General features: G+C 41.7%; 2 protein-coding genes and 1 long non-coding RNA gene across 15 annotated transcripts; 1 reads left to right on the top strand and 2 right to left on the bottom strand.

The window, feature by feature from the left end:
• Positions 1-74293: 74293 nt before the first annotated feature.
• Positions 74294-140584, bottom strand: HMG20A (high mobility group 20A). 6 transcript variants are annotated; one of them, XR_011740997.1, is made up of 12 exons: positions 136521-136538; positions 121140-121235; positions 118893-119040; positions 117317-117532; positions 114290-114422; positions 113893-113924; positions 110201-110276; positions 109114-109329; positions 108311-108454; positions 106005-106100; positions 92796-92974; positions 74294-74451 (listed from the first exon to the last, which is right to left on the bottom strand). XR_011740997.1 is itself a non-coding variant. In XM_065847373.2 (11 exons), exons 3-10 carry the CDS (start codon positions 121226-121228, stop codon positions 108318-108320), a joined length of 1047 nt encoding a protein of 348 aa, XP_065703445.1. In that variant the 5' UTR covers positions 121229-121235; positions 138530-138644; positions 140489-140584; the 3' UTR covers positions 103330-106100; positions 108311-108317. The 6 variants fall into 6 exon arrangements, 5 of the variants coding, with proteins under 5 accessions (XP_065703445.1, XP_065703442.1, XP_065703446.1 ...); XM_065847373.2 differs by lacking the exons at positions 74294-74451; positions 92796-92974; positions 136521-136538 and adding exons at positions 138530-138644; positions 140489-140584 and having other exon boundaries at positions 103330-106100; XM_065847370.2 differs by lacking the exons at positions 74294-74451; positions 92796-92974; positions 136521-136538 and adding exons at positions 138530-138644; positions 140176-140306 and having other exon boundaries at positions 103330-106100.
• A 113-nt stretch (positions 140585-140697) lies between these two features.
• Positions 140698-251193, top strand: PEAK1 (pseudopodium enriched atypical kinase 1). 8 transcript variants are annotated; one of them, XM_071813794.1, is made up of 11 exons: positions 140698-140837; positions 192025-192188; positions 197417-197490; positions 199829-199917; positions 200113-200254; positions 201340-201428; positions 216755-220033; positions 227895-228011; positions 229903-230099; positions 235052-235800; positions 243809-251193. In XM_071813794.1, the coding sequence occupies exons 7-11, from the start codon at positions 216867-216869 to the stop codon at positions 244964-244966; spliced, it is 5388 nt and encodes a 1795-aa protein (XP_071669895.1). In that variant the 5' UTR covers positions 140698-140837; positions 192025-192188; positions 197417-197490; positions 199829-199917; positions 200113-200254; positions 201340-201428; positions 216755-216866; the 3' UTR covers positions 244967-251193. The 8 variants fall into 8 exon arrangements, with proteins under 8 accessions (XP_071669895.1, XP_071669893.1, XP_065703573.1 ...); XM_071813792.1 differs by having other exon boundaries at positions 201337-201428; XM_065847501.2 differs by lacking the exon at positions 201340-201428.
• Positions 231156-242864, bottom strand: LOC139828920 (uncharacterized). Its single transcript, XR_011740998.1, has 3 exons — positions 242768-242864; positions 232639-232721; positions 231156-231508 (listed from the first exon to the last, which is right to left on the bottom strand). It is a non-coding gene; the product is annotated as an uncharacterized lncRNA (long non-coding RNA).
• Positions 251194-253922: the final 2729 nt, after the last annotated feature.

Raw genomic sequence — 253922 nt, 5'->3', positions numbered from 1 at the left:
GCTCTCACAGCCAGCTCAAGTGAAAATAAAAAGCAACTGATAAAGGAAAACCCACAAAGTGAAACAGGTGGTGAGGAGGTCACAGGCAGAAAATGCGACTGGAAAGAGCAATGCCACCACAGATCTAGCAGTGCAAACATTAATTGCTCTTTAATTATTCCAGTGCTTTCCTTCCCTGTGGTCGGTAATGGTGGGATTCCTGCCTGCCCTCCGGTGGCTGAGAAGAAGAGGGAAAGAATCAGAGTGTCAGCAGAGCAAGCCCAGGAACAGAGCGTCCACAGAGGCTGTTTTACCCCATAGTGGACAGCAGGAAGCTTCAATGACCCTGAAGCTGCTGACATTTCTTTTGAGCACCACTGCAGAGCAAGTCTACTGTAATCTCTGAGGAAATCTGAAAAACCAGTGCTACCTACGTGGAGACAGTGGAGAGACCCAGTACCTTGAGTTTCCACCTGACTCAAGAGCATGATTTGCTTCTTATCAGAGATATGGGTAGGAAAAAACATCAACTTAGCAAGGCCAGCTCAGTTTTTTTGTCCCAGATTCGGCTGCATTTCTGAGGCTCTAAAGAACAGATGGAGTAACCTCCTCCTCTGTCCTGCTGCCTCCATGTCCCTGGATCCAGTCACTTCCAGCTCTCAAAGAAGGGCCCCATTGCCACTCAGCACACCTCCTACTATCAAAACCCTGATGACAAAGCTGGCTTTGTGCATCTCTATGCTGCTCTGTGACCTGGAGAAGCCCAGCTTGGTAAAGCACATGATGAGTATGGCACAGTTACCACCAGGTACTACTCATCTGCTGTCATGAGTGTCCCTCATGTGCTGTCACTGCAAGTGTCCCTGTCCCCTCCAGCTTCTCCCCAGAATAGTCCTGAGCCAGGACCAGGTTCAGACCCTCAAGCCTTCAGCAGACCCCCTCCATGGCAATCTCACCCAGCACCATTCAAGTGTTTTGACAGACACTTGTTGTGAACAAGCAGAGAGACTGCTGAGAAAAACCTGCATTTAACTTTTGGGTTCAAATATATTTTTCTCCATCCACTCCAGATGCTACTAAAACACTTTGTAAATGGATATTTAGAGCTATCATGATCAAAGCAAGAGGAGGAGGAAGGCAAGGGCAAGGGCACAAGAGCCCCCCATTAATAGGAAATCAGAATTCAGCTACATCCCTTACACAAGACAAAGGTGAGATAAAAGCTCTGCAATGAAGACAACATGAGATTGTAGCAACATTGACTTCCTGAACATCTGCAGGCAGAAAACATGCTCGTTGTTTCCATACGGGAAAGAGCACAAACTCAGCAGTTTTCTTCTGGTAGGTTGATGGGAATTTGAAGCAGACTTTTCACAGCACCAGTTATTTCTGGATTTTAAAGGCCCAAGAATAGCTTTCTGCCTCGTGCGGGCCCAAATACAAGCAACCAGACATCTGCCTACGGAGAAGGTGACTCTCAGTATCGCAGATATCCTCTAGCAGGATGGGAACAGGACCAGTAGCCAGGAGACCTGGGCACAGTTTGCTGTGCTTCACCTCACAAGAAGGACAAAGGTTTCCACCTGTGCAGCATTCCCATGGGGCAGCTCAGTGCTAGCACTAACGCATTAACAGCCCTACAAATTCAGACTTTATTACTGAGGGTGCAAAAGTGGTTTCACAACTGAGCCATGAGTGCTTCCTTAGGCACTCATAGCCCCAAAACTGCAAAGAACAATCTTGTATCATCCCCGCCACACACACGCCTCAGGGAGCTCTAAAAGAGAAACAGCCACCAAGGAGCTTGTGACAAAATATCTGTGTCTATTGGTGAGTCAGAGCAGTTCATCTTGCACCCACAACATGATAGTCATCTTCAGGATGGTGGTAACCTCCCTCCACCCATTTCCTCCAAGGCACGAGGGAATGGGCTCAAGCCACAGACCAGTCTGGCCTCAAACCCACAGCACACGTGTGGGAAGTGTGTGACAAGCTTTCTCTGCCCCAGTTTTGGGGTCTGCATGTTGTACCCTTAGTCAGGTGCTGACCCCAACACCCATCAGTGAAGATGCTGAACACTAACAATCCCACATCAGCCATAGAAGAGTAATTAAATGACGTATCTTAGCCAAACCTTCCTCCTAGTAGGCAGGAACTGGTGCTGACTCCAAAAGGCCATTTTTGCTGGCATTGCCATTACAGTGCCAGAAAGTGACTCAAGTCTTTGATGGGAGCATCTCATCCTGTCTTTCCCTAGCCAAGCCTCTTAATGAGGAAAAGCATCATCCTTTTTAACACAGGAGAAAAGAATTGGTGCTACAGAAGCACAAACAAGCTCACCGTCCACTCGGTGCAGCTGGTCAACACCCCAAGGGCTGCTGGATGGCGGGAAGATTTGGGCTCGAATGCTGCCAGTGCCTGCAAGGAGAAAACAAGGCATCTTGTGAGCAAAGGGGCAGTGAACTCCAGACCACTGGATCACAGGACAAAATCTTCCAAAGGAAGAATGAAAAGCTGTAGCAGCACCATATCCATGGCATTGGGCCACTAGGGTGTGATAAAACACCACAGGCACACAGTCAGCTGCCCCATTGCCACCTCCGTGCCAAGGAACCAACTTTGGAATCAGGAGAGAGACACTTCAGTGGCAACAGCCAACACCACAATGTACACACTGCAGAGAGGAAACTCTTGTACCTTCCTACCCTGTTCCCCAAGGACCCAATTCCAAGCCCTCCAAAAATCAATGAGGTAACAAGGAGATGAGTTGCAGCCAATATGGATTTGTCAAGAGCAAATCACATCAAGCCAATCTATCTTCCTCATGTAACAGCGTAACAGGCTTTCGGCAGAGAGCAATGCCTGTCAGACATCTCTGCTTCAGTGATGCTTCTCACACTGTCTTGCCTGCCATTCCCATAAGCAAGGGGAATATAGTATTAAGAGAAACTATGAAGGGGCAGGTATAAAACTGGTCAAGTAGGCATATGCAGAAGGCAGATACCAGTGGTCTCCTCTACTACAAAGGAAAAACATGTTGACAAACAGGGTTTTGCAGGAGTCTGTCACATGCCAGCTCTCTTCAGGGCTTTCGCTACTGACCTGCATGATGGAAAAAAAAGGAAACTTATTAAATTTGCAGGTAGCATGAGGGTGGAAAGAACTGCAGGTTCTTTCAGAAGACAGGATTAGAAGATTTTGATATCTTCAGAAATCACTAGGTTTTTCTCTAAGACAGGAATAATCAACTGTCCAAGAACAAATGTCAGAATATAAAGAACAAATTTTCAAGGACTATTGCTTCACTACTCTTGCATGTCAAGGACTACTGATGCTGCAAGGGATCTGGGGTCTCTTGTTCTTGACCTGACCACAGTAGTGTCTAGGGTCCAAGGCAGACTAGCAGTACATTGTGTTGGGCAGGTGTGTACTCAGGGCATTGCTTCCCAAGCAGCTTGCAAACAGAATCAATATCAAGCTCAAAAGGGTCCTGAACAGGATCAGAAGACATGAATTCCCACTGCCAGGCTACTCTTTATGTACTGCATCACTGTCATCTCGTTGCAACTGGCACATTCGCTGTCTCTTCTGAGAAGCGCTTTCAGCAGGGAAGGTGTTCCTGTGCCAGCAGCACATCATGCTAATGATGACAGCCAAGCACATACTAGATGTGACCGCTGTGCACACCATACATGTTTCATAAAGTTGTCCCAACTGCCTTTTCAAGCCCTTCCCATAACCAGCTGCACCCGATTCTACTGTCAAGCGATCTTCCTCTTCCCCTGCTACACCTCATATCATTTCAACCTGTAGTCTCTGCAAGACCAGGACTTCCCATCTCCAGTTGAGTTTGCCACTGAAAGCAAACAAAGCACAGATGCCCTGAAAAAAAAAAAAAAAAAAAAAAAACACACAAAAAAAACCCCAACGAGCCAGCATATCCAGACGTGGCACTTTTTATGGAAAGCCATGGCCAAGGCCCTGCCACAAGCTACATTTCTAGCCTGGAGGGAAGAGATGCAGCCATTATTCACATGATTTTGGGCTTTCCCCTCTAACCATGCATGGAGTTTATCTCAGTGTGAACTGGTAGGGAACCGACCTTGCAACCCTGGGGACTCTGATGTTCCAGGTAAGTTCATTCCCTGCCAGAATTAGAAAGCAAATTTTCCAAATAAGTGACATTTACTTAAAAGAGTTGCTTTTGGCAGCCAATCACAGGGAAGACTGCAAAGTAGCAATGGATTGATTTGGCTCCTGTGGAGGTGACTAATGGGAACATGATCCAACAGCTAAGGCAGAGGACTAAACAGCCATGCCCCCCACTGCTGCCTTTGTAGGAAGAGGCTTCCCTTGCATGTAATGAAGGAATCCTTGCACCGTGCTCCCCACGTGCACATCTCCTGGGGATTAATACAGTATGTTTTTGCCACATGCTTCAAGAACCCAGAAGCAAATGTTTGAGATGAAAGTAGGAGAGCCAGGCTAGGGAAGGAAAGTCAGCATCACGTTTCAGGTTCAGCAGCACCCAGTCAGCTGGCAAAACCTTCTTCACTGCTGCGGATGTGAGCGATGGGTATTGACAAGGCAGATTACACAGAGCATCACCCAGACCACGGGCTTTTAGCACCCTGTGGAGCATGATTGAATGCAGTCTTATCCCTCCAGAATGAAGTCTGAAATAAAGCATTGCAGCAGAAATTATAGTGAGACTTGAAGTCATCCCAGGGCAGGTATGTTCATGGTGAGGGGCAAGACAATCTATGCATCAGGAACCTGCACAAATTTAAAGAAAGGTCACAGGAAGAGCCAAAGCAGAAGATGAACTGGCCTTGTATTTATTAGCCACCACAAAAGGCAGGAGCAAGATCAAGCCATAAAAGCAAGGCATTAGCACCTCTACAATCAGCATAAATCTAGGAGGATCTGCCATCTCTCTCACCAGTATTTATTGCCGTTTCTCTCCTGAAGGATGGACTACACATGTACATCTGTACACACTCCTCCAGCCTAAGAGCTTTCACAGCACCTGACAACCTTGGAGCAGTCAGGTGAGGCTCTGCGTCCTGCCATTGCATTTCTTCCTTCCGGAGAGCTCAGGCATCATTACTGCACACTTAATACCGCTGAAAAGCCTGTGAAATTTAAAATGGGATTGTCATCACTTCTGTCATTCACATGGGCGCCAGTGCCACAAAGGTGTCCTAGAACTTAGGCAAGATCAGCTCACAGCTAAGGGACCACACTGGGAGATGAATGGAAGTTACAGGCTATATAAATTCACCACAAAAATCGCACTCTGAGTACTGGAAGCCAGGGGTGAATGGTGCGACTGGCACAGTCAGTTCAGTTCTTAGCTTACGCTTCCTTGCATCCCTTGCTGCCTTTAAGCTACCATATCAGAGCACCTGTGATCCACACTATTAATGCCAGGATGTCAGCTCATCCCAGTCTGAGAACAGTACCACAGCCACAGTTATTCATGCTTTTCATCACCTCTCAGCTAGACCGCAGCAATATGACAGTCCTGCAGCACGCAAGGAGCTCTAGCTGAAACATTCTCTGCATCCCCGAGTGCTCTGTGATCCCCTTACCACAACCACACCAGGCTGGTCCCCTGCCTTACGGCTCCTGATACAGAAATCCAGGCGCAATCCAACCCAAGGCCTTGGCCCTCACGTCCCTGTAGCCTGAGCAGCAGAGCTAAGGCTGCCTTCCAGGAGGGAGAGCTGGCCTTGGGACTTTTGATCATTGCAGAGCACCACTGTGCCTCACAAGGGCTGATCTCACCCACACACAGCAGACAGTTGTTCGGTTCATTTGGAACAGAATTGGGTATTATTTGGAACAGGAAAGGTATTACAGACATAAAAGGGAGACCTGGGCTCTCCAAAGCAAGCAATGACTATCATGGCATGAAGTGACAGAAAAGAGAGAGCATTTGTGCCTCTGCTGAGCTCATACAATTCACTGACGGCTTGGCTCCCCCATCTATAAAGACAAGGGCAACTTTGCTCACCTATCAATCTCCTATTTGCATCAGGTAAAAAGAAAAAAAGGTCTGGTCCCATGAGGTTCTGATTCACTCTACTGAAGGTGCCTTATTCTTGTAAGACAGTTTAATGAGGAGTTGTGGTAAAAAGCAGTCCACCCTGTTTGGATGTACAGGAAGAGATGACTTCCCAAGAAAGGCAGCCTCAATGCTTCATCTTGCAGATTCCCAAACATTGTCATAGGCCTTTTCTTCATCTGCCTCTGCCAATTTTCACCATGAGCTGAACTGCTTTATTATCATCTCTCTAAGGTTTCTCCACATGCTCCAAGCTCACCCCAGACTACCAGAACGCCAGCCACTGGAAGCAGAGCGCCATTAGCACTGCGGTGCTGTTATTGCTGCTGCCTGGGCTGGAATTAATGCAGCTCAGATACAGCACAGTGAAAAATATTGACTTTCCAGCTAATAAAACCAAATTCCATGAAAGCCACAACTTCAAGCTTAAAAAAAAAAAAAAAAGCATCAATGATTCATAAATATTTGAAAGTGCTAGATTGATTGCACCTGGATTACTGCAGCAGAGTGGGCTGAGGTCTGGCTGAGAAGGAGATGGACTAGACAACTGCTCAGACCTCGATGACATGTATCATCCTGCGCTGCCAGGACTGCACACACCTTCCCAGCCTCAGACGATGAACGCTACATCCCAGTGCTGTTACCTGTGCTGGTGTAGCCCTACTCACTCCAGAACACCCATCATGCAGGTAGGATGTACCATCCCAGCTGCCGGGACCACAAACACAACAGGCCTAACAACTTGTTCTTTCAATTTCTGACTCTGGAATAATTAATATATATATACACACACACATATATATACATATATATATGCCCATCTCCTTCAACCACTGCATGTCTGCCAACCAAGCTGTTGGAATTCCCAGAACATACAAGCAAGACAATTTGGTAGCCTGGCCTTCTCTTCACCCAGCCCAGCCCAGTCCTCTGATTTTCATGCCATCCAGCCAGCCAAAGAGGAGGGGTTTATTTTCCTAACAAATTTTCCAAGGGAAACAAAATCCAGGAAATTATGCAACAAGTTAAGATAATCTACTTTTACTTCACCCCACAGAGAAGCTCCAACTTATCCCACATAAAAGAAAATTAATCTGCTGTCTAACTCCAACATATAGGAGAGGAAGAAAACTTTTTTGAAATAAACACTTACAATAAATAACTTTGCGTGTGTTGCAGGCAGCTTTTGCTGCATAAAAGTTGGTTTGCAAAGCCATTTCAGGCTGCCTTTGTCCTCCACGCCTCTGGAGCTGCATTTGTACATAGGATAACCTAGCACAAAGTCCTCCCTTGTGAAACCATATATTCAACTCTTGGAATCAAGAGGAGAAACAGAGGCCTATGGATCTTACCCTGAAACTCAAAACTCTCGTTCATTAGCAACTGACGTGAGGACCGAGCCCCAGAGGAACTGGAAGAGCCATGGAAGACGAGCATCAGAAGAGATTCTATGATTCTAAGAGAACCAAGGCAGGCGCACGGCACTGAGTCTGATGTCCTACAACTGTGCCTCATCCTTCAGCAGCTGCCAGGTCAGGAAGCACAGATGACGACTGAAGTGCTCCCACGATTTCAGCATTCAGACTCCATCCTCCATAATCCCCCTCTGTAATCCTGTAAGATAACACAGTGCAGCTCCACACTGCAGCCTCTCCCTTGGTGGGAGCATTAATAACTTCACGGGTTCTGCCGAGGCAGGCTGCAGACATAGCTGGGGCAGCACATGCTCTGCACCTCCACAAGCCTGGTCTCAGTACTAAGACAAACAGTAAGGTTCAGCCCATCTCGAGAGGCTGGCAGTGTTCTGTCAAACATGCCAAGAGACCCAGCTTTCCCTGGAACAACTGTGTCCGCCTCCAGACGGAAAGGAATGGGCATGAAAAGCTCAGTGCACTGAGTCAGGTACCTCTTGTCCATGGTGTGCACGCAGAATGTCGTGCAGATGTGCTAATGGCAAGGACCATCTCACACCAGAAGGGACAAAAAGCCTTTGGGTATCTTCTCCTGATCCTTTATGGGGGTCAAGCTTGCAGAATCTGACAGCTGCTTGACCACAGACCCTGATAACAAGGAAAACATTTAGCTGCCAGCCTTCTTTAGTTTTAAATCTCCACCAAGCTCAAGGTAAAGGGTCTTTTCCTCCCTGGCATTAAAAGCAGCGGACACCTCAATACTCAGAACACTGCTTGTTCTGCAATAAGGAAATTAAAGCACCCATTTATTCTACACCACTGAAAAGAAACTGAGGCCCTGAGACAGTGATTCTAGACACAAGATTGGAAAACATTCCTTGCCCACAAGCTTCCTGGAGGAAGCCTTCTCATCTTCCACATCAGAGCAAAGATAACTTCAACACAATTCATTTTACAGTATTGCTGGTTTCTCCCCAGACATCTAAGAACAGAGTCTATGTATTTTAATATTGTCCATAATTAGAAAAGAAACAAGATAATCACTTGAAGTAAATTAGTGAACTAGTTATGATTCATAAAAACATCCCTTTCATTCAGCAGGGATGGCATATACACCAGTTTGACCCTCAGTCCTGATGTCAGGAGTTTGAGGGCAGGGCTGCACCTTGGTTCTGTGCATCTGCAGTGCCAGAGCTTGTCCTATACCACAGCTGAGCATCACAGGTACCACAACAGTCAGCAAAGCAGCAAACATGCAGATACTGCTCTGCCTGGGTTTTCTGTCACAACACTGTGCTTGAGGAGGGAGGGAATGGTCACCTCAGCAAGAGGGGGAGAGGTCCCGGGTAAGACCACATAACCAACATCACTTGTCTCAAATGCCACCTCCCCTCGTTTCCAATGCCTTTTGCCATTCTCCACCAGCATTCAGTTCTGGACATCCTTCCCACCCAGGGGAGCCGCTTCTCCAACCCCACTGCCTGCACACACATCGTTTCTCACCATCATCTGCATCTTCGCTCCCATATGTGAAATCATTTCTTGTGAAAATCAGAGGTCAAGGTTGAAACTTGGACTTCAGTTTAAGTAAAAGCCATTTGAAAAAAATCCCGTATTCTGAGTTTGCTTATGTAAATCAATGGCATGCTAGCAGATGTACCAAATATCCCCCAATGTGCATGTGTCAGTGTATTTCTTCCTTCAGAGATCATTATTGGCTCATGACCAAGGTCAGGAGTGAAGTCTAAGACTTTGCTGCTGATATAAAGGAAAGCATCTTTGCAGTGACACAGGCCACAACCTGCCCTGCTAATAGACTCGCAGGAGCTTCATTCCCAGACCTCATCCATCCACTAATTTATAAATAATAAATTGCCATTTTAAAGCTACTCTCTAGGAAGAGCATCCTGAGCCTTCCCCATCCCTTGGAGAGTGTAAACACAGAGATGAGAAGACTGAAACACACAGTAGATTAAAATCACTGTAACTAAAATCAGCTTCCAAGACAGAATAAAAGCAAAGCACAATGCCAAAAATCTTCTGGAAAAAAGAAAGGTTTTGTGCAGACAAGGCCTAAAATGGGCAGACCTGAGACCAGCCCCCCCAGCCATCACAAGGAAGGGCACTCAGTCACCATAGAGACAACGCACAGGCACGATGCTCCTGTCCCCACTTCACAATCTCCATCTCCTCCGAGGCTGTGGAGCAGATGGCAAGCTGTGAGCAAGGGGAAGGAGGGACTGGTGAAATGCTGCATGTAAATAAGAGTGCTAAACACTCCTGTTGTGACTTGGCGGCAGCCGGGAAAGGCTATTAAGGGGCTGCTGCAGGCAAACGGTTAGCCAGCAGTAATGAGCTGGCTATGAGTGACTGATTCCATGTCAAGGTTGGGTGGTATCGATCAGAGATGTACGGCTGCAGTCCTGCCACTTCAGAAAAGATGCGGACTGATGGATCGCCCGCATGGCCCACATCACCGAGGAAAGATAAGGGAGGACAGTGTCCCCAGAGAGACCAGCACAGCACCGGGACTCTGGACAGGAGCCATCCCAAGCGTCAAGCTTCTACCTGTTTCCAGAAGCAAAGGAAGATATTCCTCTGTCTGCTGTCCTGATGCCTTCAAGAGCATCTTTTCATCACTAATTTCTATCTGGGTCTGGAAGCAGAGAACAGGGATAACTTTGCTGCTTTGGAGAAATATCTTATGTGATTCACACCAGAGCAGCCACAGTCCTGTTGGAGACTCCTCCCCACTGACAGCAAAAGGAAGGTGACAGGGCCTTGACAGATTAGGGCTGGAAAGGGCAGCCTGAGTGCACATGGCAACTGTCCCTTGGAGGAAAGGAAAATCCCCCACTCCTGGTGCCAACTAGTGCACCATATCCCAGCTCAGCCTGCAGGGCCCAGGGGCTTGGGATGAAGGATCTGCCCATCATGAGACCAGCCACCAGCAGTTATGGATTTCTGAGTCTGTGCTCCTCCACCCCTCCCTAACTCACACCATTATACAGCCTAAAAAGACCAGTGATAGTCACAGCTCAAATCCTCTATTTAAAGGCTGCCTCGAGGACTAGAAGTTAATTTTAAAACTAACTGACCTAAGCTCTCTGCCATTACCACCTCAGGAGGAGTCTGGAAGGGTGGGGGTACTCCTAATACATGTCTAGAGAGCATGTGTTTTACCTCCCAGCTCTTATTTCTCATTATTAATGTCAAGGGGTTTTAACAAAATTTGTCTTGGTCAATTAACTCAGACAGGGATGCTTGTAACATTCCAAATAAAGCCAGCCACATCCTGCGCTCAGAAAGATGAGCGAGTGCGGCTCAGGAAACAAGGGAATGACAAGGGCAAGGCATGACTCACATCCACCCCGCTCCGGCATCCCGGAGAACAACCCACCCCGCCAACAGGCTCCTGCCCTTCCCATGAGTTCTCTTTGCTCTCCTGCAAACTGAGGCCAACACCTGCCTGTGGTAGAACAGTAAAAGCCCATTTAGAAGAACATTTGCTCAGTGGATCTAAAAGCATACTGCGAGTCACACAGAAGCTTGCGATAGCACCGTTGCAGACTAATAATAGAAAGAGGGGTCCCTTTTTGTAGGAAGGTGTTACTTTCATATCAAAATATCTCCGAGTTTGATTTTTATCAAATTCAATCACAGTGCTCTGCAGTGTAAGATACAGTCAGACCATGGCTATGAGGGGCCTCCCAGCACCCACACAGTTAGGTAAAAATCACATTGCGGAAGCTGAGGCCAGTGCCCTCCTTTCACAGTGGGTCACTTCATGTGGTTTTTCCTTGCTGGGATGGCCACTGCTACTGAATTGGAAGGCCGTGACCGGTTTGCACCTAAGAGAGATGCAGGCACAGCTGTATGAATTCTCAAGCGCTGAATGAGCCCAGTTCCCCTCCCAGATGTGCTTTAGGTTGGCCTCAACCGAAAAATATTTTTTCTGTATCAAAGCATTCAGCTCTGTGTCTAAAGTACGTTGTATCCAAGAGAGAGGATCAGTTTCATGGAAATCTAATAAAAAAGTAATTTCAAACTGCTTCATACATCCAAAACAAAGTGTTGTGACTATCAAAACTTCATCTCTGGGCTGAAAAAAACCTTTTACCCAACTCGGCTCAAATTCAGGGTGCTCACAGAAGCTGTACTTTCACATAAATAGAAGTCATTGTACAAATAGAGAGGAAGGATTTTTGAAAGCCACCATCTGAACTCACCACTTTTCCCAAGGAACACGTTCACAAGTATATTTTTTGCTACAGGAATTACAGCACATGTCATTTCCAACAAGAACAGGCACAGGACTCACTAACATCTCAAAATCTGAAATATGGACAGAGCAGGCACAAACCAGTGGGTGCCTGGAGCAAGAATTGCCTCCAGCCTCCCTGCAGCCCTTCCTCATCAAGTCAACTGCTAATGAAGAGTTTGTAACAACCGGTCTGAGGGGACCGGCCCCCACACGCTGCGTGGGCAGGGCAGACGTGGCTGCAGACTGTCACCTGGGCTGCCAGATGCAAGGAGACCAGGAGAGGGAAGGCTCCAGCAAGCACCAAGACCTGCAAGGGATGGGGCTTGCGTGGAGAAAAGCAGAGTGCTGGTGACCACGAGAGAGCCCAGCCCTGCGCTGAGCAGCTGTGTGGGGTGAGAGTTTATTCACACTGCCACCATTATTTCATTTTCCAAGCAATGGAAATAAGGATGCTCTACACATTTTGGTTTTAGGCCAGAGCTCACCTAAAACCTGCATCTCAGCAGATATCAGCTCTTAGCAGCCATGGAGTAGAAATCCCAGGACATATGGCTTTTGGCCATGCAAAGCCTGCTAAAATTCCCTGCATAACCACTGTTCTTTCATTCCAGCCCCTCCAGCAGCTCATTCCTGCCCTCACAATACAGCTGACGACGTGCTTGCACACCTCTGCCGTGCTGGTACAGCTATGGGAGTTGTGTTTTACAGCCAGACCATTTCAGTGATGAAACACTGAGCGAAGCCTCATAAACAGCTCTGTTAGTGTAACTAAGGGAGCCACGTAGGACCCTCTCAAGCCATCTTCAAAACAAACCACCACAGGCACACATCCCTGCTCAAAACACATCAGTGTGTGCTCTCTTTTTAAGGGTTACTGACCCAAGCAGTATTTCAGCTGATGAACCAAGGCTCCCTTCTCGCTTTGCACTGCTCACACCTGCAGACTCACGTGGAAGCACCATGGATGACTTTTGCTGCTTCTCTCTGACACAAGATACCTCACCCGTGCTTGTCCTTTGCAGTCAGGGCCACCTCCACGACACCCCACCCCAAGAAGAACCCTGCACACAAGTGAATTTTCAAGCCATACTGATAAGAGGGCATTCGTTTATCTGTGCTGGAACATGTGCAAAACCATAGCCCACAAAATAAAAAATGCCAGTCTCTGACCCAGGAGCGCAGATAGATTTACAATACAAACTAGAACTTGAAGAAAAGCAAGACCAGTTTCTACTAGTTCTTGGAACCTGACTGGACATTTGTAGTTCCTCCACAGGGGATGTGGGAATTGCACAGGGCAGAACAGCCCACGAGCTGTTGCTGCTGCACAGGCATGGAATCCAAGTTCAGAAACACCTGTTCATCCAGTAGCCCAAGAGTTTTCAGAATAACATTTTAGTAGCAAATCCTGCTTTGGGCTGTCCCTGGCTAAATGGCAGCCACGTCTCCAACTCCATCCAACCAACACAATCTGTGTAACTGAGGGCACAGCATCGCACCCTGTGACCCCCAGAGCCAAAGGGTGAGCGCAGCCCCCCGACCCAGCAGCACAGACAGGCGCTGCCCCAGACCAGCACGGGCTCCTGTCTGCCAGTGTCAGGTGCTGCAGAACAGGCGGGATCAACAGCACACTCCGGCAAAACCTGCGCTGCACTGAGGTCACCAGTTTGACACTAGAAGTAAAACTGACCTCATCGATTTTCATTTTCCACGCAAAGGCAGTGAGCTGGGAGGAGACTAGTAGCGCCAAGAGCAAAAGACTGATTTGCTGGGGGTTTTCTATTTTTAATTATTTTACGTTTAATATCCATGTTCTTGGTCCCACAGAGGTTTACGATTTCCCTGGGCCTGCACATTTGAGTAAGGTTGTGCGTGCATTCAAGCGAGTGTGGGATCTGAGCCCAAGTTGTTACTAAGTAAGCAAATTTGCTTAATAGGATTTTTAATTTGCCATTATCCTTTTAAAAATGTATTTGTTCTCTGCTAAATAGTAATAAATTAGCCTAACAGCAATCATTTATATTTCTTTAGCATCTTGGAGCCATCTCAATACATTTTACCAACCACAGCAATCCAATAAGGCTAAATCAACTGACATGTAGATATCACAAGGTCTGCTTAGAAGATAGGATCTTTACAACAGAAAGCTTGAATTTTTCACCAACTCACTGAAAAATGTATTTATAACTTCAAGTGGGAGGGGAGATGCACAGGAGCTCTGCAAGAAGAGTTTAATCTGTTGAAAGGAAGAAATATTTGAGCAGATTTTTCTGCTCTGCCCACCCTGCCATCACATGTCAGCAAACCGAGAAGCACGCAGCAAGCCCAGCCCTTTCAGAGAGGCTGACACAGCCTCCTGCACGCCTGAGCTTTGGCACAAGGGGACTCCAAGCTGGGCTGCTTGTGCCAGTGCCACCAATCGTCCCCCACCCCACAGATCATCCCAGCGCCAGAGATGTAAAAAAGCCTGACAAGGACCAATCCTGGAGAGACCTGTGTGTTTTACAGGGACTACAAATCTTTTACCTTGGGGCTTGCCTGCTTCCCAGAGTTCCCTCCCCAAACTCGGAAGGGTATTAATCTCCTGAGAAGAGGTGGCAGGTGCTAACCAGGCAGGCACCTCCAAACTGTAGTACTAAACCTTCTAGATTTTGGCACCCCATTTCTCCACCATAACCCACAGCACATAGCACGATACCTTTCTCTCCCAAAACCATCCTTGGAGCAGCACCATTGCAAAGGCAGGGAGGGAAAAGAACAGCAATTCCCAAAGAGGCAGAGAGTCTTATCCAGGGAGACACTAGGAAAGCATGCTGCCTCTCCCCAAAATGACCACATCCCGGCCACACTGTCCTCCCCTCTCTCCACCAAACCGAGCTGTTCATTTGAGCGTAACTGGATGGTAATGAAGCACTCAGTGCAAACAGATTTTTTTGTTCCGCCTGGCCGTGGACTGCTGGAGAGAGGGGTCATTAGGTATGCATCGCTAGCAGGCAGCCCTTCCCTCATTAGCAGGCCACTCGTCCACTCCAGCCACCTACATTATTGGTTCAAAAGCGCGTGCCCAGCCATTATTGCCCTCACTAGAAACTCAGCCTAATTGGCTTAGGAGAAATACAGGTTAAGAGCATGAACAGCTTGGCAGCTAACACAGTTTTGCCAAGTCATGATTTTATGAGTTCGGGGAATTGTGTAGCCTCAGGTCCTGGAGTCTTAGGCACTGTACTTAACCTCCCTTTCTGAATCAATTGAAGAAGATGAGATGCTTCTAAATCCTTATGGCTATAGGAAGGGAAGACCTGGATCTCAAAGGGCTATAAGCCAGATAGAAAAAGCTTACTTTTTTTCCTGCCTCCTCTTTATTCTTTGAGTCACACAATTTGGAGGCCATTTCCCAAAAAAACACTTGGTAATACAACCTCCAGTAATGTGGAAAAAACAGGCATGCTTTGCTCCTCGGAACCCAGGAAGCCACTGGCCCCATACGGTTTGTTTTCTCTGTCCTCCCAAGCCAGGCACAGGCAGAGCTCTCCCCAAGGCCAAGACACCCCTGCCCAGGGCACCAGCCAGCACAGCTCGTGCAGCCCCTCATCCCTCTCCACCACCACAACCCAACTGCACATTTGAATGAGAGGGAAGGAAAGAGGGCTGGGAGACCTGTCCTCTTCTCCAGCTACAACCACCAACAAAGCATATACTCAGTTGCTGAGTTTTTCCCACTCAAACAACTCACCACTCATGGTCCTTCTCACACTTCTGCAGAAGTTTCTCTCCCCTGAAGCTGAAACAACAACCCAGAATTGCCCTCAAATCACTCCTTGCTTGCACACCTGTGCCCAGACTGCCTCACCTCTTTTGGTCAAAGGGACTTCTTATTTCTCATTAGCAGTTCCAGCTGCTGCAATGTTCACCTGGCATCAGGTTTCTTTGCCATTCCTCCCTGCAGGTGCTTGCAATTATCTCAGGGCTGAGAAAGAGACATTCTTGGTGAGCTGCACCCACCCTGACCTTGTTGCCACTTGAAACTTCTGTACTAACACATCTCTAGTTTCAGCTGCACCCTCATTTCCAAGGCCCTTGGCTGGGGTAGGACTAGATTTCAGCCTTGCAACCCAAAGTCACAGAACTGGTGTGGTTTGCCCAGTTTTCTGTGATCCGTACTCTGAGCAGACACTCGACTGGGTGTTAGGGGTTTGTCTGAACCTTCAGCACAAGTCAGGGCTTAGCTGATGTGGTGAGAACTTAAGCAGACTAGAATGGATGGGAAAACCAGTGCTGTTGAGCCCACCTTGCAGCCTAATTCCATGGCAGGAGACACAGAAAACTCCAAAAGGGAAAATGGCTCCAGAAGTTGCATCTGATGTGGTACAGCCTGTGACCACGCATGCAATGACTCTTCAAATGGTGCACACACGTCCAGCTGGAGGTGGTAGGATTGCAACCAAAGCCATAAAAACACAAAAGGGAAAGCTTTAGGAATAAGTCAACTAGCATCATTCTGATAAAATTCCTTGCAAATTGCTAGAAGAAATGTAATTCTTTATATTGACGTATGAGACAGAAGAGTTATGTGTTTGATATTCTTTGATAGCATCACTCATGCAAGCTTCCCTATACATCTTACAGTAACAGATGCCTCGTTCTCTGGATAAAGACCAATATATAATACAGACCTTGCCAGTCTTACTAGAGCAGAACAGAAGTTTTTCATCAAAGCACTGTTTTCCACCAAAAAAAAAAAAAATTAATCAATTTTCATTTAAATCAACACATTTCAGAAAATATTAATGTCACATAGACTGTTCAATAGTCTTTCAATTTTTAAAAATGAAACAAAGCATTTTGATAAGTCTAAAACACCTTGCTCAAAATGATTTTTCCAAACAAAATCATTGTTTTTGTATTTTAAAAATACTGGCAAGCTGCAAAGGCTGAAAGAGAAATGAAATGTTTAATTTTGGAAGAACATATGCTTCATCAGAATTTTTAACATTCGTTTCAGTCGAATGAAAAACTGATGCCGCACACTTTCTTGTCAAAGGGAAAACTCACTTTTTTTCCCCAGTCCTAATATTTATCACTGCTGTTCAGTGTTAACAAAATGCAGAAATCCTTTTCACTTCCCATGCAAATGCTGGGAGCAGATTTCTGTTAAATAGCTGCTGTGCTCTACCCCAGAGGCAGCTGCTTTTCAGCCCTCTGCAAATCCCCCATGTCACACGCGACAGGTTTGGCTCTGGAGGTGACAGCAGCTCCTGTCACGACTGGCCAGAGCTGTGAGCAATAGATCAGCGTTCCTGTCGCACTCGCTGTCAGTGCCCGGCCGTTAGCGGGCAAAGCGATGAATCCGCTGGGACCAAATTAATTGAATCCTAATCCTACAGGCATCCTCTAGAGACAGGAGTTGGACACAGCAATCCGTGCCTTTGGCACAGGAGTGCAGCTTTTGTTTAAAAGTACCTCTTGCCTAGAATATGTTTGAAAGTGATTAGCAACTGACATGCAAAAAAAAAAATATGACAGAAAGCTTCATTATGCATTAAAATTCCAGCCTATGGTTAGCACATCTCCTCTGCTCTCCATTCACCCTGACTGGGAGAGACCAGGGAAAGGGGCAACGTGGGCCTGGGTGGGTGTGAAGCTGCTCTGCGCTGACAGGGCAAGAGCAAGCAGCAAATGTCCTTCCCATCTCCCGTCCAAAAAATGGTCCCTGGAACGAAAAGCACCGATGAGTGATTAGTGCCCGTCTACATGAGCAGGGCTGAGGCATCCATCAGGCTCACCCAGCCAGGGGATGGAGACGGGGACCCCTCTGCCAGTGGAGAGAAACAAATCCACACTGAATTCAGCACAAGCACCTCCAGCTTTCTCACTGGAGGAACAGGCAAAAGGTTTTGCTGTTCATGTCCCAGTGAGCACCAGAGTGAAAGGGTGTTTTGGAGAAAGCATGTGGAAAGGGGAACACTTAAAATGAAGCTTGCATAAGAAATCCTTCCCTGTCCATGTCATTACCTTGTCGATCGTGAAAACTCTAAATTGTTCCAGGGCAGAGGGGCTGGGTAAGCATGCGATACCCCCATTTCAAATGCTGCTGTCTCAAATAAGTGTGCTGCAGATGTACCTGCGGGGCCTGCAGAATGGGGCAGCTCCTCCCAGAAAATGGGGAGCGCCTGAACTCGGGAAGGCTGTGGGGCTGTCCCAGCCAGCCAGAGGGTTTTGCTCTCAATTTAATGCTGCTCCTAACGCCAGCCAGGCTGACTATACAGGCAGGTGTACAGCTGGCACAACCACAGAGTCTCACAAGGGTTTTGCCTGTTCCCCAGGTTAGTCTCACCCCAACAGGCTGAAGGGTCAGAAAGGACTGACAGTGTTTGCCTCATGCAACGTCTGCAACTTTCTCTATTCCTAACACCTCTGAGAAAAGAAAGAATCCTGTTCCAGTCCTTACACAACTGTCCCCAAACAGTGCACATCCCGCCAAGATCTGGGCATTTCTGTCTCTTCTGACAGTGCCTGTATCCTTCAGGGAGTCACAAAAGCAAGCAGCAGGCTCTGCGGGCAGAGGCAGCAGCTTTGCTCTCAGCAGCTGGTGGCACACACCAGCTCACGAGCCCAAATATTCCGAGCAGCCTGTCTGAAGGCACCGGGACTCACATGTCTCAGCAGCAATGGGGGTCCCCAAAACATCCTTGCATTAGGCTTGGTCTCAGGGGACGAAGAGTTTCTGAGTCGTTTCGCAGCCTTCAAACATGGGGTTTGTGCACTGCATTATAAAGAGATGGCGAAAGAAGCCTTGAAAACATCGTTTTTTTTCATCTTTTAGCGAGGTGGCATGGCAAGGGGTGAGGATCATGTGTCTCAGTGGTGGAGCAATTCATGAGGCCCACAAGCTTCCCTGAAAGGAGGCAAGGCAGTCCTAGAGAGATCAATCGCAATTTTATCTACCCTTTTCAAGTTCTCATTTCTTTTTATCCTGTACTGCCAGATAAAAATCTCTGCCTCAAACATGAGTAAGGAGATAGAGCTTTATTATACTATTCCAAAAACATAAGACGCTGTAGGCTTTGCCCTTTTATGAGTTCACTTTGCTGGCACTCCCCTCTTTGCCCCCCCAAATCTCTTCCCTTTAATATTTTTTCTCTCCAAATCAGAACAACAGGCACAAAACTAATTATGTGATATTTCAGATCCATGTTGTGTTAATGGCACCAGATCGTGTGTGACATTTCCGACTTGTTAGACTATTATTCTCGCTTATTGTTATCTCTGCCTCTCTGAATACAGGCTCAGGGCTTTATATCCCCCATGCACCAGGCTCCCACCCCCTCCTTCCCTCTCTTGTTCTCATTTATCAGCCTGGGAGGATCTGTGGAATACTAAACCGGGCCATGTTGGATTGCTCTGCTCATTGTGGGCCCTGGTGGAAGGTAGAAATGGTAGACCAGAGAAAGGCAGGGAAAAGCAAATACCAGCAGGGACTCATGGGGAGAAGCCACCACAGCAAGAGTCAGCTTGGGGCAATCACTCTGACTTTAGGTGGAGTTGTGTCAGGCTATGAGAAGATGTCTGTCCCTCAGGTGACCTTCCCGTGATGGCTGGCCATCTCACCCAGCGTGTCTTCTCCAGGGATGGACAAGAATACATGAAGAACCCTTCTGATGTAGCTTCATCTCCCAAATGCCTTGTTTGAAATGCCAAAACTCTTTCTTCTGCTGAAACCTGTAGGTCTGGCCTTAGGTTGTGAAGGCAGCACACTTAAACTGGCCTTGAGTCCCTGGGCTGCCTCACAGAGGTGATAGCTTGTGAGTCACATCACACCTACAGCCTCTCTTGCTGACCATAAACCCAAAGAGACGTCCTTTAACAAGGTCCAAAAGCATGAATAGCCCAGTGAACATCAGCTGCTTTGCAGCTGCAGCAGGAGGCAGAACAAATGGCAGGATCTAATAAAGGGGTGCTGCTGCCACCACATGCCTACCAGGCAAATATCTGCAATGCCACCTCAGGGATGGGACTTCCTAAGGGAATACCACAGAGCAACCGTTGCCCCTTTAGGGCTAGTTCATGTTTCCAGGGAAATACGCCATCATTTTGCATAGTTTTAGCTGCTTCTTTATCTGCCTGAAGAGCTCCAGTATCCCTTGGACTACTGAAGGTATTGGCCCGAACGCTGCCATCATTTTGTTTCACTTGCTGAATAATTGCGCTCCTGGGTCTCTTTAGTCACATAAATGCAGCAGCTGATTTGTCTCCACGCAGCGCTCATTGAGACAGAGGGTGCCAAGTTCTTCTCATTGATGCAGGCAGAGGCAGCGCAATCATTAGATCACTGAGAGTACAGGGAGAAAACTACAAGGGTCCTCCTGCCTCCACTCCTGCTTGCTGAGGCTTCCCAGCCTGCCACAGATCACTCCTCTCTCTCCCAAAACCCCTCACTCCCTTCCAACCTCACCCTTGCTCCTGCTCCCTGCCGCGATGATGCTGCACTGCTAGTGAGCGCTCCGGAAAAAGCCCACGTGTCTGGCTCCAACCAGTGGGTCTCTGAAACTCCTACTCTGCAAAACCATCTCAGGAGAAATCTATATTGGTCACTAAAACAGGGCCAGGGCACAGGCTTCAAACACTGTGTCATGGCCATCCAAACCGTTTAACTGTTCACACGCTCCCCAGCCTGTGCTAGCCAGCACTCTCACAGACCATCCTGGGCACGGTTTGGGGGATAGCATGAGCCAGGGACTGTCACCAGTGAACTGCACGGGAGAGGCCAAAGTTTAGTTGTATCAGCACAAACCACACCACATCACACCCCCTCAGGACTAGAGACTGGATCCTGGCTCGTTATACTTACTGGAACAGATACAGCCTTGGTACAAATGAGCTTCAGAGAGGAGCCTTCGCCAGGAATATAATCTTCAGCTTTATTCCTCTAGGGCTCAGTCCAGGAAGAGTTTGCAAATCATGTACTGCTCCCTCCATGCCAAGGAGCTGGGGGGAGGGGTGCAATATCAAAACCTGAATATTCAGGGTAAATTGCTTTGTACAACTCTGAGCCTCTGTCTTGGTTTAAGCCCCACCCAACCCTGATGCCACCAGCAGGGCTGGAAGTCACTCTGGCTCCCCACCACGGGAGCCCTTATGAGGGAAATCGCAGGGCTCTGCAAGTTCCCATACAGGACTAGGCTGTCTGTACCAGTCTGTGGGTTGTAGGCTATTTAGCAGACACACACACAGATCTGAAATAAACTTCAGCTGGGAACAGGCTGCTTCCAAAAGCACCTGCAGGGATCTGCTGCAGGAACAGCAACACCTCCTGTCCAGAGACACTCCGGCTGCCCTTTTTGGTCCATAACCCACTGAAATGCTGGCTCAGAGCAGCTCCAAGTTCAGCTCCATGACTACATTTCTGTGTGCTCTCCACCTCTGGCCTAAAAAGATGACTCACAGGAGACTGATACCAATGAGATGGAGAGTGAGCTGGCCTTGGGGCATCCCCAGCCCTTTCACAGTGGGTTCACTCTCCTGCTTTAGCCTCTTGCACCCCCCACCCAAGCACCCATCTGTGCACTCTGCTTGCTGCCAGGCCACTCTGCACTGTATCCCTGGTCCCCATGTCACCGCTTTTCGCTGGAACAGCTGCAGCAGCTGCAGCACAACATGCTCCACAACTTCTTAAGGGGGATGGGAGGAGGAATGGCAAGACATAAATAAATAAAATAAAATATGTCTAGCTTAATCCTTTTATCACTATACTTCTTTCAGTCGTTTACAGAGATAATAATCGCCCAGGCTCTGCAGGCAGCACTGATGGAAGCAAGCACAGAAATCTCGTGGCAGCACCCTGCTCTCTCATCTGCTGTCACTTGGGTGTGAGGCAAGAAAGCAAAATCTTGAAGAAGGCCAAGCCAGGAGCTGGCCCAGCACGGCTGGTCCTGAGGAGAGCACGGCTGGGGCAGCAGGACACAGAACAGGGAAAAAAGTGGGAAAAGAGGGAGAATCATAAGAAAAGCTATAGGAAAAGGAAAAATGCAGAGAGAGGGAACAAGGTAAAACAGCACAATGGTAACAAGGAACACCGTGGGAGACGGAAGAGACAATACAGTGGAAAGCAAAGCATAAGTTTAAAGTCTGTCAGTAAAATGCAGCTGTCCTTGGAGACTGACCAAAGGTCAAACTGCTGGTCCACGCCAAGGCCTGGAAGCTCTGCCCAAGGCTCCCAGCTGCTCTGCCCCAGGGTGCAGGAACAGCTGGAGCAATTCAGATTCCCCCTGTGTCCCCAGTGGGGACAATGCTCCTCTGGGAGGGACCAGGTGTCCTGATGGTCACCAGGGTCTCTGCTACATTCAACAAGGAAGCAGAAGAAAAGAATGTCCCTCTGGGCATGGGTAAGAGAATCACAGCAGGTTCTTCATGGGCGAAAGCTGGCTTTGAGCTGACAGCTGGCCAAAAGCCACCCAAACAAGGTGGCAGAAAGAGCTCAGCACGTGCAGTCCTCTCAGAGCATGTTGGCTCAAATGCTCCCACATAAAATGGCAGCTGTCTCTTCAGTAAACAGATGTCTTCATTGCTTTAAAGGGCAGTGGATCAAGGTCATATTTTCCCAAGGGTTAGCCATCTCTTTCTTTTCCCTTCAGGCTTGCTAATATGGTACATCACTTCACTGGCTCCTCAACACATCTCTTCCAGATGCATTGATTCAGTGAACCCCATTTTTTCCATGTTCTTCCCACCCAGAGAGGCTCCTACCAGCGCCCCACCCCGCTGGGCAGCAGCCAGGCCGGCCGTCTGCAGCACCCAGGGGAATGGACTCTTCATCCAGAAACATCAAGTACCCCTGGGCGTGATTTTTAATTTCCTGCAACACTAAGATCTATGATGCAGTGGCAGGAAAACAACACTGTTATTATTCAACTTGGTTTTATCCTGCCATAAGCTGTCACCACTGCAAGGCTTAGGGAGCTGTGCATGTAAGGACTGCACAAGTCTTGAAGCAAGATCCCTGCATGCAGGTCACTGGCTCCTGCTGGGGTCCCCATGCATCAGCTGGGCCATGGGGAAGCTGCCTCTGGCTTCTCTCCAAGCTGAAAAGCTTCCTGGGAAGGTCACACTGAGATTTCCCAGGCACTTCTTGCTGAAAACGAGGAGTTTTAGTCTCTTTGCTTCCTTCAGGCCCCTTTTGTGAGCCCAGGCAATGGCAAACCTGAAGCAGTGGCCTCTCCACACATCCTGAGCAGATCTATGTGCTTTCTAAGTAAAAAGTGCCCGTGCTTGATTCTGCCTGTCCCCACGGAGGGAGGCAGTGCCCTGGGCGGGACACAGGAGGAAGCAGAGCTGTTTGATTCAACGTGAACTACCTGGGACTATTGTCGGTGCTTAGAGCTTGCCATGGAACCAAAGAACGGGTGAAAAACAAGCAAAAAGCAAATACCCAGAGAGCAGCTTTCCTGCTCCTGGCAAGGACATTCAGTTGCTCCCCAAATGTCACCTCTTCCTCAGCCCTCAGGTCCCTTGGGCTGTGCTCCTGATTTTATTCCCAGCTCGGTGAGGAGGCCATACAGATGGGTTTGGGGAGAAGGCAGCAGGGGGAAGCTGCTCTGGCTGGATCTGTCCCTTGCCCAGCACGCTGCCTGCCCTGCTTTTCAGTCCAATGCCAGGAGGGTGACACACAGCCATGTCGTGTTTCCCCTGTGCATTTCCAGGGGACCCTCGTAAAATCTGACCTTCCTGCTATAAACCTGTGGCTGATTGCTGAGTAAGTCATTTCCTTCCAGGTGATTTAGCAGGATTGTCGACGGAGCTGCAGTTTGTCTGGATTAGAAGAATTCATCAGGCAGCGGCACGGCCCACCTGCCTGTCTCCTCTCATTCCCGTCTCCGCAGCCATTCCCTCCTCGCTGTCCACAGCAGTCCTGCCACTTTTCTCCCCAGACAGCCCCGAGTTTTCAGGAGAGGAAGAAGTCAGCCAGGGAACGAGGTGCTGGGCTGCCTCTGCTCTTTTCTTTCCCTGTCATAAAGCTCTCAGGGCCAGCTCTGCAGTCAGAGGAATATTATCTCTCCATGCTGCTGTTAATCTCTTTATGGCATCATTTGACCCTTTCTAACATCCATTGATTTTTGAACTACCCTTTACAGCAACTCTTTAGATCCCTTTGGTCTAAATTACTAAACATCAGTGCCCAGGGCAAAACAAGGGAACAAATAAAGCAACAGGGAAAAGTCCATTCAGTAACTGTGGCTTCACGGGCCGCTTCTGAAGCCCCTTCTCCCTCCTTCCCCACCTGTCCTGCCACCGCTGCACTCTGAAAAGAGGTAGGATGGCACCTCTGGTCACACATCTGGCAGTGGGTACCGAGCCCACCTGGCAGCACCTCAGCACCTCCAGCCCCGCGCCTCCCCCGGCACTGAGCTCCTCGGAGCTGCCTTGTGCAAAGGATGCTGCCATCTGCACGTCTGGGATGGCCAAACTCACGGCACGTGAAGTTGCATCCAGAAGAAGCTCCTGGCTGAGCCTTTCTAAAGCAGTCTAATAGGGCAACTCAACAAAAGGTGGAAGCTGCTGCTTTTAATTTACTGGAGAAATGACTTTTCATTCCAGATTAATATGTTTTAATTTATTTCTGTTTTCCTGAGCTCACCCCTTGTCCAGCAGTGGCTGTCTCCTTGCCTCATACTTGCTACTTGTCCAAATGAAATACTGAGCTGTATTGTCTACTATTATGGTAAAACACACAATATATCACACTGATGCATTCTATGAGTATGACATAAAAATGACGAATGCGCTCTGGCCAAACACTGGAATGTATTCATCCCACATTAGTGCAAAATGAATATTAATATGCTAGAAAATGGCTCGAGTGATGAGGGTTTTGTGTCATATTAGAGAGGACACTTTATTCCCTCCTCATTTTTTAGGCAGCAGCAGCCCCCAGTCCTGCCACAAGCCTCAGTCCATCTAGCACAGGCCTATTTTCACACAAGTCCAGACAGGACCACAGAGGGCAAAATGCTTGACCACAGGCAGAGCTGAGGCCTATAGAACAGATTTAGAGGTGGTACCCAAGTTAAAATTGTCCCAGCGTTCTCTGTGCTGCAAACACTTCATGATCCATCTTTTGCACACGATCGTCCCCTCCTCCAACTTCTTCAATCTCTGACTGCGTCAAAGACCACCATGAGGGTTTAATGGGTTGTGGGATCAGTTCACCAAGTTTGGATTTGGCTGGATTTAGCTGCTGAGTGCAAGCTTGTGTCAGCTTTTCACAATTACTGCCCTCCTCTATGAGGTGCGACAAAATAGCTAATGAGTGCAATGGTGAAGATAATATACTTTACAATTAGCCCATTTAATTATTCCATTGTGTGATTTCCACCACCACAACCATATCTCTGCAAATTTATAGAGCACACACAAGAGAATATACCAACTGAGGAGGAAAAGCAACAGTTTTACTGTATCAATCATAAAAAAAACCTTTATTCAACTCTGATCTGAAAGATTCAAGCACATCTAAGGTCTGCACACCATGATTGTTGCCCTGGCAGTACCAGAAGCCATACACACACTGATAGACAGTCCTTGCCCCAATATATATGCTATATAAGTAAGACAAAGTGGGGAGAGGTGAGAGGGTTCTTCACCTTATCTTAGCCATGTCTCAGGCAATGTTTGCTTATATGGTTGCTTAGTTGCTGCATCACTCCCAAGCATGGCTAACCCCGAGTCAGCAGTTAAGCCCAGCTCACAAGGGTTTCATTTGCTTCCTGGGGATGAGCAATTCCAGGCCAGGTCTACCACATCCCTTTCCCTCTGGCCAGTGCTTCACGGGAAGGCAAAACAGATATGTGCTTTATCATTGTGGGTACAAAACTGCAAAGCCAGGACCAGCCAGATGGCTCCAGAAATGCACAATTTCAATTCCATGGGCCCCACGGCACAGCCCCTTGCACCCCTGTGCCCACTGCATGTAAACCCTCTCTCACAGCCACAAGCTGCTGCACAAAAATGCCTCAAGAGCAGCCCCAAAGGAACTGTTTGTACCCAGACCGCTCACCATTGCCTTTCATCTCCTGCAAGTGGGCCTTTCCACAGCACCATCAATACAGGGTGGAGAAGGAATCGTTAGATGTGGCACTTCCATCAATATCTCTAAGAGGAACAAGTGACATGAAAAAAGGTGAACCTGAGACCTCTTCAGACTAGAAACAAAGAAATTACAAGGATCTTTTATTTTAGATGGGTTAGCATTTTGGTTTATATCTATATCTATACCTAATTTATATACCTAGCAATGTAGCATCCATTTTTTCTTTGTAAATGGAAGTGGAGGGTGAAAGCTGCAACCTTTGCCTAGAAGACTAAATGGCCTTTGGAATAGGCCGATAAGTGATAAAAACAACCTGCAAAAGCATGTATCCTTGCATCATTTAAGATGACCTTTTAGAAGGGAGACACAGGAAAAGGGGAGAAAATGAACAGAGAAAGAAAAAAAGCTAGGGGGAAACAAAATTTTAAAACCAAACATTCGCTGTTGGCATTTGAAGCAGCTGCCTCTAGAACAAGAAAATAAAAATAAAAAGGGATTCGACATTTTATATCCCCCTATCAAACCATATATCCCAGCTAATGGCAGTAGAATAAAAAAATTATCAATGCAGCCTGCAAGAGAGGAAGAGGGAAGAGAACAGGAAGAGGGAGGGGAGAAAGGTTATTATAAATGTGTCAAGCTTGTTTATGGCCCTTTATCAGCAAGCACAGCGGAAAGAGAGAAGCACCGTTAGCGCATTTTAAAAGTGTTTGGCAGCTTTGTTTGGGAATGTAAATAATCTTTATATTCAGGAGCATTTATGTTTCAAGGAAGACACAGGCACGTGTCAGCTGCGCCGACAGATTTTTGAAGGACCTTCTGACATCCCTGCTGGGCTCTGCCTCCTGGGTCTGCAACATGGGTGCTTCATCTGAAGGTCTGAAACTGCATTCGATGGAAAAGGCTGCACTGGGAATATAAAGACATTTAGGGGAGGACTTGAAACCCATGGAAAAGCCTTCAGTCAAGGTCAGAAGCTGGGCTGGCTCACCTCCTCCCTGAAGTCAGGCGAGTGAGATTCCACTCCTAACCATGTCACTACAAATCTGGAGGAAGGCAGCTCTGACACTCAGCGCAGAGACCACGGCTTTGCCCAAACTGCAGCCCCCTGGGAGCAGAGCGCAGCAGCAGGGGCTCCGTCCACCAGAGGATCAGGTCACCCTTTTTCCTGCTACTCCCAGTCTCCAGTTAGTGTAACTGATAGGTAAATCACTCCCATTTATTTACATGGCAAATATATTATAAGGAATACTCACACCCTGCAGGGAGCTGACATCTCATTTTTCACAGGCAGGATGGGGAGGGAGAGCCCCGAAAAGCAGCAGTGACAGAGATAAACCAAGAGACTGCCACGAACATGGAGACAAAGGAGGACGCCATGGCGCCTCTCCCCGCCGTGCCGAGGGAGATTCACGCTCCACAGATTAATTCTGAAGCGCTGTTTAACACATCTCCCTTTGGGGATGAAGGATTTGCCTTGCGTTTCAATGAGACATTCAAAATCACACTCATCATTCTCAGAAATCGCACTTAGTTAAATTGTCACCTCTCAAGCAGGAAGGCAGGCGCGAGGCTGCGCTCCGCACGGGAGGACAGCAGAGCTGGGGGTGATGCTGGGTGCCAAGGGCTGGGACAGGCTGGCGTCATTGTGGAGGAGCGACAGAGGAGGCTGAAACACGGCGGCACGATGCCGAGCGGCTGGAGTCAAGGGCCTGAAGGGAGGCAGCTCGTGGGGTGGCTGTGGGGCTGGTGAGGACCAGGCGGGAGCCAGGAATGAACAGGTGGGTGTGCAAGCACCGCTGCATGGAGCAGAGGAAAAGGAGAATGCCTGGAAGAAGAGTAGTAGCCAGAGGGCAAAGTTTTCTTTGTTGCATGGGAAATGTAGACTGGTCGAGATAAGCTTTCCCTTTTTCTGATTTCATCTTTTATGTCTCCATTTTTCTTGCCTCTTTTCTGCTCTTCCTGATCTGGCAAAAGACTATACAATTCAGAGGGAACATGCAGCTTTGCTGTCCTTCCACGCCCTGGATTCCCACCACCATCAGAGGAAAGGGGGAACAGCCCAAAAGGGTCAGCAGATGAGCACACACATAAACCCCAATCTCTACCATGTACCCCAGGGTCCACCACACGTAACAGGTATGATATGAAGGGCCTTGGGGACATCTCCATAAGTACCAAAAGGCAGCGTGGATGCGGTGACAGCACAAGCTGTCAGTCCCCTCTGAGCTGGAGGGTCGAACCCAAGTCACCAGCTGGGGTCTCTCCCCTCCAGTCACACACAACTGTCTGTGGGACAGTTGTTGGATCAATTCCTCTTCCATGGGTCTCCAGAACTGCCAACTGACCTGACAACACCTGAACAAAAGTCCAAGGCCTTTCTCACCCTTCTATTGCTCTTGAGATTCTTCACATCTGTTTCATGAACAGGTGTGGCTGCAGTAACTCATAGAATTTGAAGACATGAACCCAGCATAAGAGCCAAAGGTGGATTTTTTTAAGCTCAGCACACCAGCACTTTGCAGGAGGCGCTGCGATACTGTCAAACCTGTGATACCCTCCTGCTAAGGAGCCAGCAAATTCACCTTCCCCTGTGCAGCCAGGTGCCTGGAAATCATCATATGAAGGAATTTAAATATAGATGTGTGATATTTACTGCAAAGCATGACCCGCACACAGATAGGGGAAAGAATGCTTGAGCAGGAGAAGTAAATGACTATCGCAGGCAGAAAACCCACCGCAATTCATGCATCACAGAAATGGTTGTGTATATTAAAGCAATGAGGACAAAGGGTATTGATTTAGCACAAGTATCAAGAGTCCCAGGTGCTAAAACCTGAAGAAATACAAACTGTGCTGGGCAGAATAACAACAAAACGAAATGATAAAAGGATATGAGTGTTTGAAAAGACGCATAGGACGGGCTATAAATTCTAATAATCCATATTTCTCGAAAGCAGCAGCTATTGACTCAAAAACAAAAGAGCAGGCATTGTAATGTAACAAATGTCAGACGGGATAGCAGCAGGAATTCAATTTGCTCTGGCCATATATCAACTTGAAACTTAATGTAATGGCACGTAGTTAAAGCTGCACCCTCGCTTAATGGCTATTACCAGTCCTGGGTGGGTTTTCCAGCAAGCATAAAGCCATGAGTAATTGGCCCCGCTCTGCCTGCATCACTGCTAATGAAAAAAAACGTGCTGTAGCCTGGCAGCAGCGGGAGCAGGGAAGGCAGGGAACCCAGGCAGAAGCAGGTGGCACGAGAGCTGCCAAGAGCCCGCCCTGCCAGGATCCCTTGAAAGAGTTTCAGGAGAGACCTCTGGGACTTCAGCCACCGACAGCTCTTTTGTGTAAGGGCTGGGTCCCCAAGGCAGCAGCCTGACATCCCTGTTTGCCTCCTCAGTGACCTGGACTCCGGCCTGCTGGAAGAAGAGGAGGAGAAGCCCTGGGTGGTTACACCTCATCCTGCTCCTAAGCACACACTATTTATTACTACTTGGGCAGTGGCTCTGAAGTCGGCCAATTAAGGCCATTGTAATTACTTCTCTTCAGTGACTGCAAACGGCCGAGTTAAACGACAGATTTCCCGTTCAACAGTTATTGTGGCTGCTAAAGTGAAGAAGCAAAAGTGTCTGAGAATTGCTGAGAATGTGCTCTGACCATCCGTTAGAGGCAAGACACACTGAATGGAAGAGGAGGCGGCGGGGGAGGCGACGGGAATCATGGATGTGAGACGGCAACCTTCGTAGCAATGAGGCATTCAAAGCAGTCAAGGAAGGATAAAGATGCAAAGCTGTCTTAGTCACTTTATTGCAGATATTGCATTCCTAATGGGCACATTATAGTTTCTACCAGGAGCAAGGCTTTTAAAATTTTAACTTTCTAGGGATATGCCACTCCAAATTTCAGGGCACAATTTTGGAACAATCATAAGTAAGAGCAGTCCCCAAGAGAAACTCTCTCAGGTTTGTCATTGAGGCTCACACATGGCAGAAAAGGACTCCGGAAGGTCAGTCAGTGCTGTGCTAACCTCCCTGCAGCACAAACACAGCCAGTTGTGTTCCATATCATGAAATATGGAATTGCAGCCTCTGACTTGACTTTTTGGGAATGAGGTCCTTTAAGTGCTTCTCAGGAGGCTATTCAAATGTCTTCTACAACCTTTTATTAAAGCAATAAAGATACCCAGAGCTTGGATCTCAGCTTTCTTTTCTCATTTACCATGAACCATACCTAGAACCTGCAGAGATGCCTAATGGTGGCACACATTACTGCAAGTAAGGGTGTCAGCAAGCAGCTGCTTTGGGTGGCACAACTGGTTTCCATCGTGCCATAATAGCGCAATGCACTGGCTGGGTTTCTGCAGAGGAGCTGCTGAGCTGTGTAAACCCCGGCAGGGGCTCCCTGGGACCCCAGCCGCTCTCATTTTGCTGAGAATTCCCCTGCATACATCCATGGGTGAGGACACAGCCTGTAATGACACCACAGACAGAACAAGGTCAAGTAAGAGCCCAGCTCTCGTTTACCCGTACACTCGGTGCCCCGTGCATGCAGGAGGCAGGGAGGAGATTTTAGTGTTGATCAGACAGCCAATAAATGCAAATGGAGGGCAGGAGGTTGAGTGTGCCCACGGGAACCAGACCTTCGGAGCGAGAAAATGGAAGGGGGAAGGGATTTTGTACAAATCGACGTTCCCGATTAAATCTCATCTTTAAACCCTGAGTTCCAGTAACAGTATCTGCTTTAATGCCCACAGGCCTTGCTTTCCTCAGTAATCTCAGCCATCAGCCTCCTGTGACTGACAACACCAGGAATGAATCTCTTTTGAAGCTGACAAAACTCACTCTGAACTGATTTTCTCTTGAGCTGTGTTTACCCGAGACTGATACTGAAGAAAGCAGCTCCGAAGCAATCACAGCCCATATCTACCCCCCAGCTCGGCACTGATGCAGCAACAGCCACCAAGTGTGGCCAAGGCCAGGCTTGGCAAGAGTAAGAGCCGCCAGCAAGCAGGCCGGCTCGTTTTCTGTCCCCCAGGCCCCTTCCCCTGTGAAGGCCGAGGTGGTGTTGACACGGGCTTGGCGGATCCCCAAGGAGAGCTGGGGGAGGCTGCCTGGCAGAGGGGACACCCCAGCCTGACTCATGACAAAACATCTGAAAATATTCTGGGCCTCTGTTTACAGCCCCATAAAGATTTTACGCAGTGCATTTAGCCTCGTGTCTCTGCATTCATCGTGTTAAATGCCGAACGTTTCACTTTAATGCCATAGTGGCTACAAGCAGGAATACTTAACTTCAATAAATAAGAAGTAATCACATTTTCCCAGTGAATGGATTGAAAATGGCCACTGGGAGAGTTCACCTTCTGAAGTCAGAAGCCAGGGGCTGTCGCTAGGGTTTCCAGCAAACTACAGACCCTATGGAGCATCTCCAGGGAAAAAAAAAAAAAGGTATAAATAATAAAGCTTACGCATCTTTTAATTGAGGAACTGGACTGTAGCTTGGCCATAGCACACTTGTGCCCAAAAGCCAGTATTAAAGGTTCAAATCTAGGCAGCACAAGGAAAGAGGGACAGAAACAGATGGACTAATACTGTGCACTTGTGAATAAAATCTACCAGAAAAGCACATTAATGCTCCTTGGAAACTGGAGCACTTCATGGACGATCACACACACACAGAAGAGGAGCTTCTCAAGTCAGTCCAGATTATCGCGAGAGACTCCCAGGCACAGTTTCTGCAGATCTCTGGCCTTATTTAGGCTTTAGGCCACTCATTTTATCTACCTGGGAACTCCAGGCATCATGACCAGCTAAATTCCCTTGGATGCAATAACATCCTTGAGGTGGGCACATGCCCAACTCACAGAACCATGCTTCAGCCTACGATCTAGATGTCCTCTGTCAGGAACAGCTCAAAGTTCAATAATAGGTTCAATACAGCACCCAACAGGGGTTTTACCAGGAAAGGAATTCAGGATAGGTTAACAATGTGTTAATTACGTACGTTTGAGCTACCTCAACTGAAATGATGCTCAATAAGAAGTCCTGACCAAGAAGGTCAAAACCTGTCTCCTGATTTTATCTCCAAACACCCTGCCACATTGAGAGGTTCACATTAGGTAACTGTATTATTCCATCTCCTTCCAAACACACTTCCCACCTCTCTCCTCCACTCCCTGCCTCAGAGCTTCTCTCTACTCCGGTCTTCTTATCTAAAATCGGCCCTTCCATGTTTCTCTCCAACATTTCCTCCTCATGTTACTAACCAGAAGACCAGCTCAATTCATTTGCATCCTAATTTAACCACACTCCCAATCTGTCATTCAGCTGTCAGCTGTAATGTTAGGCAATAACAGTTCAACACCTTCTGCACCACATCACTCCCAAATGAACTCTCTTAATTCTGAACTACTGGCTTCTGTTGATACCTGCTTGCACCACAGTTGTCTACATCTCATCCTAGACTATAGAAAAGAAATTGGATCCATAATGGGTCTGATCTCCAGGTTGTACTTTCAAAGGCAGAGGTATTGCTGGCACCAGCAAACCTGATGCACATTACAACAGAACATTTGTCCAACAGACAAGAAGGATGGGGTCGGTAGACAGGATGCCTAGTAGAAGGTAGCACTCGTCCCTACCAAAAACACCCTACTTGCTGTTCCCAGATTGTCAGATTCTAAAACATGCTTGTGTGAAGCTTCTTGAAGCTTTGAGCTTTCAGCTCCACTAAATCGTTCCGAGAACTTTACTGTGAGAATCTGGAAGTGAAAACTGAGATGGTTGACTTGCAGCTGTGCTCTGCAGCTTGCCCACAGCTTCTATTCCCAGCCACAGAGACTCTGAGAAATAGGCTGTGGACACAGAAGGTGAGAAGCTCATTTGCTTTCTCCATCTCAGCCTATTTTTCTCTCTTACTGAGTCGTCTACAGAAAAATGGCAACCTTGAAGTTGACAACCAGACACCAGTGTTGTCCCACAACCAGTGATCCACCAATGAACGTGTGACAAGATTTTCAGTTTCCATCAGCAGTCAGAGATCTTCCAGAAGACCCTCAATCAGCTCTCCTCCACTCTACGTGATGATCCACAGGGTCTCTAACAGCAGCTTGCACATCATCACCCAGAATACCCTGCATGTCTCCCTTTGAAGCTGTGACCTGATTACCATAAGCAACGCACTGCAGATGTACCTCTGCCAGCCCAGAAGCACCAGGGGAAATGAATATATTAGTATTTATCATATTAATGCAGATCAAGCTGGGTATTTGTTCTGACATTTCAATAATAGCTTTTCTTATTTTTTAAGCAGCAGCTTGTATTCTCTTCTCCCTTAAATAATTCATTGTTACATTAAACTTATTTTAAATTGGGGTCTTTTTTTCCATCAAACTAAAACCGTATTTGGATGGCCAAAGGGAAAAGAAGGTATAAATGAATATTCTCTCTTTTCTCTTCTCCATTCTTTCATTCCCTCTTTTTTCTCTCTTGTTAAAATCTCTTAATCAAAGTGACAATCTGTCTTTCCCAGGAAGGAAGCTGGCACCTTTGAACAGTGCTGCTCCAAGAGCTCTCTGCTTTGAAGTGGGATTTAACTTATGCCTTCAGCAATCTCAAGTGCCTGTGCATGCACACACTGCGTGCCTGCATGTACCCATGTGTGCCACTCTGTGTTTGTCCTCACTGCACATACACAACCTGACCCACCCACACCAAAAAAAAGGAGAGGAAAGGGAGAGACAGAAAATGCCATGACCACACAAAGCAGTGATGTGAACCTTGTGGAGCTGGTACTGAGCCCAGTTCAGAGGGGATCTTGTTCTTTGCCTTTTCCCACAGTGACATCTTCAAGTGCTTCATCATCTGTTAACTTCAGTGAATACAGAGCAGTCTGTCACAGGAGGCCGATACCCTATAGAAGGTCAGGTATGTACTGGAAGCTCTGTTCCTGTAGTTCATGGTCCCTCGATCATGGCTATAGCATGTTCACATCCAGCATCCTCCTGGGTGAGGAGATATAGCATGCAACTGTGGTGTTACCACACAAGTTGTCATTCTCTTCCTTCCCTTTGTTTGGCCCCAGGCTGCCCCTGTTCTCATCACAGTCTCTCTCCTGCTTTGACAATTGCTTCCCTCTTCCTTTCTTTTAGCCCTCCTGACCTCAGTATTGGCTCTGGGGGACAGTGAGGTCTTCACCTTGTCTCCTCTGAGGATACAGCAGAGCTTTGTCTGGTATGGCACGACAGGTTTGACCTCAGGGAACATAAACCCAGGCTTGGGCCAATGGACCATCTCAGGAGGCTGGGCCCATCTTGTCCCCATGGGCGATTACTCCTCCTTCCCTTGCTAGTAGGGCTGCCTCTCATCACTGTCCTAGTGCCTTGGTGGCATGTTTTGTTTCACATGTCACCAAAAGCAAAGCCAGAGCAGAGCTATTGACATTTTCCCATTTCACAGCCAGAAAGCTCCCTCTCTATCACATAAGGAAGCACCACCACTTGTTGCTATTCTACAGCAGTTATTCATCCCATAATTCTCTAAGACCTCCACTCTACTTCTAGCAAGTGCCTTCTGGGATTTCAGAGATCACCTTCCTGGTCTGTATTGGGACCTTTCTCATCCTTAAGAGAGGTTCTTGGTCTAAGCAAATTAGATCTCTTGGTTTTGTGTACATTGGAGATTTTACAGGTGTTTCTACTTACGGAAAGTCTTCCCCAGTGGTTTTCCCTAGCAGCAGGCCAAGTGTACGAATGCTTTACAAAATGCTGAACAACACGAACCTCACAACTAGAAATCTCAAAAGCACCTTCAAGTCAGAGAAAACAAAACCTTGACAAGAATAGAATCCAGTACTGCCTCAAGTTTCTTGTACCAAAAGCCAGTATTTACAGCAAAACTGGTGTCCTCTCATAATGCCCCAGGTTTTTTTTTAAAGTTTAATGTTTCAAGTTTTCCCCACTGTTCTACTCCTTTAAAAACACACACATAAACACATACACACAATCTTATGCTTTAAAAAAGGAATCCCAGGGACGGTGGGAAAGGATACAAGGTAGGCTTGAGATGGAAACCAAGGAGAAATGGAGTTCTTGGAGAATGAAACTGAGAGAAGATGAATAGAAGAGAGAAAAAGTGTAAAGATACTGACCAGGGAAATAGGAAGAACATGAGGAGGATGTCTTGCAGTGAGTGGATACAAAGCATTTATTTTCACATGCATCAGGAAGCAGGGAGATCTCCATGGAGGTTTCCCAGGGCATCTATTGTAGCTGGAATATCCACAGGAAACTTTCCACCCCCAGCTTTTATAATAGTTAACGTAGGATGTGAAGTCTGACTCTTCCTCCTCAGCAATAAGGTCCTGAGCTAAAATTTACCACTTCACTGTCTGTCACTGCTTTTCCATGGACAGCCAAGTCCATCCAGACACACTTCTCCTCTAACCCCCTTGCTCTCCACAGGTACTGAGCGTCCACAGCTCCTGCTGCACATACTGCACAGATTCAGCATGCCTACTTAGATACTTGAGTCCAGATCTCTGTGCACAGCTTTGAGAAACGGGCCACAGGAGGAGACTGTGTCTTGCTGCCAGCTCCAGGCCTGTTCCCCCGGTGCTCTCTGGGGTATCCAGGCTCCAGCTCTGCAATACATGGTGTACACATGCCATGAAAGTCACAAATTGTGGATCCAGTGTGCTGCCCAAGACAACAGCCAGGAATAAGATCTCTCTGCAGAATCCCTTTGTCATTTCTAGCAGGCAAGTAAAGCCAAAGGACGGGATAAGCATGCCCAGGTATGGCACCTCTGGGCATAGCCCTGCCAGTCCAAGGGCACCTCATTTCCTGCTTTGTGCTGCTGGTGCTACCTACATCTGAGTCTGCTGCCTGCAGTCACTGCGCTGCACTCGTCCTCGCTTTACATTCTGCATCTCCCTCCTGAGATTTGCTGCCAGTTTAATAGAGTGCACACTGGAGAAAGTCCCCCCCCACATGCATACCCAATCAGGCCTCCTGATTATGCAAATTAAATACAGTAACATCACCCCCCCCTGCACCTCTACTCCACCCCATTCCAGCACAAAATGGGGGGGGGGAAGTAACAAATCCTCCATTCATAACCAGAAACATTAATTATATGTAATGATGGGCAGTCAACTCCCTGAAGCATTTGCATAATTACTAATGCTAATGGATTCAGAGTGCCTCTCTCCTTCTCATGGAGGAAATTTAATTGGAAAATGCATAAAAGCATGAGGAGGGTGCTCTGAGTGGTCTGAAGTGGCACACACAAAGCGGAGGAGCTCTCTGAGAAGGGTGGGAGGAACCTGGTCACTCTGCCCCAGCTCCCGCAGCTAACCTGCCTTTTCTCCCCTCACCTTCCACTGCATCACCCCCATTTCTAGGGAGCAGGCACAGGAGAGATGGAGGGGTAGGCTGAGAGAGCATTCAGGTCAGCAGTCTTTATACCAAGGGGATCATAAAAATCAGATTTAATGAAATTCAGAAATTCTCATCTAGGTTCCTCAGAGACAGCGAGTAACAATACCTGCCACTTCCTTGGCAGTAGGATTTCTTGGGCCCTCTGGTCCCACAAATCTGCAGTAGCTATGTCTCTATTCTCCTATACATGCTGGCAGCTGCTGAGCTTCCCTAAGGCTGAACTTGCCGCTCTCTCCCCGCTACCACAGTTACATCACCATGAGGCTCGGCTCCCTTTCCACAGAAAAACCAACCTCACGGCAAAGGGCTGGCTGCAGCACCAGAGAGCTCGAACCTCTCTGTGCCCTTGAGGAAACACCTTTTCCTCTTTTCTGTCAACCTAATGATGGTTAAAGGAGGTGCTGAGCCACCTCCTGTGGTCTCCTCATGCCCACAGCCCCCGCTTCCCACCCCTCTGCAGGCCAGTGTATCTCTACGGACAGTATTTTGTAAGGGGTGAACAAGAGACTCGCCATGTATTTGAACTTCACTACTTCTACCCTTTCCCTGCATTTACTCCCCATCTCTGTAGAGTCTGGCACCAGGTCTGGGTCTGTGTCCCACAGACAGTGCACGGGAGGTCAGTTATGCAACTTCAAGCCCACCACCCCTGCCCTTCCTGGGGCTCTGAGCTCCTGAATGGAGATGAGTTTTGTGCTGCACTGTGAGCAGCTGGTGAGGCAGCAGATGGCTGGGAATCTGTAAAAATAAAAAAAAAACCTGGGGCTGTGACAGCAGCACTTTTATTGTTCACTCATTCCCGCTGCCGCCAGACTCCGAATGCATATCAAACAGGGTACATGCCCTTGCAAACACCATCACAGACAGTTGTGCAAAACGGTGACAAAGCTGCTCTAACATCCCCAGTCAAGAGGTCCAAAGAGGATACCCGGTAACAATAACAAGCCACTGCATCATCACAGAGGGGGAATGAACCCCTTCACCTTGCCCCTTTGCCATACTTCTGCAGTGGTGCAACACCCCAAGGGACTGGACACCAGTTGTCTTTTTTTTATTGCACTATAAAACATTGTGCACACCTTGGGCAGTGTATAAATAACAGCAATAATATGGTCCCTTGAGCAAAGCAGCGGTTAATCAGCAAGAAAATCATCCTCTTTCCCACTTAACATTCCAGTGGGTGCCTACGGGCAGCCCTTTGGTCTGGGAAGGGTTTGCACATCTGCTTCCCATTGCAACCAGGCCACAATTCGAGGAGGTCTTGGCTGTTTATCATCTTTCTGTTGTGAGATAAGTTTGGTTAACTTCTCATACTTGTGAGGGTGAGGTGCCAGAGCCAGGCAAAAAGCAGCTTTGGCGATGAATCCCTCTATTCCCGACTCACAGCAGCTGGTTTGGGCCTGGGTCTCCATTTTAACCACTGTCAATAAGAGAGAAATGCAACTGACACCTGCACACACCACAACCAGAGCCTTAGGCAAGGCTGAGATAGAAAACATTTCAACTGTCCTTGTCCTCTTTTGTCAGCTTGCCAGGGACCTCATTCAAGACCCGCTGGATTCATTGGAAGCTGCACATTTCCAGCACCTCCGCAAAACAAACGAACAAAACCCCTCAGGAAGCCAACTGGGGACATGGAGAGCTGAAGTACTGGTATATACCTGGACAATATTACTCACTCAGGTATGTTTGAGTGACTGGTTCTTTCTCAGAATACTGTGTCTGTTCTCAGAATATGTGACTTAACGATAACACATTCTGAATATCACCAGTATGCCTTGTTCACTCTGGACCCTCCCAAACAGGTTTTAAACTATTTCCCTTGGGAAACTTCCAAAGTCTAAGTTCCCAGCCTACATTTCCCTTTTTTTTTTTTTTTTTTTAAATAATGACACATTTGGACATATAGATACTTTGCCTGGATTACAAAACACTTTGAAAACTGGTGCACATTTGATCTGTTTTGCCAATATAGTAGATATGCACAGACACCACGGGGCACATTTTCACTCCCTTCAGCTAATCCCAATGCAAAGAGTAGCACAGCATCCCTTCTTTTAGAAAACATCCTTTTTTCATTCATTTATCACTAGAGAAAGGAAAAGATTGAATCAGAGAAAACATTGCCAAAAAAGCCACTGAGCAGTGTAACTGCTGATTAAACCTTGTTTCAGTCAAGAGTTCAACCTGAACAAACCTAAACTTTTAACAAAAATTATACACACATTTCCACTGAGAAAAAGGAAAACCTTTTTAATTGTTGTACGAAGCCTGCAACAGCCTGCACACCAGAAACGGAAACCAAGAAGGTGGTTTTGCTTGACATTACCCCAGAGCTCTGATCTTGGCTTTGTAACCCAGTTAAGAGAAAGAAAGACCAGGAAGAACAATTCTGCAGGAGTTAACTAAGGCAATACGAAAAGCAAACAACTGCTATAGTGAGTATTATTTCAGTTGTTTTCGCAAAGATTTAATGCTACTGCGTGTAAAATAAAGTTCTGAAATATGGTAGGCAGATCTTTCCGGGGGGCCTTCAAACTTTTTTGAGTGGCAGCTGCCCCCCAGAGCACTGTGACGATATTTGCCCAGTCTCAGCTGCCTATGTGGGGAGGGAAACTCCGTCCCATTGTGGGCTGGCCTGTGCTGGACTGCCCCCGGTTCCCAGGCGCAGGAGAGTTGCCGGCAGCACCCCAGAAACAGTGAGCTCCCTTACCGCTCAGGACAAGAAACGGGCAAGTTTTGGGGGACAGACAAGAGGAAGATTTCCTGAAAAGCAAGCACAGGGTCTCCCTCTGATCCTGCAGCCAGGCTGGAGCTTGAGAATGGAGAAAATCAATGAGTACATATTGAAGGGCTGGAACTGACTGAAAAAGGTACTTCAAATGCTCGCTCCCTTGAGACAGTCCGGAGTGACTCAGGCTGTCTGGCAACACTGCTTCATTTCCCCAGACTATCTTGTTATTTGAGATCGAGTGTTGGGTAAGTGATCTCAAACAGCAGTAGTTCCTATTTGTATCACATCTTCAAGACCAACAGACCCTAAATGTCTTTACAATTTTCATACAGAAATGGTCCCAACCGTCACTATAATCAGAAAGGCAAGTGGGCAGACTACAGCTATTTTTAGAAGAGGAGTTCACCTGGAATATCATATTTTCTCAGTCTGTTGATCTCTAAAGATTATTTTTTCCCCTGCATTTACTATAGCCTAAACCCTGAGTCCCAGTATCTGGAGGGCTGCTGGTCCACAAACCAGAATGACACAGAACTAGGTCAGGTAACAAACTCAATGACAATTGCAGCACTACAGCAATAATTCAAGTTACATCTCCTGAAGATTTAGTATTTCCCAAGATGAGTGGAGAAATGATTTTGCATGAATCACTGAAGGTAGCTATAATTGTCAGAAGACTCACAATGGGTTTTGCAGAAGTTTCTCAGTTGCTCGCCGTGGACTGTCAGATGCAAGATAGCACGCAAACAGAACATTGTGAAGGTTGCCACAGAATAACTTTGAAGACCAACATTTCTGAAAAGGGTTTTTGGCTGGAAATAGCAGAAAGCAACAAAGTGGCTTCTGTGAAATCACAAAGGCACACAACAATGCTATTTAGTTGTTTGCACAGATCTCTTGAATGCAGCAGCAAATTAAATAAGGTTGTATCTACAAGATGAACCCATAGCTAAAATGCTGCATCTTCATAAGGCAAAACCTTTGTTTATTGACAAAAATATATTAACTTCTTTTTCAGTACAGGAAATAAAGACATCCTAGAGAAGGACAATTTTATTTGCTGTCTCTGATGCTATAATCTTTGGAAATATATTTCCAATAATCATTTGTAACTACAAAGCTGAAAAGGAAGCAACCTACTGTCTTCTTGATTACTTTGAAAGCAGCCCCGAAATTTCATTTGGAATATTTTTTAAAGTTACAGATTTACTGTAATGAAATTATTTCAATATTGGCAAAGTGTCTCCACTTGTAATTGGTAACGTTCATTTGTATATGGAGTTATATTTCCCAAGGCTAATGGAATATAATAATATATCATATAGCAAGTATACTGTGGATATATCATCCTTTGATCAAGGAGGCTGCATTGCAAAGTTTTAAATCTTTTCGACTCATCTCCCAAATTGTTCCAGTGTTCCCACAGGGCATTTCTATACACTACATTTGAAAAGATCTTTTTGAATGTTCCTAAGCTACCAAAAGCGACTCTGGTGCAAGGGGAAGATCAGATTGTTCAGCGGCAATTTTTAAGCTCTTTCAGGCTAACGAACACAGGGAGGTATTTTCAGTACTCCACACCACTTACGGTCCTTTCACAGTGTGCTAAAAGCTTTTTAATGATAGAGTTTTAAAATTAAAACAATGGCAAAACACATTAATTGAAAGGTAAGTTACAAAAGGGAGTTGAAGAGAAATTATTTGGCCATAAATGCAACTTCAATCTAAGAACACATTGTATCCAGAATAAAAATGGAAAGGAATTGCATTCAGTGACATGCATTAGCTCTCAAATGTCTGCCTTCACATTTCAATTAACTAAACAGCCTTAATCAAATTCAGCCACTGAAAAAAACTGTTGACTTCTCAGGAAACCACGAATATTACTCAAAGGTTGAAATTTCTCAAAAAGCTTTGTGGAGCTGTACCCTCACTACCGCACATACTGAGAGAGTCGATAACAGAGCACCGGCTTCAGAAATCCTATAGATGCAAGTGGCCAAAGTTCTTTAAACTCTGGGTGTTGAGCCTCCTCACTCTTGCAGCGTACATCACATCCTTTCCTTCCCTTTGCAGCAATAGAAATAACATTTTCCCTGCGAAACAAACTAAGACAGATTGCAGAAATATTGACTCTGCTAGGGCTGTTTCAAATTAAAGTCAATTTCAATTATACATGTAAAGAGTTTTGTGAAATAATTTAAACAAAAACAAAAAAACCCACTAAAGATACATTGAAATGCATTAAAACTGCTAATAAGTATTATATTTTAGATAAAAATTGACACTTAAGAAAATTGAATTTTGTATGTGCAGGCAATGGAAAAGTACACGAGAAATGTTAAGGAAAACAGATGCTCTTTAAAATGCTGTTTAAAACAATTAGCTAAGAAAGGTGGTTGTGCTAATTCTGTGCTATCCCAGAAGTGACAGCCCAAACTGTTGTACAGCACTCCCTCAGCCAAACGCAGAGCCAGGCGACCTCTGCACAGCCCGGGCTTTCAGCTCTGAGAAGCCATTTCCACATCCTCAGACACAGCAGAGAGACGGTCCAGGGAACCTGGTCCAGGGAACCTTCCTGACCTGGAAAAAGGTCACTAGAGGAAGGGTCACCACATTCTCTGTCCTGCATGGATCACCCTGGCAGAAGGAAGCTCTGGAGGACAGGTACCTTTCTAGGGGGATGCTACTTTCAGCAGTCAAGTGGTTCCTACCACAGATGAACCTGTGCACCTCACAGTCTGTTTTGAAAGCATGTATGCTGTCATAACACTTCAAAACGTCATTACAACACTTTGATACATTGTTTTTCTTGCAAAGTTTGAGGTTCTTAGCTTACCTTCTTCTGAACATCAAGGCCCACACAACTAGGCACACAAACCACAAGACTATGCTCTTTGTCAGCCCCAAATTAGACCAATAACGATCCTTCATATTTCACAAGTATTGCACATATTTTTGTACCATATTCTAAAATAGTGAAGGCTTAACTAAGAGAACTAACAGCATCTGCCACCTTGTTGAATGCTCTGTCCTCGAACTACTTAGAGATGTGCATTCCAGGTGAGCTGCTATTTGCCAGCTGTGTGTTCATCACGGCACTGATGCTCCTTGCAGACATGCTTGGACCAGGAGGCCACTTGCAAATCCGTATGACCCAGAATTGCACCCAGAGCCAGGCAGCACTCTCACAACTGCCTTCCTTAACAAGATGCTAGATGCTTAAATAAAACCAGGGAAATCTGTATTCCAGTCATGATTCCACCACAGGCTCCCTGTGTGACCTTCGGCAGGTCATTTAAGCTCCCTGTAAAAATAAGACTGATAACACTTCCACTATCTGCCTTGCCTATTTAGACCTTAAGCTCCTCAGGCAGAGATTGTCTCTCACATGCACCGAGCCTCTAACAGTTGGGGCCTCTAATAACCACTGTAATACAGATAATTATTAACAGGAACAATGCAAGCAGCACTGACAGGGGCAGGGCTGCGCTACCCCCAAAAACATTACAAAGGGAAAAAAGTCCAAAGCAGAAAGTTGTGGTTGAGCCGAACAGGGGTATTATCAAATGCAAACATATTTTTGAGCTCTCTGATCAAACTGGAAGGCAGGTTTTGGGCTGTAACGAAAGAAATCATGTTATTACCCACTTGCACAGCCTGACAGCACAGCCCCATGCAGAACGCATGAAAGCTTTCCCTTTCCATTATGCTTAGGTGCTGTGATGGAAACTCATTTTTTCTTCTTTTCATAAATAAAAACATAAATGACTAGCAGCCTGGAAAGTCAAAATCTTGCAGGGAGGGAGCTGCTCATGTTTTATCAATGAGGAAGCAGAGCACTGGGCATCATGATTTGTCTGTTTGCCTGTTTTCATTATCTTTTTAATGTTAACATTAAAGTATTCTGGAGACTATAAAAAAAACACCAAAACAAACCAACAAAAAAAAAAAGCCACCACAACCTGGTGTAGAATGACTATTTGAATAGAGATAAAATGCACCTTTGAGAATAGCAGGTAATAGCAAGGCTCTGCTTCTGCCTGTGAGCTGGGAAATATGTCGTAATGTCAATGCTGGCGTTTGCTGAAAAATTCTTTCCTGTTCCAGGTTCCCTGTCTCTTCTTGTATCTTCTGGCCTTTGCTCAACAGCAGCAGAAAGAGAGCCAGGTGCCACAGGATCACAAACAGCAGCACTTTCTCACTATAAATGCCCGTGTGATACAGCTGTTCTGACTCACTTCAGGCAGCTTCTCCAGCAAGTGCTGCCCCATTGGCTCTCCAGCTGCTCACTGGGTACCATCCCAGTCCATCTACTGGGAGCCTGAGTGGTTAGGTACGCTCTGTCTAAAAGGGAGATGCAGAGGAAAAAAGCAAAGAAAATGGCTGTACTTTCATACCCTCCTCTTATGGCACACAAAGTAGAGCCTTCGGGCTGGGTTTTGTTTTCTTGATTTTTTTAAATTTGATTTTATTGTTTTCATTCCTGTTTGGGATTTTCTTTTTTCAATTAGACATCCAAATCTTGTTGACCAGTTTCTCTGGAATATTTTATGGATGGGTTGAAAACTATTCTGTTTAGGGTATCAGAGGAACCAACACATTGGAAAAGCCCTAAAAATCACAAATAGATTTTTGTCCAAAATGAGGCAGTTGCTTAAAGGGTGCCACAAAGATGCATTTTACTAACCTAACAAATGTTTAGGACAGCTTTTGCATAGCAGGAGGTACAGACTGCTTAGGAAATTTGCTTCACAGCCCACTCAAAAATGCTGAGACAAGTGCAAACCCATATACACACATGTTCATGTGCACTCACACTGAGGGATTTCTAACAAGGAGTAAGCAACTTTCCTATAATTTCTTCTGCTCCTCTTACTGGTTTCTGACAGTCTCTCCCCAGTTCCACCATTGCATCCCTATGCAAGAGCAGCTGGTAATTATCCTCTCTTGGGCATTAAAGCCAGAAACGATAGTTGAGATCACTTATGTCACATTCACATTTTTCATACATGCATATATGTTGCTTATGCCACAATTCATTCCTTCTGTCACTGCTCTGCCACAGATATACTGGCAGTGGGGCACAATTATCTCATTGCTCCCTTCTGTCCCTGCTACTCCTGATGGAGATGGAAAAAAAGTGGAAAGGAGTAGAAAAGCTCTATCAAATTCGCTCTGAAGGCTCAAGCAAACCTGCCCGTTCAGAGTTTCCTGGAGCAGCTATTCCCACATGTGAAGCATGCAGATGAAGGAAACTATTTGATTTCGAAATCAAAAACCTGATCAACTCTAAGGAAAAGTAAAAACACCATAGTTCAGAAAGTGGCCCATTAGCTAACTGTGAGTGACAAGATGACTCCATCCTGTGTTTCTTCCTTGCCTTCTTCACAGAGATCCACCTACAGCCCCAGCTGCTGTCCAGGAGCAAGGGTGCACACTGGACTCCCACCTGAGCTCCACAGAGGGGTCAGAGCCCTTCTGGAGCCTGGGATTAAGGGATGCTGTACCCAAACTGCGCTCAGGCAGGTGCTTATCTGCACAGAAAACTCATTAAGTCAGTAGTAAAACGAAAATTTGGTATCATGGAGATCATTAGGACATAAAGTGCAGGCTTAAAGATGAGCATGGTCTCCAGTGTGCTCCCAAATCAGGGCCAGGATAAGCAAAGAGCAGAGGAAAGGGAATTATTTCAGCTTTGTTCCCTTCTGGATGCTCCATATGCTACAGCCAGCTGTTCTGGGTTTGTTCATACTCATTACAGTAGGTACGTGTGACAGACTCTGCCTCCCCTCAGAGTGACTCAATCATACAGGGTCTCACATGGTTTGCTCAAAGCTCTAATGCAGTTTGCGTTCCCCTTGTCTGCTCCACACCCCCCCCCCCCTCTACTTCCTCCTGCCTAAATCTAATGGCTTTAACAAGTCACACCCTCAGGACAAGGGGAAGGTGAGGTGACTGCTCCCTCTGTTCATTCAGAGTTCCCTCCTTCACCCGCTGCTCATCTGCCATCACATGTACATCTCAGCAACCAGACAGAACACGCTTCGCTAAAATAACAAACATGTTTAGGGGAGTCAAACTTATAGCCAAGAATTTTGTACCTTTTGGGAGGCTATGCAGCAAGAAAAACGGTGACGAGAAGCAGCAAAGCTCAGTTTCGTGTCATTCAAACTGCATGTACGGTTCTGGAGTAGCTGGAGAGCGGCTGCTCCAGCGAGCACCCTCCTGCAGCTCTTTCTGATAGATACACCAATGCAAACACTGTCCCCGACTCCATGTCCTGAAACAGTCCTTGTGGAACAGATTGACAATGTTGGAGACTTCATGACCCCAGAGCCTGACCTGCTGCAGACACCACAGCAGTGTTCCCAATCAGCTCTGCCTCCACTGCCCAGGCCATGTCACTCTCCCCTGGCTGCCAGCTCTCTGCAGGATCCCAGAGGATGCAGAGACTTAACCACAGCAATAACTCAGAATAAGCTCTTCACACTATAAAGCATAGGGATAAATCCTGAACGTTTGGCTCAGGAGGACCTTTGGCATACAACAGGCCAGCACACCCCAGGACCAGATCCCTCATTTATTCTGCATGTCCCCCTAAGCAGAGGGGCATGCTGCTAAAAAGAAGTCTTTGGGTTTTGGTATTCTGTCATTCTTTCCAAGAGCTGCTGTGCCTCTTGCCCACAGTGGGTATGAAATGTGATGACAGGAGAACTTGGCTGTTCTCCTGCTGCTGTCCCAAAACATCACATCTCCCAAAGACCCACAGCTTTCTCTGAGCCCTTCATATCTTATTACTTCATCCATTCAAACAACAGAAATCCTTCCCCATCTTTTTTTTCCAGTAGATTTCCCTTCCACTGGCTCACAGTGGTTCCTCCCACTGTTCCCCCACATGTTGTCTCTCAGATTTAATCAAAGTCACCTCCTTATTTCCCATCTGATTACCCAAGTGCTCTCTGGCCCTCAGCCACCCTCAGAGCTGGCGTAAGCAGGTGCAGCTCTGACAAACTGACATCAATCTGTGTGCACCCTGAATTGGGGTTGTCTCCCTGATGGAGACCTCTTGCTTCCTGAAAGCACAGTCTCATGGTTTGCACATGTGACTGAAGCACAGGAGAACAGGAGCGGGTTTTTGTCTCTTTAACCTACTCCTAGGATCACCCAAATGAATAAGCTGCCTCATCCTATACACCCTTCTCTTTGAAATGTAAATGCAATCTTTTCAGCTTGGGTGTTAGCATGGTGGGTCAGAGCACTGATGAGGCCGCTAGGCACTCCTGTGGTAGCAGCAGAACCTTTATTTACATTTCTCCCCACCACCAAATCGCTCTGACGCTCTGTGCTGTCCCTTGCCAGTGTCCCCCTGCAAGGTTCTCCCACTCTCAGTCCCTTCCCAGCAAACGGAGTGTCACGCTCTCCTCAGTACCCAGCAAAGTGAGCCTGTCAAACACAAAACTGGCATCTGGCCTTTCCACACCAATGTTGCTGTAGCACTATGCGAGCAGCGGAGGCCGTTGAGCACAGACTTTTCATGGCAGAAGTAGGAGGCACCTGCAATTGCACTATCGCACGTAACTGTAACCTGATGTGAAGGAGAAAAAGAAAAACTTACTCTCTTTCCTAGTCTTACTGTTTCCCAGCTGATTTGGAGAAACGCCTGTCTGCAGATCCACCTTCAGGGAACTCCCAGAGTCCTGGAGCACAGATAGATACAAACCGGAGCCTGTTTTTTAGAAGAAATATTTGTGCCAGGAGACTTGAAAATATTTCTAAGCTACAGGCAATGCTGTGCTGACTCACACTTCCACTGACACCCATTTAGTTTTCAGAAGCATCAATGATATCTGCCCAGGGATCTCCATCTCTTTGAGTTATTAAGTTTGCTTTACTCATGAAGCCAACACGAAATCTTTTGTTTTGGACACCAACAGGATTTGAGCAGTGGAACTCCTTGCTTCGGGGGGTTGCATGCTACAAATTCTCTTAAGCTGAAAAAGCAACTGCACAAATTCAAGGAAGAAAAGCCCATCTAGACCTACTGAATGTAATGAAATTACATTTGGCTTGGAAAGTCTTAAATCTCTCAAGGTGGAGAGAGTATATTAAGCAGGTGTCACTACACGCTTGCCATGTTCCTACATTCTTCCTCAAGCATCCACTATTTATCACCCAGGAGAAAGAAAACATGGCTGGATGGACATTCGACCTCACATAACGCAATTGTTCTTATGTAGGCCACGGCAAACAAAGCACACTCGAATTCACCTGTATCTCTAAACTACTTGCACAAGCCCTCACAGGTCTGTGTACCCATCACCTAACTGTACCAGGAGCCACCACAAAGAGCCACAGTGTCATGATGAATGATTTGCCTCTTGACAGAACTCAGAAAGTGCTCCTATCTAGGGTCATAGACCTACATTTACTTCTGTTACCTTAAACACCCAAAGCAGTACAGGCGAATAGATATCCCAGGTTCATTTTATAACCAGCAAGAGAGGAGGGCACAGCCTGAAGGATAGTGGCTTTAGATGAGCTGATTTCCCTGTCCTCCTGAGGGCAGCGACTGTGTGCTACCTGACTGAGATACCATCACCAACATATACAACTGAACTGGTAGATTATTTGCGTTCCTCAGCTTGGATGGGGTGAATCCAAGCTTCAATGATGCACACACGCAGACAACAGAACCTGCACCTCATTGCCCAGTACAATAAACTAACGCACTGCTGGAGTCTGAGTCTTTCCTGAAAAATGTTTTTGAGGAATTACAGGTCTCTGTGAACGCCGTGAGAAGGGCTGTTCTCCCACGCTCCAGTGCCTTGTGCCACTGTGGCAAATACCTTCAGCAGAGTAACCCCTGCATTCAGCCAAAGGAAAAGCAAACAAGACCAGAGTCCCACCATGATTCTAGAGAGAAGGATGTGCAAAGGAGTCCTCCCAAGGTCATGGGAGAGAAAACATCCACAGCTGCACCAGCAGCTGTCAGGCTGTGTCAAGATGCCTTTGCTGAGGAGGTCTCTGCAAAAATAAAGGGCATCATTGAGCACAGGGACTAAATATGGGTAGCATGTATTGGGCTCCTCTGACCTGGGCACAGAGAATAAAGCCCACTTGCTTGTTCCCTGTGCATGGAGCTGTGCACCATCCCTGCAGACACAATTCAGCCTCACACTGGAAAAACAAAGGGAGGTGCTAAAGGCCGGATCTTCTCCTTTTTTCCTTGACAGCTCTGAAACTCCAAACATACCTCAGCATCTGGCCAAGCAGCCTGGCTCATGCTGTCACTCGCTTGCCAAGGAGACTGACTGACAGATTAGATCAGACACACCGATGATGGGCTGGGACATCTTGAAGGCCCATCTCAAGCCGCTCGCCGATTTCGGTTTGCAGCATTAATCTCCAGTGACAGAGGGGTCCTCAACACGCATAAACCAGCTGTGCAGCGCTCTAAGTAGGACATCATGTCATATGCTAAGGGGAGCATGAGGGACTTCTAATGTGCCTTGGTGCGTGCTGGGCAGAACATCCCAGTAAGAAACTCTGTCACGGATGTGAAGAAAGGCTGAAGTTGCTGTTGTGAAGAGGGAAGTAGAATAGAGAAGTTCCAGGATATACAGATGAAAGTTGAAGTCTCCCTCAGGACAGCCTGTATGTAACTCATTGCAAAGCTTCCTATCAGTAGGAGATCTATAAAGCATTTTTCTGTCACTCGGAGATCTCTGAAGCCTCTGAAATGAATGCTAAAGAACAGTGATAAAATTAAGACTTGATCACAGAGGGTCATCTCCCGCAGCAGTGGAGTTGCGCACACAGCGATCCATCAGCCCTGTTGTTCGCTGGCTGGCTGCAGGGACAGCCTCTGCTTCTCCCTCTTCGTCCACGTTCCAGTGTGACCTCTGCCTGATCTCCCCTTCAAATACTCCATCTCCACCCCTCTGTCTTCCCTGGCGGCACATATACCCTATGCTTCCGCCACAAAGCTATGAATCATGATAGAATAACAAGCTCATTTATGAGCTGCACACAAGCCCAAAGGACCAAAGAGTGGAATAAATCGCTACAAAGCTTTCTAAGCCGATTTATTCATTCAACAGATTTTTTTTTTTGCTTTGACTCTAGCCTCCTCTAACTGGTGTCCAAACAATGTGGGAGTACAACAGGACAAACAGCAACCTTGTTTCAAGAGGTTCATTACTTTTGTCTTTTCAAGATCAAGAGATGAACTGACTTGTAAAGGATTTGAATCCCAGCACCACAGCTGAACGCATCACTGCCCTGGCTGATTCTCAGGCTTGCAGTAAGGCCTGCAGCAGTGTGTAATATGTAAATGGGCTGCTAACACTGGCTTACGGCACACAGCTCCACTGGGAAAAGATCCTGCCTAACCTCCAGGGTCCTCTTGTCCTCAGGATGGTGGGCAAGGATATAATCACAGGCCTCTCTCAGGGTGGGAAGGCTTCCAAAGTTGAACACAGCTGTTTGCTGACTGCTACTATGCAGTATCAATAAAGAGGACTTTGCTTTTCTTTCACACTAAGGATCACAACACTCTGCAGATACCAGTCCTCGTATGCATAACTGTACCCATACAACAGCTCAGAATCACTCACTGTATCTTACAAATAGGAAACTGAGGCAGGGCAGGCTGAAAACACCAATCCAAGTTTGCCTTTCAAGGTAGGTACAGAGCTGGGATAGAAATCTTCAGATTCCTCCTGCCTATCCCTCACCATCCCACCTCCTTTTTGCCTTCCCCCAACCCTTCATGCCAAAAGCTCAAGTTTGACGCTTTTTATTTTTCATGAGGCTTGCCTGTTCTTCAGGCTTACCCATTTCTGGGCTTTCTCACCCCAGCCTCACCTAGATGCTGGCAGGAAAGTTGTGTTCCTGTAGCTTTTTCAACTTCATCACAGCCCAGGTGCAGAGAATTAGAACATGTGGTCACACAGGATTTCCCCTTTTCCCACAGAAAACCAGGCAAGAATCCAAGCCCAGCGTTTCTTCTCCTCGACCTTACAGAGGAAGTGTGATCCAGTACAATGCACATGGCTCAGAAACTGGAGATCCCAGGTCTGCTGCTACATCTGCCCCCATATTATCTGAATGGCTCAGGTAATGAGGTTTTCTCAATCTGTAGGAAATATGTAGCAATTGCCCCTTACACTCCCATCTGTTATTTACACTACAGCACATCCCCAGGGGTCAAATCTCAGGCCCACAGGTAGAGGCAGATCTTTTAGAAGGGAAAAAAAAACCTTTACAATAACTCAATAACTCAGCTCAGTGAAACATTCATCCTGGGACAGAGCAGGTCAGGGTCCCATGGCAGACTACACTGCTGTCCCCATAACCTGTGACTGCGAGGTGCTGTACAAATGCAGACTATTGCTCTCTTATAGATGCGCTGGGTAGGAACCATGAAGGTAGAAGAAGAAAGGCACAGCTAAAAGAGAAAAAGGCACAAGACAGCATCTATTAGCAAGTATTCTATTTAGTGCCTATCTGTACGCCAGGCAGTATGAATAAGAGACGTTAAAGGATTTCTCACAGGCCCTTGCTATTATTGTTTCACAGAGGCATCTCAGCAAAAAGGAAGCCTTAAGAATGAGTAAGTTGAGTCCCTTGCTTCATTACTCCCTGTAAAGTCCTAAAAGCACCATAGCGAGACAGAAAGCACCAAATCAAACTGCAAGCAGGATTCCTCTGATCCAGGGGGAGTTTACCCTTTGGGAGGTAGTTGGCTACTTGCACTGGTGTCCACTCTGCCAAATCCACAAGATATTCTGAAATTGCTCTGCAGAACAGTTGGCTTTCTAACTGTGTTTCCCTCATGCTGAGTGTATCCCTAATTTATCTCTGTGGGGATGAAAGGAGCTGGGAGGAAGGCATTCAGTTCTTGCTCAAATTAATCCCTCTTTGCTTTCAAAACAGCCCAGGAAACTCTCAGCTGGCATTTTCGTCCATGACTAAACACTGGTGGAGGGTGTAATACGTGGCTTAAAGGAACAGCTCACTGTGAACACACAAACTAGCTGCCAGCTCACGTCGCTTTTGCTTTGCAGCAAGACTCAGAAACACTGGGCTTTGAAGTGCTCTTACAACTCCCTTTCCTTTGCATAATTAAAAAGCGATTATTTTTGCAACACAGGACAGAATCATGTTCAACAGCCTGATGACAGTAAGGAGCTAAAGCAGGGGAGGGGGAGGCACACTTTGCAACTACAGGATAAATGGCATCCAAAAATTGTGGAGAAGGAACAGAAATTGCAAGGAAAGGAGAGGCTGGAAGTGAAAGGAGGAGCTATTTGATTCCTGTAGGGGTGTAAACTTCTGCAAAGTGCTTGCGTCAAGATCAGAGTCGAGGTCCATTTAGCAGAGCAGTGGGGGAGAATCTGAGAACCAAATTAGTAAAGACAATGAATTCTTCCCTGTGCCCTCAGTGCAGGCTCAGCTCAGCACCCATTGCAGTCACTGGAAATCTTCCAAATGACTGTTCTGACCCTTAAAGAGTGCCAGCCAAGCTAGGAACCACTAGCAGGAGCCATCCAGGACTGAACAGGAACTGGGATCTCTTCAGCTCTGTGGGGAACCGGCAAAAGCCTTCTGCTGGAGTGCGGGTGAAGCTGCCGAACAAGATGGGAAACTGTCTGATTGCATGACTGGTCATTTGTCTTTAGGAAGGACAACAACATATTTCTTGCAAAGACGAAGGTGAAGAGCAACTTGCTTGGCAGTTCGGAGAGCAGTGGCGGAGGCAGTTACGATGCATCACACGCCACTTTTGCCCCACGTTGCAGCCCATCCAGGCACATACTAGCACTGTGTTAATTTAGACTTGACAATGCCTGAGCAGCTCACAAAAGAGGCAGAGCCCACCTGTGCTCCCTGTGGAGAGCTACGCCAGCAGCACCACTACTTCCATGTGAAGCAGACAATTTAAATTTGGCCCTTGCCTGTCTTCAAGAATAGCAGAGGAATCACACTGTACTCACAGAAGGTTGCAGGGGGGTTTTTTGTTTAGTTTTGGGGTTTGGTTTTGTTTTTTAAAAAGCAGCTCTGGCATTGATTTCAAAGGAAGAAAGGCAGTTTGGTGCTTTCAAGGATCCCTTGGGTTTAAGTATCAAGAACCTACATCTTGAATGCTTTGGGACACTTTTCTTAAGAGCCCACAAAGTGCTTTTGAACAAAGGACTCAGCCTCTTGAATGCTTTTTGCTACCATAGAGGTGCTACTGTGGCTTGTACAGCCAGGCAGCTTCAATCCGGTTCCAAATAACTGTAACGCAGAGAACGATCCATCACCTCACTCTATTCAGTTTGGACATTTTTTCCTCATTTTCACGGGAAAAATAACCACTTAAATTTGGCTTTGCATCAATAAATTGCTCAAGATAATAAGATAGATGAAAAGAAGAAGGGCTGACTAGCAGGAAAATATAAAAAGGTGCTTGACTGCGTGAGTCAGTACTGGCCTCTGTGTCAGCGGCACAATTAGTCCTCCCCTTGCCGGCCGCATGGTTTGGTGTTGCATTTGACAGACAAATCAATCCTCCCCTTCTTCTAAACACTGTCTAATGAATAAATCAGCAAGGTCACCGGTGCTGCTGCTTCGCCCTTTCCCTGTCAGCCAGCTGGAGCTGGACCTGCCGCCTGGCTCCATCTGCTGTGCTTCCAACAGGATCCAAGTGTCCTGAGGAGTGAAACGGAGCAGTTAAAACACACGTCTGGGCAGCAAAAGTCCCTGGGTTTACTCCTGACCAATGTGTGGTCTTGGGCAGGTCACACCAACCCCTTAGGCTGAGGGGGCAGGAGGACACACCACAGCCAGCCCTTTCCCAGCCAGAACTCAGCCTGTACCCTCCTGCTTGCCCACAGCTCCAGCACAGCAGGACCAGAGCTTTGCTTGAGAGCCTGAGATTGTTACACCACAGCTCTACAAACAAATTGCTATAATGACCTGGTCTTGGGCATGCAAAGGGGCCCTGAGCTAATTAATGCAATCATAATAATAATAACAGTAATTTACTCAGCACCAAGTATGTATTAAGTGTCTTCAAAACACCCGGGAAGATGAGGCTGTTGTCTCAAAGCACTCACTCTAAATGGAGAGGAGGAGAAAGGAAAACAAACATGAGGAGACCATGAGAATGGCAGCAAGTCTGAGACCTCTCACATGAAGCTTCTTGCAGACCTGTTGCAAAACTGCCACCCAGCCCTAAAGAAAGCTGGGCTGTGTTTGCTTTTTTTTATTTTACCTATGGCTATTCCCATGGAGGATTTACAGCAGAACTCCATACAAGGCCTCCATCCTCTCCACCACTCCCCCAAATATAGAATTTCCTACCTCTCATCTAAGTGCTCTGCTCCAACATCTGTGCTGGCACATCAGCTCTTAGCAGAGCTGTAAGAAACTTGTGCAGCCTGGGACAGCAGGAGTACCCTGATTACAAACAGCCATGAGCAAAGGAGTAAAGTAGTGCAGAAGGGAGAATAGAAGGAGATAGCGTAGACTTTTAGGAGCAGTCAGAGGAGCCAAGTGGTGCACCTCAATGCAGGGCAAGTGGTCCAGCAGGAAGGAAGCTGTAGGCTGATGAAGTCCTTGATCTGCAAATTAGTCCCTTTTCCTTGATATTACAAGGATGAGTTATCTACCACTAACTTTGCTCTTGAAACAGGCTAGGAAATGCTGGTCCTGAGAGCAAGTTACAGCCTGAAGAAGTGTATGTGTTTTCATCACAAAAGCTCTGCCCATCGAAAGCATAGGAGATACTCCTAGGAAAAACACAGGAAAAAATCCTTGGAGTACCCAGAACATGTCTCTAATGTCCTAGTTGAGGAGTTGATTGGAAGCTTCATTTAAGCATTAAGCAACAAGAGGAACACTGCAATGCCTTCCTTGCCATGCAGCACACTTAAACCACTTCTGCTCGAGCCTAAAAGCTACCAGGACAGTTGACTGTCCCCAAGCACTGTGCGGCTGTTAGTCACAGCATCAAGGGAAGGCCCCGCCATCGAAGCTGCAGAAGAGAGAATCCCCATACAGTAATGAACAGTGACTAACTGTTAGTCCATTGGTACAGATATTAACTACAAATACGGCTTTGTGTCATGCAAGCATTCTAGTAATTGTATGAGCAACAAGTTCAACTGCCTCTTTCCATCAGATTGATGGAATAAACAGCAGGCACTCCTCTGGGCCAGTATGAATCACCAAAATGCAGCCACCCTTAGGGTGGGATGCAACTGTGTGTGGTGACAGCACCTAATCCATTAAGACAGAAAGGAGCATGGCTGTACCCAGCCAAAACAGAAGACAGAGAAGTGAAAGAAGGCACAGAGCACCAAAATTCCTCCCTGCCACAACTTAAAATCAGAGGGGAGAAACCAGAAGCAGATCTCTTTTTATTAACCCTGCAGCTGGCCCTGATGCACCGTCATCCTCTCTAATGATTCCAAGGGCTAAAGACACATCAGAGGCTCACATTCCGTCTTGAAAACATCCCCACTACTGACCACTTGCACCTTCTTCTCTGGCATAAATGTGGTAGGAGTTGAGGATGTTGTAACAAAGAGCAAAGCACTAGGTAGATAAAGAGCCTGTAGGAGTTTGCACAAGGCATAGCTCCAGACACTGTAACTTGTAGCATGTCCTCAATCACATCACCCTCGCACACCACAGAGAACAAAAGCGCTGTGGGAGGAGAGATGCCTGACTGTGCTGGCTTGGCCTCCCTGGCTGCCTTCCTCCTTACCCCAGAACAGAGGAGTTAACCACACGCTGACTTCAGTTCAGCAAGATGCACAAAAGGTGCTGCCTTTCTCCTGTTGGTCCGTTAGAACACACAACACCTCCTCCCTCCCTCCCTCCCTCCCTTTTCCCCTTCACTGTCTTTTACAGTAGTCTGTGCATACAGGTACTCAGCAGACTGTTAGGTTGTAAATCTAGCTCTAAGACAGTAAATTCAGCTTTATAAAAACACATTCATTGTCAGCAAGTACAGGAACCTGGGGTTTTGCAGACAGCAAGGCTATTAAATGCTGCTGTCAGAACAGCTTTATTTGACTGCATCAGCTTTTGTAGATACAAGTGAAATGGAATTTAGTACTGCTTGGGATTGCCACCAGCACTGCGCAGGCTAGGAGTACAGACAATGGCCGCTGCCTTCCAGGACAGGTGCCTGCCCGCATGCAGACCACACGGACGCGGTCACCAAGCCAACAACACAACATCAACACAGCAAAACCAGGCACTAGGTCCATGAGCAAGACCAAGCTTTACAGTGCTTTTTGTCTATACGTAACTTGAGAGACAGGATTACTCCAAGTTTAAGCGTCAGGGAAACAGCAAGATCCAGCTCTTCTCTAAATGCAGACAACCCTGGAAGCAGAGTGGCCAAGAGCCAGGCTGGGCAACCACCTCCCCAACAGGGTACAGTCCCATAGCACCCAAACCGGGCAGACAAAAATGGGCCTGAAGATGAAGGCATCAGAGCTGGGCCCAAATGCAGAGAGCTCAAGGGACAACAGAAGGGGCGGAGGAAAGAAAAAGCGGCAAGGACAGCCCTGTGTAGTTCACACAGGTGACCACTAGAGAGCTCCCTGCCTAAACAGGGCATATTCAGCAAAATCCCTCTCTTTCTGTTTTTATGAGATTTCCAAAGCTGCTTGAGGGAATATCTAGTTCCACTCTAAATTAATGCGAATCAAGCATTGAAAGCCCTATGGTAACTTGGCAAATCTCTGCTTTAATATAGAGCCTCACTGTAATTAATATCAGATTGTAGAGCTCTGGGATATACTGCAAGGAGGTCAGTGAAGTCTCGCTGGTATTTTCCTGAAGGAAATTGCACGGGGCAGGCACAGCAGGTTTATGGCTTTGAAAGGACACTGCCTCCCTGCATAACAGCCTACAGAAGCAGGGTTCAGCCCATGCTGCTCATGTCCCTGGGAGCCTGGAGACTAATTCTGAATTGGATTGGCAGGCCCACCCTTAGAAGTCTGAAACTCATTTTGCAGCAATCTGCACCTGACTTAGGAAACCTCTCAAGGTGTACAAATCAAAAGCTTGAAGATTTTGGAGGAAGACAGCTTCAGTGAATCCTCCTGCTGCATCAGCTCCATTATTAGTCGAGGTCATTAGCCCTCTGTCCTGGGCACCCTGGATATGCAGCAAGACCTACACCCCCATGGGGCCACATAGAGCAATGTTTGGCTATTGCAAAGCTGTGCCTTCAAAAGCTGATCTACAAAACTTAACTTGATGTTTTTTCCTTGTTAGGATCCAAGTATGTCCAGCCCCTAATGATCGCCCAAGCAAATGTTGATGAAAAAGGCCTGGCACAAACCAGCAACCCTCCTGAGCTCTCCAGAGCAGCAGATGCAATATCAAGCCCTGAGTTCACAGTTCTCTCATGTTTCTCCAGCTGCCCAAAGGCATCAGGGGCAGCTCCTCCTTCGGGTACAGCAGTGGGGTGTCCCCGCAGGGCTGCCTCAAAACCCAGTGCCTGCAGCCCAGAGGCAGAAGGGGAGCTTTTGTTTGGAGGCACAGCCTGCACCAAAGTCCTCTTTACATTAAGAGCTCTTCCAGAGCACAGCTTCAATGGGAAGAGGATCTAGAGGACCTAAGAGAGTTTCACAGCCACTTCTCTCCAGCAGAATTGGCTTAATTTCTCTCTCTCCACACACAGTTATGACAGGCTTTTAAATGCCCACACTTCAGTGACTTGTCAAACCAGTACTACCAGGGTGCAGGCTCCCCAGGTCTTTGTACCCAGAGCATCTCTGCACAGCACAGGGATGATTGTCCCCAGGCACCCACTGCCCTGCCGGCCGCCTGTGCTGCCAGCCCAAGGGTCCTGGAGAGAGTGAGGTCCCCCCAAAACTGGATATTGAGCGGTGGACACGTCTTCAGCCACCCAGAACAAGCTCACCCTAGAAGTCCCACGAGACAGGGAAGGAGGGACATCCCCAAGGCATGAGTCTTTCCTATGTGAAACAGCCTGAGTGCAGAAGACTGAGCAAGTGCTTTCACATGCCTTGTGTAGCTGCAGGTTACACTCACCCTTCCCAATGGTTGTCTTAAACTGACAAAAAATAGGATAGCAAGAAGCAGGCAGCAAAACAATGAGAAGTGGATGAGGAGACACCAGGAAGTAGGTATTTCTATCTTCTAAATAAATCTGACAGAGAATATTCATCTTAAATCAGGGTTGCCACCAAGCCAGTTGGAAATCTGCCTGGCCAGTTTTCCTGTCACCTTGCCAGTTGCTGGGGAGACAACTGAATTTGCCAAGAGTATTTTTTTTACGTCTAAAACAGGCTTTTCTGCACATGCCCAACTGCACTGACTAGCTTGGACTTACTCATCTTAAACTGGGCTCACAACAGAACCACAGGGGTGCTACATCATTTCCCAAGATAAGTCCAAAGCTAAGCGGAATCAAGAAAGCTGTGCAGTTAAAGCATGCACACAGTGCACACTGGACTCCCTCTGACCCACGACATAGCATAAAATGCCCCATTGTCTACACAGACATTTCCCAGCCCAAGTCTGGACATGTTTTTGTGAGTAAAGATGAGATGCCATATACTGCTTCCTCTCAGCAGTCCAAATCGCTCCCATCTTGGTAGCCTTCCAAAGCCTTTTCATAGTTTCCCTTAAGAGACCATTGTCCTGTAATTGGCCACAAAAAGCTCCCGCAGAATCTCAGCACACAGAACTATGCAAAAAGCCCTGATTACACACAGCAAGAAAGACCAAACAGAGAATACTCAGGTGGAATTTGCAGGGTGGAGGCTGTTACCACAGCCAGCTGGACCCAGCCCAGGCCAACTGCCATGGAGACACAAGCACTAGCCTGGGCCACCTCTCAGAGAATTTTTAACCTGCATCAAGTCAATCTTGCTAATCACACGTCAAACCTCATGAAAACAAGGCAGTGGGTGCTTTAAGACAAGCAAATGGGCCTACCAGCACTTGGAGCTGACCTCAGACAGTTAACTTCGGAGGAAAATCACTTTAACTGATCAGAAACAGACCTTTTTGGGGGAGCAATGAGATTTTTCCAAGGCACTCTGCTCCAGCTCCATTCTGCCTCTGTCGGAAGCCAACATTATAAACCAGCTTCAGTGGGAGCAAAACAAGCCAACCTTAACATCTCCAAAAATCCATGCCAATTTTCCTATCTTTTGCTCTCTTTGGTGTGAACGTCCTGAACCCAATTCCACATTGCCACTGTGACATGGCACTGTCACCATGCTATACTCCCCAAACACATGCACAGCCCAGAGAAAATAAGGGTTAAGAAGAAAACAGCAATTTTTCTGCTTGGCATTCACATTGTTGGATTCTAGCCTGGAAATAAGGAATATAGAAAAACACTTGTAAAAATATAAACACAATGTGCTCAAATCATGCTTCCATTGACTTTGAACAGTGTTACGCCTGGAGTGAAATGGCTCTGTTGGGCACAAGCTTGTCCTCAGAAATGTGATATGGGTTCTCAGCAATGCCATGGGAACTACATGGGTATCTCCAAGGGAAGAATTTGGCTGTCTATATTTAACTATTTAAAATTTCAGGGTTATTTGCAGAATACGGGCCAGAGTTCCATAAAAGCAAAACAATCTGAACAAAAAGATATTCCAGAATGACTGTGAAATAGCAAACTGCACCCTCTTCTCTCATCAAAGCACATCAATTTACAAAGTGATCAGCACGGGTATTGATTTAGACAAGGAAGAGGCAATATTTACCTAAGCACCTGCACTTCTGGTGTGTTAGACCTACCAAACAGCCTGCAAGCGCAGCAATCAGATACCACGGGAGAGAATTCTCTATCATTTCAGCCCTAAAAGGGCCATGAAGCAGCAGATAGCATACGCAAAAGTGTGCACTTCGGCAGCATGGGAATAAGTCATTCTGCATTAGAGCCAGAGCCTTCTGGTTTGGGTCACGTTGACTCAAATGAGTTGTTAAAACCCATTCTCAAGTGTTCTCCTCCCTCTCGTTGCTGTACTCTTCCCTTAAAATCCCTGTGTCTGGGACTTTAGCAGGAATTTCTCTCCCAACCTTCTCATAAGGAGGAAAAAGTGAACACAGAGCTCAGCAAAGAAAGCACCATACACTCCTCTTCCCGCACTCCAGTCATTTTTCTCCCCCAATCCCACCTGCTGAAGTCAGCCTGGGTGTTGTGAACAGCAGAGGAGGAAGAGCAGCAGTTCATGTTCATCCTAGAAAGTCCCCAGCTCTTGATTCGTGTGCTCTTCAGTCCAATCCACCCTTCCAAACCAAATCCCCCTATTCCCACATCCCAACCCCAGAACTACTTATTCAGCAGCTGACTCCAGCCATAAAAGAGTAGTAGGTGTAAGCAATGCCACTGGGACTCCCAGCAGATAAATCTGCAATATCAGGAATCAGCTTAAAAGGCCTGAATCATCTCCCCAAACAGATATTGATGTGTCCAGGACATGGTTTCCTGGGCTGTATTCAATAGCGTCTTTCAGGAAAACATTGTTGCTATAACATATTCTTGTCAGCTTCAGTGTACTGCATTCACTGTAAACATAAGGAGGTATATTCTACTTAAAATATCACCAATTCAAAATACTCACCTCTGCAATAGGGGTCCTGTTTGTTTGGAAATGCTTCTGTGGTGAACAGCATCTCCTTATCCCTGAAAAAGCAAATCTCAGTCCCAAAGAGTTCTCATCCCAAGGCAAGCAAGTCCCAAACAATGCACACTGCCCAGTGAAGATTATTAGGACATTTTATGTGTCGCTAGCTAATGTTTATAGGTTGATACCAGAAAACACACACAGGTGCCTTCAGAAATGTACCTGTGTTGGCAAAGGAGTAAACCCAGAAAAGATGATACCAAAAGCAGCTTTAAAATGTTCTCCTTTTGATTCCTTTTCCTTTGGTCATCTTTTGGAGCAGAAAGGACTCCATCCTGAGAGGCAGACAGCACTGCTTCCTGCTCTGCTCACGCAAGATCAGCCGCACCTTTCAGATTCAGTCCTACCCCAATTTTGTCACCATTTCAGGAATTGCACAGACACGTTACAGGACATGGCTAAAGCCACCTAATTTACCTCTTGTATGACAGAGTTGGCTCCGTGACGCACAGCTGCACGCCAGCGGAACAGGGCAGAACCAGCCCAGCTGCAGCTTGCACTCCTTGATCCACACCCCAGGCAGAGAGCTAGCACTGCACTTGGAGTCCCCCCGAAAACCAGACTTCATCCCCTCTTCTTAGCACATGCAGAAGCCCTTTCAGGGAAAGGACTGGGTTTTTCTTTCCTGCCAGCCCTTAGCTAAAATGACAAAGCCACATCAGCAAGTGTGACAGCTGGGCCAGGTACAGTGGCACAGAACTGGTACCATAAACAGCATCAAGACCTAACAATTTAAGTCCCGTTTGGTAGCAGGTATATCTGGAACCACAGCACAGCCCTGGCAGCCGTGTAGTGCTCGTTGCTCCAGACACAATTTGTAGTAGTAATGCAATTCCCACAATGATAAGCTTACTGCGGGCAGAGCTGCCAGCAGCCCCAGCAGGTACAGCGGGGGGATGCTTCTCCATCCCTGTCCATTTCAACACACTTTCGAGAAACTACTTCACAACCTAATGTTTTCCCAGAGCTGAAGAGTGTTTTGAATCATCTCAGAAGAATCACTTCAGCTGCTTGTGAGTTACAGAATGATGAAAAGCACACTCTAGGGGAAAAAATATCCCTAAAACACAAAAGCCTTCTAGCCAGAGAGCATGGCTGGTGTTTGAAACCTGGCACATGGAGTCTCAATGAGGAGTCTGTGCTTTCCTAAACTGGAAGAAGTTTGGTTTTGATTGAACAAAGTTATGGGTTTAGAAAAATTGCATACATAGTTTGCAATGTAGTAGAAACCTTAATGCAGTCTTAACTCTGCATTAGCGTATTCTTACTCATTTAAGTAAATGTTGCAAATTGTTTTTCTGTTTATTTTAGTTATGGACATTATTATTTTCCCTTTTGGAAGACAGAATCTATTTCAGGAAGGTTAATAATCCTGCTCTCCTAAACTGTTCATTGCTGCTGATAAGGTTCCACCTACTTTCGTTAGGCTGTAGGTGTGTAGCTCATTTCTAATTGGGTGCATCCTGTACCAAATATCTCTAGAAGCACTGATATGATATCCCAGATGGTAACGTCCTCTCTTTCCTCTGTATGTAATTTCACAAAAAGGGCTCACTGACGGCCAGTGTCGAAAGGAAATTTGTGTATGCAGACATGGTAGGTGATCTGATCTGCTTTATATTAGGGATGGGTAAATCCATTCAGACGAAAAAGAAACAAAGAACAGTGTATCAGAGCCAGGGACTGGCATCTGGGAGTCCTGGGCTTTATTCCCAGCACTGCCACTGATCTGTTGCAGAACCATTAAACTGCTCCACCTCAGCCTTCCTCATCTAAAATGGGCTTATTATTGACTGTACCTACCTAGCAGGTGTCTAGTGGGGATTAGTTAATATTTGGAAACACTTTAAGGTCCTCTGAGGGAAGGTACAATATAAATGCAAAGTAGTCGCGCTGCTACTCTATTAACTGTTGACAGCCTGCTCTGCTCCTGTTTGAACTGTCTGCCCATGTATCTGAACCAACAATGAATGCAAAGAATTACGATGAGTAACAGTCCTAATCAAAAAGCCATCCAGAGGGGAGTCCCCGCAAATTTTCCAAGCAGCATATCTCCCATCTCCTCGCTATTAGTACACAAAAGTAAACCTCTTTATGCAATAAGAACTGCGTGGCAAAGCATAAAGAGCTAAGGCATTATCAGGACTAAACACGCATTAAATTCTTTTCCCATAACTTATTCAAACATTTCACATCTGCAAAACTGAGCTGGGAATCTCAGGAGGGTCTCCCCCTGAGATGGTACTCTCTTCTACATCTTCCTACAAAAATTTATTTGTGACCTTCTAGCTGGTTTCTTTTCTTCAACCTGAGACCATTCTAAACCTCTTCAGGAAAAACAAACAAACCAACCAACCAAGAAAACCACAAACAAATCAACACACCACCACCACAACAAAAAAACACACCACAATGAGGACAATATTTCTCAACCTGTAGCTCATCAACTGGTCGCCTCCCTCTGCAAAATCATCTACGTACCATATACAAAAGCAACAAGCCACTCGACAGTAAAGTAATAATTTTTCAAAAGGCCTATAGGCTGTCCCTGCATTGAGAAAGAATAACAGACACTGGACTACAAGAACTGATGTGTTTTAACCTCAAAGCATCATATAAACATGAACCTCATGAGCCTGATCTCTAGGATGTGACATTATTCTCCCCATCCTGTAAAACGCAATCTAAAGGATTGAGGAGTGCCTCCCAAAATTCATTTGGCCCCATAACCCAGGTAAGAGAGGAGACAGCAGCTGCACAGCATTGGTGGTGCAGGACTGCAAAGGCAGCTTTGCTGACAACTATGAAATCCACTCCAAGCTGCTTAAAAATGGCACTGTCTCCTTTCCTCTCTCTTCACCCAATAATGTTTATCTTTCTCTTAAACTCACACACATCCCTAAGTAAATTATAAGGCCAGGGCACTAGGCAGGGTCAAAGGCTAGAGTATGAAATTACTGTACTGTCTTTGCTCTCCCAGAAGCCCTTCCTGAGTCCTAATAAAGATCTCTGAAACAAGATGCTAATGCTGGATTATCCAGGTAATCTCCTAGAGTTATTTCCCTGGTTTGCCTGGTTATAAATAATGAATTAGGCCTTTACTTATTATTTCTTCTGCCCTTTGGGGTCGCTGCAAGTCTTGGGACGGAATACAAATTTAAGAATATTAGATCCATTTATTAATATAAATTTCTGCCAATCCTGCATGAGAGATGTTCCTCACTCAGTGCATGCTATTGATACAATGAAGCGGCTGGGATGTTAATGGCATGGATCTAATAGCTAAGAACTGGCCCAGCCTTACTCACCATTCCCATAAATTGAATTTTAAAAAGGCAGATGGGTGCTCCGTAAGTGGAAACAGAATCATGTGCCAGCTTTCATTTCTTTTCCATTCTTGAGCACTGGTGAAATTAAAGTCTCCTCACTGGCTTTGTCCACATGAGCTTGTCATTACAATTTAGCCCCAGTCGTAAGAGCCCTGTAGTGGATTTCTAAAGCAGTCTGGCCAATGCATCTTAACCATTTCACTGCTGCCTTCCACTATAGCACACGTTCAGCTGAACACATCAGCAGCAACCACACGGGCTTGCAGAGCTCTTCAAGCTGAGAGAACCACATCTGTACCCCTCCTCTTTTGCCCTCTTGCCTTATTCCATCTGCTCTCTGACATAAAAGCAATTAATTCCAGTCATAAATACGAGTATGTCTGCAGCACTGACCTGGCTGGGAGTCCCAAGCTGAGCCGTACTGAAGGGGCTGGAATTAAGTTCAGCCACAGTTTGAGTGCTGGTAGACTCCATAGTTCAAACAGCACGCTTTTACCACCAGGCTCCTCAGCTTGCACATGTTCTTCTGCCAGCAATAGCAACAGCCAAGTGCAACACTGTGCTGATGGGTGTCAATATTTGCACCAAGAACCCAGGTAAAGTTACTGCCTCTTGGTTTCTACGCACCCATTGTGATAATAGATGGTCACATGAGCCCATTCTGGTAGGCTTCACCATGCAGTTCACTCAATTACCTTAATAAGTCTCATAATAATTTCAAAGTCCCCACACTAAAGGGATCAGTTACCAACCATCAGCTGAAGGTCAGGGAGCAGAAACCAAGTAAGATGTAGTTTTTGAGACCCCATACCTGCTCAGAGCTGGGCTGGGCAGGATGAGGGGTATCACTGCTGACCAGCCTCCACCAGTTCTCCCCTACTAAACAATAACTCTGCGACTTTAGTAAGCCTTGCACGAGCAAGGCCCTAGCATAGAGCACAACCAGCCTCCATGTCCACTGCACTGATCTGTCTCCACCTCTTTAGTACCAGGCTCAAAGGCAAGGCCAGAAGCCCTCACATGCATGCATAAGGCACATTGATCACCTTTGGTGGAGGATCTCGAGCCAAGACAGAATTCTGGTGTTAATCAGAGCTTGTTCAATGTATTAATTCAGTCAGCTCTTGAACTCTATACACATCCTCAATAAAGCCCAGGCCAGGTCCAGCCATTGTCCCTACCTCTGCAGAGGCTCCTGAGGGCATCCCTGTGAATAGCAGCTTCCTCTGTAACCCCCATGCTACGTCTTCCTCCTGCAGCCTCGAAGCTTGCCCCATGAACACAGCAGCATTGTAATTGCTGTTGCTCCTACACAAACAGTCCACCATCACGATCTCCCCAAGTTCCAGCTTGCAGTCATGTTGCAAAAAATCTTCAGAAATCTCAGTGAAAATGCATGAGGAAAACACATTTCCCATTGCAAAGCACGTCCCTAGGTTTCAAAATACTGCCTATATCTTCACAGTCAATAAATATGCCGTTTTCTTCCTTTTTCACTTTGATGTCATTTCATGTACACGTTTGAAACATGGATCTCTTTTCTGTAAGCAGAAACACAGCTCTTTAAAGACCTTTTACGCTTAAAATGCATCTTTTTAATATTGACCGCATATTTGAAACAAAACAGAGTCTATGAACCACTAGCACTGCACACTTGGCATAACTAAAGGGACTAGGACTTGTCCTGACTGATACCGCACATGCAATGGGCAATCATTAGTGGAGATCTTCCCCTGGTGCACATTTCATGGCCCTCAGCATTTGCAGATGCATTCGCATTTGCTCATGGAGCCTCTGGAAGTCACGCTTGTCTCAGCAGTAGCAGATATTAGTGACTTGCTCTGTTAAAAAGCATTAGTGCTATCTCATGAGGAAAGGCCAGTCTGCCACTGTGCTTGAATTAGGACTTGGCGCTCCTTTTTCTCCCTTGAAGCACGGACCATTTGTTCCTCTTCTTCTGTCTCAGGTGGTGTAATTGAGTCCCTTGGGGAATGTTGCTAATTGAATGGGAAGTGAGACTGTCTGAGGCAGCAAAAAAAGGCAGATGGTTATGACTGAGGGATAAGTTGGATGTAGCTTTAAGTTCTGCTGCCAACTGAAAGCCCATCCCTCGGAGACCAGGGACTTCAGCCATGGTCCCAGTGTGAAGGTCACAACAGCAGATATCTCCTTCTCCATGCCTTTCCTATGACCACAGAGAAACTGTCTGATCTGCTCACCTGAGGTATAACACCCTAGGACAGTCGGGAGACATGCTCATCACCCTACCTGAAGGTTTCTTCAAAATACTGATGTATATGGGATTTATCCCCTTGAGTTTGCTATGAGATGGTTACATTACAGCCATCAAAACCGTGCAGCAAGCTTGGGAAGGAACAGAGCATATGAGCACTGTGGGAAACATGGAGGGGAGAACACTGTGCTATTCGTATCTCATACCCCAGAAGAAAGGAAAGTCTTCAGATCATTTCTGTATTTCACTGACAGCCAATGCAAACATTTTAAAGCTGGTGTTGATCTGCCAGAGTTGGGAAGGAGTAAAAACAGACACACACAATTGCCACTGCTTCTGCTGAATTTCATATGAAATGGGGTAATCTCAGAGGCCTATGAACAACGTATTAGAACAGCCTATCCCAGAGCTTAGAGATGCACGAGCAAGCAGCTGGCTGCCCATCCACCTGGGAAAACAGGAGCAGGCTGAGCCTGGTCATGTTTTTGAGGCAATTAAAAACAAAACAGGCAGAAAAGACAGACTGAGAGAGAGAAAGAGCGAAGGAATTTCCTTATTGCACATTAGAAATACTGCACAAAGGGTTCGATTTCAAGCCCACACACCACAGTGTTTGACGTCATTCTTTGCGGATCACTTGATATCATCCCACCAGGCACAGCATCTGACACCAGCTTCTGCAGATCAGTCTGTTGCAATACCAGGTTTGCCGCTTTCTCACAAGCTCCGTACCTGAAAAATCCCAGCCCAGTCCCGGTGGGATGGGCAAGGTGGCAGCTGATATGTCCCTAGTATCAGCTGTCCAGAGACAGTTCTCAAATGCAGAGTAAAATGCTGACTTCAACAATATCACGAGATATTTAACTGCATTTTGACTGGTCAAACTCCTCCTGGAGTAACTACACTCAGCTCACACCCTTCCTTGCTGCTACAAACCAGCCCCACTACCAGCTCACGCCTCCCTGTGCCAGCTGAAGCCAGCAGGACAAGGGGAAGGATTTTCTCCCTCCTCTGTTCTTCATCAACATTGTTCAAGTCCTGCCCAAAAGCGGGTATAATGCAAATTTTCAGGCATGGCTAGAGTTTGTTAACAGGTACATATCTGGAGACCCTCGCAATGTAATATCTCTGTTCATCACTATATTATAATACGGTTTAATGTACTCCTCTCACAAGCAGAGGTGAGATTTTAAACAAGGACAGAAGAAAAGCAAGTCTAGATGCAGAGGATAAGACTGAGGCAGTAGAGATTAGAGCAGTCAAAGGAAAACTCTAAGTCATATTATGGCAGCCATTGCTTTCCACCCCTAACAGACCTGGCTTTTAAACACCACTCCTGCCTTGCTTTGTGCAGTGACTGCTCCATGAAATTATTTACCAAGGCAATCAAAGAAGGAAAAAAAAAAAACAGATCCAGGAAGTTACTCAGATTACAAGTCTACACAATTAAAACCTTGATATTTATGGCACTGTAAGACATAGGCACATTAATAAATAATACTTTACTTTTCCACAGCACTTTTCCTCTAATGATCTCCAAGCAATTTACAAGTTTTTGCTAGCTGAGCTTCACCAAACCCCTGCGAGATAAGGAAGAGATAAATTGAGCCCCTTTGCTCCCAGCTAAAGAAAAGATCTCTAGGAGGGAAGCAATGTAATATAGCAAAGCAACATTGCCAAATGCATGCAAGCACAAAAATAAGATAAGTGCATCATTTTTAACTGTTCAGCAATACCTAAAGCACCAACTCAAGCTGCGGCTTTACTGTGCTGGGCACTACCTGACACACACTAATGATATTCCTTGAGCCAAGGACACAAAACGTGCGAAGCATAAAAGAATATGGGGTCAGGGCAGGTAGTAAGCTACATAAGAAATATCTCGCATACATTCTACTCATTGCAGGGCTCTAATCACCACACAGCATGTCCTATCTGTTTGAGGCTGGCACTTGACTGCAGGAAGAATATTGTCTGAAGAACACCTGAATTATGAGGGCCTGGGCTTCCCTCAGGAGGGAACTACAGCAGCATCTTTGGCATCCAGGGCCCGGACACATCAGAGGCGCAGGGCAGCAGACGGCAGCAGGGCTGGTTGACAGCCAGCTGGCCAGGTTACCCAGAGCTGTTCGGGAAGCTGATCAAGGCCTTCAGATGATGGGAATGTCGCCCAGGTGAGGACTGCAGAGCTGAGCAGACTCACATCTGAACCAGAAGCATCTGTAGCTGAAGCAGATGTGGGCTCTAGCCCCTCCAGCACTTCAGAGGTCTTCCTCCCACACCTTTATCCTTGCAGAGTGTGAGATTATCTCATACACTCTGAAAAGGATCAACAAGTCCTTCTTCCTCCTGGGAGCAGAAAAAGCTGCCAGGTTAGGACCTGGGGACCCCAAAAGCTAGAGTGCTTTCAGACCACAATCCAGTAAGTGATCCCTCTGGGCCTGACACTAACATCGTTATCTCCATTAGCTCTTGGGAGCTGAAGAAACCTTCTCAGACTGTCTTGCCCTTAAAGCTCAAGAGATTCACCTTTTCTTATTCTTTCCCAGGCTTTTCAAAGCCAGGTCCTATGTGCACTGACTAATGATGGCAAGACTCGGTGCAGACCAGACTGTGCTGCAGTCAGTACAAAGTCTGACACTTGTCCCACACAAGGAGGTGTGCAAAAGCAGAGAGATCCTTGTGCTCTTTCGCATGGGCTGGCTTCTCTGAGCGCAAACCTGCAGGGCAAGCACAGCAGAGGGGTAGCACACAACTACCAGGTGGTCTTGCTCCTCACTCTCTGGCCTGCTTCCAAATTCAGCTGATTTACCACACTGCCAACACAAGAAATTAGGTGCCTTGCTTAGAGGCTTACATTTATTCTAATAATCATAATTTTTTTTAAAAAATCCCTATCCAGCAACTGCTAGAAATATGTGTAAACTACTTAAACACATTTTATAAAACCTTACAACAATAATACACTTTTACTGAAACAATCACAGGAGCAATTTCACCTGTACTTACTGTCCAGTCATCTGAGCACAAACAGCCCTGAGATTTATGTGCGAGTGGAAACATAATTTCTATTATCTCCAACATTAAACTTGGCAATGGAAAATCCCATGCCTGGAGTGCAAAATCAATTTCAATAACCAGAAAAGCAAGAAGTCAAAGGCAGGACTTGGAAAGGACATGCGTTTCTCAAATAGCCAGCCGGCTTTCTTTATAATGGGGATGCCATTGGGATATGATGGGATGGGCAATTGGATATTCTGGCTAGCTTTTCTCTCTCAGCATGAAATATTGCTGTAGCTACATGAGGCTGGTTCTGGACCACAGTAGTGGCTTGCAAACTTTGTTTTCCCTGTCAAACTCCACACTTGGGGCATATGTGACAAAAGAGAAATGACTGAACTACAGGATTTAAGAGTGCTTTTCACTGCATCCAGACCTGAAACACAGCTAGTCCAGAATGCTGTCTCTGAGGCAGGACCCAGTGCATCAGAACAAGATGTGCTAAAACCTACAAAGGGTCATTTGCCCACCATCCCAATCCCCAGTGCACCAAAGGCACCTCTGTGAGAGGTTTCCTGGATAACAGATTAGAGATATAGGTAGGGCTGATCCTGCCTTGGAGAAGGTAGATTAATTAGGTAACCTGCCAAAATCCATTCCAGGCTGAATTGCTGCAATTACGAGACACTGCCTTAAACCTGACACAGAAGACTTTGAATCTCTTCCTACTGCTGAGATTTGGGGTTGACAGAGGGGAGTGTTGCCTTAACTACAGCAACTTTGAATATTCCCGCTTGCCAGCAAAACACCAGCTTCTTATCTAAGCTCACCCCAAGCTGCCATATTCTGCTTTGGCAGCAAAACTAAGACATCTTGCCAAGTCATGATGCTACAGGTACCCAGGGTTTGCACCCAGCTCAGACGTGATGGCATAGGTCCCTGAAGTCATAATGCCATTCCTCAAAGCATCAGCTGCAGATGGGGAAAATGCAAGCATGGGTTTAGAAGAGATGCTTTCACAGGCTCGTATTCAAGCGTTCTCTTCTAGGACGTATTTATTGAAGACTATTTTACAGGAAGCAGGTGTGGCAGGACTGCTGAACCAAGGGCTCAGATCCTCATATGCATCCCTGTGCAGACAGAGATCCAGCTGCCCTTTCCCTCACAACCTCTGCTTTCCAGGGAGTCATGTCAGGTTTAAATACATTACTCCACCCTCTGGGAATAAAAGCAGGCTGATATTAGGGCAGCCTTGCCCTGTGAAGGCAAATCTTTTGCCCTCCATTGCAAACAGGTTCCCTCTCTGCAGTGAATTCAAGATTCAAATGCAAAAACAGCTATTTCAACATTTATCAGAAAAGACAGACAAGGGATAGCACATACAGACAAAAAACACTTCTAAAAGAGGTAGTAAAAAAATTAAATGCCATCTTCCGTGCACAAGTCACAAAGAGCTGAGCCTCTGCCATGAACTACAATCAAGAAGAAATGAACCCAAGGCATGAACTGCTCTCCTAGCTCCCCTCACTCATGTCTGTATGATAACCAACAGCCAGTGCTGCGGAAAAGGAGAGAGACTCCTGAGTGATCCTTCTTAATAGATTCGTCTTTTATCATGTTTTCATGACCTTTGTAAAAGGCAATTTAAATTCTAATTGTCCTGTGAGCACCACAGGAATCAATTAGTGACAAGAGATGTTAATTGTGCAGTCTGGGAGGAGGCATTGCTGGGCTGTGCAGCTCCAACACGGGGTTAAGAGCCCAAGGGAATGCTGGGATGGTCGGGGCTTTAATCAGTCCTCCCTTTTTAATAGTTTCCATGTCGTGCTGCAGTTGTCAAGGTCCATTAGTCTTCTGGAGCACTGAATGAAGCAGTGGCATCCCCTCCATTCCTGCACTCCACAAGCACATGAACAAAGGATTAGAATGAACTGCCATTGAGAAAACAAATCCTAGAACTGCTTTCTCTTTTTGTTCTTGCTTCCCCCACCCCTACAGGCCATGCATAGAAATCAGACCTTGGGCACTGGCTGTTGAGAGGAAAATGCTTAATGCTGGTGAGCTTGTAGGGGAAGTGAGCCTGGTTCTGTCATCTTGAGATCCAGCTTGAGCTGTCTGTGAAAAGCAAACACTCCTATTTTCATACCAGGGCACAGCGCTTCTCTCATGAAGACCCTGGCACTGTTCAGACTGTCCCTTGAAACACCAGATGAAGCTCAGGCTGAATGCCCAGTATCTAAGGCTACACAGGCACCAACAGGGAAAATTTGTCTGCACCAGAATGAGACTGTGTAGCCCAACAGACTGTCCAGCCACCTTGGCACATGTAGCTCTCAGTAAAAGAGGACTCAACAGAAGTAACTGTATGCACTCTGAGACACATTATTTGTTATCTATTTCTCCTCAGGTCCTACCCTGCCTCTGTATCACCTGGCTGGGAGGCAGCTGTGCAGAGAAGTTACATAGTGATTCAGGTGTCCTCAGCATCTTCACAACATGTGGCATGACTTCAGGCTAGGAAAGCTAGGAAAAGCTTTCCTAGAAAAGATTTTGCATCCAGGATGGTTAAATCCACCAGAAATACCAACCCCCTCACCATTTTATATTAAAAACTGCCACAGACCATTATTCCCTTAGCCAACCTACCTTGGGCAGGTGCTGTGCCTGCCCCTGGAGAATCTGTGCTTTGCTATTGTATGGCATTCATACTTCAAAATTTCACTCCCCAGCTCCCCACCACTAGGGCTAAGGCCTTCACAAAAACAGGAGAAATGCATGCATCCTTCCTTGTAAATGAGTATCTGATGCAGAGAGAAACTACAGCACAAAAGCTAAATTGGCATTAGATTTGTTTTTCAAGTCTGTATTTGCTCTCTCATTTTCACAGTCACATACTAGCCCCTGAAACTGAACTGCATGATATCAAAGAGCTGCATTTGACCCCAGATCTGATGTGCAGAACTACAGGCTCGGTCCAGCTGCATCCTTCTACGTCGCTCCCTTCAGCTGTCTGCTTCTTCTGTTGAAACTCCCGGTATTTCTGGCCTCAAACCCCACAGCACTGGCCCGTCTCCGGATTTCTGCTCCAGCTCTGGCCATAGACCTCACATCTCCTTCCTCCTCCTCTCAAATATTTAGTCTCACACCCCTTCCCCCATCCCATGGCACTGACCTTGCTTTAACCAGTCAGACTGTTGTTCAAACTGGGGAGTTGTGCAAAGGCTAGGGCAGCCCTTTCCTGCCAACATCACCCTCTTTCCAGATGATGTGTAGTATTTCTCTGACTCCTTAACTCTTTGCTGGTCATCTGAATAACTCACTGCCTTGAGGATCCCACGTCCGAGCTTTCTTACCTGCAAATCCAAGAGGGGGTTAGCACAGCTTCCATCACACCCAGCACAACCAGCCCATGCTAGGCACAGGGCATTGCTGCAGCACACCACAGCACACTCTCCAGGTCCCCCCCCAGTTCCACTTCTCCCCTGCATCAAGCCAGTAAGAAGATAAAACTACCTCCAGTGCCTTCAGCTCATAGCAAAATTTCACCACCAATCACCCACCCTTGGAACCATTTATTCTCAGGTTTGAGACTCTTTTTACCTGAGAGATGAGCTTCTATCAGTGCTTCACTAGGATGTTTAATTACTTCCAGTTCTGCCTGAGGCAGACTAAATGCTGCTTCTCAGCAAATGCTTTTCTTGGGAACGCTCTCCCCATGAAGGCAGACTAATACATATTTTTTTAATTATATATATTTAAATCTGTGCCACATTCTCCAGCAGCTTCTGGAATAGGAGATAGGGGCTATTTTTATAAAAAGCACTGAACACCATGGGAATGTCCTGTATAAAATCACCATCTCATATCCTAGCCAGATTATTGTCATCTTTCAAACTGATCTTAAGGTACCCAATGCAGAAGAAACAAGGAGAGAGAGGACCTCGGACTGTGAAAATCTCAAGATACCTGCTCCCTGGTGGTGGTATTAGAACCAACAGGAGATCCTTCCCTGTAACTCATGAGCATAAAGTGTAGCTTTGGCTACCTGTAACTTGGAAGAAATAGTTAACCTACTTACATAGGAGAACACCTCGATACAGATGGAGTCTGATGACAAAACTGCTATGCAGCAATTCCTCCCCTGTTCTCAGAGCTAATGTTATTAGTGGTTCAGCTCACGGTTTCCAGAGATCTTATTATTTTTATCGTAAATCCCACATGCAGGAATTTTTCTGAGGCCAGAAAGCCTCAAGCATACTGGTGAGATGCTAGATGGAGGATGGTCTAGGCCAGAAAGGTTGCTCAGGGACTAAGTAAGCCAGAAAAAAACATGCAGTGCGGCCAGGCTTGAGACTCAAGCCAGAGGGGCAGCAAGAAGCCTGGCATTAGCATCTCAAGTTTCTGAGACATCCCCTTCCCTCCACAGAGAACCCAGAACTTCCCACCAGCACGATGGACTTTCGTGGCACAAATGGGAAGAAAAGCTGGGAGGTGTGAGGTGCAGCCCCCAAGTGAGGTTCCTCCCATCCCTTGCCAGATAGTTCTTTCCAGATGCCACATCTATTTGCCTGAGCAGTGGAACAAAGCCAGTTTCACTCCCACCATCTTTATGAATAAGAATTAGCAGTTTCTCTACTTGTCCTCTGCCCAGCGCATGTACAAAGCCTTTTTTGAATTTCCATTAAAAATAATAATGCATTTCGTTCTGCTTCACAAGGCCCATTGCTCACCTGCCCACATCTCTTAGACTCCGCTAGTCTTCCTTTCTTTCAGCAGCATAATCATTTTATGCTCTCATCTTTTCTTTCCATTATTTGGGTGATCGCGGACACATTTTTATTGCTGAGAGTTACAAAACAACTCAGTCAACCCTTACGTAGCAGACCTGATATGCTTTAGAAGCGAGAAGGAATGACTGTGTTATTTGGTCCCAATGCCATACATGTGGCTCTGCAGTTGCAGCTGCTCTGTCTGTCTCAAACCTGACAGGGAGGTTTGTTACTTGAGCCCCACATTCCACACCAGCCCTGGGCTCTGCAAAGTGCTATACAGGCTCCTAGCAGAGCTGGAAAGGAGTTTGATCTGGTGCATTGGTTCCTCTGCAAGGTTTGATGTCCTCATACAAAATTAGCATACAGCAAACCCAATCTTTTAGATCCAAACGGGAAACAAATGCCCTCTGAAGGACCATGACAGAACTGAGTAAAATGGGCTCATACGTCAAGAGATTCCCTGAGGCATCAGTTCCCCATGCCTAGAGACCAGCTGAGCAGAGAAACTCCCTCTGGAGGCTGCTAATGCCTTACTCTGCATTCTGAAAAGGATGAGAAAGGCTCGCCCTTTCTTCCTTTTCCACTTTATTCATGCACCAGCATCTGCATTGCGTGCTAACATAGTCTGCACTATCTCTGAACGTTCAAGGGAAGGCAGGAGGAGCTCCAGTCAAGCCTATGGTCTCAGCAAAGGCTGCATTCAGGGCCAGTCACTCAGAGCAACAGAAAAGCCTCACGTGTAAGCTGCTGTCATGTAGGAGCTGATGTAAAGAGCTGCTGGGGAAACCTTTCTCTTGGCACAGCAACTTCTAATATTTCCATAAATCCAAGGAATCAGTCTGCTTTTAATTGTGATACCTAATCCACTGATAATATGTATAATGCACACAATACCTGTACAGGCAATAGATATACACATAGGTGGTGTTAACAGAAAAGATGATAAAGTGTATCATACACAATATTTCTAACTACTAGAAATTACTCCAGACATTTCTGGTTTTGCCTACACCTTTATCTTTAGCATTCACTGAGTATACCTTAGGGGTCCTGATTTTCTTAATCCTAAATGTAATCTTTAACCTTCATTTCAGCCTCCCAAAATTGCTGCCCTGAATGCCTCCTGTGATGTTGTTACTTATTCACAGTTAAAGACAGCATTATTTCATCTGCCCATCTAACTCCTGCTCTCCTGATTCTCTCTATTCACAAGCAGTTCTGCTTCTTTCCTTTTTCTGTTCACCCGGAATAGCCTGTAATGGCTCCCCCACGGATCCTCACTACCCACCTGTCTTGGTCCAAGCATGACGGCTGGAATCGGGTACCTTGCTGAGAGCAGTGACTGGTGGTTTTCATCAGCTGCACTGTGCTGAAGGCAGGTGCTAAAGCTTCACCAGCTTTTGCCTTCTTTTTTTTTTCCTCCTCTGCTCCTACAAAAGAGACCCTATAAAAAAGGGAGAGAGGCCCAAGTGTGGGTACCTTCAAAAACACACCAGACCCCACACATCAGCAACCACATTTCTTCGACTAGACACATCAGGAAGAAAGGAAGAGAGTGAAATGCAAGTAGCAGTTATGAGAATTGGGCTACAGAGGGAGGTCAGTGAGACAGGAATTTCATTTGCCAAGCAGGAACTTAAACTGATTAGCTTCTAGTAGCCTGGAGTGAATGTTGACACAAATTGGACTTAAAAGCTGCTATTATTTTTCAATGCTATTTTCTCCAGCTGCCATAAAATACAGCCACATTCAAAAGCTATAAGAAAACATTTCACCTTTCAAGCAACTGAGCCAAGTTTCTGTGATGGCACCTGACATTGAACACATCAGAACTGGGTCATCAAAGCACAATCACCTGCCCCTCCCACAATGGGCCTCGCACACCCAGTCTGGCACCAGTCATGTTCACAGGCACTGCAAACTTTGCCAGCTCCAGCCCGGCACTCAGCACGGGACTTAGGAAGTGACAGCACTGAGTGCTACAAGCCACTGAGCTCAGTAGTAAAAATGCATCTTGCATCAGATCTTTGTAGCATCAGCTGTGCCTGTACCAACTCCACAGAGCCCTGAGGTTGCATATATAACTGAGGCTCCTGCTGGAAAAAAAGTGCATGTCTCAGCACCAACTCGGACCGTTCCTGTCCAGGCAGGGACTCAGGATGGAGCCTGCCACAAAGCAGGCTGTGGAACAGACAAGTACATGAGAAGACCATACAAACAGACCAAATGCTACTGGACCAAGCACTGGCCACTATTATAATCTCCCAGCTCTCGTTGATGGCAGGGAAAAGGTTACATTAACATGACCACGACAAATTGCTTAAGATTTGAGGGCTAGTACTGCATTTCTGAAAGGCTATTTCTGATAGTCACTGGCCAACCTGTCCAAAGGCCATCAGCTTGTGTGGCAAAGAGCTGAGACAAGCCCCATGATGCACAGATACCGTTTGTTGGCCACATTCTCACATTTTCCTTCCAAAACCTCAGTTCCAGGCAAAAGCAAGAGAAGGAAATGTAGTAGGCACTATTTTATCTCTCCATGAGCTATGTGACAGCTGACTCGTACCCTCTTTGGACTGAAAACAAAGGGAAAAAGTAAGACACAGAGCAGCGTGCTACAGAAAGACTCCCTGACATAGAAGGAACACCGTGGCTGTCTCCTCTGCATCAGGATGTAGTGGAGTAAACACAAAACGGCAGCAGTTTCCAGCAGAGCCTCTAGAAGAGATGTTCATGTCTCCCAGCAAGGCAGACATAGCTCCATCAAAGCATCCAGATGGCCACACACAGGAGGGAGTCTATTAGAGCTGGGCAAAGACCTGAGCTTGGCAATGCCTGAAAGAGCCTTTCCAGAAGCTGAGACACCCAACCTTTTTCTGGAAACCAATTTGCAAGGAAATGAAATCACAGGGAGTTGACATGACCTCAAATAGCAGCTCCCCTTAAAACTTCTTTTACTTGTATCCACACAAATGTAAGAGCAGACAAGCTTTCTGGGTTGCTGGCCTTTCAGTACAGTCTTGATAATGATCCTAAAATTGGCATTGTTTCGCTAGTTTGATAAGGAACTCCACATTTTGCTAAAAAACCTGTTGTTTGGGTGGGGAAGAGTGATGGGGCACACAAGCCCTAGCTGAACCAACTAGTTTGGAAGGCAATTAAGGTATCTGTCCCACGGTGGTGAACACAGCAGGCACCTCTATTAGCAAATCTGTAGCCTGCTGACATTGCATTGTCACTGTGGAGAAATCCGCTACAGCAACCAGGGATGTAATTAAAATGTAGTTTGTACATGTGTGGGGAAAAATGTACTCACAGACTGAGAACATGGAAAAATAAGATGTGACTTGAAGCGAAGGGAACAGCTCACTGAGGAAAGAGAAGATTGTTTTAACAGTAGCAGCCACTGGGTGGTAGAGTCTGCTACCAAGAGATGTGGTCAAGAAGGCACCACTGCGAGGAGCCAGCAGTGGTTTAGGTGGAGCAGTAACAGTGCTGATGTGGATCCCAGAGGTCAGGTATAGGCCAGCGGTCCCTCCCAGCCCCACTTTCACGGGTTATACAAAAGCAAAGCAGAAAGAGGGTGTGATCAGTTGGAAGGAGCAAACAGACTAACACTGAAACCCCTAATTAAACTGATGCAAGATGGGTAACACCAAAATCAGTTCCAAGATCAATATTTCTATTCATTTACAAGCACAACAAGGTTAGAGAGGTGAGCAGAGTAAATAATTAACTCATTTATAGTTTGTGTTTTTAAAAAAAAAAAAAGAAAGTCATTTTAATCTCCTGGGTAATTAGCTATGCAGTTGACATTAATCACAACTACAGCAATTATTTGAAGTATCTGATTAATCAATCCAGAGGAAAAACAGAGTTAGATCAAACTACCCCCTTCCTGCATAGCCCTGTTGGTCAATCAGTCAATACATAGGTGCTGGCTTTCAGAAATGTGGTATGTTTCCTGCTGGCTATAACATAAGTCCTCTGGCTGGCTGGCTATAGCAATAAGATGGATATAACACTTCATTATGGTCTGCATCTTCCCCATTTGCTTTCAAACTGAACTAAAGAGTATTTATTAATGCTAGACTTGCTGAATTGTGATTCTCGCCACCTGTGGTCCTCCAGCTACTACAGGACAAATACAATCACATGCTTGTACAGACCTGATACTACACATGAGAAATGCCATTACATGACTGTGTGTGTGTCAGCCAACATCAGGAGGGGGCTAAAACTCCTAATTCTTTCCTTCTCATCTATAATATGAGCAGTTATTTCAATTACGGAAGAATAATGAGCCTAGAAGATGGTCTGAACATCATTATTATTATGAAAAAATCAGTTTAGAAAAGCTCAGAAGTACATTTTTTTTTTCTTGCTGTTTTTCCTTCTAATAATCATATGTCATAGTGGAATTCCAGTCTATGATGCTTACTAATGATCGCAGCAGTTTTGTTCAATTAAATTTGCAGAGTCTTGGAAAACTATTCAAATCAAATTTCAGCAAGTTTTTGAGAATGCTCACACCTACTAGCAGACAGCTGGTAATGTGCTGTATTAAAGTATATTCTCATCTGGTTTTGCTCTGGATTAGGCTGAAGCCTTCAAAAATGCAAATGTTAACTCCCAGAACAAACTTGGCTTGATGATGTTAAGCTTATGTGTAAACCGAAATGCAGCAGGCTTTCATTACAAGAGCTCAACCATTTAAAAGGATGAAAATTACAAGACGGGGAACATTTTTTTTTTAAATATTGGAACACTCAACTTGTATTTTATTGATTACGTTTCCCCTGTCTAACGCTTCTACTGCTGCCTATAAATGAAACTAGCATTTCTTTACACAAAATCTGGAGATGATAAAAAATCTTTTGGACTGCTACAACTCTCGCAGGGAATCCGTCTGCCTCGTGCTCACGGCAATGCAAAATCCTCATGCGTGACACCTGATTGCACCCTCCTCTGAGCACAACCCAGGTGACAAGTAGACATTCCTGCGTGCACAGGGGACACCAGACCGCCACACAAGAGAGCAGCACACTCCCAAACCTTTTGTATGTAGATCCTTCACATGCAAAGCCAGGAGATTCCCACTCCGGCATAGAGGACACCCTGCAGGAAGAGAGGCAGCGCCTAGAATAAGCCAGCACATGCATGCTTTTGGTAACATCAACCACTCCAAGTTTTTAGTGTGCTCTTCAAGCAGCATATTTCTCACATCTGGCATGCAAAATACTGTAACAGTGAAGAACGTCCCATTTTGATTTAAATGAATGCATTTATTTCCAAACGGGAGACCGTAAGTTAAACAAACACATTTCTCTCTTTGCACATGAAAGCATTGTTTTGTCACAGATGTACAGTATAATACATTTATTTTCTCAATTGTTTTGTATTTGTAAGGCACTGCCAGTTATTTGGATGGGTTTGTAAGGATGAAGCAAATTGCTCTGTGGGGCTCTATTCAGGGAACATAATATTCCCACAAAAGCACCGTAATTCTGCATGCAGCAACACAAACTACCACGACATTGCAGCAGCTGGCAGGGTGGATAGAGTTAGCATTATCAAAACCAGCATGACAACTCTACTCCAAAACTCCCTTACATGCATAAATTAATGATGAATGTACATTGATTAACCCCCACCCAGACTCCAAGGAACCCTGCCTTCCCTACAATATAACTCCAAACCTCGCCACAGTAATTTTGTCAGTTCACAAGGCCTGGGGAGCACTTCGGCTTGTTCTTCAATCGCATTGGTCTTGCCCAAGCCTCTTAAGCCCCGCTTGCATAAGCGCACTGGGGAAGATTAGGGACTGTGCTACAGCCCCTAAGGCGTGGGGAACAGCCAAGAACACAGAATGCTATTAGCAATGTGCCAAGCGGTGCATTTTGGGAGGTCTGCTACACAGGAAGCTGGGAGAAAGAAGATCCTGCCAGGGATCACATCTATGTTTCAAGAGTCGGATAGAAATTCATCTGCACCTATCCTTCTGACCGTGCAGCACAGCACAACAAGCTGTCAGAGAAACACTTCACGTGAATATGTTTTTCATCAACTACAACAGGCTGAAGTATGCAAAGACTCTGTGGACATTGCTGCCCCAACATTCTCAGGCTTCTCCATCCATTTGCCAGCTTCCTACACAGCTCCCTCTAACCAGTTCCCACCCAGCACACTCCAGCTGCCTAAAACTTCACCACAAAGGCCTTTCTGCGCATCTTTAAGTCCTTCCGGTTACATGGAAATTGGTTTAAAATAAAATTAAAAGTGAAAACAAGTGTTCCTAATGCAGGCTGACTAACCCGAGTTAGTTAACTCACGTTAAATTGGGAATGGAGAGAAGACAGCTTGTCCTGGAAGCTCAAGTAGAACATAATGTAGTAATTCACATTTCAAGTCAGCTTGTCTTCTGTGATATTGAAGCTGAATGCAATGCCTTTAGCATACATAGGTAGGTTCATACTGAGTATATAAGACAATAATCATGATACACAGGCAGACTGAATATCTAGATCTGACAAGAAAACCTCCTGTTTGACTACCACCTCTCTAAAATACCCCTGCCATTTCCTATGTCAGTTATTTTGACCTTTAACTAAAGGCACATCTTCATTTCGTGACTCATGTCTGTAGGTCACCTGTGGAACTGCTTAAGTCATGCTTCACTTTGCATACTAATGATTCCTCTCAGCCTATGAATATGCTTTTGGGTGCTGCTCCTGTTATCATACACAAGCTCAGCTTGAGCACACCCTGCACAGCCTAGTTTAAATGAGCAGGTGCACAGAAATTGAGCAAGAGAGGAATATCTGTGTCAGCAAGAATATCAAGAGAGGAACAGTGGAGGGGGGCCTTAAAGAAACAACCGCTGCTTGTTCTATACACATTGTCTCCTACAGACACAAGAGCTGTATGTTCTGTGAAGATGTCTAACAACGATCAAGACACCAACTTCAAGGTCTAGTCTCTACTGGAATCCTTTGTCCATCTACAGACAAGTTGTTTGGGATTCCACAGTTCATCCACATCCATCACCTGTTTGTATGCAGCATCATTTGCACTTTTTCTTGAAGCAGTAACAGCTCATGACCTCAGAAAATTTAATACTTACAGCACTGATAGCCAATAATAAAAACCACGCGGAAGAGAATCTGGGCCAAAAAGAAATCTCAGCTTTCAGATTTTTTGCAGGATCATTTTAGTTTTGATCAGTCAGCTCTACTTGTGGAAGGCAGGAAAAAGCTGACTCAGTGAACGCACAGAGCAACCTAACAATGGCAATAATTATTTTGTGGTAACTTGTGTACAAGTGCCAAACATCACTGGAAGAGACAGAAGAACAAGGAAGAGCCCTGCACTATATTGCTGTGCTCCCTACTAGACCAGTAGAAATCCTGCTGACAGAGTTCTGAGGCAGGTCCGTGGTGCTGCCTTCGCTGGGGTTTGGGGGTGGCAGAAAAGGGCAGTGTCACTGTAACACACATAGCTCTTTCAGAACACGTCCCAGCTGAGCTCTCTAAACTCTTCACAAAGGTGAATCAGATCATGATCCTTGTTTTGCGCATCTCCATATGATTTACCAAACAATGAACCACCTCTCAAGATGTCCGGCTCATCTTTTCCAATTTCCACCCTGGAAGGCAGCAGTGTCCGGCCACCAAAATCACAGTGCGCAAAACTCATGAGCAGCATGGGAGCTGGGATGGTTTTTCTGCTGCTGGTTGGTACCTGAAGAAATTCTAGAAGGGCTGTTCACACAAACAGCTGTCAGGCCAAAAGCACCGGGCAGCTCGTGTGCCAGCATCACTGCTGCAGAGCCAGAACCCACCCATCGGGCTGACCTCACTGCCCGTCACAGCTAAGAGATTAGTTACACAGAAAAAACTCCTACAGCAGCAAGCAGATCTTATGGGCATTTGCTAGGCAGGTGGATGAGGGTGTTGCAGAATCAGGTCAGCTAAAGGTATTCACCAGATTCAGTAACACTTGCACACTGGGCTGCTGGGAAGCAAGGGAGAAGAGGTAGCCAGTGTGACTGGACATAAGCACAGGAGAAGGTAAAATAGATTTACAAGAAGATTTGAAGTAGTAACTTCTCAGAATAAGGCAGCAATTGCAATGAAATACACCAATATCATATGGCAATCAATACGGATTGAAAATGTGTCAGTTTTACAAAACACCTCCCCATTTCAAAGTGGATCATTAAGAAATGGGAAAAAAGAAAAAAAAAGTGAAACTATTCGCTGCAGTTAAACCACTTGAAAACAAAGCTTGCTTTATTTCTAGAGGTAAAGTTATTACATGACTTCATACCTGAAATGAGCAAATGGAAAACAAATCCTTCACACAGCACTGAACTCAACACCACTGTTCTCCGGGTGACCACTAAGGGTCTCTCTTGCTTAATATGGGCCACAGCAGAGATTTTTCTCCTTCTCTCATGATGTTTTGTCATCCCAATTCATCCCTTCCCACATCCATGCTACTTAACCATCCCACAGTACCCCAGAACACCAAACCACTAACACCTCACATCATCTCCTCTTACCAGTCTCGAACCAAGTGGTTAATGACGCATCTTTCTTGGTTTTTATGTGCATGCAATCCCACACGCAACCTTTCCTGGGCAGCAGAACACAGCAATGAACACTGGTCACGATCTGTCTGCACAGTCATGACATCTGCACATGCCTGAGATGTGCACACATGGGCTAAATGTGCCTCATTCTAGGGCCAAACACTTCCTTGTTTCTTGGTGGTTGTAAGCATCAGCACAATATCGCATGGTATGGCCTTGCATGTCTGGATGCATGGACAACAAACGAGAATGTCGGTGGTTACAAAACATTAATTATAAGTAACTAGTAGATAATTACAGAGGGATGTGTCTGTGTGGCTCAGCTCCAACATCAACAGAGGGAAGAGCTCTGCCTATTGAGTCATCAGCAGCATTTCCTTCCAGCCCTTGGGTTCTCCGGACAGTTCTCCCCTGGGAGTTATTGCCCAGAGCCACAAGGGCTGAGCTGATAAAAGCTGCTGAGCTCACACCCCAGGGAATGGGGTGCCAGGCCCCCACAGCCAGGAGAAGTTTCCTGGCCACGACTGTGCTTCAAGGACATGGTGCCTCATCAGCCTCTTCTTTATAACAACTAAACCAAATACTAACAACATCCCAGTCCCAGACAGATCTCAGCCTCACAGACACCATGCCATAACCAAACAAGGGCTGCTGAAGTCACACAGGAGTCTTATGGTGCCCCATCCCTTTGTTTATCCATGAGTCCCAAATTGTCCATAGCCTGAGTGCCCACATGTAGGAATTAAGTCAGCACCTCTTCTGCAGTACCAGAATTTGGCTAATGAGAGGCTGTTAAATGAGATCAGATACCATCTGAAAACTACAGCAGTATGCCAGACCTTAGCATTATCACAAGCTGAACCAACACACAGCTGGGCCTGTTCTATTGTGCCTCTTCAGTAGGCAAGGCTATCTGAATTCTTCCATACCTCTTTCATTTCTACTACAGAAAGAGACAGACTTTTCATTCACTTCCCTGTTTGTCCTACTCCTTCCTTCTATTTCTGTTCTTCTTTTCCTATTTGCTTCCCAGTCCCACACTCTGTTTCTACTACTGTCCCCATCCCTTCCAATAGAGATAAACAGCAAACACATGCTGGTGTGTCTATTCCACGTAATTCCCACCATAATTTTCTCTCAACAGATTTGTTAGCCCCATAAAATAGTCACTAAAAGGTTTCCAATGACAAGCAGGACTTGGACCTCTGAAAACATCACCTCACTCTATCAGGTGCCACGTCACATGAACAAGTTAAAGCAACTGGTTTGATGGAAAACAGAGGGGTTTAGGCAGTGCTCTGCAGTAAAGCACCTGCTCAGCTGGCCGTGGGCTTTTCTGTACTACTGTGGCAGCACCTTTACATCTCTAACAGAGCTAGAACAACAGCAGAGTAATTCTCCAGGTCTGCAGGACAGCTGAAGACATTTCTGAAGACCAGATAAGAGGAAGCTGAAAAGTTCAGCTTCAGAACTGCATGTGTCTCTGAAACAATAAATGTTTTGAGTGATCAGCATTTCTAGACAGTGAAACAAATGAGGGTTTCCATTCCCGGGGGAAGTGGGAAGCGAGCAAACTCCACTCTTCTATTCCATAGTGTACAGGAAATCTGAGTGATTGATGGCAGTAGAGAAGGGAAATGCACATTCAGCTTATATTTCCAATGTAAATGACTTGCCACCTCACCCCTCTGCTTCCTGTTCCTTCACACTCTCCCCACGCTCCGGCTGCTATCTGTAGTATGTGTGCATCAGGGAGGAAGAAAGGAAAAAGGACAATCCTTGTTAGACTGCTCTCCCCTCACCCCCCAATTTAAATGAGCAAAAATAACATGTAAAAAACAAAGGTCAAATAGCTGTTCAGCCCTGACCTCTTTTTGCCCACAGACACAGCACAGTGACATGGCGATGGACTAAGGAATCCTGCAGCACGGCTCCCAGAGCCCACTACAGCAACCATCTGTGTCAGGTGCAGAGGGCTAACCCTGCTTTCACAGAGCTGCTTCTTGTATTATAAAGGCCAAAGCAGTAAGCAAAGAGGCTTTTTAAAATGCTGCATGCTATTTGAGGGATCTGTCTGGTTCACAGGGACGCTGAGATGCAGCGACTGCCAAAGCAAGAGAACAAACCCGGAGGAACGCAGCGAACATCCGCTTGCAGGAGGCGTGCCCCTGTTCTTTCCCAGGCAGCTCAGTGAGAGGTGCTTATTTTTACAAAGCAGGCTCTGAGATCTTAAAGAACCAATGTTGTCGTGGTGCCCTAAACCAATGAGTATGTGACCTACTCGTTCCCACTCTGTCCCTTGACCTTTTCCCATAGCATTCTCCAAAAGCATCACATGAAAAATAGCCCTTCCCAGCTCTCCAGAGGCCTTGGAGACAGCATCAAAGCTCTGTGCTTATAAACAATTCCAGACAGACCAAAATGCCATTCCAGTGTCAGGGTCCCAGGATATGAAGCCTATCACAAGGAGCTGGAGGGAGAGGGGGCAGGGGAGAGGCAGCATGTGCTGTGGAGGGTAGGGAGGGCCAGGCAGCTGGGGTGCGAGCTGAGCTCCATGACACCCTGTAGGCTGAGATGGGATTTATCCATCAGAGGCTACACAGGGTCTCTTTTTGCCTCCTTCCTTATTACAGAGAGCTTGCAAGCTCCCAGAGTGTGGGAGTCCTTTACTTCATTGAACCTCCAGCCTAATCCTCCTGTTCTTTCCCTCCTTCTCTCACCTTGCACATCCACTGACGGTCCAGCATCTTTCCTGGAGGCGATACAGTTCAGGTGGAGACAAGGAACTAGACAGATTGCAGAAGGACAGTCCTTGAGCATCAAGGCTAGTTATTTGTTGACTTTTCAGCATTTGATGACAAAATAGCAGCTAGGAAATTAATACCTCCAGGAATCTCTGTCAGCTCCCTCTGGTGTTTCACACCATGCCTGGCACATTCCTGCCTTTTGCTAAAAGGCTGAGGAAGCTTCAACTGATCCCAGTTTTTGTGTTTCTGTGTATCTCTAGATATAGTTTGCCTTGGCAATAGCTTCAAATAATACTTGAATACCTTCTAAAAAGCAAACACTGCAGAAGACACTTCACCACTGAGTGAGAGTTTTCCTCAACCATCATTTTACTCCTCTGACTTCAACCCACTCTTCATTTTTCCCATATTTGTTCATTTGTCCTCCTGGCTGTGCTCTCTTACTCCTACCACAGGCTACAGACAAGGCCCTCAGTTGGACAATCCATAGCAAAGGCTGTTTGAGGACTAATTACAAGTCAGGGACCATAATCCCTTGTTTCATTGTACTACTGTTAGCATTAAAAGACATGCAGAAAAAAAGACAAACCTGTCTTCTTTCACTGTGCTCCTTCTCTCCCCTTTTCCTGTCCAGCCACCTACCACCTTTCCTCCAGCTCCACTGCTCCAATCTGGGTCACATACTCCATCACACAGCCCAGCAGCCAAGGAAGAGAATTTCTATGTCTGAATACGTGGAATGGTGCTGGTTGCAGCCAGGCAGGTTTGTGTTTGGCTTGCGTGGCAATAGAGAGGTTGTGCTCTTGCAGGGCAATAATTTCAGTCCCAATAAGGAAACTGTATAATTACAGAGAAAAGCAGCAGCCGCTTCAATCATTGCTACTCAGTGTCAGGTCTTTTAAAATGTCATTGAAAAGAAATAGTGAGATAATGAAGGCCTTGACTCACTTTCAAAGCAACTGACAGGACATCCAAGAGGAAGCAACAAGGTTAGGAGGACTACATCACCTTTCCTGGTTCCTGGAGACTGACCCCAGAGGGTGTGACATCTGGGACAGGATGGTATGATCACAGGAAGGCATAAAATAGAAATATAGTCATGTGAATTCTTTTGCTGTAGCTGTCTGCAATTTAAGAACAAACCTCCTGACTTTACCTTGGTTGATCTTGTTCACTTTGTATTTTACTTGCGGTTCTTCTTCACCATTTTCCCTTTTATATAACATCAGAAAAACATTAACTCATGACTTTGTTCCATTCCACTGACATAACTGCTTAAATATCCTTCCTGATATTTTGACATATATCACTTGGACAGCCTCTTAGAAATTTAAACCATGGAAGCTGGAGGACATTTTACAAAATTAGAAAATATGTGGACAACTCTTCTGTTATTTTAACAAAATGAAGACTCAATACTTCTGTAACTCTACCAGCAAGTGCAGGAAAATATGTGCTTACACTGCACAAATATAAAACTGAGCACACTGATTTTTAGACATAAAAGACACTTTTACTACACACTGAGCACACACATGCTATAATCCTCACCTTCACAAACACACTTTTATAGCACCTAAGGAAGGCACAGGTTATTTCAGTGCAAAGCACCTCTTGTTTCTATAGACAACAAACAAGCATGGGTACTGAGGGAATATACATACATTGAGCATGCAAACAAAACATCCATTCATTCTATGTAACAAAGATTTAGGTCTACCAAATCAGCCACTGCACCTGTATATCCATTTAGAATAAATTCGGCATTAGCAAATGTACAACTGCTGTGAAAGGAAATAATATATCTGATACACTCAAAAAACACTCTTAATTGTTTGGTCAAGAAAACAGGAAAACAATTGAATGAAACAACACACACATATGCACTGTACAGGTACAAAATGTACGCTGGTAAAAGCACAACCCCATAAACAAACACAGTATTCCCAAAAGACTTATCCATACACTAATGTTGTGCTAAAATGCGCACAGGCAGATCCTTAACCATATGTTCACCTGTACAGATATATATCAGAAGAACAAAAGCCCATTGCACATAATAAGGAGCCCAAAATGCACACTTCAGAAATGAGAAACACACTGCACAAATACCCAAATGCACAACTCATGCATAAAAGCTGTATATGTGCTCCACAGAAGATAATTCTTATGTCTTAAATGAAGGCTGCACTTCAGTCTAACGGCCTGAACTACACCCTGTAGTTCAGAGCACACCACAGCACACACAACAGCGGGTCTGAGGTCCCAGCTGGCCCCACGTAGTTTCAATACCTATAGTTATAAACCATGTGTAAGGTATCATCTTCTTCCAGAGTAAGCACCTGCATTGCTGGATCTAACTCCCCAGAGCCAGCCTGTAATTGTATCGGCTGCTGTGTCAGGGCTGCCATGCTGCTGCACCACTCAAGAGATGATTTGGAGATTCATTTGTGCTTGTCTCATTCTTTCCCCAACTGGGGGACCCACGATTCCAGCTTACGGGGGGTAAACTACTGCAACCTTCACATGGGCATCTTCACCACCACTGTGCCCTCCCACCTTACTACCTATACAACTACCTGTACAACTACAGCGGAAGGCATCAGTCTCAAGCTCCACTGTAGCTCGAGGCACAACCTGAGCAATGAAGCAGAAGGTGGAAAATAAAGGCATTTTACTCACCTATATTGTCCAGATAAGACCTCTGATAATTTTTACAGTCAGATGATTGAGTATCTAACCAGAAACAAATGCACCTAATCAAACGCATCAGTGGGCAATGCCAGACCAGCCAGCCAAGCATGACTCCAACATTAATCACAAGCATGAGGCAAAACACACTGCTGCATGCCTGGGCCCCCTAAGGCCTGGAGACAGCCTTCCACTCAGAAAGCTTTGCAGACAATTTTGCGACAAAGCACTTATTCACATGTCACCCCTATTCCACAGTTTCTGTCTACTACTCGCTAAATGTGAAATCCCAGTGATCCCCTGGGGGCCAGATCCTGGCCCACAGCTAAAGCACTAGACTCAGCTTCAGTAGTTTCAAGTTCCAGACCCACTTCAGCTATGGACACGCAAAGAAGTCCTGTGGCAGGTGATTCATTTCACCTGTTGCAGACTGTTGAAAAGTGCCTGACCTAAACTCATCATAAAGGCCTAGAAAGAGCCAGCCACATCCACAGCGTGTTTGCTTCTACTTCCAGAAATGCCCATTTCTCTCTATTGTGATGACATCTAGATTTGCTTACACACAGCTGTCCACATTAAGTGACACAAAATGCCATCAACTTATCTCCTTTGGTCCTTCGTCAGGGAAATCAGAATCAACACTGCTTCTTCAGATCTTCTCTACCAAAAAAAAAATGCAGTCTCTTTAAGACAGGCTCTACAAATGCTATAAACTTGCATGGTACCTCATACAGAGCAGGATCTCTTCCTGCTACCACAGTCCAGCCTAATGGTAGAGAGCAAAGGGGAAGACACATTCCGGTTCTGCTTCATCCCCTCCCAAGTGCTTCTGACCAAGCAAACGTGGAAATCCAGAAAAACAGGGAATATCTTTTTTTTCCCCAGGTGCCTTATGTGGTGAGTAGAACTATCCAAAAGAAAAACAAAACAAATCAAGAGAGACTAATGAATAAAAATAACAGACTCTCTGCTTTTCTCCTTGTAATTTCCCCACCCCAGACAGCTGTAATGCAGAAAGTATTGAAATTTAAATCACACCTCAGCCTAACCTCAGCTGACAGGCTGCCGATGCAATAATCTCAGCCTGGCTATCTTCTCTCAGGGAGAACGACAAACCAAGTAAAGGAAAGTGATAAATTTTCAATTTTATTTTAAAATATACCAGATGGGAGATTTTATTGGAGTCATAAATACGTCAAAAGCAATGTTGGCGTATGATTGGAGATTGCCCCCACCAAGGGAGCAGCTCTCCCTGTTTAGAAGTGCCATCAGATTCTTAATAAGAGGCTTCAGTTAGACTGCAGCAAAATAGTCTGTATATTAAACCAATTGAATTTCTATTTACCAGACATCATCATCTCTTCTCTGCCCCCGTCCCCCAGCCCCTCAGATTCCAAAATGCAGGAGAAATGAGGGTGTTGAGGTCAGGCGTAAGTGTCATCAGTTTGGGTTCTCATTTTGTTGTTGCAACATGGCTCAAATATATTTTATTTCTCAACAGTATTTGAAAACTGAATTTCACAGTCAATGAAGCTTCTCTTGATTTCCTAGAATCCAACCAGTAGATGTCAACTAAGTTCAGCCTCAGATTTAAACGAAATCAAATTCAAGCCCTCAATCCTAGCCATGGGTCAACCTCAAATTCCAGAAATAGTGCTTGGCCTCAGTCCCAAAATTTCATGTGAGCTAAAACCAGTTCTAAATCCCACCAGCCATTTCCAGAAATAAGAGTTGCCTTTTGTAGCCTCTGCATCTCTCCTGCTTCTGCCACTGGTGCTGTGACAGATCACAGTAGTCTGACAAGAAGAAGCCTGGTACTTATGCCTTTTCATCATCTCAAAGGTTTTACAGACTGGCTCTTCCAGCTATGTCTTTGAGCATGTTTCCAGCCTTCCAGTTTACACAGGAAATCCTCATATTCTTATACCATTAAATTCAAATCAGTCACCTCTACATCACCACTGATTCCCATCACCACAGAATTTGGCTCATTGAGCCTTCGACACTGAAAACTGAACGCAGGGCAAATGAAAAATAACAATAATATGTTGTTTTATAGTTTTTCATATAAATGCTTTGCAGATTTAATCATATAGCCACAAAACTGTAAAAACCGTTACAGAATTAAAGAGAGATCCGATAAACAACATATTACAGAATGATACTCGGCAGTTATAGCAAATCTAACACAGTAAGAGCACAGCAGAGGTGAAGGCAAGAAAGAGGCATAAGCAAAAAGTGACTTTGCATGTGTTACAGGTCTATGGTCTTAGACAACTTGTTTCTCAAAGTCAAAGGAGTGCAAGATGCTAACAGATTGATCATTTGCTGTAGAAGGTTTTTAAAAGTCTTCCTGAACATAAAACACCATCAGATACATTTATCGCAGAATATCATCCTTCTCCCCACAGCCCCCAGTCCTGGCCATGCCATTCCTTGGTCAGGAAGCAGCAGATGCATCGAGACAAACTGAAGCTTTTAGCAGCTTCATAATCTGAAGGAGCAGATTGAAATAGAAGAATCATATCCACCAGTCTTAAGCTTAAAATATTTTGACAATGTACTACACAGTAAGGCTGGCATTCCTCTGGCTTCTGCAGTGTTTTCAATGGGGACTTGCACAATTCATCACTGACTGGCACAAGGTCAAGGGAATCTTGTGAAGTACAAAAAAGCTGGGAAAGAATTCAGCTTGCAATAGAATGCATTTGAGAAAACAGAAATCCATGCTGCAGATATGAAAAAGGATAATCTGGCTCTAATCTTCCACCCTCATGAGGACTCATTGAGGAAGGAGAAGTCACCAGTTCCAAGTACACCTGAAATTATCGTTTCCTAAAATCCTGTCTAACAAGCCACAGCATGTATAATGCTGGAAAAATGTGGACAAAGGTGAATTCAGGAACACCGCTGCCTTCATGTGTTAAAAGGTCTGCTAGGCCCTTCCCACTATGGAACCTATGGAACTATTTTGGGCACTTTTGTTATAAGGGTGGTATAATGGGCTGTTGTCCTCTCCAGGACAGAGACTGCAGCTGACTACATCTGTACAACATCCAGCACAATGGAGCTCCATTTTTAATAGTAGTCTCTAAGCATTATTCCACTACAACAATGGGCAGTGATAGGTAACGAAAATGATGTATGCATCAGGAATATCTACGGTATAATTAAACAGTTTATTCAAAGCACCTAATCAAATTGTTCAGCAACTTAATATAAACACAGACAGAGATGAATACTCCACGATTAAGGAGCAAATTATGATTAGTGTAGGTATAATTGCCTTGGAAACTCTCCACATTTTCAGTCAGGTCAAGGACTGGCTAGTAACATGTCCAGGCAAGTACGTATTTCTCCTTATGAAAGATAAGCCCCAAACACTTGATTAAGAGCAGTCTGAAGACACAGCAATCCACACGCACTGCATCTTTGATCCCAGGAGAAACCAACCTTGGGCAGCATTATAAGCTTCACATACTAAGATGTCTTTAGGGCATTCTCCAGTTAATATGCTACACTAATAAAGTCTATTTAATTATTTGAATAAATCTTACTATTTAATAAATCACTTAACAAAAGACTGAACTCATTTAGGTATTGACTAGTTAAACTACCTGGTAAACAACTAACATCCAGGCAAGTAAGAGTGTTAATTCTCCAGGCTCCCCAGTTCCCAATCCTTCCAGTCCTGGGTAAACCTGCTGTCTCACTAGAAAGCTGTCCCATTATATCATTGCCGCACATATTAACTACAAAGGTCTCAGAAGGCTATACTATGCTCCTATTTGGCAGCCATATGCCATCAGCCCACAGCTATGGTCCTGCTATAATCTCAAGAGCACATAACACTGCCATCCAACATTACAGTATCCCATTCAGCACAGGATGACCTCCTTCCCAGCACATCGCTGAACACCCCTCTGGTGCTGTCAGATGTGCTCACTTGTGCTTTTACTGTGTGTCTGTCTGCCTTCAGCAAAAATCCAAGCATCCATTCAGATGAAGAGCTGGCAGCCTGAAAACACATGTCCACCTTTTCATGAATTAGCAGCACCAGGAACAACCCGCAGGGGTGGGGAACCATCAGAAAAATAACAATGGTCTGCAACCAGGTCAGCTCCCATAGCCCTGCTAAGACACCTCCTTTTTGCTTCCCTGATCCTCTCTTTCCTTCCCAGCACCAAGCCAGGACCTGGACACATGAGCAGACACAGACTTCCCTCTGATGCAGCATCTACCTTAATAAATTACATAACAAATTAAAATTACTTTATCACAGTGATAACACCATCATCTGCAGTGTTTATGGGTTAATAAATTGCGCCCATGAATGAATATGAGCTGACTCATTAACTAAGCTGCAAGTGAGAGCTGTTCATCTTTTCTGCAATACCTCGAAAACCTGTGTCCCTCCTCTGCCAGGGAATTCATTTTCATTTTCCCTGCTTTGGAGAGGGGAGTGGGAGGGGGGAGAAGGAGGGAATTATTTCCTCTTGCTCACTTCCCGCATTACTAAAGCCCTGGAGGTTATTTAAATGGTAACTTCAAAGGAGGCATATGATCACTCTGTTTACTGCTGTAGGAGTCTCATTTTACACCCAGATTTAAAAGCCTCTCTGACTCAGAGGCAAACAGCATCACTTACAGGCTTTGGAGCTTCACAGATACAGCCAGCCCAGGTGCAAAGCACCAGGAGGAAAGGGAGAGATGGAGAAAGGATTTTTTTTTTTTCCCTAAAAATCCAAAACAAAACACACACCCACAAAACAAACAAACAAACAAAACCAGGAAGGATTTTCAGAGATATAACTTACTGGGCTCTGTAGGGAGCAACAGGGAATTGTTCCCCATGAACAGAGAGCCTAAATGGGCCAACTTGGGAGTGAGAGGCTGTTTGGTCTTTAGGACAGTAAGAGGAAGTAATTATGAAGAGTTGTTCTGAAGCACAGGGACAGTTACAGCAACTCACTCATTGTATTGCCCTCTCCTCCTGGAGATGGCTGTGGGTCAGGCAATGAGTTCCCTTGTTAAGTGTTAGTGTAGATTCACTAATGCAGAAGGAAGGGTTGGTTTGTGAGGTTTTTTTTGTAGGAAAAAAAAAAAAAAAATCTATATATGCTCCTGGCACTTGGAGTGGAAGCTGCATTTGTGATGACTCCTTGTTCTCCTAAGCACTGATTTCTCAGCCTGACTTTACAGGCAGATCTGGAAGGACGATGGTTAGGGATAAGGTAATTCCACCCCACCACCAGATTAGACCCAGGCAATGCAACAAGCAGTCCTTGTCACATCATGGCAGCACAGATCCTTAACTACAGCCAAAACCCCTTCCCACTGTTTGGTCACTGAGAACCTACCACACATGTGAAATTTAGTTGGTTAGTTCTAACAATAACATTTATAGGTGTGGTGGGTCCTTTTTCCTGGAAGCAGAGCTCTACTAGGAACACCTCCTGTCCTCGATCTCTGCTTGACTAACTGCACACAGGGAAGAAGCAGCAAGATCAAAGTAACCATCTCCCTTGAGAACCCGAGGGTAGGATGTGTAAACGCAAGTGCTTCCGCAATTGGGCATACAGACTGGCCCCTAAAACTCCAGCTCGTCAAACCTGAGAACTACAACTTTTTAACTATATCTAGGCATTTCCTCCCACAGGCATAGCTAAAATGGAATCTTCTAATATAAAGCCATTTTGACAATTTTTCTGACACATTTTCCTTAATACAGCCTACAGCAGGAAGCAGCAAGATTACCTGCTAGAAAAATCACCTGGTGAGAGAAATAAGCTCCAGGTAGTGCCAGCACTTACATACAGTTGAATATAACTGCTCCAAGCATATTTCAACTTCTGTCTCCATCAGGCTGGCAAATTATTGCATATACATTCATCTGATACGAAGAAAGCGTGATCTTTGAGGGATTTTTTTCTCCTCTGGAAAAAAAAAAAAAGGGGGGGGGGGGTGCTGTAATCAGAATCTACCAGCTAAAAGCCTTTTGGGTTTTTTTGTTGTTTTTTTGTTTGGTTGGTTTTTTTGAGAAATTCCATCAATTCTGTTCCATTAGCCACCATATGAAGCCAGATTCAGAAATAAATTGATAGGATATAGAGCTGAAAAAGAAATCAAATGAGAACAGTACAAAAACTCCTCTGCCCAGAATAAATCAAGTATCCAAGAGTACTGGGGGTGGAGGGGGGTAGGTGAAGAATGTTTACCCTTATTTATGTATTTCATTTTTTTCTTGAATGATTATAGAGTATACAAAGGCACAGGACTGACAGCAATAGCTGATGCTCTCAGAAGAGGTCATGAACCACGGTGAGCCCATCCAGACAGAGAAGGCAGGTATTTCTGCAAGCTCCAGGGATAACCCTGGAACCTAACAGACATTCCTTCCTGTAGTTCCAAATCATCCACTCCAGATCCCCAACAAGCATGTGTCAGATGTGTGTGCTCTCTCCCAAGTTCTTCAAGAACACCTACCAAAATAGCCTTTGTCTTTCAAGGCAAAATCGCATCTGCACCTCCACCACTTCCATCAATACATTCAAGCTTACACAGGAGATCAAAATTTTGCTCAAGTTCTAGATTATTAGAGCTTGCAAGTGACAGTGGTTGGGTCTTCAGAGTGTTCTGAAAGACACTAACTAGACAACTACGGACATATTTAACAATAAGGTTTCAGTTTTGCAAAATCTTTCCATCACAGAGTTTATTCTGACAGATGGGAGGGCAGTCCTCTGTGTAGAGTTCTGTTCTAGAAGCTCAGAGATGAAAAACAAAATGTAAATTCAACAAGTGAATATTCATAAGATAACTTCATTAGACTATTTTATATTTAGAAGCCTTTGCTGAGAACATACCTCCCAAACCCAGACATTTAAACAAATGAACCATCAGACTGACACTAGCTCTGAACCTTCTCATCACAGAAGCTCAAACAATGTCTCTTGAGAGATCTGGAGCTGATGGGAACCTTTCTCGCATGGGCAGCAACTGAGCCAGCTCTACATCTACCAGTGAAACCTAAAGCTGATCTGTTTTATCCTGTTCTCTTCTCCCAATTTCACACCAAATGAACAAAAGACTGCTCACCTGTGACTTCCTCCCCCTTGTGTAGAAAAGGTGGAAAAAGGTCATCTTGACTAACTAGTTTTCTTTGTACAAAGCTCCATCCTCCCAGCATGACAACCAGCTCCTAATTGCACTAAAAGTTTCCTATCAGTGCCACTCCTTCCTTAGCTGAACCAGCACTCAGTCTCCTTCATACCTCCCCATTAGACCCTGTCGTTTGTTCTAAATCTCTAAAAAAGCAGTGGAAACACACTGCACCCTGACCTGAGTGAGGAGCAAGACTGAAATCCAGAAGAGGCTATGTAGCTCAGTGAAGAGATATAGATTGTGAAGAATTTAGGACCCTGATAAGTTTTCTGTAATAATACTATTTACTATGCAGTCTCTGTAGACAATAACCCAGACAGGGCTCATTAGTATGCTAAAAATCACTTCCTAAACTGATACAGTTAAATTACATAAAATCAGTATCTATACAGCCCTAATATCAGATCATTTCATTTTATTAATGCATATACACATCAAAATACTTTATTTTGGTGTGGATATGTCCAGGCAGACTACACCTTTACACCTAAAAGTTATTAAAAATAAAAATCCTCACACTTTCATTGCATTGATAATTTCTGGCTAGCTGAACAAGCCCAATCAAAAGGTTGTTTCTGGTTCCTGCACTCAGTCACGCCATTCATTCTCTTTTATCCACTGTACGTTCCTGATGCATTTTCTGACTACTGTGCCATGCAATCAAAAAAGGGCTGTTTTTCAGAAGACTACACAAGACCTTTGCCACCTCCTTGTATAGATATCATTACTGCTTGCATTCTTTAAGGCCAGAGCTTGAGAAAGAATAATGAAAATAAGATTCCACTGCAATATTTGTAGTATGTTAGGCAGCACATCTCAAACAGAAAAAAGTTATTGCACGACTACTCTAAATAATAATAAAAAGGCCAACAAGAAATTACTATTTCCAAGCTCTAATCCTCTTAAACATATCCCAAACTATCATTGCAGGTAGATGATGTAAGAGAATAATCCCTATGGATTCCTATTCAGATCACAGTGGTATTTCCTGCATACTGCTGACACACAGGCTAAAACATAACCCCTTTTCCAGGCAGCTCTCAGTCTAAACAGATAATGTTTACTCTTTTCATTTGCACAACGAAGAACTGAAGCAGAAAAAAACAAATGACATGCCCAACTGTCTACATCAGTTTTGCTATCATCCCCATCACTGAAGTATCCAAGAATCTTTTGCTAGCGCTTTGACCAGACCACGAGACAGAAATAGTACCTGTCACACAGAGAAAGCCTGTCTCAGAGCCTGGGAACAGAATCCAGATTATCTGGATCCAGGCTCAGCCCTCCCACCTCACCCTGAGGACACCTTCCTCTCCACAGATCTCCTGCAAGGTGAAAAAGCAATGGCCCTGGACCACAAAATACTGGATTTGGGAATTTACTACTAGAGAACTTCAGAATCAAATTCAGAGTTCCTATCATTAAGAAAAAGTAGCAGAAGTGACAGAAAGTAACAAAAGTGTTTCTTTAACTGACAGGACTGACATTTTTTCGATTTGAAACTCTCTCATTGCTAGGATTTTAAAGGGCTGATATTTCATCATCAAATTGGAACCCAGCTGGTAAGTATCAATGATATGAGAAACTCGGCAGAGAAACAGTGACCCCATTATATGTGAAAGAGCATTGCTATTTTAGCTGAAGAAATGTATGCTTTTTCAGTCTTGTATTGCATTGCAGGAGTTCCTCTTTGATTTTTCTTAGGAGAAACCCCATGCAGATTCCTCTGTGAAGCTGTATTGCAGGATTGGAGATACTGGATGAGCCTCAGAAAAGCTGCAGAGCCAGTTTCAGCTTCCCTACAGATTGAGAATCCATAACCACACATATAATTGCTGAAGACTGCAGATGAAATCCTGGCTATAGCAAATACAGTGACTATATTTTCCTTAATGTCAAGGAGGCCCAAACTTTCCTCTGAAGCTTTGGCTCTACAAAACTATTGATCTAGTTGTGAAGCAGCTACTACTAGATCAAAGATATCAAAACCCCAAGAAAGTAAACTGGACTGAGACAAACAAACCTGACACTTCATGTTAGTTCAGGGTACAGGTGTGCTCCCAAAGCATTTCTGAAGTTACTGCTGTCTGTCCTCTATAACCAGCGTAAACACCACAATGTATTCAGGCTAGTTCAGCACAGGTGACATTGTGTGTCTCACATTAAACATACACTGCCTAGTAATTGAGCAACGCCCAAATGGTTTTTAATGTTCATGAAGCTGTTGTCTGCCCTCTCATCACGAGGAGGTTGTAAGACCACCTGTGTAAGAGGACTGAACAATTCAGCTTTGTATTCTAAGGCATGGATGCTGGTCTACACCATTCTCCCCCACAGAACAGCTGCATCTGAGAAAAGCCTTTTTAAAAGTCTATCACATTGCACAGTCAGTGAACTTTAAATTGATTTTTGTTCTTTGGCTTTGATTTTCCCTCCGTCTTTGTTCTGCTGGTGCTTCAGCATTAGAGGAACCCATTTCTTCAATGTTATGATTGTCTTGGGCTGTAATTCACTGTAGATTCTGCTACAATATCACTGAAGTCAACTACCAAAGAGCCCTCTTAGTAAAAACTGCCTTCAGAATCCATCATTATTCTTACACTTGTCTGCACTGCCAAGAATATTTGACACATCTTTTCTTGTTGTACAGGACTGAATCAGGACAAAACAAGATAGCAAAAACAAAAACAGTGTGACAAGCCTTGGTAGATGGTGCTCTACAGCATACTTTAACTAAAAATTGAATGCTTAGACAACAATTGTCCATGAAATTCCATGTGACACTCAATATTGCTGGTTAGTACCAAAGTAAAATTCCAGTTGTATAACAGTCACTTCCTAAGGAGGATCTAGGAAATCCTTCTACAGTCACTTACATGAGAAAAGGAAGTTTATATAACATCAGAAGGATTCAGACAGATGGGGAAAGCACCAAATTAATGAATCCATACAAGCCAAAGAGTGAACTCCAGCAGTGAAGAGTCAGGGGAGGCCAGGATTGAAAGTGAGAAGGAACAAGGATTAAGTCAGAGTTCACATATATTGAGGAAGATGCAGAGACCAAATCCTGCCTGTGGTTATGCCCATGAAAACCTGGAGAAATCAAAGAACTGCACTGATCCAAGATGGGACAGTAGATTTGGAAAGACACCACATGCAGTACACATAGATCCGCTTCCTCAAATAAGAGAGATAACCCGCAAACTCAAAGCAGGACTACCAGAAAAAGAGATGGAAGAGACACGATGAGAAAATATAAACACCAGAACAAGGCAAGCACGTCTAGGCATCATTGCCAAGCTCAGCAGGTATGTGACAGAAAATACCTACACTTCATCTGGCTTCAAATTGCTCCTTTTGCAGGCAATAAAATTACTGCACAAATCCCAGAGAATAAACTGAGTTAACACCCCATTAAATACAACAGACTTGCAATTCAAGGTAAGGACGTGCCCAGATTAAGCTACCCCTGTACAAGCTGGCCCATGGGTAACATACATCAGTTCTACTGACTTATGGTCTAAGAAAAAAAAAAAGAAAAAAAAAAGCAAAAGCCTAAGATGCATGGGAGTGAATTCCATTAGGAAGAATTCCTACAAGGTAAGAAAGGATATGTTATTTGGAGCACGTTTGAACAGTACAACATATTTTTCCATAAACATTCTTCGTACAGCTGAACGCATACCCCAAGGGAAGAAGCTAGGAATTTGTTATTTTGTGTATTTTCTTTTATCAGTAACATGATCTTGCCCCTTGCCCCCTTCCTCCCCAGACTGAGTAGTCTTGGTTTTAAACCTTCAGTTTAGTTAGTCGGTATCTGGCCTGGAAACTGGTACCGGAAAGAATGGCACTGTTGCTGGGTTGATTTGTTGCCCCTATTTCACAGAAGACAAGATAATTTAAAACACTTATTTCCATCGTTTCACCTTTTTTAAACAGTTCAGCTGCAGTAGTAGTGGGCCCCTTCCAAATTCACTACTCCTCCAGTGACATTGAGAAAAAGACCACAGGAAAAATCTTTGTTGGTAGAAGCACTTGGTCGATTTTAGCTGGTTTTAAGTGGAAACAGTTTAGTACAAAGGAAGAGGGCAAGAGAGGGAAAGAAAGGGAGGACAGGAAAACAAACAGATAAGGTCAACAGCATGAAGTTAGGAGTTAGACTTAGATTGTCGTGTATTTACTGCCAACTGTAGATGCTGAGAAGGGGATGGTTTTCTACACTCTCTGCTCCCACATAATTTCAGCCTACAGTTTCACAAAACAGCAAAACAAAACGCATGGAAGATACCTCCAGAAAGGAGTGCCTGCTTCTCCTTCCTCTCTGGCCCTCTGCTTACTTTGTGCGAACCCCAGAGCTTACCAGAGCTCAATATGAGCTCAGCCAATTCATAAAACTCAGAAAACTTTCAGTAAGAAAAAAAGCGAAGTTATTTTCTACCATTTTGACAAATTAGCGAAGCTCACAGTTGGGCAAGGATGCTCTTGGCTGGAGTAAGACGATAGTGAGAAGCAGCTTCCACCATGCTGTACATGCTCCAGCAAGCTGGCAGTGCTGTTTGAGCATGAAGCTGTTGCAGGCTCCCAAAATGAAAACCAGCTCTGCAAAGACAGTGCTACATAAATACCAACAGTTGCAAGCTCCCTCTACTTGGATTTATGTATTCACAGCTCCTGTGAGTTAGGAAGCTAGAGAAGAAGTCAGCTGTGCTGATTTTACATATCAGTCGACACACAGAATCAGCTTCAGCCAACTAGAAACCTTTATCATGGCCATTCCTTGCTGTCAGAACAACTTCAAAGACATGCAAACTGAGTTCATGTTTTATTTGCTGTACCGGCATTTCCTTGTAAAACAAGAACGCTTGCTGTAACGCTTCCAGCCTGACCAGCCCTCAAAGATCGGTAGGAAAAGGATACTGTATCTGCCTGAAACAAAGAAAGATTTTTAAAAAACACACATGCAAAAAAAAAAAAACAAACAACCACACAACTAACCAGGAATTAAGTTTCCACATGCAGCAGCTCTCTTACTGCTGCTCCCACTTACAGGCTTTCCCACTCTCGTTTTGAGATACCAAGATTTATCATTAGAGGGCACTGCTTCCCCCAGTAGAAAACGGGTTCCTTTCCTTAGGTGGATAGATACTTCAGACATCTGGAAACATACATTTATCACATAACTGTGAAGTCCTGAAACGGGGTTGCAGCTGGAATTCCATTTTTGCATTTGTTACTTTTTCTGCTCAGAAGCACTTCAAGAGCGTATGGAATTTGCAGGTCACAGTCCAAACTTACTGAGCCTAAAAACTCCACTCTTTCTGCACTAGCAGTAAATGAGTAGGTGAACATTAATGCAAAAAATAAATGCAAATTAGATTCCTGTATCATCTTATTCCTGCTGCCCTTATCCTACAAAGTCCTTTGACAGATTTTTTTTTTTTAATGGAGTGAGGGTAGAACGTAATTCATAACTTTTTCAGAAAAAGAAGGATTGTAAGCAGAATTTGACTGTGCATTTACGTCTGTCAAGGCTACTCTCTGTTAATGCTAGTAAACAGAAGAAAAATGATACTTCCCTGCTACATATGAAGTTCATAGCATATACCTGAAAACCACACACCAGCATACAGCTCCATTTCTTCTAAAAGAGCAGATGCTCTACTTATGTGTGTTTTAAGAGAACCAAAATGTTCTGAGGACAATGTCAACGCCCTCCACAATTCATATTTACAAGGAAAAGATGACATGTAGTGCCGTTTCAGAGCATATGTAACATTCATGCTAAAAAAGCCACAGTCCTTTCCAGATTAATTTTCTAGAGCTTGTCACTCTCCTGCTGACTCACACTTCTGATACACTTACTGCATCTCTTCCCCCAGTCCAAACAGTTTCCTTCTCTTCCTCCAATATTAAAGAAACAAGAAGAACCCAGGCAAGAATTTGAAGCACCATAGAGGAAAAGAAACTTCCTCTGAGAAGAAACAAAATACTAATACAGTTGTTAACATCCATTTTGAAGGGTGAGGGGTTGAAACAGTATGTTTACAGGCCTAAAATTTCAGCTTGGGATTTCTCTGCAAGTGTCCTGGGTTTAAACAGTATTATTTCAAATAAATTAGATGAGGGAATTCTCTCTTGACTAACACTGGAAGAGATTTAATAAAACTCAAGCTGCCCATACAGATAGAAACAGAAATCCCATGGTATTATTACTCCAGATTGAAAACTAGACCTCTTTCCGTTTCTCCGACAGCTCAGTATTCGGTGGATGTATCATTCTTCACCTGAATTTAAGGAAGTCAGATGGATATCCAGCAGCCAAGGATTTGAATAAACAGAACTCTTTACACATACGTATTTAGAACCCAAGTTTATAAACAAAAAGGCCATATGGACTTCATGCACAGACATACTTCTAGGGAAAAGCAGGAACGTCCTTCATCTTCCAGAGCAAGAGTGAGCCGAGCTACAAACCTGTGAACAGTAGTGTTTAACAGCTTTAGGAGACGAACCATTTCACCAACAGGAAAAGAGAAAGCAGAAGATCTTAAACTCCTCTTCTATCTCAGAATAACTGGCATCAATTCATTAACGTATACACCATTATTACTTAATATCAACAAGATGATGTTTTCAACCATGGTGTACTAGCATAAGCGCAGGGCCAGCTATGGGTCCAGAGTAAATCAGCACCACAAAGAACCCTGTTGCTGGGTCCAAGCAGATATGCACATGAGGAACGAATTCTAACAACCTGCTTAAATACTTATGCTTAGAATATTCAAATTAGACATATGCATGTTAGTAAGTCTGGAAGATTATCCTGCTTATGTTCTTCATAATTCTTTTTACTTACTTTTCCTACAGCTTATATTCTATGAACAGTAGCATTTGTGATCAGGCAGAACCTTTTCTAGTTATCAGCAGAAGAATCAAGGTTTTCTGTTTATTAAAGCCAGAGAGCTTCCCAGATCTTTAATCAAAACTTTCCACATGCCACAAGCAACCTGGCCTAACGAATTAGCAAAACGTACTGATACTTAAACTTTCTTGAGAGTTTTATATTTCTACAATCCCTAATGCAAAACAACTTCCCTTTTAAAATATTTTGTCCCATGGTACTATAATGAACTGCGGGAGCACTCAGCAGACCCGTTCAGAATCCCACTGTACTGTTTATCATATTAAAAAGAAAATATGTTCTCTTCCCCTAAAACCTTCAAGCTAGGACAGAAGTTTTGCTACACAGAACAGTTTCCAATATCAGTGAACTATTTGCATGTAAGTGTAGAGGAGGATGTGGGCTTAATTTCTGATGACACAAACCAGGACACAAAGACACACCTCTCTAGTGTTTCTCTAAGTTGGAAAATTTTACAATAAGAAGCCATGCATTATCATGTCTAGTATGATTTGTACAGCCACCTTTTCCTCTTGCTGCCCTCCAAAATTGTGCTTAGAAATACCCTAGCTGTATGTGCTTGGCTTTACTTCGGTATAACTACTCAAACACTTGTATTGCACAGGCTTCCATATGCCAGTAATAATGCAGACTTCAGCTTCAAACCTTGAACAACTCCAATTTTTCTATCTTCAGATACACAAACCATGATAAAAACCAAAAACCCACAGCATAAGAGTTACAGGTTTATTGAAACAACCCATAAATCAGTTTATAGAAATGTTACTCCTTGTATTACATAATGGATGTGGATACCCTACCCCCTACCCAAATAGGACAATATATAAAAAAATCCAGAGATTTTGCAATTTAGATGGTAAACCATGAGTATATGAAAAGAAGTTAAAAAAACCTTCATTACTATGAGAAATGAGGAAGAAAGAAGCAGCAAAATTATTCATGGTTCACAAGCAGAAAAATTCTGTAGTAGAAGTAGACGATAGGCCTGAGTGAACTTCTGACTCTGAATGATACAACTGAACTGAAATAAAAGATTTAAAAAATACTTAATTTCAGACTCCAAATTCATTACCAGCAGGAACCTGCCCAAGGAAAGAAGTGATCTTTTCTTCTCAGAAGAACCCAAAGCCCTCAAATCCCCCTTAACCTCTCCTAAATAATTACTAATCATCAGTCCAAATGACCAGCAGCAGAGCAAATGGGGTAATAGGAAAAAAAAACCCAGTAGGGATACTACACTGCATTACATTGTCTTTGATTGAGTATGACTGACCACCACCAGCTCTGATGCCACATACAGCCCCAGAGGTTAGAAAGGGAACTGGATCTTTATCTTATCACCAATTTATTGCTGCTTTGCTGTACACTTTGCTTTTATCTTGACCTACCCAGTGTCACATAGCAGCTATTCTGCTATAGATTTCCCTAGATTCCTTCTACTTTTTTATATCTTAATCTTTTCATAATTGGTGTTTCACAAATTCCCCAAAACACTGTAAATCTAAATGTGCAGTATGTCCCAGAGAGCAGATAGTATCTGAACCAAGCCTGTTGTTACACAGAAAGACCAAGCATTAATTTGGCAATCAAAATAATGAGGTGTGACCACAAAAGTAACATAAAGACATGGTTGCTTACAGCACTGTGACCTCAGAAAGAGCACCAGTGCAGGCAGAAGTCACCCAAACTCCTCCATAGGGGATCTACACCCAAAGTATAGATTTCACAAGGCTACAGTTTGGTTCCATAGTCAGCAAGCAGAACATACAAAATAAAAAGCTAGTAGAGAAAAAGAAAACCAAGCAGGGGGAAACAGGTATGATACAGAAGGTTCTTATAGCAATAGAAAATAAATATGTCGGTGGGAAATTAGGGAGGACAAAGGAAGACAAGGATGTCAAAGAAGTGCTGAGGGAGAGAGATCAATGACATTTTTAAAGTTATTCAAGTTGTGGAACAAAGGTGACAAGAAGGGCCCTGGTAACAATTAGCTATAACCAAAGATGTCTGAAGCTTTCATCACTATAAATAATAATCACTTCGCTTAGCTTTTTCAGAGGGAGATACACTTAGGATGGAGAGGTGGAAGGGGCATATTATTTCCTTTCAAAGCTTAATGTGGAGTTGCCAAAATCTCTCAGACAAAGGAACAATGCCAGTGATGGTTCTTTCATGAAAATGCAGTTAAAATTGAATCAGAACGGATTCAATGTCAAACAATTTTAATGAAGCAAGTGTCAACCAAGCACATCAACTTCTTAAAAAAAAAAGGAATTCTGAACTTTAATTACAAAAACATGGTACAGAAAACTTGGCATCTCAACAATTCCAAACACATTAATCCAGCAAATGGGTTCTGTTTTCATATATTTCTCTTAACATTTCTCTAAGTGACAACAGCATTTAATCCCGTTCTTCTCTTTGACGTCATCTTCATTTTTTATGTCTTTATCAGTCAACACCAAAAATGTAAACTGAAGCGACACTCAGAAAAAACTGGAGAGACAAAATCCATTTTTATAGGGTTAATCAATGTAAATAAGAAGCTTCTTAATGAGACAAAACATCATCTGTCACATCATCGGTAAGCAAGAACTTATTCTTTCCCCAGATGCCTCCCCGCATTCCTTGTATAAAAAAGATTTGCCAGCCCCTAGCTAATAACATTGTCTTAGATTTCTTACCCCATCACGCTTGCATGCTACTCAACAGCATGTTGCATTAGCAGTGTGCCACGAGCTGATAGTTGCATTGAATTTACTTAGGCAGGGGTAGCCTGCAGCCACCAGACCTTATTTACGGCATGGGTAAGTCACAGCCTGGAATCGCATCCTACTATCGTATCACATTATGATTTCTGAAGTCTATGTAGGGTACAGCTCCAGGTCTTAGGCAATATGCCACTGACTGAACTTCAGAATTTTGTAAATCAACTTTTGGCTATGTACTGCATTTTGGCCACTTCAATAAATGTCAAATATCAACTCTAAAAAACAAGATACACGCAGGAGATGAAAATATTGGTGCTTCTTCTGGAGACATGATTAACCTGCAGGATTTTTTTTCCTGCACAGTATTTGTTATAGAATCCACTAAAAAAGTTCATGCCAACATCAGTTGGTCTCATCCATGCTAAGGAAAATGGAGGTCAAAGCAGTAAAATGAGGTTCCTTTTTGTGAAGTCTTGAAAATGAGACCGAAGACAACAGAAAGCAGTTTCCTCCCTAAAGGAAGACTTGAATTTACATGGAAAACCTTGCTGCTTGGCTACACCAATAAGCCCATGAGTAAGTAGAGACCTGACATACAAAGGTGTTGATCTGGAGATGGCTTCAGGCAAGCATGAAGTCCATGTGTGGGAAAAGAAGAAACTGCTTTTTATCATCAAATACTTGCATTACAGATACATTAAAGTGATGCTGACTTCAATGCACTCCAGTAACAACAACAATCTCCAATTCATAACAGAGAAATCTTAAAGATTTCTTAAGGAGGATCAAGGACACTGTCACGTGGAAAAATAGCATTTCAACCACTACCATAAAGCCCAGAGATGTCCAACAAGCGCTCAGCCAAAGTCTGAATGAACAATTTGACAGGAACCAAGGGGCAGCAAATGATTTGCGTTAGTGCAGACAGTAGGTGCCTTCATCTTTGACAGGAGGTACAGCGTAGCTCAGCAAGATTACACACTCAAGCATGCAGAGTTCTACTTGATGCAAGTGAAAGGCCATTTAGGTCACACTGGACCATAATATGCTGAATGCCATAGGCTCCACAGGCTACACACAAAAGGTGAAGGCACTTACAGGCTGTAACATAGAATTCTGTGAGCTGCCATAGGTACCAAGCCACTACTAAGCTTCTCTGCTCTAATAGTTCATGTAAAAACACATGTGCTGCTTCCAGGCATATTGCTTCCCAGCACTGCCATTTCAGGAGAGCAGGAAAAAACGCAATCGCCCTGCCCATTTCTCTTTTTATAGAATACCACTCTCACCATGAGATTATTCTCTCAAAAACCAGGCAGTAACATTAAATCAGGCTGAGCAACATAGAGAAGATGGGCAAGCTTTATGTTTTCAGTCTAAAATGGAGATTCCCATTTTCCCTGCTAAGAACTAACATTTCACTTCCTGTCTTGATTACCACTTACTACTTTGCAGTAGTAAAATGAGTAAAATATTCCACCAAATATTTTCAAGAAGTAACAGGAGATCTTCACAGAATAGCAGGATGCTATGTGCAAGAGAGGTGCTTGAAGAGAGTGGGGAGAGAGGAAATCTGTCTTGGAATCAAGTCACAAAGCACCAACCACAGCCAGTCTCTAGCAGGGAGCACACTCGCACTGTAGAAGTTACAGGCTAACACAAAAACCAGGATTCTGTTGAGGAAAAGCTTCTATAAACATCGCAGGCAGGGTAGAACAAGACAGTACACCAAGGAAGACTGCCTGTAATAGCAAAGAACACAGGCACTGCTATCCAGTACTGCAAACATCAGAAAACAAGATCAAAAGAAGAAAACCGAAGTGGAAAAAGGTAATCCCACAAGATAAACATGAAAACAAAATAAAGGACACTAAGACAGTAAGCAATATAACACATCAACACTATTACTACAGCACGTAGGCTGACTTCATTTCACAAACTGAGAGATTTCATCTCTATAGGCAGCCAGTCCACAAAACGTATGCACCCTTACACTCAGCAAAATCAGTAAGAAACTGAAGATTGCACAAAAGTTGCATGCTCTTTAGTATTTATACAGAGGACAGTTCCAAATGTTTAGTGGGCAGTGTCCGTGGCTTCTTAAGACCTTTTAATGCATTGATCTGTTTGTCTCACTGACAAACCACGACAGCAGGGACCAGGACAAACCTGCAGTTCTGCCTCCCACCCCTAGTTTTTCCCTCATGGCTTCTTATTCCACACTGGCCAAAAAAAATTTTGTAAAGCATCCCTGGGTCACGAGACCTGCAGACAGAACAGAAAAGTAAGTGTTAGAAGACTACATCTGCCAGGATTAAATAGGCACCGTGACATTATTTTTCAGACAGTTTATCTGAAAGCACAATATTAATAAGTCTAGTAAATAAGCCTACAGAGACAGAACTGTAATCAAATTCCCGTTTCCATCCAGAGTGCTTAATAATTAAAAATTTTGTCTTCTCCCCACACACTGTGTACACAAAGAAGTTCTCTTTACAATGTACTGAGCCACCAAAACCCACTTCAGGTCTGTGAAGTACAGTGGTTTTCAAAACTTACCTCTTTTCTAGGGAAGCCCTACTTTTTTCCTAGGTTTATACCCAATAAAGCCCAAGCCCTTCTCCCTTCTAAGACTTTCAAAAAATACAATCATTGCCAGCTGAATGTCAGTGTAATTAAGAGTCCTATGAATTACTTACATCTAGTCACATGTACATATCTATATAATGAAACTAGGTGATTATTAATTACATTTAACTGCCTTGTACTGCTTTACTGCTGAAAGGAGGGAAATGATAGGCCAGGGTAGAATGGAATGGAGTCCAATTTTTCAACTATAAAGTAGAAGGAGAATTTCTAAAGCAAGAATTATTTGTTTTTTCCAAACCAATTACAGTTTATCCAAGAAAAAGATACTTGCATTTTTAGGAACAGCAAAATTGTCTGTCATTTAGGAAAAAATAATCTGCCTGACATGAGGACCAAAGTCTAGATTTTAGTAGCTTTGAAATGATTTTTCTGGCAAGGTGCTTACAGGACAGATATCTGTTTCATGGCCTGGCATGCCCTTCTAATAACTGATTGACGAGAAACTGCCTTCCCTCTCACACATTCTGTAAAACCTCCCCATCCCCTGATTCTCTTTCTGAGCTTAAGAGTGCTAATTGAAAACAGTATATGAAAATGAGGAGGTTGATGAGCTACTGAAAAATCCCAGACCTGGATCGACAAGCTGTTCCCTTCATAAATAGCAGCAGTAAAGGCACTTCTTTATTCTGCTGGGAGCTCTGTCATCTCTTAGAACTATAGTCCGTTCCATCTGGCTACCCTCTGGAAGGACAATGATCTTTTAGCTTAAGCCACGCTATAATGGGGAACGTGTAATTAACTGTTCTACACAGTATCACAAAAGGTCAGGAACAGAAAGGATGAAAAGCCCTGTCTGGTTATTTGCAGATGGCACAACGCAGCTTTATTTGCATTTCTAAACATTATTCAAGACATGTACAGTAGGTCTCTACATAATAAATGCCTAAAGAATCCAGGTACGTACATAATTAAAACAGAAGTAGGCAAACTCCTAATGGCTGTCTAGTGCTGCGCATCATGGGGGAAGCAGGGAATAAGTGGTGTGGGAAATGCAAAGCAGCACAGTAATGCAGAAAGACTAGTATTTCCTTGTTGTGTGGTTTTTTTGTTTGTGGTTTTTTTTTTTTTTTTTTAACCTGGTTCCTTATTACAGTTTTCTAAGCTGTTAAACAGAAGCAAAAATACAGAACTATGAACTCAGTAATAATCGGTGCATAAGCCACATGATCATTAAAGCGTCAGCAAATGCTACATATGGCCTGAACTACACACCAGGGCTTCACTTGCATGTAAACCTTCATAACCAGAAGAGCTTGACTACAGGTGCTACAGAGCAGGTAGTTGTAGGGTATTTTCAGTTTATAACAGAGATGAGTTCATATGTAACCTCTTGAGAGAAATAAACTTCTCTGTGACCATCAGATGCCACCATTAATACAGAATTTTTCATATTTACTTCACTTTAGGAACCTTATTATTAAGTAGACACCCTGTAACTAAAAAGCAAATAATAGTTGTTTTTTGGGTTCATTTGTTTGTTTGTTTTTGGTGTTTGTTGTTTTTGTTTGTTTTGTTGTGTTTTGGTTTTTTACACCATTCTGTCAATATTCTTACCTTACACAAATACAGTTAATAACAGGACCAACAGCTATTTCTGTCTTTATACAAAAGATCTTTGAACTAAGGGGAATTTCAGAACCCTTTAATGCTGCTGGATGTTTTTAAATCCATTTGACTTTCATCAAGTCAACCTGCTCCTGTGGCTTTGAGGAAGAAAACTCTTTTGATTGTACAATACGGTGATCAGCACAAGAATCAGTGTCAGAACAAGTGCCAGAGGTACAGAGTAGATGCCAGACAGAAGCAGGCCAGGAGCAAGCACTTACCCCGTGACTAGCGTTCAAGTCTGTTTACCACATCTCTGACTGTGGCTATAAGGTTCTCATTCTCCTGTGGGTTCGCCATAATAATACTGTGCAGCCTATTCATGTAAGAATCAATAGTTTCCATCGTGGGTGTTTCCCCGCTACCTATAGTTAACACAGTAAAATAAGCCACATAATATTTAGACAACCACAGCTATTCCAAAAAGTTAAGACTATGCGAAGGGCAACTTGTGCCAACACGCAAGCTGCTATAGGAGGTGATGTTGGCATGCACTGCCTCTTGTGACACATTCTGTAAAACAATGTCCTCCTAACTCCACAAAGTGAGTAGTTCCAAGGATATCAAGACTAACGAAGCATGGTTTTCTTTGATTTGGGTCTCACAGTTGATTATAACAAAGTTTTTCAGATGGGCATTTATAGTATCTAAGCGGATTCCCTGGCATCTGACAATACAGATGCAACCTTCCTTTTAATCAAGGAACCTGCAGGTCCTGTCTTTTCTATTTAGTAACATTTTCACAAAACAAATGAAGGAGAGCAAGGACTGAATGTGTGTCTCACTTTATTAGGAAAAGAAGAGTAAGAGTAATAAGAAAAGAGACATGTTGAAATAAAGCACTGACACTGAACCTTCCCCTGCACTCATTTTAAGATTTCAGTACCTAATACAACAAAAGCCCAGAAACAGCCAAGACCATAGAACTACAACAGCAGGCCACATGCTGTACATTCATTGTACAAACATCACAAGTTAAATTTAATGTGTCAGGCAGTCACAAGGAAAAAAAAAAAAGTCTTACCTGGTAGTGGGACTCCAGCAAAGCTGGTTGTGAGAGCTTGGCGTAAGGTCTCTAGATGCTGTTGCAGCACCGTGTTGCGGCTACGCTCCTGTATCACATCTACCTCCAATTTCTCCACTGCAGTACGCATACTCTCAACGTGTTTCTGCAGAGCAGCATTCCTCTCTTCGAACTCCATGTTGGATTTACGCAGCTGCCGCAGCTCAGCTTCACGTGCTGTGAATATCAAGGCATTCCCATGTAGTAGAACATTACAGAAAACGGAACTATGATTGATAGGTAATGAAGCAGAATGTTCTAGAGTGCTCAGCTGATGATTACAAATGGTGCAGTTCTGATTTACAGATGAAAAAGCATCACATAATGGAGTGCTAATAGTGCCTACAGCAGTACTTAAACAGACTTAATTTCTAGAGAGATAGTCAAATTAGAAGACATTCAAAGTATGAGAATGGAAGTGAATAGGGGAATTGATTAGGAAGGAAGACTGCAAGACTGATTCCAAATGCATTCAGTACGACACAGCACAGCAGGGGTGGCAAGAGGCCTGGAGAAAAGATACCAGTTACAAAAATACATTTCTATTGATCATCAGGAAAAGTATCTGAATCTAAAGTCTGTTCAGTCAAGAAAGTCTCTGGGAGATCTGGCAAAAAATCCTAAACTCTTGGGACATGCAGCTACAAAAACCAAATGGAGTAACAGAAGATACATCAGTGGAATCTTCCACATATCCAGAGGAAAAAAAATAAAATATTGCTAACTAGCCTGAGTCATCATCATGCTGTATCTTAGATATTTCTTAATCCCGAAGAACAGCAGGATCCAGCTTAGAATGCCAGAAGTAATAGCATGTGGAACTTTAAAATAAAAAGCGTTCTCCAAACAGGACAGTTGTGGAAAACAAAGTCAGGAAAAACTGCTTTTCCAGCCATTGTGGTTGTACAGAAGTAATCTCAGAGCACTGACCAACTCTACCCAAGCCATTACTTGAGTTGAGATGGACAAGTGCAAGGGCTCTTCAGCTGGACAGCACCTGGAAAAACCTTTGGAAGGCAAGAGGGAGCCCTGCAAAAGTTTAACTTACCTTTACTGTGATTCAGGAACTCTTCTGTGAAGATTGGAATATCAAAAACAGATCTCTCTTTTGTATCTGCTTCCTTCTACAAAAGAAAGAGTAATATATATTACAGCTAAATACTGTTCATTTTCAGGACTTCATGAAATTGCTTTGATCAAGAAAACAGAAAGAAGGAAGATCAAAAACAAAGGCAGATAAAGAGCTGGATAGATGGAAGATACTTCCAGCTCCCACCAAGAAAGACCAAAGGGTAGGTCTTGGCTTTTTAAGGTATAGGTTTAATAAAGGTCAAATAGCATTGTCAAGAAATATCATACAACAAATTAAAATACACCCTTTCCCCCAACGACATTACACAATATAACAATTCACTTTTAAAACTATCTGAATTCATTTTTACTCTCCATTGGAAAACAATCCATCATCAACCAACTGACACATTCTGAAATAGGTTATACAGGAATATCAGCCAACAGGGGACAAAGTCAGCAAAACGCACAGTAAGTTTCATGGTTCTTTGTCTTTCACTACCAAAGCAAAAAAGAAAAGAGAAAAATAAGCAACTTTTCCCCACAGTACCAATCCACCTGTCTGTTCCAAACTGGAAGAGATGTTTTCTTTGAAACATTTAGATGGATGCTGCCACTATTGAAAAGAAAGTATATAAACATGATTTGTAAGAATCTATGAGGAAACCTGCTTACAGAATATGTAGTATCTTAGAAGGATAAAGACGAATACACATAGGCATATTTTGCCATTAGAAAGCAGCTGTTCACCCACGCTATGGCAGCTGTGCATTAATGTGAGGAGAGTTTCAAGGAATTGGATTGTTTTCTCCGGCATTCTGCAAAAGCAAAAACTGCAAAATGTTTTTTCACTTGAAGACACACAAGAAGTTGGACATCTTAAGATAAAGGCTGTAGTCAAGGGCCTCCTGTCAACTTACAGATCTCTTCACCTAATTTCTGATAAAGTTGGTGAATTCAACTATGTGAACTTGAGGTTATTAAAATCTGAGAGCATTCTGGATGCAGAAGATACAATGTCCATCTATGGTTTGTGATCATAACAGGCTTTCTTAAAAAAAAAAGCAGTAGATGCTCTATAACTTAGTCAAAAACCTAAAAAACCTAATTTGACTCAAGGAAAAAAACTACTAGAGTACATTTCAGTCACCGTTTCTGCAAGTCAAAATCAATGGGAATTAATGCTTGCTTTAAAGCCCGCGTTGCTACTGACAAAGTCAATGCAAATTTGGTTTGATCAACCGCAGCAACTACAATCAACCTGTTTCTTAATATAGAAACAACACTAAGCATGAGATAATCTCTGTGGAGAACAAAAGCTTTTCAAACCTCTCACATACCGCAGCTGATAATGTACCATAAATTCATGCTCCAAAATTACGCAGTGTCAAATGTGATTTGGTGCCCAGCAGAAAACCTAAATGTTTAACAGCTGATAAGGAAATTCTGGCACCTGAGCTCAGAGTATCAAATTGATGTCTGCCACATAAAGGAGCTAGATGGGGTGAGCTGAATGCCATTTGGCAGTCAACCAGGATAGACAAGACTAGATGGAACTTCAGATGATCTGTCTTTACCTGAGGAGACTGTCAATTGATTGTTTTTAAAGTAAAAGATAAGCTGAATTTTATTGTTTGGTAGAATTAAAGCTGGAAAGTTCTGTATTTGCTGAGCAAGAGCTCAAAGCTCACTTGGTCTGGATCAACTGGGGATGCACTAGGAACAGGCAGGACTAGAGAGAGGGGAACAAACCTTCCCCAGCTCTGTGAGACGCAAGTAGAGTGTTGCTAGGATTCCTGATCACATCATCTCACCTTCCCAAGTCTAATCCTTTTGTTATTTTTTATGATAATTAGTATTTGAACTATTAATTGCAAAACTTTTTGGAGGTCACCTCTATATACAATACTTCAAATTAGGTCTACATTGATTCACAGAAACTAAATAACAAACATCTAAGTGAAGTGAGGGGAGAAGGAAAGGTTTCCTTGACCTTCTGTTCTTTTATTCTCTCAAGAAATAATTTAATCAGATCATACCTATTAATCATAAACACAATGATAATAGTCAGGTGGCTAAGAGAAAGTAGCAAGAAAACTAAAAGCTTTAGTCTTGCTTCCAGTAACAACTCTAGTACACACTTCTAAAAGCAATCAATCTTTTCTACTTGTTCCCTGCCTTTGCAGGATTATAGCACCCGACTCCCTTGCAGAAAATATGCGAAAGCACATCAGGTGATAAGCATATGGAATTTTATAATATAAAGGTGAAAAATGCTTAGCAGTCAAAGGCACAGGCTTTCAGAAGAGAATGCCTGCCTAACACGTTGCTAGCTCAACTATGTACAAACTATCTGATGAAGATTTAAAGCCCCACAGGGTATGGAGGACTTCTTTTTAACTGCATTTATGATGTGAGATTTCAGTAATGATAGCTTGAGTTCAAAGGATGAGCGGTAAGACTCTGAATTTGTAGCTTGCCAGCTGTATAATTTAAAGGTTATGTAAACATCAGTGTCAAACTAGGACTTGAAGCCTTCAGTAATCTTAAATTCAACACCTATAGAAAGAAATCCTGGGGACCGTGTACTTCTGAAGATTGATCTTACTGCAAGTCCTTCCTTCAAGAGTTAATAAAAAGACACACCAAAAACACGCTACCAAAGCATTTTCCTGGAAGTGAAACTTATTTTCCTTAGACAAGACCAGTAGCTGCCTCTCAGCAGTTCACAGCCTTGTCACTATGTAATGAACACATTAAAAAGCAACTTGAATGCTTTCCCAAGGCAAAAAAACCTCACAAAGAAAAACAGATATTTCATGAAGGCCTACTGCTTACAAGTGAAGAGGCTGAGCATAAACAAGATTTTTCATTGCTTTGTTTGCAACTTATTGGTAACCATGACAGCTCTGTGGCCTTAGGTAATACAACAGCAGAGAGAAAGTTTCAGTACTTCAAGGGAAGAGATACTAGAGTCACCTGGATGCACGAGATTTGTGATATGTCTCTTCAACTACAGCATAGGCAATTTATGGCCAGATATTATTACCCTTTTCCAACATTTCCATATGCAAAGTGGGCTGAGGTTTAAGAAAGATCTCCCAAAGATTTGGTTGCTTTACATATTTTCTTCTCAAGGAAGCCACAAGCATTTATGTTACTGCAGAAAATCAGTACCTCAAAACAGAAACCTAAAGGTGCTAACTTGGAACGTTTATCTGTATCTCAAGATATTTAAGTTTTACCTAGATGTTTACTTATCAAATAATAAATACAATTCTCTACTTTGAAAAATTTCGAAGTAATAATTTTGCAAGTTGACCCTCTAACACACCAGATACTCAGAGGCTCAATTATACTGACTTGCACGTATTTATTTAACATTACAAAACAGATCTGTGTTTTAAATGTACCATACACTCCCACTTTATCTTAGATCGCTTGTATCTGCAAAAGACTTAGTAAAATTAGTTTTTATCATACTAATGTTAGCATGAGAATACTCAGTTGTTTCTAACTTTTGATCAAAAATCACATCGGAAGAATTCATATTCTAAACCTCTGATTAGGGTCTTCAAATGGCATAAACTCTTTTTTATTGACTTCACTAGAAACTTCCATCATCTGAAAATCTACTCACTGATGTAAGGGTAGAATGAAGAGGTTTACCTCATGATCATGGGCTGGCTGTCTTGCTCCATCTGAAAAAGAAAACACAAACAAGATATTCCCCCAAAATACAAAAGATTTGAGAAATCAAGAACCAAAGAATTAGAGCAGTTACACAACCATAGTTACACCACAGTTATAGAGAGAAAACTTGTGCAGCTTTCCTAATAAGTCACAAAGAAGCTGTGTATAACTTTGATGCTTTTAATGCACATCCTCCAATAAAATCTATATACAGTTAAATTTACATAAATCTAATCACTTTACAGTTGATGTAAATGCCATAGAAAGAACACATTCAGTTCTTAACAAGCCTTTAAATGAATATCAGGCTATGTGACTAGCAGGGAATCTTCTGTTGTTCTAGCTAGGCACATATTTTTGTCCCATTCAATACCTTGTCTGTGTGATTTGCCTTTTTGCCTGTCCTGTGCTTTCCTGCTAAAGACTTTGTAGGCTTCAGTCTTCTGATACTGCTCCAGCTCCCGCATATAACGCTCCTTATCTCTGTCTGCTTCATCAAGGTATCGCTGAAACAAAAAAGTCCAAGAGTTTCAGGGAGTTTCCCTCCCTTCAGGAGGAAGGGAAGAAAAAAAACTTGTCAGATGAAGAGCTGATCCATTTCACCTATGCAAACAGGAAAGGAGTGAAGAAACAATGAGAATGTATGTGAGATGCAGAGACATAAGATCTCTGGATAAAATAACTTCTCTGATGCCCCTTTTGCTCACTTTTTTTCTTTTTATTCCAAACACTGTTCTGTTAACTCTTTTTTATTACACCTAGAAGGAATCTGCTACTGAGCTACTCAACTGAATATTACCTACACATCGTAGAACAAATACTTAAGAACTGCCCTTCTGTGGCTGGGATTAAATGCCACCAAACAAGAACATCATGCTTTAAGGTTCGGATCTGTAACAGCGGGATTCCAATACACTCTTGCTTTCATGCCCCAGAGACAAATAAAGCACTACCATTCTACAATCACACACTTTGTCCATCTGAAAAGTGAACAAAACACAATGACTATTGGAAAAAAGTAACACAAAGATAAAAGAGTCTAGAAGGTTATATCAGTTTAATCTATCTCCATTTAGGTTAAAAATTTTTTTCTAGCCTGAAGATATTTCATACATCTGCATTACAGAATGAGTTTAACTGGAGAATTCTTAAGGAAAAGTGATAACCATTTAAGGAGCGGTCACAACACTCAATGTAATCCTTTCAATAAAAAAGTTGGCTTTTGAATTCTTTCCTTCAATGAGTTTAAAATTAAATGGAAATAAGTAATAAATCAGACCAGACCTTAGTGACCTGGTCTTTTAAGTTAGTGTGACAATACACATAATAACTTATAAATTCCATGCACCTGAAACATTGTTTTGACCCTGCTGAGAACACTTCACATTCCAGATTAGGGTGCAACTTTGGTGATGCTGGGTTTGCATTCATTTGGACATTGCGTTCCTCCCTAGGACATAAATTCTTCTTCTCCATCTCCAGCAACGTGCTGTTGAAAGGCTGCAGTAGCTCAGTTAAAAACAGCACAAGTTTTTCCTCCTTATCCTGTGTTTCAGATCAGTAAGAATGAGCTCTGCAGTGCTACTTGTAAGTAGATGCTCTAGGTTTTCTATTGCAGACCTATACATCTCGTTAGATATTTCCCCATGCAGGGGAATAGCAAAAAGAATTATTATTAGGGTGTTTGCTTTATGACTATAGTAATGGTCTTTTTCTCGGGGAGACTCACTATTGGTCAGCCCAGCCAGCTCAGCTGACCTGTCCTTAAGCTCGCTAAATATTATACAAAGGGAAGTAGCAAGACTACAGGGCTGGAACAGGTGAAGTGCGAGACTTATCCCTCAACTTTGACATCAGACAGCTAATTTGCTAATATTGCTGGATTATGGGACACCAACCTGCAGAGCAGTAGTATACTGTGACTTCACTGCTTGCTTCAGGAGAATGACTTCATAGTTGTTAGCTAACCAAAGCCAAGATGAGGCAGCTTTAACAAGAATTTTGGGCCATCATTTTAGAGAGATAGGCTCTGACACAAAAGTGGCCTTCACTGCCTTAACAAAACAAGGCAGGAGAAACTGATGGGACGGAAGTGCTCAGCAGCCTTCTTTCCCTGACACGCTATAGGTTAGAGACTCACAGCTTTACTCAAAAAAGGACAGATTCTCTGAAGATTTAAAAAGCAGCACATAGAAGAGAGATTTGAACTCCATGTCCTTTTTCCTAGGTTAAATCTGTCTCAGACATTATAAGAGGATGTTAAGGGCAAGGGGTAGAGGGGCAGAAAAAATTTATTTTCTTTCCTCCTCTCCCAGCAGACAGCAATATCATTCTCACTACAGATGTGTTACCAAAATCAACTGCTTCGCCTTGACACACATTTTCCATTACAATTAAAATACTATGCCTATGCACCTTTTCATATCTCTGTACAACCTGTATTCTACAAGCTTAGCAAAAAGCAACAAAAAGAACTCTTGTTTTTTGCATCACCCCATTTTTCATCCAGCCATCATAGACTTTTCAGTATTATTTTGTCCTTAAAGTATTTTCAAAAGCTTAGCTGTCCTGATAAACTCGCATAATAGCATCAAGCTGCGCTGTGATTTAACTACTGCTTTGCTGTAATCTCCAACTGGCAATAAGGTAAGATGGATGGTGGATGGTAAGACACTCATTAGCAATATGAAGGTCCACTCCAGAAGGAGTTAAAGAACCAGACCAAACATTGTCTTGGTCCTCATTCATCTATTAGACAGTGCAGAAGGCCACAGTAGTCCCACTGACTGAAAGGTGGAAAAAGAAAAACCCACACTTTTCCTGAGGTAATGTGTGTAGAAACTAGAATATGTAACTCTCACTGTCCTGTTTATCATACAGCTCTCAATTTTCTTTCTACGTCTAGCAATTCTTTAAAACATTGTCTAAAAGCTTATTCATGTTAAGCACCTCCTCCAGCAACCTGTCCTTTTGGTTCTGCTTGTCTTGCTCTAGGACACTAGATGTTTATATACATCAATGAGTTTGTAAAATAAACAGATGTACAAAATCCTTCCAAGGTCTTGCCAACTGATAGGTTTCAGCTGTATCTGAGTTACACACAGTTACATCCAGATGGATTGCATAAACCATGGGAAGTCTCACTAGAGCATTCCCCCATGCTCTGAATATATTCTTGTGCTATCTAGAGGACACAGTTCTCCTCCAGTCACACCTGAATAAGACGCTATGGGTCTACCAGGGTTCGTTATTTGAACTCTGGAGGACTCATGTCCCTTATTTTGAAATACATTCCTAAACACAACTTTCATCAAAAGCCTATGTTAACTTCCTCACTAAAGAACAATATTCCCATTTAACAGTAATCATAATCCAACAAGGAAAGGGAGTTTAACGATACCCGTTTCTCCTCAGGAGGCAGCTTACTCCATTCATTGCCCAGCATCCTGGTGATCTCTGGGAAAGGGACTTCAGGCCTCTTCGCTCGAAGCTGCTCCCTACGCTCGTTCATGAATCGCACATAGCCTGTGAGGGGGGACTTGGGGGCATTGGTGTCCCTAAGGGGTTTCTTCCTCTTCCTCCCTTTGGCCCAGCCTCCTCGTTTAGTTCTTTGCTGCTGCAAAATGAAAACGGAAGAAAATTCAGATTGAAGGAAAAGAGTTACCACCCCTGGAAGGAATAAATGCTCAAACATTTTCATCAGGAGTGTGTTGCTGCAGTACAACCTCTCCACATATATAAGTTTCAAACCTTAGTGTGGAGTAATCCTGACTTTCCTCTAAGCAAAGCCAAACAAGTCTCATTGTGAAAAGCTGTTTGCAGCATCTCCTAGTCCACAGGGAAAATAAAATTACATTTGCATCAACTTCCAACTGTAAAACCATGAGGACTGATAACCCATTAAATTATCATCCTAGCTAATATAATGGCAAGTTTTTTTTTAGTGCTTGGTTTTTGGTTTTCTTTTCCTGTTTTAAGCTATTCTCACCCTCACATACCCTTCCCTCCAGTCTTTTGCCTCAATATCATGTTTGAAGAGATTTTCTCTATTAGTTAACAATTTTTAACTAGTTATTTTTCCCCTTCTGAATCTTTCATCTTTGTGCATTCTGAGCTGAAAATGTGGGTGAAAGGACAGTGTATAAGCTTTTCTATTCTAATCTGTTCCATAGGTTTTCTTTCCCAGTAATCACCTCCAATAGAGAGATGAACAGACTCCAAAGGAGAGAACATTGTAAGATACACCTGTGGCACACTGTGAGTTCACAGGAATGCCATAATTACCACTCTATCCTCTCTGCTTCATACTACTACTATAGCAATCCCTGGACAACACTATTTCCTTATGCTACACAAATACAACTGTTTCAGTACTTATAATCTCTCCTCAAATCAACATGTTCCTGCCATCATGTTTTAGTTTCCTTTCTGGAATTTTACTCCTTCCTTAAACAAGGACCTCACAGCTGAAGACAAACCACAAGGAGGAATATCAAATGCCTCTATCAAAAAAACCAAAACTACTTTCACATCAAACTTCAGATCCTTCATGATTTAGTCACTGAAAAATCAGTGTGGGATTGTAAACAAGGTACAGTTTAAAGTATTAAGCATAATGCTTTCAAAAACATTAGTTACTCTCAGAAGAGTACAATAGTCCCACTGACTCATGAGAGAGAAAAAAGTATGTTGTGGCAGCTGAACATTCAGTCTTCAAAACAGACTGACTGCAGCACCAGCCTGTGGACCCTGCTGGCTAAGCTAGAGCTGTTCTCTGTGCATTGTGACCACCACCTTGGCCATCTATGTGCAGCTGTGCAACACAGGAGAAAATCCAAGAGAACCAAGAGATGAAAATGGCACATGGATGAAAATTTGTGATCCTATCCAAAAGAATCTGAATAGGCAAGGCAAAATAAAATGACAAAACTCCACAGTCTTGCTTCATTGAGAAAGTCACTATTATTTCATCTCACCTCCTCCTCAGGCTTCTGCTCAGTGTTTTCAGCAGTATTAGAGGACTCATTTTGCAGCTGCTGAACCTGTGACAAATCCTCCACCAAATCTGGGTTATTCGCAGACTGTGAAGTTCCGCCACTGAACGAACTCTCAGAATGAGCTAATCTGAAAAAGCACATAAGAGCCAAAGAAAAAATTAAATCTAAATCACTTCCCCACTCATCTTCTAAATGTGCAAAAACGTTGTAAATATATTCAGTTCTTACACTACTACGGAACAAAAAAGATTTTAAAGCGTCATTTTTGAAGAACTGGCTGTTTCATCCCAGTAACTGCTATAACTACCATAGTTACTAGGGATTTTCAAAGACAGTTTGATTTTTAAAGTGTTATTTTATTTCATTTTTACTGGAGCTTTTGATTATACAAACAACTGTCAAGCAAGTAAACGTTTGGATCAGAAATCAGAAAGCATGAATCTACGCTTCCCTAAAAATACCATAAGGAATCTGAAATGAATGGTTTCATCTTCGACCAATATACACCTTTCTGGATGCATTTAATATATTTATCCACAAATACACTTACAGGTTTGTGGTTGTATATGATTTTCGATTGAACTTCATTCAACATAATCTCCTGTTGATACATGTGGGCATTTTAAGCACAAACATGACTAGCTCCCAACAGGCTCCTGAACAGCCACTATTTAATTTTGCTGTAAGAGCTTTATCCATCAGCCTTACTCCAAGAAAGGGCAAGCTGTCTGGAGACAAGAAAAAAACCAAGCAAGCATGCAGAAATATTTCTGAAGGTAGGCAGACAGAAATGAGCACCCATTTTGGGGCAACAATCCCATTGTCATTCTCACCACTGCACTTAGTGGCCAAATTAATAAAAGATTTTGAGATTCCTCTCAGATTCTAATCCTTTCTTGAGCCAGGCTAACGATTCCTTGGCCTTGCCCAGTTACATTAGTGAAAATTACCATAACAGCAGCATATGCTTCAAGTCTACTTTGTTCTCTTACTCAGATATACAGCTGCTTACATGCATACCAAATTTTAAATATTTAAAATAATTGTTCCTGTTAATGTAGAATACAGCTATAGAAAACTGAGCTATATTAATAAAATTGTTAGCTGAATGCCTACAGGAAAATGTGACTTCAAATAGAGAGAACAGCATATTTTCATTACTCACTATAATCAGAAATTGTGGCATAATTACTGGTAAAGACACAAGGGCTGTAGAGATCCATGCCTGACTTTCAGATATCAGATTGAGTTCATATGACTAACAATTAGAGATGGAGAAAGGAAACAAAGCATACACACTCCCATAAGTTAATCGCATTTGGGCTGTGTCAAGAAGAAAATGGAACAATACAGTTTCTTAGAATCACTGTTGCAGTTTGAAGAACATTTCAGCTTTCCTATCCACTACCCCTCAGCAGAAAAGCTTTCTAAACTACACATGGAGAAAAAACTTCCATGTAATGTAGCCATTTGCAGCAAAAGCTGACAAAAGCTCATTCAATGCATTAATACCTCTTAAACACAAACCTAATTTGAACATGTACCTCATTTGGCACCAGCAGGTTTCAAGTCCCAGATATGTAAATTCAGACCTACTTGAAGCAAGTGTGTCCGTATTCCTTTTTACAGGGCTTTACCTGCAAATTCTGAATTTTATTGCTTGTGGCTTTACAAAACAGAAACTTCAAGTATCAAAACACAGGAAGAATCTTGCATATTCCTGAAAGACAACTTCTTTTATCGCTGAGATTTTAAAAGAGCCCACTGTTTCAGTCTGTAAAAGCAGAATCAGTCTGACAAAAACCAAAGACGTCATTTTCTCAGTGATTTTCCGAGATCAGTGATACATGGCATATCTTTAATAGAAATAATTTATTTAGTAGGGACCACTGTAGCCAATAGATACACCCTCCCTCTCTGCTCACATCATGCTATCTAGATTTATCTTAAAGACAGATCCTAAGGAAGTAAAATTTGAAAAGTTAAGGGATGTTAAAGGGAAGTTTCCCATCATTTCCATCAGTTCAGAAGAGTCCTGGTTTCTTCTAAATGGAGTCCTGTGATGGTCTATCAAGGCCAAGGGAGTGTTGTAGGATTCATTTTTGTTGGATTTATTTTTTTGTTTTATAAATTACTTCAAATGTCCTCCTTCCACTGAAATGATTTCCTTGGCAAGACTAGAGATAGTATCTATCAGCTGAAGGTTAAAAGTAAGTAGTTGCTTACCCAGTTACATTAATTTCACCACCTTCCTTAGATCCATCTTCATCTGCAAAAAGCGTAGGAAGGGTGGAGCCAGCCACCAAGTTCTCCATACCTCTGCTAAGAAAAAATTAAGAAGGAGAAAAAAGGTAAGTTAATTATCTAATTGTTTCCCTTTAGCAGCACTTCAGTTTAAACATCACAACATACCACAGATTTTTTTTTTACCCTGTAAACCAATTGGCTGGTCATAGGATCTGTTCTGAGGCCAGACAGCTATAGGCAGCTGTGCTTAAGGTCAGAGAAGAAAGATCATAAATGATGCTTCAGTTCAGAGTTTCCCTCTTAACTGAGCCCTGTGCCAATGTCACATCCTTAAGAAACTCATCATTTCTGACTCCTTATCTCGAAAATTATTAAAGCTAAGCACACTGCTTCTAGGTGGTATAGATGTTGAACTCCAGCAGAGAACATCCTTTGCTCATGTGTAAGACAAACTCAACCAGGAATGAAGAAATCTAATTCCTGCTCTACCATGAGCTGAGTATACCTTTGAGGCCTCTACCTCAAGAAGGAACTCTGGCTTGCAGATTTTAAATGCTCAGTTACACAAAGCTGTAACTGACCTAAACTAGCATTGGCAACAGTCCTGCTTTGAGTGGGAGGCTGGACTAAGATGACCTCCAGATGTCCCTTCCAAGCAACATCTGCAGTTCTCTGAACCAGAACTGTACATTATGCTTTCTCTCAAAAACTATAATAGTATCTCCGACATAAAAAGGAAGAAAACTCAAATAACACAATGCTTCTAGGAAAACTGGCAAAACACTGTGGTGGAATATATAGGATTTTAATTATTAAAGGAGGAAGAAAAATATTTCCTAACATGTAGAAAAGAATCTACAACAAAGCTGAGGCTTCATATAGTACAAGAAAATCTGAAAATTCAACTCATTTGAAAGAGCTCCTCTCTGAAGTCCAGAAAGCTATTTAAGCACAGCTACTAAATTTACAACATAAATTACTTCGTGCAGTTGTCAAATAAGAGACTAATGAAGATTTGCTTTATGTTATACAATCTTTAAGTTTTGTAAGTTAAGGAAAAAGTCCTAATATCTTCAAAAAAGGAAGCTTAAGCTTTAGACTGAAACAGAATCACAGAATGTTACGGACTGGAAGGGACCTCGAAAGCTCATCCAGTGCAATCCACCTGCCGGAGCAGGAACACCCAGATGAGGTTCCACAGGAAGGTGTCCAGGCGGGTTTGAATGTCTGCAGAATAGGAGACTCCACAACCCCCCTGGGCAGCCTGGGACAGTGTTCTGTCACCCTCACTGAGAAGAAGTTTCTTCTCAAATTTAAGTGGAATCTCCTGTGTTCCAGTTTGAACCCATTACCCCTTGTCCTATCATTGGTTGTCACCGAGAAGAGCCTGGTTCCATCCTCCTGACACTCACCCTTTATGTATCTGTAAACATTAATGAGGTCACCCCTCAGTCTCCTCTTCTCCAAGCTAAAGAGCCCCAGCTTCCTCAGGCTTTCCTCACACGGAAGATGCTCCGCTGCCTTCATCATCTTTGTTGCCCTGCGCTGGACTCTCTCCAGCAGTTCCCTGTCCTTCTGGAACTGAGGGGCCCAGAACTGGACACAATATTCCAGATGTGATCTCACCCAGGCAGAGTAGAGGGGAAGCAGAACCTCTCTCAACTCCACCCCATTGACCACAACTCTCTGGCTTCTTCCCTTCAGTCAGTTCGCAGTCCACCTCACTACCTGGTCATCCAGACCACACTCCCTCAGTTTAGCTATAATGATGCTGTGGGAGATGGTGTCAAATGCCTTAGTCAAGTCAAAATCTACTTATATATGTTTGTGTGCATATGGAAAGCTGTATGCACGTCTGAAAAAACAAAACAGCTTGCTTTGTTGTCCATGCACCCCCAGCAGCCTTCTGGGGGTCAAGGACTTCTTCTCAGCCTCACCATGTCAATCTATTGGCACCTACCACTCTAATACACACCTTAAAATATATACCCTCTACATGTGAACATACCATTATCAAACACTTCTGTCCCTCACGCCCACTGTGACCTTCTCACCAGGTCCCCGATTTGCCTGGACACATCTGGACCTAGTTAGTCAGCAACAGCAGGGTCTAAGGCTGCTTTCAGACTGTGGGGAGGCAGCTGGACATGAACCTTAACATAAACAGCACACAAACACAGGAAGCTGATAAAAAAAAAAAAAAATGCAGTGTGTGTTCTAAATTTAACCCATATGCTAAAGATACTAATTCTTTCAATTGATACTCAGTCACATCCTTAAGAAAATTTAACATCAGTGATTTTACAATGGCTTCTAATCTATTCCAGCAAGCAAGAAAACAAGACTGTTCCCCAAAAGCTCACTGAGAACGGACAGGAACTTAGTCTTTCAGTCACATTTTTCATGGAAAACTATCCCACGCCTTTGCTCCAAAGCCATTAGCCACTAGTTTCAACCCCAATACAGAGCTACGTGTTCATTTCAAAATGGGCAAAACAAAAACTCAATGGAAAGAACAGTAATAAGGAAGGAAGGGAATTGGTACTTCTCAAGCTTGAGCCTTTACAGAATTCATAGGACTTCAAAAGGACAGTTGGCAACTTTCATCTAGATTTGTTCTGAATATTTGTGCAGCTTTGTCAATTTAAACTCTGGCTAAAGCACCTAATGGGACACACTTGACTAAATTCAAAGCACAAGAAACAATGCACACTTCTTCAATGGCTAGTACATACACCAAAGGCAAAAACAAAACTGAAACTGATGTTAAACTCTAAACCTTTATAAGCACTACAATTCAATGCAAGTGAGCACCACCTCCAAATAGAAGTAATTCAAACTAGAGTTGCTGCTCTGAGTTCCCTGTACTGTTGTTACACTACTAGTTGTATTGGCTCAACAAAACAACCAACTAAAGAACACAGAAAGACTGATTAATTTCTTAACAGCAGCGTTTGATAAAGTGCTTGAAAAAACGTGATCTATTTTGGGATAGATCCCGCATGTACTCAATTATATTCCCTTTACAAATTTTGTAGGGTGGAGCAAAGACTACAAGCCAAACCAAACTGTAATGCTCAGTCTCTCCACCACTTGGAGTTTCCATAGAGATTCTGCTTCCATTTTAAGCACAATACTGCTCAACCAGAAACACCGTTCTCCGAATGCCAGCAGCACACAAATACCTCCCACTCTACTATGGATAAGCCTATACAGTCAGTAATACATTTTTCTGAATTTATCTTAGGTCCAAACACTCCAGTCTCTCCCATGCACTGACTTTATTCCCAAGTGCAGGCATTACAGAAACCTGAGATTTAGGTTGGTTGGTGGGTTTTGGTTTTGTTTTTTTCCTTGTATTTCCTACATCCAGCATAATAGTAGTCCACTGCAGAACAGCAGTAACAACCTGACCTACAGAGGCTGGAGGAGTTTTTGGATATCTGGTTTGGGGTGCAAAACCAACCAGTATTTAAAAAGGCTAAAAACAACAGTGAAAAAAGCAAGTACAAGGATCAAGGAGGAAGAGCGCAAGCTTGAGCTCTAGAGAACAAAGCAGCATTATGTGTGCAGAACTCCAAGACAAATACCAATGAAGAAGTCTTCTACCATACCATGCTCTCAATGTTTAAACATTGATAAGATTTCCAAAGAGCCGTTAGTCACCTATACTAACATTAGTTAAACCTTTTTATGAGCCTAGAGAAGATTCTGCATTATCCTAAGCCATCAAAAATCTGGTTTAATTTATCTTGGTTTCCCTCCTTTCCCTCATCTCTCAGAGAAAACAAAGGCTTCACAACCCAGAAAATCTACAACAGTATTCTGTAACTTTCAGTTTAAATTTTCTAGCTGGACACTTCATTGCATGCAATGAGAGATCATACTCAATACTACAGTGTACCAATGTGGTCTGACAGTATTACTTGGGTAATTAAAAATTACTGTAACATATCATAGGTTCTTAGGAAAAAAAAAAAAGAAATCAAGAATTATTAAACTATTTAGTCATCCAATTAAAAGGTAAGGAGCTCAATTACCTCATTGCCAGCTCTAGTTTTAGAAATGTTACTGCTGAGTCGAGGATTTTTCTCCCATACTTTTTATTTCTGAAGTCTCTCATGCTTCTTTGCCAGAATAAATAGCTCCAAACCTTACCATTCAGAGCATAACAGCTTCTTCTACGTCACAGGAGAATCACAGTATTCATTATCTAAGCATCAGAATCCGAGTACTTCATAACGTAAATATTTTAAACTCAGATGATTTATTGGGAGAAAAAACCCTTGGATCATCACTTCCTGTCTGTCCACATGCAGCCAGAATACCCAAAAGAAAACTGAAGCAAGTACACCTCCAATTAAAACCACAATGCTTTTGGAGCTGTTCAAGGAAGTTCAGATTCTCTCCTGACAGCAGGATTTTCTTCCATCAAACTGGAGGAGAAGCATATTATCCAACATCCTTGACTGCAAAAATCAGATTTGACTTTCCCTACAGACAACTCATCAGACAAAGGTCTTTGTGACTTCAGGAAAATTGCAAGTCAAACCTAATGGGATGCAAGTTCTTCTGTCAGACCCAAAAGTATATACCAGAGAACAGCCAACTGCTTTTATGTTTACTTCTTGCCAGCACAAACAAAGAAACACTGGAGACCAAAATAAAGACTTGAAGGAAAAAAATTCCAGAGTTCCACTGCATTTCCAAGCAGCTTCAGGAAAGAAGGGAAAGATATAAAGCTTAGTTTTATGTTTAGCTTATTCTGATATTTGTGGCAGACACTAACAAAGCTATTAATACTCAAACCTTAGCAACAGCTGCCAAACATCTGCAAAATGTATTTTTTAAAAAATACAAGTGCTCAATTCTATATTCTACTCTTACTTATATAAATTCATTAGGATGGGGCACATGCAAGACATCTCATACATATAAAATCTTCCTGTTTACTGGAATTTAAGCCCTTATTCACACCGGAAAGGTATATACTCAACTCCACAGACAAAAGCAAGTACAGCCCCACAATGAATTCCCTCTCCTTTCAAATACATGGAATAAACTTTGCATCAGCAATAAACAAGTTTTTTTAAAAAAAAAAAAAATCACTCAAGGGAAAACAAACCCCCACAATGAGATGACTGTACATTTAGTTGTGCTATCCACCCTAGACAGCTAAAAACAGTAACTGTGGTACAGGCACCCAGAGGGAAGGCTTCGTTATCCAGCCCTTCACTTGCAGGTATTAAGCATTTATGGATTAGAATAGTTCATTTTATGCTTAATTAATTTTCTTAATGATAGTATCAGTTGCCTTTGAAAATAATAACACTAACATATACAACTCTGGAGAATTAATTTAATCTTTGTGTTATAGATCTCACACGAGAAAACAAACCATTCAATCATAAAAAAGTATTAAAATAAATCCTGAGAATTTTTTATTTTAATTATCCTAAGGTAAGTCAAGTATTTGATTACCAGGGACAGCACCGTTTTTTGCAATTTGTCCGTAAAAACCTCCTCTGAATTTCCAGTTCCTATAGGCAATTTAGTCTACCTGTTCACCTGCTCCATCATTCAAAAATTCCTCCAAGATCTGGAGACCTCATATGTCACAGAATGAAGTTTTCCAACTTCTACTTTTACACTAACAAGGCAAAACGGATACTCCACAAAAACCCCACAACCACAAACTATGTAACGGACACAAATCATGCCTGGAGCACAGACACTTCCTCGAAACCACAGTGATTAGAAATCACCCAAGACTTTACCAGATCCCGTTAGCTTCCCCATCAGTAAGTAAATGGTTACTTTCCTTAAAAATTAAAGTTCAGTTCCTCTGATCATTTGTGTCAGTAAGACCAAATCACTTCACTGTTTGTGAAATGCAAATATGAAAGTGCCATGAGCAAAGCAGTTTATTAAAAAATGTAAATGAAATAAAGCTTTTCATGGTGTTCGCCCAGTTCTAACATTTACCAGCGTCACACAAGTGAAACAAGAAACTACTTTGATTTCAAATACCAAACAAGTATTATGAGCGAGAGATAACTGAATGTCAAGGAATCCTGATTGCGATTGGCCACTGAAATGAAAAGTTACATATTTGAAAATAAAATAATTGAAGAGTGGACACACCCGCTGAGATTAAAAGGTTGTTTCAAAGGTATTTTAGCACTCTTGCTCTCTTTCAAAGCTTTACTCATCACAGAATTGGCAGCGAAGTACACTATAGACTCCTAATGCACTTAAATTCTGGGCAAGGAAACTCTGGCTGCTGCCACAGGGAAATACAAATTGGAATTTCTCATGCACATACCCACCAAAACAAGTAATTACTGACCATTTTACAGAATATTGGGTTGAATACTTTTAATGCGAGAATATACTGAAAAGGGGATTGAATATATGACTCACCACAGGTTTCATGACCCAACACAAAGGCATCTACTCCAACCTCAAGAGGCACAATAACAGCATGGAGCTGGATATTTTAAATACACTGATATGGGCACAGGGACAAACTTTAGAAGAAATGAACTGTGGGGAGAGTCAGTGATTCTCACACAAAACAGGCAACTAATGCTGCCTGTTCTCAGATAATATTTATCTTTAGAAAAAAATAGGACATAGCAGCTTCCATACATTTTTGTTCTCATTTTCTTGCTCTTGCCTTGCACTATTCCAACATAAAAAATGAGTCTGAGCAAACAAAAAACCTGTCACTTAGAAGAAATCAGTTTTTAGATAGTCTTAGTTATGCATATAATAATAACAGGCATATAACATTCACTCTAATCTGCTATTTCTTTCCATTTAAAAGATAAACAGAACTGACGATAGCAAATTATTTCTAATAGCAAGAACAGCGAAGATCTGGATTGGACTGTTTGTTTTTAATCTGTTCTAAAAGCTATCTCGTAATACATAAATATGTATCAGAAATGAAAATTTGGATGTATATTGCATAAAGCAAACCAAAATCTATTTTCAGCCATGGCTCTTTTAACAGGCTTTAATTTGGGATTGTTTCGCACACACTATATCATGGGCATCACAGGACAGAAACTACATAGACTTCAGAAACAGATCGATGGAGAAACAAATACAAAAGAACAGCCACAAGGTTCACATAGTATCAAGATATCAGTGGGCATTGCTTACAAAACCTTGTCTGGATGCCTGAAAAGGAAATAGTAATGACAGTACGATCCTACCAAAGAAGCCTCTCTCCTAGAGCAGCAGATAGCTCCTTAGACCAGGACTAACAAGACTTTAAAATTGTCTGAGGCCACAGATGAAATGTGTAAAGATAAATACTATAGGGAAATACTACACCCAAAACATGAATAAAAAAATTTAGGGAAACTGGAAAGGATTGTAACTATATGTTCTTACTAGGAACACCTACCAGGATTCCCCTCCCAGCACCAAAATGGAGAAAACACAAATTTTTAAATCATTCAAGAACCCAGATACTTCCATGGCTGCATAACAGAATTAACTTGTATCAACAGTAGAATGAAGACAAGTTAGAACAAAGCTTTACTTATCCTCATCTTCATCCTCAAAAGGCAACAGGAAATTCTGCTATTGAGCATCATGAATGGAAGTCAACAGTGGCATAAGCCTACTGGAGTAGTCTGACTGCTCTCCAGTTTTAAACAACAGATCAAACATCCAGAAATGTGTATGAGCTATGGGAAGAGGCAGGCAGACAGCACATCTCTGGAACACCTGTGGCATACATAATGAAAATATTTATCTTTGCAGACAAAATACGACTGAAAAGAAAGAAGCCATGCCAGCAGCATGCTTACATACCCTAGGCTGAGTGCTCAAAACAACAGGTAAACTTTTGCAACATTTCATCTGATCCCCGAACCACTCCCAGAAGCCCAAACTAATTGCTGTGAGTACAGTGGCTAAATTCTTCCTACTGTCTTACTGATGCTGCAATATTTTCTTTGTCCCTATAATAGGCAAGAAGTCAAAAGAAACCAGGGGGAAATAGTGATCAAGAACAGGACATCACTACCTAGAGCTTGGAGACAAACAATAAACAAGAACCTGGGAAAAGTACAGCTAAGATCTATAATAATCTGTTCTTCCAACTTCCCTCTTCCACAGCTGCTCCTCAGATGGGAACCATGCACAAGCTCTGCAAAACAGAGTTGGTCTATATACACAATAAATTTAGTCCTAAAAGAGAAATATAAATCTTTTCAAATAAGCTGAAGACTAAACAGACACAAGGATGGAGGTCTCACATGTAACACACAAAATCTCAAACACTTACATTTGAAAGGATTCCTAATTCATCTTTAGTTATAAATGTTCTGAAAGATACTTGGCATTCAGGTTTAAGTATTTACTGTATTTAGCAAAGGGCAAAGATTTATACTGCTTTTACATTTCCTTTTGATTATTTCATTTCTATATATATTTGTTAAGTAAATACAGTTCCTTTGAGCTAAAGCGTAAATGTTACCCCAGCACCCCTATATATGGGTAAAAGGCATAGCTGGTTTAAGGAAGGTCATAAAGGAAATCTCTAAGAGCAAAGAATACAACTGAATGCCAGAAACAGTCTTTAAAACGCTATCAATCTTAACATTTTTATTTTGGACATCTCAACTAACTCTTAGTTATTTCTTGATTTTAGACAGCTAGAAGCAGTTGTGAGAATCTGACTTTAATACACATTATACAATACTTACTGCAAAGAGAAATAAGAACTAAAGTCTGCACAACCTTTGACAAAAGGTCAGCAACACTCTGGTTTACACAGCATTAAATAGTAAGAAAATGAAAAACTATTTGTATTTTCAGAAGGGCTACAACATCGATTTCACCTGAGCATGACCTCATAATCCGAAGCTCATTGCCTTGATCAGAAACAGACAAAGCAAACTGATGGAAAACAAGAGTTTAGGCAACACTGTCTTCTTTGATTTGTGGAGCCTAAACATTTTAAAACAGAAGGGCAAGCACAGTGCTGCAAATTCATGAAAGTTATTTTTCTTGGTCACCTTTTGCAGCCTGTTAGAAGTGAGTACACAGATTACCTGAGGATCTGTCACCATAATTAATCCTAAAAGTTGGTTCAGGGTTTTTTTTCAGTCACCTGCACTCCCTTTCCATTTAGAAAAGGCTCCTCTGAAAAAACAATCATGTGCATTTTGCTCCTCCCCACACGCCCCAGAACAAAGTCAAAAAAGCATAACATTGCTTTTTAAACATTAGGTTTTTAAAGGCAGAAAGTATTCAGCTTTTAGGAAAACTTTAACAATCCTATTTGAGCTTACGGGCTTCCTGAGATAAAACATTTATTACAGTAATGGAAGCTTGGCTTTCCTGGTCTTTAACAGTGTCCCAAAACAGCTAATTCCCACCCTAGAACTGTTTCCTGACCTCTAGAAAGGGTCATCTATGTTTAACTATAGACAAAATATGCTCATGGCATTCCAAAGCTCCGTGGCAAGCTCACTAAAAAGAATGCAGCAGGTTCAGTTCACATCTCAACTGAGCTTTGTTTTTCCATGATAAAATATCCATTCCAGAAGAAGCCCTTAAGTAAGTAAACCTTTAAGTAACCCTTACCTGGCTGCCCTGAGTAGCACACACTGATTCTTCAGTAATGAGTACACAGTTCTCAAAACAGGCTACTCACCTCTCACACTGCTTCCTAATAAGTAACAGCAATGAGTAAACAAACCTCCAAGATTAAGTTGCAATACGTAAGTAAAAGAGTCCTGAGAGACCATAGAACATTCAATATCTCCCATCCAGAGCATAATATGCCTAGGTCTCAGAGTTTAGTATGTAAGAGAAAAATAAAAGGAGAAGCCTATTATTGGAAACTATACCAAGTAATCAAGCTTATTGGGAAAGACTGTCTGAAATTTCAGCTAGTAAAAATTGGGGTTTTTTTTGACAAAGTCTGTTTCATTTACAGCTAACAGTTCAATTAACAAGATGCAGAAACATTCATCTACTTCACACTGAAATTTTCCTCTACAAGCATCCACGTCATAATCACCATTAACTTGTTTGCGTTCCTGTTTAAAATGCCTTTCTAAGTAACATTTCCTAAGTTAATCACCTGATAATCACACATTTTATACGTAAATATCTTCTAACCACGCACAAAAAAACCCTGCAGCCTCCAACTAATTGCATTAATGCGCAAGACGTATCTAGTCCCCACATACTATTGGTTGGCTGTTCATGCCTAGTTGCATAGGAAGAAAAATGAAACAATGAGAAAAGTCCACATTTTTTTGCTATATGCCACTTACACTCCGTTAAAAAAAGAAATACAAAAAGGAATTTGAATCTACCTGATGGTTACCCAGCCTTGTTTTAAAGACTGCAAGAGAAGCATCACTGCATCAGCTGTCCCACATGGGAGTTAAGCACACAGTAAACTTGGACAACTTTCTATTGTAGCAGGCACTCAAGAATTTGCTAGCTTTTGCAAGCTAGACCTTATAAGCTAAGAACCTATATCAACACATTCTGATTAAGATGTGATTTGATAAATGTGTCCTTTCAAGAAGTTAAACAAATGTAACACCTGCATTCATTTTTAGGACTGAAAATATGCCTTTAGCTCATTTTCAGACTGACCTTTTTCCAGTGTGCTAGCAACCCTTTCTGAATTCCAGAAGTAGCTGTAGCAGTGCCAGCTGCATAAGACATCATGTATTCCTACCTTGCCTGTTAGACTCATCTGTTCTTACATATGATTCAGAAGGTTTTTTCTGCCTTTTTTCCATATTCTGAGCTTAAAAAATATTATTTGTGCTTCCATATTTCAATTAAGTGTCTGGTGTTAGAGAACAGTTTACAGAATCCTAATAATATCACACAACGATTTGTACACTACTGTCAACTAGTGAAGCAGAATGGGAAACTAGAAAAATACTGGTGGTGTAAGTTGAGCATTAGATGAACACAATTTTTAGGCCTCTTTCTCAAGCTTTGCCTAGTTTGATACAACCTAGATTTAAGGCTAGGTTACAGAAAAGTAACTCGCTCCTGCAGAGCAGGGACAGTCTTGCTCCCTTCTCACCTGGTTATTGAAATCTCCATAGATTACTGGATTTTTCACAGAGCTGCTGTAACTCCGTTACTCTTCCTTTTATGAGAATGGCAGGAAGAGGGGAAGCTAGGTATCTTTTACCAGCTGAGGTACATAGTCAAAAGGACTCAAAGAAATACCACAGCTTATCAAAAAAAGAAGCCATTTGGAACCTCCCACTTCCATGCATGCTAAACCATCATGTTAAGCTACGTCAGCCACCCCCAATCACCAAAGATAACTTGTGGGACTCATTCTGCTAGTAGTCAGTTGTGGAGTTCTCATATGACATCAAGAGAGGCATTCAGAAAGGTCAACTGCCTGCATGGAGATAAGCCAAGTGCCAGAAGTTGCAGACAACAGCTCTCCACTGCCTTAGGTGACAGTTCTACAGCAGCCTAAGCTTATTTAACTACTAACAACTTATTCACATCATGTTCAGCCTGGCACCTCTGCTCACTAAGTCAGTCCTCTCTTTCAGCATGTTAAAGAACCAGAATAGCTTTCAGTCCATTTATCAAATTAGTTTATGTCAGATTAAAGGATCCAATAAGCATTGCAGCTGGCAGAAAAAAAAGGGATGCCAGTAGCACAGCCAAGAGTTAGTGACTTACATTTCTATAACCCTAAAGCCCAAGGTTAGTAGGTCGAGAGAGGTTCTCCTGCCCCTCTACTCTGCCCTGGTGACACCACATCTGGAATACTGTGTCCAGTTCTGGGCCCCTTAGTTACAGAAGGAAAAGGAACTGCTGGAGAGAGTCCAGCGCAGGGCAACAAAGATGATGAAGGGAGTGGAGCATCTCCCGTGTGAGGAAAGGCTGAGGGAGCTGGGGCTCTGGAGCTTGGAGGAGACTGAGGGGTGACCTCATTAACGTTTACAGATATATAAGGGGTGACTGTCAGGAGGATGGAGCCAGGCTTTTCTCGGTGACAACCAATGATAAGACAAGGGGTAACGGGTTCAAACTGGAACACAGGAGGTTCCACTTAAATTTGAGAAGAAACTTCTTCTCAGTGAGGGTGACAGAACACTGGAACAGGCTGCCCAGGGGGGTTGTGGAGTCTCCTACTCTGGAGACATTCAAACCCGCCTGGACACCTTCCTGTGTAACCTCATCTGGGTGTTCCTACTCCAGCAGGGGGATTGAACTGGATGAGCTTTCGAGGTCCCTTCCAATCCCTGACATTCTGTGATTCTGTGATTCAGCTCTCACTAAAATTCTTGTGGTGTCACAAATCAAAAATGTTTGAAACTATTCCAGTAACTGTGAGCCCCAAAATAGTCATAAGTGGGAGGAAATATGATCACCAGAAAAAATTAGGATTATCTCATAAGCTGACCTGACATTGTTATTTTTTCTTCTTTCCAATTAAAAGCTAAACATTTATTCTCCTGATGAAAGCTGACATTCTTTCCCAGGAGCCTGGAAACAAAACTTGAATTCCACAAATTCCAATTAATTTCTTCAAACAAAGGATACTTATTACACTGGTTCTTCATATTGTATATAAATTGGAGCAAACACACTTTCTTAACTAAACTCAGCAGAAGACTAGCTGAAGTCTATTCTGCCATGCTTCCCAGATAGTAAAACAGTGAGGATTTAGTCAGACAATGTTTATCTCAATTTCATTTCATCAGTAGCATGAGTCGTGCAAAAGCAGATAAAGCACACCATAGTAAATGCACCCCAAGACAGAAATCTGCTCCAAACGATTTTAGCATGGTTATCTACGATAGTAATGGACTAGATGTCAGGACTAAAAAAAACTTGCTATGCCATGTGTTTTACATGGCTACAATGCTAACCAGGCACACATGAAGATTATCTTTTTTCCTGTGGTTATTTATTTTTGCATTGGCAAAGTTTAAACTCGAACAAGAAACAATGTGCACATTTTATCTTTAATGCTACACTGCCTCCACTAAGTTTTCCAAATTTCTCCGTTTATCGCTGCTTGGGTACTCTGTTTGGAGTTACAAACCTCCAGCTCCTGTTTCAGAGCCCTCCTTTGTTGAGGCAATCACAAACAATCAGATGCAAGAAATAAGAACTACTCAGTAAGAAATACATCCTGGAGGAGAAATAAGAGCATGCTATTATGCCTATATAGTTTAGAACTTTTGGAAACTCTTAGGATTTGCTCATCTGCTCTAGAAATCCTATAGAAATTTGTGATTAATGATATATTCCAACAAGATTCTTGTGTATTTGAAGCTATGGTAGCTTTAAATAGTGTATCTTCGTACAGTGTCCTAAATTTTTCATCCTTTAAGTATCAGAAGATGTCTTTGTCAATGTACAGGATAAGTGAAAACACAAACAAGAAAGACTATGCTTATTCTTAAAATAAGCTTTGGAGACCTGGGGCAAGAGGAACACCATAGCAAAGGAAAAGGTTTAGAATGCCTGTAAAAAAATATACCACCCAAACCAGACACTTAAAACTAAAATGTACACCAAGCTTTCTTCTCTTACCATTTATCCTGTACAGGGAACATTCTCTCTCTGGCCCTCAGTATTCTTGGCAGAAATGTGATGTCAGCGAACTCCAGATTCAGAAGTGTGAAAGAAGATTCACAGTTTACTGATTTGAGTACTTTGCTTGGTGTTGATCTGTTTTCTCTGCTGTATGCTCTCATACTATTATCAGAATTTGTTTTGCCACAGCCCTTTACTGCTTTTCCAACTAGAGACTGACACTTTGTCTTTCCATATATTCTCAGACACAGCGTATCTTGAACACTAGTAAGGGACACTAAACTCCATTACATCAGAAATTCAAATTTTGATCAACAAATAATTATGTTTCCAGTCATAAGCCTGTGATTATTACTTAGCCTATTCTTACACAATGACAAAAACAGTCCATTCTTCCAAAAACAAGTTCATTTGCATTACTCATGTTCTGTCAATGACCTGTTTACAGCAAACAGAACTCCAAAGTTCGAAAACAACATACCATCTTATGTCCAAAGCTTTGAAACTGCAGCCAAGTGAATTCCAAGTGAAACAAATTGTTTCTTTCTTAAGTAACAAACACAAAAATACACAAAACACACTAATTCATGTCAGACCACTTACCTGAAGTAAAAGAAGTTACAGAACAGGCATAGCTAAGTCAGATCTGCTTTAACCACCATTTGGTCCAAGAACCCATCCAACTAAAACACGCAACCATACTGAAGGCTTATGTAAATATTTATGTCCCAGCATAATAATAATAATAATAAATATTCCCCAGTCATTAATTAAGCTTGTTTTTAAACATGTCTCTCATTCCCTGCACTTGCTGGGACATCTACCACATCCAAGGACACGGCAGGTAACAGTTGCACCATCAGAGTAGCTGGTTACCCCCTGCAGTTTAACTTCAAATCACAGCTAGTGGCACCTAAGGGCCTTGTCCTATTCCTCCCACAAACAGCACCTCTCTTCCTCTTGAGCCAGAGTGACACACACAGATACGGCGAGCTGGTTCAGAGGGCTAAAGTGGAAGCAAAGCAATGCCCCTTCCTGACAGTAACATCCCCTGAAGTGCTGTATGATCAGGGAGGCTTCCCCATCTTCTTACTCCCAGTCTTCTCACAACCAGCCACATTTGCCCCACCCATGCATACACTGCTGTTCATGCAAACTGTTCGTTTTCCAACTTGACCAAGTCCTTGGACTAATTTACCAGCTAGCTAAAAAAAGTTTTCATCTCATAAGGTCTTTGAAACAGTTTGCCAAAAATGTGCATCAGTGCTAGCATCAGAAGGCAACAGCAGCAAAGATTCACTGGCTCAAGCACTTCCAGAATGAGAAGCCCAAGCAGAAAGCACAAATCATGTATATCACCAGTTAAAGTCCTAGCAAGTTCTAGAGATGACATATTTTGAAGGGCAATTAAGAATACTTTGTTGAAAGTTTCTTTTGGCTGCAAACAATCCCTCAGACACCACAGCATAATTAAAGCTATGAATTTATATTTTCATATTTGGACACAACAATAAAACAAAAGTAGACTTTCCCCCGCTAATTCACTAAACTGCCAAGAAATCTGTTCTGCACTAGTTAGTGGAAGGAAAAAAAATGGTAAAAGCATTCAGAAATAAGTCTTTACAATTCAATTAATAACTGACAATTTCACTGTCTTCATTTCTTGTTTATGTGCTTCACACATCATCAGCAGTAACAAAACCTTATCCAGTCTTTTGACTAAAACAACTCTTCTCATTTCTATCTTAGTGCAATTTTTTTGTACTACAGGTGTCAGTTGCTCACCTCATTACTCAACCCAGCCATAATGCCCCAAAAACACATTCCAAAGTCTTAGATTCCATTTCACCTGAAGAAACAGTACAAACAATCCAAGTCATAAGTATTTCAGAAGCAATGAAGTACAAGATTGATTTTGTTATTCATTGTATGCCAGGTAAGATGTATGTTCCAAAAGACTGAAATCAGTCAGCCAAAGTCAGCTATTCACCTCGTGTTCTGCAAAGGAGAGCAAGATCATTTGTTTCTAGGATCAAAATCATTAATAAGCCTCTTTGAAGACAACTTAGCACACCTTCCATTTAACATATTTACTATTAAATAAATCTAGGCAGTAATGTTTTTCATGTCATTTCTGAAAGACAAGTTTCCTTCAAAGTGCATCAGTGTTTGTGAGAGTAAGGTCAAGGAACAAGGAAGATTTCCTAATAAATTTAGAGGTATTCAGTTATTCCACCATAATTGGTTTTGTTCCCCTATAACACAGAATGAAGATTTCTCCCAGATAAACAGTCATCCAAAATTACCTCTACCTGCAATTCATCAAAAGCTGTCATCAAACTGTTATTAAGTAGCCTTTCAGAAATAAAACTTCACTCTCAGGTTTGTCCCTAATAGATAGGTATGAACATTTTAAGTTATTCCTTTAATAAGAATTAAGCCTCTGAGAGATTAACTTGCATAGAAGAAACTTTAACAGATACATGCCAACAATCCCATTACAGAAGAGATTATTACAAGGCCAGTCTGTTTTATATTGCTTACCACCTACCTTATCCCACTGGAAGTAACACTGGCAGTGCACATACAAACACATATCCAGCTTTTTGCCCACAAAACTCAAAGATCAGTATCAGACTGCACATAGTAAAAACTAACAGCTGCCATCTGAGCTACTGAGGCCACTGGAGCAACTACATCACTGGTAAAAGAACAAGCCACTTCTCTAGACAGACAATACCACAACATCACAGACATTGCAGATCTTACCAGTGGGGGTTGACCTACATTACTAATAAAAATTTTAGTTACCACTTGCACTGTATATTTCAAATAGACACCAACTAGCCTTAGCTGCTTTCATGAACAAATCCACTGGGGAAAATAACAGTGGTTTCTGAAAACAAACTGTTTAGTAAATTCACATCTAGTAAACACTCAGTGTCAAAATGTTTTTTATTCACCACTCTTCATCTCTTAAAAAGAACTGAAGTTTAACAGTTCCCATGAAAGCAAGAAATAATCCCTCTCTCTTATCAAGGGAAATCATGCAAGTAAAAAAAAAAAAAAAGCCTAAAGGAATACAGAAAGCAACCAAGCTTTGAGAGCTCTTAATAGTCAATCAAACTATAGTTATAAAGGGTATTTTGTCAAGGTTCATGAACAACTAGCAAAAAGAAAAAACACAACCTTTCCTCATTTACCTACTGTCCTCAAAATAGCATTTGCATGTTCCCTCAAGTTACCCTTCTCTCTCACAGATCATTACCAGAAAAGTATCCCCATTATTATAAGTGCAGCCTCTTCACCTGTGCTCTAACAGGTTCTCACAGCACATGCCACAATACTAAAAAAAATCAGCACAGCTTTATGTGCACTTCAGTAAGCGGGAGTACTTTAGTTTTTCAACCACAGCCTGGGGAGGAGGTACAGCAAGAATTCAGAAGCCTATATCAGCTTGTTTCAGTGAAACATGCACCTAGTTTGCCTGTAATCTTTATCCCAGTCAGTGGTAAGATTGACAAAAACCTCATCCAAGAACTGGCCCTAAAACAAGTCCTATTTAATCAAAGAGAGGCACTTAGTATGGAAGGCTGAGCTTGCTTTCTCAGGTGAGAACATGTACCTTGCTAATTTGGCACACCTTTATACTAAGTGACCCTTTATTTAAACATGTGACAAACAGATGCACCAACAAAGTTAACTGGAACACATTAGTTTACAGTTTTCTTAATTCCTGTGCTCTGATACTAAAAATAACTTTGATGCAGGTACAAAGCAAAATCACTGCTCACAGTCACTGCTTTTATTCAGAAGTACAGGAGCACGGAGGAAATCAGCACATCTTCTCAGTTCTCTGTGAGGTCCCTGGCCATCAGACACAGCCTGGACTTGTCAAGGGAAGATGCCCTGCAAGACACAAAATGGAAGACAGTAAGAATCTCTCTCTCCTCTTAGTTACTTTATTGCAAAGTACTTGAATTTGTTATAGTCACCTCCTAACAGTCAGGTACACAGATGAATTGAACCCTATTCTCAGGCACTAAAGAAACATACATGTAAAAACATGATTTTTTTCTCCCTGTTCTGAGCCACAAAAGGCGTATCTGCCACACTACCCCTTTACGTGCCTCACCATGAGCAACCAAAGGAAAAAAATATTCACTGTAAAGCAATGGAAACATTTTCCCTGCAGTACCACTAGCACTGATATGACACTCAAACTTCTATTTACTCAGAAGAGGGTAGTTCTAACCAAATTTTGAAATTAAAACACTCTAGAGTAGTGGTCTATAAAGGGGGTCACACTTGCAAGACAATCTGCTAAGGTGTAGGAAAGAAAACATTTTTGTAACAGTAATTAATAATATTTTTTTAAAAGTTTAGATTCCATGTTTATCTTCTATGTATGTTTTACACTGTATACATCAGCACAGGATTAGCTGCATATAATTGATAAATAAATAAATACACATATGTTGAGGTGCACACTAAAGAGCATTTTTTCATCATAGGCAAGTGCAGCCAAAACAAACTAGAGGCCAGCTTTCTAGAAAGCAGAAGCTCCCTTTCTCTGTGAACACGATTTTCCTTTTTCTTACCAAGCAAAAAAGAGGATTTGTATTTGTTCTGCCTTCCCTAATTTTCCTTGATGCCAATAAATCAACACTAAGTTACAAAAATCTTTCTCAAAGGTTGATCTGGGGGTTCTTTCCTTTGACTATCCCCAAGATCCAGCTCTACACCTCCTCCCAGCTCTCTCCCCACGTCAATGTCGGTCAGTTTCACTTTCCCCAGCAGTGAGGGCCAGCTCGGGTTCATTCAGTGCTGCTGCTCCAGAGGATGGATGGATGAATGAAGGGGCCTCCCCAGACACGTGGCCCCAGGGGTTTCAATTCAAAGCCTAGGGCTCTTTTTGCCACCCCAACCATACGAAATGTATCGGGACCTGAATGAAAAAACCCATTAGCGGAAAAAAAGTATCAGAAAACCGTATTATGATAAATGACCTGCTTGACAAAAGAATAATAAGTGAACATAATGAAACAACAAATAACTAGCGTTAAGGATCCACCAAATATTATTATTACCTTTTACCATTTCATGGGAGCCGAGGGAAGAGACGAGGGTTACAGGGAAGAACACAAAAAGCTAAGTACCTAGACTCTTACCAGGCTCTTTCCCCTCACCCAGGGCGGTCCCCCAGCCCACACACGGGAGAGTAGCAGCAAGCGGGCACCCGCCAGCAGGCTCGGGGCAGGCGGGGGACCGGAGCGAAGCCCGCCGGGCCTGGTCTGGGGAAGGCCGGCCCCGGGCCACCGGCAGCGTGGCGACAGGGGCCGTTCCCTGCTGCCTACCACGGCGGGAGCTGAACACCCGCCAACCTACTTCCCGGGCGCGGAGCGGGGGCAAGAGGAGCCCTGCGGGGCTGCGGACTGACCTGCGGAGCGCGGCTCTCCACAGGTCCCGGGGATCGCCCGGCGGGGGTCGCCCGGCAGAGCTCGCGCCCCTCAGCCCGCGCAGCCGCCTGCTGCACGCGCACGGCCGCTTTACCACTCTCCCCAGCCCACACAGATCTATGCGCCACCCGCTTCAGCGCGGCTCTTCTGTCGGAGCGGCCCTTCAAAAGAACACCTAGCCGGACCAGGAACGTCCGCCACCCCCAACCCTCGACCAGCAGCCTGACATGGAGAAACAGTTCGAACAACACACCAGGACTAATTTATCTCTGCTAGCGGAAGCACACCATCTACCTGCGCGAGAGCATGCGCGGAGCGAGTTCTGAAGACGGAGCGCGAGGCACGCTGCGAGTTGTAGTCCTCCTGCGCGAGCTCCGCCCGCCGGGCCCCGCCTCCTCTGCTGTGCGCGTGGGGGGCGGCGCGCGGCGGGGCGGGCCCGGGCCGCGGCGGCGGCGGCGCCCGGAGTTAGTTGTTGCGCGCGGGCGCGGCGGTCTGAGCCGCGTCCCGGGAGCCGGTTCCTCTCTGGGGCTCGGTGGCTGCGGGAGCCGACCCTGACGGAGGCTCCTTGGTGTAGCCGCTACCGCCGCCTCCCCGTCGCTGCCTGCCCGTGGGAGGCACCGTAGGGCTGGGGAGCCCGTGCCAGGTGAGGGGCCGGTCCGAGCCCAGGGGCGGGAGGGGGTGCCGGCCCCTCTGGCTGTGAGGGGAGGCCGGGGAGCGGCGGCAGCCTCGCGCTGGCGGCTCGTGTTTCTTCAGCGAGGCCCCGGGCGGGGGCAGCGGGAAGGGGCCTCGGCGCGGCCCGCCGCGGGACGAGGGGAGCGCGGCCGCTGCCTGCCCGTTCCTCCCGAGGGGGTCCCGCCGTGGCCTCGGCGGGCGGCGCCGCTTGTAGTTGCGCCCGGAGGGTCTGAGTGGCGCCGGCAGCCGCCCCGGGGCCCCCGCGGGGCCGTGCGGCATTCTCGCCTCCAGCCGCGGCGCTGGGCCCCCAGGTCGCTGCCGACAGCCCCCGGGGCCTGCGGCGGCAAAGGGCGCTTTCTTCTGCCCACACCTCGGCTGGAAGTTTTGCGGCGTGATCTTGCGCTAAATATATTGTGCCGGAGCCTGCCAGGGAGCGCCGGGCGGCTGCGGAGCTGGCACCTTCTAGGAATTTCCCAATGATAAAGCCGCTGTAGGTGCCAGGTGAATGCTGTCCCTGTCGGGGCTCTGTCCTCACTCTGTTGTGTATTCCTGACATTAAAGACTTTGTTTTAGCCTGTACTCGTATAGTTACATTCCATCCTCCTTTCGGGCTTTCCGCGCTTCCTTTTTTCTTGAAGGACTTTTAGGTGGGTCGGTCTGTTCGCCTGTTTTTGTTGCAAGTGTAGTTGCGACTAGACTGGAAAAGCTGAGATTTTCGTTGGGACAGTAAGTGAAAGGATGTAAATACATTACGGTGGTTAGTTACTTATTAAGCAGCTGATATTTAGCATAGAATGGCCAGACTGCTCTTAGGTGAGCGCGAGGAGGAGGAGCGTTGCCTGGTGGATCTCTGACCTCAGACTTAACAGGGGTCCCTTCTCAAAGAACATAATTTCAATTTACTTCAGGTTCTTGCCATTTTATTTTGTAGAGCTTGGCTTTCATTCTTTAACCGGTTCATACGGGGCTCCAAAGTTCTTCCCCTTACTTGTTGTGGCTTAAAGGCTGTCAGATATCTGCTAAAACAATTTATTCTCAGATATTTGGGGGAAAAAATAATACACAAGGTACATGGGCAGGAAGGAAAGAACACATAGTTGTTCTAGGAGCCAAGACATTATGGAATTCCATTAATTAGGTTCTATAGTTAGAAAGTTTATTTAAACTTGCATAAGACTGCAAGCTGAACAACTACTTTTGTTACAAATTAGATGCATTTAATTCTATGTGACTTTTGTTTGACTTACAACCTCATCTAGACAGTTTGATTCCAGTGGTGTAGCAGAGCAGGAAATACTTGTGGATACTTTATTTGGTCGTTTTTACTAGTTAGAGCTCTTAATCTAGATTCCCACTGACTTAAAAGGTTTTGTCTGTAAAGCAGCTAAGATGATTTATCCAGACGAAGCATCTTCCTGGCAGAGCCACTGCTCGAGTGTGTTTTCAGGAAAACCTCATTTTGTTCTCTAAAATGTAGAAGTATGCAAGAAGTGAATTACCACTTTTTTCCATGAGTAACTTTCCATGATTAATCTTATGTGTTCATTCCACGATGGATTTACCTTATTGTTAGGATATTTTGCATAGATAACTCAATTTACAGACTTCCTAAATGACTTTTTCGTATTGTTCTGTTTGGCTCTCATGCCTCTTCCTCACCTGAGCAGCAGAGATGGGCTGGGTGTGATTCCTGAGCCTGGGCAGGAGGGACCAGCTGCTAAGTGAGGAGCCAGCAAGCACTTTCACTCAGCTGCACAGTGTGGAAATGAGCAATTGATAAGAAAACGAGCTTGACTCCTGGATGCAATGCTTGCATTTCCATCTCTTTCAGAGCATACATTAACCATGTAAATAAATATACAGTTATTTAGAAAAAACAGCACTCCCTGTGAATCAGCAAGTCTTGTAGTTGCTCCAGTGAAAGAGAGAGCAAAGAGGCAAAATACCATTCCAGCTTCTTAGGTAATTTGTGTTTCTGACTTTTCAGCTCTTTAGAAAATCTGTTTGGCTAAATGGCTCTTGAATGTTTTCTTGCCTAAACAGGGTAGTACAATGTTGTTTTAGCTATTTTAAGTTATTGATTAGAAACATAGACATTCGTAATCACTGTTAACCTTCTATATTGTGCTAGGAAAAATATGTATGTGAAAAGCTTACTGTAAGTTAACAAGTTGTAACATGTTTTTTCTACCTTGGTTGTGAATTTATATTCCTATGTCTCTCCTTTTCTTTTTTCCTCTTTAGTCTTTGCTCTTAGGTTTCCCTTTTTCCTAGAGCTGCCCCTCATCCCGGTTTAGAATTAGACCCTCCCATCCCTGCTGGTTGCCCGTACTTTCTTTCCCCTTTTCTCTGAAGGGATCTGCAGCTTTACTCCTTGTCACTGTGTTTCTTGTTCTGGTTGCTTTTTGATGGGATTTGATTTCAGATGGGGTTAACTCACAGACTCCTTTCTCTTTTTTGTGTGTGTATTTGGCTGTTAGACCCTCCTTTCCCCAGCCATTGAAAAAAGAGCCCCAAAGGTCTAAACTGGGGATTTTTAGGTACAGATCAGCGATGAGGTCCGTCTCCTGCCAGCTGCCACAGTGTTCCCACTTCCTGTGCTGCTGCAGCTCCCGAGGAATCCTGCTGAGCTGCTCCCTCCTGTGTAGTCAGTGTGTCATAGCTGACATTCGGGTGTGGGCAGAATATTAAAATGCAAATGACATGGGTATAATGTGGAGATAGTGTTGGACTCTTGGAAAGCGCTGGTAATGTGAGCATTGTGAGTACATGTGACATGAGAAGAGATAGTGGAGAAAACACCTGACACAGGGAAAATATAACTTTATCTTTCTGCTCTCAAAACCATCTGGAGTTATCACATATTAACTACTTACGATATAAAAATCATAATCTGTAAAACATGTTTTGGTTTAGTAGTTCAAGCAAAGCTCAAAGAAATAATGTTGAGTTGTTTGCAAGCCATATATAGCGTTTACTGCGTGTTAGTGGCAGCCAAAAATCACCAGTGAGGCAAAATGCACTCTATATGTATGTAAAATAACATGGATTTTGGAGGAGGAGATGTGTGGCCACGGTCCACAGCCAAGGGAAACAGGCTTTGGACTCTCCAGAAAGGATTGCTGGAGCACAGTGCCACTTTCTGTGTTTGCATTACCTCTGACAGACTGATGTAGAGACCTTGTCTGTAGAGTTTTTATCGGTATTACCAGTTTTCCCACCCCTCTGTGCTCCCACACATGACCGCTGTTTAAGGACTAAGCATTGCACTGGGACTTAAATTGGCCTAAGGCCGAAATACTTTCATTGTTTCATATATATCAGCACAATAATGTAGAATTTCCATTACCATACAGTTTTAAATTTAGAGTGGAAAAATACAGATTGCAAACTGGAATAAGACTTGCTAGTTGACTTTCACTATTTTAAAGTGGAGTGAAATAGAACAAGTAAACAGTATACACTGAGAAGAATGAGAGAGCTTTAGTATTTCTGAAGTGCTAGTGACAAGGATAAGTGACTTGTTTTTACTTGGTAACAATTCTAATTAGTTGTCCAATATTCAAGCTGCCATTTCAATAAATTGTGGTTTAGTATCATAGGCTATGTGTTCCCTTTGGGGTTTTTTAAATCATAAGCAGAAATTATCAACCATGTAAGAAATTTTCAGTTCTTATTTTTTCCTAAGATAGATAAGTGGCTGAGTCACTAAAGCAATTTCTTTCCCCATATCTCTTTAAGTGCACTGAGGATTTGAGATTGCCTGATTGTTGAGGAAAACTACACAGTGGGTGTAGCTCTGAGGTCACTTTAGTTAAATCCTGTGGGATGCCATTGGCTATTACAAAAGTTACCATGCCAGCTTTTCAAACACTGTGGTACAAACCAGCTTTACCAAAAATGTTTTGGGGTTTGACTGTTCAGATGACACCAAGAACAACAGAATTTCAGAACCCTGCTGAAGCCTAGTTCACCACTTCTGTCCTCCCTATAATCATGTATTGCTGTGCAAGATGTGTGCGAAATCAGTTTTAAAGCACACTACTTAGAGAAGTATTTTGTAATCCGTCTGTAACTGATTTTTTTTTTTTTAATTGTTTGATTCTGAGGAAAATTGCAACCCTGAGTTTTTGTGTAAGTACTTGGAAAAATCTCAAATAGTAGGTCTCTTCTCAGGCTCACTACTCATGCGTCTTGTGTGTGGGCCTGGCCTTAACTGAGATGCTTTTAATAAATTGTAGTAGCAGTAACAGATTACAATTTTGTTTATTGACCATCTGCACTTTGATCACCCAATAGTTATGTTTACATTTAAAAGATATGTAAATATGGGGTATAAAAACTATTTAACAGCATTCATTTGCTGTCTGTACCACAAAATGCCTTCAGAATTAATGGTTCTTCCTGTTTGGGAGTTTTTCTCTTAGTTGCCAGCTTTTAGAGCAGGGGATGTTTAATTTCCACATAATATGAAATGCTCAACATGGTGAAAAATTATTTTAACCTTTTAAAGTGCAAAAACTTATAAAATGTTATCTGTGAAATGTGTTTTTAAATCCTTCCATTTATAGTCTTTACCCCACATTTCACTTAAGAGTAAGTAAAAAAAACCTTACATGCACTTAAACACAAATGCTGAAAAATGCACAACCATTGTATTGCAGTCACTCTTGACTGCAGGAGACATTCTTAGCAAAGTTTTTGAAATCACAGTAAACAAATAGATAAAAATGATGCCAGGCTAAACATTTTACGCTTCTAGCGATACTTGTTTTAGTAACATCTTGTCTGAGACACCAGTTCAGTGTGGTGCTAAAAAGATAGATCACTTCATAAAGTTAGTGTTGTTTCAGAAAACATTGCTACTAGCACAAAATTTGCCAAACACAACCTTATTGGTGTTAAGCAGATTTGGATTATTATAGTATTTGATAAAGGTTCTATAGAACCTGTATTTTTTTTTTTTTTTTGTAAAAGCATTAAATAAGTGCGAATCTCAATCTTAAAATGTTCTTTCTTGGATAGATGGCTGTATTTATACGGGCCTCTCTATAAAACTCATCAAAGGAGGAAGACAGCATATAATACAAAAGATGTAAATTCTGCACGTCTATATTTACACCCAGTCTTCCAGTGCTGAGGCTCTTACTGTCAGAAGAACCTTCATTTAGATGTACACTATAAACACAAACAAATATAGACATCCTTCTGAATTGACTTAATGTATATTCCATCTTACTATAAGTCTCTACATATCACAGATACTCTTGCTGTTGTCTCAGCTGCCAAATAGCCTTTTAGTGAGTATCGTTGTTTTGCTTTTATACTTACTGATGTCCTTTCTGTGGGCTTTTTCAATGTGGCAAGAGGAAGGAAGAACAGTTTAAAAAACAAAAATAATGTAATCTCCCCACAAAATTTGCCAGTATGTTTAAAAACATGCATGTCTGACAGTAATGGAGTCACTTAAAAATCCTATAGCCCTTGAGTTGAAAAGGTCCTTGTGTAACTATTAGTCTTTTATCACTTTTTTTTCCTCAGACACGTTTTGCCTTTTTCTGTATCTAGTGTTAGCCCCTAGTAGCCTTCTGCAGAGTAATGCCTGAGCCTGTTTGGAACAATATTAAAATCACCGATTCTCTCTGTAAAGGCTCAGAATTACATCAGTGTTGCGTTAATAAACTTTGAAGATTAATGCAAATGTATACAAACTCAGGGAGAATAAATATTAGTATAGAAGTTTTCCATGGAGGAGTAAGTCATGTTGTGTAATTGGTTTTCCATTTGCTTTAAGCCTTACTAGTTGTCTTTCTCTGCCTCCCTCATCTAGACTGGGTATTTTTCCTTAAAAACAGGTTGCACAATATTCTCCAGTCTCAGACTTTGACTGGATCTGTATGGTTAAGGAGTGTGACTCCTGCTGTTTGGAATCATCCTTGGAGAAGGTAGTTTATTTAATGACTTTTGTACTATAAACTGTAGACATTCTTGGTTTTTAGAAGCAGGGAGATAGCTTATAGTAAAGATGTAGAGAATGTGGGGCACATGAACACTCTCAATATGATCCATTACATATGCTTTGATTGTGAAAGGGTTTGCGGTTTGTTGTAGTCAGTCGAACAACTCACTGAACTTGGTGTTGAATAGACATCCAAGGCATAAACATTGACTATACTAGAGCTTTATATCTGTAAAACTGTGTTTTGATGAGGCAAGGTTTTTTTCTCAAAGTTTGGTTGTTTAAAGAGCTGCAGTACCAGATTATTGGCAAGCAAGTTTCAAACCTGCATTCCTGCTAGTGAAGCTGTCAGTAATGTATGTTTCCATTGTAGCAACAAAATGTAAAAAAAATATTATGCCAGGGCTTCTTAAAAATATCTTTAAAGGTCACTATCTCTGACTAGAAAAGACTGTTTGGGAAGTGTAGAAAACAAAAGCATGTTAGGACAAAGCTTGCTGAAGCTTGAAGTGCTCCTGTGCAAATGAATTTTGCTTGATATTTCTTGTGCATCAAAGACGGTATCCTGTTAGAGAAAATGTCAGTACAAGCAGAGCTTCACATACATTTTATTTACCCTGCAATCTGGATTGGTTCTGGCTGCAGTATCGTAATTGTCATCTTGCTCCATGAACCTTTTGGCTGGTGGGATGCTGATTCATGGGTCATTACAAGTTAACCCGCTTATCTTCTTAGAGTGGGGGCGAATGTCTTCCAAAGGTGGCTCTTTTAGGAGAGTTGTTCAGAAACTGGTACATCAGAAAACATGTTGCACTCTGGTATATAAAGTACCTGTTTTTAGCAGTTGGCAGAGATACTGTTAGTAACAGTTGCCATGAAAAACCTCTTGCAACAGCTTTTCAGGTCTAAGGTGAGATTATAAAGCGGTTGGACAGAGATTCCTCAGCTGCACTGGAGCTTTACTCATGGTGAGTTCTCCTGTGTTCAGTGTAATTATCTCTGTTATTCTGCTTGTTAGAATGTGAGAAGTGTTTGTTTTGCTTGTTTGTGCAGTTGCTTTCAAAGAGAGAAGCTGAATCAGGTTCCTTTCTGATTGGTATTGCCACTCAGCGTCAGTATGGCATTCAGTAAATACATTCTTTAAATACGGTATTGCAAATCTTACTAGATTGCATAATATTGTAAATAGCAAGTAGTGGTACATTAAAGACAAAAAAATAAAAACAGACAGAGTTCTCAACTGCCTTATTTTTTCTTAACCAGCCTGTAATTTTTCTTTGTAGTGCATAATGGTGATAACATTGCAAGCTTTTCTCATTCTGTCCTTTGCAGATTGACTTCATTGCTTATGGTTGTACATTATCTTTGTTTATCAGTGTAAATCAACAGAGCTGTTCCTGAACAATGGAGATAGCAATGGACGGATCTTTTGAAGCCAAATTTGGAGACCGAGAAACTGCGTTGTATAGAAGCATGTTGAAAAAGATAACCAGTGTGGGTTATCAGGGAGCTCTATTCAACCCCCTGCAGAGGAGATTATGGAAAACCCTGTGTAATAGTATGTTCTAAAACATTCCTATGCAGCTGCCAGAGTACTTGATGGAAGATTCTTGCATACACTAATAATTCATATGGAAAATAACAGTAAACAAATGAAATACCAAAACAACAACATTTAAATATAAATGGGAATTAGATTTCTTAATATTTCAAATGTTACATAATTGTTGGTTTTTTTTCCTTTTTTCTTCTTTTTTTTTTTTCTTTCCCCTGGAGTTGAGCACCTGCAATTCTTTGCATATGAAGTCACAGTCTGCCTACACATGACAGTGTCATTTAAGAACAGAAAATATGCAGCAAGTAAAAGAGATATAAGAGATATGATTCTTGAAATTAATTGAGTGGTACCTGAAAAATCAGTAATCTATCCTTTAGTATAAGGAAAAAAAAATATTGAAATAGAAGTCTTTATTTTTTTCTGTGAATTAAAAGTCTTTACTTTTCACTATTAAGATAACTGTTTTTCTAAATGCTGCTTTGTCAATTGGTGCAGCCCTAACATCTCTGCACTGTTTTACGGGAGCTGTGATAAGCATTTCCTTTTGAAAAAGCTGTACACAGTGTGAAAATATAGGGAATATAATATCTTCCACATCTCTAAGATACGTTAGAATAAACCTTTTTCAAAGGTGTTTTGCATACTTTTCAGATGAGCAACTCCCTTGAGCTTTGTCCTTTTAATACTTAACATTTATGTTTTTAAAGTTCTGAGCACAACCTCAGGTTTTTATTTTGGCTTTGATAAAGTGTTTACTGCTTCTAGCCCTGTAAAACCTGAGAGGTTTTCCTGTCTCCTACCTCTGTAAGACCTGTAGTCCCCCATAGGTCATATGGGAGGCTTAAATGAGCAGTATTCGAGTAGAAAATATTTTTAGTACTTCTAGAATTCAAAATAATTGCAATTTGCTCTGTACAAACTTATAACTTCCTGAGAAAATATTGGCACAAACTGTGGAAGTTGTTACTTTTTGGAATTTTTGTTGAAATTACTCATGTTCGCTGCATTTTTTTTTTTTTTCACTTCAAAGTTGGAGGCTAGTGGACAAAGCAAATTTGGGGCCAAAGGCCTTACTTGGGAATCTGGCAGAAAGGCAATACTTAGAAAAGAGAATATGCTCTCTGGGGGAAAAAAAACAGACCTTGAACTGCAGAAACAATTTTAGGAACTGTGGCTTATTTTGTTGTTTGGCTCTGCAAACTAATCAGTTCTGATACTTCCATGCACCAGCTTCTGCTAATTCATGTCTTACATGTATTCATATATTTATAGTTATATAGAAAACAGTCATTAACAGATCCATTTTGGTATTTGTGAAAGGTAAGGTCTCTAATTGCTGTTGATAATTGAAGAGGACTGTTTGATCATAAATATCTTTGTCCGTGGTTTTGGATTGATGTGATTGGTCTATGCTACAGTGCTCTGAAATCCACAGGTTAAGAAAAGATATCGCAATATCAACTTTTTAGTATTATTGGGAAGAAGTATATTCTGCAAACTTTCATTCAAAGATGAGACATTTTTGATTTTTTTTTTTTATTCTGAGAACTATGTGTCTGAGATCAAATTTGTCTGGACATGTATATGCATATCTTACGGACATATTGGGATTGAAGTGGTTGTTAATGCTGTTTTAGGAAGAAGTGTTAAATCTCCAGTTATATTGATATTTCAGGAAGAGTTCAATTTTATCTGCAGAGTACTGTAGTAGAAGGTAATGGTGATTTAAAAACTCCACATAGCAGCACATGAACCTAGCGTTTCACCATCCAGAGAGCATGACTGAAGTTCCCATCTCTTTCTAGAAATTGAGTCTGACTTTGGTTTGCAAATTTTTTTTTCTTTCTCCTCTGAAGTACTGGTTGATGAAATATTTAACGAATGTCCTAGTTGTCTGTGTGTTGGAAGCAGATAGGCAGTAGAGTGAAATGGCTTTTTCAGTCATCTCCAATCAAAAGCCCCAAGTCCATAATTCGCTGATTTAACAAATAAGACAACTAAAAGATTGCCTGAAGTCACTTATTTCAAAGTTCAAAAGAGGACCCAGAACACTCATAGTCTTACTCACTTTGCTAACCCAACTTTTTGAAAACAGCTATGGTAAATATTTATTTAGTTGCCATAATACACCATGGATATCTCTTGACCTCAGCAATTAGACTGAGTTAGGCTACTGCTTCTAAGAGCTTTAAGTCTTTAACTCAAATGGTAAAGACTGATGGCATTATATCACAAAGTATATTTCTAGAGGCTTATCCTGGCACTGTTGTATTTTGTTCTTGTAACTCTGTGCTGTCATCTTTCTTGTATAACTTGCTGTCAAAGCACATGCCAGGTCACGTGTTATGGTCTGTTCAGAGCAAGTGTAGGTTTTGCTAGTTAAATATTTCTCTCTGTGAGCTGGAAGAGCTAAACTGCATATCGGAAGCTTGCAGTCAGACCTTCTGATGAGTATTTACTTTCTTCATGGCTGAATACTTCAAATTAGCATGTGCTTTGGGAGTAATCTTTGGACTTACTTTCCGTATTGTTCAACAGCACGAAAAACTTGGAAACTGGGATGATGGTTAGGTCATTGCTTAGTTTTCAGGTTGTTTTAATCAAAAATTTCAATTTTAAGATAGAAGAACACCTAGAGTAAAAAAGTTTTTGCCTTTAATCTCCTAGTCATAGACTGAATAAACACTTTAAAAGTAAAGAAGGCTCAGTTTTGCAAGTTTCGTCACTGACCTGAAGATCACTTTTTCCATCATTTGTGACAAGGGATCGAACAGGCAGTCTGCGGAACAGCAAAAAGCATTCAAGTCTTTTGGTATTGTGAGGTCATGACTAAAGCTTGATAAAACACGAATGACTGCAGAATGACATGCATCTATAATTTTTTTTTAAATTCTTCTGTAAAATATACTGTAATCTAAAATAGGGCATAGTGTTCTCAACAGAATACTGCCAATTTGACAGTGCAAACATTCATACTCATGGAGCCGGATCAGTTGGCAACAGCAGCCAAAAAGACAAAGTAGAAACACCATTAAGTTGTCTGAAACGTTTAGTAGCAATGGTCTGCATTAAAATAACTTGGTAGAAGGAGTTGATGTTTTTTTACTTTTTTTTTTTGCATACCAGTTTTCTTATGTGCATCACAGTTTTATCTTGTAGCAGGAAAATGTGGCTCTTACTGCACTGGGGTTCTCAAGCAGGCTGATCTGGCTAATACTTTATTGCAGAGATTTATTTCTTGATCTGCACTGGGGATTTTGAAGTACTGGCTGATTTTTAGCAGACTGATTTAGTTTTTTTTGATTTAAGAATGTACAGAATAGGACTGCTGTAATTAGAGCTTGGTGTTAGCTTTTTTGGCAAGTCCTGAATTATTTGTGCAGTTGTATTGTACTGAGAGAACACGATGCATTTTGAGGGAGGGGAAATCAGAACAATGTGCTGATTTTTCTTGCGTGGGCTGATATGACTCATTCAGAATGAACTCTTTCAAGAGTTTAAGGAAAAACTGACAGGCTAACCTTAGGTTTCAGATCAGTTTAAATTGTCTAGCAAGCTGTAGGTTTCCCTTCAGTCCACGAGGACCTAGCAATTCTCCATGGTTTTGGGTCAGCAGTTTACAAACACTGCCTGGACCAGTGATCTGTGAAATCAATCTTTGAGTCTTCCTGATGCTGCCTTTGAAGGGTTTCATTGATGGCAAGGTAAAAATGACGGTCAGGCCTCAGGACTGGATTATAAAAATTCTAAAACTTAAAACATACTGAAGGCAAAACATAGGTTAAAAACACTTGGAAAGTTTCTCAACTCTGTGAATGAGGAAATTTTGGTCCTGAAATTTTCTGGAGGTATGTTGCAAGGTACTGAACAGGAATGTTTTGGTAATGTGATGATATTGCATAAATATATTGAAGGCATTTTTCCCATCTTAAGAATTGAAGCTATTATATCAAGCAGTCTGCTGGCTGACTAGTTGCATGTTAAAACTTACATTTTGTGGATTCAGAGATACTTCACTACTTTTATTCTATGAATGTGTAACATGGATTAATTTATATACAATTCTTCCTAGTTAGTGAGAAGTCAGTGGTTTCAAAGATTTGATTTCAATGAAATAGCAGTTATACATGCCACATGGTCTGCTCCTTTTGTTGAAAATATTTCTTTAAAGCTGAACTGCAGTGTTTTCCTCGCATTTAGTTTCTTACCTGTGTTAGTAAACATGCTTTCTGTTGTTGCTTCAAACACCTGTGACAGCTGGCTTATTGTTCTCACCCTCTGCCAAGCTGTGATTCATGTCAAATAACTTTTTCCAAAAACAATTGTTTTGGGAGCAGTTTCTCGGATGCTTCAGTTTGGCAGTGTGTTGGGTATCGCTGTAAAGAGTTCATATCCTTCTGGTTTCTTTCAACACAGCATTGCGTGTGCTCTCTAAAATATCTATTAAATGTGAGTGTTCTTGGCTGTAGGATTCACCTGATTCTATGTGAAAATTTGCTATGCTGTGGAAATCTTAGTCCTGCCTATGTGTGCTGAAAAACTGATGGAACCAGTTACCAAATTTGATAATGTTGGCTTTTACTATGGGCAAATCAACTGGGAGGAATCCACTGATGCTTTCAGGTCCAGGAGGCATGTAGGGTGCCTCCCTTAAAACTCAAGCTGTACATAAGAATAAGAACAGCTGTTTGATATGTCACAGCAGTCTGGGAACTGGCCATACAAGGAGCACTCTCCTTACAAAGATAGGTCTGTCTGACTCATGTGGTGCATGTGTGTTAAAGTTCATGGGGCTCTTTGTCTAGATGTTAGCTACGCGTGCATTTAGTCTATGAGGTGTTTGAAAGCTTCTCGAGATATTATTAGAATGGTAGAAAGGAAGTGGAAAAGAGGGAAAACAGACTTTCTGAATATTTCGGTGGTTCTTTGCCAAATCACATCTTGGGATTCATTTCTATTTTAAATACCACAGTGGCTGCCAAAGCTGGCAAACTGTGATTCTGTTTGGAAGGGGGAGGAGACTTCATTACTTTTTTGCAGAAGAGGGACATCACTTCATTTTCCTGTTGCTTTGTTTGCCTTTTGTAGTGAACAAAGAAATTCCTGGGGAGAAAAGCAGAAAAAGCCATTTTTCAAAGGCTTTCCAGAAATTTTACAAAACAATGGGTTTGATTTACACTTTGAATGTGGTTTCCTGTCTTCTCTCACATCATTTGCATACCTTTAAAAGTAGTTTGGTTTAGCTTTATTTTATAGGAATGTATCCTTTCCTCAGCTAGTACTGGTCAGGATATTTGTTTCCTTGATCATTTCCAAGTGCATATAAACAAGAAGTGATCAAATGTAATCATCAAACATTTTACCAGGTTTGCAAAAAGGAAATACGATTAGAATTACCAGAAAAACCCTAGGCTGCACATAGAGTAGTATGTATGCTTAAATAACTAAAAGCCTACGGTTTAGGAAGATAAGATGGCTGAACAGGGAAGAAAAAAAACCCCACACATGACTGAGAGCCAAACAATATCTGGGTTTTCTTCCTGCCTTTGTCATGCCTTGCTTGTAGCCTTGGAAACTGAGACAAAGAGTTAAAGAAACTTGCTCATTCTTAACATGGAGATAAGATACAGTGTACAGCTTATTTGAGTCTCATTTATTCCTCTGCAAAGTGCTATAAGTGAAGTGCATTACTTTTTTTTAAATAGTATAGCCTACATGATGAATTTGCTCATTTAGGACTTGAGGCAATGAACCCACATTTAGTTGTTTCACTGTGCCTAGCTGTGAGGCTGATCCGTTGTTTTAATCTGTCAGTCTTTAAACTATTCTATCAGGAGGGTGTTGGGTGTTTTGGGCAAACTAGGCAGTTCTCAAACTTTCTGCAGGATGCAAAGTATTTCCACTACATAAGCACGCTGACAAGTCAAAGTACAGAGGAGATGGTTGGATGTATGCTTTTCAAACAAGCTGTCATTTTTCTCAAGGAGTATAAATCACAAGTTCAAGATAGTAGGATCAAAACAATTAGAAAGTATTCTTGGCAAATTGATCAACTGTGAAATAGTTATGAGCTCTTATTTTTTTAATCTGAAGGTGATACTTTTTAATTTAGCCAAGTTCTGTATGTAGGACTTCTGTTTTATGGGCTCTCTGCCTGTTGATGTGCTGTTTGTATTAATGCAGCTCATTTGCAGGCAATGCAGACACTTCAAGAAATTGTAAGATTGTGGAGGCATTTAATGGCTAAGGATAAATTGCACAGCTGTGGACACTATTTGTACTTTTGGATATAGGCAAGAGCCTGTATCGTGAAATAAGCATGGCTTAATGTTGTGAGTTATTTTTCATGTTTTTTTAATCATGATGAGGACTTGCCAGCTTTTAGTTTTAAAGATTAAAAAGTGTTAGTATGTCGATGTCCTAAGAAGGAAAAAATCATGCATTACCCACTAAGAAAATGAGAAGAGAACACGGTGTATTTAAGAAACGAGAGAAAAAGTAGGTGGGCTGAAGTAAAATGTTTTAAAATATTAGTAATTAATAATATTTTAATGATTATAATTGGTTAGTGTTCAGGGACTGTTTCTACCGGGCACAAGATCAGAGCATCCCAACACATAGGAAGGCAAGGAAGGGAGCCAGGAGACCTGCGTGGTTAAACAGGGAACTGCTGGGTAAGCTCAAGCGGAAGAGGAGAGTTTATAGATCATGGAAGGAGGGGCTGGCCACTTGGGGAGAAGATAAGGCTGTTGTCAGAGGGTGTAGGGAGGCAACTAGGAAAGCTAAGGCCTCCCTAGAATTAAACCTGGCGAGAGGGGTCAAGGACAACAGGAAGAGCTTTTTGCAATACATGGCAGATAAAACTAACACCAGAGGCAATGTAGGCCCAGTGATGAACGAGGTGGGTGCCCTGGTGACAGAAGATACAGAGAAGACAGAGTTGCTGAACGCCTTCTTTGTCTCTGTCTACTCTGCCGGGGGCTGTCCTGAGGGGCCCTGTACCACTGAGGCCCCAGAGGAAGGCAGGACAATGGAGGAGTTTGCCTGGGTTGATGAGGACTGGGTTAGGGAGCAGTTAGGCAATCTGGACATCCATCAATCCATGGGTCCAGATGGGATGCACCCTTGGGTACCAAGGGAGCTGGCTGAGGTCATTGCTGGACCGCTGTCCATCATCTTTGCCAAGTCTTGGGAAACGGGAGAGGTGCCTGAGGACTGGAGGAAAGCAAATGTCACTCCAGTCTTCAAAAAGGATGAGAAGGAGGACCCGGGTAACTCTAGACTGGTCAGCCTCACCTCCATCCCTGGGAAACTGATGACTTCTCCTTGGTGCCATCTCAAGGCATATCAGGGATAAGAGGGTCATTAGGGGCAGTCAACATGGCTTCACCAAGGGGAAGTTGTTCTTGACCAACCTCATTGACTTCTATGAGGACATAACAAGATGGATGGATGATGGCAGAGCGGTGGACGTGATCTACCTTGACTTGAGTAAGGCATTTGACACAGTCTCCCACAGCATCCTCACAGCTGAACTGAGGGAGTGCGGTCTGGATGACTGGGTAGTGAGGTGGACTGCGAACTGGCTGAAGGGAAGAAGCCAGAGAGTCATGGTCAATGGGTCAGAGTCTAGTTGGAGCCCTGGATCTAGCGGAGTGCCTCAGGGGTCAGTACTGGAGCCTATATTATTCAATATATTAATCAGTGATTTGGATGAGGAATAGAGTGTACTATCAGCAAGTTTGCTGGTGACACCAAGCTGGGAGGAGTGACTGACGCACCAGAAGGCCGTGCTGCCATCCAGAGACCTGGACAGGCTGGAGAGTTGGGCAGGGAAAAATTGAATGAAATATTAAAAGGGCAAGTGCAGAGTCTTGCATCTGGGTAGGAACCATCCCAGGTTCCAGTATAAGTTGGGGAATGACCTATTAGGGAACAGTGTAGGGGAAAGGGACCTGGGGGATCCTGGTGGACAGCAGGATGACCATGAGCCAGCACTGTGCACTTGTGGCCAGGAAGGCCAATGGCATCCTGGGGTGTATTAGAAGTGGGGTGGTTAGTAGGTTGAGAGAGGTTCTCCTTCCCCTCTACTCTGCCCTGGTGAGACCACATCTGGAATATTGAGTCCAGTTCTGGCCCCTCAGTTCCAGAAGGACAGGGAACTGCTGGAGAGAGTCCAGCACAGGGCAACAGAGATGCTGAAGGGAGTGGAGCATCTCCCTTATGAGGAAAGGCTGAGGGAGCTGGGGCTCAGGAGCTTGGAGAAGAGGAGACTGAGAGGTGACCTCACTAGTGTTTACAGATATACAAAGGGTGAGTGTCAGGAGGATGAAGCCAGGCTCTTCTCGGTGACAACCAATGATAGGACAAGGGGTAATGGGTTCAAACTGAAACACAAGAGGTTCCACTTAAATTTGAGAAGAAACTTCTTCTCAGTGAGGGTGACAGAACACTGGCCCAGGCTGCCCAGGGAGGTTGTGCAGTCTCCTTCTCTGCAGACATTCAAACCCGCCTGGACACCTTCCTGTGGAACCTCAGCTGGGTGTTCCTGCTCCAGCAGGGGGATTGGACTGGATGAGCTTTCAAGGTCCCTTCCAACCCCTAACATTCTGTGATTCTGTGAATCCTAGAAACCCTGCACAATATTTCTGGGGTGAGAGGAGCAGTTCTTAAATATGATCAGAAACAACCAAGACTTGATAGAAGATGAAGTGAACAGTAACACATGTAATGAGTTAGTTTACAGGTTAAGGATCTGAAACCTCTGCAAAGCATAGACCCCCTCCAGAAGAAAGAAATGTCCAAGCCCACAGCTTTTTGTAAAAGATAAATTTAAAGCAGTTTCCAACTTTCTAAACTATGTAAGGAAAATAATTTTCATAATTCTCTCTTCACCAAAGGAGCCAGAAAGGGAGCAAATTGTTTGGTTTTTGTAGACATGTTAATGATGGGAATCTTCTAGAAGTCAACTTTAAAGGACAAACACTATTATAGGATGTGTAAAATGGAAATCAGGCACTGAGACAGAAACGGAATTGCTTCAAAGATGAGAGGCCTGGATAGATTAAGCACTACCAGATACCATCTTAGAAATACTGGAATCTAATATCTTTGGCAATTACTTTGAAAAAAGTTCTCCAAGAGAAACCATAGGAAATTGCAGACACTATATAGCTCTGTACTCCCAGTTGATGTATCCTGCACATAGATTTTTGGATCATTTCAACTTGGCCCCCTATTTTAAAACTGAAATTCTGTAAAATTACTTTGTTACTTAAAATATCTCTGGATGCTTCTACATCCTCTAGAGATTTAGTTGCAACATTGTAGATTTTTCCCTTTTCTCCCTTGATGCTCTAAAATCCAGAGTCTCTTATGGGAACCAGGAGATAGGTTTAGTGGGTGAATTATGGAGTAATTTGATCAGGGGCTCAGAAGATATGATCTTTCCTCTCTTTCCTTCCCTTGTAATGTCAACACTTGTGGTTTTTAAAAAATAACATTTTGCACATATGCTCTGAAATTCCAACCTTGGCTCTGACTTGTCCTAGGCTGTTACCACTTTCTTGGGGTTGATCTGATATGGGTTACTATCTGACAGCTCTTGTCCCTCTAAGAAACTTATTTCCAAATCATATATTACAAAAGTTGGATCAAAGGATAAAGCTTGAATTAATAAGATGAATAACTAACTGACATCAAAGAGAAAATCGGATGGGGCAAAGCTGAGAGCCTGGAGCACTGATGTGTTCCCAAAAATCTTTTGCACGGATGACTTGCTGACCATTGTGTGTGGCTCATTACCACTACTGTTTCTAAAAATGAGGCCACTTACTACCAAAAAATATAATTTGGTTAGTAAAGATTCTAAGTTTTTTTATAATATTTCATACATTTATACTTCTATTATTGATTCAGATATTTATGGAGTTCTCACGTCTGCTGCCACTTTCCCTTGACTCACTTCTGCTCTCTTTTGGTGCAGACTGAAAATTCTTTCTTGATCGATTTGGAACCCATGAAGGGGATATTGTCTATTACATGTCAGTCGTCCCTCAACTACAGGTTACTGCCCTGCATCTGAGATGCAGAATGGAGCTGCAATACCTTATAGCTGACTTCTGTACAGACTGAAGCAGATTATTTTACATGACTGTTAAGGATTTGAACATTTTAACTTGCTTTACACTGAAATGAGCTTGAAGTCATTCACCATATTCCTACAGAGAGACAGGAGCTTGATAAATTATTCCATCTGACAAGAGCAAGTTTTTACTTCTTGACTAATACCATCAGCCCACTCTCAAATGATGTGGTTTTTTTCCATTCCTCAGATGACTGGTAATGGGAGAAAACAATACCAGGATGCAGGAGGAAAATCTATTAACTGGCTTCTATAAGACAAAACCTGTTAGGCTGAGTGAACAGCAACTGGCAGTGCCTCCTCTGTTAGCATACTTCTACTGCATTAAATCCAGAAATGCACTTTCTTCTGTGGCAGGTTTCTACAGCTGTTTGTTTTGAGAAGAATCACTTTAGAATGTTGCCATCACTTGAATGAGATTTTTTAAGAGAGATTTCTCTTAAACATTTAGATGGGTTTATACATGTATGTCTGTTTCATTGCATATTTAGTTTTTTCCACTTTGTTCATTTTAGTCCAAGAATGTATGTTCACAGAGATAATGGAAGATTGCTAGCTGGCTCGGCAGCCTGACAGGGGCCATGCTGTGGAAAACCTTCATCTTCTAGATTCTTTTTAAATTGCACAGTGTTAAGTGATTTGTGATTCCAGTCTGAAAAGCCTTACTGCTACCTTAGACTTCTTGGAAGCGAGGCAAACTAATGTTTTTCTTATTGCTGCCATGTTAGAGAATCATTGTATGAAATGTGCTGCAAATTTAGCTCATGACTTCACAGCAACAGCTATTTAAGCCTTACTGTCCTTCAGACACTTACACAAAGGCAGCTGCATCAGGTCTCAGTACATCAGCAATTTGCTTCTGCTTCCTGGGATGATGGGAGATGTAAGATTCATAAATGGCACAGTACAAGCTAATTACATGTTCTTTAAATGTCTTTTATTATACAAATGGTTAGTATTACCCTGGTGACTATGGACAAATACATCAATAGGATAACCCAGCTGTAGTTGCAAGGTTCTCTGTTTTATCACATTGCAGTCTGAGCTGCTCTGGCATGCAGAAACTTTTGATGATGAGCTCATGTTTCTTGATTTATTTGCTCTCAAGCAATGTGTGAATATTTGTTTCTGACTTCCAGGTTTTTAAAACCGCTTTATTTCTTTATCAAATGTATGGAAGGTTGCTCACTTTCTGAAAAGACTGTAATATGAAGTGTGCAACAGCTAGAAGCCTGCACTGAGTGACTGAATTTAATGAAACTTGGAACTTTGTAACAGAGGAAGGGATATCACCTTATATTCTACTGGTTTCCAACAGTAGTGAAACTGTGTGTGATGCAGCACTAGTTAAATGCCGACTGCAATGTTTCCAACGCAAGAATAGTCTGAGCAGTCAGGCTTTTACATTCTAAAAAATCTTCATCAAAGGAACAAAAGGTTTTACAGAACACTTTGTATAACCTTGGCTTGTAATGATACCTGATTAATCTCTGTGAAGACAAAATCATTTAAATAGATGTAGGGAGGGGAAGATAAGTAGTTCTTAAAAGTATTTATTTCATAATCTGTTTATTAAATTAAGGAAAGTAGAAATATCATTCCAAAGAGGTTTTTTTAAATAGGAATTTTAAAAGGAGTTTGAATTAAGAAAGGATATAATTAGTGATATAAAAGTATAATTAAACATTTATGATACTGTAAAATCATACTTCCTTTGTGCTTACACAAATATGAGCATATTTTTTGTGTTCCTTTTGTGTATTTCTGTTCTGAGTTTTGGGGTCAGGGGTAAATTAACATATCTCATGTGCGTCCAAGCTCTTAAGCCCGATTTTGTCCTCTTCCTGTTGTGCAATCGGTTTTCCCAGGAGTTTGTCAGACACAGCAGAGTAATGTGCATTTACTCTCTGAACCTGAGTTAACCAGAACTCTTAGTGTATTTTGTGATCCTTCTGCAATGTGCCTGTAGCATGATCATGTATAGTCCATCAGTATTCTTTAAAATCTCTTTTATCCAAGGTAGAAGGCATTGCAAGAATCACTTTGAAAAACACGTCATGGAGAAAACCTACTTGTCTCTAGAAGGATTGTGCAAGAGTTTAATGCCATCTCAGCTCGATAACTTTCTTAGGGAAAAAAGTCAAAGCTACAAATCTGAAGGAACAGTATCTACACTTTTATTATTATGGTAGTATTTGGCTAGATTAGGAACCAAGCCCTTCACCAGTGCTTGATAGTCCTAATGCGCTGGTGATCTGTGGTACTGCAGTGGTTTTCACCTGAGAGTGAAAACCTGCTCTGAAGTCCAATCGGCCTTTTAACCTGTGTTTAAAAGGAGTAAATTATGCTAGGAGTTATAAGCAGATTAAGAAGAGTTTGAGTGTGTTGCAGTCTGAAGAATCCTACAGTTATCGTGAAAGTCAATGTTATAAGATCTCAGTAAAATGTTCTGACTGCCCTGATGCTGAGCTCCTACAAACAGACAAGAAATCAAAGAGAATGAGGAGAGAGAGGATGTTTTTTGAGAGACACTGTTGCCAATGAGATTCTTGGTTGCCATCAGAAAGGTAATTTCACTTAATGCCTATGATAAGCTACAAATTCAGACATACAAAAATGTCGCATTAAAATAGCATACCGTCAAGTCCTGTGTACCTCTCATCTTTTATCCCAAATAGCTCTTTAGCTGTCCGAAGCGTCAGAAGCAAGAAAACACGTCCTTTCAAGGTTATAGCTCGTCATGCTTGGATAATGCAATTCAGAAGAGCCTAAACACAACAAATCAGAATCTGTGAAATGATGCATGGCTTCATGCTTCTGTAATTTTGAAAAAGTACATATAGATTTCCATTCTTCCATTCCAAAGAGCCCTTGAAGTATGTCAGGTTTTTATAGCTTTGAATGTCTCACTTGTATGTGGAGTTAATGACTCACACCTTTTCCAAACAATTGAAGAGCTTCCTGAATAGTAGAGAATACATTCCTTCCTCTGTTCAAGTACTGATTCACATTCTGATTCACATTTGTTTGTTGTCGTGGCAAATGCTATTTGGCATGTTTACTCCTAGGTCTTAATTACCCTGCAGCAGTACTTTTCTCTTTATAGATCTTATTTCCTTTCCTTCTTTCAGCTGTAACATGGAACAGCACCTAAATTAATCCAAAAATAATAGCCTAGTTCTTCCTTCTGTCTTCCTCCTCTCCCCACCTGCATGCTTCCGCTTCTTCCCATGTCACAAGCACCTGTGGTCTCTCCACTGAATTTGATTCAACTTGTTGAAGCAACAGAAAAATAATCCATTGAAGAAAAGACAGTTTTAGCAGCAGGTTTGCAATCAGAATTAGTGAGGAGGCTCATAAACATCAGAACCAGCACAAAGGAGGGAGTCAGACTGGCATCAGGAATATAGAAAGGGGGAGGGATCTATGCAATATCCCTGTATTGAATCCAGTGAAATAACAGTAAGCTGTTAATTCTGCTCAACCAGAACTTTTGTGTAATATTTATGTTGCTTTTGGTCCACGAAAGAGCTCATCTGACTCAGATTAACATAGAACTGAAGCATGTGAGGAGGTAACAGAACATGCTCCAGGGCTGGAAGAGAAGGAAATGGCACTATGGGTTCTGGCTGTCATTAGCTATGTAATCCTTTAATTGTTACTTGAATCCACACCCTCAATCTCTGGTTAGTGTTTTGGCAGACATATTGCGTAAGGCATCTTAAAAACTTGTCCTACTTCCCCTGCCTGGTCTCTTGGTTTTGTGCTATACTAGCATATGTGCTGGTCGAGCTGGGTCACGAAAGGCATCCCAGGAAACCAGGGAATGAGATGAGTGATGCTTATTTAGCTGAGTTATTGTTTACTCAAATCAGTTCAACCCATGGTTATGCAGAAGGTTGTCACATCTCCAATAATGAGTTGTTACATGTTTGGTTGGTTATTTTTTTCTGTCTGCTTAGCCATCTTGACATTCATATCTGCTTATCAGAATTTGTTGCCCCCTCATTTGTGCTGAAAACAGATTCATAGGGCTACACAGGAAAACAGGCCATGTAAATGTTGCGGGCTTAGTACATGGGATGGGTAGTCGGGGTAGAGATGGAATCAGTTCACAGGATGCAAACACCTTGTTTAACAGCTTCCCTATGCAACAACTTGTGTCTGTGGACCCGAGGGAGAAGCAGATCTACAGAACAATAGCAGCAGGATTTGAGAGAGCTGGGTGGGCAGACAGTGATGTTCCAAGTTGAGTTTGTTACAAAATATTATTTACCCATACTCTCAGATTATGTGTATATTTCTGATGCTTTTTAAAAGGAAAAGTTGGAGACATAGTCAGTAATTTGTTTAAAAATGCAATGAAACATTTATAGGCTAAACATAGCATTTGTGACAAAATCTAGGATGTGGTTAAAATAGTTATTTTCAGGACTTGGGCTTAGTGAAACAGCATGCTTTGAATTTTAAGTACTGGTTTAAATGTTATCTGTCCTTTGCTGAAGAATTCCTAGCATGCTAGATCAGATCTCTTCAAGATGGTCTACTTTGCATGGGTTTTGTTACCCAATCACTCTTCATTCTGGTCATTCTTCTGTCCTTTGTGTGCCTCTTCCTGATTTTTTCCTCCTTCTTTCATATCTACTTGAATGCAGTCTATTTCCCAAAATGTAGCTCTTCTCTCAAAATATACTAGTGGGACTTATTCATTTTTCTCCCACCCCCAAACAACACAGATTTGTTTACCCTTTTGGTAATTTTTACTGTTGACCAATTACATCGATGTCTTATTTCTGCTTCACAGAATCACAGAATGTCAGGGATTGGAAGGGACCTCGAAAGCTCATCCAGTCCAATCCCCCCTGCCGGAGCAGGAACACCCAGCTGAGGTTCCACAGGAAGGTGTCCAGGCGGGTTTGAATGTCTGCAGAGAAGGAGACTCCACAACCCCCCTGGGCAGCCTGGGCCAGTGTTCTATTACCCTCACTGAGAAGAAGTTTCTTCTCAAATTTAAGTGGAACCTCTTGTGTTCCAGTTTGAACCCATTACCCCTTGTCCTATCATTGGTTGTTACCGAGAAGAGCCTGGCTCCATCCTCCTGACACTCGCCCTTTATGTATCTGTAAACATTAATGAGGTCACCCCTCAGTCTCCTCTTCTCCAAGCTCCTGAGCCCCAGCTCCCTCAGCCTTTCCTCATAAGGGAGATGCTCCACTCCCTTCAGCATCTCTGTTGCCCTGCACTGGACTCTCTCCAGCAGTTCCCTGTCCTTCTGGAACTGAGAGGCCCAGAACTGGACTCAAGATTCCAGATGTGGTGTCACCAAGGCAGAGTAGAGGGGAAGGAGAAACTCTCTCGACCTACTAAACACCCGCCTTCTAATACACCCCAGGATGCCATTGGCCTCCCTGACCACAAGGGCCCAGTGCTGGCATTCAGCAACTCTGCCTTCTCTGTATCTTTTGTCATCAGGGCACCCACCTCGTTCATCACTGGGCCTACATTGCCTCTGGTGTTAGTTTTATCTGCCATGTATTGCAAAAAGCTCCTCCTGTTGTCCTTGACCCCTCTCGCCAGGTTTAATTCTAGGGATGCCTTAGCTTTCCTAGTTGCCTCCCTGCACTCTCTGACAACAGCCTTATCTTCTCCCCAAGTGACCAGCCCCTCCTTCCATGATCTATAAACTCTCCTCTTCCGCTTGAGCTTACCCAGCAGTTCCCTGTTTAACCACGCAGGTCTCCTGGCTCCCTTCCTTGACTTCCTACGTGTCGGGATGCTCTGATCTTGTGCCCGGTAGAAACAGTCCCTGAACACTAACCAACTGTCTTGGGCCCCTTTACCTTCAAGCAGCCTTGCCCATGGCATTTCCCCTAGCAATTGCCTGAAAAGGCCAAAGTTTGCCTTGCTGAAGTCCAGGGTTGCAATTCTGCTTGCTATCCTGCTCCTGCCACATGAGATCCTGAACTCCACCATCTCATGGTCGCTGCAACCAAGACAGCCCTTGACCTTTACCGCTTCAACCAGACCCTCCTTGTTAGTGAGGATGAGGTCCAGCAGTGCACCTCTCCTAGTCGGCCCCTCCACCCTTTGCATCAGAAAGTTATCATCAAGGCACTGGAGGAACCTCTTGGACTGTGGCCAGCCGAGTAGTCCTTCCAGCAAACATCAGGGAAGTTCAAATCCCCCACCACAACCAGGGCCTGTGATTGTGAGGCTGCTCTCAGCTGTCTGTACAAGGCCTCATCAACTTCCTCACCCTTCCGCAAATTAAATGTCAAATTTTAACAGGCAATCAATACTATAGGCTGTTTTGCAAAACAGTCTAGCAAAAACACCGCTAAGAAGCTAGCCATCTTCCTCTGCCCAAAATAAACTAATATATAAACCTAAAGTTTCCCCACCACATCCCGCACAAATGTCTGTCCTCACACACAAATAAAAATATTTGAAATAGTATGAGATTCCTGTGGGTTTTTTAAATGAAATGACCTTCTCTTGCTATCCCAGGTTTAAAAAAAAATAATAATTCAAAACCCAAAAGGCTTTCCCTGAACTGATCTAACAAGACCACACAGATTGCAGTATGTATATTATAAGGACAGGGGAGGGTTGTGCTGTAATAGAGCTTATTAGAGAAATCTGGAGCGAAGCCATCTATAGACTAGATGGATTAGGAGCATGACAACTGGAAGCTGTTTCTTTCTGTCATCCATCTCTACAGCATTTGAAAAAGAAATTGAACTCATATCCCTCATACCTCAAAATTGTGCCTTGCGGGAGCCATTATGTTCACTCCACTCTTTGCACAGAGGCTTAATTTATTTTCTAATCAAGTGTTGTTAATACCAGAAAAAAAAAACGTCTGCTTTTTAAGGCTGGAAAACATGAGTGGAATTTGTCTTCTGAGTATATTACAAGTGGTGTTGCAGTTCTGGAAAAACAATTTCTGTTTAGGTTTTTGAGGTTTAACATAATGTTTCTGCTATTCAAAATCTTACGAGTTTCATCTTTGTGGAATTAAGAATATAAAAGAAAATATTTGTTTATTTTTTATGAATTGAGAAAATGCTTGTTGGAGTACCTTTTCACTTGTGCTCTTCTATTGCATATAAACAGAAGTGAAACTTGTCAGACTGTAGTCTTTATCTTCAAAACTTGTCTTCATTGTTCTTCAGGTAATTTTGATTGTCTTTATAGTATTTGGAAAGGTTCATTTTTCACAAGTGAGGTTGTCACTTGTTGCAGTTGGTGGTTAGTCTCGCTGGTTTTGCATTGTTAATGAAAATAAGAATTAAAAGCCTTTCTGCCTACTATCAAGTTCTTGTAGGAGTTTTGTCTCAAAAACATTTTGGCAGGATTATTTAGTGATTTCTTTCTGATGTCCCAAATATATTTACTATATATTAGCAAGTAAATTTGGCTGTGACAGTAAATAACTGTTGAGATAATGTACTGCAGCATTTCTATTTTGGTAACTTTCAATTATATTTTTTTTTCTCTCTTGTGTTGTTACACGTGCATAAAATACAATGTCCTATATCCATGTATTGATAACTTTAGTTACCACCTCCATGCCAAATTAGGTGTCATTTTCCATTTTCCCAAAAGTTCAGCTTAACTAATATGGGAGGTGAATTTGTTATCCTATTGACCCAGTCCAAACTTAGGGCCGCATAAAAAAGTACCAACTTGAATTCTGTCTGTCTTGTAACAACTTCATCCTTCTTGAGAGAGTGGAAGAAAAAAGCTACAAAATTTCTCCCCAAAAGAAAATAGTTTCTTTAGGTATTAGCTGCTGATTTTTTTATTTTGCTCAGAGTACTGCTCAAATCTGACCTTCAAAACTGAAAGCCAACTATTAGTGCGTATTCAAGAGACAAGCTGTTGCCAGGATAAGAAAACAACTTCCATTTTTCTCTTCAGGATGAAAATAACTGAAGTGACCAATTTAAAACAATATGAGCTTTCTCTTTCCTGTGAATTTTACTCAGGGGGCTGGGTGGAATTAATGAGGTGATTCTGTGAGAATTTGTTGAATGTGTGATCTGTAAATAAAACAATTATTCTTCTGCAGATTGATTATATTCTAAATAAACTGGGTTGTTTCAAAACATATCCCAACTTCGTGCAAAATTGCTCAAAGTAATTCTTGCAAGAAACGTGTCCTTGGACGAAACTGCCTAATGAACTTGTTTGTGTTTGATATCCATGTGCCAAATGTAAATAAGTGTTTTATAGTTATGTATCCAACAGATTATACAGTAATGCATCTAGTATCTGTTCAGATGGAGCTTTTATGATGTTGGTTATTGTTTTGGGACTTAAAGGAAAATGGAAGTGCTTGAGGTCACTGGAAAATTTTAAGTATTAAGAGTAGAAAGGTAAGACTTGGGGTGGAAATACAAGTCTATTTGTTCATTTTTTGAAAAGGTGGATAGAAGGTTTTGCAGTGAAAAATGACAGTTTTATGACCAAAATGATTCACAACATGGATTAATTTTCCTGAGCTGCTTTACACATTTATTTTTTTCCCCGAAAGTGTTGAAATATGTTTTGTTGCACCTTTCAACTTCGAATTGTTTAGCATGGTGGTATTGTTTGTTTGGCATAAGTGCAAAACTGAATGCTGAGGAATATCTAATTTATTTGAAGAGTAGTTTTTATTCCTCTTAGTTTGTGGCAAAAATAAGTTCATATAAAACTGGGATTTTTTTTTTTTTTTTAACCATGTATGTGATCAGAGGAGAGAGTTCAATTTACAATATACTTGGCCTTTTGTTGCTTATTTCCCTGTTCTAGTCTCTTCTCACCACCACCATCCCCTTCTGCTGCACCCAGTGCATCCCAGCATGGCCCTTTTGCCACCCCTGCTGAAGACAAGGCAGCAGGGTTGTGGCTGGGCTGGGGCTGGACATGGAAGACTTGTTTGGCTGGCCAGTGGATTACTGGACTCTTCCAGGCCTTCCTTGGTTCTGCCTTTACTAGCTGGTACTTTTTGCAAAATGTGTAGATTTTTACAATGCATTTGTAGTCCTAACTCTTCTCTTATTTGGTTGGCAGTTGTTGAGGGAAGACACAGTAGTGAACTTCATTTTCTTAGAATACCCAAATGGAAATGTGATTTATAGGAAGTTAGTACAATTAAGTAGGTAAGTTGCCTCTTACGCATGGTCTTGAAGTAGAGTAATATTAAAAGCATGAGGCTGTTTACATGCAAACATCCCAGAGGTACTGAACCGTGGTTCAGCAGATGCAGCTTCTTGATTGTGTTAAGCTGATTTTAGGCAGTACTGCCAAAGGAAGGGGTGTCTCGGTGGTATTAACACTTGTGCAGATGTGACCAGTTGAATCAAGTTCCTAATCTGGCTGAAAATTTTCTGTGTGGGGCATTAGCTCCCAGCCAGATTAAGAACCACATCTGTCTAGCTGGTTGCACAACCCACAAACACTTTGATCAGCTGCAGTCAGGCACACATGGCCAAAGAAGTGGAGGGATTGTCTCTTGGACCAGAAGTGCAGGTTTTTATCTTCTCACGCAGATTGTAAATCTGCACCTTAAGAAATGTTTTTTTATTGTGCTGATGGGCTCAGAAAAAGGCCCAAGCTGCTTGTGTACCGTTTAAAGAGAAAAACAAAGTTCCATAAGCTTGTTGCTTTAAACATAATGGCGTATGCAGTAACAGATAATTTTAAAAGTAAACTAATTACTCAATAAGTTCAGATGTTTCAGAGCAGAAAATCCTGTAAACATGTTCACTACCTTTGGACTCTGCAGTTCAGAATGTTTTCTATACTGCTCTATTCATACTACATAAATTTCACCCGGTTTTTAGCTTCAGATTAAAGTTTTGATACAGATGTCAACATTCTAGGAATTAGAGATGTGAGTATAACACAGCTGAAATGTGGTGGATTAAACTGTAATTCTGTTTTCAGGTTTCCATTTTTTTTTTTTTTTTAATTTAGGTAGTTACACCTTAAGATCTAATCTGTCATTCTAGATTCTTTACAAAGACATTTTTTAAATGTTAAACCTACAGCAGGCAATTAATCTTTCCTCAGTAATACTGTTTGTATTCTCCAACCCCTTTGAGAAAAGACATCTCATGGGTCTTGGGTAGATCATAAAACTGTGATAGTGAATAGTTTGCTTTAATTAACCTAATTGTGAAATAAAATTTGCTCTCTGAAGTCCAATACACTTTTCCCCTATAGTAATTCCTCTAGCTTTTTTCCCCCTTGTTTGTGTTACCCTTTTAGTCAAAAGTCTCATCGGTGCCATGTGCGTCTACAGTCTTCATTGCCATCAACTGCTGTCCTCCTCATCATATAAGTCACACTTCAGGTAGCACATTTTAGATAATACCTGAGACTGAGAAACTCCAACCCGTGTGCAGGCAGGAGCTTGAGCACAGTGATTACACATTTGTTTTTAGCCTCTAGTAAGCATTTTCACTAGAAATACCGATAATGAAAGAAGCTACCTAGCAGGCAGATCAAAACTAAGCATCTTTTGTAGATCACGTGCTTTTGAAGTTTTTGTACTTTACTGGAATAATAACTTATGTTAAGGTTTAAGCATTGACAGTTTAAACACCTGAGAAAAGTAGGTGGTTTTCTACTGCACAGAAAGGAGGAGGATGCTAGCAGTGTGCTTTTTCTTCCTTGAAAAATACCTGTAAAGGATTTCCCTATGAGCTTGCCCAAATACATATCCACAGAGGAATAAATAGCTGCTGTGTGGAGTGATGAGAATTTAAACATAGCATTGGTAGCTTGTGAAAAATCTCTTCTGGAGAGGGTCACAGTTTTATGTTTCAGAAGATCTTTAGGTTGTTGATTGCTGCAGTGCTTCTGATTCTTTTTCTCAAAGTGCCAAGAAAATCATGCTGAGTTGTGGCAGCATACCCCAGTTTTAGAAGGATGTCCTGCTTAAGGGAATATCCATAGAGCTTAATAAAGTATTATTCAGCTTTAAGGTTTATTTGTGGAGATTTGAATTCAGGAAATGGCATTGTTATGCAAGAACTGGAGCAGCTAAAAGGAAAGGAGATTAATATACTAAGACTTGAGAGGGGAAGCTGGGGTTGGAGGATTTTGTTAGTTTATGCACTGATTTTCGTATTTAAGAAAGTTTCCTTACAACTTTCTATCTTTTCTTTTTTTTTCTCTCCTCTGGAGCAGAACAGGAGTTCAGGATCAAAAAGATGTTATTGATGTATATAAAGTGAAGATGTTTCTAATCTTTGTGCAGAAATTTTCCCATTTATTCAGGAGATCTGGGCATACTTGGCTGCAGGCATTTCTTTCCGGAGACTCATTAAAATTAATGCACAAGTAGTATTGGGTCATTTTTGTTCAGCTACATTATTAACAAAATAGAAAGTTGGAGTGATTAAGCCATGAAACTGTAACTGTCTCTCAGGAACACCTCAACAATTGTGTCTCAGAGCATTTCCTATTTGATTTTCGTGCTCGCTTCAACAGAGGAAAGAGGTAGTGGTACGAAGATAAGCTTGTGTGTGTCTACAGAGACAGACTCTGGCATTTGAAGAAGAGTTTACATTGCATTAGATTTAAAATGGGGAACCTAACGTTGAATTCTTTTCATAAAGAAGTTGTATATATAGTGGCTTCTATTGCTGTATACAGTAACTGCAAATCAAAAAGTAGAAAATGTCAAAATTTTGTAAGATTTTGTGCCAGAAATTACATCACAAAATTTCAGTGTAAAAGATTGTCTCATGTATCACTTTCTTTTACTGCTGAGACAAGTGTAGCGTTACAAGTTTGATGTTTTCCACTGGGGGAGAAAAATCTCTTTGAACAGAGGAACAACTTCTAAAGGAATAAAACTAGAGAAAACTAATCTATAGCAATGGGGTAGCTTAAGACCCTCAGGAAGTGCTTACTGTCCCTTGTTTTAAAAACCAATGAATGAAAAACATACAAAAAAACCCACACCCTCCCTCCAGTGTTACACACAAAAATAAAGATTGTCAATAATTTAATGACAGAAATACCTAATGTTAGTATTTAAAAATACTGGTTTGAAAGCCAGTTGAAGAAGTAAGTTGCACGTGTAATCTTTCGCTTAGAAGGAAGTATGGATCTCTTCCACTGGGGGATAACTTCTGTCCTGTATTCTGTATACACATTGTGAGTTAACCCTATTTTCTGATGCAGTTGAACTGGAAAAGGGGCTTTCTGGCATTCTTAGCTTGGCAGTTCGCACCGGGTGGCTGAAAGCACCGTAACCCTTGTGACTTACACAGCAGCATCTTAGTAGCCTTTGAAATACCTGAGCTGTGAAGTTGTGCACTTTGTGTGTGGTCTGGAGTCAAAATACTCTGACTTGTTATGAATGGGAAAGTTGTTCTAAAACCTTGAGTGTCTAAGCAGAGGAGCACATGTGAAAAATAAGGTTTATAACAGCACAAATCCCTTCTGAGTAATATGCAGGCTGGAAAGGTGAAGAGTCAGATACTCTGGTGCATACTTACACTCTGTTCCTTGTGAGTATATATGTGAATTTCTTGATTACGTATAGCAGAGAATAGCTGGTGAATATGGCCCATTACTGTGTGTTAGGAAGTGCCTGACGGGATTGTGTTGTTAGGATTTTATATCAAAAGTTTTATAATGGGATGTGCAAATACAAATTACTGAGGTCTGAGACTTCAAGCTAAAAACCCCCCAAAGCTTTGGGAAATATCGATCTAGAAAATTCAGCATAGCTTGCACATGACTTAATGTTCCCATGTGAAAATATGAATCTTTGAAGTTTCAGCACAGATCATCTCTAACTTGCAGATAGCAGATCTTTAAAGATAACGATCTGGAAAAAACAAATGGGTAAAGGCAGCTCCTCTTAGTAGCCATATTTAAAAAAAAATATATATATTTCTAGGCTCAATCTTCAAAAATTGGCATTCCAAGCAAAGCAAAACTGTTTTTAATTCTAACTTCATTGCCATTAAATAATCTTTCTCAGTTTTCTGCTGTTCCTCCTTTAGAAGCGTGTGTTTCTCTTGGCAGATAGGTATGCTAGAAAGCTTAGTGTAGTTTGGTTATTTTGGAGGAGCTGAAGCTGTTTGAGAAGATAGGAATTTCTGTTTAGAATGGAAAACTGATCCTAATGGTCTCTTTGGAGACAGAATGGTCTTTCAAAAATTCTATTACTTACGGATATTGGAGGAGCACTTTTCTGTGGAAAAAAAGGTTTGTATGTTGGAAGTAAAGTATGGCGTCCAAATAAATTTCACTACTTCCTGTTTTCAGTGTATTTCTTTTGATTCAAAGTAACCCTAAAGATAAGATAAACTGATGTTTGTTAATCTGGTAATACTTACTTGTCTTAAGTGGAAGGTAAATGTTAGTGTGGTAAAAGGGAACTCTTTAGGAAGAACAAGTGTCACACATTTAGCTTTGAAAAGGCAGTGCAGTGTCATGGTTCACTGCCTGTAATATAAACTGATGTGAGTAAAGGGTATTGTATAAATAGAAAATTTCAATTCAGGAAATTGCATGTTCTGTAATTACTGCCATTTCAGAATGATCTACAGTCAAATGGTGTTCGGTGTCCTGCTTTTTGTAGGAGCGTAATAGGCACATCTGATTTATAAACATTTTTATCCTATATCGTGTTGTAATTCTGTCTGTTAATTTTGTCGGTGGAAAGGGGGACTTCACTGGTTACATAGATATTGAAGGAAAGGTACAATAGTTCATATACAATGCCTGGAAAAAATGGAAAAAATCCCCATCCAAGGCCTGTGAAATTTGGAGCACATGATTAATCCAAATGGAGTGAGAAACGAGGTGGAGCACCTGAAGCTCCCCAGCTCCTGTTCCTATCCCTGCTTAACAAAGCCAGTGGAAGAACACAGGACCTCCCCCCTTTCCCACAGAATATGACCAGGTGTTCCAGCCAGCTACTCTAGCATTTAGATTATCTCATTTAGGAGGACTTCAAAAGAGAAGAAACAAGCATGAGATGAGATGCAAGTCAAGATCTATCTAGATAACTTTTGTCTGTAGGCAACCCTCATTACTACTGAGTGTGCAGAGCAAAAAGCAGTTTTATGGAAGGTGTCTATTCATAGCAGGAGACACTAAGAAAACTAAACAAACTGTATTAAGGTTATTGTGGTTAGTTTTTAGACGTATACTGCTGTTCTGGCCATAAGAAGTAGACCTACTCCTTTGTCACTAATACCTGGTGGAAATATATCGTTATAGCTGAGACCAGAACCTGAGTATTTAGTCAAAGGGTGAGGCCATAGGCTTTTGCAATATCCTGGTTCTCTGTATCTGCCTGTCACAGTCAGTATTTGATGCTCAATGTGATTTGTCTCTGGGCATACTTGACATTTGTAGGGTCCTGATATTTTTTACTGTGCACAACCAGACTAGACCTACCTGTTGTCTTCTTAAAATAGCAAATTTTAAAGATGTTTAGTATCTGCCATACTGAATAATTTTCAAAGCTTTTGATTTAACTTTCAGCAGTGCACGTTTCTTAAGGTTCCTGATGTTTTGTTTCTAATAATATGGGCTTTTTAAGATGGATCGTTCTTCTGCTGACATGCTCTTCTGAAGAAGAATGTTTCAAGAAATTTATTGACTGCTGGATCCTAATGGCTGCTGTGAACTGCTGTATCTTGATTTGGTCTGGAAATCTGAGTAGATGTCAAATTCTGTTTGTCTTCTGGGATCAGATTAATGCATCTTGTAAATTATTAAGGACTACGCTCTCATCTTCCAGACCAGATTTCTCTGAATAGGCGCTGTATGTTAGAAGCTAGTCATTAGTAGGTGATCTGATAGCTGGATGTATTTATTATTGATGAGTTAGTGGGAATTTCCCTGTCTGAAAGGGCACTAGGCTGATAGAAATATTTTGCATGGAAAGGTGATGTTTAAAGATTGGACATTTGGTGCATTTATTTCTGAATATGTATTTCTTTGGACTCATACTGTGGTGTATCCTGCATTAAAAGTTATCACTGGGAAGTGGGCTGAATCTTCTTGTGCACTCCTCTTACTATTCTTACAGGCCCATGAGATTTTTATTATAATTCTGATATAATCTGAAGCATATTCCTGTAAAAGCAGTACAATTTTATTTAGCGTACATTCATCAATGTATTGTAATTTCTATCGCTGTTTTATCACACAAAAATGGGCTGTTAAGCAAAGCTAAAGCAGTGAAGCAGAAGAGAGTCCTCAAATTCAGCATGGCTACTGTAATATCCTAGCTATTATCAAAACCAGTTTCAAAGCATTATTGCCTGCCATAAGGCAGAGAAAGCAGGCATTATTCTCATTCAACTCATAATCCTCAAAGTTTGAATCTGCTCTTAAAGATCTGTTGTGACAGAATTTCATGATTATGTATCCCATTAAGATAATCTATTACTAGTAGATGTAGGGTAACTTTCCTGCTAATGTACATATTTAAAGTGTTTTATGAAAATAAATCAATATCTTACAGTGAACCCCAAACCTCAGGATGCCGATTTCCTTTAAGACATGGTTCATTCAGGATGATTAATGACTCCTGGTGGTATGTCTCCACTTCAGCCTATCTAAATCTGGATCGCCACAATCTTCTGTGACATATCCTCTCTCCCTCCCACCCCACCACCATGTGCCCACTCCTTCTGGCTCCTCGTGGTGGCACTTCCACATTTTCCAGCTCAGTCAGCTCCCTGAATGTGGGATCACACAGGCATCTGTGTACATACACAGGAAGGGGCAGAAGCTCAAAACCCCATGACAAGGCTGTGTCAGCTCAGATTTAGATCGATTTAAGGTGTTGTAGATACACACCCTTTTGAAACATCACTCATTTGGAATATATTATCTTCAAGTTTCTGCTGAGCCTAGAAGTTTCTAGTTGAAATGGATTTTAGATTAAGCAGAGAATTTGCAAAACAATAGCAGAGAGAAAAATTGTATAATGAGTCATAAGCATGGGACCTTCTACCTCTGTGTGCTTAGAACTGCTGAAAGCCTGTGGATTAGTTAACAGAATTAACTGTAGTTTCCAGCATGTAATCAGCTACTATGTCCATTGTACTTTCAGTTTGTTGGAATAAAAGAACCAGTTTAGTCATCAAAACTTAGTGGTAGTATAAAGCTTTGTAGTTTATGACCACTTTTTTAAACAACATAGATGATTTCTGAAATTAAATGTTTATGTTAAGTATTTATTTGTGTTATATGTTGTTGTTTACTACTTGTAACATCTATGGCATGCTAGGCATACCACAAAACAAAAAAGTATATATTACTTTGGAAATTCACAACGTAATGCTTGATAAAGGAAAGAGAGGAAGATACAATGTATCAATGCATTTGTATTAAATGCCAAATAAAAAGGACAGTGATTGTAATAGAGCATTGGTTGGGGTACAGGACTTGCAGTCCACCTGCGTTGGCTAGAGGCAACTGCCAGGTTAAAACAGTGAGGAGTGTAAATGGTCTGTTCAGAGATCACTGAAACTGCAGATGGTTTCACTGAGTGTGAAATAATTACCAAAAAAAAAAAAGTGCTATGTGGACTCAGATGTAACTCCGACACAGCTACAGTTAGAATAAAATCAGAATCTGGACAAACTAACTGCTTTGTAGCTCACTGTTGAAGTATATCCTGACCTTTGTATTTCAGTTTGAAACACGAGCTTTCTTAGTTACTACAGCACAATAATACTTACTGTAAACTAGAGTTAAATCTTTATTTTTGCAATTGCTTGTCCTGACTGCTTTGATATTGGCAGAATCATAGGAAAACAAATGTTGCTTAGAGGCAGCAAAGTGGCAGTAAATATCTAATGGATGTGAAGCATTTTGGTTGGTTGTTCGCTGGTTTTCCTTGTCAAACATATTTATCATTGAGAAGCTCAGAAGTCTTCTGCAAAGCTTCTACAAGATATTGATGATGTCAAAATGTCTCATTGGAGTAATTTTAACGTTGAGCTTCAGATGAGACTGTAAAGGCTTTCTGCCTAGATTTATTGCTAGATCATTTCCTAAGCCTCCAATAACTCATGTCTGTAAGCTATCAGCATGAAAACTCCGTGGCACTTGGCCACATAGACTTTCTTAGAAGCAGGGATCTCTGCAAATGTTAGTCTTCTGAGCCAACTTGACCTTCTGAACTGGCTTTTGAGGTCTGAGAAGGGTTTTCTTAGAGCTCGGCTTCCAGACAGCAGCTAGCTGTCCCTGCCACCCTGCCTGGTGGACTGCAGCCCTCGGTGGAAACTTGGTAAAACCCTCCATTCATGGGACTTGACGCCCACTGGTGTGTAACGGCATTGGATGACAAGTTCATTGCTTGCTCTAACAACTGCCAGGATGTTGCTTAGCTCTTCTGTAACTCATCAGGCAGACAGTTTGGCATCCTTGAGAACATACTTGCAGACACCAAAGCAAATTGTCTTCAGAAATGAAATACTGAATTCTACACCCACCCTTACCCTCTTCCAAAACCACTTTTTATTCTAAAATAAGACATTTTCTTAAGCTCTGGTGTTTAGCTGAATTGATATTTCTTTTCATTAATTTTCTGAATAATGCTATTCAGCAATGGGATTGTTCATAACAAAGATTTTTTTTTTTCTCTTTGTACATTTTTGAGGATAATGTATCCAAACTTGAAATTTAACAAAATCCAGAAATGTTTCTTTGCATTGAGTAATAAATCATTAGTTTGGGCAACTTCCCATGGCAGCATTCTGGTATCAAATAGTATATCTGCATTGCCAAAGTGAAATGTGTTTAAATTTCCTCTGGAACTTTGTGGGGTTTTTTTTCTGATGACTTGTGAAGTGCTCAAAAGCTATTATCTCAATATTTAACCATTTAAATAGTTTCACCCTGAATCATTGCCATATCTTTCACATGGTTTTAGTTTTACGTTGCTCTTTCCTATCTCTTAGTGTTTCCTTGGCTTATCTTGTGTGGAGAACAGAAAAAAACCACAGATGGGTTTACATCTGTGGTGGCACTGCAGCCCAGTGAAGCCCGACATCCTGTCCTGTCCTGGTCACTCATTTCCGCTTCTGCTCTGCCAGCACATGTGTTTGTGCAGCCGCGTGGTGAACCAAAGCAGGGAAGTGATTCAACTGGAGAGGAAAATGCTGCCAAAAAAAGACCAACTGCCGGCATAAAAAGCAACATTGTCTTCTGTGGTTAGGCTGGCATAGGAGCAAACAGCTGGCGGAGAAAGAGTAGGAATTGTTTAAGTGTATTCTTCTGCTGAAAAAATTATAATGGAGGCACAGCCTAAAAATGAAGGTTTTGCCTGCAAATAAGTCATTTAAATTCAGGGGAGAGGGAGAAAGAAACATGAGCAGGTTTAGTTAAAAATGATTGCCACATATTAGTGCATATTCTTGTGTTTCAAATGCTGGTGTTGATTTAGTCCAGGTCAGTTCCTTACTAAGGTAAATTAAATCAGTAAGTATTCTTAAGTAAACACAGTGTACCTGTACAAGCAATGCTGATGAGGCTTAGACAAACTATATGATTGCTGAAGTTTATGTCAACAAGATTTTTCCAATGCAATTTCTGTGAGCTGGTAGGTTTGCAGGTTGCAGCCTCTTTCAGGAACGCTGTAGAAGTTGATACTTGAAATATAGGTGTGTCAGGCACTGGCTGGACTTGACATCTGCCAGCTGAACCCTGCTGGCAGGTTTTCAATGTTCACATTGATGAGCACATTGCTCCATTGACTCAGCTTTGGGTCTATTAGGGCAAATGAGGAGAAGGATTCCGTATGTATCACGTATATACACTATCAGTTTTTTCACTTTTTTCATTTTTCTCCAATACTAGAGACAAACTTGTAACTACATAGCTGTTTAAATGCTTTTACTACTGTATGGCTTGCAGATAATAGTGATAGTTAAGATAGATGTAGCAACTTGGAAGGTATTCTCAAAGCAAAGCTATCTGCAGGGACATAATCCAATCTAGCGGCTTGCTGCTGCTGAGGAAGTTCCTGAGCCCTCTGCTCTCCCCATCCTCCCCGCCCACCTTAGTGCCAGGTCTTTGTCAGCTGGTTTAACTCGCTAACTCAGCAGAACATAAACCTGGCAAAAGCAGATAGTTTTTTGCTGTGTTAATGAGCTGATGGGCACAGAAGAGGAAGCAGAACCCCATAGCTGACAGCAAAGACAGGAGGGAAGGGGGCGAAACCTCTTTCATCTGTAACATTGTGCAACTTCACTCATAATGATACAGGTGATGCAGATAAGTAGTGTTGCTGATACCATTAACGCTGTGTACTTGTAGGATATCTAACTACAGGCCTTTTGTTGCAGAGGCTGTCATCTGTGCTATGTCACAACACTGAAACAAAACTAAGATCCTGTTAGCATTGGTAAAGTTACTGGATTAAGTGATTTTATACGTTAATGGTAAAAATTATGAAGAAGTTATTAGAGAATATATTATACTAAGGAGGAACCCAATTAAAATTGCAGTCAACTTTTCTGAAGCAAGAAAGGAAGCCAAGGTTTATCCTTTCATGTTGGCAAACTCTTTGAAGTCCAGATAACAGTGAAACCCAAAACAAGGATGCCAAATTTGATTTTTTGTTGAATAACAGACTAGAGGAAGAAGTGGTTATTGCAGGGTACTTCTTTTACTTTCATATAGCTTTTCCACTGTGTTCCTAAGGGTGCATTTTTGGAGGGAGTGTGTCATGATAGCACTAGACTGTCATGGCATCAGTCTTTTCTCTTTTTTCTATGACACATAGATGTCAGTAATATTGAACTTCATTACTTGAAATCCCTGTTACAGCCAACAGTTTCGCATTGGTTTTTATTCTGTTGGTTTCCGACAAGAGAGGTTCTCAAACTGTAGTCAGCAAAAATATATTACGCAGCTTCTTTTTAAATGCAAAGTTTGAGTATATGCAGCAGTTTGATCAAACAGGTCACTGACTAGTTTCACACATTTTCAAAACAAAATTTAGGAAACAATCCTATCCAGGTCAAGTTCCCTCTCAGCCCTTTGGCATAGAGGAAAATGCTGACAAGTATAATGCTTTTGTTCACAGTGATATCTGGTAGAGGAAAAAGAACTTCAGTTCAATATGCATGCACACACTTCCAGGTCTTAAGTACCGTCTTTCTCCAAGATCAAGGAATAAGCGGTTTGCTTCCCTTACATAAGGCAAATCACCTCCAAATTTCTTCAATTACAAAAGGAAAGAGGATTTATGGTTACCTCAGTATACATTTCTAAATGTTTTTAGTTGTTAAATAGCTATTTTCACAATGGTACATGCTTTCCTCTCTATAGAAATCTTGTGTAATGCTCAAAATTCTCTGTGTGGAAACAGGTCAGAGCTTAAAAGCAAATAATGCCAATTACTCTTTCAGCTATACTCCTCAGCACCCAGCAAGCTAATGCATGTATCTGAAAAAGATCAAGTGAAGGGAGACTGTGTGAAACCAATCAGGGCTGTTAAATGGCAGCAATACAAAACTGTTGGTATTTTAAATAAATGGTTAAAATAAATTCCTGTTGGTTACTGCTGAACTATTTGCAATTCCCCTAGGTTTAAAATAAAAAATGAGAAGGAGTTTTAACCAACTCATTTGGTAGAAAAAATGACCTGCAGATGGGGTCTGAGAGAATAATAGGCAGCAGATTACAGTGGGAAAATTGCAGAGCAGCAGCTCAGACTTTGATATATTTATGCAGAACGGGCAGTGCAGAGATGTGAAGAATTCCCCACTGCAAATGTTGTGGAGCATCAACATAATACACTCGTTTTATTTCCACTGAATGCTAATGCACTGTAGCTGTTCATAGCAGTATTGCATTTATGAAGTCATGTGCTGAAAAGTTTTATTATAATGGAAGTGTTACATAGTGTGCAAATATCAGTGGGTTTCCTCCCATTTATGTGTATATTTTCAAGTACAGTTGTATGTGGAAAACCTAGTGTTTCTTCCAGTCTTGGCCTGCTTTGTTCTAGGACAAATATCCCTTCCCTAGTTCCCAGTGTCCAGAATTGTATTTAGTAAATATTGGATTTTATCAACACTTCATATAGTGTACTGAAAATGCAAAAAACCCTCATAACTGCCAAATTAGAGGCATTTTATGAAGATGGCAAAAAATTTACAGCCACTAGAAAGCAACTATAAAGTGAACTTGTAAACAGGACAGCTCAGTTGTGATGTGGTAGCACTGGAAAATCTTCTCTTGCTCTCCCCTATTTTATTCTTTGGAAAATCTGAAATATACTTGCTGCAACTTAACAACAAAAAATGGAGATTGCTTGGGCAGACTACAAAAATATTCTTGTGAATGTTTTTTATTCCATTAAACCAATCTTTTTAATGCAACTTAAAGCATTTATGAGCACGTTTTTGATCTGAAGAAATATACTGTGAAATTTCTGTGTAATACCTTTTGTGTGTCTTCTGTAGGATTTTTGGGTTTGGGGTTTTTTTAATAATTTACTCTTCGGTGATTGAGAATCTTGGAGGTTAAAAGTGGGCAGTTTCTCAGAAATGTTAGTAGAATATGTTTTGTAGCAGCAAATGAGCAATATCAGTCTCTAGAACTACGAAACCACTAGCATTCACGCTTGACCTTGTGTAGAAGCTTACAAAGGAGAGGAAACCCCTGAATGTGTGTGTGCAGAGCCTGCCGTGGAGATTTTTTGAAGCATGTTCTTAATACAAGATGTTTACCCCAGGGGGACAGTACTTGTGGTGACCTTACCTAACCTCAGCTGGAATCCATTAAATGCTCTTGTAGTAAAGAACAGTTGCAACAAGCTGTTTCCTACTGTACCACTAATGTACAATCAGGTAGTAGGAAGCTGAGAAGAGCAACTTGACCTGGAGCAGGTTGCTCCATAGTGTTTCAGTGCTGGCAATAGTGACCTGAGGGGACCCTTTTTTCAGAGACTGACGGGTGTACTAGATCAAAATGCTTTCTCAAATGTTTTGTGACTAGTTTGTGCTTTGGAAGTGGATAACGAAGATCCTGGCTCGCTTTTAAAGCTGGAAAATACAAGAAAGTTCCAGGGATTACACTTACCACTTTAAAAGCATGATGACTAGTAGTCATTCTTCGTCCTCCTTTACCACCACCCACTGTCCATTTATTTGCAATCTCTTTCACTGCCACTCTCTTATCTTCACTTGTTGAATATAAATACAATTAAAATATGAAGTCTCATTAGTATACTGCCTCTAGCATGGTTGTCTCTTTAATAGATGGGGCAGAAAGTTACAAAATTCAGTGAAGTTCTCATTTGAGGGGGAAACAGTACACAGAAATTATTTCAGCTCTGTAAAGCACAAAGGCACAGAAAAATAATTTGATTTCTACTGCAAATCCTAAAGATTTTTTCTCTATTCTTTTAACAATGCTTGAACAGTTCTGTTGCGTGCAAATATGTAGCATTACAGTGAGCCCTTATTTATTTTGTGTGAAAAAATTTCTCTACCTTTAAGTGTGCTTCTCTGTCCTCACTACTCTAAGAGTTCTGTCACCCTCTTCTCAAAAGCATCCAAATATGACATGCAGTCAAACTTGAAAAGAATGCAAAAGAGGAATGCAGGGTGGAGAGTTGGAGGTATGGAGCAGAATTCCCTTGCCATGATCACATACATCAGGACACTTCAGACTGGAAAACAGGTTGAGGAAGGCCTGTAAAAGAAATTACAAATCATAATGCTGTAGGAAAAAGTAAATAGAGGTGATACACAGGAACCAGGTTCTTATCTGGTGTGGTTTTGTTGTTTGGTTGTTTTTGATTTTTTTTTTTTTTTCTTCAAACAAAGTGGTTAAGTTATGGAATGTCCGTCCACAGGATGTTGTGGATATGAAATTGTAAATGGGTTCAAAAGGTAATTGGATAAATTTATGAAGGAAAATTCCATGCAAGACTATCAAGTACAAAGATGCCGTTTCTTTTCCAGGAAATCTCTAAATTCCAAGTTGCTGGAGATAGGGAGAGTTGGAGAAAGTGTTGCTGTTTATGCCTTTATGCTCTGGGCTGCTGCCAGCAGCAGAGTCATGGACAAGCTGGACTGCAGGACTGATCTGCTAGATTGCTGTCATCTTGTAAACTGTTCCTGTTCTCTCTGGCGCTTTTCTTAGGGTATTTACGATCCTTCTGATCTTCTTTTCAATATCTTTGGTATTTAGCAACTTTGCTTAATCTGCAGCTTGTTACATCTGTTACTTCAAATGTCATCAGTTGAATCACATCATCCCTTCTTAGATGAAGTCTGTTATGGTTAGGTAACACTTACCGTAAGTTAATCACTTATCCTGCACAGATGGATCACTCTTACTTCTCCATGACAGTTGACTGCTCTGTCCCTAAATGGATATTTAGGGGCAAAATGTTTGAAAAAGTAACTTATTACTTCAGTTTTTCCAATTTGGAGTGTTACTCTGAACTAACATATAATAATTCTCTAAAGGAGCATTTAACAGATTTCTCTGTAGCTTTGGTAAATTTTATTTGAAGCATAACATAACTGAGGACATTTTACTCTGGACAGTTTATTTAGCTAAGTGAGGCCATGTCACTTTGGCCCTGTGGTCTGCACCAACCTGTTGAATCACTCCTGTCCAGTAGCAGTTCTTATTTTTGGTCCAGGATTCCCCCCTTATTGCTGTTACCTATTTCCTCCTTTCTCTGTATTCGCCATGAACTGGTTCTCAGGCAGGGGTTTTCAGCTACGTGTGTTATCAAGTGACTCCTTTCGCATTACTGTTTTGACAGTGCTTTACTACCCTATATTAACTTTATCTCGTTTTTCTTAAACTGAAGGTTTCAGATAAGCATTTTTCTCTGGCAAGAGAATTTAGAATTTAAGCTCGCAACGTTCTCCCTTTTCATTCAAGTTCCTATATCAACACAAGTGTGTAACTCTTACATTAAGCTTGACACTAAACTCCAGTATCATCCTTTTAATACATTTTTTTTTGAGAAAACGCTCTGTCCTGTTAGAAGCATGAAGTGATGCTGCAGCTAAGCTGTATCGTTAATCCATCGACAAGCCAGAACTAGAGTAATACTTGCTGTGTGCTGCCCGCTCTCCTTGCCTGTTGCTGTATTGCACAGTACAGTTGTTTCCAGCTCACAGCTGTTTTACACAGCTCACTCTGTGTAGCTACCAAAACCATGTAATGCCCAACCTGTCTCTAATAGGAGACAGTTTAAGCAAATTATCTTTCTTCTCTTCAGTTTTTCAAAGGAGGGAGACACTTTGGATTATGATCCAAAAGTTCCCTGGTGTGTTCAATTCATATGCTATGGCGAAGTGGTTAAGCAATTGGTTTTAAACACCATGCAATGCTGCGCACACTGAAGAAAGGAAGACAGGGCAGCGCAGGTCACACACAAAAGAGTTTCAGATAACTTCGGGGAAAAACTTGAACCATTGAACACTTGCTGAATTTTGTGTCATTTCATTGCCAAGGATGTATCTTAATATTTCAGAAATGTGATATTGAATGCTACTTGCAGTTCTGTTACAACTCTAGGTTATTTCTGTCAGTATTTGTAAACTGCAGGCCGAACAAGAAAAAGTGCTTGAAAATACTTAATGGGAGAGAAATAGCATAGCAAGGAATCAGAAAACATCCTAAAGCCCTCAGCCCTTTGCGGCTGTTATTCTGCACTCTGAGGGCTGTTTGCTTTAGGTGGCTTTTCAGCAAATAGTAATTCTGTTAAATTTGTCAGTGTTCAATTAGATTTTATATTCAGAGCACTGTAATTTTTGACCTCTCTTCAAGCTGTGCTTATACTGTTGACTGACCCGACAGTTCTGCTCATTTTAACTGAGCTGATGTTAATTTTCTGACATTATCTTGCTAATTCAATGCCAGGAGTATTTGTTGCATTTCTTTGTCTTCTGGCTATTCCGACCAATTCAATTTGCCTTCTCCTGTAGTCTCTTGTGTTACATTCACATGTTTTATTAGTGCCTTTCTCATTGCAAGGTCAAATAGTACTCCATTGAGAAGACAAAATGTGTGGATCGGCTCTTGTCACAAACGATTTAACCACCACTTATGTTCTTGGAAGTACTCAATTTTTGATCCATTTCATTTCTCTTAATACCTGCTTTTAAGTAAAACTTTGACAAATGATAGCAATACATGGAAGATACTTTAGCACAGTCTTTGGAAAATAATTTTCTTAAAGATCAGTGTGCATTCTTGTCCAGACCAGACTTAAAATAATAGTGTTATGAAATGTCAAAGCTGGTAAAACTATTAAAAAGAAAAGGTATTTTGGCTAATGGCCCGTGTGTGTGGCTTAACATTTAAGCAAAGATTGCATGTCTGACTTCAGTGATGAGAAAAATTCAGGTAAAGCGTTTATCTGTAGCATCCTGCTGAATGAAGTTTTCATTGTCTGGCCGTGGCTGTGGGAAGGGCTCAGCGCAGCACATCTCTGGAATTTTCCAGCTCTGTCTGGGATGCTGCATGCAGCCATGAGCCCTCTTTCCCGGGGCATGATGGCTTCTGGGCTCAAGTGGCATTTTGTGTTAAAGCTGAGTCAGTTTTCTGAGCTAAACAATTCTGTGGCAACCCGCATGGAGAAGAGCAGTTTCAGTGTGAATCGGGAAACTCTGTGTTTGACAAGCCAGGGAAATGGCAGGATTGAAAAGTCAAGATTCCTTTCTGACAGAACCATCAGCGTTCATCCCTAAAAACACACAATTCAGAATGATTCTTTTTTAATATATATATTTATTTATAATTAAATACTGAATGCTCTGATAAAGTCTGTGCTACAGGTCAGTCAAAATATTCTAGCTTCCTGCCACATTACTTCACATTCTAAATGCTGGTGACTTATTTACTTCTCTGTGATTTGGTTCAAAGGACACACAGGACCAAGAGAGATGGATTCTCCATGTTAGCAAAAGGAGAGAACAAACTGCATCTCGGCTCAGCAGTACAGATGCATGCAGCATAATTGACAGTCCCTACAAGCTAAACAGGTTGTGGAGTGCTGCGTTAACCCACCGTATCTTTGAAAGTGATATGCTCAAGAAAGAGGTGTTAGGGTTCATGTTGTGTTTATTTTGGTACTCAAATTGCAGCTGTACAAAAGTTTGTCCAAGTCCCCTGATGCTGGGAACCATCCATTTGCTTCTGTATGGAATATTAACCTGGTAAGCAGGCTCTCTTCTCGCAGGAAATTCAGTCTGCAACAGTCTGTATGACCAGATTTCATAAGGAGAACGCCATGCATGCGTTCCATCTGCTTTCTCTTCGTATCACAATTCAGTAAGATTTTCAGATAACCTTTGTTGTACATCCGTGAGTGTTTGGTCCTGCATGGAGGGGATTTGAAGCTGACAGCCACAGTCGGAGGCACTTGTTAATAGCAGGCCTGGAGTTCCATCAGGAAATACAGTGCTATTTCACATCTTTCTTCATGCAATTGCAACTAGAGAATCAACATTATGTATTCAAGAGCAAAACCAATGGCATTTGCAGCAGGGTGTAACTTTGTGATCCCAAGCATTCTTTTCTTTGCAGTTTTGGCTAAATATATTCATGATACCTTGAAAGAGGGGTACACATAGAGGTGTGAGGGGGTTCAATTGCTTTTTTGTTGTTTCTAGTTTATATAAATGTGTGTATTCTGTAAAGATCAAAGGTGAACTGAAAAGAGGGTCTGTAAGACGTTGTGGGTTTTTTTTTAATCCAAATGACATTTTTCAAATACAAAAGATGGGGGAAAAAGAAGATAAATTTGAAGTTTGTTATCTCAAACTTTGGTTTTGTTCAAAGCTCTTACTTTCACAAGCGATCTTATTTTTACCAAAATGGCTAATAAGCCAGTGAAGTATGTGCTGACAAAAGTAATGTTAGGTATTTAAGTAAAAATCTCTTCTCCTAGTTGGTCACACAGACACTCTGTGGTTATTTCATTAATTTTCCTGAGAGATTCCAGGACACCTGTCGAGAGCAGTTCTTTTTCATACTATTATTTGAAAATATGTATGAATTTTCTTTCAATGAGTGAAAGGAAGGGGTGGGAAGAAAATGGCAAATCTCAGTGTGTGAAACTGTTCAAGTCTTGTCAAATCTGAGTACTCGAGAAACTTTAAATGATGTCGTTTGTTTAAACAAGGAGTTGAGACTTTGGTCAGGGAAGACACAGGCTTGTAGTTGTATAAAACAGAGCCAGAACGCCAGGAGAGATGGCAACAGGGCGCAGGTCTCAGATACGATTTATAGAATTAACTGTTTGTTGGGGTGTTTTGGTTTTGTTTGTTTGTTTTAATATGTAAAGAAAGTTATTTCCAATATCGAGGTAACTCTGGGGAAATTTTTAAAGTCCCGTTAATTTCTCAGATTCTTCATGTTTACACACAACCAACCATTACTTGGTGGCAGTTTAGTGTTTTCTGTATTTGTTTGTTACCTTTTAAATGGCAAAAACATGGGAAGACCAAAGCATTTAGTTGCAGTGGAAAAAGAAAGTATTCTTAATATTATCAATCAAAGAGAAGTACTGATCCGCAAATGTTAAAAACTTGAGTATTTTGTGTTGATACTTGAAGTGCATTTTCTTTATTAAAAATGTTTTGAGAGATGATTTGGAGAAAACCGGAAGTCAAGTCTTTGTCTGTTAATCCCCTAAAAGTGAAGGTTGTGCTGTTCTTGTGCAAGTAGGCAAATGCTTCAGCAGTAACACTGTGGAGGAGAAAAATATCAGAACAAAGTCAAGCCACAAGGGTTTTCACCATTTTTCATTGGTGATGGTGTGCCCTGCCGTATGCCACATGCCGCAGGCTGCAGTTACCCTGTTGTGATGAAGTGTGTGGTGGTGATATGTATATCTGTACATAGCAGTGAACAAATATGTTTTAGGAAGGTTATATAGAAAGATTGAGGCTGAAGAAGCAGCAGCACACACAGGCTAATAAAGTGAAGGACAGGACTGCGAAGCACATTGTACTTTGTGCAACCGTATGACTTCATGTGTGTATACAAACACACAGAGCGTTCAGGATCTATGGTGAGGTGAGTACAGGATATTGCTGTGAAAATTAGATTGAAGTACTTTAAAAAAAAGGAAGTCTAAACTTCATTATTCTTGTATTCAAAACCTTGTAATAATCATATAATGTATACATAAAACCACTTAAACTCTGCTACTATATTTCATCAACATTTGTGCTCTTAACACTCCCCCTGTTTATCTTCTGCCAACAAGATGCTGTAAGGAAATACTTTTCTGCAATTCTTTCCCTTCAGTCAACCTATGATAATGATGATCTTGAAACTGTTCTGCAGTGGCAAGTTGCAGTACTTGAGCAGATTGTGGCTTTTGTCAGATAAATTGCATTGGTAAAATTTTCTTGATCCCTAAAACCTTCATTTATCTTCCCATTAGAAATATGTATATTCTCTAACTTCCATTCTTCCCCTTTAATCTGTAAAGCACAGCACATGATGTGGTTTCTTTGTTGATTTTAGAGATAATTTTTAGCCTGTCAAAGACCCTCTATCTCAATGACTTTGAAACAAAGATTTTTTTAAAATAGATGATAAAAGTGCAGCTGCCAGATGAACAGACATAAGAAACTGGAAGACGAGGATCTCACAGATGGTTCTAATAAAACTCAGCAAACAGCAAAGGAGTGTGGGGGTGGCTGGGGGAGTGGATTGAAATTCAAGGCGTAATCCCAGTGCAAGTTTTGGGTTTAGTTTGTGAAAGAAAGTTGCACAAACAGCCATTTGAGGGTTTGGGGTTGGGTGTGGCTTTTATTGTCGCTTTCAATTTTTCCCGTTGCTATAGTATTGCTGATTTTTCCTTCTTCCTGTGTCTATGTCCATATTGCTACCTGAGGCTTCTGTTGCTGTGCCAAGAGCCCTCCTCTGCAAAGCCACATTTAGATATTCAAAAGATTTTTGTGAATGTGGAATACCATTAAAACCTAGACCTTCAATAACTCTTGAGAGAGGAATTTTTTCTTGTTACAGTAAAGAACAGTAAAAATGATGCTTTATTGACAGGTGCTGCTTCTGTTCCTGTCTTCTATCCCATACCCTCCCTCACAGTACTGTACAGCTTTTTGTGAAATTTAATAAGTTCCTTTTGGCCAAGCTTGAAAATCTCTTCCAAGATGCAATAAAACACATTTCTTTAATCTAGAAGAAGTTTGTGCTGCATGGTTCTTTCATAAGGATGGGTGACTAGTAGTTCCTTCTGTCTTCTTTCTTCTGACTTTCTCCTCTTATTAAATAATATTATGTCTGTAATATTAAGCCAAAAATTAATGAGTAAAAATTGCAGTAGCAAAGATGCAGCAGAGAGCCTGGAGAGTCCCTGGAGGTCTCTGAATTTGATCACTAGTTCTTATTGATGTGACTAGAGTTCTTTGGTAGGAAAATGTAGCTGTTTTTTGGTTTTAACCATTTCAGTTCAGATGTGCTGTGTTAAATATATCGGGTTTTCATTTTGGGAGCTCATGAGAAGGTATTTTATTTGGCAAGAGAAAATATGTTCCTAATGCATATACCCAAGTCAATACCACTTTCAGACACAATTGGCAATTTTGTGTTCTAGAAAGCCAGTTGGATTATAATGAATTGGTTCCAGCTTTTTAGGGTGGCTACTTCAGCTAAAAGATGTATTTCCTGTTTGTATTTAGGGTCAGCTGGATGTGGTTACAGAATGGTAAGTAGATAAATACTCAGTTTGGTTTTAACTTGTGCCTGGATGATGAGACTACAAAAGAGATAGCTGGTGGTTCTGCTGGGCAGAGAACTTTATTTTCACCATATTTCCAGAATGAAAGCAATTAATGCCTTTTATTTTTTCCCCTGCTTGTTAATCTTTCCTTTCTTCAGTGACAGGCATAGTGTTCTGAGAGCACACGGACTGTCAACCTACATGGCAGCCCTTTGGGATGTGTCTTCATCTCGCAGTGTCAAAAGCTTTTCAAATCAGTAGCTCAGGAGTAGCAAATCCTTGAAATGCATGAGTAACAGGTACTTGTTTTTAAGAGTCCTTCAGCATGAGCAAGTCATTAAGTACTTCCTTTCTCTCCTTGAGTCAGTTCTATTTTAAACAGTATATTCATGCTGTATTTAATATTTTTAAAAGTAAAAGAGTTTTTACTTTTAAACTCCCTTTTTCTGAGTCTTTTCTGTATATCTATGAATTTACATTAAAAACATAAGTGTAGCTGGAAAGGAAGGCACATTCCTTGTACTGATTGATTCATTTTTTTTAAGAGTGGATGTAGTCTGTCTGCAGCATTTCTTCAAGGAGACAACTTTGAGGAACTTGTTACTCTCTGTGTTACCTGATGGATGGTTGGGCAATGGCGTTTTCAAAGCCCACATGTGCAGTCGCAGCTGAGAGCGACATCCCCTTGCGCTTCAGGGGAGCTGCAGGAGTTCTGCTCTTCAGACCAGCATTTTCTGTGCCGGGTGATGCTTGCAGCCTCTTTGGCAAAGCTGTCGCACATCCGCTGTGTGCAGGAGGCCTGTGAGATTGCAGTGAAGGAAATCCCATGGTTTAATTAAAAACTGTTGTTGTTGATATTGACCCTGTAATATTGTGTGATGCTTTGCTGATACAGTCAGTTTGGAAATAATCTGTTTCCCCTCTCTTTACTGTATCATGCAAAATAAGATAACCTAATGTGCATATTTATAATTCTGTATTTTTACAGGTTTTTGTGTCCAAGATACCAACATGCTGATACATTAAACAGCATAAGTGTTGCCAGAATCCTACTAGCTTGGCAAATCTCATAGCCATCTGAAAGCAAAGAGTAGTTCTTAGGATAAAAGTCAGGCCATATACAGAATGCTAAAGCATCACCAGTCATTCACAGCCCATGGAGAGCTCACTTGAAGTCAATGCGCACAGGAAAAATACTTCCCAAATCATGGCTTTCTTTCCTTGTGGATTTGCTTCAGTTTTTGATTCCTTACGCGGTCAGTAATCACAACCTGTACGGTGGCCTTTGAAATGTGGATTTCTGTTACTCATCTTGTAATGAGGTGCCCTTTTATTCCTGAGCTGTCAGTCTTGATTGACAGGACGGATCGCTCCCAGCGCTGGCAATTGCTAGAAAGTAGGGGATGTTTTGCAGAAAAGGCTTGTGATTCATTTGTTTAGCATTCCTCGCTCTTTGTTTGGTGAGCACAGCTTGTGTGGGACTGAGTCACATGGCAGCTCTTTTCATACTGAGTTTCTACTGCCTGCAGCCTCTGTGGAAAGCCAAGGGAAAAAAAAATATGAAGAGGGGGATTTATCTACATCTTCATTTACTCTATCCATGTTAATTGTCTATTAAATATAGAGCAGCAGCTAAAAGGAAAGATTTCATGTCATCTTTATCAATTAACTTCAACTGTTGTAAATTAATCTATAGTACTGAGCACTGAAACATAAGTAAATATTGAGTGGCTGAAGTTTGATCCTTTATCTTTTTGAGTAGTAAATTGCTTTTTTTTTTCTTTAGGTCAGTATGCTGGTTTTGAGTACAATAACAACTGTACATATGATCTCCATACCACTCGTTGACTTAGCTGTCTTTTAATATGCAATATGCTTACATTGGAGATAAAATGTTTTCTGTGGCACCTATAAAATATAATGTAACAGCAACTCTATAAAACACCTCAGGAGCCACCGAACACCTGGTTTGTATAAAGCCATGGTAGTGAATGGGTGTCATCCCCAGCTGTGTCAGAGCTGCTGGAGTGCACTTGGCGAGCTAACACCTTCACTACTGCTGTGCGAAACCTGCAGGATTTTAGGACAGCTTCTTTAAATAGAACATGTTGCCTAAATCCACGGAGTTCCCAGGCCCTCGCTCTTCTAGAGAGAAAAGAAATGTTCTAGAAGGGGTTAAAATTTTACACAGACACATCGCCTATTGAGAGGCTTTAAATATATGCTCACTGCAGCTGTTCCATGCCAGGAAGCGTTTGCTGATTTCTCTGTTCTTCAGGGCTATTTTTTCTTAATTAAAATAACTCTATGATATGCAAAAAAATGTGCTGCTGAATGAGGTTATCAGACAACTAAGGACTGTGGTTTTCTCTCAGTACTCTTTCTGGAGGCATCACAGCATTCTGTTCTCCTTTTGCTTCTTCCACTACATCATATTTCTGGCTAATCCCATCTGCGAAAGTGAGTTGGTTAGTAACTCTCGGGCAGGTTGGGGGAAAACATTAAATCTTCACCATTCAGAGTACACTCTTGACTTTATCTCCATTTAGATGATGAGCCACAAATTGAAGACTAAATTAGTGGCTATTCTTTTATCTGTCTTCAGTAGGAAGGTATTCACCCTTCTCATTAATTACATTTTTAAGCACATTTAAGCATCTGTTATGAAGCCTCTTATTCATCTCGCCTGCTGCTGCTCATCTGCAAAGCGATTTCAGTATCTTCTCTTCAAATGTCCTCAAAAAATATTTTGTGATAATCGTTGTCAAGGCGTTTTGCTTCTGCTGCGCAGCAGTTGATGGTTTTGCTCATCATGCTCGTCAGTGCTGTCTTGCCATTGTACGCTCTGTGTGTGCTCACCAGGCTCTGATTACTTTTCACCGTAGTTACGAAGCGCTTTGTTCCATGTTACCTGTGTCTTTCATAATACAAATAATTTCTTTGGGCACTTGTGTTTACTGTCTTTCCACCAACTTTGTCATCTATTAATCCAAGTGTGTCCATAACTGAAGTCATGGTAGCAGGTAAACAAAACAAAACCCGAAAATAACTAGACAGCACTGTCTCCCTGAGCAACTCAAAAGGCCTCAGGGAACATTAGAGGCACAGCCTGGACACTGTCAGAAAACCAGCAAATCCTCCTCTGGGGCTCTGGTAGGAGATGAACATGCCTATAAATGTCTCTGACTGCTCACTTGTGCTGGATGAAGGTGAAGGTTATTTATCTGAGCAACTTGGAGCGAAGGTCTAACCGCCATGAACTGCTTACATGCAAACATAAGTGGCACAAACCCGTGTGCTTTTGTTCTGTTAAAACATGTTGTATATGTAGCTAGTTTTATTTTTCTTCCTGGCTCATTCCTTATACTTTATTCGGAAATAGTAATTAAAAATAACAAAATTGCTAAGAGTACCTGTTCCTTTTACTAGAAAAAGTTCTCAATTACACCAGTTAGCTTCTACAGGCCGTTCTTCAGCATGTGCGCCCCAACCCGTGCTTGTATTGCAAAGCTAGTGGTGTGTCTAGCAGATAAAATTGGAAGGAGACTGCAGCAGTATGCTTCTGGGGTTCAGGAAAGAAACTCAAATGCTAAGGAGGAGGAGAAGAGGCCAGCGTGCCAGCTATGCAACCTGAGTTCTGAAGATAGTTCAGGTGTCCTTTTGTGTGGCTCTTGTAGCGTTTGAGAGATCAGGAGGTCACTAAAAAAGGAAAATGAACAATAAATCATATTTAAAATTTCTTTGAAATAACATCATTGTCTTTCTTTTACAGAAAATGTTGCTGTCCTGACCATGAAGAGAAGGAGGTGAAGAGAATTTACCTAGAGAAGTAGGAAGTTCTGACATTTTCAACAGGTTTTATTGCCAGTAGCCGCAGAAGGTTTTGCGAAGGCAACTGTTGGCGTTAAAATGGATGAAATGCCTCAAACTTAAGCGGTAATTAAGTTTTCTGACATATTTTTATTTCTCTAATACAGTATCATAAGATAATTTATATGGGTTATAGAGAGTGTTGTTTTACTGCTCCTAGAAGTTAACTAGAGTAATCTTAGAAGAGCCAAATGATGGATCAATCTGTAATTTTGAGAGCTTCATTTATTAGCAAGAAGTTGGAATTTTAGTATCTCATGGTTTACTTGGTAGTTGAAATTTCTTCTTGAGGTTTTATCCTATCTCTTTGTTATGGAAAAACCAAATTAGATTTGCTATTACTGTTAGGAAGTGGTTTCCTACCAAATGCCTGGTAAAACTGCAATTCAGAACAAGCTGTAGAAGCATCTCTATCTGTTTTTACTTACATGTTAAGTAATTTGTGTCACTTCTGAAACATACGAAGGACACAGGTAGCACACTATGGAGCTGGTTCATTTATGCTAATTATCAACATTTTCTCAATCTTTTCTTTTTTTCCATTTTCTTCTTTGCTCTTCTTACTTGCTTATATTGTTCTCGGCCCTTCATCCATTCAAAACTGGATATGAAACATGTAAAATACTTTTGTACTTGAGACCTGTACTTATTGTCTTGGCCAAGTCAATGTGGCAGTCAGGAATACAAAAATGTGCTACTTTTTAAAGTGGCTCTGTCCCTTTGTAAAAGTGGATGAGGTGTAACCAACAACTAAAACCAGCAGGTTTAAGGAGGAGCTGGGGGAAGTGGTGGAAATTATCACACCTTCGGTAGTCCAAGATGATGTCGTGATGTCTTTGAGAGAACAAGGTAAAAGCAGGTCTTCGTGCTCTGCTCAGAGCCTCACTGAACCTGTGTACTCTAGAATGTTCCTTAGTTTGGTTACACTGATGGAAAATAGTAATGTCAGTGCATATATCACGTATGACATATCTCCATGTGTCTTCCATTTGGCATGAATAAAAAAGGAAATGTGTATGTGTTGTGTTCTTGTTTGCTACAATTTCAAAAATGTTAAGAATTCAGATTTTTCAGATACTTATAATGGTTCCTTCTTATACTACCGTCTGTTCTTGAGAGGGAACAGGTCTGACGATATTTTCATGTGACTGGGTAGAAAAATTAGTGCTGCATTTCTGAACCTTACAAGCACAACCATTCTGCTTTACCAGTCCATGTAAGGTATTTATTGTACCCATGTGTTAAAATATGACTGGGAGAACTGTTTGAACGTTTTGAATGCATCCACTTATATGTACAGATCTCTAATTCTAACATGTCTAACAAGAACAAGAGGAAAAGACAGTTCAAGTTCTGTCTTTATTTTGCAAAAGTGGTGGAGCTGGGGCACTTTAATGTACTTTCAGATTTCTATAAGATACTTTAGATTCCAGAAATATTAATGGCACAAGTTCAAAAGCAATACTGCTCACAAGCTTTTATTCTTACTAAGGAAAATGTACCACCTTGGTGTGTCTTTATTCAGCAGGTTAGGAGAAGATACAAATAGTTCACAGCCATCATCGTTTTAGACGAAAAACTCCTAGAAAAGTGAAAGGTGATGTTTCGTTTGTTACTTTGCACACAGTTGGCTGGCAGAGCAACTTCATGCATCCAGCCTTTGTCAAAACAGCAGTAACTGTGAATCAACCAGGGATAATGGCTTCAGCTGAGGAAATAGGCTCCCATAATTGGTGCTGTATTGAAATGATTATTATTTAGCTGATAAAAGTGACAATCAGTGGCCCTGGAACAGGAATAACAAGGCGACGTGATAGGTTTCTCTGCTGGGGCACAGGAAGATCTTAATAGGCTGAACATCGAGAGGCTTGTGCAGTCGCAGCAGTGCTGGGTGAGTGGAGCGGGAGGAGGCCTGGGAAGAAGCAGGGGCTGCTGTGGGCAGGTCTCCTTCTGCCAGAGATGCTCTGGCACCTCCCAAGTGGGAACCGGGGAGGTGCCCTGTGAGCAGATTGTGTCTGTCTCTGGGAACAGCTGGAGGATGTTGCATGGGAGGTGCTCTTGGCTCAGGGATTTCAAATGGGAGGGTTTTCTCTCAGCTTGAGAACACATTTTTTCCGCTTGACTCACTGACTGAAATCTAAATGAGTGATAAAATTTCTAAAAGTAATGCTGAATTGGTTAGAATAATAAAAAGTGCATTTGTCATCAGGAAGGAAGAGCAAAATAAGGGGAAAGATTCAATGCCGAGGAAGTCACCACCTCCTCGGTAACAATGGCAGGCCGTAGGCAGCTGAACGCACCTCTGTTGGCCAGCCTGCCTTGTTCTCCAGCCGCACAGTCACGGACCATTGGAGGGAATTTTTCTGAAACTCTTACCAGGCTCCTCTCCCACTTGCAGTACCCACGCACGTTTCTGTAGGGACACTTTCCACTGAAAAGACCTTAGCCTACAAACATGTTTGCATAGGTTAACTTGTATAGAATGCAAGCCTATGTGTGTGTGGAAGGATACTGCCCACTAATTCCTGCAGAACCTATTTTTTTCCAGGAACAACACCAGCCTTTGTTTCTTCTCTTTGGCTTGGCACTAGAGCAAGGAAGGAACATAAAATGCTGGCACTGAAGCGGTCTGGTGTGATTGATGTACACTGTAGATAAAGCTTGGTACCTGCAGAAGACAGGGAGGGGCTCTTTGCTTTAATGCATTTTTAAGATAAAAACCATAAAAATATTCTTTTAATGATTTTACATTTCTATATGGCATTTCCTTTGTGCGTTCCTGAACAGTTTTCCAAACTTCAACTGCTGTATCAACTACTTCGTACTTACAGTTTGAAAATGCAGTGGGAGCAGAGGCCCTGTGGTCTGTGTTCTGTTTGGCCAGAACATGTGGCTGCCTTCCCCATCAGGGTTGCAGGAGTTGCAGAATTACATTGCTAAACCAGGGAAGAGATAGGGTAATATATTAACTTCAATTACATATGAACAAAAGAAAGATTCAAAACCCAAGATTTTTGGCTTCATCTCAAAAGTAGCTCAAGATAGTAAATTCAGGATGTGCTCAAGTTGGGGGTGCAGGTTTAAGAAGAAAAGGCTTTGTTCTTCCCTTGAGACCTGGCTTCGTCTTTTTTCAGGTCCAGCCAGGCTTTTTCAGCTGAGGTTTAAGTGACTGAAGATGGTGATTCAAAATGGAAACATTGACAAACTAAGCAACAATAACAAAAATATTTATTAAATGTCCCTATGTGCTGTTTTTTCCAAAGGGCAAGTTTGATTTTTCACTAGCTTGCATTAATCTCCATTTTTACTTATGTTTATCTATGAAATCTGTCCCATTGCATGTACGTTAAAAATATTGTCCTTGTCTGTTCATCTGATAAAAGGAGACTGATGCTTGTGTTGGTTAAATTCATGCTGGTGTGATGGCTGTCCCTGGAAACTTCAAATAACCAGGACAGGCAAAATGGAAAAATCATCTCATAAATGTATGAAGCTCCAAACTGGTGCTGCTTTTCATTTTGAACAGGCTCCTGTATTTTTCATCAAAACAACTCTGCTGCTGGGTATCGGATCTTTTAGCTTTTTGTGACTGGAGGGTAGGTTGCTGTTTGTGAGAGCAGTGAATTTCCAGTGACAGGTAGATAAGAGGCCTTGTCTATGGGGAGGTCTCCAGTTTTCATTTGTTCGGTATTCGTAACAAATTCACCATCCCTTAATTTCCATCACATGAAACTAGTGTCTTTTACTTTGTAATTTCATTTATCAGCTGCTCATTTAGTGATAATTAGATTGTGTTTTTCATGCTGGGTTCTTTCATCCTTCTCTCGCCTGTTGTTATGTGATGTGGTCTTGGCAAGAAACACATTCCCTTTTTTTTGGGGGGGGGGAGGGGGGAACACACAGCCACCCAAACAACACATCTCAGATCCTGCTAATTAAGAGAATGATCAGCTTCTAGGGTTGAAAAAGATAATCAACACACTTGAACCTGCTGCAAGCAAAAATCATTTTGTATTAATAAGAATAACTTCGTTATTGAGTTGGAAAAGATTGTGCGTGTAGTGGCCATAAAAATATTTTTGTTTTCTAAGTGTTATTCAGATACTCAAGAGTTACAGGCCACAGTATTGGTACTGGTTTTTTGCTACAACCTGTAAATCAAAGTGGGCACATTAGCTCCACACTCTCCCTATTAGGAAATGGCATATAGGCGATTATGTAAATACCATACTTCTGGTCTGTCGGTTAATATTAAGAGCAGATAGAATGAGGGAACAGAAAGCACCCGCATCTAAAAATATACCTGAGAAACAGAAGGATAGCAGCCTGCATGCTACGCTAGGAGAGGATGGCCTCACTTCTTACAGCACAGCCGCTTCCTTCCTGCTGTCACAGGGGTACGTACTGGGAACACTGGGAGCTGCTGGTGTGTCACCCAGTGCAGGCAGCACCGCTGTCCCCCGGGCCTGGGCAGAGCCCAGTTCCCCCGAACGCTGCAGCGTCCACCCCATACAGGGGGTGGCTTCAGCAACAGCTCTTCTTTTGCTTTTCAACAGCAAATAATAGAAATATTTGGAGGCTTCTCCACTTCAAAGGGTTTCTTAGCATCTATCCAGAATGCAACTTTTCCTTTCAAACGTGAATTTCCATAACTCCCTTCGGTATAACTCTCTGCAAATGCTTGCAGAAACAATTGCTGATGATGCATATAGTCTGTCTTCCTTTGTTCTTGCGAAGCAGGATTTTTTTTCAGCCCAATCATCACGATCTTAAATATGAACATTAGCATATATATTTTAAGCAAAAGTTCCTCAAAGGTGAATAGGTGGGGGGTTTAGCAGACTTCAAAATAATTCCAAAAATACCTGGCTTGCTTTCTTTTTCAGCCATGTCTAATATGTCATTCTTTGAGTTAACCTGTTTCTTTTTTGCATTTATTTTTTTTCCATTCCTTGTTTTCCGTTTCTGGCAATAAAAATTGTGTGTGTTCTCCAGAGGAAAAACTGCAGGTTACACTTCAACTTGCACTGTGGTGGTGACGCTTTGTGTTTTATATTACAGTGGCGTTCTGAGGATATTTAACAAAATACAAACTTTTCGTACTGAAGGCAACGTGCAAACATAATTGGCATTGTTTCTTTTTCAGTGCTAGATAAGGCGTGAGGACAAATAAAATACAAAATGAAAAGAATCCTTAGTCCGGATTCTTTAGATTCTTGCCTCCCCACCCAGTTTTTTTAAGAACAATGTAAGTATGCTGCTGAAATGTGTGATTTTTTTTCTTCTTTATATAGCCCTACACAAGATCTAACGATTATTGATTAGTTGTATTTCTGATTGCACTACGTCACTACCTACAACTTTTCAGGTATGTTGTTGTTTTCACAAACATCTTTACCAGGTTAAAATATTTCTAATTTTCCAGAGTAGATTTCTAGAGAACCAGAAATGAAAGTCACGGGAGGTTGCACTTGATAAAAAGCAGTGACAAAATGTGTTCTCCTGGCCAGTGCAGCACTGACCAGCTGTATAACCACTCAGGGGACTGAGTCTATGTACAAGTCCATATTTTGAGGGAAAGGACTGCTGAAAATACCACTGGGGAGCACAACTTTCTCTTGTTTGTACCGACTTCCTCTTTCAGATTTTATTTTTGCTGCGAATACAATTCAGGTACCCAACAATTTAAAATGTATTTCATTACAAGCAGAAGAAGGCATGTGTTAGCAATTTTGAGTTCCAAACATTTCAGATTTCTTGAGCACTATCTCTACCATCCTCTTTTGTAATAGTTTCAGAGTGTTAGTATTGGCAGCTAAATCAGTATATTTGACTTTTGGCATAGTACTGTTTGGTTTCAACCTCCATATAGAGCTGACTTAGGAAGAAACGCAAACCCAGAAATATAAAGATGGCATACTGTGAGGAATAAATGTGTGTTACTCTAGTAATGCCTATCCAAAGATTTTAGGGTTTTTTGTTACATCAGTATTATGGCTTCAGTGTATTTAAGTTTACGGCTTTGACTGGCTGAATTCATGGGTTTTAAAGGGACATTAAATTAATTAAAATTTATCAGTTTGCCTTTTTAATGGAAAATACATTTATTCTGCAGTTAAAGAAAGATAGCACCAGGCTTACTGAGGGAAAAAATAATCCTTGCCTAACTGTATGTCTTTGTCACTGATTTTCAAGACTTCAGCTGAGAATAACCATTAAGCTTGGTTTCAGTCATGGATACAAAAATTAATCTTGAATATCTGAGTGGTAGTGACATACTTGAGTCTTGCATCAGTCAGTATTTGGTTAATTATCGAAGTATCACTGCAAAGAGAGCAGGCTCCAGCTGGCTGTAATTAGGGCTGAATTGTTCCATGCCTGCCAGACAGTTTTTACATTCATGGGATCTGCAGCTTTCTGTTGTCCTCATTTCCTGTAACATAAAAGTACTTGTATCTCAAAGAATTAAAGGGGGGCAAATAGTGGGAGAGGCTGCACACATAACTCATAGCAACATCTTTAGAGGTCTGACTGAGAAATATGCATTGCAAGTCTCAAAAAAAACAAAAACAAACCAAAAACCACCCACCAGGTGTCATAGTCAAAAAGTGTTATTTCAGTTGATTAGAAGAAAAGGTGGATCTTTAGAAAGCACAGTGGGTTCTATAAACTCTGAAGTCAGTGCTCTGTAAATCTTCATCTTAATGAGACCACCAGCCTGTGTAGGAAGAAACTTGGATAGGAAATCAGGAGCGCATGTGACATACAACAGTCAATGAAAATTCAGTAATTCAGTAGCTGTGGGATACAGCACTAAAAGTGCGATATATCACATCTAATTTGTTGAAGTAAGTCTCCTTTTTTGTTTGTCCTTAGGCTGCTGAATTACTAGACTGCAGTACTGGCATTTGCTTTTATGGATGTCCTGGCTTCAGGAAACACTCAGATCTTGTTTTCTCTCTGTACTATGGGGGTCATCATGACCTGTGCTCTGTGCAGCCTCCTAGTCTGTGTGTCAACTCACCATCCAGACTAGCAAGTTTTCAAATTATTACATTCTTAGGGGAAGAAATAGCCTTTTGTTTAAGTTGCATGTAAAATTTCACGTTGGTATTTAAGTGGTGTCCGATGTGGAAGGTACATGCTAGGAACTGTGCAAAAAAAAAAAAAAATAGACAACATGGTGATTTTAAGAGCATTTTCAAGTAGATAATACCAGCCCATTGCCCAGGTGAAATACACTAGCTTGTATCTTGAGAGTAGGTAAAACAAGGTCATGTCTTTTGTGATTTACCTGAGCTACTCACGGTTCTCAAGGCAAACATTTGGCCATAGGGAATCTGTTGGACAAAAGAATGATGCTAATGTGGCCCTTGCCGCAGAGGTGGTGACAGACTGCTCTGGTAATTTTAGGTGACTGGAGTATTCTTTTGAAAGTAGACTTGAGCAGAACAGAAAGTCTTTACGCAACGCAGAAAGTCGATGTGAGCCCGAGAGTTTCTGAACAGTATCTGTCTTGTCATGATGCCTACATCAAACGTGCTGCTGTTCATCTGCTGCAGTCTCTACTGACCACTGCTTTGGGGGTGCAGGGGGGAGCAGAGCTGTGGCCTCTGGGGCGGAAGGTTTGGTGCTCATTGCTTGCCTTCGAGAGCTCATTCAGCTTGCTGACCTGGCAGAAAATGACGCTTCCTCCCCATCTGCAGGTTGATTTGCTGCAGTTTGAAAGCTGAGTTGGTGCAGAGGTGTCAGAACAGCAGAACCAGTGCAAGAGAATCGCTGAGGGGACATGAAGGTGAGCATCTTCAATTAATTTCAGTTTGCAAATGTCTTACAGACACAAGGGCCTAAAGCAAGTTAAAAAACCAAACAGCTGATAGATAAAGGTGTGCAAGTTAAATTCCTCCTTTATTAAATATTCTCATAGGTAGTAATATTTGCCTGTGTCTCTTACTGATTACCTTCCTATCCATCTGCATTTTCTTTTCAGATTTAGATCTGTTCAGACAGGCATCTCCAGCAGTGGCTGTGCAGATATCTCTGAGCTGCATTTAGAAAATGTTTTTACAATGTGGTCATATAAGTGTTGCTACTCAACTTTCTGCATGTGAGCAATCATTCTTCAAACACAGGTAATTAGTGCATAAGAGCACTTTAAGTGTTGTGAATCTGAAGTGTAGAATATACACACGAGAAAATAAATTTTATTTAGTGTGCTGAAATAAACTGCTTCAATTTTCCTTTGTGCCCTGGATTACATTTTTAATAGAGAATTAATATACATTTTGCTACTTCAACAAGAACTTTACTGAGCTACTCCTGTGAAAGTTATATTCTCCAAGCACAGCATTTAGAATCACAGGTTCTGGTTATTGACTGAAAGTAAGTCTCTTAATGCTCAATATCTAGATAATTTCCTTGAAACTTTACTGTGATGACTTTGGAAAAACAGCTGAACAGATAAGTAACTGTTATCCACATCAGTATGTCCTTAACTGTTTCAGCTCTAGCCATAAATCACACTGTAGTTTGATGTTAGTTACATCAGCCTAGTAACCAGCTGTGCGCAAAGGGAGCTGATGAACTGTCCTCCCGCAGTTCCCACAGGCCAGCCCTCTCCTCCCGTGTGCCTGGCCTGGCACTTGGCCACAGGAAAGGGAGGCCGAGGGGACCCGTTCAGTTCCTTCCCTTCCCACCTAAGTTCCCTTTCTTCAGTTTTGTTTTCCAGCAGGGGATTTTGCTGCGTGGTCCCATAAGCAAAATGCAGGCACAGCTGAGCAGTGGCTTGTAACATTAAACATTAAATACACAAATACAGAACTACCACAGGTTTCACTGTGTTTATAGACCACATAGCCACAGTGTCTATTTAGCATGTTTATGTTTCAGTGGTTTACAGTGGTATGTTTTCCAAGCACATTAAAAGAGAATTCAATTACCATGACAAAACATTAAAGGTACAACTTGCAACAAAATCCAGGAGCTCTTCAAAACTTCCTTAGCTCTACATTGTGGTTCATGAGCTGATTAATCCTACAGTGACCCTACATTCCCAACTGCCTCACCTCATGCGGAAGTTAAAGTGTATATCTTGCAGGTGGTGTTACAAAGGTTTATGTCACGTTCCAGTATGAAGAATAATGTTTCATAATTGTTTGGAGTTGAACGTTGACTGCAATAACGACTAACCTTCTTTCTGTACTGGTTTGCACAGCAGAAATGGCTTTTGTGTTGAAACGTGATTGGAGTACACCAGAATGTTCAATGCATCATTTTAATGGTACTCTCAAAAGGTCTAGTATCTCGGTATGTTATTATCTCAGACTCTCCAGTTGTTGTTTCTTATTTAAATGTCCTATCTCGCATGAGATTTAATGTAATTAGAACCAGCCTGTGGAAAAATCTTTTTCTATTATGTCCCAGCTATTGTTCCAGTCAAGATGGTAAAGCAAATCAAACAGGATATAATGAAAATGATAAAACCATTTGCAAGAGGCAGTTTTCCTGAGGGAGGTAGAAGGCAGCACCACTTCTCATTTTGCTTTGTTTCTAGACATGGGCTGCGTCTGAAATAACTCCACCTAGACTTGTTCGATACACCTGAGAGCAGGCACGGGTACATCTGACACCAATCTGACTTGGCTGATACAAAAGGGAACCAACGGTACCATAGCAATCAGCCTCTTCTGCTAGTAATGTTGCTTTACCACCCTGTTCCACACTCGGCTTACTTCCCAGCTGAGCTATGTGTAAGGGAGTTGGGTCTACATTGATAAGCATCTCCTTAGATGATTTTTTTTTTTTATTCCTCTAGCGATAGCGATGTCTGGAGTGTAGTATCTGAGAAGATACTGCAGAGGTATTTATATCCAAAGCTATAGTGTAAGGTGTGTGTCTCAGACAAGAAGTGATGTTCCTGGTACAAAAGGGCAGGTAAAAGTACCTCAAAAGCAGAGAGTGGGTTATCTTGGGCTGACTTGGAAGCAGGATCACAGCAAGGCAGGGGCTCTAAGCTGGTCCCTCATGCAGTCTCTGCTTCTGTGATTTCAGATGCGTTTAAGCTTTTGTATTAGATTTATAATTTTATGTCAAAGCTGTTTCTGGAGTATCTTTCTCTTTTGTGCACAAGCCACTTGTGAACAGGCTTTTGTATTTTCAGCATGTATTACAGTAATCTATATTAATTCACAGTAGTGTTGATAAACTTAAAACCAGAGAGGCTTAATCAAGAGGCTGCATGCCATAGAATCCAGTTAGAAATGCAGTGCTTTCAAGGGGTGATGGCAGGGTTTTCAGTCTTGCTATTTTAGCTCTCAACAGCTGTGTATCGATGGATTGTATTCCCGCGTTGCACAAAGCTTTGCCATTGCAAGGCAGCCCCAGTTATCTGGTTTGTCTTTGACAATGGGGTTTGCAAAATGCAGAGAAGTAGAGCCAACTAAATCTCTCTTCATACAAATGTCAGAAGCAACAGATCAATCTCATTTTTCAAAAGCTGATGACACAAATTCAAATAATTGAAATTTAAATTCTCAAAATTCAAATTCAAGTAATTCAAATGATTAAAACAACCCATTAGTTTAGTACCAACAAACTATTTAAAACTGCACATGAAATTAAACAAAAAATCTACCTGAAAAAATTCTTTAGTTTGTAAGTTTCTGGTTTGGGTGCTGTCTGGTCTATAGAGCACTCGTCCCACAAGTTTGTCTGTTCTGTTTCCTGGAGCCCTTTGGAACTGAGGAAAAAGTAATTTCTTCCTCTCCCCTTCCCCCCATTCCTTTTTTGTAAAGAGATTATTAAATGCTTACAGTACAAATGCTGCACATGAATATTTATAAGAACTTGTATAACATTTAGCAAGGCAGTGCTTCATGGCTGTCTCTTTCTGAATGCACATAATAAAGCACCCATAATTTCTTTGAAGCCGCACTTGCTCTTTGTTAATTAGATAGCAGATTGGTAGGAACCACAGGTTCCTCAGGGCTGCAGTTGTTGGTGATGACAAAACATGGAGATCATTGCCGCATTCCCTCCTTTTCTGTTAAAACACTTGTGTTTAACATTTAATAAGAATACTTTTTTTTTTTTTTAATGCATCATTTACATTTAAGTTGCAGAAAATTGCTTGGTAGAAATCTGTTACCTGCGTTGGATAAATACCTGTTTTTCTGCGTTTATACTTCGGTCCTGGAAGAAAGAGAGTTAAATGTCCTTTGCTTGAAATACTAAGGCTGTGGAACAGTTGAGTGGCCCTGGAGCACACCCTGCAAACCACTTGCAAGATCCTTCTCTTAATGCAAATAGTGTTTTAGTCTCCACTTCTTCCTCTGCATATTGTCTCTTAGTAATAGTCCATCCTGTGAATACCTAACAGTACGTATAATGCCTCAAAGTGTAATGCAACCATTACTAAAAAGCAAACGGAACTAGTAGCTGTTAATAGCAGTATTTATCCCCTTGACATCCTTAAAGGATTTTGATCAGATTAAGCACATGAGCAGTCTCAGGAGAGGAGAAAGAAAAGAGACTTTAGAAAGAGGCAGAAGGGAGGGGGAATAGAGTTTGTTGAATTTATCAAAGCAGAAGATAATTTTAGAACTGGGTTTGGAAGTTCCTTGCTTACAACACAATTATGTATTATAAAAACTGCTGTAAATTGCATGTGCTAGTGTCCACAAAGTTACTGTATATTACTTGAAGATTTACAATGCTTATATGAAAGCTCATTTGTATTTCCTGTACTGGACATTATTTATTGGTACTTTGTAAAAGATGCGTAGGTCCGCATGACTGCAGGTATTTCAGTAAATAAGATACAAAAATACTTCCTTCCAAAGTTCTACAGCCAACGACTGTTGCTGCTTACATTCACCATGGGCTACATTTCTGCTTTGAACATTTTGAATGGTGCGGTGGTGAAATGTTCCCCACGGTAGTGTTGGTACAGCAGACCCACCGTGAAAGCAACACTGGGAATTGTTGCTGTTATCAAACCATTGCTGTGGGCAAAGCTGTGTAATGTCACATGGAGCCAGCTGCAACAGCTATCCAGAGCTGGCTGGCTGGGTTTTAGTGTCACATTGTGAGCTGCATCATCATGGGCGGGTTTCTGTAGACATACGTTTTAAACATTCAGTAGGTTTCCATCTTTCACTGGATTAAACTGGCTGTCTAAAATATTTTCCTGGGATTCGTTACTAGTATAGCTTTTTCATTTCCTTTTTCATAATATCTTCTCGGATTTCAGTCCTCTTTTATCTGGTCACACTTATTTTAGCTTTCTGCCTGCGATGTTTGTTTCTTATATAGACTGCAACCTGAAGATCTCTGTTGTGTGTGTTTATAAATATATATAGTATACATATACTATGTATATTATATACTTTTCTGCTACTAGAATATGCAAGCTCTACAGGTGTATTTATTTGACTTTAACCCCTGAACTACTACTATGCTTAACTTTCAGATAGTGATTTTAATTTTTTTCCCTAATCTTTTGGGCCCAGCAATTTTTAGAATCACTTTCATGATCTGAAAAGGAGAGCAGAAAGAGACAATATCAACAAGCAGTTTACATTTCAATTACAGTTGGATCCTTGCGGTATTACATTTATCCTCGTATACTACAATAATAATATGCAAGGAAAATAATACTCTCAGTTATGCTTTAGTTCCATTTGTGAAACTCTTCAGCCACATGATACATAAACTTTGAAAGTGTAGAACTCAAAACTTGGTAACCGCTGTAAGAAAAGCAGGTACCCACCTGAGATCGGAGTATGTTTAGCAGCAGTAGCAATGCTGAATCTTGGTATAACAATCCAGTGGTTGCATCTACAACAAAACGAAGGTGTTGTCCACATCGCTGTGGGATAATGTCAAATCCAGCCAAACAGTTTTTAAAAATTTTAATCCTTGGACAATAGTAACTGCAAGAGTTTTTGAATCATGTTCTCCATAGGGAAGATTAAAATGTGACTTAAAAAAAATAGTTTGACAGCTCTTACTAATTTCTTTATTTACCCTTTATCTTTACAGTGTAAAAATAAAGTGTGCGATAGGAAATTAATAGGAATACCAAGGAGTATTTTGAGACTTTGCTTTGTCTCTGGATCGTAGCGTAGTAAAGGTTCACAGAGATTTCAGGCAGAATTTGACTTTTACAAACCCTCAAACTAGTTGTTCCATCACACCCTTTAGAAATGCTCACTCAAGTCGTGAACTTGCTGCCATAGCTTCATCTTTCTTAAAACTAGTTCCTCCAGAACGGTTCCATGGCTGAAAGTGAATGCACGGGCACTATGAGGAATTCGCTTTTTTCCTTCTTTATCTCGGCACTGCAGACATTAAAGATGATGTTTCCTAATTTCAGCAAGCAGCTATCTCATTATCTCTGTGAAGTCTCTCTTCTGCTTTTTTCCTTTGCAGTTATTTCCCCAAGTTTTAGCATGTAATTAAAAAATACAGTGGCTGAAGAGTAAAAGCTGGATTTTTCCAAATGCTGTTACTTGTAAAATGTAATATATCGCCCACACATCCCAAGGCAGTGATTGAAGATCTAGTCTAATTTGTCTTACTTGAGATTTAAGCGAAATCATCTGCTGAGTGTTTCAGACTATCTTTGTGCATTACGATTCATCCAGACTTTGCTGAAAAGAAAAATGTGAAAATAAGACATGGTTAATGTACCGGTCTTTTATGTCTGGAGAACAAATTTAACATAGGACATTAGAGATACAGGCCTACAGCCTATCTTCTGACTACACAATGCTAATTATCATTATGAAACCGTCCTTTTGTTAATCATGTTGAATTATATCAGTCTAGGAAGAGTTCTCTGCTGGAACACTAGTGCGGTGTGTTGGTTCTGAGCCGCATTTGGCAGGGGCACAGCCAAAGCACGGCTCCTGTGGTGTCCCTGCTGTGCCCCTGCGTCTTGCCACCAGCCAGGGGACACCCTGGGGTCAGCTCCCTCGCAGGGGGATCTGCGGGGCGCTTCCATGTTTACGAAGGCAATACCTTGTCTTGGCAGAAGTAGAGGGGAACATGAGGAGAGGTTACGTGAAGCTGCTCTTGAGCACTGGTGTACTCTGAGAAAGGCTGTTAGCCTGTTTGTGTCTTTCCACTTTTCTCTTTAGTTTTCCTGTCCCTCTAATACCACATGAAAGTAAATTATTTTGCTCTCTACAGAAAAAAAAAAAAAAGGAGAAAAAAATTCTTTTATGTAGCAAAAATTATTGTATTGATATGTATGAAAACCTGCACAGTGCAGAGCAAATCTGCTCTGGTTTCTCAGCAGACTTGTATGAAGCAACACAGGGGCCAAGTCTGACAACTGCATACAGAGGTGATAAGCAGCTATTATTGTATTTCATCACTTTTTTAATTTACATACTGCATTCTGGTATCCAAACATAGTTTTGCTGCCTTTATTGGGTTGAACTTATTGCAATTTCTAGGACAATTAAGGCTTTGAGATCACTGTTAACGTACTTGGTTTCAACAAAAGGCTTTTTAAAGCAACCGACTTAGAAAAGCTGACACCTTCCTCAGTGATTGCTATATGATAAATTATTTGAGTAGGGGGTACTTAAAACAGCCATAGAAGGTGAAGTTAGCAGTGGTTAATTTTCTGGTTATGCCAAAAATATTTCTGCAAATCTCTGTGGAAATCCGAAAAACTAAACATTCAATCTTTATGAAATTACTCAGACTGTTTTTTCTATTGAATAACTGCTTGATAGTATTTCTAACCAAAAAGGCTTGCTCTAAAAATAGTTTTAAAAATAAAACACAAGTTCATTGTATTTGCAAAACCACGTCCTCTTTTCCTCATATCTCTGTAAGTCTTCGTTCCAAATGCTGAACTCTGCTGAGCTGTGGGTAGGTATCTTCATTATCAAGTACACAAAACGCAAAAATGTGTTTTAAATATAGCATGTTTTAACTTAATGTCATATTTTGCTATGTTGTTATTAAGAAACTAAAATTATGAAAATACAGTATATATTATGTAATTAGGCCTGCCTATAGGTGATAGGTCGGAACTGATGGTAAGTAGGAGGTTGTTACTGAGTTGGCATGGGGTGCTACCTATTAATCTTTGTCCTAAAATTAGTCAAGGTTTTTTTATGAGTAGTCTGAAAGAAAATGTAAATAGGGAGATCAGGAAATTGGAAAGCATCATCGTTGTTTTCTCTTTAACTTCAACACTAGTAAAGAATAATATCTTCAACCCTCTGACTTACAGCTCATCACTCATTTCATTGCTGTGGCTTATAACTGCAGATTAAAATTTCTTGCATTCATCATGCCTTGTAAAGAAGCTTATTGGGATGAATAAATGACACACTAATTAGAAGAGTAGGCCAAGTGAGAATAAGCTGCTTGAACTATCTTTGGCCAAAAAATTACCTGTAGCTAGTTGCCCAAGATTATCAAAGAGATCCTCAAATGAGGCTGTCTCTCTTTGATCATAGATGCAAGGAACAAGGCAAAATGACTGCAGCAAGTGGCAGGCAGGGGGAGCAGATGGTTGCTGTGGAATGGGAAGCTGGAGGAGTTTTTACAGAGATTCAAGCCCTTTCCAGGCAGTTGCTCTGCAAAGCAGTGGATTGGATATCAGTGTGTGGCTTATTTGTATTTTCCACGATAAACCAGTAATGCCTGTGACTTCAAAGGTTAAATTGTTTATGTTAGTTGTAGAGAAAAATCCCTTTTATATAATTTGTCATCTTATCCTGATTTTTCTGTTTTGTAGTATAACATTCAAGCAGTACTAATCTTTTGTAAGACTTCCATCTGACTTCTTCACCTTTGTAATTACACTATCCTACCCTCATGGGTTGCTGCAGATTTGTATGGATCATTGCGAGATACGCGCCCCAAGTAGTTTGTAGCCCGAGGTGCCAGTTGCCCAATATCAAACATGATTGTGTAGTCATCAAAAGAACACAGAGAATGTTTCCAGGGCTGAGCTATAAGCCTGGCACAAGAATGACAAAACAAAGTGTGGGAGGAGAAGATAAAGGCCTTAACATTGGGAGACAAAGGGATATGCATATTATTTCACCATTTAGTTATTTTTGCTATATTAAACTAAAAGCACTGAAAGAGTAGTATCTGATAAGAAGCAAAGATATAAATTTTGAGAAAGGCCTTGCGAAAGGAAGGCTTATATAGGTAAAACCCTAAACAAAAGATAGATCCCATACAGTGAAGTGGCAGAACGGGATCTGTGGGCGCGGAGAGGTGGCAACTGGTGCCCCATTTCAGGAGTGCTCAGGGGGAGCTGCCTGCAGCACTGCCCTGGCCCCACACTGCCCAGACCTCCTAAACAGCCAAGAAAGGAATCATCTGCCAATGAGCAAATTTTCTTCTCAACTCCAATAGTTAATGCTTTGTTTAAACCCTGAAAATGGAAGCTTTGGATTTACCCCAGCTAATAGAACCATCAATGTCTCATCCCATGTATAAATGTCAAATCATGTTTTCTGAATCCAGCTGACCTCTTGGTCTCGGTGCCAGCTTGTTTCAGCAAGTATTTTATACGGAATAAATTTCTTTTTACTGCTTTAAATGTTACGCTTTTTTTTTTTTTTGAGACAGACACTAAATGGGAACACCCAGTCTATCTTCTTTATGTGACGGATCATTTAATATAATATGATTTTATTTGTCTCAATTCTGAAGTAAACTATCCTAATCTTTTTGTTTCACTTAATATGGAAAGCTTCTGATCCCTTAAAAAAATTTTGTGGTTGTTTTATGCTGCTTTTCTTCCTGAGATGTCATAAATAGAACAGAACACAATATTCAGTAAATCATCATTGATTTTCTTACACCGAAAGCATGTAATCTGCTGGCTGCACCATTTGCATGTCCTGCAGTTAGTAACTGTGAGGACTTCTTAAAAACTTTAAAGAAAATGGTGCCATTTCTCTTTTGCGCATTGTTCCATTTGGTAGGAAGAAGAGCAAGTTTTTATCACAGAAGGTGTGATAAGACAGAAGCCTGCCTTGTTCACACTCCATGCTGTGCTGGATCTCATGCTAAGGGGCCACACAATATTAAGTGGAGCTCAGCCACCTGGTTCTCAAGTTTCTCCACAGCTCTTGGCTTTACACAGCCCAGTACTACTGTGCTGTTGCTCTTAATTGATCAGTGATGTTTAATATCTCCTTTATTATAGTGGCTGATAGTGTTTTTTGTTAAAACTTAATTCTCTCAAGTCTTTACTTAAAACTCATAAGGATCTTGTGGAGGGGGTTGAGACTGATGGACCCATCCTCTGGCTTCTCTGCAATGCGTTTTATCTTCTGGATTACCACTCACCTCTTACACAGGCTGCAAGCCACTAATTCGCTCATAAATTACCCGCATCTCACAGTACAGGCTTTTGTTTGTCTTCGGTTACTTTTTAGTGAGATCCTTCCTATCCTTTCTAAGATTATTTTGGTATCCACAAGTCACTTTCCTAAACTGAAATGAATGTATTTTTGGCAATTGTGGGTTTTGCTGCGTGAAGGGTTCAGCATAAAGATCTTTGGAGCCAGAGGTCGCAGCAGTCCAAGGGAGAGAGTTTTAAGTAAATTGGAGTTGCAGAATTGATGGGTTCAATAACACCGTGATGATACACGCTGTTTGCATTCTCAAGCTGTGCTCAGCAGAAGAATAACCACAACCGTTCCTGGGTTTTGTAACTATAGAAGCAGTGTAATGTTTTTCAGGTCTTTCATTGTTGTTTATTGTGAATACATTCTGGAGAGGTTTAGTAAAGGTTTTCTAAAGCGTATTCTTCTAGATGTTTTTGTGTGCTAAAGCAACAGGAAAAAAATTTCAAAGGGCAGGATTTCAAGTGAGCCCTGGAAAGGTAAATCAAGGATAATGAGATTGGTCAAGGTATAGTCATACCAGTACATTTTTAATATGCTGTGAAGGGCTTAATTCTTGTAATTTGGCTAAAATAGAGTTGGGACAAACTTAAATGCACTGAAATCGAGGATATTTTTTAAAATTATCATTATCATGCTTGTTCCTGTCAACTGATGCGCTTACCCTTAATTTGCTGATAGATCTGGCAATGTTGTATGCAGCCCTTTTTAGGAAGCAAGGTAAACAAACTATTTATGAGCCTGGCTTATCTTACTGGGTTTTTCTCAGCTAATTTTCTGTGCAAATAAAAAGTATTCCTAAAGAATATACTGAATATCTGAATTATCATTACAAAACAATCATACATGTCTGAATGGTCATTATAAATGTAAATTTTATTAAATGCTAAATTATGGGTTTTTTTCCAAAAGGATAAAAAATACTTTAATAGTTTTCTCCAGTTAAGAATCCCTTCTTATGTGAACTCAGAAGAGTTCATATTCAGATACATGCCTTGACTGGGCTACTGGGCCTGAACACCAAATGTGAGAGCTCATACTTATTATTGCATTTTGTGTTCTCAATGTGGCGATGCAGAATCTAATCAGATTACCTGGGCAGATCCTGAGGATATTTCTTGCCTTTTCCCTGCTCTGTTTGGGTTGGGTAAATTGTAAAGAAATGCCTGTTTTCTTCTGAAGCGTTACAGATTGTCTAGCCCTAGGCACTTTTTTGCTCCAGTTCGTTGGTTATTTCTATCGTATTTTATTCTTATAGGTTTTAGGTAGAAAAAACATTCAAGGGTTTCCTTCACTCACTTAGTTTTATGAAATATTTATGTAATTTAAACTCTTTTTTTAAATGAGAGAACATAAAACCAGGAATGGTTTAAGTTGTTTCATACCATCTTGCAGCCAGGTTGCATTAGGTGTTTTTGGGTATTTGGGGTCGAAGTGGTTCTGTTGTCCTTTCCATCCATCCTACCTCTTCTGCCTCAGCAGCACAGTGCCTGGTACTGAAGAGTGGCTCCAAAGGCAGTTGGCAACTTCTTAGTTGAGGTCATTGCCTCCTCAATTTCCACTGCAGACTTATTGCATTTTCTGCAGAACTGTCGTTTTATGGCCTTGGACGATCACCAGCGTACTTGGTTCTGACTGGAAGAAAAACCAGAACAGAACAAAACAAAGCACTGTCTGCAACAAGATAGAACTTTTTTAACAGAAATGAAAAGACCTAGCATTTATGGAAATTTCTATCTGTGCTATCTGCCATAGTTACAGCTCTGGCTTGTTATAACAATATGATATTTGGTGAATATTCGTCCACTTTGGGAAGAAAATTGTGGCAGTCCATAATGCTGTTTGTTACTATTTACTTTCACATTTTTTCCTGTCATACCTTGTGTGAGGTGCTGTGACTGAACTGGGCACCACACTTAAGAGTCAGGGTCTATTTCTTGATCTCTCACCAAACTGTGAGTTACCATTCCTCTCTACAAAATTCTATATTAAAAAATGCTCACTGACCATCATGAAGTGCTGCAAGATCTGTGAGTGCTACTTACATTTTTTAATATTGATATTTAGCTTTTATTTCCAAACTCTGCTGCGGTACTATATAGCACTTTTTTTCTTTCTTGATTTACATTTCATTAATAAGCACCACAAGATTACCCAAAGCACAGTGCTTCTGGGTACTGAATGTAAACAAGTGCAGTTCTCAACGTGCCGTCAAATTGGGACCGTGACTGCTGGCTGGGAAGCTGCTCTCTCTGCATTCTATTTCAGAGATGTAGCAGATGTTGCACTTAGCTTCACTTGGGGTTTTGCTTTCCTTTGAAGTCGGACAAATGATGTAAAATTTAATAAGAAAATTTTTTATGGCATGAAGGACAAAAAAAAAAAAACTAATTAGCACTTGTCACATTTGTTTGTGATCCCAGTTACCTGTGTTAGATGATGCAGTGGCCCTGAGTCAGCCCTGACACTCTCTGGGAGACGGAGCATTTTGACAGGCCATTGCCACCAAAGCAGGGCCATGTGTGTGAAGCTGGATCATTTCAGTTTTTCCAAAAAGTCTCCAAAATATTTACAGTCATTGGATACTGCCAAAGAATAACCGTCATTTTATTCTTGTTATCTTAGACTGTTGCTATTGCTTGGGCTCTCCTCTGTGGGAAACCTGGGCTGGGTCCCCACCGCTGGGTGTTGCAGTCTGAGGACGTGCCCATCGGTGGTGGGAGGTTCAAGCGCTGCTCAGTAGCAATTCATCGGACGGTTGTCTGATAAGAAGGCTGATCAATGCCATTTATTCTACAGCATAAAAATGGCAGGCCCATTTTCATGGCTAGCAATGCTAAAGCTAAATGCCTTTTCCCTGAGGGAGGAACACCAAAGGAAGTCGGTACCAAGTATCTAGTGATCTCAGAAGGGGTCAAAGAATGATAGTGTTGCAGTGACAAATGATGAAATGCACACTTGTGTGTATTGCTCAGTAATATAGCAGGCATTCATTTAAAGGGAGTTTTTTTGCAGCATGCAGCATTGAAAACACATGTCTAATAGGTGCATTCATTTTAATATGCTTCATTCATTGAGCAGGCCTGATTAATTAGTGCGTGTCACCATCTGGTACTTACTGAGACTATTCATTTTTAAAATGTTGAAATTGTAGGGAATGTTGCACACCAATTAAGTTCTTTTTAATTGGATTATGTTAGTGTAAAGTATTACCGGAGAAGGCCTCCATTGCAATTCAGCCAGCATCCATCTAAGGGAGAACCGCCAGCCTGAAATTACTTAGAACAAAGGGAAAATGCCTGAAATGCATGTTTACTGCTATCTTTGTGCACTCAACAAAGATGATGTCGACAAATAAGAGCCACAAAAATACTTCTGCATTTCTATACAAGGTTCAGTCTTCTGACATGAGGGTATCTCAGCTGATTACTTTGTCTCTGCATTGCAACGCTGAATCTGTCATCTTCTCCCTCTGACCTGGAAAGCAAAACATGCTTCTGCGTTTCTATTTGTTTGATGTTAATTGAACAGGGCTAGACCGAGCCCTCCTGTGTGCAGTTGTGTATCTGCTGAAATGAGGAGCATTATTGTCATTTACACAAAGAGTGATTTGGCCTTTAAAGCTGATAAACTATCTGTGTTGACTCAACCATTTAGTGAATGAAGTATCACAATCCGCTGGCTGCAGCACCACGTTAGGAGCAGAACTTGTCTGTCTGTATTTGTTCCTGTCACTGACTCACTTGGTGAATTTTAGTTACTTAGCATCACTGCACTGCAGTGTTTCTTTGTATAAATTATGAATAGTTATGTTTATCAACTTGCATAAAAAAGGCTTTGAGATACAGGGATGAAATGCACAATGTCAATATTGTGCCATTACTGTTAATGCTTCCTTTAGAAGCCTAATGCTGTTTTGTATTTAACATCCAAGGTTGTTATTGCCTTGATTTTGTGGAGATTGAGTATCTTCAAGTAAGTTCTGTCGTCTCACAGATGCCATCTTCCTCTGCAGAGTGCACATTGCTGTTCCTTAGCAGTTAAATGGGCTGTCATGGAAGGAGGGATGTTAGAGAGGAAAAGATACCTAATCTCTGGGGCAGCTTAAGACACCTGATGTGTACCTGCCCGGATCTCGTTGACCACCTTTGTTTTTAAGAGCGGAGAAAGAATCCAGAAATTAACACAGTCAGGATGTTGGGACCAAAGGCATATTTTGCATGTTGTGTTTATGTGTATGTTCATTCCCTTCAGTGGACTCTGCTGCCCTCTACCAAGCTGGAGCTGCTGTTAACAGCAATGGGAGCAACAGCCCGAACACTTGAAGAATGTTTTACATTTTTTAACGCTGGAAGATTTAATTTCTGTTGTCACTCATAATCACTCTTGCTATAATTATCCCTCATAGTAGGGAATCAGTAGTTGAAACAGTAAATGTATTTTAAAGGGAGAGGAAAACATCAGAAATATCACTTTCAGTTGTACAGCAATTAAGAAACTGCCTGAAGTTTTTTTTTTAGAATGCAAATACTTGTTTAGACATAAAAAAGATCACGATGAATTTAATTTGTAATAGCACAGAAGTACTTCTGGTTTCAGAGTATGAAAGTAGCACAACGTGGGAATTCTTTTCCTGAAGATACGTTTCCTGTTGTCCGAAGGTGCAGATGTCCTCTTTGTTATAGGAGCGGGTGACAGGAACTGCTCACCCTGCCTGTGCCAAAAGCCATTGGAAAGCCAGCTGTGGTCAGAAACCTGAGCAGTCAGTGGGTCTCATCTTTCACAGACCGTGTCAAGAATCATGGCAGTGTGGTGGTGTTTAAACCATTGCCATTAGGTGGTGAAGTGCAAAAGATCTAATGCACCTATACGTGTCTTCTGTATTTTCCTCTGTGTAAGTCGCATGTCTGCATTTACACAGACATGTCTACATGTATTTTATATTTAAGCTAAATTGCTGCAGGTGGTGCTTCTGGGACATGGGATATATGTTTGCAGAGAGCTGTATTTTTGACTGGAGCGTTGTATTGTGATTCTGCAGTGTTTCCTGTAGTTTGTATTCATACGTTGAACATAGAACTCATTTGGGTTAGAGGAAAATTAATTAGTATCAGGGTATCTGAGCAAATGAGAGTGAGTACAGCCAGCGGTAAAACAGAAAATGTAGTCATATGAAGGTGTGCAATAGCGTGCTTTCTCATTTCTACCCCAACATTATTAGCAGAAAATGCTTCGCCTGGAAGGCCATAAAGCTGCCTGGTTTGTGATAGGATTCTAGAGCAAGCGCAGTTTATGCAATTTCAAAGAAATAACATCACCCAGTTAAATCTGAAAAACCACACAGGTATGCACTAACCCTTTTGTTTAAGTTGTTTGTTCAGAGGTTTTAAGTGGTGGAGAAATAACATTTTCCAAGAAAACATTTAGATTACATTCCCATTAGTGTAACTTCACTCCTTTTATTTGTTAAATACATGAAAAGAAGGAGCTAACCAGAATATAAAATAGTAATATGTGTGCTCTTGCTTGCTGTCTTTCATTTTAGAACTGTTTCTTAATGTAATTTTTCTGCTTACAATATATAGGCTCGCAAAGTGTTGAAGCAACAAATCTTGGCAGAGATCAAAAAAAACCACCAAGGCATTTTACTCTGTATATATAGAACAAAGGCTGAAGGCTTGGGCAGACCTCTGTCTAGCAGACTTTCTATCTCTTAGGTCATACAGGGAAAGCTTTTGGCACTGACTTTTTGGCAAAAACCTTTGTCTGGAAACATATTTAGTCAGCGTATGAAATATGATAGCCCTGGTACCACGAATGTGTCTGAAGATACTAATAGAGTTAGACTGCAGCCCCATCTGGTGTTGGAACAGGATTGCTCCAGGAGAGTTTTCCAGCACAGGCCGGCCCTGCCAGAACACAGGGCAGGACGTGAGGAGACTCGCTAATTCCTACAAGTGTCAGTTTTACTAATGATTTCTGTTATTTGCTACGGGGATGAAAACCAGTTGTGCCCGTGGTGAATTCCAGCAGAGCCATCCTGCTGCTGAGTTACTAACCACAGCTCTACAGAGAGCTGCATCTTCACCTGAATGGATTTATTATATTAATATCCTTTCGGTGTACCTGTGTGATCAGCAAGTACATTTTCACACAAATCTTGTAAGAATATAAAGTTACTGATTTTCAGTGCCTGTGTTTACAGAAGTAGTGGTGGACATACAGATTCTTTTACCTCAGTAAAATGTCTCCAATAATTTGAGTTATGCAACAGTGATGAAGAGACCAGACTTGTGGATTTGGCGTAGAAGCCTTAAAATCTTCAGGCATTAATTCACGAAACTCTCAAATCCTGGATACTCCAGTGACTATAAAGCACAGCAGATTCATGTTTGGTTGTTACTTAATGCTGATCGTTTCAGGTTGTCTTTGAAAGAGATTTTAAATTCTTTTTCAATTGTTATTTCTGGAGGAGTTAGGTAGAAAAGCTACATGTGAAACAAATCAGGGACTAAAAATCCATAGTTTTCTTTGGAGGATATAAGAATGGTTTATTGCTGCTATTGTAAGCTAAAGGAGAAGAAACAGTGACTTTCTGGAAAGGATTCCCCAGCATTTTTAACTGACTTCCCCAGGACAGCTGTCCAGCCTGTCCCTTCAGCCACAACACCTGTCCAGTTATCATTTGACTCTGATGAAAAAAGCACTAAAACACCAGAGTTTGCAATTGCTTGGGTATATTTTGTCTCTTAAGCTGAGCTCATTCTCTTTTGAGGAGAAAACAAGTGATCTCAATTGCATTTAGGAGAGTAAATATGCTCTTAGTTTCTTGTCTGATGTTTAAGTAGTTATGTTGAAAGCAATGGGCACTAATCTTTGTTTTTATATCCTCTTTCTCGCATTTGTTCTATTGGGAAAAATTAAAGGTCAATGGTCCTGAACTAGTCAGGAGAATTATTCTCAATTCTCAGTTGCTGCCGTTTCTCTCTTTCTTTCTCTGCTTTCAGTAATACAGGGCTTAGCTGCTAAAGCTTTAATTCTTTATGTATGAGAAGAATGATATTTGCAACGTTTTTTGCATTTCATTTACATAGTTTTGTAAATTTAGGTTAAAATGGCTGAGACATCAGCAAGAGGCTACTTGCTTATTCCAGGTTGTTTATAGCATAGAAAGTGTAAGTACAGTGATCAGCCTGGTTTTCTCCATTCTTACCCTCGTTCTCTTCTGTGTTTCAGAATGATCACTGCTCCAAACAGTAGGTGTACCAGGGGAACAGAGTGAACACATATGGATGAAATTCCTACCATGCACTGAACAGCAGAGCATCAAGCACAAAGCTCTGGGAAAATGTCTGCTTGCAACACGTTCACTGAACACGTCTGGAAACCTGGTGAATGTAAGAACTGCTTCAAGCCCAAAAGCTTGCATCAGTTACCCCCTGTATCTGAAAAAAAAACCCTCTCCCAAGGCAATCTGAAATCCAATGCAAACCAAAGTAACAGCCAGCGTGGGAGAAATACAGGCAACTTCCGACCCCCTGTGGCAAAGAAACCCACTATAGCCGTGAAACCCACCATGATGGTAGTGGATGGGCAGGGTGTATGTAGTGAAATCAGCACGCCGGATCTCTGTGAGAATAAATCAGTGCCTGCAGGCTGGAACCGAAACAAAGCTGTCTTGAACAAAAAACCACTGAACAATAACAATGAAGATGAGATTGAAGGTTATAGCCATGTTCATAGGCCTTATGGCAACAATGATGGTGTAGGTAAGATACCAAATAATAATAATAATGGCCTGACAGAAGTTTTGAAGGAGATCGCAGGTTTGGATACCACACCTCAGCTAAGTGGAAATGAAATGAACTCGAGAGAGACCTTTTTGGGAAGAATAAATAATTGTTATAAAAGATCATTAGAAAGAAAGATCCCTCCAAGCTGCATGATGGGTGGAATGAAGGATTCACACAGTAAGCATGTTATTCTGAGTGGAAGCACTGAAGTAATAAGTAACGAAGGTGGACGTTTCTGCTATCCAGAGTTCTCTAGCGGAGATGAGAGCGAGGATGATGCGTTTTTTGGCAGCATGCAGGAAGAGCATGAGAGCTGGGATGAAAGTGATGAAGAGTTGCTAGCAATGGAAATTCGTATGAGGGGCCAACCTCGCTTTGCTAATTTTAGAGCTAACACCCTGTCTCCTGTTCCGTTCTGTGTCGACAAGAAATGGAACACTGTGCCCCTTAGAAACAAGTCTCTCCAGCGGATCTGTGCAGTGGATTATGATGACAGTTATGATGAAATTTTAAATGGTTATGGGGAAGAGACTGTGATTCTTTACGGGCAAGAAAGCATGCAGAGCATGGTATCTTCTGATTCTACATCTCCTGATTCTTCTTTGACTGAAGAGTCTCGTTCTGGAACAACCAGCAGTTCTTCACAGAAGCTCTGTAATGGAGGGTTATCTCCCAGTACACCTCAGGACCTCAAACTGATTGAACCAGAATATGAAAGTCTTTGTGATAATCAGCTAGTGAAGGATGTGTCAAAACCTCCCAGAAATGTTCCGAAAAGTCTAGAAACTCACAAGGCAGTCCTCGCACTTCGACTGGAAGAGAAGGATGGCAAAATTGCTGTGCAGACTGATATGCAAGAGAATAAAAGTTCATCAGATGTTGCTGGTCAAGCTGTAACTATCAATTTGGTGCCTGTGGAAGAGCAAGCTAAACCTTACAGGGTGGTGAATATGGAACAACCAGTTTGCAAGCCATATACCGTAGTAGATGTATCAGCTGCCATGACCAATGAATGTAAGGACAGTCCGACTGAAACCTCAGAAAGCAAAACCACATCATCTAACACGAGCTCACCCATAACTCCAGGCACACCTGTTACATCCTCTGCAGCATCACCTGTACGCATAAATGCTAATCTGAAAAAGCCCAGTGCAATCAGATATCAAGAAGTGTGGACTTCTAGTACTAGTCCAAGACAGAAGATACCGAAGGTGGAGTTAATGGGTAACAGCTCAGGACCTTCTGTTCCCCCCCGGAAGACAAGCCACCACAAGTCAGCTCCTACTTCACCTACAGCTACAAATATTTCTTCAAAAACTATCCCGGTTAAGTCTCCCAATTTATCTGAGATAAAATTCAACAGCTACAATAATGCTGGCATGCCACCTTTTCCTATTATCATTCATGATGAGCCCACTTACGCTAAGAGTTCCAAAAATGCTATTAAAGTTCCTATTGTAATCAATCCAAATGCATATGATAATCTGGCTATCTATAAAAGTTTTCTAGGGACCAGCGGAGAGCTATCCATCAAAGATAAAACTACTAGTGTGATAAGCCACACATATGAAGAAATTGAAACAGAAAGCAAAATGACTGAAGCCATAGGAAGTAAAGCCACTGAATTTTCCCAGGCAAAGGGGGTGACTAATAGCTCTGAATGCAGGCTGGGTTCTGTGGCACAAAAGGTCCAAGAGTTTAATAGCTGTCTCACTAAAAGTCAGATATCACCACAGAGGAGTCACAGTTCTGACCACAGCTCCCCCTCAAGAGTTCAAAAGACAACACAAGAGCCTGCAGCCAAAGTAGACGTAACACCAGAGGCTTCTGCTGGCAGCAGCAGTGGTAGAGAGAATGCAAGTACGGTGCTTTCACAGATTGTGGCCTCTATCCAGCCTCCACAGTCTCCTCCAGAAACGCCTCAGTCTGGGCCCAAGTCTTGTAGCGTAGAAGAACTGTATTCGTTACCCCCCGATGCAGATGCTACTAAAAACACCCTGGTACGACCCAAATCTCTGTTTACATCACAGTCTGAAATAGAGTCATCCAAGACGGTGGAAAACACTGCTGCTAAAATGCAGAAGGACTCACTTTCACACCCGGTTGCCACTCACTCTCCAAAGCCAGTGAGAGCCTCCCCAAATACCACAAGTCCCAAAACAGAGCAAGCACCGCCATTTCCTCCTCCACGGTCCACTTCTTCCCCCTACCATGCAAGCAACTTGTTGCAAAGACATTTCAGTAATTGGACCAAACCAAACAGCCCCACCAGGTCGACGGAGGCTGAGTCAATCCTTCATTCAGAAGGTCGCCGAGCTGCTGATGCGAAACCCAAACGCTGGATATCATTTAAGAGCTTCTTCCGCCGCAGAAAAACTGATGATGAGGAAGACAAAGACAAAGAAAGAGAGAAAGGAAAACTGGTGGGTCTGGATGGAACTGTTATACATATGCTCCCCCCTCCTCCAGTCCAACGTCATCACTGGTTCAGCGAGGCAAAGTCAGACTCGAGTGAGAAGCCATCGATTGTGTTCATGTATAGATGTGAACCAGCACCAGCTGAACCAAAAGCCGACCATCCAAACACGAGCGGAGCGGAGTCTGCGATCACGGATGTGCTGGCAAAAGACAAAGGAGAAATGCAGGAGAAGTCTCCAGAGAGCTCCGAACAGAAACTGGGCAGCCATTCATCCCCCCCGCAGATTCCCAAGAAAATCCCCAGGTAACCTGCTCATCTTTTTTAGTCACTTAGTTGTGAACCATCCTGTATATACTGCTGAAAAGGGGATAAATTAAGGAGTTTTATGGCATTAAGTGTAATTTTTTCAAAGTATATTTATTTTAGGTAACTTAAAGCACATTTTTTAAATCTTTGTGTTATATTGGATGTCAGAAAAGATTTAAAAAAATACTAGAAACAGTACCAGATAACTGGTGTTTGTATTGCAGGTTCACCAACATATAGCCATGTTACATTAAATCACATACATTTTCCTCAATTTCTAGTTTAAGAAAGTGTTCCTATATTATAGGAAAATAAAGTATTTCTCAGCAGAAATAAAGGCAACTATTAAAAAGCATAATAGAAATGATCTGTGACTCATAAAAGATGGTGTGCTAACTTTATCTCACATACCCAAGAACACAAAAGATACTAATGAACTTGATGTTACGCTGCAGCACTCCCCAAAAACACATGGATAAAAGTAATAATAGAATTAGATTTTATATAAAATAATTTATCTCCATTTTGCAAGGCCTTTAGTGATTAATACACTTTGTCCTTTAACAGCACTGGATTCAGTAGAGCTGGTTGCTCCATTTCTGCCTGACAATTTTGTTCAGCAGTTTCATTTTTTTTAAACAGAATTTACTAAAATGTCTCGTAGTTTCAATTCCTGTGAAAGTATTTGGCCAGTAGATATTTTACTCCTAGAAGATCATGGTAGTTGCGTGTTTTAGGTGTGTCTGCTGGTTTCAAGGTCTGTTTGTTCCTTTATCAAGGGTACACACACTTTCTTGCTTCTTTCTGAACATGGAGAAGCATCTTTATTCCCAGATATGCACTGTTTTTAAAATACTGCTTTAAAAATACCCATGTGGATGTATAGAAATAGGTCTTCCAGTGTTATTATACAAACCAATTCCAAAATAGCTTCAAACTTGTGTTATTTAATTCTTTATAACAATAACCTACTGGCTGGAATTTTTTTAACTTTGAGCTATGAGTGAGCCTCAGAAAATGTATCATGGCCATGTTCTTTTTCTTTGTTGTCTATACAAGAAAGTCGCAGTGATTTTTAGTTAAAATAATTTTACAGTTGATGTAAACTAATAGAAATCTCAATGTGAGCACAGTTTAAGTTTACTATAAACTGATTGCTGCTTACCTTAAAGTAAAATAAGTATGTCTTTAACTAACAGTCACTGTTTGCACCAAGTGCACTTCTATATAATATCTTGGGAGCACTGATACAGCATTCTCATTGAAGATCAGGACTACTTTTCAGGCTGTTTGCCTTTTGCCAGAATGGATGAACTGCAATCTCAGGGTCAAGGATTTTATAGTTTAAAAAAAAAAAAAAAAAAAAAGGTATGCAAAAATTAACAAATAGGGTTTAAAAAAATCCCAGTACAAATTGTGGGTGTGAGTTTCAGAAACATTAAGCACTTTCAGAAACTATTAAAGCCAGTAGGAGCATGAACAGCACCACAGGGCTGTGGGCAATGACAAAAGGGGGCATCCCTGTATTTAAAGTGCTTATTGTAGTTTAAGGGCCAAGACAGTGGGGAATGTATCCAGGGCTGGAATAACCCTTGGTAGGAGTCTGGTCTCTCTAGACTTGCCCTAAATTAAATGGGGAGAAGCAGGGAGCTTTAGAGAGTTAAAGAACTGAGAAGTTTGTTCTCTTAACCCCCCTCTAGAGGAACCCATTTTTTCTATTATCTCCAGGGGAACCTAAAGAAAATGAGGTTGTAGCAACATCTGTTTTCAGCAGCATCACCGAGCACGTTGCCGTACGATGCACTTGCTCTCATGTCACTGGTGCCCGCTCTGGTGCTGGCAAGACAGCTCATGCGGTCACCTGTGGTGAACCAGACTGGGCAAGTGATCCAAATAAAAAATCACTGGGCAGTTATTTTTCAGCCAGATCAATCTGCTCATCTGCCAGGGGGACCAGGCAGGAAGGAGCAGCTGCTTGTCTCAGTGGGAAAAGGGCAATGATGGGCTAATGGCTGTGGTTGTAGTTGGCATTTGTTCTTAGCCCACCCTAGAGACGGTGCTGTTACCTGGTTTATATGTTTGCACTATTACTAGAAAGCCTTCTGCCCTTGCTGTTGAAGGCAGCTGGTTATTCTGTCCTGTCTTGTTCATTTATTTCAGAAAGAAAGCTTACTCTTCATTTTTCTGCAAGTCAAAGTAATATATCTCACAATTTCCCCTGGTGAAAATTGGAATTTGCCTAATGTTAGAATTGGAACTTCTTCTTTCCAACAATATTGTTCTATGGTTTCTACACATTTCAAAGGAAATGCACTGAGGTGCTGAGACATATGTTGTGGGAACACTGAACAGTGGCTATCTTTACCCTTCCGTTATTGTATTCCATTACCTTGATGCAATTTGAAGCCTTAAGTTATTTGGGTTTTTTTACTTCATTTTTAATATTGTGAAAGAGACCAAGTGAGACCTTATAGTGCCCAAAAAGGAAGTGTTTTGTTGTTGTTGTTGTTCAAGGGGTTTGGCTTTTGTTTTTAAGATCCCAGTTTGTGAGAATCAGGGTTGTCAACTTCCATTTTTGCACAAGCAGACAATGCTGTACTTGTTTTGTGTTAACTCTTCAAGTATTAGTGAAAGGTTAATGTTAATTGAGGCTAAAATATGTGTATGGAAAAGATGTTTAAAATCTTCAGTTAAGCTTGCAGAGGCTTAGAAGGAAACAGAGAACATGAAGATAGCAATCAATGAATGTGACACTTGTCTAACTCAGAATGCCCACAACAATAAGCCCACTGAAAAAAAACAACTGATGACCTGGAAAATAAGATAAGCTTTAAAAATGTCAGATTACTGGGGGGTCTTGAAAGCAAATTAAATGAAGAGACAGTATTCCTTACTTGCAATGGATTACAAAACTGCTAAAGGTTGATAACATAACCACAAAACGGATCTGAAGCTATTTAAAGTTATCACTAGAAAGGTCAGTTTTTCCCTTTGAATGGCACTTGTAAAATAGTCAGTTCTTTGGAAAGCTGAAAACTATGTCTTTGTTATACAAAAGAACTTGATTTTGTTTTATGTATGTGATTATTTCTTTCTGTTTGATGCCAGGATGCACATATGTTTGTTCAAAAGGTTCTAGCAAATACTAATGTATTAAATGTACAAAAAACTTGTAGATAGATTAATTTTTGCTAAAGATCATTTAATTGGAACAAAAATCAGGTTTTCTTAGAACACCTGCAGTTCACAATGCAGCAGTTCTTCTCAGGCAAAACCTAGAACTGACCTCTAAAAAGATAACATGGTGATATTTCTGGCCTAAGTCACTGCAAGTGCTCAGGGTGGTACAGCACAGTGTGGAATCCACACCGAAGTTTAAAAAAATATTATATCAAAGGCTCTTATCTAGTGGATCAAACAGTTGCCATTGGAGTTTCACAGGGTAAAGGTTTCTCTTCTCCTTCACTGAGAGATCACTGTTTATACCCTGTAGCAGCTTTTTAGATTGAGATGTTTCCTAAAACAAAACTGCAGAGCGGCCTTCTGATTCTTTTCTATCTTCATAAACCACATCAGAGCTAAACTAAAACCTCATTCAGCTCTGGTTTAGATGGCAGTGCCTTTGTAAATCAAGGTACAACTGATTTGTGATCAGCCATTTCCATTCAGCTACATCTTAAACTTAATAGTTTCCTTCCATAGCTACAAGTTGGCCATAACTTTCTTTTACAGCGTCTTTGGGCTAGAGTTGGGTGAACTAAAGATAATCCTGTTTACTGAAATACTTCCTTCAGGTACTGAGGTCTGTATATTCATGCCATTCTGGTTTAGATAAGAAAGCATTTCTTCATAGCTCAAGTTAGGATTACCAGTCTAATTCCTAAAATTATTTTAACTTTGTCAAAAGGATTTTAACTCATAGCTGAGAGATAGGAGTTGTGCTGTCCCATAGCTACAGAAAACACTATCCTGTTGTGTCTTGCTTCAAAAAGAGTGTAATATTTATACATATTTTGAAGGTTTGTTTTGAGCCTTAGAAAGCATGCTTCTCTATTGCAGTTAAACACTACATCAGCAACTTGTGTTCTTTTAAGGCTATTTTTTGTTAAAATAGCCCCTGGGTATTTCACTGGACACTTTCATGGGCTCTATACTTACCAGAGTACATAGATATCAAAGCTTTTGGAAATGACTTCTCCTTCAAATCATACCCCAGTGCCACACTCACAGTACAAACGGTTCACCTTGAGTAACTTCCAGCCAGACTGTTGCTCCTGACATTAACATCAACATCAGGGACAGATGAGAATCTCTTAGAAAATCGGCCAAAACCTTGCACAGTTCCTGCCTGCCCTGGAAGCATTTCAGTAGTACAAGTAATCCTCAAATGCTTGCTGTTGTGCTGATTGAGGTTGCTGACGACTGTTCACACTATTTGCTTTAAATTACAGTAAGTCCAATGTGATTTCAAGAATTTGAGTTAGGCATTGAATTTCCATATACAAGCAATGGAAAAAGACAGTTCCAGTGAGGTGATTTAAAGCACCAAGACCTAAAGGGCCTAGCCTAAGTGGGTTATCCCTTCAGTGGGTTTTTTAGTAACTTCTGTTATGCTACTAACCATTATTAAAGGAAAAAACGTGTAGGGTATGGGGGCTGGGGTGTGCCACAGTGCGACACCATCTGCGGCCTGGACAGGGTGGGGAATGGAGCTGACACGTAGGCTCTCCTCATTCAGTGGGACAGGAGCCATGAAATTACTCTGAGTGCTCTGTGTATTTGGAGGAATATGAATGTTTTAACAGATCACTCAGTAAAAACAACAGGAATAATTGTTCTTCAAAAATTTAGTCATATATTAAGACCAGGATCACAACCAGAGATGGGCAGGAATAACCACCGCTGCCACATTCCACCTTCTCTTTGTCATTGATCCAAACCTGCAGATTCCACAGCTGCTTCAGAAACTATTTGAGAACAGAACTCTTTGAAGTCACGGTAGGGCTCTGTTTAAAACAAAGTCCTTTCCAGTTTTGAGGACCTCTAGTCTAAGTCTTAAGGTAAGGTTCTCACCTGGAGCCAAAACCTGTGAAGTGTAGCTTGCATAGCTGGTGAGGAGAATTCACGTTTGTTATAGCTGAAAAGAAATTTGCTAGAGCAAGTCTACCGAAATGGGACAAACTCTCATCTGAAAAGTTCAAGTGAAACTATCAGCTCCTCATTCTCCCCAAATCTATCTTGGTTTGCTCTTTGTAGATATCAGTGAAGTTTATTTACCTCACTCAGCAATGCTCAACAATGCATTTAAGATCATTAACCATCTGTCTTACCCCGTTTCATCGATGAAAAACTTTTGTGAGATTTTTCTCTAGTATGCTAACAGAATTGGAAATTATGCACGTTCATTAAGGAAAACATTTGGTAACATTTTATGTGAAAATCTGTAAACACTGAGCACTGTCTAAGAACCAAGTACAAGGGGGTTTACCGTTTATAATTTTATAAGTTTAGACTAAGATATGGTAAAATGCATTATTGCTCATAATTCCTCTAATACAGTCTGCAAAATGGAAAGACTGAGAACTTAAAATGTATAAAGAAAAATTTGTATTTGTTTTGTGTTTGTTTGCTTGTTTTCTAATGCACAGTTAACCTGTGGAACTCATTGCCATGAAGTTTCACTGACTCTAAAGAGCATGCAAACATCACATTATACAACATTTTAAAACAAACAAGCAATTTGTCATGCTTCAGAACTGAGCCAATTTCAAAATAATAAGGATCAGGAATAAAACTGATGGCATAGCTATTTCAGATTGTCCTTTGAGAAGTTTTTTTCAGTTTTCCTCTCAAGTAACAATTTTTGGCTAATGGTGGTGATGAGGAACTGAACTGCAGGAGCGACTGGAATGGATCTTCTGTCCCCATGATGTACTCTGATAGAAACCTGGGCACTGATCAGCTTTGCTTAGTGTTTTGCAGAACTAAAGTGGTCTGTGTTCTGAGTGCAAGTTCCTGTGCAAGGTGGCCTTTGACCGCCCTCAAGCCATTAACCTCTCTGCATTTTTCCTCAAGCATTATCCAGTCAATTTAGGCTTTATATCAGCTTTATTAGCTTAAAAGTGTAGGGCCTGAGGGGATCTCAAAGGGATCTCTTTGAAACTAAATTTATCTACAAGTTACACAGACTGGTTTTGTGTAGAACTGAGTCATCTTCCTTTTTGGGCTCCCATCTCAAACTGTATGCCTACCATTGATTACTGCTTTGCTGATGTCCCCTCAGAGAGCAGATCAGAGTCCCAGCTGGATCTAAGGCCACATCAGCTTTTCTCTGTGTTTCTGTCACTAATTTCTGCCACTTGGATTTATGTGCTGTCTTACACAGAACTGTATTCCCTCAGCTTGACCTCTAGATCTGACCCTAATTCAGGAATGCACTCTCAGAATCACTTCTTATAAGCATTCTGCTTTATCTCCCTCATATTCACTGCCATTTATTAATCACTCTAATTGAGAAGGCGTGCTTTGAATCATGGAAAATACAGGTCACGCAATAGCTGTGATTCCACTGTCCTTACAGAAGCTACCACAGTACAAGGGCTGCTTTCTGGATGCTCACTATTCCCAAAAGACCAAGGCGAGTTAGACCACATCATCTTCTGGCTCTCCTCCAAAAGCTGCGAAGGAGGAGAGCCTGAGGGGAAGGGTTAGGGGCATTTGTCCCCGCAGAGAAAAACAATTTTAAAACAGTTTTGAGCTTGTGCACACGTGAATGACAAGTATGTGTGTTCAGTGGGATGTTATCTGAAGGACAGTCATTTTTATGGCAGGTTTTTTTGCTGCACGTAATCTCAGCTTCTTAGGAAAACAAATGTGTTCTGTGTGTGCAGAGAGCTGCTTCCTCCATTAACTGAATAGTTGTTTAGTTTCAGCCACATGTGCCCGAGGAGCAGAGTTCTCTAAGGTAATTCCTTTCCTATGAAGTTTATTTTTTAAATAAAAAAGGGAAAAGAAAATGGCTTGGACAGAGGAGCCTGTGCCCACTATGGTAAAAGCTAAATATGTGCTCTTATGCAAGGCATCAAAGAATCCATCCTGGCAAAATAACCATAAATATCCCAAATAAGGAGATAGCTTTAAGTATCACTCACTATCAACAAGCAGATACAAAGTTATCAGGCTTTAATGGTTCTAATCTTGGAGAACCACTTGTTTATCAGCTGCTCTACTTTTCTGGAAAACAAGTAGTTTTAACTGTTTAGACTGTTTCATGAAGCAAAAGCCATTGGAATTTGGTTCTTGTAGCTTACTGAGTGAGGATGTTTTCCCCTTTTGTTCCTTCTGCGTTGTGTCAGAGCTGATTACGAGCTGGCATTTTGCTCTTTGCTCTCTGAGTCAGTGCACTGCGGATGTGCTGGATCTCTCTGTCTTTACTGTTAAGCTACAGGGAAGCATTTCCCCACAGATTTCATGGCCTGACATCTAATTGCTGTGATTTAAAATGTATTGACTCAGACACTAAAACTGGTCAGAGTACAGATTTGAGATATTCACTTTTCAGAGTAGGTTAGTCTAAGTTCTTAGCTCCTCTTGAAACTTGAACCTGCTTTTGCCTAACTAATTAACATGACTAAGACCATAGTTGTCATACCAAAACAGTGATGTAGTAGGCTGTGAACTGTTTTTCATCCACCAAGGCAGTGGAAGAGTTAAGAAGGCAGGGCTGGAACTGACTGGTTTCCTGGGGCGCTTTGGCAAGTCCCTGAGACCAACCCCCTAAGGTAAACATGAAGGTGCGGTAGGTGTATCACTCTGTGCAGAGTTCAGCCCTGTTGCTTACAGCTTGCACAACTTGTAGCACATCAGAACACTGTGGAATCAATGGCTCGCCAGAGTTTCAAGACATGATTAAAAGACTCAAGAAGGCCCTGAAAGAATTTCCTTTAATGGGGAATTGTGTGAGTGAGTACAGTGGGTGAGTTGGTATTTTTTTCTTTCTTCCTTTCTAGCTGTTGGTTTACTTTGGCAAAATGCTTCTGAGCTTAGGTTTAGTGTATGTGCTTGCATGTGTCTGGTTTGGAGAATGAGTCTGTTCTGTACCTCACCAATTGATACTAAAAAATTACTTTGAGATGTGATAATTCCTGGTTTGTGGCAATGACAGAACTGTAAAGCTACTAGAAACTACTTCCTAAAGAAAATGTTCTTGTTGAGGAATGCAGGTATGTATATGATTTAGAGCAATTACAAGCCTTTAGTTTCATTTCTCATAATCTTGAGAGCCTTGTCACTGCTTTAATTTTATGTATGCTTTACCCTGAAATTATATTAGGTTAACTCTTTAATGTGGATATATTTGTGGCACATGGAATGTTCTTCACTTGATTCCAATGCATGGTACTAAAAATGAACAAAAAATTTTATGCTGATTCAAGATTACATCTTTTTGAACTTACGCCGTTTTTTCTCTTTTACTAACAAGTTCTAATGAGTTTTGTTTGTATCAGCCTGCAGCTCAGATTCATGAGGCTGAGTAGAAACAGCATGTGCGCGCTGCATCGTACATGGGGTCTTGCGTTATGCGAAGTATTGGCATGTTTTAATCTTGGGGATTGCTAGAAAATTGTGTATCACCATTTTCAGTATTTTGGCTTTGGCATAGTGAGATATATGCCTGTAATTTATGTTAACTCTTTGAGGATACAATCTCTCCACTGTAAGGTTTTGTGTTAAAGAATCCCAGCTGCTCTGCCTATTTAAAAACATGTAGTTTTTATTTGTTAATCAGAAGTTACATTATGTTTCAAGTCTCTACCCCCAAAATTAAATAACTGTACAGAAATATGATGTGGTGATCATCTTTTGAAGGAAGTGCATTACTCCTATCCCTCATGGAAGTCACAAGTACTGCAAATTCTCGCTGTTCTATTTGATCAGGCTGCAGTAATGAGAACTAAATTGGACATAACGCTCTTGAGATTTGGCCTATAAGGAGTATTTGTTTCTGTGAGTGGGAGACTATAAAGGCACAGAAGTATTTTTGCTCTGACTTTTCGATGTGGCATATTATTGATAATTGCTGCTGTTTTCAATAGGATTGGGTTTTTTCAATAAACCTGAACATTTTTTATATATATATAACACATAATTTTAAAATCATACTGCAGTAAATATATCCATGGAAACCAATTGAATCCATGATTTTCACAGTTTTGTCCTATGAGTCATCCCAGTTTAAAACTTCATAGCTAAGAGCGGGCACAGGGGACTGTCTTCACGGCCTTTTGCAATTGGCATAATGCGGGTAGGTTTTAACCTGGGGAATTTTATATGGGAAATAGATTACTGGCTTAGAAGAGCTACTGGGCTGTTTCCCAGAGTGTCCGTTCCCCAAATCCTACCAGTATATGAAAATGTGTCACTAAAGTTGTATGAATTTATTAAGACTTAGCAGCCACCTTTCTATACCTTGGTACCCTTGATTAAAGCAAAATCGTTCTGATTGGTAAAAAGCACATTAAGCTCCACTGCTGTCCTATAAATCCTACACTTTTTATGTAGAATCATGCCTGCATATATATGTGTACATACATTGATGGTAGTCAGCTTTAAAACATTTTATTACCACTTTTGTAGGGAACATGAACTACTACATGTTACTATTTCAGGCAAAAGTTATTTCTTCTTATTTAGGAAAATAAATATTGTAGAAAGTTGGGGTTTTTTTAAGGGAGGGCAAAAGAAGCTTATTTCTTTACCAGTTTATTCCCTTTCCTGAAGATATTTAGTGCCTAATCTGGTATTTTGCCAGAAGGATCGAGTATCATAGCTTTGGTCTCCAGGTGATTTTGTTTTGTTTGTTTCAGTCAAGTGCCCGATGATACAACACTGGAGGATTTGTCCCCTCGTGTTCCCAGAGCCGTGTTTGTGAAGCAGGACAATGGCGGCAGCGCCTCCGTCATACCTGTGTCATCTGTCCGGCTCCCGCAAGGGGAGGAAGAAAAGGAAGAAGCTTCAGTTTCTCCCGACTTCAATGCTTGCAGTGCTACATACAGCAATTTAGGTAAGTGTATTCTCGTAGAAGAAAGTTTAAATTAGATCAGATTTTGGATCTTTCCAGGCTGTGAAGAGCCTGGTCTTCTGAATAGCTCAATATACTTGAATAAGGTTAATTTTTAAAGACAAACTTTTAAATACGGATTTGTAGAAAATAAAATTATGTTGTCTCATTCTAAGATACACAACCAAGAAAGTGAAGAGTCAACAAACTCAAAAGATTTCTTTCCTATTATTATAATCTTTTAATTGCCCTTAATGATAAAAATCTCAAATACTTTTAAAAGACACATTGTTTAATCCATTTGGAGGGATTTTTATCAAAGAGGTTTAAAATACAGAGCAAGTTACGTGGGTTTTTTTTTTAAGAAACAATACGTAGATTTCACTATTTTTCCGAACTTCAAGAAAAGATAGGATTTTTTTCTTTTAGAGCATCAATAACTGCTAAGATATTTGTCATCATCTTTTGTGAACTAAAGCCCTTCTTATCCTAGGCTGAGAGTTTACTTTTGCTCCTTCAGGAATGTTCACTTCCACCCATCCTCATTTTTGTCAGTGTTTTTCCTCTGTGTGAATGCTTCTTCGTAAAACCAAATAAAACTGAAGCCCTTTGCAGTTTAGGCAAAATGTTCTCCTCATCCTCGGGTCACTTTCAGATTTGCTGTCACCAAAGTAAATTTCAGTATGAAAGAGTTAAACTAACTTTTAGGCTTGACTTGGTCTGTCTTGGCAAGCTTGCTGCTTGTTGTTAAGAGCAACGCTACCCTAAATGGCACTGAGTTCTCTGGCTGCCATTCAAACTTTTATCTGGTTTATTCGAGCAACCTCACTTTCTAATTCAGATAGCTATCAAGAGATTGCTAAGCAGGGCATATGGAATAATTCCTACTTGTTTTCACATCTTGTATCACCGGAGCGCCAAAGTCACAGATTTTGTGGAATGAACAAATATTGGTGTGTATAACTGAAAGAAAGGATAATACGAGAACTAATTACATTAAATCATGTTTGATGTAACTTCAACTGCATTTGTATCTACAGTTACCTTTTTATAGCCACACGCTACAGTCTGTAGTTTGTAAAATATATTAAGTAAAACTCTTAATTTTCAGCATAATGCACAGTATTCTCTTTTAAAATACTAATCTAATACATATTCTGTTTTTTTAATTGAAAAGCAGATAATATGATGTCCTTACTTTGATAAATGTCTAGTCTTCAGTTGTGGTATGTCACATGAAATTTTATGAACAGAAATAATGGCAAGTCAAGGCAGTAGTTTTATCAGGTACTGTCCTCGAATATATTTGGTTTTGGCCTTCCTCTGCTCCCACAGGAGTTGTCCCATCATCAGTTTACAGTCCTGCCCACAGAAACTGCAAGTGTGCCAGCAACTATTTATCAGGAACCAAACTGCAGATGCAAAATTTGAGAATAGCTCATGTATAAAATACGGGCTGTATTTGTTAGTTCATCTAACATGTAAAATCACACATCTAGGAATTAAAAAAACAAATGAACAAACACAATAACAAAAAATAACCACCACCAAAACCCACCACAACCAACCAACCAACAAAAAACGCAGGCATGCCTTACAAGATAGAGGATTCTACTCTAAGAATCAGATACAACATAAAAGACTTGGGGCTTTCAGGAAACCTGAAGCTGTACTGTGATGACAGGATAAAAGAGCCCAGGATGTTCCTGGGTGTATAAACAGGAGGAAACTTCAACAGGAGTAGAGAGGTTGTGTATATCTCTTTTTTTACCCTGTAACTGCCGTGGCCATAGTCAGGCCTAGTATTGTGTCTGTTCCTCCTTTTCATTTGCCTTTTGAGAGTGTAGCTCAGGCTAAGCCTTGTAATGTTGGAGTCCATGCTGTAGGTAAGGAAACGATGGGTTTTAAGCATGCAAGGGGAGGAGGAGATGATAGGCAAGAAAAAGAAGCAAATGCTCTGCCAGTACTTGTGTGCGAAAGAACATTCTTGTGCCTTTGACAGGGACAAAATTTAAAACAACTTTTTCTTGCTAGACAACACATTTTTAAAAAATGTGAGCCATGTAGTATTACCACATGCTGGGGGCAAGCTGAGCTGGAAAGACTGGCCCAATGGGCATGAAAGAGATGTGTGCTGTTAAGAACCCAGCATAAAAAACAGTCCAGTTATGAAGCTTTTCAAACACGTAATACAGATGGATAGATTTCCAGGTGGAAAATTTGTTCTTGTGGGGAGAAACTACACTGTAACATGACATGTTTTACAAACTCCTTTTCCTCAGCTGAGAATACTTGGAAATGGAACCACATAATGACTTGTACATGCAGTTTTTTGGATCCTGCCATCCCCACCAGACATCTGCAAAGACAACTCTGGTTATGAAAACCTTCAATTATGTTTTGATGTCACAGTTCCAATAGCTATGCAAAAGCAACAGGTAGCAAAAGTCACTGGTTGCAGTTGCAACACTCTTCTTTTGGACAACAGGGCCATTAAAGCAGACACAAGAGAATCAAGAAGAAATGCTGTTAGAACTCTTACCTTTCTTGGAGAGGGCTTCTGCTGCTACTGCCTGATATGTGCATCTTGTTCTCATTTCTTTTCTTGCTGCTTGCTTCTAGCATCTGTGCAGTCGTTGGATTAGCAAGTCACACAAGAAATGCATATTAGGAAACTGCCTTGTGAAATAGTAGCCTTTCTCAAAACCCCAGCAGTTGGGCTATTTTAGCACAGTGGGGAAGAGGGGAAGATTGAGAAAATAGACAAGTGATCTTCAGCATGGAATATTGCAGGGGGAGTAGTACACAGGTCACAGATTTAGTAAGAGTAAGCAATTGTGAAAGAATACATGTTTGGATGAGTAAGAAAATTGGATACAAAGTAGAAATGAACTTGTCTCAGGATTATGCAAAAGGCTGTGGCATCTGGGTGTGTGTGTGTGTAGCACACAGACGTCAGTTCTGCTTTTGACTCTAAATTGTGCCCCTCTTCGTCTCTGCAAAAGGTACCTGACAGAGTTACTGTACTGCTCAAGTGGCACCAGTGTTACACACTGCAGCACATCTGATGGTGTAGAGCACGCTCACTGCAGCACTGAGATCAGGAAGGAGCAGTAGAAGAGTCCCGAGTGTTGATTTTTTTTTTTTAAGCAACCTTGATAATAATTTGAGAGAGAGAGCCTTTGAACATTTTTATTTTGTTGTAGTTAAAAAGCAATGACCTAGGGCCTATGCAATCTTCCCTGATGATCAGGTATGTACAAAGCTAATAGAATTTCCTGCTCAAAAGTCAGTTTTTTAACATTGGAATATCCAGGCTTATCACAAAATCCATAAGGCTCTTCTGAGTGTTTCTTGGGCTTAAACAAAAGATAGAGACATAACTTTCATTTGTGATGTCATCTCCTTGGAATGATTGAAAAGAAAATGATGGTTAAGAATTCAAGAGCCAAGGCTATTTTGTTTGTGGATACATCTGAAAATACAGTCCTCTCTTGTCTTCTGAAATTAGGAAGTTCTTTTCAGCATTCTAACACAGTGTTCCAGGCTTTTGTGCATCCTGGCCAAGAGGATCTTCGATTCTGTAGTATTCATAAAAACCGTAACAACATATCTTAAAGTGTAAAGGAAGCTATCTTTTTTCCTTTTCATAGACTGTGGTGTCATTTATTTTTATGGACCAAAGTGATTTAATTAAAATTCTGAGATCTCCCAGTTTGGTTGAGTATTCCAGTTTGGTCCTCTCTTTATAAAGATTCAGCACATATTATAAATGGTCAAATTGCTGTTCCCTTATTAGAAAAGATGATCAACTGCAATTACAGAAAGCATCCATTTCATGTCCGTTGTGTTGCGACTGTAAAATTTGGCTTCTTACCTTACCATGATAGTCAATGAACCTCACAGGAGTAGTAGAAAACTTATAAAATAATTCCTCTGAAATAGCAGTTGATTTTTAAGAGTGGTAAAATCTTGTTTTGATATGAGTAACAACTGTTTAATTTTCCCAGAGCAGCAAGTTGGTCATTTGTATTATCTGTTTATTTTTTATTATTCTCTCTAACATTATTGTCATTGATTTATTCTTTATTTCCAAGGACTCTGGCAGTTATAAAACATAATTGTCCTCTCTAAAAACCATCCAAAACACATGATGGGAAGTTTATCTTCCCTAGAAGCACACCAATGTTTGAAACAAGTCTGGCAGTGGAAATCTCGTGCTTTCCAAATGGCAGGTTTCATACACGAATCTCTTGACTGAATCTAGGTCAGATTATCTATGACCATAATATTGCCAGCAAAGGCACCCATGGCAAGTAAGAGGAATGTATTAGAGAAAGCTGCGGTCAGGATGTGGGGAGCAGAGTTTTAAATTGTAGGCTAAAAAATATTTTTAAAATATTTTTGGTTTTGTAATCTTAAAATATGATTCTCCTTTATGAATTTACATCAAACAAGATCACCTCACCTGCCAGAGAAGTGCACCTCTCCAACAGTACACAAAGGCACTTAGCAGGGTTCACCAATTTGAAGAGGAAAGGAGGAGTAATATTACAGTCAATTGACTGCAGAAGGAATTATGGGAAACTGGGTATAGTTACTGAAACTGGAATTTGGCCAGAGTGCAAAAATTGACATTTGATTTTTGCTTGCACTTTCTGTCATCCCATGTGATGTAAAATGCCAGCATTGCTTGCACTAAGGCTGATTTTAAGATATAAGCCACGGTCAAATAAAGTCTGGCTATATGTGACATATATACATTATGTTGATTTGGTAATTTTGCTTTCTAATTAGTTCTTCTTTTCAGATATGTATTTAGGTGTTCTTCAAGTATTCAGAGGGTTCTAGTCAGCTTTTTTTTTTTTGCCTTAAACTTCTTTGCGGAGTGCAAATATGAGCAGCAGACACAAAGTACTTCAATCTCCTATTACTATTATCTTCTTATTACACAGGACAATCCAGAGCAGCCATGATACCTCCCAAACAGCCCAGGCAACCGAAGGGAGCTTTGGATGATGCCATTGCCTTTGGAGGACTAGTAGACCAGGAGACAATTAACAACTTACAGCCAACACCACCTCCACTGCCAAAGAAAACAATTTTGCGAGCTAACACAGAGCCAACTGCCAGAGATCTCCAGAAGCAGGCCCTGGAGAACAACCTGTGCATTGTGGCCAATCCCACCTATGACATTGACACCAACTGGGAAGCCAGCAGCGCCTGCTCTTCGGTCAGCCTGGAGCTTAAGATCCTGGACAATGAGTCAGGAGATTCCTTGGACAGGCCTATAGAAAAACTAAGGGCAACCACCTCAGCAACTAACAGTGTTTCCAGCCTAACCACTATCAGTATTAAGGACCGGTGTTCCAATAGCATGGAGTCTCTAACAGGGAGACGCATCTCACAAACTAAGCAGGGCAAAGGTGTCCAGAAGCCACAACGGCAAGCACTTTATCGAGGAATTGAAAACCGGGAAGAGGTGGTAGGTAAAATCCGAAGCCTTCATGCTGATTCACTGAAGAAGCTGGCACTTAAATGTGAAGACTTGTTCATGGCCGGACAAAAAGACCAGTTGCGATTCGGGGTGGACAGCTGGTCGGATTTCAGGCTGACAAGTGACAAGCCGTGCTGCGAGGCCGGTGATGCAGTTTACTACCCAGCTTCTTATGCAAAAGATCCACTCAACAATTACGCAGTCAAGGTAAGAGTGGCTTGAAAAACCATAACCCTAGACATCAGTGGCAAAGTGTAACAACAACACTAACCTGCAACACACCCAGTAATGACAGGTCCTACAAATACACGTGTGTTGCAGCAGCACTGTGTGAAAAGTAAGATTCCCAAGATACAGGCTCTTCCTTCTCTCAAGAACTATTTGTGGCATTGGTATCTGCTGTTTAAGTTTTGTCTGTTTTCATTACAGATCCAAAATTATCAAAATGAAATCAACACAACTCAGTCTTTACCATGGACATTGTGTAATGAAATATTGAAGAAAAAAAAAAAGCTGTATTATTTTCACATGTCAGCAGTTTTTTGGAAACTTGCAATAACAATCTGTCATTTCATCTGCATGCAGATGATACTAAATCATCACTCTTAGTTAAGAAAGACTTCAAATTTTCCATGGTCAGAGCCATGCAATTTTAAATGTGAATTCTAGGCTAATGTATCTTTAGGTTCCTATACAAGGTCTCATATTTTCACCAGTGTTCATTAGCAGCCTTTCAAAAGCTCTTTCTATTAGTGTTGCCTTACAAGCCACTTGTATATAGGTAATTCTTTCTGAGCACTGTATCTCTAAAGTTCTCAGTGCTTGTCTGATAGGATGATAGTGAGAAAGGCAGCTGAGACTCAGGGCTCTGTCAGGCTTCCTGTGCGACCTTGAGCAAATCATTGAACTTCTGACTCCTCCTTGTTGCAACTGAGATAAAACAGGGATTACCCAACACAGGTGTGTGAGGCATAATTGATTATTCCTAATAGAGCATGTTGATGTCCTCAGAAGGGTGGTGCTTTACCGGAACAAAATGTTTTTACCACTCCTGCATGATTGTTTACAAGAAAGATGTAAAAAAATAACAGGGAAGATTGCTGCAACTGATCATGTTCTTCTGAAACTTGAAAAGGCATCTTTTTAAGACAGATTTGTGGGCATAACCATTTGTATTTCTTTCGTTTCCAAGGACCTCTTGAAAATACTCTCCCTCACACTCAGTGAGGAAGATACTCTCACTACACACGTTCTCTGATTTCTTTATAAGCCAAGCAGGACCAGCATATACACGACCACTACTGTCTTTTCATTTTCTCTTTCACATATCTGAAGTGTGATGTGTTCAGCAGAATTGGGTTCTCTTCAGTTGCTGAATCCAAGATATGGTCTTCCTGTTATTTTTGGTCAAGTCTTAGAAATACACTTTGAAAGTGCCTATGGAGCCACATCTTGAGACAGTATCAATTTGTGTAGCTCTTTTAAGCAACACCGGCTAACAACTCAGACACTTCTTAAGTTCTGTGATTTTAATGTTAGATTGGAGAAAAAGATGTGACAATGGAATTTTAAATTATTATTCTCTTTGTAGAAAACAAGAGATTCAGCCCCAAAAAGTGGGGCTGAATCAATATTTTATGTCCAAAAGTAGAATTACAAAAGCACTTTTAAAAATTAAGCTTTAACCATTTGACAGCTGCTGAATTAAATTTAGAAGAATGAAAGGTTTTGTGCAGATGAATGTACCAGTGCACCTTTACATTCTGGTGGTATCACCAGCAAAAGGTGCTCTAATAAATTTGTTGGAGAACAAGCAAAACTTGTTCTGTTGGTATGGATGGTAGAGGAAATATTGTTTATATGGGTATGTTGTTTCAAAGCACTGTATTATGCTTTTTGCTTCACTCTCACCTAATCTCCTGCTAAACATCCTGTGCAAAAAAGCTGCAGGGAGCCATGTGGAAATTATTTTGACTGAAACTTTTAAAATAAAAATAGTAAATAAGTCACAATCAGAAAATGAATTTTTCAAATGGAAAAAAAAAAAGAAAAAAAAGAAGTTCCCTTACAAGCAAGTTCCAGATGCTAATTGTGTTTTTTCTTCACTAAGTGAAGTACCATCTTCTAAGTAGTTGGTAGATCTGGGACAATATGGATAAACATTCCTCTGAAACCACAGTCTTATCAGTAATTCCAAACATGTAGTGGAAAGGTTACGCTGAAGTAAAAGCAGCAGAGAGCACCAGCTATTTGTACAACGTGGACTGGATGAGTTTGATTTTTAGTATCCTCACACAGACTACGGCAGGGATGTGACAGGGATCTTTAAAAAAAAAGTTAGAGTAGTAGTTGGACAAGATTAATTACTGTTAGTGATACAGAAGAAACTGCTTCCACTTTCAGTATGAAACTTGCAAGGAAATTACTGTATGATATCATAGACACACATGGAAATCATGATTCAGAGTCCAGAGGAACAACACAGACTTAAAAACACCAGCAGGGTCATGGCCTGAAGTATGAGTGCTCTGGCCTGCAGGCACGTGTTGCAATGCAGTCTCAGGCAGGATAACAGGAATTGCAGAGGTGCAAACAGCTCAAAGGAGCAGTTTAAGATTTATTGCTTTGGTTGCTACAGAGCAGCAGCAGCTCTTCTAGCAGCAAAACTTTCAGATTTCTGCTAAGGTTCCTGTCCCAAGCATTAATATAAAACAGAGCAATGCAGAAGTAAATAGTATTGGGCTGAATTTGGCTGACAGTGTCCTAGTTGCAGCTGACAATTTTTTTTCAAGTGATGTTTAGTTTGTCACAGTGTGCTAAGCTGTTTTTTTGGTAATTCAGTTTCATATTGGAGTTTCTTGGCAAGAAGTGTTGTTAAAGGTCATCCCAGAACTTCATGCTTCAGATCAAAATAAAGCTGTGTGCGTTAAACTTTTAGCCCATTCCAAGTTCAGTCACAGCAGCATAGAATTCTGTATTTTGGCACATCGTTAAGAAGTCGAAGTTCTATATTCTAAGGCCAGATCAAGAAAATGAGGTCAATCAGAGATCAAACTGGCCTACTTGGAAAACAAGGTTGTGCCAAGAACAAGCTATCAATTTGGGATTAGCAAGCTTTCAATCTACACAGAATTTCATTTGCAGTTGTCCCTCTGTGCAATACAACAAAGTAGCACAGATGGTGCAGTCTTTGTGATCTTCTGTGTTTCTCATTTTCAGCACTTGTAAATTCATTTCCCACAATATTCATCTTACTTTAAGTTCACTGACGCCCTGTAAAATGCATAGGACAGAGTGGAAATGAGATTCCCTGCTGGTAAAGTGGAAGTCAGCTGATGGCACAGTAGGCTACTGGACTCATAAAGGAAAAATAAAAGCTAATGCAGAACAGTTTTTAGAAGCTCTGAAACATCTTGGGTTTTAGGGATATGGATGGGGCAGAGAAGAGAAAATTGAAATGGCAGGATATAAAGAAACCTGTCCTGTCCCTATAAATGTGATGGAAGTTTAGTTCATATGCATTCACTAAAGATACATTATGATAGTGCTTTCTGGCAAAAAGGAAAATGAAATTTTCCATTGCTTCATACTCGTATCTCTCCTTTTTTTCTTGCTTTCTCTCATCATATGGATGGGCTTTTTACCAACATTGTTTCATCTTTTAACAAACAGCTCTTTATCAGCTTTAGAAAGAAGCCCTTATCAACACCTTTCTTTCAGCTATTATCACATACCATATCTTCATAGCTCAGCTGATTGTATTTCATTAAAGCAAATGGACTGATAGATCCTACTTTCTGATGGTGTTTTTGTCAACATATTTTCACCTTTTTCTTTCCCCAAAAAATACCAATTCAACATACTATGTATGTAAAACGCAACAGGATTTCCATCTAAAGAAGTAGATGACTGTAACAGACAAAAGCTTTTAAAATTATGCAAAAACCTGGGCCCTATATTTACTCACAGTTTTGACAAAGAATTAGCTGTCACAAACAGGAAAGAAGCTCTGAATATACTCCTTTAGCAATGCATCACAAGCAGTGTAAAACACTTCCTAAATCTTTTCAAATGTAAATGTCGACTTGGATTGCATAACTTCCTATAACTCAAACTATTTTGGAAATTTTAAATCTTGGTTATTGACATGATAGTTTTAGGTGACAGTGGAGTTATTCCAATATAAAATGCTAGGGTGAGCATTATTACCCATTAATAAACACTAGCATTCAATATTCTGTTGCAAAATGGTAATCAGAGTTCTGAGTAGATGCAACAACTCAGAAAAATGATAAAATAGTACAAGAAGTTTGTCAGTAAATAAAATTTACATTTTGTAAACTGTCTTTGAACAGATCGATAAGAAAATTTAGTTTGTCTCTACTGCTTTCAGTACATTTTCCCCATTTTAATAAGAAATCGGTAACTTGGAATCTGAACTCTGCAATATAAAACCCCGGGACTTATCTGGACTCATGCAGCTGTATTTCACAGCAAAGTTCGGGGGAGCAGCCAGACGCTTACAGGAACATCAGATTACTGCAGGTCTGTCCTTTAGAAACTGTTTTATGAATTCAGACACATGTCCGATTTGTCATCACACTCCAGGGTTTGGGTGCTGTTTCAAGACAGCCTAGCTTTCCATTCCCTTTCTCAGTTACTAAGTAGCTAGTGTGTAAATTGTAGTGTTTGTGCAGTCAGCAATTTAATCAGCCTTAACCCAGCTGCCTCTTCCACTTCTCACTTCGTGTTGTTTGTAAACAAAACGCAAGAAGCGGAAGATAGGTCTCTAATCGGATCTCATCTCACTTGTCTTTGTAGATATTGTATGCATGTTCACGTACCCATATGCTTCCCTGTGTTAAACAAGAGAAGTAAAAGTGTCTAAAAGCCATCACTATTGGGCATTTGTGGGATTAGAACATATTGGTTTTTTCTTTGTTGGTTATCTTCAACAGCAGAGTAAGGAGGGTAAAAACTGGTTTGATGAATGCAGTCATTTTAGTATTGATTTTTATAATATTATTTATTGTTTAATCTCCCTTTTGTTGATATAAAGAGAGGAATCTGAAACAAAAACTTGCATGACATTGGGGTAAGTTTGGCTCTCCTGTGGATTCAGACTTTGGAGGGGGCACTGCTCTGGAGGTTTTCATGAACCACAGTAACAATGAAGTTAATAATGTGACTTGTTCACCTTAGGAAGTGTTACAAGGATTATTATATTTAAAGCTCTGTTCTGCTTGGCGCTGGGGAGGTCTCAACTGGAATACTGCATTCCTTATAGGGTACCACTGTTCAGAGAGATGTAATACAGAAAAGAGCAACAACACTGAGAGGGTTAGGAATAAAGGTAGGAGGAATGAGGGCTGGCTATTTTCAAAAGGAAATAAATGAAGAGGGGAGAAATTATATTTTCTGAAGTGTAAAGTTAAAATATTAATGGATGGGAATCACGATTTTTTTTTTTTTTTTTTAATATCAGCTAGGGGAAGGGTTATCAGTTTAATTTGAAGAAAAAGAGACTTAGGATTGGATAGCAGGGCGAAAGAGAAAGGAGAAGATAAAGAGAACTCTCTTTTGGAGTGTTTTTAGTAGTTTGGAAAGGCATTTCTTAGGAATGATCCAGCTGGCAACATACAGATCACATTTGTCTTTCAGGCCAATTCTGCCGGCTCAGGAAAAGGGAATGGGTGCAAAGGCCCTAACAGCTGAATCCCTCTTGGTGCCCATGTGCACGGCCAGTCATTTCTAAATTACCACATTTCTAAATTACCACACCTACAGAGGCCTGTGAAAGTACGCTTCTGTACTGTGACAATTCTAGGACTGGTAGTATCTTCTAAAACGAGTGAACTAGGGATGATTTTGAGAGGTGCAAAGCCTATCTTCTGTTATTTTAACTGAAATTCCAGTAATAAATTTGAGAGCCCTTTTCTGAAATAAGTAGGAAAAAGAGGCTGCCTAGGACTAAAATCAGAAATAAATCTCAATTCCTTTGTTTTCCCTCTTCTGTAGGTGAGGAGAAATCCTTTTCATAAACTTTTTTAAAGGCCTTGTATTCACCAAATTGAGAAGTTCTAACTGGTTTAAGAGCAAATACTCTGTGGATTATATATTTCTAACAGAATATAATTTTTATCTGGCAGGTGGCATTAGATATCCTCTGTGGGTAAGATGAAATATAGTACAACAGCTAAAGGAAAGTATTTTTTTTGCACTTTTCTGATCAATAAGTAAGCTTGACCTTAAAATTAAACTCTTTCAGAATTAGTTTATATTTTGGATTAGGTCAGTTAAGTAATTTTGAAAACTAAAGTCTGAATTAGGACATACTGAACCTTTTCTGCAGCTGGAATTGATTATCCCCATGGCTGGCCAGACAAGAAAAAAGCCATGGACTCAAAGGGCATAAAAGACGAAACTATTCTCATTTTCCTTAATGCTGTTCTCCCAATCAGATTATCACACTGGTAGTCTATACACCACTGCCCTATTTCTGTCTTCTGTGCAGTATTAAGTCTTCAGTGTATCTGAGGACTTCAGTCTCCAAGACAATCAGCTGACATTTTCCTTTCATACATATTCAAAGGTTAATGCTGTATTTTTACTGTCTTTTTAAAAACTTTTGTAACCCTTGAGAGAAAGGGGTGGACACTTTCCATTGATAACTCACTTCACCTCTAACAGTATAAAATACATTTAAAAATTTAAATTGGCAAGAGGCACTGTGCAAAGAGGGTAGCTATCAACATTTCTAGATGATTACTTTCCTCTCTTAAATAAAATTGACTAGAAAATGCATTTTTCACATTTGTCTTGTTCGTGCATGGCAGTTATAAACAGGCAGTTTAAGCTGTAGTGTGCATAATACATAGGAAAATGTGAATGCTTGTGAAGTATGGAAATATGCCCAGTATAAAAGACAGGAGGACAAGCAAAACACTGTGCTTTTCTGATCACCAAGCATAAAAGGCTAAATCTCCCATTAAACTATATATTTCTTAATCACATAAGCACAAAAGAGTTGTGCTTATGAGTTGTTTATAACTTACCTTACATAAGTTCCTGAGAAGGCGAAAAACAAGAAATGAGAAGTCACCTTATATTTAGTATGAGATCTGAGCTCCTTGGTTGGTGTGACTGTGTAGAACTAGTGCTGACTCTTACTAACCTTAGTTATCTGGCTTTCCTTTGCTTTCAGAGATGAGCTAAGGGAAGCTATAGCTTCATCTGAAGAGAGATATCTTCTATTTTCTCTTCCTCTTGAGTTTTGCAGTTAAGACCTGTTGGTGCATTATAATACAATCAGTATATGCCTGAGAACAGAGACCCTAATATAGGTTGTCCAGTGGCTGTTGTAAGGGGGTTAGAGCTGCCATTTGTTATGGATAATTTTTGTGGCGATAATGTACATATCAAGAAGATTTTTCTGGACAGAAATTTAGTACAGCTATAGATGGCAAAATAAAAACACATACTTAGGATCTTGACCAATTATTGAAAGCAATTAAGGTACCACGTTCTAATGAGTTTCCATTCATCACCTGAGCCACATTGTGTGCTTGCCAACAGCCCCTGCCATGCACACCCCCTCCTCACTGCAGATATGATGTCTTAGCTTGACACAGCTGCAGCAAAGAGATTTCAGTTTCCAGTTACAGTAGGCAAAGAGTGTGCATGCAGCCCCTTAACTCAGCTGATGGGTGGTAAGGTGTTATGCCACGCTCAGTCCTGTGCAATCGTTTGATCATGTCCTCGAATATTCTATGCATTTTTCTTTGTATCTCCTGTTGCTATTGATTATTTTTATCTTGCTCAAGCTTCACAAAAAGCTGAGAGAAGGAACACAAAATAAAATTATATGGATAAGCAAGTAACTGTAAAGTAAGCTTCACTGTGAATTTACCATATATCAGCTGTTATTCTGACTAAAAGCACAACCTGCCTGAACTATATTTTCCATTTAATAATATACGCATGGGGAGGGTTGCTCACAGATATTGGTCTGCAGTTGCCTACTGTTCAATGGAATCTGTTTGTGTGCATGAAATTAGTCTGCCAAGGTCAGTTTAGTAAAAAAAAAAAAAAATCAGTGCTTGTGTTTAGGGCTGGACTGTGGATACCCATCAAAAAGGCATCTATTAAAAAAAAATCCTATATAGAATTTACAAATTTAAGAGTTATGTCGGTTCTGTTTATTTTCTTCCTCCAGATTTGTAAGAGCAAAGCTAAGGAATCCCAGCAGTATTATCACAGCCTATCTATCCGGCAGAGTCTGGCTATCAACTTTAACATCCAACAGGATTGTGGCCACTTCCTTGCTGAAGTTCCAGTTCGTCTCCTTCCGTGGGAGAATGCTGATGCACCAGAGGCGGAAGAAGAAGAGCAGGAAGAAGAGGAGCAAGAGATAGAGCAAAAGAACAGGGACACTCCTTCCAGTACAGAGGCTTCACAGAACGACAGCTCAAGCAACCAGGGGACCATCAGCAAGCCACGCAGCCGCGTTGTGGTCATCACCCGGGAAGTCCCATACTTAACAGTGGCTGACTTTGTGCGAGAATCTGCACCCCGCCATGCAAAAAGCCCAGATTTATATGAGAGGCAGGTATGTCTACTCCTTTTACAGCTGTGTTTGGGCCTGGAGCACCTGAAACCCTATCATATCACACATTGTGATCTGCGGTTAGAGAACCTGCTGCTGGTTCATTCCAGGCCTGGAGGCAGCCCTCTGAGCTCGGAGTCCATGGAGCCCAGCCCCAACACTGCTTGCCCAGCCAGATTAATAGTGAGCAATTTCTCCCAGGCCAAGCAAAAGAGTCATATGGTAGATCCTGAGGTCCTACGGGATCAGTCACGCCTGGCTCCAGAAATCATCACGGCAACGCAGTACAAAAAGTGTGATGAGTTCCAGACTGGCATCCTCATCTATGAAATGCTGCACTTACCCAATCCCTTTGATGAAAATCCAGAGCTGAAGGAGAAGGAGTATACTCGTGCTGATCTTCCCAAGATCCCTTGCCGTTCCCTCTATTCTCAAGGGCTTCAACAACTTGCCAGCTGCCTGCTGAATCCCAACCCTTCAGAGAGGATCCTGATATCAGAAGCCAAGGGAATCCTTCAGTGTTTGCTTTGGGGTCCACGTGAGGACTTGTTCCATGCTCTGAGTACATCTTCCAACCCTGCCCGGAAAGATGCTGTACTTCAGAACTGGCTGGATATCAAAAGGACGCTGCTGATGATCAAGTTTGCAGAGAAGTCCTTGGACAGGGACTGTGGAATTATTCTGGAAGACTGGCTTTGTTGTCAGTATCTGGCTTTTGCCACTATAGACTCACTCCATCGCATTGTGAGAATCATGCAGCAGCACTAGCTTGTAGAGCCTGTTGCTTTTCATGAAGCACTCCCCACCTCCACCCCCTCACTCCAGCCTGCCCTAGGGCTCATGCTTTGGACAAGTGGTTAAAGAAAGCCTAGATAGCAAAGCCAGCAACTCTGAGCAAACAGGTTCTAATTGGAGAAATTGCATCCTATATTCAATATGATGGAAACTTTACTTTTTTGCCAGGCCTGTTAGGGATTAATTATATGTACATGACTGCATTTGGAACAGACAGTATGTAACTGAATTAATATCTGGCTGAAAAGGAGAGCAAACTTTGATACCACTATTTCTACCACTGCAGTAAACAAATTGCCCTCCTCTTCTGGGTAGCCTCTGTCATTTCCATATGTAGCACTGGTTAGTGAATAGCAGTGACCATAAGCAGAAATGGATTAGTTGTAAACGTGAGAGGAATGATCCACCATGCCACTCATTTGCTTCTATTCTACATACCACACAAATTTTTCTCTCAGCTTAGTCAGTCCCCCACAAATGGGGTGGACTCCTTTCCTTTGGTCTCAACCAGATTCTGGTGTTTCTCTTACACTTTACACCTTTCCCCCCGCCCAGAGATGGTTATCATGCCGACTGCAGCAAGTGTCAGTGGGCAGTAAGCATCTGTGTTCAGCGCCCTTCCCTCCTGCTCTCCCTCTGACTCGCCACCTACCCATATCCTTTCTAACTACGGACCTGTGATTTCAACACTGCTGCCTTAACCAGACCATTACCCCGAGCTTAAGACCTCTGCATTAAAAAGCAGAATATGCACACTTCGTCTATCCCATTTCCTACATGACATTCACTGGTCTGGACTATTGATGTACTGTAGCTATAACCACATTTATACAAGAACAATACAACACACAGTGGTCAATTGAAATTCCCCTTCCATTGCAGAAGGCATGAAAGCCTGACTTGAAATGGATAGGACACATATAACCTTCTCTGACAATCGCTGCTATGAATCAGGAATGAAAATAACAGCCACCTCTTCTGTTTTATCTTGGTTTGCTCTTGTCACTTGTGCCATATTGCAAAGTGGGACTGAAATTGGCTCTGCTGGTATGTTGGCAGGAGATAGAAATGTTTAGAGCTTGTCTGTGTGTAGCTAACGGGCCACATGGAAACACTTTCACTGCACACACAGCTCTCTGAAGGGTAAAAACAAGGGGGCAAAAACACTTGTTTAATTATTGAGGGAGCTGTTAAGTTTGGCAGCCACAACTAACAGTATCGTGATCCGTTTTTCCAACAGTGGTGTTTGGCGGCCTGTCTCTCGCCTGTTGTAACTAGTGTTTTCTAATGTTGCTATAGACAACACCCTAAAAACGGAACATTGTCAGAATAGCTCAAAGAACATTGCAGACAGAGTTTTGGACAAGAGCAGGTATTAGTGAGGATTAACAAGACAGATGGAATTTTTTAAAACTCAACCTGAAGGAGCTTTTCACTTTTTGAGGCCGCTGCTGCCTTCCTTCCCTGACCCGACGGCCGTTTCCCATGGAACCTCTGCAGTTGTACAGACGGTATCTTTGCTCAGTATTGCTAGACTTGGAATTGTGTCCTGAATCACTCTGAAGAACTGATCTGGATGCAGGGGAAAAAAGTGATACTGAATATTCTGACTGGGTGATGGAAAGCAGACAGCCCTAGTTATGAGCCTGTGCTTCTCTCCTATGGATCTATGTGCAATTCTTGTATGTATTTTTTAAAGCTGTACATTACAGTGTTCACTTTACACACCAGCCTTTACCTAATGCTAGATCTGCAGCCCCTTCCTTTACTTTCCTGGCACATAAATGCACAGATATCAATGTGTTCTTTTTATGGATTGATGTTTCATTTTAATTGTTAAAACTGTGAGGAATCAATTCACTTCAGCCTTGAAATAAATAGCCACTTTATACAGCATATGCATGCTTGGACCAGATGCATGGAAACTGAACAAACAGTCCTACAGGCTTAAAGTCAGCAAAACTAGCTCTGGATCCACACCGTACATTTGGAGGGGTTGAAATGTCTATATTATTCTTTTCTGACATCTATCACAGCTAAGCTGAGTAGTGTGTGGAAGCCTACATCGATTGTGCTGTAGTATATAGACTGTCGTTGTGACCTTTCTAAAGATTTTTTTTTTTAACTTCTGATTATTATTCTTTTGTTTGATTCACCTGTATCAGTGAAGGATCAGGCAATGATGAGGATAATATATTTTAATGTGATGTATTTTTTCCTTTTTGGCAAAAAGGTTAGGATGGCAGCATTGATGCAGAAAAAGAAGACTGTGTTGAAAGCCCAAGTGCAATGTATGTAGTTGAGGTACTTCCACAATATCAGGAAAGAAAGTTTCAACACTAGTGCTGAGCAGCTCATAGAAGGACCTTTACTAAGCATCACACATGTTCAATGCAGCCCTGCTTTATCTGGACACAGGAGGGCAATGCTCTCATAGCTTAAATACACCGAGCATGGCAAGTCACTCGTGTACTATCTGCTAGTAGTCACAATGTGTTGAGCTATGAGCTTCTTGTTCTCCATGGTTTGGTTTTGTGTTTATTTTGTAGTGCGTGTGTGCACATAACTTCTCACCTAACTCAGACAGGCTGTACAAGCAATTCTTGAACCACTTGCCGTTGCAGTGGGCTCATTCCTTGAAGCCGGTAGGTGTTCCGTGTTTACGGACACATGTTCTCAGTGTCACTTTCACGTTGACACGCACATGCAAAGTTGAATTTTGAATGTTTTACAACCATACGTATTTAATGCAGCTGGTCCGAAGCCTTTGTATCTCTAGCTATCTAATTTCAGTTTGTATCTTTTATGATGAACCAATATTCATTTTAGCTCTGCAATATAATCAAGCATGGATAGATGTTCACCAGTCTCTTTCTTGTGCAGCACTGGGTAAACTTTAGCAATTTGTAATGCTGTGTGTTGTTTTTTTTCTTTAAAAAAAGAAAGAATGGTCAAAGTAGTCAAACACAATCTGGCCCGAGCTATTCCTCGGGGAGCTCGAGGCTGACTTTGCAGATATGCCCGTAACTGATGATTGTAACTGCGTTTGTGGTGGTTCTCCATCCTGGCAACAGATTGTGCCACATAAATATCTGAGAATGTATGCATTAAACTGATTGTAAACAAATCCTAAGAATGCTACAGCATAATTGCTAAGCAAAAGGAAAAAAACCCGCTCTGTTTGTAACTGGGATCCTGTGTAAGACAGGAACAAAACCCCTGGCTGTGCATGTTATAACTTACTTGAGTATATGCACAGATTTTGAATTTTTTTTTAGCAATGTCGCACTTTCAGTTGAGCTCAAGAAATAGGAAGAGCTGCAAATCTAAGGTAACAGTATTGACTGTAAATATATATTTTTCTATTAATAAAAGCTGTAATTCAAATATTTTTAACATGAACTCTAAAGATTTTTCCAGTGGAAACTAATTTCTGGAAAAATCAAATGCTTGTTTGAAGAAATATGATGAGTGGTTTCTGATACCATTAGAGCCATTAAAAACCTCTCTACTGTTACAGAGAGAGCACAGTGATTGGATTCACAATGTTTAGTGCCTTGTCAAAAAAGTAGCTGGTCAGTTGGTGGAAATCCTATTTTCATAATAGCCCTAGAAATAAAATTGCTCGCATTAAGATGCAGAAGACTTTACAAAATTAATTGCTGTACTTTGTATGAGACTGAGTCGATTTGATTTTGGAGCTTATGTGAACAAGTTCCTTTAAGTTGCTCGTAGTACAGCATAAACCTTGAAGTAACAAAATTCTTGGCTTTCAAATTTGAGATCTACACAGGAAGAATAATAGTGGATAACAAGCCAATTGGTCTACACTGACCACAGCATGGACAGAAGCCTATTGCTTTGACAATCTACTGCAGACACCCAGCTTCTAGGAGATGAGGAATCTGATTAGTCTGGAAGAAGTGCTGAAGGTAAGATGTGCTGCTTCTGTTGTATGTAGGTAAGGGATGTGCTGCACACCATCTCCGTGGTGTGAAACGCAAACCACTGTTAAAACAGGACTTCTAAAAAAAACTACTCCTGAGACGTTATGGAAAATGGTTTTGTTTTCTAGTTCTTAAGTGGGAATTACTTATTCACTAATTATCTTTCAAACCTCAGATCTGATCCAGTCAATATGCATAACCAGCCGAATATAAAGAGGATATACTAGTCAAAACTTGCCTACAAATTTTCAGGAATGAGGGAGTCTAGAATTTTATTCTGGAGCCTCTGGAATGTCCAAACATAGAAGCCTGGCCTTACTTCAATATTCAGACATGATGAAAGCAAAAACTCAAGCTAGGATATCATGTTGCTGGCTCAGAGACAAGAATGCATGTAGCATTTACAGCAATGTTCCACCTTAGATCTTTCATGCTCCACACATCCCAGGAGCATCCACAAGGTATGAATTAATCATCTTGACATTTTTACACAGGAGAATTCCCACATAATAGAGAGAAAAATGTTTAAATAAATCACGTGTGTTAGGGTTCAGCTACTTGGAGGATTTATTCACACTGTCGGTCCTTAACTTTGGCACGCAAAAATTAAAGTTGCTGCTGAAAATAACGTATATTTCTCAGTTCTTGTGCTGAGATGCCCCATCTAAATGATTTTTTTTTTGTTTGTAATAGCAATTATAATAATATGTAACTATCAATTAAATAGTCCTGTTTTCATTTAAATCAATTGTAACTTTTCTGAGGGATACAATGGAAACTGAATCAGACATTTTAATGCACCTTCCTTTACCCAAATAGGAATTAAGCTGCTTTTCTGTAGAAACAGTACATGACTATTATTCCCTGTATGACTGGGCCATCTATTTTACTCTGATTTTGCAGAGGTAGCATTGGTTCTGCTAAAACTCCTGTAAAACCTATAGCACCCTTCAGGCCCTGTAGAGAGATGTGATTATCATTTAGTTATGCAGTAAGACAACATCAAGGCAGTGCAGAAGAGAATTTTAAATACTTTTATAAAAATACACCTGTGGAAATATTCGATAAACAACTATCTGGATTCCAAACACTTCAAGACAGAAATACACACAAAAAAAATACTATTTAAAAGGAATAGTGGGGACAAATTTCTTTAGGGCACCCTCAGCTCCAAAAGGAGGAGTAAGTCTTTCCCCCTGCTGTGTTGCAGAGAATTTCTAGTAGACAGGTGTATGGATTTTATTATTCACCTGGATGCAGTATTAGAAGGATGGTGATTTTGAATAGACATAGAATGTAATTTCAGTAATTTCCTGTAAGTCTCCATGCATTGGTGCTCCACTCAGCATTTAGTTGGAAACCACAGAACGCTTGCAGATCGAGCAGAGTTGCCAGTGAGAAATGAAATACTCAACTTACCTGGACATTTACCACTCTACAGAATTTGAGAATTTGGTTTGTACTTCAGACTATAAAGATTTTTTTTTTTCCATAAATCCAAGGGGAAGATTTCAGGGATTTAGAAGAGGTTGGAACTTTTTTTATATGGAGGAAATATTTGTTCATATATATATATATATATATGCATACATATATATGAGTGCGTGTGGGCATGTTTTAATATATATGTATGTATATGAATTTTTGTATCCCAAAGTATTCTTTGCCCCTTTTTGCTTGAAAATATATATATTATATATTGTATATATAATATATATTTAAGAGTGTGTAAATTTTAATGTAGCCATTTCATAAATAACAGCTCTTCAAAAAGACTCGAAAAAAACTTCTGTTTCTTTGTCCTTTGGCTTGTTGGTATTAGAAGGTATTACAGTTGAAATCGTTGGGTTTTTTTCTTTTAAAACTTAATTATGCTGAGCATTTAAGAATGTGTTCTTGTTTTTAATAAAAGGAAATTTATTTTTAAATTAGGGAGTCCAAAATTGATGGACTTTTATAAATGGGATTTCTTTAAATCCCTTGAATAAGGGATTTATTATTATTATTATTATTATTATTATTATTATTTCAACTCCATTCTTGTGGGTAATTTGTATTTGGAATTCCTGGTTGCATTGCTTTATCTGGTGCTCATATTGATATTTACACGTTTTTATATAAATAAGTATACAAACTTCAAGCCTTTGTGATCAGGGGCAGTTACACTCTGGTTTGCTGTGGTACTTTGCTGTGTACTCTGTGGCATTCATGTTACTGTGTAAATAAACTAGGTTTATTACACTTAAAATCAAACTTGCAGTTGTCTCATTTTTCTCTCTTCGTAGGCAAGAGGACAAAATGCCTATTTCTGAGGATAATGCATGTGGCAAGTCCAGCAAAAGCTTTTGCTACAAGAATAGCTGGCTGGTTTGCAGCAGCAGGCAGCGTGCAAGCACTGCAGACAGCAACTGGATAGGCTGATGAGACTGTGCAACCACCTCCAGTCGTGTCACCACAGTGGCCGGGCATCCCAGATACAGGAATTACCAGTGCTTGGGACGCTGTGCCACCTGCCACCTCTGGTGTTTTCCCCAGCAGTCTCACCGCAGCTAGCACCATTTCAGCTCCATCTGGACAAGTGGCAGCAGCAGACGAAAAATAAACTGGCTACCAGCAGCTGCTGTTGATTGAACCACTGTCTTGTAAGGCCTTCTTGGAGTGAGGTGACTTGACACATTAATGAAAATGGAGACAGCCACATGTCCACAGTGTCACTAAAGGAGCTGAGCCAAAGTTAGCAATTTCTCTAGTGTGGATAGGGCTTAAATTGACCTACTGTGAAGGAATAAAATGACTCTTAAGTCATATTTTTATATGCTGTGAAAAAGCAGGATGCCTCTAAGGCAGTCGTCCGCAGTGGAATTAATTTTGTGTCTGATCCATTACCTTGAAGCATACAGCCTGATGGAGGGTTGGTGAAAAACAGATGGGATAATATGCATCTTCCATGATCATGCAGACACACTTCAGTGGCAGTGAGATCAAACAGCTCAATTTTGTACCCAGATTTGATAAGCAGCAATTGGTGGCTGCAGATGCTGATTTATTAGCATAGAACAGCTGACACCGTATATGTCGGAGCAGTGCTGTGTGCTTCTGCATTACAATCACACTGCTCACAAATACTCTTTTAGAAGTGTACCCTGAGGGTTTTGTTCTTCTCACAGTTACAGTGACTTTGCACAGGTATGTCATCAATCTCAACGTGATCAGAATTAGTGGTTCTAGTGTAGTGGGATAACTACTACAGGCCTTTTGCATTTATTCCTTAGACGCTGTTTCAAAGCCTTTCATTCCTGTCCTCTTCCTTTCTAAAAATACAAAGCTGACTCCAGAGGTATTGGTAAATACACAACTTGTTCAACAGCCTCACACCTATTTTGGCTTTGCCAGAGTAATCCCTGTCCACTTCAACAAAGTGCCGTCAAGTTACCGAAACAGAATTAGATTATGCCATTTGTCAGTGGCAATCACTACTGTGGAGGGAAAAAGATATTCAAAAATAGACTGAAACCTTGTCAAGACATGATAATTATACTAGTTTAACTAAAATCTGTTTGAAATTAATTTAGTTATGTCAGTGCAAACTCTCTTGTGGATGTCCTTAAGCGGTTGCAGTCTGGCATTCTCATTTCAGCTTGTGCCAGACATGAATGCAAGTGAAGCCAACAGATGCCTCGTTTCGGCTGATGCAAGAATGTCTGTATCAGGTTTTTCACCAACTCAGAAATTCACCTTATGGTAGATGGGCCCTAAGGAACTATGTTCCTCTACGTGATAAACCTTTATTTTCTAGAGAAGTTCCGTGCATCACTTGAGCTCTGCAGGCTGGTTCTTTCACCCATGGTAGTGAGCTTCTATGCTGCCATATTAGGAATCACCTTCCTTCTTACTCAGCAGTTTTAACCAGAATCAGATAGAAGCAGCTAGCTAACAAGGCAAACTGCTCAAGCTGAACACTTGCCACAATCTATCCTGCAGAGAAAGGCTGTTGTTTCTTTTTAATACGGAGCTGAGACTCCTAGCTCTGTGGAGAAATACATGCATTAAAACACTGTATTGGGCTTTCAGATCCACTGTGCTTCAATTGGAATTGCCTCTGCTGTCACAGAAGGCAACACACAAGGCTCATACCCTTGGAAAATGGAGGTAGGCCTCTTGCTATCAGCATAAAAATCACTGTCCAGCAAACAGGCACTGGGGGAGCCACCAAGAGGGGCAGCCTGAGGACTCTCAAGCGGATTTTCATCTATCAAATCAAAGAACTCAAAATTACAGCTATCGAACATGATCTATTTTTTTTTTAGTATGTCCTGTTCTCACCCCCTAGTTTTGCTGTCATTAAGGTGTTCTTCTGTCACGTTGCAGCTGGCAGAGCCAGGAGGTACACAGAAACAGACACTAAAAGTAACTGAGGCATTTAAGGTAAAGCCACAGAACTTTCCACTACATCTTATACTCCAAAAGGGTAAGGAATGGGAACAAGGAGACTTACTGCCAAGGTATTTACCAATGTCAGTTCTTTTTGGTACCAGCCAGTAGCCCCTGTTCAACAAACATATGGGAAGCTGCTTTCTCAAGCTATTGTGTGGTCTTTTTCAGGTAATGGGATGTGCTGTGTCACTGGTATCACCCAAAGCACCTGGCTCAGCACCATGGGATGTTGGGGAGCCCATACTCCCCTGCGAAGCACCATGCTGCCATTTAGAGACAGAACAGCCCCAGGGACAGCACACGTGTGCAGCAGGGCAGGGGGCAGTTACAGATCTAATGTCAGATGCTAGGTTTTGCTTGATTTCATTGGAGTCTCAATGGTCCAAATTAACTGCAGTGAAGAGCAGAAGGAAATCCCTGCAGTTTATCTGTAAGAAGCAAGCTATTAACTTTGCACCTTTCCAAAGTGCAGAAGGACATAAATGTTCTTCTAAAGAAAATGGAGAATTAAATCAAGATAATAAAATTCTCTTGGTTCCTACACAGGC

The sequence above is a fragment of the Patagioenas fasciata genome, chromosome 12, assembly GCF_037038585.1.
Source record: "Patagioenas fasciata isolate bPatFas1 chromosome 12, bPatFas1.hap1, whole genome shotgun sequence".
Classification (NCBI taxonomy): Eukaryota; Metazoa; Chordata; class Aves; order Columbiformes; family Columbidae; genus Patagioenas; species Patagioenas fasciata.
Note: the sequence above shows the minus strand (reverse complement) of the source record. Positions and strands in the feature narration are given on the sequence as shown.

Coding starts and splice junctions, on each gene's coding strand:
- HMG20A (XM_071813797.1), bottom strand. Junction 114,423..117,316: donor TGCCTCCTGAGGAGAAACGG/GTATCGTTAAAC, acceptor TTTTTGTTTCAG/CGATACCTTGATGAAGCAGA. Junction 113,925..114,289: donor AGGCAAATCACACAGACAAG/GTATTGAATGGG, acceptor TTTCTTTTTCAG/ATGGAGCAAGACAGCCAGCC.
- PEAK1 (XM_065847504.2), top strand. CDS start 216,867: ATGTCTGCTTGCAACACGTTCACTGAACACGTCTGGAAACCTGGTGAA. Junction 228,012..229,902: donor TGTGTGAGTGAGTACAGTGG/GTGAGTTGGTAT, acceptor TGTTTGTTTCAG/TCAAGTGCCCGATGATACAA. Junction 230,100..235,051: donor TGCTACATACAGCAATTTAG/GTAAGTGTATTC, acceptor CTTATTACACAG/GACAATCCAGAGCAGCCATG.